Source organism: Anopheles coluzzii, chromosome 2 (assembly GCF_943734685.1).
Source record: "Anopheles coluzzii chromosome 2, AcolN3, whole genome shotgun sequence".
Classification (NCBI taxonomy): Eukaryota; Metazoa; Arthropoda; class Insecta; order Diptera; family Culicidae; genus Anopheles; species Anopheles coluzzii.
Genome location: NC_064670.1, coordinates 48,643,289 through 48,913,176, shown reverse-complemented (window position 1 = coordinate 48,913,176; position 269,888 = coordinate 48,643,289). Strand labels below are relative to the sequence as shown.

The following is a 269,888-nucleotide window of genomic DNA, read 5'->3' as shown; positions in this document are numbered from 1 at the left end:
ATATCTTATCACTTCTGTTTCTGGCGTTTCATGCACACTTTGGGCGCTCGTAATCCGCAACGGACCGTTCATCCCACCGTTCGCCGTTCGCCCTTGGTCAGCAGCCGAAAGTTCCGCAGCATGAAACGGATCCAGCAACCGGCCAAACAGACGATTGAAGCTAGCCCCTTGATACGCGCGGATGGGAGATTGAAGTGGCCAAAAGCGGTTGAACGATTCCGTGCCCTGCCTTCTGTTGGACTTGTATGCGCAGGAACAGGAGATGGACAGGATGGAAGAGCAAAGCGTACAAGTTGATCCGAGAGTGTTAGTAGAATGTGTCATCCTGGTTCTTCGTCATGTGGGGCTGGTTTATCTGTGGGTGTGTATGTGCGTATTTCTTCTTTCCTTTATCTTCCAAAACCCTGTCGTCAACTGTGGTGAAGGTGCTGCTGTTGCACACAGTGGCTACGGAAACAGGCAGCGCCGGTTAGACAAAACGATGTGTAGATAAGTTATAGTTTTGCATTTTTCTCAACGAATCGTTTTGATTGCTGAATGGAGCAAGAATGGGATGGAGCATCCACCTCCTGAAACCGTTTGCCAGTTACTTACGACCGAAGCATGTTCCCGCAGCAGATAGCTTGCCCTGGAACAGACACAACTGCAACTGGTCTGAAGAAAACATGGAAAAAACACATCCACCAGATGGTGACTTACCACCATCGCTCTTCCACTTTCTCCCTCCTGTTGCTTCTTGCACTATGCTGGCAATATGCAATCTGCTTTCATACAACGACACTTGCTGACGATTATTGCAATATTCGATGCCGTGTGCGAAGCTCCTTCGCAAAGACTCCCCGTTCCCACACCAAATCACTGCCACTCGTAATTGTGTCTGTTTCCACCGTAAAACCAAGGAATCCTATCGATCATGAACGATTTTTCATACGATCTGCAACGATCCAGGCACGCAGCGCGGTGCGAATGTGTGGTGAAATATTTCACTCAATTTGCAGCACGGTGCAAAGTGTAAAAGTGCCTTTGCCGCTACCAACGGGCGCTCGCGGAAGTGATGCCGCAGCTAACGTCACGTTCGAAATTGGATATGAATCTGTGTTACGCTCCCCGCACCCTGGCTGGTAGCAACCCCGTGGGTGGTAGCAGCCCAGTCCTGTTATTTCTTCACCTTAAGGTTAACGAAGATGCAATTTCAATGTATGTCTGGGTGGAGTGTGGTGTTGCCGAAGCACAGTTAAATAGCTTATGTGTCGATTTTTACATGCTCTGGAAAGTGGCATATGGCTTGGTGATTGCTTTGAGTGTTTTCGTCCGGGGAATATTTGAAGCGAAACTTTCACATAGATGTAGTTACTTTAGCCTTCAGAAGAAAAATAATATTATGTTTATGTGTCAAAAATCATATAATAATATCACTTCAATACTGCATACGTTTGCTTTACTAGCAATGCTACTCACATAAGAATAGGAGAATAAATAGTTCAGCTCATTAATGAGTAGGTCATTTGTATGGAATGCATTAAACACATTTTAGTAAATGATCTATTTCATTCAATCGTAAGCATTTTTTATGCTTTAAAAATACCTTTCAATAGCTTTTTTTAAAAAAGAAGATAATTATATTTTTTTAGAGAACTACTCAACTCAAACAAATCTAGAAACCAAATTGATTGAAAAGCGAATTATTTTATTATTTTCTCCTTCTACCCATGTATGACTGCTGTTGTATGAGCCCATGTATGAGCCCTATGTATGACTGTGAATGTAATAATGTTTGTAACAATCTTCAGTTAAGAGAGACATGCGTGTAGCTTCGTGAAACTAAACAATCATGATACACGAAGCATCCTTGTAACCAGGCTTTAAAATGTATCACAAAAATAGGACTGCGGTTGGAAACTGTTATAAGGTTTCAACAGACTGCCAGTCGATGCGATGACGTTTTATGCGTGGGCAAACAGATAAAAATGCAGGAAATCCATGGAAACAGGCATCAAGAATATATTGAAGAGTGAATAAGCCATAAAATAGAATTAAAATAAACTAATTGTCTGGTGCACCTATAGTGCCAACCTAATAAGTTAATTTTGTTAAATTTTTCCAACTTAGAGCGGCAGTTTCTAGCACTGCATTTGTTGTTTGATATCTTTTAAATGCAATTTTCTTACAAACAAAAATCACGCTATTGTTGGCCGCAACGGTCACTAAAAGCGACCTCATTTTACTACATTTACAGTTTAAATTTTACCACATTTACAGCAACATAAATGTTGCTCTCCTATGCTTTAGAGGAAAAAAATACAGACATTACATTCGATTACGTACAAAGGTAGTCTGGTGCAGGGGTATTCACAAAGTTAATACTAGAAAAAAGCAAGTAGTGTTCCCAAGGACATGCATCAGGAAATAGAAGGATGTTTGAAAACTGAAGAAAGATTTGATCTCACTAGTTCTTTGATTGGATGATCAAATTCATAAGAAGACACTACTTAAGCATGAAGTCAAAAACACAAAGATACACTGATGGCCTTCTATTCGCTTGTACTAGAAGCAAGAAATTGATCTGAATCAAATTAGTAACATTGACAAAGTTGTTTCTGAACTGTATGAAATTAAAAGTAAAAACTCTATGTTTTGTATTATATTAAATAATTATTCATTGGGGTCGTTATACACGCTTAAATACGGTGTATTTTGCTCAACTGAACCAAACAGCCTGTTTTTCATGCGAACTATGCTGAAATGTCAATATATAGGGCGTCCTACTTGTCTAGTTGTATATGATCCACTCTTCCACAGGGATAAAATTTCATCCACTAGCACCACTCAAACTTGCCCAAACATCTCGCCTTTCCCAGACGACACACAACAATGTGCGTAAAGTTTTCCCCTGGTAGGATTAAAGGAAGAAGTTGTCCTTTAAGAAGCGGGTTGGTTTCCTCCCACAACCGCTTGCTCACGGTACCAGATTTAACTTTATCCCAACTAAGCATAGTTGAGATTGCTATATTTACCGTGGGCTGTCGCACCCATTACAAGCGCCGTGGGTTTGGCCGGTGTGGTAAACATCTGGCTCGCTGTTCTCTTGACTGTTGTCACCCGTTTTGCTTCAAGTGCTAGGACGATAACGCGGGTCGCAAACAAACACAAAGCAACGATGGTACGAAACAGCAAGAGTGACACGAGTTCGCTACCACAGCCCAGACACAGAAAGTGGTTGCTTAATCGAAAAGTTCATAAATGTCCTCATAAATAAGGGCAGCGCGTGTAGAGTTACTCGCACGCTGTTCTACCCACTGCGACGGACCGGCTTCGGGACAAACGGTATAGCACAGCGATGGGTTAAATTCTTTCCCAAGTCCGGCCAGGCCCAAGGATTTCTGGTGGATTACTTCCGAAAATTAAGAGTGCCACTGGATTTAATGAGCGAACTTTTGGCCCCTTGCCTCTGCGCTAGGTCCCCAGCGGGAGATAAATAGATGCAAGGTTATTTCCCCCAGGAGTGAAACTTCCCAGGACAAGTTTGGTTGGGCAGTGGCGCTGACCTAACTGGCCGTTGTCTTCGAACTGCTTTATATCCCCGGCAAGATATTTCATAACGCTTTCGCATTATCTTTCGAGTGGTAGAGTATTGAAGAAAATCTTATCTCACCGAATGAATAGGCACACCAGCGCTCATACAACGCCCATACGATGTCACCTTTGGGCTTGTGCCGTAGGCGGTATCCCACCGGAAGATACTCTCGAAGCGGAATTAGTTTTTTACCGTAACCGAAAGTGTCTTATCCATTTTTCTCACACGACATTCAGGGCCCAGACATCAACAATCTTATCGGAAATAGATCGGTCGCAGATGGGTGCCAAAGCGCTGAGACACCTTAAAAAGTTCTGGCCTAAGGTTTGCTTATGCTAATTGCTTCATCTTCCAAGAAGTCGTTTGGCTCGGGCGTTCCGCGAATTTCTTTGCTTGACCTAATGTAGCAGCTGTTGATGGTGGTTGATTATTTTCCACACTCAAACACGGGCGGTCCACGACTCTGCCACCAGAGCTCAGACGGTGTGTCAATGAAAAGCGTCACCCCGATTGACGGATAAACACGGGCATGTCCAGGCCGTCTTACGGTGACCCAATTTTTTGTTTTTGTTTGGTTTGGGCTATTTTTCCCCATTCACACCCATTCGCAACAAGCGGACAAGTTGAGCAAGTTTCGTCAAGATTGGGCCGAGACTTAACCTATCTTAACCTTCTATTCGCGAATGGTGCAGAACGTGTTGCAGGCAAGTGTACCGAGACACACGGGCACGGTTTGTTCGTCAGAAAACTTATCAGATAATTGATCAACTCTTGTCCCGGTTGTGGTGAAAGCGTCAAGCAACGGCGCATTGAATTTGCTCCAGTTTTTCACCGGCCTTTACCTCGGACGCTGTCACCAGGGGACCACATGGCTTTGGGTACCATGCTGCTCGGCTTCATGGTATTCTACTGTGATGGGAAAATGCGCTTTTCCCCCTTTTTATTTTGACGCCTTGCTAGGTACAAGGGATGAAGAAAAGCTTGTTGTTGGCTGGAGAGTTGATAGGCAAACACAGCCCGTTCGGGCGCCGTCTATCCACCATCCGAGTCGGTCAGGTCGAAGGAATATCGTGGCAATATTTTCTGCCAGAAAACTCCGACCATTCCCACAGATCAACATCCCAGTGATGGTGACGTGAAGGCGATGATGATCAGATTAGATTTCCGCCCGTTTGCTTCCGCTGGCAGTAGTCAACACTTTCTCCATTCCCGACCATCCGGATTCCAGCCGGCGAGATGTCAATATCGCATCAGGTTCGAGATTAAGCATCAACGTGTGAAATTTGCCCAGCTACACCACGCTACCTTACCAATCGTCTGCCACACTGCCAAGCCAAGTGGTTTGCCAACCGCCGTTTGCTTCAATTGCTAGCTTTTGATCCTTTGGACCGTCCGGGGTTTCCGCTTTGCATTGTTGTGACTGTTGTGGTAACGGTGGTGCTCACTCGTCCGAGGCGATGGATTCATTTCCACGAAAGTGTATTGGATGAAATATTTACCAAATGTCCCGGCGTTCCGTGGTGTAAGGGGATGTTTTTGTGGCCAAAATAAATTGGAAGTCCGGAACGCACGGGCAATGTGTCAGCGATAGACAGCATTGTGTGCGGGGATTGGATTTTTTTTTCGCTGTTGGTCCGATTACTTGCTGAATTATGGATAGAACAAGTTTGTACATTATCTTGAACCCTAGTTAGTAGTTTGGCACGAGGAGGACAAACGCTCTTGAGGAAGTTATTTGAACTGAATTAGGTTTATATTACATTATTTATATAGAGCATAACATCCTAACTCTAGGAACTTGTATCTATTAAACAGAGTTCCTGGTACTATTTGAAATTTTCATAGCAAAAATACGATTCGTAGATTACGTCAGTTTATTACATGGTTTAAGAGGTTAAATGCACAGAAAAATATTGTTTTTTGTTTATTTTTACAATGAAAAACCTACAATTTAACGCAAATTTCAAACTGTTAGTTTCATTAAGCAAATGCACTCATAAAAGAAACAGAAAAATAATCAATTAGTAGTATATTCTTACTAAATGTAAACTAAAGATCATTAGTAATTTAATAATTATTTTGTCACATATTGTTTGTCACAATCATTCTCGGATACCCTTATTTGCAATACGTTCTGCGAGACATTACATCTTTAAACTGCCTCAGACATTATGAAAAATTGGGAATTTCTAATTTTAAAACTGATTCCGAGATTCCGAGAAAAACATTTGCTAGCTGGTGGCAAAAATATATTAAAAAAAAAACAGTGAATGACATAGAGAAGGAGTCAACATTAGTAAATTGTAGATTTTTATTAAATAAAAACCTAATTAGGACCGCGTCCCGTGGACTTTAACTTGTATGACTTAGCCACATGCTCATCAAGGATCCGTATGTACCGTTCCCCTTTTACGTAGAATTTATTATCCTGCTATAGATAATAAATTAGTCACTGATAGCCCAGCTCAGTAGTGTTATAGAGCAGTAAATGAAATATTCAGTTACAACAATGTTCAGTGACTTATTCTCAGATGCTAGTTGCTGTGTTGTCAACAGTAGCTTTGAAACATAGTCCTACGATCCCAAAAGATTCTGATTTGACGCCAAAGAGGTTTGATTCCCATCGGAAGCGTCATTTAATAAAGGACAACAACTTAAAAATTAAGATCAGAAATAAAGGCAACACACTACAACATCGTTTATGATTTGTATCATTGTAGTCAATTCTTTTTGGAATCAAATGTGTACTAATGACATTAAAAAAAAACGTTCAGCAATAGAATATAAACGAAATAGTTAAACAATTTAGTAAACGTATTCACACGTATTCAGCAAACGTAGAACAATACAATATAGAAGAGATATTTTGAGGAGTTTCAACATTGATTTAAATTAGTTTTTTAAAGCAAATACATAAGGTTTAAAAATACGTATAATAATATATTCTGTTGCATAAAAAAAAGAAATTATTGGTTGGTATGCAAGCTGCTCAAATGTAAAAAGTAATTTGTTATTAATTTATTATAATATATACCTAACCGATCACTGGCTTAGTTTTATGCCTTGAAAACTTCTTGCTATGCGGTTAATCAAGTCTTGTACTAGCTCTTGCTTCAATTTCTTACCTTCTCCTTGCTCTCATTATTCATCTTCAGTGAAAGAAGCACGATAAAACCACACTCAGCACGAATCCTCTCCATCCGATCAAAGGCACGAATGAGGGCAGGCAACAAGCGCACATTACGATGCATGATGCACGAGCGGCCAACGGCGTCCCAAGGCTCGCTGGAACGGTCATTGCACTCGACCACTGTAGTAGCAGCACTGGCACACAAAAAAAAGCCCCCAACCTCAAGGATTGTCCTGTCCTCTCCCGCGTGCATTGTTAAGTGGAAGAAAGTGCTCGAAGCGTTAGGACCGGCGTCAGTACCACCGCCAGTACCCTTCTTCGAACCGGCACAGACAACCGTCCAGGTGCAGATTACAGAACCCCCCAACCGCATTTCCTTCTCCCCTCAGAACTCACTTACTATTTGCCGCTTTTAATGTTGATTTCACTGCAAGCCAAGCAGCATTGTTACCGTCGTTGGTGCCATTAGCACCGTTTTGGATGTGGATTTTTAATCATGAACGCTGTTCCCTCTGACCCACCGACAGGTGGGAACGGGAGGGCAGGGCGGCCCAAAATAAAAGTAAGCGAAAATTACCACGATACTTGGTCCAAAAAATAGAACAGCAAAGCATCGCGTAACAGCTATAATTTAAGCTCGGGTTTTTTGCGTTTCAATGTCTCTCCCCTTCAAACACACAAAAGCCGCCACGCGAAAGCTAATGGGAGTGTGAGTGGGGGATAAATAACAACTACACAAAAAAAAAACCCAAACTTCACGACACCAGTCATCAACAACGCTAAGATGATGCCTTTACTCCGTACTACCCTTGTGTCTCCCAGGATTTCCTCGCCTCGTGAGTTTCCGACAGAATCATTATTGTTCGGTTCGCCATTCTTGGGACGGTTTCCTTGTTTGCCTGTGTCTTGCCAGCGCTCTGGAATGGCTTTATACTTCAGAGAGCAGCCGAGTGCCGAAAATATCCCCCACAGCACTTCATCCATCGGAAGCGTTTTAACCGTGTCGTACGTGCAAAATTCGTATGCACTTTGCCGGTGTGCGCATTAAAATTTGCTCGCGGATTTTTTTTTCGTCCATGTTTTGGCTGCTTTTCTTCTGTTTTTGAGTGCTGCTGAGCAAGGCAGGACGAAAGGACGCGGAGCTCGGCCCTTGTGCATGGTAAGTGAGACACAAGGTGGAAGATACGAGATTTCTTTGTGTGTTTGCTATGCACAAATCTGCGAGAAACGCTCTTGAGAATAGAGCCCGGCGTGGAAAAGATGCCCGATGCATGGGTTCGAGCGTGCACGACCGAAAAGGTCCTTTTCCTTTGGGGAGACGATGATGGCGAAATGGTGCTGATTGACGATACGGCAAACGACATCGAACAGCGGCCGAGGAATCGTGATCAGCGAGCTGGATTCAATTCGGCACCATTAGAATAATTACTTCGCATGTGCAATTTGCACTGGAGGGAAATGGGAGACCGAGAGAGAGCTGTCGAATGATTTTAACAAATAAAACCAAAAAGACAAATATGGTTACGGAGAGCATGGCAAATGCAACAATCAGCTGAATGCGATGGTGGGAAGCAGCATGATATTGAACTTTTTCTTCGCTAGAAAAATGTATTGTTTGGAGAAAATCATATAAAATGCATAGCAAGCGCATTGGTAGGAATGATTCCGGTACATAGAAAAAAATGTGATAGAAAATATTAATAAAGGTTAATTGCAAAAAAAAAACATTTTCTTTTCCTCAGGAGCATTTGTATTGTGCATAGAAATAAATCCATGTTTCCATGCAAAAAGTATCCTGCAGGATAACATTCATGCAAAGTTATGCATTATTCTTAATAAAGCTGTAGAGTGTCTTAAAATCGTGTAAAATTATGTTGATGATGGAAAAAGTGATGTTACTTGAAATGATCAGTATGTGCATTTAATGATTAAAGTATTAAAAAAATTAAAGTATTAAAGTGTACTTAAATATTTAAGTATTCGATGGGCCTCCACACGTTTCGGGCTAGCGTACCTACATTTCAAATCCTACATTTAAAGGATTTATTTTATAGAAAAACTTTTATAAATTTTCATGCAATATCTACAAGGTGTTCCTAAATACTTTGGAGAAATTTTCTAAGTCATCTGAAATTGTTTCATGGTGTTCCTTAATGCTTTGGAATAACTTTCTTAGTCATCGGAAGTTGCTTTATGGTGTTTCTAAAAGTTTCAGTAGCTTGACGTTCACTAAGTCATCGTCCATTACTATCACATGTAGTAGTTTTAACATGTGAAACGACACATATCATCTAGCCATAGTATAGTATACATATCTAGCATAGCCAGGGTAAAACTTTACGACGCTATGAGCTAATTTGGAATCCCGGCCAAACTGATAAGGCTAGCTAGAATGACTATGACCAACGTCACATGCCAGGTGAGGGTGGATGGAAAACTCTCAGGACCTTTTGCTACCACCAAGGGTCTACGTCACTCGAGGGTGGAGACTACGGGAAGCATCTTCTATAAGTCAACCCAGATCCTGGCATACGCTGATGATATAGACATCATTGGTCTGCGGCTCTCCTATGTAGCAGAAGCCTACCAAGGGATCGAGCAGGCGGCAGAGAACCTCGGATTGCAGATAAACGAGCCAAAGACCAAACTGATGGTGGCAACATCAGCGGGCCTACCAATAAATAATCCGAATCTACGTAGGCACCTATCTTGGGTCAAAGGTCAGCAACGACAATAGCATGGAAGCTGAGTTGCGCGCAAGGATGCTGTCTGCCAACCGGTCATTCTACAGCCTGAAAAAGCAGTTCACCTCAAAGAACCTGTCGCGACGGACGAAGCTGGGACTATATAGTACTTATATAGTCCCCGTACTCATATACGCCTCTGAGACATGGACACTGTCCAAATCTGACGAAGCCCTCTTAGCCGCGTTCGAGAGGAAGATGCTCAGAAGGATACTTGGCCCCGTTAGTGTGGAAGGACAATGGAGAAGTCGCTATAATGACGAGCTATACGAGATGTACGGCGACCTCACTGTCGTACAGCGTTTCAAGCTCGCCAGGCTCCGGTGGGCTGGCCATGTTTTACGCATGGAAACGGACGACCCAGCCCGTAAAGTCTTTTTAGGCCGTCCACAAGGACAGAGGAGGCATGGTAGGCCCAAATTGAGGTGGCAAGATGGCGTGGAGGCGTCCGCCATCAAGGCCGGGATAACGGACTGGCAGGCGAAGGCGCGAGACCGTGAGCGGTTTCGGACACTCCTAAAGCATGCCAAGACCGCAAAGCGGTTGTAGCGCCGGATAAGTAAGTAAGTAAGTTTTAACATGTAGTCAGCTACGTCAGCATATTCGAGTTAGTTCTAGGGCCTTACTTTAAACATGTACATTGTAAGCATTTAGTTATTTAGGCATACTGCCCGATAACTTGGATTTAAATAAATAAATAAATAAATAAATAAATTTAGTAATTTTGAGCCCGTCAAAACCCTAACTCCAAAGGAAATTGGAAGATAATTAGTGGCTAGTTTTCACATTTAAAAAGGATTCACTGATCCCTTTAGTGTATTGGTCATGTTATAAGATTTAATCACATGCTTGTCTTGAGTTCAAAACCCATATGGTCCGTATCCCACACACTCAAACAGGATCCTCTTGTGGCTACAACAAACAGTCACTCATTTTCAAGGCCATTATTGCCGTATGGAATGCCTACAATGGCAACGGCTACTGTGTCAAATGATAAAAGAAAGAGTTATTCATCTCAAAACGATGTTATGCTACTTTTGCAAAAAAATAATCAAAATATAGCTGCATATTAAGCGAGCAAAATTGATGCCATCACGATCGATTGTGAATAGTTAATAAAACATGGAGTTGGTACGTCGGTTTCTACTACAGCTCTTTGAAATATCTCTTGTAAGGTAGAAAGGTTGAAATAAACTGTCTGCACCCACATTTTAAAATGAACCGATTTCATCTTAACGTTTGCACAGGCTCATCGAACGCTTCTCAAGGGCCTTTTGTACTTATGCTAAATAAACTGTTAAGTGGTAATCTCCTCTTATTTCCCCACCGGCCAGTAAATCCAGCAAGAGATGTTTTTGATTTTGCGATTGAAAGAAAAACACACATACAGTACCCCCCGCATACACACACACTTATTTCATCTCTCCCAGCAAGTGGTATCAAATTTCAAAATCAATATTAGGATACGCCTTTTCAATTTGTTCACACCCCAGGAGAAATCCAGCCGGGCGCGCATTGCCATTTCTACTATCAGCTGCCATCTGCAATCATGCTCGCTGTTCAAGCGTACAGACGAGCCCAGCCTTCCAGGAGTCAGCTCAATCTAGAGTCAACAGAATTATCCCTAACTTACCACTACTTTCACGAAGATGTTTACACAAGTGTTGCGTATTTGCACGTAGAGCGCTTTTTTGTGTCTACTCCCTACCCACGCGTATACATTGAAAGGTCTTGCAACTTGTCTGTATGCAGCGCGAGGCGTGTGCTGTTTTATCCACTCATCGTGAAACAGTGGCTAGAATTGGTTTTTCCTCGCCACACAAAACCAGACGCACTAACAATAGCTTCACGCATTTGCTAGGGCGCGAAGTAAAAACGAACCACTCGTGACCCTATTTTGCGAAAGCGCTTTTCCCACCCGAAAGACTATCGGTTATGGGCGGGAAAGTGTTATAAACTTTTAAAATATTTTCCATACAATTTCTACCAGAATCAGCGGAAGTGTGCCACATTCAGACTCGTTCGGCGTTCAACTAATCCCTGCCCAGTTGGTAGTGGAAACATGCCCAAAGGGAGCCAAAGGCAAAGCATCGCTTGGTATGCGTCGAATAAGAATATGCCTCCAACGCGGCATGTGACACATTTATCGTCCATCGTTTTGTTCCCCTGTGTTGGTGTGTTCCGAATTTGCAGAGTTCCTTTGGTGCGTGTGGCAGGGAACGGTTCTCCCCAAACTGGGTTGCGCACGGTCGCAATTTATACCTTTTCTTTCAGCGCTTTGTTTCGCGTGTGTTTGCTCAGGCTGCCGCCAAAGGCCCAGGGGTTTGGCTTTTCGGTTCAGTGTTTTCCCCATCGTCTGCCCCTTCCATCCAACTCCAACTTCAATATTCGGTCACGGGAGCTATTTACACAGCCCGCAGCATTCGGAAGCGAATTTTTCGTCGATGCACATAAAATTGTAGAATAAACGCTGTTTGGTGTTTTCCCAACTCTTTCGCGAGCATTCTTTCCACTGTCATTCCAACGAACGAAGCGTTTATTTCAGACGTGTGTGTGTGTGTGTGTATTTACCCCTATTGTTTCGTTGTCCCAATGCCATAAAAAAGCTGAATTCTTCTAGTGCACCTTTCTACCTGACAACGATCGCGAGCACAATATTTCGCACGCGATCGAACTGCGCGATCGTCTGCCATCGTTTGCAATGTGGAAGACTGTTTCGTTCCGGAAAATTGAATAATATTATTGCTGCGACAGTATGATGGACAGATTGTTGACACATTCGAGACACAAATGGCCCACGCGTTTGCTGCGGAATAGCGTACAGACGTCGGTCGCAATAAACCCGAACGCGGGGGCGTTTTTTTCGACTTTGCCACCCCTTTATATGGCATTCTGTGAGTCGTTTTTCTTTTCCACAGCAACCAGCTGTTTAGTTTTTGACAAAACGGAAACCCCATCACGGTAGCGAAAGTTTGCTCTGTGCACTCGGTTTATCTAAATAGTCGTGCAGAAAAGATGAACCGCTGACAAAAGCCGTCCCAATTCGCTGGCCAAAGGATTTATTCCCTAGCGGGGCTGGTGGGGAAGAAGGCGGCAGAAATAAAAAGAAAATAGGCCAACCGATGTGCTGCCTTTAGAGTGATCATGTGGGGAGGGACATCGAATCGAACGGTAGTCGTGAAAGTGGAACTCATGGAAGTTTGACGATGTTTAAAAATTGATGACACACGAGAAACCCCGTACAGTCTGTTCCGCGCTTCCGTTCGTGTGTCTATGGGCGGGAGTTTTCCTTTCAAATTTGCAATCCACGAGAGGAAATGTGCGGTGCGTGGATGTTTGGGAGTTGAGTTTTATGGTGCATCCCTGTCGCGCCAGGCACAGAAACACATACAAAAGAGATACATGCAAAGAAACTGCTCGTTACATTTCTTCCGGGAAAGCGTATCAAATTTCAAAATTACCATCGAATGCGTTCATGTGCTACCAATCGGCTATGTGAAGGAGGATGTGTGCGTGTGTGGTTTGTGGTTTTACAGTTTCCGGCTGGGCATGAAAATAAAAGCCACACTCGAACAGGGAAGTGCAAATTTTCCGAGCAAATACCGCGAATTGGTACCAATTTCTCTTTTGTCTAAGGTTCCGTTTCACTTTGGCTTCTTTCATTTTAACCGACGCACCAAAATGTAACCATTCAATAAAACGGCCATAAAAGATCGCACGAAGGGTTTCTTGTTTGTGTGGGTTTAAGTTTTTTTTTTTGTTCTTTCAGTTTCTTTTCCGCAAATGTTGTATCGTGCCCATAAAACGTTAACGGTTTCACACAAAAATTTGCATCCATCCAGAAACAGCACAGTGGCAGCAAGATTGAAGCGCCATGAATATTGTAATGAGGAGTAGGGTGAAGGGACGTTGCTGCTGGGAGGCCAATCCCAAGAAAATGGTTGCAAACTTCTTTTTCATCCGCTTTCTTGTGTGTGTGTGTGTGTGTGTGTGTCTATGTTTTTGTGGGTTGTGAATATGGAACAATGATCATACAATTAAACCAAATTGCCGAGATATTGTTTGGCTTCGTTCCTGCTCCTGTCACTCGTCAGTTTGTGCTGTGTCATTCGTTATGCAGTGCTCAACCTGCAATGCACCCACCGATAGTGCAAATTCGGTATCCTGCGCCGGTGTGTGTGGTTCCAAGCATCATACCCATTGCACGGGTTTGTCCCGTGATTCTACTCGTGAGCTTGGGCGGAATAATCAATTGTTGTGGTTGTGCAAAAATTGTAACGAGTTTCGCAATGGCACAAACTCACTTCTCACAAGTGAGATATCAGCCCTACTCGAGTTGGTGAAAGCAGAAATTCTCACCACGATTGACTCATCTCTCTCTTCTCTTAGATCGGCTATCAAGAGCGATTTGCTTGCTGAGATCCTCGCTCTCGCTGATAAGCTAACACCCGTATTAGCTAAGCCGTCTGTTTCTCACGCATCGCGAACGCACACGTCCACTAATGCATCGTCACTCAACGCCACTAATACCAGAACGACTAAAACAGCATCCACTCGCCGTACATTTACCAACTCAATGGAGCTCACTGCAGATATCCAACAAGCAGCGAACGATACCAACACTGTGGAAGCTTCTGATAGCTGCAACCACTACACTCATCGTACTAAGGTGACTAGTGATATTAGTGCTGGGCACTGCCGAACAAATACAAAATCATCTTCTGATCCTGTTTTGAACCATGATACCACGAACACTGGCATAGCAGAAAAAGTATGGTTATACTTCACGAACATCAAATCGCATGTCTCCGCTGATGATATGCGTGTGTGGCTTAAAGCTGTGCTGCCAACCGACAACATAGATGTTTACCGTCTCACGAAAAAGGGCGCAAACCTTGATTTGATGTCCTTTATATCGTTTAAAGTGAGTATTCCCAAATCACTCAAGGATCTGGCGCTTCAATCTACTATTTGGCCAGTTTCACTTACTGTTCGTGAGTTTGTTGATCGTGGCCTACCAAAGCAACGTATACATGAAAGGGCCCGATTTGACCCTTCTGCGCTTACTTCGCATCGTTCAAGCAGTGCAAATTGCTCTTCAGCTGCGCCAAAAAGCACCGCTCATCCGGATCATTTTTTGGATCATCGATCGCCATCCCCACAGCGCGGGAATCAATCACTATCCCAGATGACCGAGATCCTAGAGGCTATCCAACCGGAGTTTCCTCCCACACCCCCTCAGTTATCACCGGGGGTGGGGCTTCAATCACAGAACAATCTCAGCAACACGAATCGCTCACCACAGATCAGCCCGTTTGCCAAACGGATAGCTCACAATTAATAGACCCCTTCGTGATCTATTACCAAAATGTTCGAGGCCTTCGCACCAAATATAATGAATTGCGCCTTTCTGCGAATGAATCAGGGTTTGAAATGCTTGCCCTTACTGAAACCTGGTTAAATGAATCGATTCCATCCAATATGGTCCTGGATAGTGATTCTTACAATATATACCGTTGCGATCGCAGCAGGTTAAACAATGAACGATCGCGTGGGGGTGGTGTGCTGCTTGCATGTTCCAGTCGTTATCCGTCTGTGGCACTTAACATGAATCAACCTACGCTTGAAGCTTTATGTATTCGTGTTTCTTTTCCTAAGTTTCGTCTTTATGTGGGGATTGTTTATGTGCCACCGTATTTGAGCAGCGACCGCAACTATTTCGAATCCCTTTCTGCTTTCATCAGCGATGCATACATGCATATGAAACCGAATGATCATCTTATCCTTCTTGGCGACTTCAATCAACCGGCGTTAGGGTGGTCGCCTGCAGCCGCAGTAAGGTCAGATTCATCTTTACCTATGAGACATTATGTGCCTCATATCTCTTTGAATTCATCCAGTTCCTGCTTTTTGGATGTGTTAAATTTGCATGAACTCTATCAGCTGAACGGGGTGCATAACCATTCAAATCATTATCTGGACCTGGTGCTCTCTAACTCTGCTGCTGCTGCTTGTTCTTCTGTGTATCCTGCTTCGTCACTGCTCCTGCCCCAGGATGCCCATCATCCTGCTCTGGAAATTGCGTTACCGTCTTCTTTATTTAGGGCTAGTAGGGTTAGGAATGAATTGCCTTCTGCTCCTAATTCATTGAGTGTTCGATATAATTTTCGTCTTACAGACTATCGTAAACTTAATTCTATTCTATCTCGTGCCGACAGGTCTTTTTTTTATCAATGTACATCGGTCGACGAGGCTGTCCAATCGTTTAATGCTTTGTTAACCTCTGCACTCCTTTCATGTACACCTATTTTTCGTTCCCCTCCTAATCCTCCCTGGTCCAATCGTACTCTTCGCAACCTGAAAAAGGATAGAATGAAATATCTTAGGAGGTATCGTCTGAACCGATCTGCTTTCAACTTTCGTTTATTTAAGTACGCTGCCTCTGCGCATCGACTATACAACAGGGCTTGTTTTGAGGCCTATTCGAGTAGACTGCAATCGCGTTTCCGTTCTGATCCAGCATCCTTCTGGCAATTTGTTAGGATTCGAAGAGGGTGCAATACGTTACCTAATGAAATGGTACTTGATTCTCGAACTGCCTCTACGCCTGTTGAGATCTGTGAGCTATTCTCTGCACATTTTTCCCAAATGTTTGAGCCACCGGTTAGTGACCCTAACCTTATTGAGGGTGGGCTACTCTACACGCCAGAGAACTTAATTAATCTCTCCGATATTTCGGTTAGCTCTGAAACAGTTGTACAGGTGTTATTTGGGTTGAAACGTTCTTTTACTCCTGGTCCAGATGGCATTCCTGCCTCAGTTTTAATAAACTGTAAGGACGTCCTTGCTCCACACCTTGCTAAAATTTTCAACCTTTCACTTTCTCTCGGGGTCTTTCCTGCTCTTTGGAAATCCTGTTGGCTTTTTCCGGTACACAAAAAGGGATGCCGTAGCATTGTCTCTAATTATCGTGGGATAACTCAAACATGTGCCACAGCCAAAACTTTTGAGCTATGTATCTTTCCAACCATACTTCATAGTTGTAGTTCCGCTATTAGCCCTAAACAGCATGGGTTTATGCCTGGTAGGTCTACTTCTACTAATCTCATGTCTTTTGTTACCAATATTTTCAGATCTTTTGAGGCAGGTACCCAACTTGATGCAATATACACTGACTTTCATGCTGCATTTGATAGTTTGCCCCACTCTTTACTATTAGCTAAACTATCTAAACTTGGTTTTGGTGATGGCATTATTAGCTGGCTGTCCTCATACTTAAGTAATCGATCTTGCAGGGTTAAAACCGGGTCGTACTTATCTGAGGAGTTTTTTTGTACGTCAGGTGTCCCTCAGGGTTGTGTGCTAAGTCCACTTCTGTTTTCTTTGTTCATCAATGATGTCTGTAATGTTTTACCTCCTGATGGTCATCTCCTTTATGCGGATGATATCAAAATCTTTTTACCTGTGCCCTCTTCTTCTGATTGTATGAGTCTTCAGCATTACCTTAATGCATTTGTTCATTGGTGTTCATCCAACTTACTTCGCTTGTGCCCTGATAAATGTTCTGTTATTTCTTTCTCTCACTCTCTTTCTCCTATTTCATTTAACTATACTCTCTCTAACTCGTCTCTCTCTCGTGTTTTGTCCATCCGTGACCTTGGTATTATACTCGACAGTCGTCTTAACTTTAAACTGCAGCTTGATGAGGTTCTACTAAAAGCTAATCGAACTCTTGGGTTTATTTTACGTTTTACCTCTATTTTTAGAGATCAAAGCTTCTTAAGAAACCTTTATTGTGCTCTGGTAAGGCCTCTTCTTGAATATGCTAGCATCATCTGGAATCCTCCTACTATTGATGGCTGTTCGAGAATTGAAAGCATTCAGCGCCTTTTTACCAGGGTTGCTTTTCGTCGTTTGTTCGGTGCTGCCTCACTACCTCCCTATGAAACGCGATTGCAGTTATTCAATCTTCACTCCTTAAACTTCCGCCGCCAAGTGTCTCAGGCATGTTTTATTGGTGGCTTATTACTTTCTGATACTGATGCTCCTGATTTACTCTCGTCCATCTCGTTGTATGTTCCCTCTCGTTCCCTTCGTCCTCGTGATCCTCTGTCAATTGAAACACGTCATACTCTCTATACTTTCAATGATCCTATTCTATCCTGTTTCAGGTTGTTTAACCACTTTTACTATCTCTTTGATTTCGACTCCTCTCTCAACTCTTTCCGTAACCGTATTTTTTCTTCTAATTCTCTTTAATTATTCTTCTAAGTTTCATTAAGTTTTGATAGTCTCTACGCTCTACCTTTGTTTTTTTTTCTTTAATTTTTTTGCTAGGTCTAGACTAGTTTAGTTAGGCTTAGTTTTTCTTGAATTATTTTGTTTATTTGTTAGGGTTTATTTAGTTTTAAGTCTGCCTTATTTAGCCTTGATGGCGGATATTGTATTAATAAATGAAATGAAATGAAATGAAATGAAATGCAAATGGAAGCCGATGAAAATGAACCACTGCACATTCTACCCGGTGCCTTTTTTGTTTGTTCTTACCAGTACGTAAGTGACGCATGCTTGACAGATGCCCTATTGGAGGATGGGCCCAAAATTCAAAGCAGCACTTAAAAACTAACCAACATCAGTGCTAAAAAACGGGGAAGCTTTTAGTGGAGAGCAGCAAAATGCATTCACGCCACAGTGCAACCGAACTCGAAGCGTTCCTGCTCAGAGTGTGCAATGCATTCTGGTGGAGCGAGGGAAAAAAACCCCTCGCAAAACCGTGGTCACATTTAAAAGAAAATTATACATTCATGAGCTGCAAGGGCATGCAAGTAGGGTGGGGTTAAACTTTTCTGCACCTCGCTAGAAAATAGAAACAAAGCAGGCTAGACGTTGACGAAGGGCTTTCCAGCGTGACAGTGAAAGTTCGCGTTCGCCCAACAACACTTTTCGCAAAAAAACACAAGAAGAAGAAGCAGCGTGATTAGTTGTGACGTGTGAAGTGAGCTGAAGTGAAAACTAATTATTTAATGGAATCGTGCCCTAATGTACGGCGTGTGTGAGCGTGATGTGTGTGCACCAGAAGCATTAAAATTATGCTCCGCGCAAGTGTGTTTCGTGCGACGTTTCGTGTTGCAGGATGAAGCGTTTTTCGCGTAGAATCTTTGCAGCAGTACGCGAATAGCTCTTTTACTTGTTTGTGGCTAGTGAGTAGCTACCCACCCGTGATGATGGAAATGAGTTTTCAGTGGGCTGGAGCGTGATCATGAAGCGGTTTCATCTTCTCGCCTTCCCTCCACAGTGGGGGATCGGGGACATTGGCTGGGATGGTGTTTCTTTTGGCATGGAAGTTTCCTATCTTATGGATGTGCGTGTGAATGTGTGTGTGTGTGTGTGTGTGTGAGTGTGTGTGCGGGACCTGAGTGAAGGTAATAAAATGCAAACTGAGGATGCGACCAGAGCGGCAGCATCAACTCCAATACCATCAGCACAGCGGTAAAGGACGAAAGTCAAAGATTTATCCCCGGCCAAGCAAGAGGGAAGAGGGTTGACGCATAAAGTGTGGCGATGATTTGCTAATACATTGCTACAACGTGCAAACTTGTTCTCTCTCTTTCTTTTTATATCTTTCTCTCTTCCTCTCCCTCTTCCGGAACTGGGCGAGAAAAATTTCCGCAGAAGCGGAAGCGAGAAAAATGGAACAAAAAATCAACAGCACGGCAACGGGCAAGCGTGTACTAATGAAAATTCCTACGCTATATTTTATTCATTTCACCGTAGGCACACCATTGTTCCAGGTGGAGTGGGCCGATGTTTTACGACAGTGTTGCTGATGGGCGGCGGTATGCTTTAGAGCCGTGCACGCAGCATTATGTTTCGTTAGATGGTGGGAGAGCGCATTGACGCCCGGTGACCGACAGCCTCGCCCCGTGGAGACACGGTTTGATTACGATAGTTATGATAATGATGAGCACCGAGAACCATAATGCTGCTGCTGCACGCCTTGATAAGAGATGAAACGGAGCGTCCAGCATTGCGTACGTGTCGGTGTGCAAGCATACGGGTTCGTGTGGGTGCGTTACGCGACAAATAATAGCCCGTAAAGGGACAGGTACTATTACCGCTTACAACACCGTGCTGCATTGCAAAAAGGTAGCATCTAGCTTATGCTTCATCCACACAACGATGATTAAGCGTAGTGATCATAATTTTCACGCTCAAAGAAGGGAAGAGGGAGATTTAGAATTTTTAATGCGAGCTTTCAGGAAGAGTATGCGTAAAATGGATCAAATGGTTTCTTTTTAGCAAATAAATAACTCATTGACGAAAAAATGTGTTATGGAAACATACAACAGCACAAACGTGCTAGGTACATTTTTAATTTCCATGCCCATTCCATGCCCATGGAGAAGTCTGTGTATGAAACAAAAGGTAAAAAATGGAATATTTTCCAATTGTAGAGCGTTGTTTTAGCAATACTCTAATCCTGGAATCAATTATTTTACTTCTCATACAAATTATATAAAGACCCCTTACCACAAGAAAAACAATTTTTATTTACACAGGGTTAAGAATATTCAATGTAAAAACTAATTAATAACGACACATTTCAAAATTTTAACTCCACTCATTTTTATTGAAAACAAGGAAACAAAGAGATTGTGTGATGCATATTTCTTTCCTCGTTTTCTTCTATTTGGCGTAACATAACGTAGTCAGTCCTTGCTACGGGGGCACGGTATATTCTAGGCTTAAACCCTTGACGGATGCCAACTTCCTTACATTTGTCGAATATTGGATCTGTAAAATGTTGTTGTAGTTTAATCCAAACAATAGATCTAGTTTTGATTAGATTACACCTGGGATGATTGGAACGAATTATCAAAGAGAAATGTTTTCAAAAAGATAGTCTTTATAATGGTAAAGTTAGTGATACGACCAACTAAACCGTTCTTTCAGGAGATAAATAAAAATGCTGTAGTTGTTGTCATGAGTAAAGAAGGTCATTTAATGAAGATGTTAAGGCACATTGAACCAAAACTAGATTTTGCTCTATTTTCTTTGTAGTTCCTCAAAATTAGTTGAACGCTTTTTAATTGACATGCTTTTTTAGTTGAATGCACGATCGTTGGCAATTCCATTAAAAAGCATTTTTGCCGGTTTTTGAAAAGTTCACAAAAATCTCTGGTTTACCGAGAAAAATTTCAGATTTTTTTTTGTATGGTAAAACGTGTCAACTAAAAGGCACATCTTCAATAATCAGCTGAGAATCAAAGATCAACCAGTGAGTTCGGACTGCACTGCTAAAAATACCTCCGGTGGTGAACTGATCTATAGAAAATATTTATATACCGTGGCATCAGGGCCTATCAGGGGTCAGACACATTTTTAATTGATTCTAATCATCTTACTTACGTACTTACTTCTCCAGCGCTACAACCGTTTTGCGGTCTAGGCCTGCCTCACGAGTGTCCGAAACGGTCTCGCGCCTTCGTCTGCCAGTCCGTTATCCCGGCCTTAATGGCGGACACCTCCTCGCCATCTTACCATAAACCTCAATCGATGAAGAGATGGTATGTGTCGTTTCTGTATTCAGCCATCTTCTCCAATATCTACTGCATGGTGAAGATCTGATCAATGGTTGATTTTCCGTTTCGGAATCCTCTTTGATAGTTTCCGACTATCTCTTCGACGTGCGGGACAAGATGATCTTGAAGGATCAGGGAGAATATTTTATAGGCGGTATTCAACACCGTAATACCCCTGTAGTTGTTTCAGTTCAGCCTGTCTCCCTTCTTGTATACGGGGTAGTTGATGCCGAGATTCCAATCACAAGGCATCGATTCGCTATCCCACACCTCAGCAACAATTTGATGAATCTCGTTTTCTAGTCGTGCACCTCCATTCTTGACCAGTTCAGCTGCAATTCCGTTGGTCCCGGGTGCCTTATTATTTTTGCAGCCGACGGATAGCCTTTTGTGTTTCTTCTATGCTAGGTGGCAGTAGCATGACACTATCTGCTAGTGGAGCTTCAAGCTGTTCATTTACCTGGTCGTTGAGTAATTCATCAAAGTACTGAGCCCACCGCGAGAGGGCCTCTGGCTGATTACTAACCAGATCTCCATCCTTGTTGCGACAGCAGGATACCTTAGGTACGACGTTGCTTCGGTGACCTGCTATCGTTTGGTAAAACTTTCGTGTCGGTCCGTACGCCTCTCTGGTTTGGTCGAGTTCCCGCATGTTTTGCTCTTCCAAAGCATGCTTCTTGGAGCGGTGAACTCGTTTCTCTTCGCGTCTGAGCCGTGAATATTCCTCTGCGCATGCCCGCGTTCTATGCCGTTGCTGCATTGCTCGGTATGCAGTATTCTTACGTTCGGTCACTTGTCTGCATTCATCGTCGAACCAGCCAGATTTGGTGTTGCCACGACGTGGTGGGAGTATATTTCTTGCGCAGTATACTATTTTTGTTTTTCGAGCGTTCCACCCCTCGGTCGTAGTTCCATATCTGTTTTCTGGTAATAGAGACTCGTCTAAAGTGGCTTTCAATGACTGTTAGACAATATTGTCCCTTAGCGAGTTCGTGTTGAGCCGAAGACAAAATATGAAGAAATGAGTTAAAAACATGCCGAATATCAGCTTACAGGGTTTCCACGATTTATTAGTCCGTTCCCATGATTTTTTGGGCTTGTCTCACGATTTGTTCATCCTATCCTATAGATTTTTGGTTCGTACTCATAATTTATTCGTATCGTCTGATTTGATGTCAATACCAAACCAAAAAATTCTCAGAACAATCCAATAAATCGTGGGAACATACCAAAAAATATAGGAAGCAACCAAAACATTATGAGAACCGACCAATAAATTGTCGGAAACCCTGTACTTTTAATATGAAAACAAATTTTTCTTAGTAACATAATTACTTTACTACTGATTTTTATAATCAAAGTGTAATGGCAGTTCATACACTTTCTTATACATTTTATTAATGTCTACTAATTATATGCAATTGTGGTAAACACAAACTATGAAATTGCAATTTGTATTTCTTCCACTTTGCAGATAATTAAAAAATCATTAAAGGTAAATTTTCATCACAATTTAAAGTGTGTGTTGTCGCCCTCAATAAATTATATTTTTAGTAGATTTAAATCAGGTAATCATCGCTTGGGTGCTGCTATTATCAGTATACCATTTTATGTGCGCAGTGTAAAGATAACGCATATTTAAACTCTTCTTCACAGATTATCGTTTGGACGGATACGTCTGAAGTGATGAATGAGCTTCACTTAGCTAAAAGCACTTCGTAAACAAAAACGTCAAAACAAATGCAAATTGCTTCACTCATGCATCCACTCCACCTGCAGTAGCTAAGTCGAACCAAACCGTGACGCACTCGCTTAGAGAGTGGTGTCGTATGTATTTTCTACAAAAACCAAAATGAAACCGTTTACACACTTCTTTGCTGCTTAAAAAGGCACAAAACGTGCGGGCGTCTTCATTGCAACGCCAACAACGCTTTTGGCGCATTCTAAAATACAACAACCACGCCACCATTGGCACGAACACATTGGCTCGCTCGAACGGTAGTCCAGTGTTACCCGCAGGACATGAACAGCACAGAAGAACGGAATATCGCCAGATAAAGCCATTTTATCCATCGCGATAAGCTGGGAGGGAAAAATCCAGTTAAAAAGTTAATAAATAATTCACCAAACGAAAGAAAAGGATACCGTGTGAGGGTTTGGAATTTCCATATTGCGAGTGTCCTCCTCACTTCCCATCCCCTGTCTTCCTCGCTATTTCCCCAACTTCCATACTCGCCGTCCCCATTTGCCCCACCTCCTCCCTGACGGAAGGTGGTTTGAGAGGCGACAAAATGGGACGAAATTAACTTCTGCTTTTGAAGTCGGAACTCCCGCCGGACGAGCTGCACTCGTCCACATCCACCGGGTCGCGAATTAATGCAAGAAAACGCCCCGAATGGGTGCCCTGGTGGGGTGTGTAAAGCGGACGAGACTGTAAAAATGCACCATTCCCTCGGGCAGGGCTTCATGGCTGGGCGTTTGATCTTCTCATCCTGTCACATGCGGCTAATTCCGCTGTCCTCATCCTAAAATGCGCCAAACAATGGATGGGATCAGGACGTGACGCGTAGGAGGAGGTGTTTTAGGAGTGTGGCTGGCTGAATGGTTAAAAGTCCTCCCCGAGGGGTGGCTTCCACACTGGAACAGCTTTTTTATTCTTTAGTCCTTTTTATAATCCATGTGTCATTCTTCCTCGTCCCTGCGCTTTGGTAGTTTTGGCTTTCCGAGTTTCGCCGGCGTTTCTGTCTGCGGGTGGGTTGTGAAGAGATTAAACGATCCAAACGACCAACGGCGGTTTTCACAGCGGGTCAAATGGTTCACTGCCCCGGGCTCACCAGTGAACACATCCCATGCGTCAATTTCCAGGCCACAAATGTGGCAATCGGTGTAATGCGACATAGCTTCTGTTCAATTTTTAGCTCACAATTTCTCCCACTTTTGCGCGGAATGTTTCCATCGAGTGAGTGCCACCTTGCATCTTTGCTTGTTGTACACGCATTGTTCGTATGCGCAAATTGAAAATAAAAATATCATAACAATCTAAACAGTGATCTAAATGTGGCACAAAAACACTCTTCAAAAGTGTGCAGACCAGAAATGTTCCACTTAACATAAACCTTGTCAAACCATGATGACGAACATAGCGCTGGAATTTTGATATGGTGCATTGTTTTGTTGTTTCCTTCAAAGCATATTCCAGCGCTAAGGAAAATGAAGCATGCGTATGGATTTCATAAAAATTACTGGGAAAAATACCATTTACACAATAAAACCTACTCAATGCTGAGATATTCCACGAAGGACTTGAAAAACAACGATTTTGATTTCATTTTTAATCATGAACAAGCTGAAACATGAAAGCGAAAAAGTACTTAAAACATTTCATCGAATAATACCATATCATAAAAGAATGCTTGAAACAATTTTAATCAAAAACCAAAGCGCCAATTATTACAAAACTCGAAAAGAATGTAACCACGGAAAAAGGGTTCTGCTCTATATTTAAACGATCAAAAATGAGACCGAAATAATTGTTTCAAATTACAGATACCGTATAGTGGCAGCATTTTTTTCAATAAATTATTAGGTATTACTATCATGTGGTTTTGGGACAAAAAAATGCAATATTTTTATTACAGACAATCAAAGAAGCAAGTTAATTCTTACTTAATTATTATTCTGTTTCAAATTACGGACAGCTTCAAATTCCGGACATTCGACATGTTTTTACTTAATTTCTTCATATCTAGCCGCTGGCCATAACGCTTTTTCATTTAATATAATTGCCATGATGTACTAGAATAAATTAAAAATGTTCTGATGTCACAGTAAATAGAAAACTTCCGTCGGAGACATTATTAGCAATTTTGCTTCAAATCGACGAGTGTTGTTGCTTCGATAATTTATACTAATCGCGACCACGTGCATTGAAATGCATCAACGAAGAAGTTATCAACGTGAAAACAATAGTGTTTTATCATATTGTGCACTGAATCGCATTAATTCACGTAGTTAATTTTGTCCGAAATTCAAAGCATTTTTTTATCGTGTTATTAATTCTGGACAGCCGAAGTAAAGTTTAGTTAATTGTATAAAAATATGTTTCAGACAGTGATAATAACAAGAAAAAAAAGCCTAACTAAACTATAAGAAAGTTAAAAACTAAAAGGTGTAGTGTTAGTGTGAATCTAAATATTATAGACGACATTTTAAGGCTGTACTAGAATAAATTAAAAATGTGACTGACCCCTAGTAGGCCCTGATGCCACAGTAAAGGCCGGGGAACATTGTCCGTACTCGCTAGTGTATTTTCGATGTTCACTTGCGCACCAGGCTCATTCCTATTGGTCGCGCCCACGTGCATTGAAATACACGGAATCCATTGAAGAAGTAGTTATCAACGTGAAAACAACAGTGTTGTATCATATTGTGCTCTGAATTTCATTAAAATGCGTTTTTAATTCTATCCGGAATTCGAAGCAAATTTTTTTAGCTTGCCTTCAATTCCGGAGAGCCGAATTAAATTATGATTTTTTGCAAAAAAATATGTTTTTACGCAATGATAATGACAAGAAAACAACGATATTTGAAGATTTAGGTGACAAATGGCTTGGTGGCCGTACGGGAAAGACCGTCAATGCGCGTAGCAGTTCTTTAATTCTATTCATCTACGAGTACAAGAGAAAAAAAACATCCAAATCCCGTTGTATTTAAGTCGTTCTGTCCTTCTAAGAGCACACCGATATCCAGAATCAAGTGTCCAGACCTTGAAACAAGATAAAAAACTAAAAAAGTGTAGTGTGTGTGTAAATTTGAAGATTATAATAGCTATTTTGAGGCTATCCGGAATATGAATCAAATCGTCCGTAATTTGAAACATGAGCTCGAAACTGTCCGGAATATGAATCCAAATATCGTTGTAATTTAATGAATTTCTGCTATGCTTTGGGTAAAATTCTTGGAAATTTTATTTTTTCCTCAAATATAGAAGGCTTTCTGTAGTAAAGCAAGTAATAAAGAGGTCTGATCGATTAAAATTGAATAAGTATGGAAAAATTGAATGTCAAAACTACAAGTGTCCGTAATTCGAAGCAATACGATATTCTCTGCCCTACTCGTGCATGCTCTTTTATTTTTTATTTTTCTTTAACTGCATCGATACCGACTCTGAGCAGCGTGTTCTTTGATTACATCTCGTGATAAAACAAGACCAACAGTAACAAGCTACCACTTTTATCCCCCACTTCAACCCACACGGCCGCATTGGAGCGACGAATTGTCACTTTCTGGTACGAGTTTTCCTCCCCCGACGATGCGGCTCGGTGCATATCTACATATGCTTAATCTATATGTTTTTAATGGGCGTTTTCTTTTAATTTGCCTCTCCGCTCGTTCGCACCATTACCCGCTCGCATTCCGGCGTGCACTTTCTCGCACTCGCTCACGTTGTGGCGCATCGCAACGGTCCTGCCTTTCGGTGTCAGGTTGCATGCTCGCAAACAAAACAAAAGGCTTGCTGCGATGCGTTAGGGCAACCGGTGCTGCAGTTGCATTGCAGCGACGATGGTGGTGAACACGATCGGTGCCGTCATTCCGCGAGCCGTCGATCGCAGCCAGCTCGTACAGAATCGCTTCAACCCGTCGTACGCATCCGGCGGGCTAGAACTGACCATGCCGCTCGCACCGGGCTACGGCTCGCCGTACGACCTTTCGCCCGGTGGCTCTCCGTTCTATTCGGGCCACTCGTTCGGTCATCATCCGGTGCATTCGCTCGTTGCTGCCGGCGATGGTTCGCAAGGGTACGGGATGAAGTTTAGCTCGTCGGGCGACGGGTACGGGGCCAGCGCACACGGTAGCTCCGGCGGATACGATTACCACCCACCACCGCCCCCTCATCCTCCGCCACCACCACCGCCGCACCATCAATCACCGCCACCGTCCATCATTCACTCGCTGCCGCCACTGTGGCCGGGCCCCCCATCACACGGCGGCAAGTCGGGCAAGGGCAAAGGGGCTGCACTGTCCGCGCTCACGCTGCTGGCGTTCCTGTACTTTCTCAACCTGCTGCAAAGCTGCCTCAAGGACCACATGGAAACAATGAACCCCACCGTAATGGTCATGACGGCCGGTGCAACACGGCGCAAGGACATTGCGGCAAGTCTGGAGCAGGGATCGGCCTCGGTCGAGGATGCACCCCGGGCAGGATCAAACACCGGCCCGGACGCGGATGCTATCGAGCGTTACGAAGGGCTGTCACACCGCTACCAGCTGCTCACCACCTCCAACGGCACGCGCAATCCCTTCGCCACGCACCCGGACCGTTCGGAGCGCCCGCAGACGACGCGCGGTAGAAAACAGCCTTCTGCAACTACAAGCTCTTCGAAACGGAAGCCATCGATGCACTACCCCGGAAGTGATTGGTACGATCGAAACTAGAAAGTGAGCGGGAGAGGGGGGACCGCTTCGAAGCCGATAAGTGAAAAAGTTGTTAAAACAATAAATAAACATTTGGCTGTGTGCGAGAACGCGTCCGGGGAAAATGGATTTTTGCTAAGAGCTCCATCCTTTCGCTCCGGATTTCCCCCCTACAGTAGTGTGAAACAACAGTGAAACAGCGCTTCCCGTAAGACACTAGGCAGGATAATTTATGACCGACAGGGCCGAGAGTGGGGTGAGGGGGGGGGGTTTGAGTTGAAAGATAAAAGTTCAGCTGCACTGAAAGTTTTTCGATTAAGACTGCTCGCACCGGACCCTTCCCGTGAAAAGGTGCATAATGAATGCAAGATGAAAATGCAACAGCGCGAGGAAAACAAGCACGTAAAAAGTGGAAAATTGTTTTATGAATAGTTTTTGTCTGAGTAGAACGCTTGAATTCCTACAATTAGTGAGGGAGAGAGAGAGAGCCAAGGAAGCTGTTACAATGGCGAAAAATCAAACATTATACTCGCGCACGAACTCAACATCACCATGCCGACTAAAGCGACCGTAAAATAATCATCCACCCATACCGTAAAGTCACAGCCCCGGAACCGTATGTGTTTGCAGCTCCCGCACCCGAATGCGCTCCGGTAACCGAACCCGGATATCCATCGCTTATTGGCAACGCATCCGCATCGATTGATGCGTTTGAAGCCTGGTCGCTCCGCTTCGGTATTGACTTTTCAATGCAGTTCGACCTTAATTATGCGTCCCCGGTGGGAGGTGAAAGCGCCAAACGCCAAACCGAGTGGCACCACAATGGCGAGCAAGGCACTATAGTTTGGTACGGGGCAGGGCTTTTCGCTGCGTGTGACCGCTAATAATAATTTAGATCATTATCGCGCAGTAGGACGATTGGCGAACGACCGACCGGCCAATGGGTACAGTGTGTGCAGGAGCGGGCTAACCTTTCCGCCTCGCCTCACTGGGGCCTCATTAATTTATGAGGTGATATTTACATTTATAGTGCAGTCGTTGATTAATATTTATTGTAGTCTCATTAGCATTTCATATTCATTACCCTCTGGAGTCGGTGGGCCGTTTTAGAAGCAGGGAGGGAAATGGAAAGGTGGTGCAGTTTAGCAACACGCCTGTCGAATGTGTTGATCTCTCTGCCGGTTGCGTTCGAATTGTTCTGTCGCATTCTGTCGGCACACGCTCGCGTTGGTGTGTGGTTTGTGGGACCGCAGGAACGGGGCGCTGGTGTTTTCTACATGAAATTAGTTTGAATTAGTTTGAATGCATCGATGAATAGTGTGGTGAAGGCGGAGAGGGCGACCGAAATGGCCCGTCGGTTGTCTTGTGACCTAGTTGTGTTGCATTAATTGCTCGCTATGTTAGCATGCTTTACATAACTATGCACGGTCACCAGTAATGTTCAGCAAGCAGAAGTTATTTGAATTTATTCTAATCATATTTATCTAACACCAATTCCGCCCGATGGAACCGGTGGTGTTGAGTTGAAAAGAGATTGCACGTGAAGTATTATTAACTTATTGGAATGCATGTTATCATCATAAGGTCAATGTTCCAGGGATGGAGAGTTATTTTTAAATCGTTTCATTGATATTTATTGAAACATAATCATCGCTAAGCTTTCGAATAAAACCAATTACGAGCAGAAACTACAATCCGAATTCTTGTTATTCAAACACTCACATGCAATGATTAATTCAATCAGCAACCAAAACAAAACACAAGCATCGGAGTTAATGATTTGTCGCTGCAGTTCATGACATTGCCCGAGGACGCCGCTGGATGTAGTAAATTAGCCGAATTACTAATAGAGTCATCGATCACCATCCATTTTACGGTCGACATGGTACGACAGTCCCGCCATTCCCCCGCCCAACCACCATTGTCACCTTGTCCACCATCATTAAACGGCAGTGGCACGCTTTCCTGTCCAGACTGGTAATAGCCCTCGAGAAGCAGAAGTTAAATTGAGTGAAATTGATTCGGTGAGGCATGTAAATACACATAAATACCGGCCGGGAAGGAAAGAACAGAAAAACAAAAGATAAAAAAACGGGCAGACACAGTACAGCCACGCAGGAACGGAAGGCCTGGTCCGATGCGCCGTGATCAACCATTGCAAAACGTTGTCGCCTGTGTCTGTGTTTGGCAAACAGTTGGCGCCTCGGTAAAGCCAAACTCCCCTTTAACAACAAGAGATGGAAAGAGAGAGATGGAAAGAGAGAGATGGAGAAAACAGAGAGGTAGCGGGTGAGTAAGGGGAAGGAAGAGAGCGTAAAGGGGATGAGTTTTCTTATCTCGTCCTTACAGGACTTCAACAAACCGACCGGCCAGTGCAAACAATTCTAAAAGAGGGGAAGTGCTCGCCACCACCGACAGGAGATTGTTGCTTGCACAATCATCGTTGACCGGGCCGTGCGAAAAAGGGGTTGCTATGGCGGGGTGGGGGGAAAAGGGGATGTACCGGGAACAGAAACGACTCCCGCAGCAAGTGTGCCAATTCCCTGCCCGGTCGTAAGCAGTCGTGGCACAAGGGCAAGGGTAATCGGCAGCAACCGGACCGGGACGAAAAACATTAATTGTTTTCATTTACCTACTCGCACGCCACGCCAAGGCCCGCGTCCCTTTCCCTGAGACAGGCCAGGAAACTTTCTTGCGGTCATGTTGCGTACTTGCTTTACACCCGTTCTTGTTGGCTTCACACCAGGCAAAAAGTTGGTCTTGCTCGGCGAGTCCGTGTGTCTGCTGTGTGGTAGTGTGAGTGGAAAAGAAAATGATCCCGATGGACAGTAAACACTAAATAAACGGGCAAAGGCCCGTTCGACCAGCACTTCCAGCGCTTCGATGACCAGGTTGACACAGTCTGGAACGTTGGAAGACGGTCGAAGTAAGACATTATATACACAAGGACCCACACACACTCACACATGCCAACCAGTAGGTTGTTTTTTAATGCACTTTGCACCCATCCCCACACCCCTAGGGAGTTGGTTGGGAGCTATGGGATGAAGTTCCAGTGAAGTCTATAAAGCTATTAAATCTTTCAACTTGCCTGCTGTGTCTAGTAGCATAGGGAAGTAGTGAGGGAAGTTACCTTTAGTGGTTGGGAAGCAGTCAACTAGCTGCTCATTAAATTTATTGCTGTGTAGTTTTTTTACCGTTTAAGGAATTTATGTTCCATACCATGGAAGAGCGATTGTATTGAATTGCATGAAGCATCAAGAAATTGAAACCATTCATGAATCAGTTATTTTATTTATTTCTTCAAGAAAAAGATTTCTCAGGAAACATTCCATTTATTGGTGTTGTGTAGTAATCAGATTTATGCTAATAAACAATAAGCCCATAATTCCTAAATTTTTCAGTCCCCAACCCAAAAACAAAACCACCCTAGACTAACGGACACAAAATTGATGTTGTACAACTTTTAAGTGATTTCTTTTTTTAAAGCGTAAAGCAAAATTAGCATTTTTGACACTCAAGTCACATATTGGTCCTAGAATTTTGGCTTGTTTGGAATGGGTTTGTTTGACACTTTTCTGTTTGACTCATATAATCGGCACAAAAGTCCGTTGAAGGAACTTTTGCCCGAAGTGAAGTTCAGTAAAGAATATTGAGAACAAACATTAAAATGAAAAATTGTATTATGACCGTAGTAAAATAACTTAAAACGTTAGTTATGTTTATGTATTAAAAAAAAACAATTCAGCAAATTGGGCAAAAAAGCCGAAAATGTATTTGATTATTATTTATACTTTATTTCTTGCAAAATATAGTTTTTCTTGCTGTATCATAAAAAGTAATTGGAAGAATATGTCTATTTATTTACTGCACCAGATTGTTGTAATGATAACGTTTCAACAATGTTTCAATAACGAATTTAAATTTCCCACACAGTTAAACCCCAGCTAGCGAAAGCCAGACAGCATAAATCATGCATCGCAAAGAACTCAGTGCCGGAAAATCACCGTCCAAAAAGAAAGCAAGCCAATCCCTGCGAGACCTTGCGAATAAGTTGACGGAGAAAGTCGACAGGCCTTCCCTTTTTACTGTTCCCCAGCACGCCACTTCCATGGAGTGGTGAGAAAGCTTAGAAAACTCGCACAACTACAGCGGCGGTGGAAAGCGATGAAGAATCGTGCCCATCAAAGTGTGCAACGACGATGCAAAGCGATGCACAAGATCAAGACAAGAACCTGACCACAAAACAGCTCAAGAGTGCCGGCCGGGACGGCTTTTCGGGAGGAAGCCATGGAAGAGAGGGGTCTGCCCGACTGCGGTAGCATAATGAACCGCCGGAACATATTTTCCGCTACACTAATCGAGTGCAGATGCACACTGCTTTCCGGTGAGGGAGCTAGATAGTGACGGGGCAAGCATAAACTGCTGACTGGATGGTTTCCTCGAATGAAAATAAAAATAAGAAGCCGTTCACAATCAAACAGAAAGAAAGAAGGGATGGCCAGCGGTTGAGAAAGTGGCGTGGCTGGTTTTATTTCTTTTCTGGTCTGTTTCTGGATTCAGCCAAATTCTTAGAGCTCTTCAGCGAAATGGTTGCTTTCGTTGTTACTTTTTTTCTTTTTCTTGCCGCCTACACCGGAACGAGGGAAAATAGGGAAATTCCCTTTTGGGAAGTGTATCATATTTGAATATCTGTACGTCGCTCAAACCGACAGATTCCGTTGAAGTCTTGACGGCAACGTTTTCTAGCGGCAGCAAGCGTTGGAAAAATGGGAAACGGATTAAAAGCTTCTGGACGGGCGAATCTGACATCTCCGAAACTACAGCATCATCGGCTGGCAGCTCGTATTACGCCGCACACCAGCCAGGGCGGACAGCACTTCTCGAAGTGCTTCTCTGCTGTATTTATATTTCTTTTTTTTGGCGTAAGCAAACGCTGACACTACTGTGACATTTTGGACGTTTTGGTGTCATTATTTCAATTTTCTCTACGGTAGGAAAGGACTTTTTTTGACCGGTCGTTTTTTTGTTTTTGCTTAGCTAGGATAAGATTTTTCCTGCAGCTTTTGCCACACCATTTAAACAGGTGCAACGTGAAGCAGTGCAAATTAAACGTTTCGTTGAAACCAATTAAAACTTTCAACGAAGCTGTTTGCCTTGAATTTGAGGATGAATTAAGACAAATCACAGAAGAGAAAAAAAAACCGTTCTGCAACAGAAAAACCACCTTAAAAAGGCTATACCCCTCTTTGGACACTGTTGACTATTCCTATCTTGATGAATTGGCCCGGAAGGCGCGGGCACAGTAGTGTGCGTTAAATATAATTCGCTGTACAAATAGTGCTTATCTCTTTCTTCTACCGTTCACAAAAATGACATCCGGAAATATTGCCAGCAAGCTTAGCGTAATTAAGCCTTCACAGCTGGACAAGATAACGGCACAGATAAGACGCACAGCATAAACCAAAGTGCTCGAGTCCGTCGGAAGCGGTAAGCATAATTCCAACCACGGTAATTTTGTCTCCACGAACGTCTTGCTTGCTTCTGCCCTAACCTTGAGCGAGCGTTTGTGCGGGGTGTTGTTGAAGGAGGCAAAGATTAGAATTCCATTTACTGGTGCTGTTCGAATGCTGCAGCGCTTTCATACTGCCTGTCGCCGACCGGGAGGGATGATATCCATAATCTACTTTTCTGCTCGACAAACACTGGCCCACTTCGGCCGAGGGTCGGTCGCTTGACAATCCTATGCTTGAAGGGGGGAGGGAAGGAACACACATTTCCCATTCAGCAAAACGGTTCGGCACGGTGTTGGTTTTTGCTAACCTCAATTGTTTGCGAAAAAGAATCGAAACAAATGTAGAGAAAAATCCATCGCAAAAGGAAACATAGTACAATCGTACGAATACGAATTGACGGTGGAAACACACAAAAGCATGCCCGTTGCCATCCGGCCGGTATTGAGTGATCGAGAGGGCAAAACGAGGAAAACGAGCAAAACGAAAAGTTCCCGTCCAAATGATGGAAATATTTATTAGATTTCCAGTTTTTGTCCTCTGTCTAAACAGTGAGTTTGACGTTCAATGGGACGATTGAGGCTGAAGCAGGGAAGGAAGGAAGGATGTGAAGAAAATAAATATACCGATAGAATCATTTCAATAAAATGAAGGGAGAAAAAATATAGCAATGCAAAAAAAAGTTTGCATAAAAGCAGCACACAATACATTCCGACCGTCAGGGGTGAGGAGGAAAACTTTTTCGTCGATGAGACCGAAACGGCTGTATGGTGATGTGCCGCCAGACGGTAAGTGTAACGAGTCATTCGCGGTCATTTTCAGGAAAATTGGAAAATTTATTATGTGTGAAAGCTTCGGTGAGCATGATAGAAAGAGTGAGGATGATGTGTAAATGCCACTAAACAACGTAACGGAACATTTTGTGTGTAAAACCATTTCATAAAATAATGTAACAAAATAAAACGATATGATAAAACGATTTACTTTTTTACTTATAGCTACTTTCACTATTGCTTTGACAACACAATAACATAATGTGACGGTAGCGAAGAAAAAAACATTCCACAAAGGCATCTCCTTAAACCCCCTGTCAAGATGAAAAGAGAAATACCACCCAATCGGTACCGACTTAATGCCAACCAGGGTACAATGCAATGACTGCAGCCCCGAAGAGTGCGGTCCGTGGTTCGCGCAGTCCGCTCACCAGAAACTCGATCTTTTGGACGAGTCGAAGATTTATTGACAATTTAATGCCCGCAAAAGCGAGTTTAGGAATAAATTTTCCGGCGGCGCTGTATTCATTCAAATGTTCCCCACACTGGTCGACAACAACCCGCCGAATGCCCGCCGACGTGCGCGAACACAAACGCGGTCACTGGGACTGGGACTCGGTTCTTGCGCCGTTTGGGCATCGAGCGCGATATGCGAGAATGCCGAAAAGCTTGTGGCACATAAATCTTGTGCCGTTTTTCCAAAACACCATACCACCGGGTACAATGCAGGTTTCGGTCTGTTGACAACCGTTTCGGTTTCGGTTGATGTGGCTGTACGTGGGGGGAGGGTTATTTTTGAGCGGGCGGGTATAGTGAAGGGTTTGGACTCGATGGAGACACACAACTGTGCACTTACGCGGTTTGGATGTGGGCCATCTCGGAAAAGTGTTGTTTTTTTGTGTCTAGAAATTGCGCCCAAAAAAATAACAGTGAAATGTTTTATGCAGCGCCAGTAAGCTGACATTCCAAGAGCCGAAGCAGCTTTTTCCTTTTCCAAAACGGCTATTGAGGTATTTTAGTTTCAGAGGAAACATTCTTCCTTTTAAGCATCGCAGGAATTCGAAATGTTTTGTATCCCAAACTAGAATACATCGATCAATTAGAGCTTCAAACCGAGCTTGAAAACCCGCTTTCCCGAACTATCCACGATGCTGCTGCACTGGCTATTTAATTGGCAATTAGTCTGCTTACACGGCACAGCATATGCAACAGAGACCAAAGACGTCAGACTCTGCACCTCAGCTCATCTGACATTTGCTTTTTGGACAATGAACCATTCCTTTGCCAAGTGCTCAAAGCACACAAGAAGCTTTCACTCAAGAGCCAGGTCTTGCAGTCTGGCACGTTACAATATTACCCAATCTAACCCAGCTGAAACAACAGCCCGTCTCAAGATCCCGCCTTGCGTGCTGGTACGAACAACATGTGGCTAAAGCGATAGCAACCACGACCGAAACCGTCTTGCGACAAACGAAAAGTGGACGTCAGAATACGGTACGTATCCTTCACCAACAACTCCCTTCCGGCTTTCAAGCACGTATGGGGTGCTATGAAATTTGCTGCTTCCTCCGTTTACCACCAGCAATTTTCATCTTCATTGCATGCAAACATTCTGCTGCCAAAACTTCACCACCTGTGCACCTGTGCGATCGTATCGGAAGCCAATTCTCTAAGCTTGCCCGAATTTCGGTGAACTCACTCAGCAGCGGGAGGATTTGTTGCTTCAGAATGGAGCTTACTCCATGCTCCCGTTGTACCTTCGGGGCGCTCGCATCTTAAGCCATGCTGTGCACCCCCAAATTTGATCTAAATTTCATTCGTACTCCTTTCCTACTTTGAAGCTAATTCTGCTCTCCTACAGGGGCAGCTGTAAGGGGCTGTAATGCGAACAAATCGCCCGATGCCGGTAGTATGCACAACTCCGCCGGGCTGTATGCATGCCCTACTGCCGCAAGTAGCAAAGGATGCAACTCAGTATGAAAGCAACATGAAAGTGATGTTGATTCTTCGCAGAAAACAAATTAAAAGCCTCCAACCCTTTGCCGGGATACGAAGCATGCAACCATGCCGCCCGGACCTGCCAGTCTTTGGGTGCATTCGAAGTAGCCTCTCCGGCAGGTTCCGATCCGGTCGGTTGAACCATGAAAGACAGATCAAAAGTTTAAGCTTGCCATTGTCTCCCGGGTCGGTTGTGATTGGTTCTCTGTGTGCGCCCGGTACTGCTTGAGGCTATGCTTCTTGAAAGGATTTTCCGTCCACCATCGCCTGCCATGATCGTTTGTCTTCCCCATCGGCGGCAAGGGCATTTGCTGAAAGCTTCTGCAAGCTTTTCGGCACGTTACTAATATCTTGCTGCTCATGCCGGCCTCTCCCTTTCATGTTTGTTCAACGAAACCGGCACATTCGTTCTTGTCAAAGCGTACGGAGCCTTTTATCAAACCAAGCTTCATAAGCGCCGGCCAACCAACAGGGCAATTAAAGCAAAGGACGGCTTTTATTCATCGGCCTGCTGTTCTGCCCTATCCGCTGCCAATGAGCACGGTGAAAGTATGGCCATTAATGGGAGCAGCTGAAAACGATGACCGTTGGAATGAAATAAAATTCGATTAACTGGCCGTAAATTGTGGGTAAATTTATCGCTCCCTAGCCTATCCCTGCGAAGCCGAACGCTGCCGGCGACGATAAATGATATCATCATTTGCTGGTCGTCATTTTAAAAATAAAACAGAGCTGACCCACAACCTCTCACGGCGTTCAGATTCGGCGTCATTTTTGGCTCGGGAAAATGTGCCATAAAATGTGAAACGAAACTGTTACGATTCGATGAACGACTGATTGCACCAGCGAGATAGCAGATAGATCGATATAGGCAGTGGGATTTATGCATCACATTCTGTTGGTTTCATACTTTGCCACTGTCACAGCAAAAAATGCCCTGCATAGAATCCTTTATAGTAATCGCTTGCTAGACAGTTACTCTCTTCATTGTTAGTTGATCATTGTTGTGTTCAGCACGTTTTGGGAAGAATCTGCCGACTGTTGACTTTTGTATCCATTTTGGCGTGTTCGGTTTGGTCGAAAATCGATACGTGCACTGCACTACACGCACTGCTCGAAAAGACAAACACAAACCATCGCACGTCTTCGCACCGCATCATCCCTTTTCGGAAAATTGGCCCACCCCACAGTCAACGCGAGCTTAAATAATCGTGAAAATAACAATAATCATTAGGTGAATTTTTCTGCTCGTTTTGCTTCTTCCCTTCGTTCCAGTTTGCGTGCCTAAGTAAACTTGGGGCAGAAAAGCATTCCCCCACATCGGTGTTTCCCTCAATGGCGAGCAATAAACAATCGGCTTATTGATTTCTGTTTACTTTGCTTTGCTTTGCTTTACCCTCTCAGAGCCATCGATTGGGTTTTTGTGAGTGCCGATTTGTCCCCCAACCAGTGGACAAGAGCCCCTTGGATGAGCAAGAAGTGGGAAGAAGGGCGAAGTGGTGATGATAGTCGGAAGGTTAATTTCCGGTTCCGTAGAAAGCGACAGGAAGCAAAAACAAAGAACGTTTGCCGGTTCAACAATAGAGGCGTTTTTTTTTTGTATTTTGGAGCTGAGATTTTCCCGAGATCAAGGTGATTTCCATCGTCTTCGTGCTGAATGCTTAACCTTTGTGAGGAAGTATCGAGTTCAAGGGGATTTTCGCTCGAAATGAGGCTGGATTGTACATGAAGATAGTAGACGGAATTGGAAGGAAAAAATACTTAACTGCATAATCCGCTTCTTCAGATGAATCAAAGTCGGTCGATGATGTGAGAAAGAGTGCTGGACGATGCGTCCTTTGTTGTTTGTGAAAATGTTTTTTTTTTTCTATTGTGAATGAATGATTCTGTTGTTTGTGAACAAATTTGGTACCTGGAAAAACTATTAATAGGATATTACGTACTATATTTTTACGGATATTTTTATACCACTCGCAAACAACCATGTAGAACCAAGAAAGAACAATCAGAAAACTATTCACTACGAATAGACGATGAAAACTACCTTCGCAATACTTTTTCAAAAGTTGCATGATGTAAACGCCTGAAAGTATGCAATGTAGATCTAATAATCTTATTGACTCTTAGTACACCATCTACCATAACTATATGGACGATCGTTTTTCACGACTTGCGGCAAATATGGAAGAGAGAGATAAAAAGGTAAATGTATGAATTGTGCAAATTGCTATTACACATCTTTGTATATTTTTTTCAAAATTTTAGAATCATCATTACAGACTGTGGGTGCCAGTGTACAAAGCTTCGAATAGATACCGATGATGTTTTCTATCACTATTATACATCTTAGTTACAATTTTATATTATATCATAATATTTTATCATTATAAATCATAAATTATATCATGAAAAATGCCTTTGCCTTAAGACTATTGTTGAGCATGTTCTGAGAACTAATGTTGTCCCTTTTACAGAAAAGACTTTAAATTTTGGAATTTAAAACAAAAAATGCTATCAATACATTGTTAAGCTTACAATACCTTATATGATTCGTTATATTAATTTATATGATTTGTTAGATAAGGCCAATGACTGAAATGACGTATTTATAAATAGCTTGCCATTATATAGACCGGTAGGATGAAAATTATAACGCGACTTCCGTCTTTCATTGTCCACTCGAAAATAAAAGACGTATTGCCGCCAATTCCGGCCTGAAGCTATTCCATTACTAGCCTAATCTCATACTACCAGTTGGTCCATAATTTTCGGCAGCCGTTGCACTAACTCGTCGCGCTTGGGAACGTTAATGGCACTTGATTGAATAATGCCACGCACGTTCTTCTTACCACGTTTACCATGCGATACCGATGAGTGTGTGGTACAATTGGAGCAATTTATGCTTCATGTTGAATGCTGGCCACTAGCGAAGATGTACTGTAGTTCAAGTTCATCGCAAACTCAACGGCAGAACAATGACGCACTGGACAGTCAGAATAGCGAAACCTTGAATCTGTTCACAGCTATTGGTAGATGTCAGTGCATAAAGACACTAAACGTCATGTTTGAGTTTCCGTCTGCAGCAATAATCTTCCGGCTTGTGGTCTCGATTGCTCTCTTAAGCCCTTGGAACAAACGTACAGCAACAAAAAAGCGACGTATAAAACAATTCACCTGCACGGGCTTGTTCACCGGGTTTGGTTTGATAAGGAAGTGTGTCTGATTACAATAAAGTACACATTGTTACACCACCTCAGTGGATGCGTGCCAGTTCCTTATTAGAGTGTGCAATTGCACAAGATCAAAAAGGGATCATTCATCGACATGGAATCTGGCCAGCAGCAATGCGCAATAGGCACCGATCACTCTTTGCGCGACACACTGGTAGACCAAACCAGCCTAGTTGCGTTATCAAGTGCCGGTGCAAACTCACCATGACTGAACAAACTACCAAGAGATGAACCCTACGGTGTACTTACACCACACGAAGCGGACTCGCGCTTAAAATCTGAAATCCAATAAAAGATAATGCTGGATGGACGCATGGATTACGGCGCCGGCGGGTGGACATTGTGTATGGCCACGGCCACTTATCAGTTCGGGCGGCATCTCGCGAGGCGACGGTCGGATTCTGCTCGTCAAGTTCGTCCATCCAGCGACAGCATCCAGACTTCCAGACAGTTTGTGCGAGGTAACGTGAAGTGATTATGGTAGAGCCGAGAGTTTTCCGATCTGTGTTGGCGGAGCCCTGGAGCTCCATTTAGACAGACTGATTGAACAAATTGAAAACCAATTATACGTCAATTAAAGTGCTTTTACCATGTGAGTGGGGTTGGTGAGCGAGTGTGTGTGTGTGGTTTAATGTGTGATCGAAAGGATATCAAAGGTGTGCTCTGGTGGCGGTCAAGTGATTTGGTGCTTTATCTTTTGGGTGGTTAAGCTGAGCGGTCGTTTCAGCTTGATTGGTGGTCTACCGGTGAGATGCATACTTGTCACTCCGGAAATGGTCATAAATGAAGTAGAAGTCCGACAACTTTAGAGCCATTTTTTTGCTTCACAAAAGCGAGGAGGGTTCTAAAAAGGAATAGAAAAGTGGACAGCTGTGCAGGGATGATGGACAAGTTGAGTGTGATAATCGTACATCTGAAGAGCAGCAGTCAAATGAGCGTGACGAGAAAAGCTTCCCTGAAGTGGAATAATTGAGTATGATTAATATCACTGCCTAGAAGAGTAGACTTCATTTTCCTGATAAGTGTTTTGGCAATGGAGAACATCGAACAGGCTCACAGTTTTGCGCAGCTGGTAGTGGAAATAGCTAGAAATCTCGTTTAATTTAATTTACAACTAGATTGCTTCATGAAATGCTGCGTTATTCCTGTAATAAATTCAACAAAACGCTCTCCAAATCCAACAAGGAACGATACGTTTTCAAAATGTGCTAAAATTCAAGTCCATATTGCATGGGATTGAATAGTACTCAACGTGCTATAGATTCGTATTATTTTCAAATACAAAATAGGCAGAAACATTGAAAATAACCCATAAAACAACCAAGCCAATCGGTGCGTCATGTTCAACTACGTGCTTTAGGAAATAGTACAAAGCACACGCTATCACATTTTGAATAGCTGGAACCCTATTGCTCAAATCTATCTCACTATTGTTGCCCAATAGAAACGTGAATGTGGTTTTCAATTTACAATCAATCCAATTCAAGAGCTTTCATACTTTTCCGCGCAAAACATCGTCAATGCAGCACTTTAAATGTATGTGCGTTTCACCGACCATTTGGGATTTCAAAACGCCATCATCATCCCCCAGCGCTGCTTGCTCTATCGATAATTTCACATGGAATCAACCATTGCTGTCATTGCGCTTATTGCTTACTGTTGCTGAAGCATCTACCCATCGGCAGTAGCAGTCATTTACTCGGGAATATGTTATATTTGTTACTGTACGCTATAAAGCTTTCCATCCTGAAAACGATTTTTCTACATCAAAATTAAAATTTTAATCGACAGTGCTACAGTGTGGTTGGGCGGTTAGCGCAAACCAGTCCGCTGTGCTGACGAATGCACGATTACCGGGCACAATCTATTGCCACATCGTGGTTACCGTTCCGTGTGTGCCGTTCCGGCCAACGAACCTTTTCGGCTTGTGGAAATTAAAATATGAAAATGAAGTCACCCTCACCTGTTTCTGCTGCCGCTCATGCGGGAGAAAAATGTGTCTTCGTTCCGTCGTTCGTTTACTTTTGATACTGCGTGCTGTTTTTTTCTGTTTGCCCATATGCTTACACTGCCTCGCGACCATCCAACCCAGTAAAGCGTTATTTTTAATTCACTTCCTTTTTTGTGTGTTGCTGGTTCGAGGGAACGGTCCTCGTGCTTATTTGAAAAATGAAAACGACATGCTAGTGACAGCGTGATTGCGAGCAGTACCGCCAGCAGCAGCAGCAGCAGCAGTAATAAGGATTACACAGTTTTGCCGTTCGCCGTGGTACAGTGGCTGTTTTGCTTCCGAGTCCGTGTGCAATGGGAATGGCGAAAAAGGTTGTTCGGTTAATTGTTTCGGTCGCAAATACGCATTGCGTACACACGCAATAAAACGGGACTAATTTCGGTCGGAAAAACTGGACTGAGACTGAGGGGCAAAAACGTGTACAGATTATGTAGATAGGTGGGATGTATTAAACCTGCGAGTTAAAAGGCGCAGACGCTTTTGACTATGTGTGGTTAAAAAAATGGAAACTGGCTAGTATAGGGGAGATATATTTTCTTTTATTACATATTTGATATTGGTGCAGAGTTTGGAAGATGAATTGAAATGGTTATTAAAAATGGTTATTTCAAATGAATGAAATGTTACTTAATTGCCTTTCAAATATCAATCTCAAATGATGATTGTAACGAGTAATGAAACATCTTTGTAACTGCTGCCTTGGGATTAGTATTATAAGATAACTTATTACGGATACATTTCGTATAATAATTTATTGTACTGTATTGTATTGTATAGCGACCTGGTAATTTATATCTCCTTTTAAATTATGCTGAAATTGCTTTTATTATTTAAATAACACATAAATTAAGAAAAAATAGTTTTATTTTGGTTACATTTTTTTTGTTATCAGTTTAATAAAACTCTTATTACAGTGTTTCATTACTCATCGATACCAAATTATAATCACAATTGTGACCAATCAATAAAATACTTTCAATTTGATTATAAATATTTAATAAAAGAGTTGATTAACATTTAAGCCTCTAAATTAAACAAAAAAATATAAAAATATTTATTTTGAATGAGCATTTGATTCTCTGGTAGATCTATTACCTACAAATGGCTCCCAAAAATAGTACAACTTCATGAACTACTTGTTTGTATGTCTTATTTTCACTCTTCAAACTGCTATAGCTGCTCTTCAGTACAAGAGCATATTAGAACCATCGTTATAGGCTCAATAGTTAAGCCATATATGTTTAAAAATTTCCTGATCGAATTTTCTAATACGAGGAAACGATTGGAATTTTGAAAAACCCACGTCCTATAGGGCGGGGCTTCTATTAATAGACAGAGTAATAAAACAATCAATAACATTGAATGGAAAACTTCCAACAAACAAATCGAAAAGGAGACTTTAGTTATTGTATTACATTTAATTGTATTTCTATATAATTGTTTGCCAAGTTATGAGATAATTCCTGAAAGAGGATCTCCAAATTCATCCTGTTTCAGAAAATAGAGTGTGTGCCTTAGTTTACAAGCAATGATACGATCTTTTCCCCTTGCCTACCATTTCAAACGTTTGATTTTGATTGTTTATACCAATAATCTTATTTCACAGCATTTGCCGCGTATACCCAGCACGAACTCCAGTGGAAAACACTTCGCCTTGGGAGATTAAAGAAAGAGCACCAGAATGGATACGCCCGACGACAGCTACGACGAAATCATGGCGCAGGCCGGTAACGATGGCAAATTTCAGAGGCGCTACAATCTGCTCTTCAACTTCGGTGCCATCTGCTTTGCCTCCATGTCGTACATGAGCATAATCCTGGCGCTCAACAAGCCGCCCCACAACTGCTTCGTGCCGGGCATGGAGCAGTACAACATTACCGATGCAAATCTCTGGAAAAACCTCACGTTACCCAGGTAAAGGAGCGGCTGGATTTTCGCCGTTTCATGACCACACTGAATGTGAGCAGATTTTTGACGATTTGTTTACGCCTTTCATCACACAGAGAGACGGATAACCGGGGCCAACTAGGGTACAGCAAGTGTCAGATGTACAACATCACCGAGCAGCATCTGCAGCGTCACTACTCGGAATGGAGCTTTGCAAGCAGCGACATCATCGGTGAGTGTGTAAACTACAGAACAGATTAGAGAACCGAGGGCTTAGGATTGGAAGCTACTTTCGTTTTATTTTTCCCTTTCTTATCACAATCCTCATTTACATAAATAGCTCAAACCTTCAAGTGGTCGTTTTAAGTCTGAAAGATTGGTTACGATTTTTCGCAACCCTACCCGGGGAGGGCTTTGTCGAACGAAGGTCAGTGGAAGTAACAAACGTTATTTTGATTTCGAAATCATATCAAAATGTGATCGCATACCATCTCGTTTACCTTCTCGTCCTCCCCTCTCACGATCGATCATTAGAATAGTAATCTTGGTAACGAAATCCAACAAAAGGCCATCCCACATACCATTTCAACGGCCGTAGCCCAGTAAGGGCCTGTGTGGCAATCCTTCGTGGTTACTTTGCTTTCTTTTTGCTATTGGTTAACCTCTGTGAGGCAAAATTCTTCAAGGGATTCGTTTGCTCAATTTAAAGAGGATTACTTGTGGGTGAACCGAACTATACAGCTACAGCGCTCGAAACGCCCAAGGAAGTCGGGTGGTTTAGTAAGCAAAATGGAAGCATTTGCGGAACGTTAAGAGGAAAAAAATCGTATACCAATTGGCCGAAGGAAAAGCATGGAAAGGCAGGAAAAAATACGATACCGTTACAATAGTCCTTCAAGCCACGTGAGTACCCTCTCCCAAGAGCGGAACCCTGAGAAGGTGCTTGTGGCAAAGATTATTCGAATCGGACGCGTGTTAAACGGTTAAAAAGGCTACAGTACCATAGCCTCCAGCCAAACCTTCCTGCTCCGTACATCCTACTACGAGAGAATTGCGTAGGCAAAATGGCAAATCGTGAAGAAGGTTTAATCTTGTGGAAAACTATTTTGCTTATCCCTATCTCCGGTTCAAGCGCGAGTGCCACTATTCTGAACAGGGCGGATTTTGCGGAGACGTTCCAGCAAAGCGACATTGAGCCAATGCTGCGGTCATAGAATGCGGAAGAAAGAAGGAAATATGTAACCGAAGGGAGAAAAAACACAGTTCCGCAACGAAATGATGATCATCGTAGTCGTTGTCGGTTTTCCTTTCTTTCTCTTGGGAATTTTATGTGAATAGAAAACATATCCTTTTACAGTGCATTTCCGACATCATTGTAATGGTCATTTATGGACGGCTTAGGTTAATGGAATGTGCTGTTTTCCTCTTTCGTTTGTGTCGTTTCATTTCGGGCTCATTCCATAAGGAACTCGTCCATCGTCCAGATGGTGGCTCAAATGGTATTCAAAGAAATAGTGACCCTTTTTGAATGAATTTTCCACCGCAGCAAGAAAAAAACCCACCACAACCACCGATTGAGTCCCATTCGATGATGAAGAGAATTGCTTTGATGTGAACTGGTGGATCAAAGCTGACCGCAAGCAAAGCCAACCCAGCACGAAGCTTTTGAGCGAACATGGCTTAAAATTATTTTATTTTATTTTATTTCAATGTGTTTTTGTGCAACATTCTCCAGAGCCCAAATCTCAGAAGATTACTTCGGTGTGCGGTTGTGATTTAAACGCTGCAACTTGGGTAGATACATAACCCATCCCGCGGAAGTCTGTAGAAGCAACATTACTCCGCCCGGAAGATTATGGGGTAAAGTTACAATCGTGTTTTTTTTTTTAATCTCGACTGAACACTTTGTGTGCTTTTCAAAATCAGATTGAAGCAAAAGCTGTATAAGACGATTACACAAACGTGGTAAAAACGATTAATACTTTCCCTGCTTCTTAGATAGGGGTTGGGATAAAAACTATCACATAACAGTAGCACGAGCACTGCGACAAACTCCGTTACCGTTGAGCGTGTCAAGAAGTTTTGCAAACAGTTTTTACTTCTTCTCCAAAACCAAACAATCTACCCACTGGAGACGACCCTGGGATGAGGAAATTATTGAATGTGAAATGTGACGAAGGGTATGCTTTTCCTGCGCGTGCAATAAAAAATATGCATGAGGCAACACACAAGTTACACCAAACATTCAAAAACACACACACAAATCACGAGATCGAGAGTGAGAGAAACTTTTACTTTTCTTATCCAGTACAATCAGGAGGCTTTTGGAGAAATTTGTAGTATGGTGAAATGAATAATGTAGACTCGTTTTAGGATGATATCATTACAGCTTTAGGGCAAACAAAGAAAAGTGGCATTGCTTGCGGATAAAAGATACAGATTCAAGAAAAGATGAAACACAAATCAAAGTTTACAACCATCTCATAATATCAGATGCATTTTGTGTAACAAATTAAATAGTGCAGTGTTACAATTATCCTACTTTCAACATTTAAAAGCATCGTCTTTTCTATAGAAATTTAACTCAAGTTTAAACAAATGGCTCAAACAATGATTTATTATTTCTCGAAGACTCGACAAATATGTGCATCTTCCTGCATAGTTCGTTAAGGTCGTTGCTCTCCTCACAGAAGACGGGGCACAGGAAAAAGCTTAAAAATAAACGATCAAACTTTGCTGAGGTTGTTGTAGCCTTTCGCCCCCTGTAAAAGATTGCAACCAACAATAGCATGCGCATGTAATGCCCAACCTCTCCACTTATTGTAGTTTGCATAAAACGAACACATTAAAAAAAACTCCAAGCGAAAAAGTAACAACAAGGTAACAAACAATGCAAAAGCGCGACCTTAAGCGGTTTAAGCAATAATGCCCACGGTACACCCCACGAAACTCAAAGAACGTCATAGAACGAAGTGCAAAAAAAAAGGGTTTCTCCTTGCTTGTTTTACCCTCCCAGTGCAAGTTCTTAAATTGTTCTGAAATAATCAGAGTGTAGCCCATGGCAGGACATCAATTGTGAAATGATAACGAGGGAAGACAACGTATTCTGCATCGTTTGGTGTTGACTGCGCTGCTTGTTTCCCAAAATGGTTTCCCTTTTTAGCAGAAGACACGGCTTGAAGACAGACATTCTTTGCATAATCCATAACGGAGCTCAAACGATCGTACATACAGCAATCGATGCATGGGAAAACCCCGCACGAAAGCTCACGGTCGGTACGAGTGGAGGGAAAGAAAGAAACATCTCGAGTGACTCGAGTACTGTTGAAAGTAAGTTTGCGTAAGCAAGAAGGATTTTCGCTTGTTCGCGGGTTATGTGTCGAAGGACGGTTTCACGTTCCATTAGTACAAACTGGTTAGTGTGCGGAGAGAAATAGAGGAGTAACATGTAATGAAAATATTTGTTTAATATCATTTGTCTATTTATAACGCAGCACATGCCGTTTTCGTTATCAGTTGTTGTCCGTTTCGGTTCTTATCTATGCATATGATTGGTTGATATAAGTTTCAAAAAATATGCTTGACTTGTACGAAATTATTATCTAATTATTTAATGCATCAATAGTTCATTAATAACCAATTTTCGGTATAAAGAATTCATGGATATATTGAAGTTACTACCCAAACTGTATAAGTTTTTTCCCAAATAATTCCCAAATAAATACTTGTACTAATGTAACATACTACAGCAATGGAAACTTTTACATAACTGTTGGAATGAAATGAAACACAAAAAAATCGGAATGTAAAATATCATAAAAAGTTAAACACCCCCAATCCACCTTGCAGATGCTTCAAGTGAAATAAAAAAAATGCCTTCACTTCTCAGATCAAGGCAACAGAAAACGAAATATAAATGAACGTAGACTTGAAGTTGAATCGCAGATTCCTTGCTCCACTCTAGACAGCCTCTTTGTTGTCTGAGAACCGTTACACAAGGACCCACGAACCTGGTGGTATTCATTCCTTTTTTTAAAGTACTGTAAACTTTTCACTCTGCTTGCCTTTAAAAAGGGAAAAACGCCAACGTGCTTGCACTCGAACCGAGACGCATGGCATGTGTTTTTTGTGTGTGTTTTTTTGGCCTTCACCGAGGCAAAGATGTTGCTAAATTTAGTGTTTCGCTTCGACTTGTATACAGCAAGCACGAAAGAGAAACCTCTAGCAGCTTCGAAATTTCCGTTTGTGTTTTTCTGTGTGTCTGTGTGTGAGCAAAATCAGAAAACCAACGAACCGGACTGCAACGGATCCAGAAGCACACCAATCGAGAGGTACTATTCTGCTAGTAGTTCACAGCGCACCTAATGCAGTCGCGGAAAGGAAATTACGATGGGATTTATTTTACAACAGTACTATATCCCCATGCAGGCAGATTAGAGTGTGTTAATTCATTCACTTAACATGCACGGACTGAAGCGCACAAAATGGTGAATGTTGCCATGGTAGATAGGTAGCTGTAAAGTAACTTCGTGGGTAATGTAATTCAATATATGTGTGTTGACACATTAATACATTCTAATGAAAAGGAAATGAGAAGTATTTTTATACATGTTCAATGATCTTTTTTGATACAACAATTAATGTATAAACAATTAATGGATTTTTTGCAATAATTTACTGTAAAAAGTGTGGGAATAGCAAATTGCACAGAAATATGAGAAACATTACACAAGCACTACATTCCATAACATTGCCAAACACATTTAAAGAATTATGATACACAACACGTGGGAATAATTATACAATTGTGCAAGACTTCCTGAGTCTCACGTTGCAATTTGATTTGACAAACAAAGCGATTTTAACTCAATTTGGAAGCAATGACTCAAGACAACCAAACAAGTCTCTAACATGCTCTTATAATACTGATTTCTTTTCCGTTCGTGTAGAGTGATTTTGTTTGACGATTTCTCGTTTGAATCAGATGATCAATTTAATGTACCGCTCTTGATTTCGTATGCAAGCAATTTAATAATAAGCAATTTCTTCTTCTGATGGTTTGATCAGTGGCGGATTCAGGGGGTGGGGGCGGTGCTCTAGGCAGTAAAAGAAATGGAGGTCTTTTTGAAGGTTTGACCCCTTCATCCATGGGGTCCCCATTTGCCCCTATCGAGCAAAGAGACCCTCGATGAAACTATTGTATGCACTGTTATATATGCTGTTGTATATTGGATGGATGTTGTCAATAGCGAAAATGTGTCATACCCTATATTAGCCCTTTGGGTCCTTAAAAATAACCATACCCATACCCAAGAGTATGGAGCTTTGAAATGAAGTTTCTGTAGTTCATTTATTGCGATTTGATTATTTATATTTATTAGATTTATTTATTGCGATTGGATTATTTCTAACATAAACAGACTAAACAAATTAGGTTTTTTAAAGAAATGACTTAGAAAGAAACAAAAAACAAATACTTTGTTAATAGCTAGCAAATCCCTATATGCGTCATTTCACTTACGGCTAATTTGCTGATATTTCTGAAAGCTTTGGTTTTCTTAACAGTTTAAAAGAAATATTAAATATGAGTTAGAATTATACAGGTCCTGATAAATTCGGCCAGGAGACATATGAAGTACAGCGACAAAGAAGAAAGGAATTAAAGAAAAGGGAGGAGAGAAACAGAGACATGGAAGGAACGAACAATGTTAAAGCAATCCTCAACCAATCGATTAATAAATAATGATAAAGACTCATTCGAAAGACACGAGATAAAATCCCTTCAGAAGGCTCATGAACTGTTTAATACTGTTATAAGTGATTTTTTACAACATCGTATTTACATCATTATTGTTGGTGTCGTTACAAGCAAAACCTACTGGAAGTTATTCGAATCAATCGAAATTAGGCTTTTCACTACTCCGGTTTTTGACATGCCATACCTCCAAGTGATTAGCTGTCCTCTCATTTGCTAGCCATTTTACGCTTCTAGCACCATTCTTCTTGTATCACACTTCTTCACATTTGCAAGTAAAAACACAACACTTTTCGACATTCCGTTCGAAGAATTTCACATTTCAACGCGTGCCAAACGTGTCGAGAGCAAATAGAATCCCCAACACATGCGTTTGGCCAAACAGTAGCTTTCTTTGAAAGATGATATTATTCTACCACTTACGGTAAAATCGTTTCCCAAAAGCAACCCCCACTCATCGGCGAGGCTTCAGTCCGCCACAGCCACGGCAAACACTAAACGGCATCGTTTTGGCAAGTGAAATTCCCGGATTTAATAGCCAGAAAATTTCCATTTTCTCAAAACACACTCTCAATGTTCAATAAACTCGCGCTGGGCGGTGGCAACGTTTTTCTAACTGTTTTTTCTACTTTCCATTCTTTTCTGGGCTTTTTATGATATGAAAGCGCTGCAATGCTGGTTGCGTGAATTTAGTCGATCATCAGCGGAACTGGCAGTGAACGGTGAAATTAGCGTTTTGTGTGGGCAGGAAACAGCCGCGGTGTAATCGATTGGAAAATGCCGGTCTATGTGTACGCACAGCCTGTGCAGGGTGAAGCAGGGGATACAAGTTGTTAAAGAAATGTTTTTTTTGCTCATGACTGTACAGGATTTGTTGGATGAATATGTTTAAAAATACTTTTATACTTTAGAGTGTGAGTACATTGAGTGGAATAGCTTCTTGATTGTAACGTACAATCACTGCTAAATACTTCTATAATCCATGAAAACAGCACGATAAAACGAAAACTGCTTTATAATTTTGTTGAAGTATCTTTATGAACTAACAGAGTTCATAATTCGTACTCATAATTTATACATCGAATGAAGTATGATAATATTTTGTATAAACTGAAAGTGAAGTTGTTTACGTTTCATGTTTTTAAATGCCCATAGTTCCGAGTGAAATATTTCAATTGCGTTATTTGCATATGCGTTTCACCGATAAACGAAACGATTGACAGGTGCTGTTTTTGTGTGTATTGGTAGGGAATTAGATCGCGGGAATAAGCTGCCATAATGATATTCGTTCTTGTAACCGACCACGAAGGAGAAACGGCTCTCGACAGCGCGCGTTAAATAAAGTATGTAAAATTGTGAAAGCGTGTTCTGGTTTTCTTAAAAATATAACACAACGTAGGGATTTGCGCGATCAGAAGTACTAAATTGTTCATTGTTTCCATTAAAACATTCAACTGTCATAGAACGTTCGCCAACCCTTTGGCGATGCACGCGACACCAAATTCACCAACCCTTTTAATTTCTCTGTCGCTTTTTTATCGATGCACCTATCACACAATTACAGACTGCGCCTATGGCTACGAGTACGATCGAACGTACTACGACCGGACGCCCATCACCGAGTACGATTGGATCTGCGACAAGGGCTTCCGGGAGACGAACATTTTCATCTACAATCGATTGGGCGAACTTTTCGGCACAGTCATCTTTGGCCATCTCGGCGACACGTAAGCACACCACCCGCTGCCGCCGTCCCCTGCGCAGTTTGTCAGTTGATACAGCTAACGATTTCCCCCATTCTCCCCTGTTCACCCAGATTAGGCCGCCGGCCGGTGTTCTACCTGAGCATACTGATCATTACGGTTGGCCGGCTGGTTTCGATGTTTACCGCCGCCTACTACGTCGTGTTTTGCATCGCGGCCGTCGTCGGCAGCCTGACGGCACACTCCATCTTCCAGGCACCTTTGATCATCGCCATGGAGATATCGAAGAGGTAACGGCCGCACCCCACGGCAATTGACAAACAGTGGCGCCCCGATCGGGCGCCCGCAGTGGACACCGACAAATTGAACACCCGACACCGTTGAAATGAGGATTTACCGCTTTTTTGTGTTGTTTTGCATGGTTTGCAGTGAACGACGCGGCCACATTTCGATGATGCAGTGCATCGGCTGGACGACCGGGCTGTGCATTCTGCCGATGGTGTTCTGGGCCACCAAGGACTGGTTCTGGGCGCTGCTGATTGTAACGATGCCGATCGTGCTGTTCATGTTCATACCGAGGTAAGTCGCAGGTTCGCTCACAGTCGGCCGGTGTGCCATAGAGCTACCCCAACTACCGCTGTAGCGGTGCAATCATCTCTTCCCGTGCCCAAACCTACTATCTGCACTTTGTCCGAAAGTGTGTCAAACGCATGTCATCGGCTAAGTTCATTTAAGCGTAATTCTGCAAAGAAATTTACTCTTTTTGCATGAATCAGTTGGACATTTTTTGCTTCTGCTGCGGGCAATCAGTGCACTGCAGTTTCCCGAACTTCGGAAGACGGTTGTTTAGTGGTGGGATTTGCAACGGTCCTGCGTCATTTACGACTCACGCACGGCACAGCGTCGTACTATTTGTAAAAGCACCGTTTTATGCAACTCGCTTGTGCATACCAGTTCCTGTAGCGCTTTATCCTCTCCGGAATATATGAAGAAGAAAAAAACCAGGGAAATGCATTCTTTGTTCCACCGGAAGCAGCCGTGCATAGTTCCGTTTCGGTTCCGGGAGGGAACTAGGCAACTAAGGTTGGATGCTTCAAGGAAGGGGAAAGCATTCCATCAAATTAACTTTTTCCCGAAAGCGCTTGTTTCGTTCGCAAATGTGTATATGCCAGCCGGCGCCAGAAGGCATCTTGATTGAAAATGCAACAATGTTGTCGCGCACGGTGCAGGGAAATAAAACTTTTTAATTTGTGCTCGTGCATGCACGATGCAAAGCACCAGGCGCCCGGACTTGCCGCCCGCTAACTTGTTGGCACACACAGCACCGTGAGTGAAAACAGCTGGCCCGAGTGAACCGTTTATGAGCAGTGGCTGCGATGAAATGGCGCTTTAAAGTTGTGGTGTTTGACAGGATGGGTGCTGATGCAGATAGCTTTGTTTTTTTTCTCAAACGTTTGTGTTTCTTTGTATTGCAGAAAAACGAGCATTACAAGCTCGGGGGAATCATGTTTTAACTCAATAACACAGATAGCGAGTTAAGTTGTAAATTAAATCGTTTATCACTCAACTGTTAACTCTGTCAAAATGGTGATCATGAAAACGAATTTCCATATAAAATCTGTTGTGCTATACAAACAAAACGATACTACCTATTTAGTGAAAATGAGTTGAATCATGTTTCCCAGAAACACGAATATTGAATGCTTCCTATCAGTGGCGGATCTAACGGTAGGCGGACTAGGCGGTCGCCTGGGGCCCCGTCGATTTAGGGGCCCCGTAGATCGCCATTCTATGCGTATGCCGTATGAACAAAGTACTAGCGACAAGGGCCCCGGTAGGATGGCCGTTGGGGCCCCGAGGCTGGCGAATCATTTGCACCCCCCCCCCGTCAGCAAAAAAAAATAGAACCTGTCACTGATGATCGAAGGGGCCCCCGACGGTGTTCAATATCCCAACAGCAAGTTTAGTCCCCCCCCCGGGCACAACAACATTTACCATTTACAGGGGCCTCAACTCGTCTTTCCGCCTAGGGCCCCCGATACCCTTAATCCGCCACTGCTTCCTATTTGTCTGTGTAATAAGTAAGCTTTTGGCTTCGTGACATCTGAAATACACTTCTGTTATCTGATATATATTATATGAGATTTTTTTTTTTAATTGCTGCTTAGTTTCTAATAGCTTCAATTAAAAATTTGGAAAATGAAACTCTAAGCAACACAATATTATTTTAATATTTTAGAAAACGAAATACTTAAAATATAAAATATGCATATTCTGCCCTGTGGACTTTTCTGTTCTAGCTTGCAAGTACATTTCAGACAGCAATGCAACGTTTTTAAAGTATTTATCCTTGAATTTTCTTATACATGTTTCATTTTTTAATGACGGATTGGCAAAATTATGCTTTATAGACTAGCATTGGAAAGACAGTAAAAATTTGTTTTTTTTTTTTCTCAATATTTTGGAATATGGCGACGTTGGCAACAGGCTCCTTCTTTGATCCGATAGTTTATTAAACGTGAACTAAACAAACGTTGTTTAAGCGGTATAGATTTTTTTTATTTTATTTCGACACAGAAAAATCACTCGTTCGGGGTTCAGTGAATCGGCCAGTGAATGCTTCCCTCACTACACCATATCTGTAGCGCCGTTTGCAGCTTAACGATAAAGGCCGCACTACACGTACTAATCGAACGTTAATTTTACTTAACAATCCACTTAAGATCTATCCATTTTTTGGCTGGCAATACTCATTCGGATGACGTAAACCTTCAATTGAGCACTATCATTTCTATTCGAGACTTGTGACGTATGAATCGGACATAGTGAAGAATGAAAGCAGCCTAAAATATGTTTGGTAGAAAAAAAATCTTAATCGAAAAAATCTTATTCGCAAAAGTATTGGTCGCAAAATTGAACAATTTTAATTAATTTAACTTAAATTAACTTAACTTCAAAATATTAATCAGTTAGATCTATATAGATCAGTTAAACTACACGCAAAAAGCATTATTTTACATCTAGTTAACTAGAAAATTCAGATTTCATACTTCACAACGCCCGAATAGCAATAACAGTCTCCAATTGAGGGTTTACTTCGCCCGAATCAGTATTTAGGGCGACTGATAACGCTTTAGCCGGTCTCGTAGTACAGTCGTCAACTCGTACGACTTAACAACATGCCCGTCATGGGTTCAATCCCCAAATAGACCGCGCCGCCATACGTAGGACTGACTATCCTGCTATGGGGGGGAAATCAATTAGTCACTGAAAGCCAAGCCCACAAATGGGTACAGGCAGGCCTTGACCGACATCGGTTGTTGAGCCAAAGAAGAAGAAGAAGAAGATAACGCTTTATGATGCCGAATTGGCTAGGTAAATCCTGTAAATAAAAAAAAAATTACAGTGCCCTATGGAGTTCCGCCCATAATCACCGGAATCCAACATTTTATTCATAAATTGTTGATATAAACACAATCATTTAAAAGATGATCAACCAGAATTCGAAGCTTTCGTGTAATTATTATTGGATGAAATGTTGTTTCTGTTTGGCTTTAAATGTGTTGTGTATGAAGATGATTCAACTACAATTTAATAATAGTCAGTTTACATTTACATTGCGTATCCGGAAGACCGATAACTAGTGACCTTATTGGAATAAATTATTCCAAAAATATTGTCATAGGATTAAAATTACGACTAATCGAAGAAGGCGCCCTGATAGGAAACAATCTTATTTCAAATATGTTATCAAATTCCGTAAAATCTAAAAAAAACCAACCCCATCTTACAATACTTACCAGACATGTCCATCTTTGCTCATCTCAACAGCTACACAATAGAGTCACCCCGATGGCTTGCAACACGCGGAAACTACCGCGAGGCAATGGTGCAGTTCCGCAAAATTGCAACCATCAACGGCATCCGGGAGCTGGCGTTCGATGAGCGTGTGCTGGAAAAGCGTCTAGCCAACCATCGAACCGACAAGGTGTACGGACTCGCCTCCCTGTTCAACGGCTGGCGGATGGCGAAAAACACGATGCTAGTTATCCTGTGCTGGTAATACGCCTCTACCGACCAAACGTGTCGCTCCGTTCGATGTGCTTCTAAATGCCACTCTCTACATCTCTCTCTCTCTCTCTCTCTCTCTCTCTCTCTCTCTCTCTCTCTCTCTCTCTTCCTTCAGGACGGTGTGCAGCGTGACGTACTTCACGCTGGTGCTACTAAGCTCACGCATGGATGGCAACCCGTTCCTTAACTTCATGTACCAGGGGCTGATCGAGGTGCCGGCAGCCTTTGCGGGACAGCGTGCGGCCGACCGCTTTGGACGGCGAGCAACGAACGCGATGGCTCTGTGCTGTGCCACCGCGGTCTGTCTCGTACTGGTGCTGATTGTGCGCGATCCGGCCAACGAAATGGCGGCCACGGTACTGACCACGTTCGTCAAGTTTTGCATCAGCATCACGTTCTTCGGCGTTAACCTGCAGTCGATCGAGATCTATCCGACCTGTCTGCGGCAAACGGGCATGGCGGTCGGTACGATCGCGGCCACCATCTTTGGTATCGTTGGCCCGTACGTGGTTCACCTCGGCACCGAGTACGACGTGCGCTACCCGTTCCTGGTGATGGGACTTTCGTCCGCCGTCGGCATACTGGCGGCCCTCTTCCTGCCGGAAACGCTGCACCAATCGCTACCGAACACGATCGAGGAGGCGCAAAAGTTTGGCAAAAATCAACGCTTCTGGTCGCTACCGAAAGCACCCCAGGTTACTCGGGAGGCGGATAGTAACACCGACAAGCGCCACGACGGTTCCGATGCAAAGCCAGAGGAATCGATTCGGCTGACAGTACCCATCGAAGCGGAGGAGGCTGTTGGAAGAAAATAAAAACACGCACACCCGCGGTTTGTTCCATTTTCAGCGAGCAAAATCAATCAGAATGTGCGTTTTCTTTCCTTCGTTACTTCATCACAACACACTACCACCGAATGTAATTGATTTTATATTTTGTATTTCCTTCACTTTTCAACCATTTCTTCGCAACGCATGATCGTTGTTGGCGCCGTGCTTCTAGCTAGAGCTTTTCATTCCATTGCCCTGCTGGCACTATCCACAATATTTGCCTCCCCATCATAGAGCAGTTAATTTATTTTGCTAATATAATTTGATTCCTCGGTTCTATCCATAAATATCTGTATAAGATGCTCTTGTCCTAGCTTTCGCTTCCTCATGTACTGATTGAATTCTCAAACTCTCATCTCACCTCGTTCGTCGTCCTGCTTCAGTCAGCCAACAACACACGCAGACAGTGCATAGGAGAGAGCAAGCTTATTGTGTGTTTGTGTCAATTGAAATGAAAAGAATTGCTTACTATTTCATTTATTCCAAGCTCACTCCGCACAACCTCAATGGCAGCCACACATCGTAACCGTTTTTGCTTTCTTTCTCCCCATTTAGCTCTGTGTCTCTGTTTGTTCGTTCGTTTTCGTTGTACGCGCCAATCGGAAGTATCATAGTTTGGACTTTTAAAATTTTTAAATATTAAATTACATGCTTAATGAAACCCTGACCAGTGTCTTTGAGAGCGGTCACGTATTCAAATTGTCTAATGTGTGTGTGTGTTTTTTCCGTTATGTTTAAATTTTGCATACTCGTGTTAGCGATTGTTTTCGTTCATTTCGATTTAATTTTATAATTTTGCATTACTTCTTCCATTGTCTAAAACATTTCCATTTAGTCTATGCAATAAGTGATTTGGTTTGGTTTTGGCTAGATTTTTCATTTCCGATATGATGTTCATATTCGTTTGTCAACGTGTTCCTCATCTTTTCCCCCAAGATTTTTTTACTATCCCATCGATATTCTTTCTTACTACATTCTTTCGATTATCACTTGCTTGTGCACAATCGCAAATTTTGCTACGGTACACAATCGCGTACGTACTCGTGCTTAGCCGGACTGTGTACGCGCCGTTTGTGTAATCCTTTATGCGACATTTGAAGAGCAAACAGTTCATTATATGGATATCCGATAACGATGATTAAAATGTGTTGCTTTTGAAGGGGCGTTTTTTTGTTTAGTCTTTACATAAGCTACCTCTCCCGCCACTGTGCGGGTTGAGCAATCTGGTCTTTTCGGGAAGGTGGATCGGACGAAATAGAAAAAGCGACGATATTGCGGATTGCCTTGGATCGAGCTAGCTGTCTTAAAAATAGTGACTTGTGTGGAATGCTTATTCGCAACCCTAGACCATAGGCTCCGACGATTAGTCCTAACTCGATGAACTCTTTGCTTTACAATTAACCCTTTTCCCCTCCCGGCAAACCGATCTTATCGTTCGCCACGTGGGCAGAGGTGCTAAATTATGCTATACTATATAACCATGAAAACAGTTGCAATCCCCCCATCCGGTAGGAAAGCTTACACGTATCTATGTACACTCTGGTCGAGAAAGATGGAAAGGCGGTGATAAGGTTGTGTAATCGTTGGCTAAAGTTTTGATTGTTTAACCACTTCCACTGGCTGGTCGAACCGTTCGGGACCGGTCGGGTAGAGTCGGTGGCCGAATCGGTATGCGGTAAGGTGAAGCGTATTACCTCATCGCAAGACGAACTAATTGCTTCGTCCTACTTCATTGTTCTAACCACACGCACAATCACTCACACACATCCCTCTGTTGCTACACTATTGCTTTGATTTCCGTATGTCAAAGAGTTTTAAAATGTACAATTTTCATCCACTCTGTTGTTTAATCGTATCGATACATACTACACGCGTTTTCGAAGCGCATCGTTTTAATTACACAATTTGATTCGTTCTCTGTTTTGCACCTCGATCTGTCCCCGACCGGACAAGATTGTTGCAAATGACTTTGGTTTTTTGTTGTTGTTGTTGTTGTTGCATGTTTCAATAAACCGTCCCACGATCCGTAATACATAAAGAATGCCCTCGCAAACCGTTGCGCGAAAGCACTATTACGCTTTAAATCAACGTATGAATAACAGCAATCAGTGATCAGCTAACACATAAACTAATATCAACAAAACCCTAACTAGACAACGTGCGTAATCGTGCTAGTAGTAATGAATAGTTTCTCTTGGTTTCTTTTTTACCCTAGTCGCGTCCGCACTCAACAACCCCTCCAGTACCCCCACCTACCAATATTTTCTATTTCAGCTTCTATCTGCATTTGTTGGCCTGTTCGCTTGTTGTCTGTTTTGCAATTATTCTGCTCCATCCCAGCTCCCTTAATGTAATAATGCTATTGCATTGGTGCTGACTGTTCTGTTCATGCTGGTTCTGCTACCGCGTTAGTTCGTTTGTCTGGTTCTGTTTGTCAAAAATATCACAAAATTTCCATTCCCATCCCGCCATCCCCCATTCGCTTACTCGTCACATACCTACTAGCCGCCACACGACCGTTTCATGCCGGTTCCGGGTTGATTTTATTTCGTATTTCATACACATTCGCGCACGTCAACAACCATCAATAACAATCACTAATCACAATATATCGAGCCTGGCACACACGCATATACACACACACACACACAATCCGGTTTCTACACTCGGTCCAGTGCCACCCAACCTGTCCGCACTCACGCACTCTCATCCCATTGCCTTTGCACGCACCGAACGCACTATTGCGCGTCCCTTTTCCACTCTAACACGTTCATCACACATCACACTGGGGGTTCTCCACGTGGTGGGTGTTCCACAGTCCTTTTCGTCCTATTCACTAGCTCGTTTGTTGATTGAAGCTGTCGCTCATCATCACGTTACGACCACCGCCCTCGCTTCACTCCCCCTTTTCCTGTACACTTCTTTGGGCAGTGTGGAGCATGTGGATGGGAAGCCTCAACGGTAGGAAGAGAATGTGTGAATTTATGTTCCCATTAAATCACTGCACGGATTCTTCGCTCGGCGATGCATTTTCTTGGTTGAAACTTATGGTAGTATACACACTGCTAGAACTAAGATTGTGCGTGTTACGCTGCGTGTTGCTTTGCATATACACACAGCAACGGAAAAGGATACAGCCTACTTTGGCCGGTGGAACGATACCGATGCCTGTCAACTCCAACACACCTCTACCCACTTACCGCTCGATGTCGGACGCCAGACCTCGTTCCGCCCCTTCGAACAGGTCCGGCGGTAGCAGCGAAGGACAGCACGAAAGCATCCGCACGGTCGCATCTTCGTACGTGGTCATCATAGCGGCACGGACTGGCCGCTAGAGGCCGCCGCTACCCTTGGCCGGTCCGGACGAGAGGCTGCTGCTGCTAACACCCGAGTCGCTTGACTTTTCACTCAGTGCCCCGCCGCTGCTGCCGCCGGTAACACCGCCCCCGCCAACCATCACCATGCCACCGCTACCATCGCTGCCACCACCGCCCAGCAAGCCGCCCTTCTTTGCCATCGTCCTGCTGTTCATCGTTTTGGACGAGCCGCGCTCGGTCGTACCGTTGTAGCGCCTGGCCGACTCGACACGCTTCAGTATCTCGTTCGAGCACTGGGCCACCACCGAATCGAGATTGTTCGTCTCATTGTCGGACAGGTGATGGTGGTGAAGGTGATGATGATGCGCGCCCATTAGCGTGGCCATGTTGCCGTGCGGTTGCTGCTGCTGCTGCAACGGCTGCAACGGTTGACCGTTGTTGTGCGATTGTAGCTGCTGCTGGTGCTGCTGTTGAAGATGATGCAGCTGCTGCTGGTAGGAATGGGAATTGTGCGAACCTTGCGACGACGGTACCGGCGAGCCTTCGTAGCAGCCGGAGTCGCGGGTAAAATGCCGTCGGCCGAATGGAGACGTTTGGTGGTCTCCACCACCGCCGTTGCTACCATTGCCGCTGCCAACGCCACTGCCACCGAGACCGCCGACGTGATTCAACCGCAAGCCTTCATCGTTTTCCGAGCTCGAACCGGCCACGTCGCCATCGGACGTTGCTGTTTAATGAAGCGAAAATGCATATCGGGCCGGATTAATTATTTTGCTATTTTACTATCAGGCCACTCGGCCACCACGGTGCTTGAAGCGTCAGCAAACAGGGTATGCCACATAAGAATCCACCACCCTGCACTGTACAATAGAGGGACTATCCCAACAAGTCAACTTACAGTCCAAGTCGTGCAGCAGCTGAACGGCGGCGAGTATCTTCGCCCGATGCTCCGTGTTGCCAATGCCAAGGTAGTCTAAATCGGACGGTTCCAGCTCCTTGAACAGCTCCAGATCCTCATACCTGTCACAAAGCGGGACAGCAATCAAAAGCACATTAACGGTCCGGTCACTGCACTCGTACGCTAACCGCACTTACCCATTGAGTACGAATACGGATGTGTACTCCTTGAGGCCGATTCGGAGCAGCAGCTCCTCGACGCTCGTCGGGCAGCTCGTAGGCAACCGATGCCGGCTCACCAGCTTGCCACCGTATCCCTTCAGTCCGGTCGTGGGCAGATCGGGCAGCACCTCAACACTAATGAACTTGAAGTGACCCAATCGACCGTTCGCGTAGCCTCGCCAAACGCCGGACGCGTTCATCGACAGTACGTCGATTATGTCCCCTTTCTGTGGAGAGTAGGGAGTTGAGGCGAGTTGTCTTTCCTTCGAACACACAAACCACCAGCTCGTCACCAACGATCAATCACTCACCTTAAACCGTAACGCTTCCTTGTCGTACGGGCTCGGGCAACTGTCGACGAGTGCGATCGCCCTACAGATCGGCAGCATCGTGGTGCGATCCTCCGCCGAGAGGGAACTGTGCGGGCTGCCAGGCCGAACCAGCGCTTGTGTGCCTGCGTAATACAGTATCAGGATAAGCATACAAAGCCATCGAAACGCGTTTCCTCCCATCTTACTTACTTGACCCGGATGCACTTGGCAAACTCTCGACCGAGCTGGCCGAATGCTGGAAGGTTTGGTCACTGATGCTATCCAAGCAGTTGCTGTAGTCACGATTGCTACGGTCCTTTCCCCCGTACAGCAGATGATCTTTTGGCGATGTTCGAGCGTCATTGGACTGGAAGTGAGAAAACATGCCATACATTGTTACTATTGGACGCAAACCAACTTGTTATTGGCCTTCCGGCACGAAGGACACTGTGTGACGATAAATACAGGGTTTCCCACGATTTATTGGTTGGTTCCCACGATTTATTGGTGCGTTCCCACGATTTTTTGGTCATTTCCCATAATTTTTTGGTAGCAACCCACGATTTATTGGTCGGTTCCCAAATATTATTGGTCGGTTCCCAAATATTATTGGTCGTTTCCCAAATATTATTGGTCGGTTCCCAAATATAATATAATATAATACCGACCAATAATATTTGGGAAACGACCAATAATATTTGGGAACCGACCAATAATATTTGGGAACCGACCAATAAATCGTGGGTTGCTACCAAAAAATTATGGAAAATGACCAAAAAATCGTGGGAACGCACCAATAAATCGTGGGAACCAACCAATAAATCGTGGGAAACCCTGTAACATGCCGATGTGAGCACTGCTTCCTAATGCTCGAGGCAAAATCATCCTCATGACTAATTACCCACCGTATCCTCCCGATGCCCCGTTACACTTACGTGATGTACTAAAGCTATCTGTTGACTTATGCTTAAATTTTTATTGTTGTGCGAGACCGCCGCCGCCGACGACGCGGCCGAAGCCGCCGCCAGTGAGGACGTTAGATTGTTCCGGTTTTTGGCCGCCTTCAGGCTTTTCAGATTGTTGACGGTGTTCTTTGTACTGGTGCTGTTGTTGCTGCTGGCACTGCTGCTACTGTTGCCGCTGCTGCCGCCGGTGGTGGCGGTACTGTTGCTCGTGCTTGCACTGCTGATATCCGTTCCGGCACCCCCGGTACCGCCGAGCACCGACGGCAGATTGGCACCGGATGCACCACCGGAAGCGAGCGCTATGCTACCGCCGACTGTGCCGGACGTGTTGCCCACCGAGCTGTTGCCAACGGTTGCTGCTGCTGCTGCCACTGCTGCGGACGATCCAGCCGGCCCAACCAAGCACGATGCCGCACTGCCGATGAGACCGGATGTTGACCCCGGTTGCCCCGGGCCGACCATACCACCGTCCAACCGCTTCAGCTGTTGATGGTGGTGCAGATGCTTCTGAAGCTGCAGGGCGTTCGCTTGCAGGATGTCATCGTACTCGGACGATGGGGTGGGCGATGGCGATGGAGATTCGTCGCCCAGACCCGCACTGAGCGTTCGGTAGCGGGCGGTGCAGTTATTCATTCCGATCTAGGTGAACGGGGAAAGGGAGCGTAAAATGGAGACAGTGAGCCGATTTAGTTGAAGAGCAAATCATAATTCCAACTAATGATATTGATATATACATGTGTATGTATAGCGGTCGTCGTCGTCGTCGTCATCGGATGAGCCGTTGCAAAGCTCATTGTTCCGACCGTACCGACGGATGGCGGCGAGAAGAAGCATTGTCGCGAAATGATGATAAATGGGAACGATGGCGAGCCGCGTACTTTACCCCATAATCCGTGCCTACCGACGAGCTAATCAGTCGTGGATTAGGATCGGATTTGGAGAACGCTCCGTGCCTAACTAGCAACCCCGAGCGTCACTAGTGACGGGTGAAAGTGACACCCTGTTCGAGAGCAAATGCTGAAGGATGCGCCGTCGTTTTCGGTTTCATCTCACGTAGTCTGCTCATTATTTTCCCCCAAATCCTATAATTTGCACCGAAATGATGTACTCTTCTTTTGTGGCTTTTGCGAAGAAACTTTCCAAGGAGATTAACTTGATATCACTCTTCTCTAGCTAGAGCGTTCTTATTTCAAGAGATTCGAACAAACATCGCCCTGAGCGAGGGGCATGGTGAGTGTACTTGGAATTTAGTTAGATATTCTGAGGTGTTCATTTAGGTACACCTTTAGCACAAACATTCCATTCAATACAATTCAATTGAACTGCTTCTCAACATTCATGCAATTGCCAACCCATATTCATAACAGTTAAAAGATGCATGAAAATAATAAAGATTAATTATCAATCACTCAACTCAAGCAAGGATGGTCCCACGAGTTTAATAACCATCCCGCCGGAACACCTTCAAGTGTACCTTTATTCTTCCCCCCATTAAGGATTCCATTGCTGAGAATAGGACCTGCTTGCCATTCGAATGGATATAATTAAATATTAATATTCACTCCTTCACTTGCTTATAAATATACCGCTCCTATCCTGAAGCAGGGATTTCCACGTGCCGGATACTATTGCGCCCGTTCCATTCTCAAAATGCGCACCGGCAACTTTTTCCGCTACCCGTTGGACGGGCACGGATCAAAATAACCTGCCAACTTTGGCACTCGAAAGTCTTGGCTTCACAAAATATCGTTACCAAGATGGACGTTTTTTTTCTGCGCGTCTGTTTTTGTTTTCACCATTACCACATCACCTTTGGCCATGTTTGAGTTTGCTCCAGGACCAAAATGCCTCGAGGAAATTCGCTCCGCTCAGACGGGTGCGGCAAAAATTGCCTTTTTCTTGCTGCTGAGGTCGGCAGGCAGTACGCTGACGACGGTACACTCCGTACAGCCCGCAAAACCTTTTCACTTCCAAGGATAATGATAACGTTTATTAAGTTGATAAGCACAATAATGGCATCCGATGAAGATGATGAGATAGCGCCACCGCGCGCGCAAGCCGCCCCGTCGTGGACTGGAAATTACTCCTAAATCCGCTACTTAGCTTTCGGGTATGCGCGCTTACGGTTGGCGGCGGTGCTTTTGTATCTCTTTTCCTCCCCGTTGTTTAAGCCGGGAGTCATCTTGACAGACGATGGGTTTTATTATTATGTTTTATTTTTACTTCCAATTCCACGGGTTCTCCTTCCAACGGACACCTCCGAGGCGTTAGAAGAATTATAATGTGATGCCGTTGGAAGGTCGAGACGGGATGGTGGAAGATGAGTTCGACCGAGCAATACCTTAAACTACCAGGAAATGGAATCCCATCGACACTGTTCATTTGCTGTCTGTCGGTAAGCCCCTTGGTATTTTGAAGTCCGATGAAATTCTAACGAAACGTCGCAAAAATATAAAACACTTCGGACTGGGCTCCCGATCTCGCAAGGAAACACCTTGTTTTATAAGATGCAAAAAGAAGAACCTCGAGCCATCATTAGTCACTGTTTATGATGCTAATTAAACATTGAAATATACATTAATAAAGTAGCTCCTTTCGTAATCATAGGTTTCGAGCAGTCGCACACGAGCTCACGGGACCAACACAGGATCAGAAAGCAAGCATAGAGAGAGAGAGGGGGGGGGGAGCAAGAAACACAAGAAATGAGAAAATTTGCATACAAATTTAAGCACAACGATGGTCTCCGAATGATGACCATTGTGATACATGTGGACACGAAATTTATTATTTTCCTGCGTAGCCATTAAGCTGATACGGGGCAACAGAGCAGCGACTCAGAATTCCCCTCACAAACCAACACAAAATGCAAATTGTTATCCTTACCGATAACCTGGAAAGCGCAACTGTGCCTCTCCCGGTTTGGTTGCCTCACAGGTGAAAAGTTAATTACATTTGCTTTTTCAATCTTGCCACCGTGCCGCTTATCGCGCGACTTTCCGCACCGTAACACACCATTAGCGGAACGAATTTCCGGCACTTACTAATTTAATTCAACTTAGTCGCGAAACCCTTGCGAAATGAAAATGCTGCGGAGGGGCAGGGTAAAAGCGGTAAAAAATTAATCACTACTTACCGAAACCTGACTCAGCCGGGAGGTAACACTGTGTAGATCCGATATTGAACCGGCATAATCTCCACTTTCCCGATCGTGCGATCTACACAATGCGGGACGGATCAGTGTCCGGGGAGTATCAATCGCACCCATCAGAAAAGCATTACAGGTATGAAAAAAGAGTAAGAAAGAGAGAGAGAAAGCGAGAGAAAGAGAGAGAGAGAGAGAGAGAGAGAGAGAGAGAGAGAGAGATTATTAAAAAATATAATAAGAAACCATTTGTCTATTTGCCCTTTTACGGCATGTGAGAAAGGGCGGTGAGTTTATATCGACCACCTGTTGATGACGATGATAATGATGATGATGATGAAGCATCCTGCTAAATTTAAATTAAATCAAAGATTCCACAAACCACTCCAGCCATCGTTCAATGCGTTGGTTTTACCGATCTTTGGCAAAAGCGAACCGCACGCTGACGACTACTAGACACCATCCGGCATCCATCCAAACCACCCATCGCTGGGCCAAACAACCCCTAGCAAAGTTTTAATTGGACGAGCGTCGAGTTTGGATTGATTAAATTTAGAGTAAAATTATAATTACCGGCCAACACCGTCCCTGCCAAAACACCCGGCTGTCCCAATCCCCGACCCTTCCCGAACGTTATTGGCTTTCCGAGCTCGAGAATGTAAACAACGTTCTTTAAATCAGTTAATGAGCTAAATCGATTTACGACCGCCCACCATCACCCACCCACCAGACACCACATTTCCATCATCATCATCAACAGCAGGGCAGCCGTTCTCCAGTCTGGAGCAAGGTTTGTACTTACCGGGCATGTTTGAGGGGTATGATGGTTGGAGGGTTCGGTGGCTGCTGGGGTACGATCAGGCCCCGCCGGGGACCCCGCTGCGGTATGGAAATATCACCCGCGGACCGCAACGATATCACACTCTGTGGGCCTTCCCTCCCGTTCGTGGTGTAGCAGACGCGGCCACCCTGCAAACACGTGGGGAAGGAGAAGCATAACACGATTTAGCATAATGCGATTGCCACATATCTTTTTTGGTTAGTTTTTTTGTTTGTTTGGTGCAATTGTCTTACCTGTATGGTAGCACTGGGACCTCCGCCACCATCGCCGCCTCCTCCACCGTCGCCTGCATAGCCGGCAGCACCGATCTGTCGCATGCCGGACATTAGGAAGTCGTCCGGATCGCTCTCGTACGGTGGTTCATCGTACCAGTGACCCTGGTGATGGGGCATTCGCATCACATTCGTTACCGCATCATCGTACATGTACGTGTCGTCTGTCGAATTAGATATGTTGGAGCAAAAAAACAAGAAAGAAACGATTGTCAAACACTTCCCACTGTCTCGGTACGATTGATTGTTGCTGAGCCGCTCGTTATCCACTTTGGCAGCCTTTTGGTCACATTATACGGGAACGCCAGTATGGAAAAATGGCACATCAGACCAGCAGCAGTAGGATTGCCGACCGGATATCAACATTCTTGATTGCATCCGATGATGCACAAATATTGAAGCCATCATGCCAAGGTTTTGGCCTCGCATTGCCACGTTCGGTTCCGATTCGAACGAGGGTAAGATGTCATCTTACCGCTGCCAACTTTCTTCCAACATCCAAAAGGGAACATGAATGCGGGAAACACACACCACGGTGTGGAATCCAATTTGCTTGCTTTTCGTACGCTAGGGGTGCTCATTTTCGCAACACACCGACGTCAAACGCTTCTTCCATCGTGTCATACGTGTACCGATGGTTCCCCTGGGTGTGTGTGTGTGTGACGAACCGAAGCAAACCGCAGCAGAAAGATATATATGCAATGGAAAACAAAACAGAAAACCTGGCACCATGTGCACGAGGTGCACAAAAAAAAACACACACACACACACACACACACACACACAGCTCTAAACCAACCAACCTGACTTATGGCCGAGACGGCCATTGGGGTAAGAAATTAGATTCAGTGCGCTGTGCAAAACGGTATAATGAACTTTCACCCCCTTTTTGCTGGCCGGGAAAACCCGTGGTACCGATGCCATCGAGTGCGAGAAAGTTCCGGGTTCCGGCCATAACAGGATTAGCAAAATGCTACTGCTGTTCCTGCTGCCACCGAAGGGACCCGAAACCGTTTGATGATTCTCCGAGGAGTGATCGGTTTGATTGGATGCAATCAGCCAATTCGTCTGCGTCGGCGAATCTGCCGCTCCCCCGCTCCATTGACACTGTACGCGTCCCTGTTGCCGTTTCTCCTCTCCACTTCCACTTACCTCTCGAGTCCCTGCTTAGCTGCAGCAGTCCTTGCCGAATGTCTCGGAGTATCTGGAACGAAAGGGCAGGTGCAAAAAGACGTCAGTGAACGCAGCGCAAATGATGGATCTGGGTTCGCACATACACACACAAACACACATAAACACACATACACGGGTACATACTCACACGGCCCAGAAAGCCTTGATTGGGAAGGAGGGTGGAAGGATAGGATTCCCGTGAGCAGCCACGTGGATGGGGTTCGATTTGGGCCAATTTCTGCTCTGCTTTCACCGACCCCATCCAGCACGACCATGGACGGGCTAATGAACCGGAGAGAGGGACATGTATGTACAATGGGGGCCCTGTGGGTTGCTTAGAAGTGGCTAAGGGTCGGAAAGGGGAAGCTAGAAGTACTTCTACCACTTGTACTTTTAAAGTGTTTGCCGGAACAGACGTGTAGATGTGTGTGTTAAGAAGAGGCTGGGGGTAGGGGGGGGGGGGGGCAAACCGGGTGCTAGATAACGCATGCCGCAAGCAAAACTATTCTAACTCACTCCGCCAATCCTTTGCCTCCCTGTGGGTGAGATTTACGTGCCAAGGATTACATTTCGCTAATTCGCAAGTTAATCAATCACTTCAACCTCCTACCTACTTGATGGAATTGTTCTCTCGTGCTCTTCTAACACTGCTTAGGGTCGCTTTGCTTGCCAAACCGCTGCCAAACGACGATGTGCACGGTGACTCATACACAAAATATACAAACCACACACACACACACACACTCACGTACACACTCCATCGAACACAGCTCGGTGCAGTACTACCCCACGGTTCTTGATGAGCATGGTGCGAAAAGCCCAAAAGCTTCCCAGAGTTTATTCTCATCCTAATGCCTCGGTCTCCATCCATCACACCTACCTGTGTGCGTGCGTGTAGTGCGAAAAGTCTAACTTTCAGGCGCAAAGCAAAGGCGTTCGGGTTTGTACCCGTTGCGCTAAAGCTGGCGTGGTACGATGTAATAAACGGATAAATTAGCCCCAATCAAGCCCAGTTCTACAGCCCCTTCCGCTCCTCCGCTATCATTACGGCGATTACATATTAGCGAATATTAGCAACTGCTCGAAAACAGAGGAGATCTTTTGCCGGGTGGTACCAACCATTCGGGGAAAGCGGTCGGAGGACCTTATAGGGCTCAATTCTTGGAACCCGTGGTGTGCTGATGGAATGTTATCAACGCTAGTAATTTCGGCCTCGGATAGCAACGTGTTGGGCATGTTCTCCCGTGTGGTTACTGTTTTGCTGGCACGAGATCGTGTGCGCTTCAGCATTCCTGCATGATTGATTAGGCGGCATGCATGGCGGCTGCTGGTAATCGGTGCTGGTGCTGGTGCTGAGCTTCAATCAGATCAGACACGCAGATAAATCAGCTAGCACTTCTATCTATCATCGGTTGATGGTTTAGTTATTAAATTCGTGTTTGAAAAGCACCTCTACCTACAATGAGGCAAGAGTGATTTTGTCCTGAGCTATGTATCATGGTTTGATGATTTATTTATGATGGCATTGTTTCAGCGCACGTTCATTCATCATTCAACATCAATAGAGGTTTTTACAAAATGAGCCTCCAAATGGGTTTACGATTTGTTAAAAGTTTCAACAAGCATTGTTTGTTACAATTGAATTCAAGAAAACACAGGATATGGACACATTGGTTTACAAAGCTCTTGCGAACAAACTCTCCGCAACACAAATATTTCCATTTGCTTTCGAAATACTTGTTTCAATAATTGTCCTTCCCCACACAATAAGCGCTTGCCGTTTTGCATTGTTAATTTCTCATTATACCTGCTGTGCCGTGCTGGTTGCTAAAAGATATTAAAAACTTTTCCTACCCCATGATTGAAAATGTGCCCTAAACTCCCGGCGCTCCCGAACCGCTCGAACAGTAAGTCAAGTAATTTGCAAACCATAATGCCCTAATTCATATTCCAAACTCCTGCTGCTCCCGATGAAAGATGGCCCCTTTTTCCGGAGGGACACCTGCGTCTTCAGCCTGCGCCGAGCCATACCGAGCGGTTCGAGCTTGGCAAAAACCGTAGTCCCTTTGCCATTCTTGTCTGAGCATTGACTGTGTGACTGAACTTTTGTGCGGCCTAGAGAGCGCCGTAATGGCCACATTCAGGGTAAAATGGCGACCGAGCGAACAGACATTATTACAAATCCTCAGGTGCAACTTGGCTACACTCACCCCTCCCTGTACTATCTGTCTCCGCAGAGGCCCGCATCTCAGCTGACCCAAACCCACCGTGCGTACTACTGTTCATCGCTGGTCCGATTATCCTTACACCCGAAAAAAGGCTCGCAAACCTAATTATTCGAGTGGGCATCGCTATAAAACCGGACGCAATCCCCCAAGGGCGGTCGTTTCTTAAACCTAGACCAAAGTTAGCATCGGACGCAGCCAGGAGCCATTCCTCCTGGTTACATCGTGATCGGTTAATATTCCAACAGCGAAACAACAAATGACTACACAGGGTGGACGGTAGAAACACGGTGTAAAAATAGCCGCTCGGTGCCCGTAAATCATTGTGTCCCCTTCGTTTTGAAGACGCAACTGCACCGAAACTCCCTACTTTTCCGACCATGGTCGAATGAACCAAGCGACTAAGACTGTGGCGACAGTGGCAACCGCCACAGCAGCAGTCCAGTTTAGTGCTCCTGGCAGCGGTTATCCAGCGTGTCGCAGCCACACCGTTATTACCACCTCGTTGTAGATATTTTCGGGTTTTACACTTTTCCATAAATAATTTCGGGACATTTACAGACCCGTCGACTGCAGATTAGTCATCGGATCGTTGACTCCGCCACGGTGGTTAACGCCGCGAGGCGACCCGTTTCTTTCCGGCTAGAGTCCTTGCTCCGGCTATGCGCCGCTATTTACCCCACGGCGAGACTAATGAAGGTATTTTCCTTTAGTCTGCTGCCCCATTGGCAGGCAGCGTGAGGAGGAAATGAAATTATGCTAGGTGGATGTTACACGACTAGTTGCTTCACCTTAGCGTGCAGGATTGGCGACGGTGGCACCGATCAGCAACACCACCACCGGCAGGCATACCCGACCGATTCAACGTACACGCCGGTGCCCCACAACTCCGGGGGTCGAGGGTTTACGACTCCCGGGAGATTAATTCAATCCTAGCGTGATTTAATGCGGTTGACTTTGGTGCAGTTATCAGCACGTTTTACGTTTATGTTTGCACAGTGCGGCACCGCGGCGCACTGTGGACTGTGGCGAGACCACCCTTTGTGTGACACGTTTCACGTAGGGTGTGTTTGCAAAATTCAACCGTCCCGTCCAGTCCAGTCCAGTCCAGCAGCAAACCGTCCTGGTTTTGTAGTGTTCGTGCTGGGTTAGCGCTTATGCTGTCATGTCTGAAATTGAAGCAGGCACTAGATGGAAGATCCTGAGCAAGGCGCAAGGCAAGTTGCTAATCAAATCTTTCCTCTCCCCATTTTATCCACGCCGGTCAGCTCGTGACCTGGAGTTGATGGAGCGAAAAGTGAGACGAGCATTGTCATCATCATGCGACCGTCGTAAGTGGGAGACCGGACGATATGCCTGGTTGGTGGGTGCGTTTTCAATTATCGGTCAATCAATTCGATTCATCCATGATGTTTGTTTGTGTATTTATGGTTCTGCTTAGAAGGACGGTTTTGTTAAAGTCGTACCCTGAGGTGCCATGGTGATGGTTGGAATTTGCTTGAGGAAAAGATAAGCCATTCGGTCTTGTAGAGTTTTGTGTGCTAAAAATCATTCTCAATCAAAAGGACAAGCTGATTTGATTTCAGTTTGATGCGGCACGTACAAAAATGCCACGAAGATAAACAAAACATCAAACTTATACCAAATTGCAGAGATAAGGTATGATCTGCTAGTAGGATATGGCTTGGTAGGAAGAATGCTAAAAATGAAGTTTTGATTAAGAAGAGGTTTAAGAAGGCGAATGTGGCCAATAGACTTAAAGTATCTGTTGAAAATAAATTAAGCAACAAGAATAATGTATCAAATTATGTGATATAATTTTGAGGACAAATTCTTAGTGGAATATACAAAAACAAACAAATGTCCTCCCAGATTTGTTATGGTATTTTTGTAATCATTTTACAAGCTTTATACACTGTAAATCCATAGTTATTGTACATAATTAGAAAATCTAACAATTAAGCTCAGGTTTTATTTCAATTTTGGATATTCTACAACAGCTTCTGGTTTGAAGATTCGTTTAGACATAAAATCCTAAGGATCCGATAGCTTCGGATTGTTTTGCGTAAAATCACTTCAACAATTCTTCGTGTAATTTGTTTTCATCATCCACACAACACAAAAAATGATACAATGTTGCTATGCTACAGTTCCCTTCCATCCTCTAAACCACCAGCGTACGTTTAATTTTGCATTTGCAATATCAACACTGTCCCGTTCGTCGTGCTGCGCAAGATCGTTCGCAGGATATTGAACACGCGCGAGGCCAACGCTGCAAATTTTCATGGAAAACGAGAGATGATGTTTTCTTAACCATTTAGCCACCGAATGGGCGCCAACCGCGTCCTGCACATCGGATATGGGGGGGTCAGCCCGTGGTACAACGGCGCTTATAGACAGTTGAGCGAAATTGAAAACTGGAACGTTTCGTGTCTCTTCCGCTTGCAACGTATATAGCACCGTACGATGGAAGCTGAGTGTGCAGCCCAGCCACGGTGGGACGTGGGAATATGAAATCTAATAAAATTTCATTATGAGATCAAATTTGCTGCAGCCCAAAATGCCCTGGTGTGGGGTGCAAACAAGAAACTAGTCCACGATGAGCTGGCATGGTGGACGTCCATCCCCATACACAATATACAAATACACATACACACAGCTCCCTCTCTCTCTCTCTCAAACACCAAGAGGATAGACGCGGATGATAGAAAACCGGGATTAAACGAATAAGGGGAAATTCAAACCAACAAATACTGCTTCTACCTTAGTCTATCTAGCGAAACACGGTGGGCATGCAAATATACAGGGACAAGGCACAGGACGTCCACGCAGTACGGTGCGCCTGTTTCTGTGGGGAGAAAGTGTGTACCACAGACCACCGGTATGGGCAGGATCGAAGACACGAGGTCAGAGGGTTCTACCCCTAGACTACCACTAGACTACCAGCGCTAAGCGGATCATTCCTATTTACACTAAGTTTGGAGGGGTTTGATTGTGGCGCAAAGCATTTTGGCGTCCAGAACACACCTCTCCGGGAAATGTTGCTCACGAGCTAGGGAGAAAGTGCACAACACACGGGGAACGATAGCATGCGCACACTACTGTACCACGCGCGGTCAGCAATACAACAAAAATCACTAGCAACTGGGAAACGGGCCCGGGTACACCAGTGCACAGGGAACGTAAAGGTACGAGCGTGGACATGAGAGTATGAGCATGGGAGTTCTTGATAATAAATTGTGTACAAAATACCTCCACTGGGGTGCCATAAACACACAGCCTTGGCCACTCTCTCTCTCTCTCTCTCTCTCTCTCTCTCTCTCTCTCTCTCTCTCTCTCTCTCTCTCTCTCTCACACACACACATACACAAGCGCGCGACTTGGCCCCCGGGTGCATCCTGCTTGGTCCGTATTCTGCAATGGGGTCTGTGTGCCCGCCCAGTACACGAACATGATGGGAAGTTTTATAGTACAAATGGTTCATACTATTGCCTGGAATATATTGCAGTGCATTCCGTTCTTGTTGGCCTCGTCTAATATTCTTTTATTTTATCATAAACAATAGCACACCAACATTAGTCGCATGTGTGCCCACTGCACATACAGTTCTTTTACAGCGTGATGTAACGTTTACTATTCGCTGCATCGCGTTTTACTTACTCTTTTCACTTTCAATAAAGTGTAAACTAGCTCTAAATTTCATAGGTTCAAACAAAAAATCATCTATTTTCTGTTTTCGTTTTATTTACTCAGCATGTGGTTCACATTCTCAACCTTTTCAAATGACATTCTACAAAACTTTCTACCCCACTTGCTCTAAGCACTTCAGGATATGAATCATACGCTTGATTTTTACCCGTGTTTACAAACACACACTTATAAACAAACACACACATACACACACGCAACTGTTACATTGAGAATCGTTTGGTAAAAAAGCACGACAACGAATGACGCCACGAGAGTGCGTCTACACAAGCTAGAAATCACGACGAAGAAAGGGTGGGAGGACGACACAGTTCCTTCATGTAAGAAAACATTTAACTAAATAGGTAAATTTAATTTCTCTCAAATGCCAATCGACTTTGCATTATCACCTGTGCGCAATTTTGATTAACCAATCGTACACGTGTTTGTATTTGTAACATTATTATAACGAGGCCCGTTCCTCTTCCTCTCGGAAGTGGCTAGCCATTTTTATGGGGTTTTGGTTTTCTTCAATAACAACCCTCTAGCTCTAAACAACATTAAAACCCTCCAATCCAGTTCAGCAGTGTTTGGCTGCTAATTAAATTCTGTTGAAATAGGGGAGGAGCCCCTTTTTATGCACGCTTTTCATGCTGCTGCTTTGCATCGGAAGCGTCCGGCAGAAGCACCTTCGACCTCTTAAAGCTGATCGCTGCGAATCCAGTACGGCGAGTTGGAGTTGGAATAGTTTCGCTGGGGCAAGCGGGGCGCGTGTTCGATGGTGTTTGCGGTTAGTTTAGGGTTAGTAGTAGTAGTACAGTGTACGCGTAAAGCAGTAGATGAAAGAAGAAAAACAAACAAACAAACATAGGTAAAGAAAACGTGAAGCACCACTGTATGCTCTATGCTTTGTTCATTCTACACTAGGATGCCGCCATTCTGGTTATGCTATCGGGATCGGGACCGTAGGGAAGGGGAAAACCAGGATGCCGAGAGCAATGGGATGAATATAAGTGAAAACTATAGTTTTTGCAAGGTTCATACAACCACTATGCTATGTTATCAGTTTGCAGTTGCTCTTTCCGGGATGTTAGAACTCTAGCTTGCCAGGTTCTTCCATCCCATCTAGGCTCCATTACATTCAAACCCACAGATGCGGCTGAAGAGGAGCTATGTTTCAAATTTATCGCCAACCTAGCACACTCTTCTCTCGCCCTGCGACCGAAGCTACCGTAATTGATTTTACAAATGCACTGCAACGGAAAGCGTCCGTTGGTGGGCCTACGTAAACAGCTAAATCCCAGGCCTACAAAAACGTAGCATTACGATTACGGTCGAGCCCGAACGCTTTTTGTGCTCGAATGTTTGGGGATGAAGTTTTGGCCGGTTTGGCCAGCTATCGAAATTTGCACAGCGCATGGGTAGAATTGCTATAAAACAACAAAATGGGAATCATTTTCATTGCTCTGCTTTTTATGAGCATGCCATAAAAGTAAAGTAAATCACTTCATCACAGCAGGGAGGTTGGTTTGTTGGTTTGTTTCAAGCTTATAACAAACGAACGATTTTATCACACACACAAAATGTTTACAAAAAACGCTGTCAAGCCATTTGTTTCGCTGTTAATAATGTTCTATTAATTTAGCTTATGCTTCGTTTCAGCATTATGAGCATTACGCTAATTTTCTCTCTTATTGTTAAGGATTGAAATGAAAAGTGTTTTTCTTTATTATAATCTTATCTAAAAACTGCCCTGTAACTCAATTATTATACAACAATAAACGTCATAATACTGAGATACAACTGAAACTATAATGTTGTGTATTTCATCAAAAGTTACTTACGATAAGTTAAAACATAAAATACCAATAAAACAAACATACATTTGTGTGTCTTAATAACATCCAGCAAAATCAACTATATGACAATGCTTTGTTCTCCATCGCAAAATTTCATTACAACAATTAACTGACAACAGCACAGTGGTGATAAACAAAAAGGACACATGTAAAACAAAGCTGCCTTCAACCAAGCTATTCTGATGGCCTGCAGAGAATGAGAAGTTTTTTTTTTGCAAATACACCGTGCCATACTTGGCACGAACGAAAAGAATGGAAATTCGAAATTTAGTTTAAACAATTTTTCCCATTGCAAACGATAGCAAGCTAACAACGCCAACACATGTTTATAAAGTCCAAAAACGCCAATAAATAAACAAAGAAAGAAGAGAAAAAAACAAGCCATCTAGATAAAGCGTGGTTTGGAGCGCTTTGGGAAACAAAACAACCAATCGAGTACGATCCCGTAATGATCAGATCGGTGAAAATGCACGGTAATGTTTGGGAAAAGCAACGTAAGATTTATCGTTCTGCTGCCGGTTCGCCGGTGCAGTTGGCATACACAGCACGCCATAGGAGCACAACTGGAAGCTCAACAAACAAGTAACGAAGTAACCGAAAACAGAACGAGGGAAAACAACTAAGGGGGAAATCTAAAACTATTAGTAGCATGCACTCTAGCCGAACGCACTTACCTCTTCGTGTTCGCGTTGAAACTTTTCCTTCTTCCGTAGCGCTTCCTGTATTTTTAGCTGTACGCAAGTTGCGGTTGGGGTTATAGAAAGGAGAGAGAGAGAGAAAACACAACAGAAAGGAGCCGCAGAAAGCCCCAATCCGCAGGTGTGGGGGGAAAAAGAAGAATCAAACAAACAAAAATTAGAACGCTAAATTTAAAAAAAAACTCGTTGACGAGCGAAGAAAGTAGAAGGGAACGAAAACGCACTAGCATAACTAACGATAACTGGGTGGAAAGGCTAGCAAAAAATGCAAAGTTTTAACGATAAATGCCGTGAAAACAAATGAGCTGGTGAAAAGTTTCAAGTGTTTTCCCCACGGCACCAAGTAGCGGGAGGAGATTTGCCATCAAAAGTGGCAAAGTGGCGCAATGTCACTCTATTTTCTGCCGAGGCTCTATGCCTTTTTTTTCACCCTCCTGTGCCATCGCCCGTTCGCTCATACACATTGGCCTGCTGCATTTTCTAGGCGTTAGGTTGCGCGTTTCACGTCCTGATTGTCCAGAACGATTTGTTCAGCGGTGTGGCTGTGGGTTGGATTTTTTTCCTTCTTCCACCACTACCACTACTGTCCCTTGCGGTGAGTTTTAATTTTACGAAACGAGGTAACAAGCTTGAAAAATAATTAAACGTGCTTTGAGCGTAGCGCGAGCGGGCAGAAGGAGCGGTGCCGCAAAGGTAAGTTCCGAACAAAAAAAAAAAAAACGCGCGCAACGGGTGCACCAAACAACGCTGGGCGAGTGAAAAGAGCTCAAGCAATTTCGGAACATTTTTCACTACTACACTGTGTTCGCCCGACTTCAAAAACTGAAGCGACCGAAACGCCCAACAAACGACTAAAGCGCTTAATAACGCGGTCGCCGTCGAATGGAAATTAAACTGCAAAAGTCGCACCGTCGTACCCGTGCTCCCTTACTTACCCTCTGTATGGTTTCCTCGAAACTTGGCTGCGGTCCACCGCCATTCATTTGGAAGTGTCTCAGTCTTTCGTTCTGTGACTGTGGAAAGGGAAAACAAGAATGCAATCAGTGTGCGAAGGGAAACCAGCAAATGCTAAGTAGAAATAGAGAGAAAGAACACACACACCGAACTTCCACCACCACCACCATCATGGCCACCATCACAAGCCAACCTACAACGCATTGGGTCATTTTTCAAGAGGTAGCCGGAAGTGCGCCATGACGCAAAGCGGCACCAAACCGCAGTCACAGCAGCACACAGAATCACACCGTCAAAAATGGACCGCCCCAACCCACCGTAAAAGCTAAAAGCGAATCTGACCGGAAAGCTAAAAGCGAAGCGAGCGCTAGTCGAAAATAAGTCTCGTTTTTCCGCATGCGGGCGCGCAAGCGAAGTTGGACAATTTGCATAATAAATTAAAAGTATTTTTTTAATTCTTGCTGCTACAATCAGCTCCCTTGCTGGATTGTTTGCCCGTCCGCTCTGCCACTTAAGAAATGCACGTTCTCTGACACGTCTTGAAGTCATGCGGCCACTTTTCGTAAAAATTTTGTTTTTTTTTTTGTCTTCAAGAGTACTACTACTACTATTTGTTTTCCACGCGGGAAATCGGGTCTTTATTTTCGTGTCACTTTTCTTGCCGCGTTGATGAATCGCTTTGCACCACGAAACCGGTTTGTGCTTCCGATGGCGAGGCTGGCCTCTGACCGGCCGAGTCACTTCTCATTTTCTGTGAGCAATCCTTGCACCACCACTAAAGTGAGCGCACGCGATTGTACTTTTGTCAGGTTTTAACACTTTGCATGCACTTCCGGTGCAGCACCGCCACGGTTGCTAAATTAAGTAGTACGGCCTAGTGGCGTGAGACGTCAAAAACGTGAAACAGTTGTGTTTTTTGGATCTTTTTGCAACACAAAAAAATGTTTATTTTACGAACGTGTTGTTGAACGAGAGATTTAATTTGCAAACACATTATTTCATTTTCTGATTGAATGTTAAAGATGCAAATTCAAAAATATTGTAGCATCATCAATGACAATGAATTCCTTTAAAGACCTTTGTATGTTTTGAACCAGAAAGCTGAAATTTCAGTCTGTCAGTGGAATAATATGCATCAACCCGGTTGTAATTTATATACATTCCAAACAAAATTGATACACATAAAAAAATCTGTTTCAAAAGAAATTAAATATCTTTAATACCTTTTAAATCATCATTTATGCTTCAGCAAACAAACATAAATCATACATGGGCTCAACCTGATCAACCTGATCGATCCAGTGACAAAATTCGCGTTTGTTTTCAGGCCTTCTCTGGCTAAAATAAGCTAAACTGAAAGCATAAGGCTAGTTTTGTGTATGGTTTTGTATAAAGTTTGGACATGATTTCAGCCGCCAATGGTCAACTCCATATAAAACTGGCTATTATTGTTTAGCCCGCTATTATCTTTTTTTTTAATAAGGAAAACATTAATACAACTTTCTATTTATGAATCAACAAAAAAACATAGAAATTTTAGTTTACAATCAATGTATTGATATATTACAATTTCAACGTGAAAAACATTGTGCTGTACTATTAATTAAACTTTTCATTATTGAGTCATAATATTTCAAAAACTCAATTCAATATTAAACAAATATAAAAAAATACTACCATTTTTCTTTCAATTTTACTTCAAACATGATTTGCTCGAAATCATTAGATCTCAATTCGAAGGCAAAGATTCCCGCAATTTAAGTTCAATGAGCAGAAAACAATCAGTAACGTTTAAGTCATTCCGCAAACACGAAGCAAAATTATTCACATTTCATGACAACCCGCTCGGCTTTAATAACGCTCTTCATCTGCGCAACTATCATCTTCTTCGCGTAAGCTGTCAACCGATGAAAACCACCCGAGCCTACTGGCGCCGTCGCAATTGTTCGCTCTTTAGCCATTCATACCCAAACACTTTTCATCAACATTTTGCTACGCAAAATAAAGCCAGAATGCAGTGCACACAACGAATAACAAAAAAAAAAAACAGCAACCCCATCTACCCACCCAGACTGTTCCTGTAACGAGCGCGATTTTACGCTTACCGTCTGGTCAGGGTCTGGTAATTTTGATGTCGTCTTTGATCCACAAATCTTTACAAAGAACGGGCAGGTGAAGAAACACTTGAGAGTAATCAACAAAATCCTACCAACACCATCATCAGCATCGTGCGCCACCACACGCCGTCAAGCCGTTTTTGTCTCTTCGCAGACCGATGACTAGACACACCGATGGACAGTTGCCCACAGGGCGACTAGGTACCGGGCATCTCAAGGGTGTGTGTAGGTGTGTGTGTATGTGTATTTTACTTCACATTTCTCGGTACCAGCTTTCCTGGTACAATTAACCACCAAGCGTCTCCATTGACACCAGCGATAAAGCCGCCGGTTGACGTTAGCGACATACGGCGGTTCATCCGTCATCCGTCGTCTTGCATTCATCAGCATCAGTTGAAGGGATGGCACGGGTCGAACAATGGATTCTGCTATCCACTGATAATAGTGATTGCTCCCGCAAACGTCTAGGGATACGCGCGCCATTATGGGCAGCAGGCGTTGTTATGAACAATGGTTGCAATATTATCCTTCTCCACTATACACTCAGATGCGTTTTCATATTTGAAAGACATTCGGTTGAAACGATTTCGGATCTAGAGGATTGAAATAGAGCTTTTTTGCACTCTACGTTTTTACTGAATGATTTTGAAATGACGGACACAACCAAAACGAACAATGACGACGACGAACGTAATAGCTTCCCTATCAAGAGACAATTATGGCTTAATTTTATATGCAGATATTTTTAAACAAATATGTTTCATTCCAGACTGGCAAATAATTAAAAATATTCTATTTAAAAAATGTCTATCACATCAACCAACTTCAACTACATATGTCGCTTCGAAGCCTCCGCTTCAGGTCAGCAGCTGCACGACTCTTATCGGCAAACCCGTCCCCGGCTCTAACAGCTCCCACGTGTATCATTAAATAAGGCAGGGCTCGGATGAAAAGGCAAAGTCCTTTCGCTCCACCTGACTGTTGCATTGTCTTCCATAGCTTTCGGTGGTGCGCTCGTTAGCTTTAGCGAGGAAGAAAAATACAATCAAGTGGTGTGTCTTTCCCCATTTACCCCATCACTATGACACACTCGTGACAAAGTTCACAAAACACTAAAATATATGACGGTAGATGTTGTAACCTAGTAATATGATGCCGTCTTCCCCACGACCCACATACACACCTATAGGACCCGCAGATAATACCCGTAGTACACCACGCTGTTTGGGTAGCGTTTCGGTGCTTGAGCAAGGTGAAAGGGCGACCAAACTGTACAAAACGAAAATAGTCCCACGTCTGCCAGCACACCACGAGAAGGATACTTGCCCAGCCCTGCCAGTGAAAGCAGAGTTAAGAACAGTGAATAATCACAATGCAAAAGGGTTAACGATAGGGAGTAAAACCTCAAACGACACCGCGACGGAAACAGGCGCGCGGATCGTACTCCACGAAGAAGGACTCGTAATTATGATTGCTATCGCGGCTCGCGTGCGCGGGCGCGCGCGTCACCACGGTTCCTTTGCACGGGGGAACATGCACCATGCCCGACAGCATCTCCAAAAATGTGGCAAGTGAAGTTTGAGAGTGATGTGCCTTGCTTGTGTTTTTGAAGCTCACTGGCACGGCAGGGTGTATGCTTCTTGGCAACGAGCCCGGTTGGGCCCGGTGTGTTATCTTGGGTAGCAACAGGGGAGGCATAATTTTGAAATTTTTATTCACCACCACAATCTCGTAACCGGGACACATAAATATGGAACGGAATGTTGATTTTCGGTACCACACCAGCACACGACTGCAGCGGTCGAGAGAAGAAAGGAAAGTCGGTGGTGGTGCAAAGATAGCACCGATATGATGAACGGGGCAGGGTGCGATGAAGATCTTAATTAGATTGAATTTTTCATTTCATGCACGCCTGCGTTTTGGAGAGTGGAAGGCTTTTGTCTTTGTCTTGGTTTTGTACCGGTGTATATGCTTTCTCTTGTACCTCGATAAGAACGTACAAAATACGACTCCATTTCACCCGCATCTCTGAAGTTCGTAAATTTACACACTAGAGCATATTTTTCGCTCGCTCGCGTAACGTACGAGGAGTTTCCTGAAATATTAATTATGATAAACACACAAAAAACGTCTGTTTTTTCTGTGTATCAAGTCATCAACCTTGAAGTACCACGCTGCACAAGCAATACGAACGGGCATACATTTTCGCTCTTAATTTGACCATGATCTTGAGCCTTCTCGCATGCTTGTAGCAACTTACCCTACGCTATTTGTTACCGTAACCCTTGACGGAATAAAGTTTAAGGTTACAACCGGGAAACTCCCACGAAATTTCCACGTTCAAATAATGCATCTCCTTTCGCTTTCATTGCGCACACATCCGCAAAGTCCCCCACCAACGTACACTCGAGACTAACATTTCCGCCCAGCTGAGCCATTCCTGCACGAATGTAAAGGGAACAAACACACAAGCGTACACACGCATTCACACACACATATCTGAAAAACACTCACACTCTAAAACGAGATAAACCATACTGCACCACCGGTGCACGCACAAACAAAGAGCAATTAAAACTGCAACAGTGCATCACCTTTGCTTCAACCCCAACAAATGTCCGTGTGGTTGTGTATGCGTGTGTGAGTTAGGATGAAATAAGCATATAAAAACAAGGACACAACGGCCAAAGAAGAATGCTGTCCCTAATGTGACATGATACGTGCTGAAGTTGTTGCATTCCGTCTGGTCTGGTGTGGTAGTAACAAAGAGCCAACTAACGATGAGACGACGATGATCAGCGACCCGGGCAGAAGGTAAGGCCTGCACAAAACCAACACAACAACCACTCGAGCCGCAGCACACTTGAGGCGGCCACTTGGCTAAAAGTGCTTGCTCAGCGCAGGCACAGACACGGAGGCGACACCCTCAAGTGCCACGGCCAGCGGCAACGCTCATTGCCGGTGTCTCGGCGATGTCGATATCCCGACGCAGTTTCTTCGACAACTGCCACGAGAGACATGCACTCAGGTAAGCGCCCGAAACGACCGAACCCAAATGCAGTGCGAAGTGTGCTGCTCCGCTACGCACCAGCTCCATCGTAGTGACTCTTGCCGCCGGATGCTGTGTGGGCTGTTCGGTTGCATTTATATATATCACACACCCCCTGGGACCCGGTGCAAGTACCGTGCGTCTCAAGGACGTCGTTGACAGGAATTCAGTCATTTTCCTGCCAGCCAGCCGTGGGATTCTCCCTCGTGATTGTAAGACAGGATTCAAGATGAATAGATAGCAATTATTACTAATGCATGTGGGTATGCGTGCAGCGTCCTGTTTACTTCCACGTTTGTGCACTTTTTCTCTGTCTCTCGAGTGTTACGCGTTTACGCAAACGTGCCCACTGCGTGCGTAAACGCAATTTCCAGTGCAGTGTTGACATCCGCAATGACTAACCTTCAACCCTCGGTGTTTGGCGAGGGTAGCCTTGCACAGAAAGATGATAACCGTGTGCCCACTGATGAGTAAGACAAATAAAAATCGATAACATCATCCGTATCCGATGACGGTGGAGCGCTGTTTTGCTTGCCTAGGTTGTGCGTGTTGTGGGCCGTGTTTGAGGCAATTTAAAATGGGGAGTTTGTGTGTTCATTTTTTTGCATTTTTAGCTTCTGTCACTACTTACCCTTGACTGCGTTGCAGTGCCGCCGGTGGTGTTTTGATTCGATCTATCACGCCTATTTACAGTCTTTAGTCCTCTCAAGAGCCTCGCCAACGTTGTCCGCTTTTTGCTTGTTTCTCGACCATCTGGGTGATTAGAAAGAAAAGTAATACTTTTAGAACATAGAGAAATACGACAAGTATAGAACCACGCGGTTCAAAATAAATCATTTGTCTATATAACCTTTCCAACGTGGTACGGATCATAACTCAATTTTATTGATTTTGTTCACAGCCAGTCGGAATGGGAAAAGTAAAATCAGTATCAGCGCGACGACGACACAAGTGTTTGCAGCCGTCACACAATTTCGCGATTTTGACCTCGCGATCCTCTCCTCCGTCCTTGACGCTCGTAATCCGATAATTACGAGCCACTCGCGACTGCCGACCCTCTGCCCAATAAACATTCAAAAATTATCCTCTCCATCGGTATCATCCGTTTCGCGTTTGCCATTTTGCACCAAGCATTGAATGCAATGCCACAGCCTCAGTGTGTGTGTGTGTGTGCTGCCGGTCAGCAATTGGCCAGCGGACGAAGCAGAGATAGTGCAACAACCATCGCTAAACGGGGCACCGGGGAGATGCCAGGAGGGCATACTCCGGACGACGATTTTTGGATAATTTATCTCAATTATTCCGGCGTTTTGTTGTGTGCCGCGGAAGCGATGATTTATTTGGCGTTAAACTAGACAGACGAGTCTCCCCCTCGGTCAGCCGCGGGACACTTGCTCCAGCAACTCGTAATGGGGAATAAAGTGGCTAAAGTGAAGGGACCCATCGGCAGACGCAATATGGTAACGGAAGGATGGCGGTGCAGAGGCGAACGCAGGTGCTTGAAAGGGAATATTTTGGAGGAACGGCAACGGCGGCCGCTTATTGAAAAGCCGATTCGCGGGGGCACACATCGTTGATTGACGGAAAGGCTACCTTATGCTTAAGCGCTCAACACACTTACCCGTCGGTGGAAATTCGTAGAAGTACGCTGAGCGTGGGCTGAGGCAGCTGAAAGTAAAGTGGAAAGAAGAGAGAAACACTGATCAGTACACTCGTTTGCATATACGATCACGTCGAAAATGTTCAGCATGGATGAGAAGGTGCGGAAGGGTTCCCTAGGGATTTGGTGGAGCACAGGATGATGAGGCATGTTTTTATTTTGAAGTATTTTGGTGAAGTAATTATAGAACGCTGCGTAAGTGGCTGCTACTTTACGTCATGCGAGACAGGGATCAAGATGATGGTTGCGAATGGGCATGATGGAGCTGAACTTACTATCTACAAAAATCATGTTCACGGGTAGTAAAACAGATGTATTCAAATTTAATATTATAAACAATAAAGTCTGATCATTAATAATATAATATTAAGTACACTGTCATAAACTTCCATACATTACTGACAGCATACTGAACAAACTGATTGCAGTGTATAATAATTAGAGTGTAAGCATTAGTGTAATATGTGCTAGCGATAGCTGATAGTTAGTGCACCCGTACCGTAAGTTGAAAACCCATATCACTTTGTATCAAATCTTACACGTTACATATGCAGTGGTAAAACTTCTATCCTTATTACGACTAGTTAAACATATTTCAAAATAATGGTAGCAACATCAGACACTCTTGCAACTCTACGAAAAAGCGAAATCTTCAAACATTTTGAAGTTTATTTTTACCTATGTTATTTTGTATGTATCATTCAGCTGCTGAATTCTTTAAATGTTATTTTTACGCAAACAAAGACTTGACATCTAAAAAGTTAAGTACAAAAAAAAACCTTTCAAAACTCAATACATTTCAGTTGCAATGTTTCACTGCAAAGCATTACTGTTTTGCCCCATGGTCGAACCAAAGCTCATCAATTTTTCCAATTCCCACCGTGCTGTACACTTTTGCCTATTAGAACCGTCGCCGCCTGCAACACAACACTTTGGCAACACGGTCATTCGATTGCATTCAATACACCTTTTGCCTGCGCATGCATAATTGAACTGCGCCAAAAGAACCTCGCTCATGATCCGAAAAACGCCACTCGTTCACTAATGGTCGTACAAACACAGCAGCCGGCAAGGCAGGCACGGGGAATTTCCACCATTTCCATCTACACTTTTATCGCTGCTCCACTCTCTCTCTCTCCTGGTGCGAACTCCGCGCCTGGGTGACACCTTAAATAAACGATCACACTCATTCGTGCATTCTGTTTTCCGCCATTTGCTAATGAAAAGATGGCTTCGAATTTCCATTTCAGCATTTCCTTCCCGTTGCCAGCGCAGTGTGAAAATATTTTCCTCCTCCCCGCTCCTGCCCAGGGTAAGTATTTTGGAACACACAAAAAGCCCATTCAGCAGGGAGGCCACGATTGGCAAAGCCATGAAAATGCAATTGATTGCAAAGGAAAAAGGAAGTTTGGGGGAGGACAGTAGCAACAGCGGCACGGCCCCAAACACGCAACAAAAAAAGGCTGAATGAAACGGGAAAACCACGCCGGCATCTGGTTGGCATAGCGACGACGGGGACGCCTCCAATGGGTGCCACGGCATTTCGTTGTTTAATCGCCCACTCACACCAATGGCAGATATTGCGTTGCTCTGGCTGTTGAATATGGAACGGAAATAAAATACGACTCGAACCATCGAGTTCCGCAAGCGGCAAAAGGGGGCAGCGAGGGCTACTCCATTGCGTGCAGATCTCCTTTGGAACCGGACAGGCCCGGTGGGCACCTCTTTCCCGTGTATCCCGTGTATCCACACGAACACGGAGCGCAATAAACAATCATAGCATTTGCGATAAAACATGCATCTATAATAATATGAAATATGAATAATTTATTACAATATAATCGATACGTTCACCCGCCTCCTACTCTCGCGAGTTCAAGCGGGAATCAACCTGCTTCGGAGAGGGAAACCTTTTGTATTCGTTTGTGGCCCTTTTGGTTTCGCAGTTTGATGACAGCGCAACCGAAAAAGTGTGTTATTCTCCGCACCGGTTGATCCTTTGTAGTTTTTTCCACTATAAATCTGATGCCATCGTGGTCACGGTGCAACGATGAATAAATGTACGGTAAACACTTTCCTGGCACTAGCCCACACGCTCGCTTGGAGCATTGCCTGGTCAGCAGATCAAACTGTTGCGAGTCAATTGATTGAAATGCTGCCAGGCGTAAACGATGCCTATTTAAATCAATATGCAGGCAATTAGCCGAGTGATATATATTAAGCGATTTCGCGCCTCACCTAACATCGTCACAGGCGTGAGTTTTTATTTTTGTTGCTGTGAGGATGAGTTTTCTCGCAAGTGTATCGAATTATACTTTTAAAAACATTCTGGATCCTGTTTATTGAGTGTAATATAATTGTAGAATAATCAAACTGCCTTAGCAATTAAACAAAAAAGTGCTAAACTACAAACACAACCATTCCAATAAGATCCAACATGACAATTAAAACTCATTCAAAAATAAACTTCTTGAATTAAAACCCCCAGCTACCCGCTACCGTTTTAAGATGTTAAGGCATCTTCCTTCCTTCAACTCACCTTTGCTGTACAGCAGCACTGTTGGCAGGTACGTTGGCGGAGGTTTGTGATTGTTGTGGCTGCTGTTGTTGTTGCTGCTGCTGCTGCTGTTGCTGTTGCTGCTGCTGCTGCTGCTGCTGCCCTGGCTGGGCTTGCTGTGACTGGAGGGTTGTTCTAGCCACCCTGGGAGCGAACACACCGTACCCGAACCCATAAATTTCGTCCTCCTCCTTATCGGACAAACAGCTCGAGGGCTACAATAAAGGAGATGGAGAAGAAAACAAATGAATCGTAGGCTTACGACAACGAGCGTTCCCTCCCATAATCTCCTCATCCCTGCTCCTCTCTCATGCTAGGACACAAAAAAGGCCAGAAACAAAATGCAGATATAAACAACCTCCTTCGAGCAACAATGCTCCGATGGGAGCAAGAGATAATCCTGCCGAAGGGAAGAGAGCGTTTGCAATTTAATTATAACAATTAAAGCTGTCGCTTTTGATTGTTTTTCGCGTTTGCTCTGCTGCTCGTTGCTGCATCGCAAGACGAACAACATGAGCAGCAAAGGAAAGGAAATGGCACACTCTCCCGCTGCCGTGTCTTCCCGCCAAACGGTAAAGGTAATCTTTTTAACGCGAACAACATCTTCTTTTTGCCGCTGTCGCTCCTGAAAACCGGTGTAAATGGGAACCTTGGTCTGCGTGTGCGTGTATGCTTGTGTTCATCGATTTCAGTGGATCAAGCTTAGTGCGTTTCCATTTTTTTATTTAGAGGAGATATTTTCCTTCTTTGGCAGAGAGACCCTGTCATTACGATGAGTAAACCGTGGAACATACCGAGCCACAGCTGGCATCCAATGTGACCAACTGATGTGCGGTTTCGTATCTTTCGGCGTTTACGGCTCGCTTTCCTGCGCTGCCAAAATCCTTCCGGCAACAGTCCGACCAAAAACATCCGCCGGCGACCACCTGAAACTGAAGACGATTTTCAGGACCCCACACAGACCATCAAAGAGTCCTACAAAAAAAACTCGCCAAATGAAAGGAGACCGCTCGTTCTAACCACTTGGGAACACATTTTCCCCGCATTCAAGCGAATGTTCTGCTCGAAATGGATTTGAGATTAAGCTTTCTCAAGTACTGAGATGGAATGAGACGGAGCGGCCGGAGGGGGATAAAACGAAACAGAAAAACCAACAACTCATCAGTGAAATTCGATTTGGGTGGCGCGGGCACACACACACACCCAAACACACAAACACACACTCTGACTGCAATTAGAATGCAATTTACGACAGGTTGCACATTTGCACGTCGTTGCGCTGACAGTTACGGGCAGGGGGCCACACCTGCGCGTCCCAGCCTGAAAGCCTAATTGGGGGCCCGATTTACTTCGTCTGCCACCCGGGAATGGACCGACATTTTGCCGAGATCATTTACCAAAAACAGTTCGATGAAACGACAAGACAAAACAAGAGCAGTTGCGATGGGAATGTTTTAATCAGATGTGGTTGGATCTTCACGTACGCACTTAACTTAACGAAATACCGATACCGATTTCGTAGCATTATTTACAACGACCGGCAACACGTACACGAAGCTTCTGCTAGTGAATTTTTAGCCTGAAGCTCTAAAAGGCGCTGTCAAATTAAGAAGCGATGTGACGATTGATTGCTCTTCAGCGCAAACTATTTATTGCTTTCTTTTTCCCTGCGACGATACAGACCTTCTCCGAGCGGAGCAAATTACTTACCGAATACTTGCCGGGCACGTAAATTGGCTGGCTGTGGCTGTTCGGAAGCCCTCCGTGGCACGAATTGCCTCGATGTCCCCGTATCAAGCCACCACCTCCGGACGAACTGTGGGGACTTCGCTCCGACCAGGCGCGCTGTCGTGCCTCCTCCAGCGCCGACAGGACCTCGCCAAACGGGGCCAGCAGCATTTCGCAGTACACCGATGCCAGACCCTCCAGGTGGCCCCGTGCACCGTCCTGTCGAAAGAAGGGAAGCGAAAAGAAAAGCGAGTGAAACACATTGTAGTACGGAGACACACATTGCAGCACACACACAGTGATAATAAATCTGGAAAAATAAAATACGGAGGATGATGAAATAATAAGTACACACAACAGGGGGTGAAGGATGTAACTGGTACGCAAGCAACGAGGCCGGCGTAATGCGCGTGCAATTTTCGACTGCCTCTCTGTTCAACAGGACAAAAACACCGCCACAAACAAACAAAAAACCCTGCACACACACACACACAAAACCCAAACGCCACTCGAATGCGTTCTATTGTTTTACTTCTTCTTCATTTCTTCATCTTTTGCTTTTCGGCCCTCCATCGGCGGTGCAATACGGACCGATGTTGATGACGATGCAGATTGCAAATATAATGCGCATCATGAAATTTGAGCTGCATACATTGGGTTTTTTTTCGTACATGCAAATGAGAAGTAGCTGAAATCCGGTTTCCCCTTTCCCTTCCCAAGGCTGGGTAGTACACGCCATCGACGTCCTCGTTTCGGGATTCGGGACACAATTTTGCTGCATCTCGTGTGGTAGAATTTTACGTACGAATTTCGACTGCAAACGGGGAAAAGCAAAAAAAACGGATGCCTGCCAGTCGGGGTCTAGCCAATCAGCGTGTGTACGAGGCTGCCTCCTTTGTGCAGCACACGACAGTGCCCCGTTTGACAGTTGAATGCAATCAGTGCACATATAGTGGAGGAACCGATCGTGCGGAAGCGTCTTTTGCCTTGCCCGCCTTTCCTGCACTTGCCTCGCATTGTGCTTACCTTTGATGCGTTCTGAATGGTACTTGAAAGCCGTCGTAGGATGTAGAGCAACAAAGCGACATCATTAATTAAGTACCCAATTAAGCCCACCGCAGCTCGTCCTCGTCGCCGCCACCCGTCGGTGCTACTTCACCGTGTATGCGATGTATTATGCGATCTTATGCACACTGTGTAGCTGGCACACCCGGAGGCGCGACAGGGACGACCTGAGAAACCCGGAAAGTGAAAGGATTTCGTTTTGTTCTGAGCTTCAGGAGAACCGACACGAATACACAAGGGGGTCGTCTCGGGTGACAACTCTGTCTACTTACCGGGCACTGCTACAAGAGTTCAGAGGTAAACAGGTCTAGGTCAGTGGAAGAAACACATGGCCATAGTAAACCCCAACTGGCCAAAGCAAATCATCAAAGGTAAGGAGAAAAAAGGAGGTGACAAGAGGTAGGAGGGGGTAAACATTGGCCAGAGCTAATGAAGTGTAACGAACCGGAACCAAAATCCTGAAACGATCGTTAGGCAGAACCCATCGTGCAGCACAGACTGCGACGAGGCAAATATGTTTGCTGCTGCAGCTAATTTTTGGAGAGCTTGAAACTCGATATGGAGTTGGGGTTGACAAACGATGACAAACAAACTGAACCCGTAGGCAAAAACCAGGCAAACCGTCCCTCAAAGCAGCCAGTTTTTGCCAGCCATACCAGACACACCTTCCCGAATGGAACCGGTGCATGATGGTTTCTTTGCCGAATACTCCTCTCTACCGACGGGTTGCGTGTCAGAGCAGGTGGTGGAGAACAGTCTTCACTCAAGGCGTCGTTAAAGTCTCAATGTAAACAACGAACCATGGCTGTACAATGGCCAGCACGTCAGTGTTGGCCCAAATAACGTTTGACATTGGGTAAAACACGCGACTAAATGTTTCAATTACCATTTTCTTTCCGGCTTACGTCACTGCTGGGAGCGTTGGTTGCGTATCTTGATGAATTGATTGCGTGTATAAGGAAGAACACAGCGCTTTCTTTAATGCGCGCTGTAATGTAACGTGTGAAATTTTAGGCAATTTTAACTACAACATTCGTTTTAAGGTTTTCAAGAACAGTTGGAAGATATATATGTCTGTATAACATAATCAATATATATGTCTGTATAACATAATAATAATAAAGTTCACGAAACAACATCCACCTGTCAACAACCAAACAAACGACTAGGCAAACAACTGCAACCAGCCATTGTTGCATAGTGCAATTAAAGTGATCACATCCTTTAAGCGCCGACATCACACATATACTCGTTGCTACTGCACCGTGTGTCGTTCCACTTCAGTGCTACTTTCATGTAGCCCGGCGAACCATAACACGTTGAGCCTAGCAAGGATGCACACCTCGCTGGCACGCGATTGTCTAGCGCTCGTGTGAAAAACACATGTGGAAGTACGTCGAGCAGGGTTGAAGGATCAAACAGGCATCCGATGAAATGTCAGTTGAAGAAATCCCTTTCGGTGCTACGCCACATTTCCACACCTTTTCACAAACACAAAATGGTGCTTTATGTTCGTGCCGAGCTAAATCTCTCTCGCTCTCGCGATAGAGCGGCATCGTCGGTGCGCGGTTATAAAATAGCTAACGGGCGCAACAACAGGAACAGCAAAAAATACACAAAAAAAAACTTCCACACCCAGAGCTTAGTGCGGGGAGTGTAGTACGCTTCCGAGTCGCGAATGGCATTTGCACACACGTGGTATAGTAGCATGAGCGCTCACCACACACATGGCAAGAGGTGTTACCTATTTTTTCTCTACTTCTAGCAAACACACGTCTAATATCATTAGCAAAAAAGCATAATAAATGCTGCGTGCCTACTACATACACCAAACACCCGCTACCTCATCCTCACCTCTGACTCATTTTCTAGCACTCATTTTCACGCAATGCGATTCAAACGCTTTAAGCGTAATAAAATTGTTTATGGACGTAACAAACACCACAGTAGGAACGTTATTTTGTAGGGCCCTCAAACACACACACGCGATAATGTGAGCACAGGTTTTATATACTGTTTTGTTTATTCACTGGCAATTGCATGTGAAACTAGTTGTGATAAGGATAATGCGTTTAGCACACGTTTCCTGCTGCTTGAGAGGTTGATTCATTTATCCGTCCTTTTATGGGCACAATTGATGGGCAGCATTCCTATGAATTATTAAGGCTTAAAAAGCACTAATAATAATGGCTAGCACTAACATTCGGAGCTATTCAACTAAAACATTTAACAAGAGAATCAAAATAATATAACTAGATTTGTATGTTGAAAATATTGTTACTATTTGCATTGTGCTGTCGAAGTCCTTTAGAAAGACACTTGTAAAAGCAAGTTAAAATACTCTCTAAATTGAGCTATTAAAATCTCCTTCACGTACAAAATATGAACAAAGAATTCATACGTGAGAGCACGACAGCTACCAAAAGCTGATACATTTTCCGATCATACACAGATTTTAAAGGTGTACAAGATTAGGGGTTTTAGAGTATGCAGGAACATAAGGTTCAATACACATATTTCCTTAAAGTAAACATCAAATGACAGTTCTTTGCCAATTCAGGTCATAACTTATTGTTAAAAAAATTCCTTACAAAATTACCAGTCGCCATTGCTTACCAGCGAACCAGTAATCTAATCTCCCGAATATCCGAACCATCTTCTTATTTTTGAATCATCATTTTATCATCATTTTATTAAGCGTGTCATCGTTCCCTTCCGTCAACAGCAGGTTCATGTCGGAATAGTTAATGCTAAGTTTTCGGTTTTCATTGATCGTTCGCAACACTAAGCGTCCTGCTGTACCCGCCGTTGGCGATAAATTCATCTGTAATCCATTCCATTCCTCTGCTAAGTTGAAAAGCATCTCAAAATGGGCATAAATTGAAGACTAAATGGAATGGAAAAGTGAACTGCATCACAAACGCGTTCTAACATACACACATACTCATTCCATCCGCCGTCATCTGCCGTAAAGTCCACCAGCCACCAAAACGGCAAGTAAAATCAATATCACAACCACAAATGGTGCGTTTGCCACCTTCAGCGATGGTGTTGTTTGCACATTTGCCGAGTTTTCATCGTACTCCGGCTCGCCAAACCATTAGTCGAACGGAAAAAGTTTCACCATTTCTAAGCAAAGCTGCCAAAGCGTAAGGCCTACACATCTCGGGTACCCGGGCGCACCACCAATTCGAGAGCTTTTATTAACTCAAAGTCGGCTGTACAAACATCCACTACTGGTCGTCCACTACGAAAGTTACCAGACACGCTGTGTCGTGCGAACCCCGCGTATCGCTTCCGAATACTCCTCCATCCCTTAGGATGCGATTGAGCCACCGATCCTCCAACCTCGCCCGCTCTCCCACACGATCCCGCGTTGAATAATTCAGCTTTCTAAAATGTCGATAGCAGTACGGGATAGGTTTGGATCCTCCCGTGAAGGTGGGCGCGCTTCTATCGTAGTCTCCCCGCCAGTGCCATTTTATTTTTGCCCGTCGGCTTCATTTTCATTTTCGTTTTGATTCGGCCCCTAAAAAGTAAAACAAAATCAGAGAAACCTACACAGACACAAAACGACCGGAAAGGTTGCTTTTGGGCTTGAAACTTAAAAGGAGGATCCGGTGAAGTTGTCCTTGCCGGGGAGGGCATTGGATTGGACGCAGCCGTAGCCGTTGCGAATCGGTGGCGACCGGGAGGCGCAGCGCGGGAAATGTCAAATCGAAAAACGTGCCCGGCATTTCGTGGTTTAGGCGCCGGGAAAAGGCATACCACCGGCGTCTAATGGTACAGCGCAGAGCGCAAGGGGGATGAGCGACGCGGACCGTCGAGCTAAGGGAAAATTGAGCGATATTTGCTTGAGGCCCGAGACGACACCGCCGAGCAGTGCATAGGATTCGAGGCAAATTGGAGGGGCGTGAGGGTGTGACACTAATTTGCATACGGTACGGATTTCAATTTCCCCAAACACTGGTTCAAATGGGGACGCGGTATGTCGCGGCACGGGGGAAGCACGTTTCACGTTCGAGGAATTCTGTCGGAGGATATTTGCAGGCAAAGCCAGATGAAACGACGGTTCGATTTTCGTAGATTATTTTGTTTTGGTTTGTTATCTTTCGCTTTAAGTTAGTTTGATGTCCTTCTTTTTGTTTTTTGTTTTTCTATTTCAATATCCATTAGTCATGGTTCCATCGTCCGACTGAAACAACCCTTTTTGAAGAAAATCGTGAAGACTAACAACAGGCACTTTTAGCAACGTCTTTAACATAGTTACAACCAGTTTGCAGCTGAACAGGATGACATTTTTTTAAATTGAAAACATGAGCTGTGTCTTACTTGTTCAAACGATTGTTCTCCTGAACCTTTCTTTGAAGAAAATATTAAACATAAAAGTTTGTGCATTTGTGCATCGAGCGATACATATTTCAAAGGCAATATAATTTATTTTTATATAATAAGAATCACAAGCATTACTACAATTTGGCTATTTTGCTAATCAATCGTTAAAGACCTCAAGCTCTAATTCTCTTTAAGCGATCTCCCTTAGTTGTACGAGTTGCCTGTTTTGTAAACTTCCCTTTCCTTCCTGAAGTTTATTTAATAGCAATATGTTGTAGAATCTCGGTGGCACGCAGTCATACGTTCACGCCTGGTTATTGCAAAAAATATAGTAGCAAAAGTAAAAAGTAAAGTTCATTTGGCATGAAGTCAATGCCAAGTCAGCGAGGGGTTGAAATGAATCGATTTAATTGATTCAATATTTTATGCATGTGTTACTTCATTTTGACTATTTATTGCTTCTGGTCTGTCAAAGGACTTTCAAAACTAAATACTTTTTGTTTTCAATTATATTTTTTTACAGTTTTCATAATTTGTGTTTTAACTAAACTCAAGTTGTATGAAATTAACGCGAAAGACAAACATGATTTAATGCACGAATCTTGTTAATTGTGTGGGAAAAGAATAAATGAGAAGAATCAAGCAAAATTATATGTTTGACTTTTTGATTGATTTAGGAACAAAATCTTATTCAAGTGTAATGCTCAACTATTTCAAGCGATTGGCTTTTACACAGGCTTATTGAAATATGTTTAAATTGACCAGATTAGTGATTGCGATATTTAAGTTAACATTACAAAATCATTTATAACATCAAATCAAATTGATGTTCAACAATCCAAGCATGATCGTATTCCGGTTGGTAATAAATTACAAGAACTACCCTACAAGGTAAATCTGCATTTTTGTAATTAACACACACTTTTCAACCACGAATCTTCATCTCTTTCCGGAGCGAGACGAGATTGGAATTAACCGACAAGTCACCACAAAATTGAACTACATCATCACTGCTGGAAAAACGAGGTTAATTACCACTGCTCAAAAATGATCCCGACAGTCACCAGTATCCTGCTATTAGAACCGTTTCTCGACAGAGCTTTCTCGGGTCATGTTACACGAAGGCAAACATGCTCTCTAATTCGAATGTTCTGTTCGGTTGTTGAAAGAGAATACAAAAATGTCTTCATTTGCCAAACCTCAATACGATCTTTTTTTCATGTGACTCAACCAAAATACGGATGCACGAGAACGTTGGCCCATAATCCATTTGTCACTCTGGCTGTAACCGACCAGAGGTCGTGATGTAGATTGAACCCAACATGATAGCACACTTGTCCCGTTCCATCAGTAACCAGCCGTTTCGGCTAGACGTTAGCAATGTACGCGCGTACCATGTTAGCCACGAACATGTTGGCACATCATCAGTGCACGAATATTAAACGAATCAAAAAGCCATCCCAATCCGGTGACTGACGAGCGAAACCGTGTCACCGAACCGCAACTTATCCTCTTCCGCATTCGGTATTTGGTGTACATCCTACCGAGCGGAGCGACGCTTTCGTATCCTGCAATGCAAACTACCCGTGATTCTTATCTCGCTAGGTTTCGGTTCTTCTCAGTCTGGACGGATCGATCAGACGCTACCAGACGGAATCCTTCAGCACGGTCAACCCAGTACACGCCCAGTCGCACATCCATTTCCTGTCAATTTATTATGCATAACGTGCCGCTCGCTACAGATTGTTTCTCTATCTCTCTCTTTACCGTGATTCCTGATAGTGTTCAGAGTGGTTTGAGAATCCTTACGCGATATACCCAGCGCCTCTTTAGGCCGAGTTCATCGCGGACGAATGCTTCATTTTCCGTAACAACCGTCCAGGAGCAGAGCGTGCTGGTATGATTTTTACATGATTTTTTCAACACTCTTCACCTGCCTTCCTCTTGGCCCGCACCGTTTCGCCAGCACAAGCATTGAAGGACGATGAGGTAAAACCTCAACATACACACGCACTCCGAAGAACACTCATGAATTGATGATGAGCTTTGATTTTGCCCCAGAGTTTACAGTTTCCCATCCGAGCCGCGCGAGTCGGCATATCCGGATCCGGTTCGCCTTTTTCCACCGGCGCGTAACAACCAAAGTGCGCCACCAGTGCGTAACGCCGGCCCACCCTCGTCGCAATCGAACACCGAGCACTCGTGCGTACGCGGAAACTTTCTCTTCCCCGGGCGCACAACCGGGGCACATTTGATGCGAATCGGTGCGAAATAATTTCCACCCAAAACCCAACCATACCAAATGGAAGCGACAGTCCAGTAGCGGAGGCCAGTTGCGAATAATTCAGAACGGTTGCACACTCCGCCGGGTGGTGATGGTGACGGTTCTGCAAATGAATCATAACCAAAGCCCGCGTGTGGTGCCCCGGGTTTGTTTGAAGGCACGCGGAGCAAACAGGCGAGATGTTGGTCTCGCACGGATTGGGACCGTTGTGTTTCTGTTGGCCGGTCCGCCACTAGCCAACATTCAGCCATCCACCGGGCGCGGCGGCAATATCAACATGGGTCTGTGAGCCCAGTCGTCCGGGAGCTGATTGAATAATTAATTTACCGACGAAATGATAAATGTAGCCACGAACGCCGAATCACGGGAATTTGGAAGCAGTTTCAGCTTAATTCGCACCGCAAGAAGCGTATGTTTACCGTGCGCGACCGTCCACTGTCTCTTCCTTCCCCTGCATACGTATACGCCTTAATTTAGGCTTTGTTCTGAGGTTCGAACAAACGGGCCCGACAGAATTGGCGCAGAGCGATAGAAATAAATTCAATTTCCCTACCATGGACGGTAAGTCGGTTGGTGCTAAGGTTAACCTGTCTCTAATACATATTGTTACAACAACGAGGCAAAGGGGCCGCCGGAAAGAAAGGACAATTGATCGTTTTCCGGGCCCCCGGTAATCCGGGTAATTCTATTTCAATAAATTTTACAACCAGTGCGCCTTTTGGTTTCACTGAATTCTCGTGTGTGAGCTCGTGAACGCGATGGTTCCGGACACACTGAGTTCGAGTTACAGTAGATCGAGAGTTCCACATTGCGGCCACAGTTCGAGTGCGCTATCGAAGAGCTTAGCAAGCGAAGCATGGATTACGTTGGCTTAAGCGTTGGTTCGTATTTCGTTTTCTCCCAGTACGCTTGCTAGCTTATGTAACCGTCCGATTCTAGCTCGCATCTTTCCTCTGACCCCTTCTGAAAGGACAGGGTTGGCACTTTTGGATGTAGCATTTTATTTATGATTCGGAATAAAAAAAAGGAAAGCCATTTTAAGATTTAAGTTTTCCACACCGACAATTTTTGTTTCCTGCCATCACTCATAAACCCTTGCAGTCCGGTCGCAATCAATGGGTTAATTATACACCAAGTGATCTTACCACTTTATGCTCACCTGCCAACCAACCCCAACCAAACACGGAACACATCGAATGTCAAAATGAAAAATCAATGCTGACACACCAACTCCACGGCGCTGAAAACACTCCCATCAACAACATACACAGCTGTCGGGTCAGAATAGGGATTTCGGAGGTTAAGGTAGTGTAGCTAGTTTCCAACTCGTAACCGCTCGTCTCTGTCCAACCTGCCAAGCAAGTTGCCTAACTGTATGGACAAAAAAGCAGTGCCTGACGGCTTCCCATTTGATTCGTCGTCTATTTGTCGACATTTCGTCTAGGCCCGTCAGCTACGCGTTACGTTCGACCAGACAGACTGGCCCCCGACCAGCACCCTTAACTCTCTTGCCCCAATAGTACAAAAAACACAAAAAAGTACGAATTGGATAAATTTATTCAAATTATGGTTTTGTTATGTAAATAAAATTGTTTTATTTCCCATTTCCCACGCGATACTACGGTACCCCAGGCTCCACGTGTTGAAACCGACTCGAATGGTCATTAGGCAGTCGGAAGGGTTTTGTTTGCCTCGTCCCCCATCATCTTCCGTAAAACTTGCCCTCTTTGCCATTTTATGGATGGCATTACGTTTTGTAGTGCTGGTTTCCCGAACACCTACCACTTAACCAACCCTCCCAGTCCGTTTCTTTATAGAAGTTGTTTTGCAGTACCTAATTTTTATGTGCTTTTAATTCGTACTCATGTGGAACCCCGAAACCGTCCTCTTTTTCGCTCTTTGAAGAACTGGGCGCTCACAGCACGTCGGCACGCGCTAGCCCTAGTTGCTTCGTGAACACAGTAGTAGTGGTGCTGAATGAAGTTTTCGCGGACCTCTTCACACAACTTTTCACCCGATCCCGTATGGAAAACTAGAAGCAGTTCAAAAGTTCTTACTGCACTGCGACCTCCTGTTGCGATTGGCAAAAAGGATACGTTATCACACGCACGGATGCACAAAACCACACCAAAGGCAAATGGCGCAGGCCTGATGACGTCGAGCAGGGCGGGGTGGAAAGTTTCCCCCCAACAGGGGGCCAGCTAGACTCACTGGGGATGTGCAAAAGTCATAACGCCCGAGAGGCGCAGAGGAAGCTGCCAGCGGGAAGCAGATTGTTGCTGGAAAATTAATAGCCCTCTGCATTCCCTTTATGAGTTGGTGGCGCTGCCTCGAGGTGGGGAGGGTTTATAGTGAGTACGGATTTCCGGAAAATGTCCGACTTGTTTTCCGGACTTGCTGCCTCGTTGAGTCTTGCAGCCCCGGGTGTGCTGCCCTGTTTTTATTTTAAAATCCTTCTATCTGCAGTAGCAGGAAAGGTTGTTTTTCTCTCTTTCTTACTGTTTTATACATACATTCTTGTTGCACCAATTACAGCGCAGGGCAGTTTATGATGTTATGAATCAGTCCCTTGGAGCATTCCGGGCGACACAGTAAAAGATACCACACCCAGGGCGAGAGTATATTAACGTCACTTTACTCTTCCGCATGTTGTTCGCTTGATCCACGTTTAATTTTGTTTCAACTAGTCGAGAAGATTTAACGATCATCCTTCAAATCCTATTGCGAAAATATTCAGCTAGTTTTTTTCAACAACTACAAGCAGTTCCGTAGAATTGTATGCTTGAATTGCCAAAATAGCGACTCAAATATAGTAATTCATTACACTTTCATTCTTCGAAGAACATCGTACTCGCCGAAAATGCTTCTATAACGGCCGCTTCAATGCCTTCGGAATGTGGAATGCAAATGAGTATCAATTCAACCAACGGCCATAACCGAACCATCAACCTTACAATGGTTGCTCACAACATTTACAACTATCAAGCTAATAGGTTACAAAATGGACCCTTCACACGACACCATGACGTGCTCCGTCGCAACCAGTGGAAGAAGAAACACTCCAAAGAATCGTTTCACCCGTCAACAGACGCCACACACACGGGGCAACAAAGTCGTGTAGTTCATGGTCTAATTAAAGTGTTCCGGGGCGGGATACACAGTGTTCCTGTAGTACAGGCCCAACTGCCGGATAGGCTGTTGTCAGCAAAAATCCACGATAAAAGCTCATCCCGCCCCCACGGAACGTTGTAATTGATACCTGTTTGGCAGAGCGGCTGCTGACCCGTTTTCAATTTGTCCCAACGGGACAGGTTCATGCTAACATTAGTCCATTTTTATGATTTGATTCTTTTTTGCCGTCGTAGGTTTTCCGTGCTTTTCCACGGAGAAAGGTTTTATAACAACGTTCGAGTCAAATGTGGCTCCATAAATTGTGTTAAATTAGTTTCAAACGAATTTATGGTTGCTTGTCACGGTATTGTGACATTTACATGCAGACCACTGAATCAAAAGGTACCTGGCTTTTATTTTCAAACCCCTCGACGCTACTTTCAATTGGTTACACTATTCATTACATAAATAAGGGAAACTAAAAAACTGCGCAGTGTCGTTGTAAAACATGTAACTCCAGTGGAATCGTGAATGTAAGGTTCTTGGCATTGAAATAAATAAAAGTTACCCTTCAAAAAATAGGTTTCAACACATCTGTATGGAAACTAAACGCAGCCAAACACACAGTTTTCGCAAGCCACAAATAAAACGATTACATGTCTAGAACACCATTTAAATTGAAATATATGCATTTCCCTTCCCACATCACAACCTATTTGCCTGACACATAACGACCAGCGAAAATTTAAATTCTCTTGCTCCCACATTCATCACATCCAGTGCACGGGACGGCACACTGCAGCACCTTGCAAAGCTGGTGAATAGACACACGTATGCATTTTATCTAGCATCTTATCCTACGCCGCTGAAAATTTGTCAAAACCTTATTATACAGCAGCGGCTCATGAACGGAACGGAACACTATTTGCCCAAAAACATGTGTTTCTGCTTTCCAACTCAACACAGGACTGGTGCTAGAACGAACCGGAGAAATATCATTATCACCTTTACTTCCGGTGCATATACATCAAGCAACCCCTCTCCCATCCCAGACCCGGTATAGCTGCATCATCTGCAAGGGCTAAGCACTGACAAACTCGACAAACTAAAGCTAAACTCGTGCTTCGGTCGTTGCGGTTTCCAGTCTCCACCTTCGCTTCGCTCTAACTCCCTTGGCGTCGCCAGGCAAAGAAGGACCATGATCGAAGCAGAAGCAAAAAACCAAACCGTTTCTCTTAAAGAATGTCCACCGGAAAAGAAAGTACCCTGGAGAGGCTGGCAAACCGGCAAAGACAGTTGCCGGCATTTTAATAGCAGTTTGCTCCATCCACCACAGTCATATCCCCAGCGTAGTACGACCTGGTACGGAGAAACAATTATTAAACAAACGAAACGTACGAACGGTATGGAAAAATTCAATATTCATAACGTGTGCCACACGTGCAAGAGATGTCCTACGCGATGGAGACGAGAAGGGTGGATATATAAGAAAATAAGGAATTTTTTCCATACACATACGGATGCCCTTCTCCTGCTATGCGTCCTACAGTCTAGCATTTGCGTCCTTGGCACGAAGAAGATACTATTGCAGAAAGGAGCTCTGTCGGATTTCGTTCCAGTACGGAGCATCATTTCCAACCAAACGACAGTACCACCAAGTGCCCTGTGCTCAATTTCATACCGACTAGCAATTCGGTGATGGTTCCTTTCCTTACCCTGCAGGGAAGACGGGATTGTGACGAGGACAAACGAAACAGAAAATTTCTCAATTGATCGTATGATTTATGAACTTGAAGGCCTACGTGCTTCCGAGCCAGGCAGTTTGCCACATCCAAACCACATCCCAGATAGAAGGAACATTCTCGCTCCACTCGTTAAGTGAAGCAATTGTGGCAGTTATGCTATAAATGCTTTATAACTTCATAACGCTTTCTAAAGTCGTTGAAGATTTCACATTGAAATAGCGTGCGGTTTTCGAAATATATCCTGAAGATTATGCCTGTACATGAAATGTTTGTCTTAGTCATTTGCAAAGATTATACAGTCTTCTTGTTCAAAATATCAGTGACTATAAAACAAATAGGAATAGACATTCAATTCATTTTATTGTAAAAAAAGGAACAGGAAAAAAAAACAAACAACCCAACAATAAATTGCCTACATACTACTCAACCATTCAATTCTAGCAAACCCTCCCCAGAGTAAGGCTATTTAATGTCAGGACCCTTCAGGTGCTCGAAATTCATTAAAATATAAACAACACCTCCATTTGCGTTTGCTTCACTATTTGACGTTTATGTTCGTCGATCAATCCACCATGCATTGCGAACTGCTGTTGGGCCTGGGCCATCAACAACAGAGCATAAAGTCCGGCATTTTGAGCCGACGTGCGCGGTCTTCACGCGCGTCGAGTTCAAACGAATTTCCTGCAAAATTAATTGAAAATAAACATACACACTTTCCCTATGCGGGTACAGGGTGGGCGTGTATATGTGTGTGTGGCCTGCATTATATAAAGGCACCCAGCTGATGCGGCACCCGATTGAAAAGGCTCTGCCCGAGCACGCGACCACCCAAAAACGTTCAAGTGAGCTGTCCTGTTGTGATGGCGTCCATAACTTTCGTGTCGTTTTCGCAGAAACCCACCAACAGGCAACTGACGCAAGGAAAACAACCGACATCAAATTGAAAACGAAAAAAGAAAACACCAACAAGATAACAAAAATCCACACACACACAAACGCACACTGAAAGGTGGAAATCCGAGCAACCGTAACGTGTCAGGTCCCCCGTCCCGGCGGTTACCTCGGCGGCTGTCAGGGAGGAGGAAATGAGATCCGGTACCGTATGGTATACCGCCGGGAACAAAGATGAGACAGGAGAGGGTGATGGGATGGCGAGAATGGTTGTTTCTGGTTGAAATTGATTTGTTTTTAATTACTGTCAGCAACCCGGAGACAGGTTGCATACAGTAAAGCTGTCACCAGATGCGTCGTGCCCCGGCCAAACGGCACACGACACGACGGGGGAACATGAAACCTTTCGATGCGTATCCCGTACTGTACACCACCTGCTGAGGTGGGTATGATAACCCCATCGCCGTACCCTGGCACTAACCTGTTTTACATTGACATGGAATTGCTCTCGAATCGGAGGTTTGACACGACACCGACCGGCGCTGTGCTGAGTGTGTCTGGCATGGGGAATCCATTTATTGCGACAGCTACAGCATAAAACACACAAAAAATCTCCTCCGCACTACCGTAGAGTGAGTAGCAAGGATGCACCGATGCACCACTGGGTATGTGTGTCGCGTGCAAAAGCGTTTCAAGTTTCCTCCGGGGCCACCCAAACCGGAAGCAGTGGTTTGGCACAGCAGTGCGGAACGACATTGTTAAGCTGATGCGAAACTTGAAACAAACGAGTTCATGTTGTTGCACACGCCCCCGTGGCGGTGGTTCTCGGATGGAATTACACCAAAGATGGCGACCGAACGGAGATCTTCCTGTGTTTAGCCGCCGCCGTTGCATCAGGTGTGCGACACGGCAAGGATTGCATTACCTGTTGGATTGCGTGTGGCCAATAGAAAGATGGCGATGTAATTGAGCACTCCAACGGTGCCACGTGCCAATGGGCGCGTGTCGACCGGAGACATGGCCACCGGAGCAGATCCAAATATCTCTCAAATGCAAACAGGACTGCTAAGATTGTTACGCCTCGCAGTTTCGGTATATTAAGTGGATGTGATCTTTAAATCTCTTGAGCTTCAAAAGCTTTCGCGTCTCTTTTAGAAGCCGTTTAATAAATTAGCCATTAAATGCAAAAACAATGTACAATTTTACTCAACCCTGCTCATACACCACACTTTTTAACATTCAGGTCAAACAGATAACAAAACAAGGATAGCTAAACACCCACGTTGATAAACGATCTGTAAACACCCAATCCATTAGAATTCCACCCAAATCGATACCAAACCCCTAGAACACAAGCTAAGGTAAAGTTTAACCGGATTTGTTTGGTCCTGTGGCCACCGATCGACAACGGTTCTGCTCCTCCCGCTGGTCGAACGCTATTTGCATTCTATTTCCAAAAACTATCCGCCATCACACCTTCGGGAAGCTTCGATCATCTGCTTGCGATAGTGCCACAGTCTATAAAGTTCCACGGTAATGGGACCTAGAACAGTACCGCAGGACGTCCCGGTATCCCAGTTTCAGAAAAGACGAAAAAAACAACTATTCGCCCTTACACACGTTTGGCTATATAGCTATGTGCCCAACATTCAACCAAATTTCAGTCCCTTTTTTTGGTTTGTTTGGTTACCATTTCAGAATAACGATTGAAATGTTCATCCGGTTCGTACCCAAATCGGTACTTACACGGTGAGCTATGTGCATTGGATTTTCGGACCGGAGTTGTCCCACAGGGGAAATGGTCGGTTCTCATCCGACACATCCAGCACGAGGTGACGGAGCAGCGCACAAGGAGAGTGTAATTTGATTTTATCGAAAGTGTCACCATGGGCGTGCGGGGAGTTACGCCATGACCTACGGATTGATGATGGCTATCATGCAAATAGCACAACCGGGACGCTCACGAGCAGTTTGCAATCCAATCTAGTAGCGTGTGACGCAGCGGACACAGGTGGCAGACGTACCTATATGTCTGGCTTGGAATTGGTGAAAGCAAGGTAGTGCTGCAGGTTCTCGACGAGTACATCGCATGTCGGTCCAGCAGCTAAATATTTTACATTTTCAGAATAAGTTTATCCTACTGAACTTATTACCATTTTCAGGGAAGTTTTTCAACGCCTCTTTTCCCGAAAAGCTGCACGCGGTAAATCACAAAGTACAGATTTTATCTTGATAGCTCGGTATGGCATAAATAAGTATCTGACAACAACAGTATTTATTTTTATCCATATCTACCCTCTCTGCTGGCAAGTTGCCGAGAAGTATTCGCCTACACACACTCACTAGTTGATGTTCAATCAACCAGCGCAAGATTTGTCCCTCGTCCCAAAATAAATCCGTACTTGTGCTCGAGCTGAAATGTCAAACAACAGTTGCCGGTAAGCTTGTTGTTTGAGTTGCAATTAACAAGTATCGAACAAATGAACCAGAAAACAAATAACCACCTCCTCCCGTTCACCCGTTTATTCACACATTTTCTGCACCACCAGATGTTCTATTTTTGAAGCACTCTCTTTATGCGATGATTTACCTTCACCAGACGCCGCCGCTATGCCACATTTCATTTTCCAGCCTTCAAAATACCCAATCGATGGTACCAAGACCGACTTCTCCCTCTCTTCTCTGTCAGCATTCTTCTCCGAACGTAGACGTGCAGTAGACGCATACCCGCATCTTTGCACAAGCCGGTTTCGTTGGTTACCCCGAAAGCGACCGATAAAGGACATTAAATCGACATAATAATGTCAATAAAATGTCTAATAAATATCCAAACGACACTACCGGCGGCAGCGTCGGTAGTACCCGGGAGACATCTCGGCCGACGGGTTCGCGTCACACTGCGACGGGGTAACTTTTCTCTACCATCGATCGAAACAACAACACATTCCACATCCCACCCATGTGAGCAACGAGGCCACCGAGCGGAAGGAAGCTGTAGATAAACAAGGCTCCATTATTTTGGGTTTCCGCTGGCATGGCTTCTTCGTGTTTGAGGCCATACTTGTGGACGCCTCTATGGGAGATGGTGGGAGTTCGTTTTTGCTGTTCTAGCTTCAAAAGCACAAAGAAACCCGACATGTGACTTATGAATTGACAGCTCGTGGCCCTTTCCGTTTTCCCAAGGCGGTTCGTTCAGAATCTACACAGCATGGATGGTAGTAGGCTAGCTTCCGATTGTGAGAGAGACAAAGATTTCAAGATTCACACACGGTTGAGTGCTAACCCATTCCAAACGCACGATGGAAAACTGAATAAGTATAATTCTCTTTCGAGGAATTCGGGCACGTTTTTGAAGAAAGCAGTTGATATCTTTCTCTTAGCCACAAATATATGGATAGAGATTAACGTAGGTAACTTTCAGTTACAAATGTTCGCAAGTCAGTGGCTTAAAACTTATAAATAGAAGATTCTAAAGTAGTAAGGAGATTTGTACGCATAACATAATTCATTACACATAACACAGAACATTGAAAAAAAAACAAAGATATTCCGATTCTTACATTAGGGGGTACGCATTATGACATGTGTTCTCTTCGTTCTATGTTTATACATCTCAATGCAAGACTAAAAAATGCATTTTTCTACGTAACGTTTCTACGAACACCAAACATCTCAACAATATTCATTGATATGTACGCCCAGAAGTATAATTCTACCAATGCCACGTAAAATTCTATGCTTCTGGCATTCTACCAGTTACTCGCACACAAATCCGTTAGAAACTGGGTCCATAATAATACCTCCAGTGCATTCATAACTAGCGAACCTACCCGAACCTCCCTTCCGGTGACCGGAAATGATTGCACTATAACCTCACCCCCGAGTTGGGAACACCAATTCTCCACATCAAACGATTTACGATCAAGCAGTCAACACAAACATGGCTGCGAGAAATAAATAGAACAATCTACACGCATCCAAAGATGGAAGCAACCCCATACCGGATGATCAAAACCCCGGCCTCAACCGGTTGCTTCGTTCCCTCCATCTGAAATGCAATAGCTACATAAAAAAAATACCACCGACAACCAATCTTTATCCGAAACGTGATTCACAAGACGGTGGAAAAAAGTACATCAATCGTGTGCAAGTCAGCATGGGCACACAGAAACCCAGGCTAAGCTCCCAGAGCTGCGGAGCCCGTTAAAGGGGATAAAAAATAATACACCAAGCAAGACAGACGCACAGTTATGGCAACCAATCCGATCAATGACCGTCGATAAGGTCTTATCGTTTACCTGTCAAAGTCTACCGTTCCTCTCCCGCAGGGATAAGCGGCATCTTCTTTCGATCCATCCCCGTCTTCGAACATTCTATGCGAGCAAGCTGGCAAAAATTGATTTATCTCCAACGGGCGCGACGATGGAGTAAACGCGCAATGAACTTCTTGTGCGCACAGTGCCTTCCCCTATTCCCGTTGACGACGACGACGACGACTTATGCTTCCGAGGGAGCTTTTCACTCACTTGACGTTGATCATTATCGGCAGCGGCGAGTGATTTACTTCAATTTCATCTGCACTCGAGCGAAAAAGCGTATTAGAGTTTTGTTTTATGTTTTATCGTGCCACAATCTCATCGTCTTTACTTCGTTTTCCCTCCTTGCGGTTGCAGACACCGCAGACTGATGTTGTCCAATATATTTACTGCTCTTTGCTGATTTATAGCCACCATCATCTCAACAGGTTCCTCTTGGACCGCGCTGCTCCCGGTGCCCATCTCAATGCATCGCTCTTTGCATTTGTTCAATCCCTGTAGTAAAGATTTTATTCCATCAATACGGCAGCGACTGCGCTTTAAATCCGGCCAACTACGAACAGCTTGTGCCCGACAAAAATAAACCCATCGAGAAAAAAAAACCCCAATCCATCGAACCAACAATCATAAGCCAAAGAAAGAAAGAAAAAAGATGCCCGACTCTCAGCTAGCCTTAATCAGCGACCAACGAACGAAACTCCCTAGCGACGGACAGTGAAGATTATCTGACAGCTAGTCCAATTGTTTACACTTTTCATTCCTTGTGCGAACATCTCCTTGCTTATACAACTGTAAAACCAAGTCCATGTCTGGCGCTGACTCTTGCCGTATGCATCGTGCAAGCTGTACGAAGCATTCACCAAAAACAGCAAATCACAACAATTTGAAGACTCGCTTGTTGGTTGGTATCTTCCCTAGAACGGCTTAACCAAGGGAATCCAACCAACGGCCAGCCACTTTCTGGAATGATTTGTGGTCTGGTTTAATGATTTGTTATGTTTGGATTAGAGCACACGCGTACAACGTGTAGTCGGAGAGCTACACACCGCACACCGGGACGAGGCAATCGCTTCAGCGACTGACCACAAACCAAGATGCTTTGGCAGCATACTGTTACGTCTTCTAAGCAACCTCCGGATGCACAAGAAGCTGACTCACATTCTTCCGATAGTTCGGTTTTTAATTCCCCTTGTGTACTAGTGTGTGTCTACTCGACGGCACCATTCGTTTGAAGCAACCATTGGTCTAAAATTTCGAAGTCGTTAAGCTTCGACGGCGATGATACAATACAGTCCAGTTTGTCTGCCAACCGCTCGGATAACATCTGTCAAATGCGTGCGTGCGTGCTGACTGTTGGTATTGCGTCAGCACCACCACCATCGACAAATACATTTCTTTTTTATTGATTCCGATCTTCCGACTCACGAGCAGACTCCACACACAGATTCAACTCCAGAAAACTTTGTTTTGGCAATAAAAAGATTTATGTCTCACCGAGGCACGCTTAAGCCGGCTTATTGTCTGCTGAAAACCTGGTGATCTATGGGCTAGTGGGAACAATTAATAATGTTGCTTTACGCTCCTCTGTTCGAGCCTGGAGCAGTAGCGATTAGTTTTTGATGCAGCGATTAAGGTTTCTTTTGGGGGTTACGAAAAAACATATGCCATTTGTCAACGATAAACCCTATTGCTGCTTTTTTGGTAGGCTGTTGTTTACATAGAAAATGATCGTTGATTTGTTTTTTTCGGACTAGCATAATTGAATTATTATGTCTTCACGATTAATCGTGAAGTTGTTTCTATGAGGATGAAGAAACATGACAAAAGCGTGACAAGGAACCTTGAAGTTCCCCCGTCCTTTTTGTTCTAATTGTTTATGCTCCATTCCCTTAGAACAAATCAGATTATTTTACTGCTTTCGAGAAATTATACTGCACTCACATAATTCTTCATGTTTTACGAGACTGAAGCCTAATCCACAACAAAATCAAAACAACAACTCCACTTTTACTTTGATAGCATCTTCATCCCAGCAATTGGTGGTAAAATTACAGTTTTATGAAGGGAAATTGAAGCGTACACCGTTTTCCATTCTTTAAGTTAACACCATAATCTATCGCCACTTATTCTTGTACGTTTCACCAAGCACGGATCGTGATGCAGACCCACATGGTAAGGAATAGGTGGTGGGGCAATTAAAAGAACGCTTGACAAGTGTTCCGAATTCAAGCATGCGACAAAATTCCACCATCAAAGGTTTGGTCGTCCGTTTGCGCAGGCCGAACAATAGTTTGCACCGAAAAACCACTCAGATCCACAAACATTCCTGTGCTGGAAACGTGGTTCAAAACTTTTCCCTTTCCAACGTCAGGCACCGTAGTTGTTGTGTTCTTAGAACGGTTCCTCAGCAGCATCCACACTCTCTCTCTCCCTCTTTTATTCGAACCACAACCTCCACCAGCGACGTTTACCCTCTAATAAAGAGTCCTTTACGCTGATGCTCGGCTGCTCCACACCTACCAGCGTATGTGGTCAGTGTCTGCAAAACAGTTACTTCCTCCGTCCCGTTCTTTTACCCTCCTCATTCGTGCATTTTTCTTATCAAACAGCCCGACGATTGTTCAACGATTTTCCGGAGGCGGCATCCGACGACTGCCGGGGCCTGTGGGGCAGCTTCCGCTGTGCTTCCTGTGAGCACATTATGACTGCTTCCTGTAATAACCGACGGCGTACACATCCCGACCGACACGCTGCACACACCATGATATGTGTGTTTGTGTATTCGTGTTTAAGACTGGTAGCAGCTGGCAGCACTACCATCCATCACATATGCTTTACCGAGGCGTGCGCACACATACACACGCACACACCAAACCAAAACGGTCGTTTACTCCACCAATTTGCAGCTGAATGCAGTGTCTACATTCAGGCGCTGCTTTTCCGCCATGTCAAGGATGTGGTGTAGCCGCCGTACTCTACACGGTGTTTCGTATTTATTTACACTCGAGACAACAGCGAAAATGAGGTGCCCCATCCCCTTCATGGAACACCAACCATACCTTACCGCAGCGAACATATACACCCGGCAACTAACATACGACCCAGACAACGAAGCCGAACCATCGCGTCTTACGTCTTACCTTCGATGGCCCGGCGGAAAATGGCGGAAATTAATGTGTGCCTCTCTTCGTGAACTTTCGGACCCATTTTGCTACCGTTTCGCTCAACCATGGCGGCTATTTGAGGCGGGTTTGAGAGGCGGGTTTAGAAGGCGGGTTTGGCCCTAAACTTCTTCGTACGCGTGTGTGTGTGTGTGTGTGTGTGTGTGTGATGCCGGAGGCGTCCCAGCGGAAACCGGTAGAAGGCAAACACGAACCGGCAGCAACGCAGGCAGAACTGGAGCTTTTGTTTGAATTCCTTTCCTCTATTACCCGCACGGTGGTCACAGGGTGGGGAAACATTTTTGTCATCCAACATACCGTCCTCCTCTGTACCGTTTCTCGTTCCCTTGCTGCCCCATTTCTTAGCGCAAGCGAACGGAAAGTGGATGGAAAAGTTTTCACTTTTCACTACTGCATGGACCTCGAGCGCGTCTCGACTTTCTTTAATGATAAGAGAACCGCCGCTCCAGTATATTGTGTGCCAACCGCCAAGAGGTGCTGGCGGATAAAGTCATGCTTGGGTAGCGTGTATCTTGTATGCGACATGTCACCCATCCCGGCGGTCGGTTCCAAGCCAGCCGGAAAATTCTTGCACCAAAGGCCATCCCAAGAGCGCTCCACCATAGGACGCAAAACTAGGTTTTTCACAGCACAAACTGAAGACTACAAGCTCCTGCGTTAGAGTGTGTTTATGTATGTGAGATAGAAAGAGAGAGAGAAAAAGAGAGAGAGGCACAGTAAAAGTGTGTCTCATACCGGTTCAGGTGGAAAATCGATTTTTCTACCACCCTTCTCCACTATTTCCAAGCGTAGGCCAGGCGGGATGGCAAAGTTAGAATATGCAATGTTTATAAATCCCACCCCTCGGCTTCCGGTCAATTCTCTTTCACACACCGCATCGCATTCGGTTTTCCTACCCTAACAACCCTGACACACAGCGCACACACTCACTACCCGCCGGTAACACGAATGCAAAGCGAAGGACGGGCATGGTCGTGTGAGTGCATTCCACTTTTCCATTGGGATTACTTTTCGCCTCACCTTCACCATGCACTTGCATGTCTTTTTGCAGAGTGCAGTGCACACTGCCAAACTAACGCTGCACACAACACAAATAACAATCCGGATTGCGGATAATGTTATTTTCACGCTCCTCTTCTTACGAGCAGGCAAGCAACTTCCGACCCTATCCGACTTGCTCTTCACCACCAAGCACACCGGATGCATTGTGCAAATGGTTACCAATCAACGGAAGCAGTTCAATTCCCGACATCACGCTCCACAAGACCTCGCCTGCCTGCAAACGCTTTCTGGTTTCTGGTTCTTTTTTGCCGAAGTATCGAGTATCGGAGTAAGATCGGAGTACCGATTCGTCGAGATAGAAGCGCACACAAGAAACCCCCGGGCCCCGAACACCAATTGATATATGTGTAGGTTCGAAATGGATGCATATGGTAAAAGCTCGAGGATCTATTAAAGGATCACCGATGGATTAAGGAATTAAGCAAATATAGATCACCGTACCATGTGCTTTGCCAGCTTGGCCAACTTTTATGCCCAACTGAGGAGCGAACGGGAAGGGAACGAGTTTTAAGGAATTGATTTTCCATTTTGCCAGTAAAGTACTAATCTCCGGCAAAAGCCCATTCTTCTAATGAAAACCGACGGTGGCCGGACGGCAGCGGTGCAGCGTGCGCTACTGTGGAGTAGGTTCCTCCCACTTCCGTTGCGATCGATATGGTCCGCTAAGGGATGCTTCTTCTAATGGAAGCAGGAAGTATCGAGCACTCTAACATTCCGGTACGTATGGGGAGGCCTTCCAATACCTCCAACGCCACCGCCACCGAAGCAAGTAAGTACATTAAGGCTTCCGTTTAACCTACATATGCATTTACATATGTATCCTTGCGTCTTTACCCATTAGGAGGCGTGCACCTTGTTATGTTCTGGAGCTTACTTACTAAAGTGCATCGAGGGAGACAAGTAGCCCCAGCAATATGCACTCTGTTACAAACATTTTATATGAGATTCGTGCAAGAGATTTTCGTTTGTATTTGTAGTAATGATTTTGTGAACTAAAAAATAATTTAAAATATGAGAGAACTTAAAAACGTGTTGATACAAAACGAGAGGATTTTATGTACACGTCATAGTTAAAACTACAAAACGATTAGTAATAAAATAGTTGAAAAAGTGAACAAGACATTCAATAAGTTAGTACTGAGGTACTAATCCAAACTGACGCATGTCCTTTGAATCATCAAATAAATCGTTTGTAACTACCGATTCATTCATATATTATTGCACGAAAAAATGGGACAAATATTCGAGAAATTGTTTCATTTGATAAAGTAATAATCGAATATTATTGGCGTGCAAAAATGCCGAAAATTAAATTATCAAATATAAAAATACTACCGCCACACCGTTCCTCTTTACATATTGGAATTTATAATAATCTAATTACAATATGAAAGTATTTGCATAACACATGCGGTTTCATCAGTGTTGATTTGCACTTTGTCCAAAAATACTGAAGTATAACGATGTCACAGGATTTCTATATTAAAAGCTTCTTTAGCGAATGGAGCATACCAAAGCTAACTATCACAGCGATTCAAAAGGAATGGTCCAAAATAAAATAAAAAAAAACTGTCCGCAAACTAACTAAACGACTCAGACCATAAATAACCACCGCAACAACCACTAGCAGACGAGTGAGAGTTCTTTTCACGTGTTTTGTCAACTTCAGCAGCTTTCGCTGCAGTGTACCAACTCTGTCCAACAAAAAAGCTCGTGACATCATTTCCATTATTTTTCATTTAGTTTTTGGTTCCTGTACGCGCACATTTTTTTTGCAACATTTCTGTGCTCGTAATGTCTCATATCCCATACCTTAGATAGATGTCCTCTGCTGTTGCTTTGAGGGATCCGTGACGTGTGGAACGAACCCCATAAAAAGCCGTCAAAGCGATCCTTAAAAGTAAAGTCCCATGGTTATTCGTTTCACTGCGCACCAAAGGCTCGTCATGGACGGAAAGTCATATCCGTGCAACTATATCAACGCACTGACACATAAACAAAATTCCACCGTACGCATCAACGTTACAGGGCGTCAATGGTGCACACCACGCTCGAAGTGCTTTCTCTTGTACGGGAAGTGTTGTTTTCGGAAGCGAGTTCCCTTTTGCATTAGAATTTAGTATGAAATATTAGCAATGTGAGCGTAAAGTGAGCCAAGAGAGGAAAAAAGTTTCTCGTCCGTTTATCCGCCCATTCTGTGACGTTTGGGGAAAATGATACGACGAACCGTTTACCGTCCGTCGCTGACCGAAAGATGGACGCGGATTTTCTCCCGGGAATAGATTATGTTCCTGCAAATAGTTCACAAAGCGCGGGTGGCCAACGCGTGAGGAAGCTATAAAAAATACGCGTTCGGTATGAAGATAGGGAGTAACATACCAATCCACCGGATGAAAATTTGTATCCATCGTGGACTTACCTGAAAAAATAAGAGGAAAAAAAAGATAAGATTCGCTAACATTACACCATTACTCAGAATAAGAGTTACTTGTTTCCGTGGAATGAAATACAATATTTCGTAATAAATTGTTTCCTAATTTTCAAGCACATCTCAAAAGCATCATTTAAAAACATTTTAAATATTTAGCAATTTCAAAATAACAAAAATGGTGAATTAAAATTTACAGATCACGTTATGATAATAAAAAAATGCATACCCAACAATGATTATTTCAACGTATTATGGTTAATATTTTAATAAACTTCACAACAATTATGGAAACTTTATAGAAACAAATGTAACAAAAATACAAATTTTATCTAAAACTTATTTTTCATATTCAAAAACTCACTCGAATGGCTTATAATCTTAAACAAAACCAAGCAAATATTAAAAACGTTGCTTAAATATATGTTCAAAACATAAACACAATTTACACGTTTACAAAGATACATTTTTCATGCACAACAGTCGATTGCAATATTGGCCATTAGTTGTACAACATTATAGTACATTTTGTAGAAGATAGTAGCAGTTTACTTTACTTATTTTCAAGCTAAAATATTATAAAGTATTTACCAAACAACTTTCGTTTTCATGCATCATAAACGTATTCTAAGCACAAAGCAGACAAACTACATTCTTTTTACTTTTTATTATTTTGATGCTCAATTTCTCTAACAGCGTGATTGTCATCTTTACGTATATAGAGAATAGTAATCCAACCAAAACCAGCCAGAATCGTTGCTTGAAATCATTAAATAATAACACAATCTACCCGTGACCAAATATAAATCGTTCACAACAATGGAACAATTACCGATTGACGCTGGTCGGACGACGGTCGGGATGAAACTCGGCAAAAGGCACCACCATACAATGCAACAGAGATGATTTAACGCCGCTATCCGATGCGCAGCCAAGCAGAATGAATGAAGCGTGCGCCCGTGCCGTGAGCGAAAGACAAACGACAAGAGAGCCATGTTTTTTCCTTCTTCGCCGAATGCGACATAAAGAATCAAAACGCAATTCAACCGTGGCATAATGACCACCACACCTTAAGCATCGTTTCGATGCGCTTCGACGCCTTGCGTCATCATATTTTGCTGTAACGGCCAAGGGCAAAATTGAATCACGCCCTCTCAGCTCCGTGCCTTATCTCTGGGCAATTTGATGCCCGACAGATACTTTACGATCCATTCTGAAGCGGAAGAAGATAAAGTGTGTGACCCGACGGGGACATTCATCTTCAATCGAAATGCGATTTCTACTCCGTCACCTGGACAGGAACACGAACATCACGGTCGGCACTTTTCATCATTTTAAATCCAGAGGAGGATAGAAAAAACAAGAGTTGTATCATCTTTTAGCCTTTTGGGAGCTTTTTTATTTATTCAAATTTACTTCCGATCCTGCTAGAAAAGTCCATCTCTTCCCGGGTATTATTCTCGCAGAGTGATTCACTTTTTGCGTCCCGGTCGCATTGGAAGCCAGGCAGGAGCGTTTTCCCATTATCTTTTCCTTTACCCTACCAGCACGCTGCTCCTCATTACCATAATTATAACGACGCGCTTTTAATGCTGATTATGCACTTCATTCCACGGATTTTGCTGCGCAATCCTAAAACCTCTCCTCGCAGAATCCTTGCCGCGCGTTGTAGTGTTTTATAATGGAACTGATTCGCTTTCCGAGTGCTGCCTTTTTGCTCCTTTTCTTGTTACACTTTTGTTTCGTAAAAGCTGTTTTTTTTTTCTTTCTTTTTTGCAACACTTTGTTCAGTTTCTTTTTTTATTATTTTTATTATCTTTTTTGCATCCACAATATCCGCAACACCATTACAGGCAGAACTTATTCCGGTGTCCACTCGTAAAGAAAAAAAGTCCTTAGCCTTTTTTTGTGAACAATCATCTTGCGCGGGACAAAAGATTCATCCACCAGGTTTATCCAAGATGATCTGCTTATCGCATTGCCATGGCCATCTCTCGAACGATGAACATTTTCTTTAAAACCCCATCACGAAAAGTATTACAAAAACGATCGGTTTAAGCAAAGCATAGGATCAGATCTTTCTCCACCACACAGTTCAGTAAAGGTGTTAACAGTTCTTATCCACCACACAATCCATTTTCCTCTAATTGTAAAGCAAACGAAAAACATTCAAAATAAAAGGCCTCACACACGCTCCTGCAATGTCAGGCTGCCACTCATGGGAAAAATAATAAATTAAATAATACTAAATTAAATCCCACAGAACCACAGGCTGTTACACAATTAATCGTACCACCTTCACATACTGGAGAGCCTGGTGGCATAGTTTGTCCTTCACAAATTGCCCTGCTGACACACGCATCCTTCGACCGGACCTTTCTCTTTCTAGTAAACCGGTATATGCATGGGATGATTCGAATTTTGCGCTTTCCCAACTAAATTCCAACCCAAATATACCGAAAGATACCCGACGGAAACGCGTTGCGCCCGAAACTGTGTCCTTTCCGCTCGCTAAAAGGGTCAACGCCAGAAACTAATTTACGACCGCGTCCGGTACGAAACTCCCAGGGATTAGAAGGGTGTATCCCACCGGGCACGGCAGGACGTACAACTTTCTATCCATCCCAAACAGACTCCACCGCCAACAAATGGTCGGTTCTTGGATGAGCACTGAGTGTCCTCCTAGCACTGTTTGGAAGGTAAATAAAGAACAATTTTGGTGAAAATTATTTTGAATAAATTTTCTCCCAAACCTTAGGCCTTCCGGCAGTTCCAGCGACCGGGAGCTAAGAGCAAAAGGAGAGGCAGGATAGAAAAACTGTTCCATTTGATAGTGCCAACCATTAACGAGCTCTTTAAGGGTCGAATGAGTTAGCAGTTTGGATCAGCAAAACTCCTGGCAGGAAACAATTTTAGCAAATCGTACAAAATAGCACAACTGTATGGAGTCCTCTCATTCCAGCACACCGTTTCTACGATTACTGTTCTAGGAACGAGAACAACTGACCGAAGTGTGTGGCAAACGTTTCAGACTCATACAAACATCTCTTCCATTAGTGAGCCAAACGCATGGTGTTTTAGGATAACTAGAAAATGACTAATCTCATTGACCAAAAAAGACCAAAAAATAGCAATCATCTTTAGGGCCATTTAATTTACCGATCAGTGAGATTAAGAGGCTTGTTTAAGATACGAAAAATAATCCTTGCATTATCTGTGGAACGATGCACACGTTGCGCCTCTGTATCTAATCCTCGCAATGCTTTCACTGCGTAGAAATGTTCAATAGCACTAACGTTCAACTGAAAGGGTTTTGGTAAGAGAGTGTTAGTTTGATCGATTTTTGAAATTTTTGCAACCAAGATACGGAAGAGTTCCAACATTGAATCATTCCCAAAATCTACTAATCTATAGAGCCATTAGCAGCCCCATCTGTGAATGTTGACAAAGAGTACTCTCTTGACAAAGAGTACACAACCAAACAGGAGCTTGGGATAGTGGTTGCTGCTGGCAAAGTGTGAAGCTATCTATGTGAGTGTAAAACTTCAATCCAATAAATTTGCTTAAATCTAGCAAAATATGAGGCACATTAAGCAAGTCTTACAGGAAAAGTCCTTAAGGACACAGATGAACAATGCACAGAACTTTATCATTTAGAGACAATATTTGTTTGTATTATGTAGTGCAATGAAGGCAAGATTCGCGTGAAATATACATGATCGGAGGATAGTACGGCAGCAATTTAATCATGAAAGATCAAACAATACATTATCGAAAGAAATAATACACATCGGTTGATTAGCATGATTTACCGTGTATTAGCCAATTTTCTAACCAGCAAACATGATTGGTCTCACACTGAAACAACCACGCACGGCCCACATCAGCACTCACAGTAATCCTTCCAACTTTTTCTTCCTACAATACATTTCCCATGAAAGGCTTTTTCGCGTGAACAAATTAGCACCCAAACCACTCGCACTTCCTTCCTTCTACACGCACCGCGAACGATTTGTTTACATCCAACTTTAGCCGGATGCTGCTTTTGTTGCTCAACTTTGCCAAACGAACCGACGATCCCCCAAACATGCACCCCAACAAATGCCTTCAGATCGTCTGTTTCTGACCGGCACAAAAAAAAACCACATCAAAGCGAATCCGACCTTTCTCCCTTTGTGTGTATGTGGGGTTTTTGTGTATTTCTTTTAACAAAAAGGAAGAGAAGGTGAGCTTTCCTTCCGATCCGGAAACCTTATCTCCTTCCTATATCCTATATCCTTCATCTCATGTCTCGAGCAGATGGTTTTGGTTTAGAGTGAGTTTGAAAAAGGGAGGAAAGCTTTAAATAAGTTGAAATCATTCTCTACATTGAAACTTGGCGGCACCAACTTAGAGCTGCTTTAAAAAAGCTTTCTTATGATCAGATTATGTGACAGTGGTGCAAAGTGTTAAAACATTTATTGAACATCAAATAAAACAATGATTACACAAACTCTACGAACGATTCCCACCACCATGCCTTATCTATCATCTGCAATGGTGATCCTTTATTGGGCTCTCAATCAGTTTGCATTGTTCTTAACCCCATACGGACACACACATGCTCACACGCACCCCCACGAGGGGGAAAACAAAACATCACCCAAAAAGTGTTCGCGCATTTGCTCTCCCTCCAAAACCGGAACCTATAAATTTTTACCATCCAAACACCGCGTGCAATTTCATCAGCAAAATTGAAAAGCCCTTTCGCTTGGCGAACTTTTCCAGCTCGAGCTTGCGCTAGCTACAACCCTTCGGCATAACGAACCTTTTGTCATCAAAATTGTTTGGAGCAGCGTACCGAAATGGTAGCAGACCTTTTCGCAGGCCGTGCGCGTTCGGTCCCACAGGCCTGGGGGTTTTGTGTGTGAGCGGGTAGGGATAAAATCGTCACTAAAGCAAGATTTTATCAATCGCGAACGAGCGGTTGCGATGGTGGTGTAAGTAAGTAAGGCGGATTCATCTCGCGGGCCGCCCCATTATGATGAGAGGTTTCATTACCGTAAAAGCCAGCCGTCGCCGACGCTGATACTCGGTTTCGGTAGTGTGATAGGCCGTCTTGTCATCGCCTGACTTAAAGGGCACTTCTTTTGCGTCACAGCTTAACGTGTCATCTTGGCTTGGAAGGCGATGCGTTTCCGGTTGTTCTGTCACAGGAAGGATTTCTTTGGACTGGCTGATTTTTGGTTTAACGCTGACTAATAGTTTCTTTGTATTTGCTACTGATAAACGATACCTAAAAGCGAAGCTACAGCTTGAACAGAGTGATTTATTCTAATAACTAATTTGAAGCAATGCATTTGTTCATACTCCTCTTTACATATGCCCCACATGCACTATTAGGTTCTGTGATAATAGTAGCACATTCAAAAACTTAGTATTAATGATAATGTCATGGCAGTTGCTTGAATTTTTATTTTCGCTATTTTGCATTTGAGCTTTCATTAGTTTCAGAGAAAGAATGAAAATGTACTTAAATCTTTTCTGAATCAACCCTAATAACGAAAGAAAATAAGCCATACCGATAGCCGATTCAAACAATATTTCCTGTACAATTCTTTACATTTTCCACTATTTTGGCAATAATTAATGCTCTCCAATTTCAGGCCATTGCTACACCTTTCAGAAAATCTATACCAACAATTATAGCCACACTACACAAAACCATTAATTACTGACGTTTCCAGTGCGAAATTGAGCCATTCCAATCGTCACTGGATTGTGTCAAAGAACGCTGGTTCCGGTGGCACATTCAAAACTCAATCATGCTTCACAGCATTCATTTTGACACCGCATAATTATTCGGTTGCTTGACAAATTACTGCTGCAAGGTTCGGCGTTAGAGAGGATATTATTAACTTCTTCCTCCGAGAACTCATCAATTCTAAATCATCGTTAAAAGACAGACACTTCCGAGCGCCCATTTCGACAAGCTAACACACGCGTGCGCATGTACCCACCTTCCTCAAAGCCAAGGCAGCTGCATGAAAAAAACTGGGACCTTCCCGTTTTATAGCCCGATTACTTTGGCACTGCAAAATTACGGCCGCATTCCACTAGCGCTTCTCCGCCACCAACAACATACAGCGTTGTGGGAATGTTATTACTACTACCTCTCATTTCACACATAGCAGTCGATTCGGTTGGACCCTGTGCCTAGCGATGGCATACGTTGCCTTCGATGGAGGAGCAATAACCGTGCCGGGCTGTAATCTCACTTTAATGTGGGTGGTCGATGGTGATGGAGCAAGGAAGAAAAACAGACCACCGTCGGTATCAACGGGCTCTGGGACCACCTCAACGCCGGCACATCACATCACCGTAATGGTCATTTCTCTTCCAGCGTTTTTTTGTTGCTAATACTGGCGAATATTCAATACCACACACACACACACACATGCACACGCACACTCCACAAAATGCGTCTTTCGTCGTCAAGTCAACTTAAAGTACGGTCCGTCGCTCTGTTCTGCCAAGCCGCACACATAATCGGTCCCCCCGACCGTGATCGAGAAACCAGAAACTACCCATCAAACCGGTAAATAAACGGGACTGGTTCATTATTATTAACGTCATTATTACATATTTTGTTGGTTTTCTTGCCAGGCTACACGTCGTCTGCCCAAAAGCTGGCGCATGCAAGCGAAAAGGAGAAGCAATGCCAATGGTAAAGCAATCAAGGGTTAATTTATTTCTGCGAGCGCAACCAAAACTGCACCTGCAAGTAGCACAACCGACGTTGGGTAGTTCGTCGTTCCAGGAGCATAAGGAAACGAGAGCTCGCTCGTGCCGATATGTATAATTCGGAAGCAGTCGCATTTTGGGGGTTTATTCCGCATTTGAATGCCCGTTCATTGATCCACCGGTTTTCTTCATATTTATTATTATCATCAAATAATATATTATTCCTAAAAGTGAGGTTTACGAGAAGACAAAAAGCATCATTCATTTACAAACAAACGTGTGTATAGATGTCAACTTTATTAATATTTTACATTGTGTTTGTAGCACGTAAACTGAGCATTAATCATGTCAATGATGTATCAATTACAAAACTAACAACACACACCGGCATGGACACAGTCAGCACCCTTTCAGAAAGGAATGGTGAAATATTAAAAGTCCATCCGAACCTCATCTCCCAAGATCCTAGGCTGATGACAGGCGATGGAAATAACATCATCAACAAACACAGACGAGCATTTTCGCAACCATGTTTACCTGCCACCGTTTGACCAGCATGACATGTCTTGGCTCTGTTTGCTTTTCATTTGTACCGTCAGGACGACAGAACAACCGGTAAGACGATTAGGTCATCGCTTTTTATTTCTTGTGCACTAACTGTATATCCTGCAGCAAGTATGCTCCTTCAGACGGACAACTCGCAGAGCTTCGGAAGCCCTGGGAATGTCTGCACCAGCACTGCGCTTGGTTGCAAAAATCTAGAGCGCTAGAAGTAGAAATCCATCTCCAGCGTATTCCCTTCAGAAAATCTCACTCCCTTCCCCAGAAGAGAACGACAAAATGACCGTGGCACCATTGGCAAAGGACACACCATCATGATGGGAATGATACTTCTCCGCTCATGTATTATTCAAAAATAGTCCTTCATCTTTCAGCTTCCTTCCGCATAAGACCCGTCGGCAGAGCTCCGAATAGCCGAAGGTCGGTGTCCTACGGTCGACGGTCGATTTTGTTACCGGTTTTTGGGGCCATCACTAATTTCAGCGATGGTGTGTTATCTGTGGTACTTTCTGATCTCCCTTTCTGCCTGATTTTTAGAGAAGAAAGACACTATAGAAGTTCTCTCCTGCGCTACAACCTAGACCAAGCAGTCAAATAAGCTCCGCTTTCGGCGAGTCACGGTCGGGAGGCACAAATCATTGCGCGCCTTACAGAATCGTAGCTGCAGCATAACAGGTTTTTTTACTTTAAAATATCCTCCCATCAAAGGAATATAGAAACATACATGGCAAAGTGCTGGCGTTTCTTCCAAGAACAATCGAGCGGATTTGGCTGCTGTATTATTCATCCTGTGCCATTGAGAGAATATCCCTCGGGTTGGCTCGGGTATCATCTTTCAACCTCTCCCAGTAATCACCGCACCAAGGATAGCTTTAACGTTTGGCAAAATGCTGGTAAAACAAAGCGAACCGAGATTCCATTCTTCCATCCTATTAGGGTTTCAACCACGACAGTAGGGTAAGACGAAAGACGGAGAGAGTTCTTTCAGAGCCATCGAAAGATAAGCACAAATTTCAATTAATCAAAACAGTGCCGACCCGATTTGGCGGAAAGCAAGCCTGGAAGCGAACGGAAAAGATGAATAGACCGTGACGACGAACGACTACATCCGGATCCGATCGAACCGAGGGGCAACGAACAAAAAAACACACGCCCGAGCTATGTCCTCAAGCAAACGATCGACTTTCGGGCGGCAGCAGTTCTGCTTTTGCCAATGCTTCGGTCGCACATAAAAAGAAAGAATAATAGTCACGGCGGGATTGGTGCGAAAACAAGTTGCACTCTTCTTCGATTTTATGCAAATCCTCTACACTTGACATCGTTGGCGTTCGTCTCGCGACATCCTAGACAAAAGTTGGCATTCTTGAAGTAGCTCTGCAATGGGAAACGCCTGGAAAAAAAGCAATAACACAATATGTGCACGCAAAAAGAACACTCTTTTGTTGCAAAGCGATTTTCGTTACGGGAAGCATAAGGGACATAAAATTGAAATGAAACTGTTCTTAATTCTTTACTACAGTGATTTTTTTTAAAGGAATAATTTAGGTGTTGAAAGTAATGCTGAAGAAATGAAAAATTATTATGAAGTAATTGAAATATCAGAGTGGCGTGTGATAACTTCTTGCACGCGGTGAAAATCAATGTATACATTTGAAAGTAACTAGGGAAATCCTGTACGTGGAAATAAGAAAACATGGAAATAAAAATACACAAAAAAGCAGTTCATGATATTTACTCAAACCTTCAGTTTAGAGGTATTTGAAATGAACTAGAACCATACAGTTACAGTTCACGAGAAAAAAATGAATGAACCGGTTCACAAGAATATAACGGTATGGTTCTTTTGATGCATTGAACTTCACTTAAAAGAACGTAAATGCCCACCTTTACTTCAGCGGCGGTCGGAATTTGTATTATTTTTATAAATTACTCCAAATATGTTTTAACTTTAAAAATTCCTAAACAATTCGGTAACCTCCTATGTCGTCTTCACACATCGATGAGCATACTCTTCGGCTATGCGAGTGCCAAAAATCAGGCCAGTATCTTAAAAAAACTGATGGACTGAGACTATCCGACTTCCAGTCGACCTTGTAAAATTCGGTCCAATATTTAAAGTATTTGGTCTTTCAAGAATTTTTAAACATAACAACCTGATTTTTTGCAGAAACGTGGCTAAATCGAAACGTAGTATCCTCATGAATGAAGTGAATTAAGTGGTATTCTGATACGTGGTTTCTGAACTGTCCAGAAAGCCTCAAAGTCTGAATATTGGTGAAAATATTCGTCTTTTTGGAGTCAAAAAAAACTATCGACAGATCAAAAATAGATAACAGCACAAAGTAAATTGCACGCCGGGAATGTTCAGGAAAGAATAAGAATGATTTTTCTTCTCTCGGACGACGGTGTCCCACACGTTTATGGAGCAATGGCAGGTAGGAGGACTAAAGAAACAGCAATCGAAAAATTCTTTCCAAGCGCTCGAAAGCTAACATCACCGCCAAGACAAAAGGGAAGCCACTGGCAAAGATAAGCGAATCAAGCAAACAGGGAAGGTTTTTCTTTCCCACTCGTAAGCTGGAAAGCAAAACAAAAATTACAAAACCCCAAAAGACAAACTTCTGCTGCACGTGGCGCAGCAATCGGATGTTGAAACATCTAAAAACCGAAAAGAAGAAACTCGCAGTAGCGCCATTCCCTTTTAAGACGTGTTCTTTTTCGTTATAGCTTTTCGCCCACTTTTTCCGCCCAACGCCACAGAGCGCCGTTTGGTCCTGAGAAATGTAAATTTTCTCTTCGCTCGTTATGAAATATGCAACTGCTCTGTCCTAAAAACTCCCACCGGGAAGTTGCCATAATGTCTGCAGTGACGTTGTGCCGCTCTGGCCTGACTGAAGACAGAACCGTTTTTTGTTTAAGGAGCAGATTGCTAAAAAGCTGACAACACCGAACTGAAGCAACGATTGAAGCGTCAATCAATCACACCTACCCACATCATGTTACGGCTGGGGCTGTGACGATGTACTCTGCTTATTGTTGTAGTGGATCTTAACGATGGTGGCTATTTTTTCGTATTCTACTTCGCCCCGAGATATGCATTTGCTCTTGCAGAAGTCAGAAGCACGCCTGCAGGTCAATTAGAGTGGCAGTGTTGCACAATTTGCATAGCAATTACTATCCCACTCATCCATCCGTACTTTATTATGGTTCTGTTTTCTTGGATATTGCGGGAGCGCCTTACGGTAACTGGGGATTATATGCCGATCCGTGTGCATCGGGTTTAGATTCATTAAATTGGATCATTTTCTTCCCGCCTGTGCATCGGTAGCACGAATCTTTCATCAGAGATTCCAATTAATGAGACCGATCGGGGCACCGGTTCTTGAGACGATAAGACGGTTCCTACTACCGGTTGAAGTATTGCGAATCGAAGCAAAATAATTACTCTTATCTTCCACCGGCTATGCGTTTCGGGACATCCTCTCCCTAGCCCCTATGATTGCTCCTTTAACGCATTACCATACATTTCCGGTTGGTTTTCATTCCAGCACAGCCTTCCAATTACGCTCGATGCTTCATTATCATCAAAGTGCGAAACGGAACGCATCTTATCACGAAACCCACACACCAATCCTTTCGTTCTCGGGAAAAGGGTGAAGGCAACAGGAAGTTGCGTTCCTATAAATGTAATGCACAGCGGCGCACGCCAAAGGAGAGGGAGTTGGCAACAGGACCAAGCACTCCCTAGCGTCACACAGACTGCACTGTGAAATGCGAGCAAATGAAGGAAGTGTGCGATAAAAACATTCCCAAGATAAGGACCGGCTGCTCCCTCGACAATTTACCGTCACGTACGCTATTCTTTGCCATTTCTTAAAAGCACGATCTCAACAATAACACACTTTATGCGCCGTACCACTCTCCGAGATAGCCGAAGGTGGGTAAAAGCAGGGAATAATTCCTCTTCGAGATTAGTGAAAGCATTTCGTAGCCCTTGCGCCCCGGCGCGTTGCTCCTTGTTGCTGGAGAACATTAAAAACGTGCGACTGTGGGGAGACCGGGTGGAATATAAAAACCCGATACCCGGCCCAGTGGAGCTGGGGTGCTCTTTTTTATAATTTAAATTGTAATTAATAAAATTAATGAGCCCCTGGAATGAAGTGAAATGGGGTACACGGGAGCGACGGCATGGAGTTTACATTACCGAGCGAAGGAAATATATCACATCGCGGCGAAGCCAAGCATTTTGGAACGGTTTGTAGCTTCGTTGCAGTAGGAATTGAAGTGAGGAAACATTCTCAACCCGAAGAGAAAGTGATATTTGGTACAAGATTCGGTGAAAGGTGGCGCGGGCAAAGGTGTTAGGGTGAAATTACATATTTTTCATTCTTATTTATCGGTTTGATGAAAGATTTTCCAATAGCAATGAGAAATTAGTTTAGTATGATAAATTTGTAACAAAGAACGCTAGATATAGTGTAGTAGTGTATTATGAATATAGTTTAAACACATATTACTTTGCCAATATAAACGTGTGTTTATAGATAATTACACCACAATAACCATGACATCCGTTATAAACAATAATCATAAAAAACGAACATCGCAAAGTAAGAATCAAAAGCAAAACTAAAATTACAAGATAACACAGTAACGTTAACCACACTTTTAATAAACGTAAATATGTTTCTGTTTCTTTCCACTGCCACGCCAACAATATTGCTTCTCGCAAGGAGTTCGATAGGAAAACGTAAACGAAAACAACAAATAAACAATCCAAACCGCACGGTAGGAATGGCTTGACATTTTAAAGCAAATAGAAAGCCAACTAAAACAAATCCAATTCCTTACCAATCAACCATAATCACTAACTAGGGTAATGTTGCGACTCTAGCAGAGCTCCCGCTGCGTGTTGAAAGATCGTTCCGATCGTCCCTTCCCCATCCTGTACAAAGTCCCGCGGTGTGCTCAAGTATGCGCTGTTTACAATTTATATTGCGGATCTACACGGTTCGATCCTAACGTTCGTTCGAACAATCCAGCCCCCATGCCGGGGCAGTCCAAAACCAACCCAAACATAAATAAAGGGCCTTGTTTCGATTTCATTTTTGGAAAACACAAGCCAAGCCTCGCTGAAAACAGCTACGCTCAAGTGCATTGTGTACGTGGAGTGTTGGTGCTGGAATTGCAATAACTCAAAAAAGCATTGCAACCCATTTGTGTGCAACCACGCTCCCGTAGGAAACGGCAAAGCTTAATCTACCAGGTACAACAAGCTTCGAGTAGGTCGCACAACCTCTCCCATCGTACAATTGCAATCGCGGATTGGCGATGCCCTTTTCCCCCGTCCTTCGTTCTACGACACAACGACACATCGTGACTGTGGGTGAGTGGAATTGCATTAGTGTCATTATGCACTCGGCAACCCGCATCTGTGCAGGCGCGCGTTTCCAATTCATTTCTTTTGCTCGAGCCGACTAGTTCGACCCGTTGTTCGGGGGCAGTAACTCTGTCAAACATAACGCATGGGATCATTTAATGCACCGTGTCCCTTTTCGGAGTAACCCGCCGATTACGTTCCTTTCCACCTTCCTCATGTAATCCCTACCACGTTCCATCCAAATGCCCCTTTATATCCAGCCCGGGATAAATGTCTTGAGCAATCGTTGCTTTGACGTAAGCTTAATTCGCCCTTTCAAATTTATTGCTAATTACCACGGGCATCCACGGCAGCACCACGGAGAGCTTCTGCTTCTTACAACTTCCTTTGCCACAATCACGTGTGCTCTCGGCGCCACACACACACACGGCGTTGCCTGTCTGCCTGATGCTGTTACAGCTGGCCACGCTGATGAGCGGCTTAATGCGTGCGAACAAACGGCGTCCACGGGCCTGCCCACGCTCGAATGCAGAGCCGATGGCATACGATTCTATCTTCACCATTAACATGAGAGAGACAGAGCTTATACCACGAACGTACCCGAAAGGTATGCATGCTTCACTCATCAGGATCTAAAGGCAAGGACAAGGCAAAAGAGACACAGAAAAAATTCCTCACGGCTACAGATGTCCTTTTGATGCGTTGTCTATGCGTCTCGCTCGGTATCACAGCGGCTTACGGCAGGTAAGCAGTACAAATGCTGCTACCTGATACGCACACATGTTTATCGAACACAACTATTCGGTTCGGCTCGGTAAACTTCACGAGGATGCCGGAGCAAAAGGGCGCAGACTTTTTCATGATTTTGTATGACTTCGGCTGTTTTGGACTACGCGTGTGGGCGCTCGCAATGGGAGCTTAAGCGTAACTCGTCACGGACAGCCGGATTATTGCAACCAGCGCTCCACCGACAGAGGCCGGGAAAGGGAGAGTAACGACACAGCGCATCAGCGATTTGAAGTTTCTGTGCCATCTTTAAGAGCAAAATTGCCGAGCAGCTTATCGAGAGCACTGGCGGCACACAAAGCCGAAACTGTAAGCCCCCAGGTCCCAAGAACCGTGCGAGAACTTGGGCACGTTGGGAACATTGAAGCGCAAGCATAAACAAGAAGCTTGTCCAATGGTTCTGCAGGATCGACAGGCCACTGCCCAACAAACCAGAGGCCAAAGGGACCGAGCGTGAAGATGGAAGAAAATCAATCGATCTGTTCCGCGATGGCCACCGAAAGCCACCCCACCCCCTGTATCGCGGTCCCACCCCGCTTACAGAGAGGATACAAAAAAAACAACATCAACAAATGGGAACGAGCGGGATGTGCTACTTTTCTCATCTTTTCCCACCAAGCGTCTTCGGCAGCAGTTCTTCGATTTATTTTGCCCCTCGCCGTTTGCCCCGCTTCTTCCGTGCCTATCGAACCTGGATCGCGAAGACCGGCCCAGTCCAGAGCATGGGTACTCGTAGCGAATGGCTTATTTAAAGTTGAGCTGTAATTTACGGAATCGATTCCGGAGGAGCGGTTCAATTACGATATTAAATTGATTATTCGAGAAAACGGATGGACGTTTTTCGGACACACTGATGCTGATGCGTGCCAGAAGGGGAAGAAGGAAGCGATAGAGACGGATAGTCATCGTGTAACGGATGAATGAATGAAGCTTGCCAGCAGCTCCGGAAGGGCCGCTGGGGGTTCGGGACTGTGTATCGCGCATCCATCCGTCGATACACACTCCACTCCACAAGCGGAGCTGCTGACTACACGAAAACAGGTTCCCGGTCGCTGGCCAGATAGCGTTGAACTACGGCCCAGTGGTGCTGGTGCCTGTGCTATGCATGTGTGTGTTTTTGTGCATGTGTTGCCGAGAGCTTGTGGTGTGGATTAGAAGAACGAACAACTTCATTAAGAGTCGGGAGTCATCAGTGGCAATGAAATTGAAAATGAGCAAAACGCAACGAAACGAAAAAAAAACCATACCAACAGATTCGCTCCTCGCGAAACAACTATCTCATTTTCTTCCGACTCTGACCGCTGCGAGCGAGAGGAACCAGAGGCTAATGACCTGCTGACCGTAGCGAAGAAATAGCGTTTTATGTTTTTTTTATGTTGCCATTTTTTATCAACGCTTTGCTGCTCGATCAACGCGATCATATCGATTAAAAGATTAGCCCTGGAACATGCCCATGTACATAACAAAAATGATCTGTAGCTGAGGCGCCAAACACTCAAAGTGTTGAGTTCCAATATGACGCAAGCACGCTAAACGAAGACAATTTAAGATCGTGATCAAATTTTTATCAAACACTTTATTTCATTTTTAGTTAATTCGTGTCGTAATGAAACTGTCACACCTAGGGTAAAACATATTTGTTCTAAAAAAGGTAATGGGATAGAACAATACACAATTCTAGCTAGTTTTTCATACAAGTAGTTTGATGATTGAATTGCATTATGCAGAAAATGATCAATTCACTGCTACGACGTGAGCTACCATCTGACCGCAATAACATGTTGCTCAACTAACTGCGTCATACGTCCTCAAATAAATAGCAAATAATAACACAAACCGTCAATATTCTTTCTAAAGTTTCTCGCCCAAAAACGATCCATACAATTGATAAATGAATATGCTAGCATTACCATAACATCCACTTACTGGCCGCTTGCACAACTGTTCAACCCTTTAAGGATTTGAGGTGAAATATTGGCCAATCATAACGGTTAGGTCTTATCATGCCAACAGCGCATCTCCTGTACCCTTGTCTCCCATTCCCGGGGCAACCGATGGTGGGGTGAGGGTGTATACCCATACCACGGAATACATTAAATCGAATCAACACAAAAACCTCCAGACACAAGGCAGTTCAACCCGTCAACTGGGTTACGCAGATTTAAGATCCCTTTAACGTGAACCAAGACAGTACTAAGGCAGTTAGGCAAAGGAACTGCGCACGTCAATATTCATATTATCTGTTCCCGTTGTTGTAATCTTACGATAAAAAAGAACTCAAAATTGATCGACCGAACTGATGTAACGAAAATTCAGCCAACGGAATCCACCGCCTGCCGCTCGCCAGACGTAGCATCACCTGGCCTCCCCTGCTACGCACACCGCCAACGGGTAATAGAAAGGCGAAAGAAAAGTAACATTCTAACAAGTTCATTTTTTATCCCTGCCACCTGCGCTTGGTTGTGGCCCCCGCCGCCCCAGCAGTTTTCCACCAGTCGACGAATCGAGCGCATAGCATCATATAAAACATCGACTCGTTTACGTTAACTCTACCATGCTATTCGATTTCCTCCACAATCCCTCCATTTTACCGGTGCGTCCCCCTTTCTCCACATTGAACGCATGTTTTATATTCTGTACGCAATTTTCAATTCCTGTCTCGTTTTGCTATCCATCTGAATAAATGGTTTCCCATTCCTGATTCGTGTATTGTCGGTGGTGCTTCCGTAGGCGAAATTGAAGGTTTCGTGTGTGTGTTTTTTTAGTTAAACTACATTTTCAAGATTTTTTTTATATTCTTTTTCATTTTTTCGGTTACCTTCGTTCCATCGATATTCATTCCAAGCCAACAAGTTCACTGAGGCAAAACATAAACATTCTCCTCATACAAACCCATTTCCAAATCGGTCTGTCGAACCCCGATTCGTAAGCTCAAGTTTCGGGATGCTTCAGTACATTTAGCTTAAAATCCGTTTTTCCTCGAAATGTCACATTGGCCCGTCTTTGGCGGAATCGGAATTGACTCGCAACGACACATTGTCGGCCGTGTGTTGTTCCCAGAACCAGCACCATGATGATGGATGGAATGTTATTTTTCGCGCCACAAGTATGCAAATCCATACTTAGCGGTAAGCGATAGAAAAATGGGCCACAAGCGCAACCCGTCCGTGGATGGCCGTTTTTTTTGCATTCAGGCTGCCAGGGTCTTTCTTCCACCTGCTTGCGGCAGACGATAGATGGCATCAACCATCATAATAATGGGCCCCTTCACCTCCATCACCCTGCCCCGGTTGTGTCGTTAGGCCGGGCGTTATAAATGGCGAATAGGAATGGCAGTTCCTTCGCGTACAGCTCGCCGTAAGTTTGAATGCCTTTGGAAGCGCCTCGTGTGAGTTGGTGTCCTGCGATAAGCGGCCTAATAGCGGCAAGCATCCTTTTTATAACATTTCCAAACAGAAACAAAAAGCAAAATGAAGGCACCAGCCCGTTGTGCCGATGAAAAATTGACGCTTTACGCAGTACGCTGCAGCAAACCGAGACTGTTTAGCTTTCCGTTTTCCCGCTGCTTTAAAGGTGGAAAACAAATTTAGGCAAACAAATGTATCATTCCGAGGCCTCCGTGTGTGTTTTTTTTTTTTGTTCATCTTTCTCCACCTCTTTTGTCCCACTAACAAGGAGACCAGCCTTTGAATAATGTGTACAGTACCATTAAGACACCACGAGCCGCCGCTACGATGGAGTCCTTAGTGAGTCCATAAATTCGAACGTGACTTACCTAAACGAGAGAGAGAGAGAGAGAGAGAGAGAAAGAGGGAGAGAGAGAAAAAAGTGTGAATAAAGTACATCAAACGAGTTCACCTTTACACAAAACATCCACATGATCCCTTGCCGGCAGTCATACAGCGCGTGGCAGTTATTGCTTCAATTTCAACCTTCCTAAGAATGTGTACGTGTTTTTGGGGTGTTGTATTTTTTTCTTTTTTCGACAAAATGCAGCAGTAGCTAAAACACACGCACACAGTCCCTTAACGGGCGCGCTAAAAGCAGCCGCGAGACTTTGCGCGGCAATTATTCAAATGTTTCAACCGTCTGCCGGCTGGAGAAATTTATTCATAATTCCAACGCGCCCCTCGCCACACACAAGACTATGGCTATGTGCGCAACATGAGTGTAAACAAATGTGGCGAGCAGAACGACGATGACGACGACGACGACGACAACACGGTGGTACTGCCAAAACTTTTCCCTTGGGAGTGTAAAGGCATGAAAGGAAGGAAGTTGTGCACATCAAACAGGAAACTGCAACCTTGCTACTTCGGAGCGGGAAGGGCTCTTTTTTGTATAACAAATTCCACCCAAAATACTCCCGGGAGCTCGGGTTCGTGTGTCTTTCTGCTGTGTTCACATGTTAGCGCTGATGTAAATACAGTTTTTTTTTACAAAAAACTTCACTCCCGCTAGCTGGAGAAACTCATTACCATAGAAAACTAATAATTCCGTCACTGGTACACAGGGAGTCGAGGGAGGCAAGTCGCTCAATAACAGTCAAATTTTATTAAAAACGAGCATCCCTCTTTGACATGCGTGCATTTCTCGGGAATGCTACATAATTTTCACATCCATCTTGTTGCGCTCGCCCTAACGGGAAGCCAATGAAGACGCGCTGGGACAGTCGGCAATGATTGTTATGATTATTACAGCAACCATCAATTTATTTTTCCGTAAAATCCAACACTTGCCTCGGTTAAACTATTAACAATAGGTTCGATATGACAAAGTGAGAAATTGAAAGCTTGGCGTGTTTTTCGCTTCCATACTTTGTACCCCTTTTACTGTATGTGTTGTCCAACCCACATACACACGCAGACACGCTCATTGGTTCAAAGTGAATCTCCAATCGATACGAGATACGTGCTCACCAGAGTCACAAATTGAAGAGTGAGTGAAGCAATTCATAAATATTTATAAATATTATTGACTTGTGACAAGCTTCGGAACGTCCCGACGCACACGTCGGCCACGTACCACGTTTCCCCTCGCGCCACAATCGCGCGGATCAGGAAATGGAAAGGCAGTCAGAAATGTCAAGTAATTTTCACTTCCACCACGGGAAGCGGGTGTAACATCTAAGCCCACGATCAACACAGTGTACGTACACTGCGCTGTTAGCACCGACCGAACCCTTCTCCCAATGTGTGCAGCCATTCTTCCCCCCTAGTGCAACATTCAACCCGAAACCCGTTTGATTGACAGGATCGCTCTTCGTGCGAGCGCGTGGTGCAAATGTGTGACATGATTTTTAAGGAGGGTTTTCTTCGATTCCCTGCATGCCGTTCTGCGACGACCGAATCGACCGAGCAACAACAACACAGAACGCGACCGAGTTGGAAAAACCTCCGGCGTGTCGCGCTTGTAAGCAGGTGGGCACAGAAAAGCCGAGGCCCATGCTCACGCTCACAAAGGGGTGGTAATGGATTTTCGTTGGTTGTTGTGATTTCCTACGAGGAGCGTGCAGTGTACGCAGAACTGTACTCAACCTCCCGAACGACAAAGAAGGTGGAAAATTCGTCAATTCGGTGGGCAGTAGCGGTAGGGGAGTGAAAATAGGAGACCGAAAAGCCGGTAGAGAGTGAAAGCCTAAATGACTGAATTTAATAAGCCCCGATAATGGTGATGGCGTTTGGATGGCGAAGGCGTTCCGGGAAGATGAAAGGCAGGGATGATTTACCCAGAAAGGGAGGCTTAGTACACGCTAATAAACTTGTGGTTTGTTGTATTTCTTCAGCGTGGCAATGGGGGGAAAAGGGATTCTTCTATAAAAGTCCCGCTATTGCGTACAACGAGTAACACGGGGTTCGTCGCTGGGTGGGCGACGCAAGGCAAAAACCAATCATTACCCAAACACTTGTTTGCACGTTTACTTTCCTTTAAGCCGGAAAATAATCACGTACAGCAACGTCTTCCGACGATCAACACTTTTCGGGGAGGCAAACCGTTCACGACATAAGAGGGTTCGCCTGCAGCGCGCAAGTCAAACAAACGACAAATGGCCTAATAAATCCTACACATATTTATCTAATCATTTCGAGCAGACGCATGCACACACACACATACCGCAGCACACGATTGGCAGGCGAATTCGCGCTCAAGATGGAATGCTGGCTGTCCGACCTCGCTCTCGCAATAACGCAATTACCAACTTTCACCCCGGGCCTACACCCCTACTAAGAAGCGGAAACATTCTTTCCGCAGTGCTTATTTCTTTAAATAAAAACCCTGTCATGCCATGAAACGGACGGCCGCATTCGCCAAAAAATCCCTCCACAACCCCACCAGCCATTTTTTTTTTTTGCTATATTCCAGGCGTACCTTTTTTCCACAACAAACAAAAAGCAAGGGCAACGGGGACAATCCGTACAAGATGGGCCCAAAGTGGGAAGCAGTTGGCCCGAAATTTCCCCTCGAGGTAAACAGCATTTCACAATGAACCGTACAAACACACACACACCCTCCCAACAACAAGAACTCGTCTCAATCAGACTCGCTGTTATGCCGTTACAGGTTTCTTCGCCGAATGGGGTATTTGATTTCGTTCTTTTCTTCACCCCTCGGTTGGTGGGCCGTTTTCTTCAGAAAGGTGGAAAAATCTCTTCCACGACACCGGGAGTGGGTGAGAGATAGGGCAAATGACGCCCTCGGCAGCGGCTGCGGGAAAATCAAGCCAAACCAACCGAGGGAGCTCAAGAGAAAGTTTTCCTTTATCCACCCTCGTAAGGCTTATCGACGATGACGGGGACGACACAACGACGGAGAGACGACACCGCTACCAGAGGGAAAAATCATTTTCCTCATTACCCTTAGGGTTGGCTGGCTGGCTCCTTCTCTCTTTTTTCTCTCTCCTTCCCGCTCACGTGCTTTGCCTTTTCTTTCTATGCAGGTTGGTAAACGCCACCTCACGCGATACACTCTTTCGGAATAATAGAATCCCCCAAACGAATCACTTTCGCTCGAATCGATTGTTGCTCAACACTCCGGTGGCCCGTCGACGACTTTTGTGACCCGGGCGTGATGCTGCTCCGTGCTGTCGCGTGCTGGCACCGCTGTCGCAATGGGTCTAAACGCAGCGCCGCTAGCGTTAGTTACCGCAGCAGGGAAAGAATGCGATGTGATTAATGGGCTGTAAACGATCCTTTGAACGAAACGCGCGCGGCTCGAGCACTGCTTTCACACTGCTAGGCTGCGGCGCCTGGCTCAACGAGACGCCCGTGTGAGACGAAAATCACGGACCAAATTTTCCAAAAACATACGGAAGGAAAATATTATCTTTTAATAAACAACCCAGCACTGCGTGTTGTCGCACAAGCTGCCCGTTGTCTCGCCCGTGGGAAAATAGACGGCTGCGTATTGCGGGTGCGTGTATGTGTGCGGACGTACTTGCAATGCCATTTGCTACATAAACATAGCCGAGACAGACAGCGAGCTGCATGGCATAAGGTAATTGAAAAGAAATATGCCGTGCAAGCAGCCAAGAATGAATGAGCTTTGAGACTGGAACATGCTCAAGAAAGGGCTTGTGTGCGGCGGTTGTTGTTTTGCACAGTCTAATTGAAAATATCATTACCTACTGAAAACATTCGTCGTTTGTTTAGCAAGATGCTCAGATTTTGCAACAACATGCAAAATTAAATCAAAACAATTATATCTCCATCGAGTTTTGCATAATGTACGGGTTGTGTACATATAAACACGTTGGGAAAAAAGACATTACTTTATTAGTTTATCGCGCACTCTGTCTATTTTTTGAGAAAAAAATCTTAGAATTTGGGAATCATTTTCACTTACGCTATTGGTATTAGTACCAATCCAATATATATTATATACAAATCCTAAATAATCTATAAACTAAAAAAAATTAAATAAAAAAATCTAAATATAGTACAGTACAAAAACATAATAACCTAAAACGATTGCGATAGAAAAACAAACAAGAGAAAACAAGCTACATTTACTTTCGTTAAGTCTCACACACATACACACAACTTTCGTTTTCTCATCAACGTAATTGCGATTAACGTTATTCTCAATTGAATTTTCTCATTACGTTTGTCACATTAGCTTGGGGTCGATTTATTTTGCTCGAACAACAATTAATCCTATTTCACAGGCAACGCACTGATTTGCTTTACCCATTGACCGCTTCCCGAACCCGCATGGAACATCCAAAATAAGCCCTTGTCCCCTTGCCACTGGTTCCTAAGCTTCTGTGCTGGAAAGCTGCAAAGCAATTACGACAAATAAAAGCCCAACAATCACCCGCACAACACGACACACGACGCCTGGTTCCCGCTACCTTGCCGACACACCCGACTAAAACCGTTTCCGTTCCATTTCCAATTGTCGCTCGATTGCCGCTCGACTGCTGAAACCGATGGCAAATCGTGATCCAGCCTAAAGGCGACACATTTCACTTTCCTTCTCTTACTATTTCGCTCTCTCTGTCTCTCTCACTCTGTGTTCTGGCCTAGGACCTAAAGGAATCACACAAATAACACACCTTGCGGAATGTCTCGATCGGCTATAAATCCTACGCCGTGAAAATGGGCGAACAATGACCGAAAAACCCACAAATTCATTACACGAAAAGCGACCCGTACGTTCCAGTCAAACGTAGTCCGGAGTGTTGTGCACGCCCGCCTGTGGTTACAGTCTTGAAGCGTACACACACACAATGGCACCCTGGCACCCGTGGCAATAATCGTAAAACCAACCGGCACACCACGGGAAACACACACGCATCTACGCACACTGCTGTCCAGCAGACCAAAGCAGACCAATTCACGCACGACGCTTTTTTTTCGCACCCTGTTCCCACGAGCCACGGACCATTTCCTGCGAGGCAATAAAAAGTGTAGCAATTCGCACCTACCGCACCAATTCACCCACCGAACTGCCTATAACTGTCCCGGTTTCCCCACCCCAACCGCCCTTCGATCGCTCGCAAGATCGACTTTTCTCACATATTCGTGTGGAAAATTGCCGTTCCCCATTAAAATTGACGCACCCTCTCTCCCTCGATGGACGAATACTTCCTTTCGCTCAGCCAGTGCGTAGGAGGAAGGCCAATGGGTCGGGCTTTGGGAACAATTTATCATAATTCCTGTGCGAACCTATCCAACCCCAAGAAGTTTGACCGAAAACATACCACCCGAGCGGCCCGAAGCACCGAAAGAGGATCCCCATTTGCACCCATGATCCCTTAGTTTCGGGGTGGAAAACTATTGGCTTCTCCTGCTGCTGCTGTTGGAGGTAGGGGAAATTAAAGTAATTTATTGGCTGCGCACCAACCAGCCTGCAGTACATCGAACATCCAGCTATCCTGCACAACACCCATCGAACCCCGGAGAACACATGTTGCACGTGAAGCACGCGGCCATTGTTGTCCGTAGCAAGGAAAATTTATCGCCCCGTTTTTGGACAATAATTGTTCATCGTTGTCTGGGCGCTGCGGACCTTACTGACAGCGAATAAAATACTTACCATTCGTAAATTGCTATTGAACGTAAATGTTTATATAATTGTAAGCAGTGTCGGTAGCGATGTATATGAATGCTACGGCAACATACACACCCAATTAAAAATAAACTTCACAAGACTATTACATTCTCGAAGTTCACGAGCGACTAGTTTTAGCGATAGTTTTAGCTTGTCTGCTCGTTCTAAAATGAAGACATGCATTTCAACACGCAAAAAAGATTCTGAACAGTGAACACTTTTCCAAACCAAACTAAAAGAGAAAGCTACAAATCAGAACTCGCGCAGCAATCTTTCCAACCATGAGCGGAGAAGTTGTAAGATAACCTACAGTATTCCCACAGACCCACCTCCCCAGGGGCATCAAACTTTCCAATGCAGTTCCCCATTACGGCCAATTAAGCGTAAAGCTACGAACGGCTGACGGATGGCTGACAGCCAGGCCGCGGCCGATACCATTCTTAGCAAAAAATAAATAAAAACCTTCGCCACCAAAAGACAAGCAGCGCCGAAAGAAAAGTTCAACCCAAACCCCGAACAAAGGGCGCGCACAAGAAGTCGGTCACGTTTCCGGACGGCAGCAGCGCCCTCGCTGGCCGCGGTGCATCTTCCCCCCCTAAGGAAGGGACGGGCAGCAAGCAAAAGCAGGACCGTGGCGGCGCGGGTGTCTCGTTAGTGAAGCAGCTTACTGAAGCGCGCTGAAACGAGTCGCTCTACTGAAACTGCGCTGCACTCAGCGAGGAAAAGAAAAATGCTTTTCGTTGCACGGTGGGGTTTTTTTTTCGCGACCTTCTTGTCTCGTCTCTTTGCTATTCCTATCATCGCTTACCAGCTTACAGCGAAGACGGGCAGTTGGCTTTTTACGCCGGTTCAGAGGTGTAGTAATCGAATTTCTCTCCAGCGAGTGATGCGAGCGCCGAAAGACGAAAAAGATCCTGCTGTACGTTTCCCATCTGTCAGCAACCTTGACAAAAATTGAACCAAGTAAAATATGTACGCAGTAAAAACGTATTTACATTACCCATTTCACTAAAAGGGTTTTGTCGCATTGTCAAATATTCCGCTTGGATAAATGGCTGAGCAATGTTTGTATTTTGCTTTCATATTTTGTTGAAATTTAATGTTACAGATGCGCTCGACAGTTGCAGTCACATTACGTCACTAGGTTGTGTTTAAAGTTGTTTAGTAAATTATAAACATTTTTCAATGAAAGGCATTTACTTATTTTACTAAAATATACAGCTTTTATTTGAAGGCTTTAGATTTCCTAGCGAGGTGGTCTCGTAGTACAGCCATCAACTAGTACGGCTTAGTCACATGTCCGTCGTGGGTTGAAGCCTAGACTGGATTGTTCCCCCGTAACAAGTGCTGAATATTCGGTTGCATGGTACTGAATAAACTCTCGAAAGCCTGTATAGGCCAGCATGTCCGCGAATGACGTTTACGCCAAACAGAAGACAATTTAATATAATTTCGTCTATGTTATTTTACTTTATTGAAGCACCACAAATACCAACACTGATATACAAAATAGTGAGCCGTGAGTGTCTAGCCGCATTTAAACAGCGAAGAAAACAACAACAATCACTCAGACAAATCACATTAACTAATCCTTCAAACGAACCGGTCTGGCGAGCAAACCAACCCAGCCAGTCAGCTGTAACTGTTCCCGGTCACGGAAAAACCTCAAATCTTCAAACACAACTTTTGGCTAATTAATGAGACTAAATTTAATCACCGTAAGTAATCTTGACCGCCACCGGCTGGTTTCGTTTCTTGCTAGGGAAAAATGAAAACAGAAAACACAGGGCAAAAGCAAAGGTAAACATGTCAGCTGTAGGGATAAACGGTTTACGGGCTTTTCACTACGGCCCGCTGACAGTCGAGTAAAATATTTCACCTTACGAAAGCGAAAGAAACCCCGCGACGTGAAACGCCTTGCTTGCGAACGGTGTCTAGCGCAGACCGGGGCACCTTTAAGCCCGGCTATCGATTACTTGCCCGAACGTTATATGGTGGTTACACGTGCGGCGGGTCGTGCTCTGTATTCTTACAACCATTCCGTTCTAGGTTAATCTATCTGGAGCGGTGCCTATCGATGAAAAGCACTTTCCCTTTTTTTTCCTCCAGTAATGTAATGCCCCCAGTGCCCGAATGTAGGGGAACACATACACCAACGACGACGACGACAGTTCACGCCGTAAGGTGTGCCACGTTCGGCCCGCTATCCGGTCGAATAACTGAAATACGACCAAACGACAACGCCGACGACCGGATATAACCGAAGAAGAAAAAAAAGGAAAGCTCTTGACAGGACACTACAGCAGAGCCGAACTCACGCGACACAATTTATTGCCTCACGTACATTTTTGTTTTTCTCCGCTTCTAAAGCCGCTGTGCCAGCGCTGTAGACCTAAAACGTATGACTATTTCCATGCCCGCTGCCAGGCTCTGTATTCACTGTTTATTTTACCTATACATCCCGCGGAATCGGTACCACTCTTCACGGCGCCGTAATCGATAGGAATTACCGGTAATAAATTACCACATCCAGGAGCGTGACAGGAGCACCGAGATCGTACCGTGGCAAATGTCGCATCGGACATTCGATCCGTACCACAGTTCTCTCTTCTATCTCTCTTCCTGCTCTCCTGTATAGTAGCACGGAATGTCCTGTGGAGTGGCTAGCAATCATTTTTATGAGCGAAACGGTTAGTGTGCTCATAGCCCTCCCCCATCACCTTGCATCATATCCTATCAATTTAATGTGAACCTATCAGAAATCGGTTAGATTAACGCTGTATGGAGTACGGTGGTGGTGCTTTCTTCACCTGGTTTCGTCTTCCACAAAACCCTTTCCGTCCGCATCTCACAAACAGTCTCATGCCGTCGGTAATGTCGTCATTTTCGAATCATTAGAAATTATGTTTATTGTAACGATTATGGCGCGAAAGCGCGATTCAAGCAGCGCTCAATAACACACACACACACACACACTCAGCCGGTGGCATGACCAAAGATTAACCTCCCCTCGGTGTTGAAGCTATACCGAAGCTCAATATTAGACATTCTGTAGATCAAAATTTAAAGCCTTCATCACCAATGCCACTGCACAGCGTGGCTTCAACCAAAAACCGTGGCGCATTGCGCTATCGCACCTTCTCCCAAAGCCATGACCTTCTATGATGACTTCCCTCGAAAGAGATATCGGTCGGTTGATGCCCCACCCGCTACCAAGGGCGCATATACGAAAACATTTAGCTTTATGATGATTGCTATAAAATTGGCACCAAATTATTTTACCACTTAGCACTCTGGACATTCTGCGATTTTAGTCGGAACTAGACAGAAAGAGTAAATTGTTGTTTATGTCAGTGGTCCGAGTACCATCATATCGCTAAAATTGCAATGCGTATAAATGAATCGAATGTATACAGATATTTAATAAAAGTAATTTAAACGAATCTCGTCCACTCTTCACATACTTAGCTAACAAAAAGCTGCTTTAAAGAGTGTGAATTATTAAAAACAGCTTGAAAATATATAAAAATTTGACATAAATTTCTCTCATTGAGCTAATTTCGTTTCATGAACTCCTCGCTTATGGCACACTATTACTTCAGACCATTAAGGAAATTGCAGTAGCAAATAGTATTTATTACATCGATCTATAATGATAAACTCTATCTCTATAATAAGTTTTATGGTCAATATAAACTTATATAAATGTGATCATTTCATGTCATTTCATCATGCGTGGAAATATAACGTATTTTCAATTATTTTTGTGTAAAACCCATACAAACAAAGCACACTACACCACAATTCCTAATTCAAGCTTTAATGAAAAGCCTGCCGAAGAAACGTTGTATCATGTAAGCAATGCTATTTAAAGCTATTTCCCATGTTAATGTTTGCCACTCGAGTTCCTTACATCCTAAGAGGTCGTCGCGGTTAGTTCAAAGGAGCTGTGCGTGCAGCAGCCCCTCCTTTTCTCCCACGGCAAGCAAAAAATGTGATTTCCACCCATGGGGTGCAAAATGGCAAGTACAAGCAAAAAAAAAAGAAATACTTTAGCTCACTCAAAACAAAAACGCAAGAAGCCGCTTCCGCCACAATGCAATGCCAGCGCGCGCGTACGTCGAGTGCGCCAGAATAGACCGACGCCGCCGAACCGAATCCATCAGCGAGCGAAACACAACGGGTTGAAGTGTCATTATGATGGATTCATAAATTATGTAAATGCATTTGGACTGTTTTCTTACCATTGCCGGTACGCGCTTTCTTGCGTGAGTTTATTTTATTTTTTACTCTGCCCTTCTTCAGACCCAGAGTAGTGTGTGTGTGTGCTGTGCGTTCGACCGATTGGCGATGATTTGCTGACACTCCGACCAGAACCGGTTGATTCTGGATGCCTCCCCGAGGCCAACCTTTCCCAGTGCCAGCTGGATCATGTGCAACAGAAGGTGCAAGAATTTCTATTAAAGCTACCGCCGCATCGTACCCAAACCCCGGGGACGGAGACCAGCAAGCGTGAAAAATGGGAAAATGATTGCTCCATTTTACAGCAATTAAACGCAGCACTCACCACGACGGGTTACGAACGCATGGGGCTGGAAAGTCACTGAAATGGTTTTGTTCTTTTGCGCTGTGTTTCTTTGTTGTTCTGTCTGAGTGTCATTTTTACGAGCAAAGAGTTGCGTCCGCGCTGAAGCGTAGCGCAACATCAGTGCGGACAAATAGTTGTAACACTTGCTAGAAGCTTAAAGCCGGAAGTCTATTACAAGGATAGTCATGGGTAATGGAATAATTAAAGTAATCCATGTCCACTGCTTGGCAATAGCAGCGCCAAACCACCCAACAAACCCACCCCAAGCGATGAGTCCGCGACGTCTGAACAGCCCGAACGATGTAAAAGTAGCCTGAATTCAACGATCAATTAATTTACCCGCCACCGGTCGTCGATTCAACGGATCGATATGGCAGGGTAATTGTGGGGCGGAGAGCCTCACGCACGCTTTTATGTTACTGCTCTTACTGCCCTTGCTATTATGTTCCACGCGCGGCCCCGCTCCACGGTCCGGTCGAATGAAATTGGGCCAATTACACGTTTATTATTATCATTCTGCCACCGACATTACTGATGAATGAGCGGCCGTCATTCGTGGCCACTGCATAAACATTGATCCGCGGTTCATAAACCCACGTTCTTTGCTGGCTCTTTTTTGTGCTCCGTTATGGGTGGGTTTTTTTACATCGCTACTACAACAAAAAACTGCACCATCCCACGTGCACAAATATCGCCCAGTTTCTATCTTTCGTTTCGTTCCCATTGCCGCTGGACCAATCGCGTCCTATTTGCGTGCCAAACGATGCATCCCGCGAGTGATGTTTGCAAGTGCACGCGCGTGTGAGCGCATTTTTGTTTGTTTATGTTTTATTTTCTTTTTACAACCAATCGTTACATCCGATATTTTCATACCGATACATGGTCAAATATGAATGAAGTTCATACACACACACACACACCCCTTTGATGTCGTGCTGGAACGGCGAAACCACAAAATTAGTTTTTCAATGCATTCAGCGTTGATGTAGTTTTTTTTTTTTTTTTTCATTTATTTTAGATTAACTTCCGATGCACAGTCCAGCTGTTCAGTGTGTGGCTGTGGCATTCACAGCACCAGCAATCGGAACGTGCATCATACTGCTTTCAGCGAGCAAACTTTGACGACTTATGATAATGTTTTCCGGAAAGTCATCAATCAAACTAATTACGGCTATTCATTTATTTAATCATACCGCAATTTATTTTCCACACATTGTATCAACGCACACACTGCCGCTGTTGACAGCCGAGGCATCAATCAAATGAATATCAAATTAAAATCCGACCAAACAAAACATAAACGTTGATGCAGTTTGCATATACATTTTCCGAACCACACGTACAGCACTTGGTTGTTCGCAAAAGCAGCCGAAAGTTTCGAATGCAATATAATCAGTTTTTTACCTAATTTGTTTACCACATGTTTTAGTAGAATTTGTTTCCACACCAACCAAGAACGTTTTTGAAGAGATTTGAAATTGAAGTAAATTCCTAAAATTGTATGAGTAGGAGTTATAGGCTTGTTTTCTTGCTTTTGACTTCAAAGCTATAGTACGACGATAAAATCCCTAATTAGGTTTTTTTTTATTCAGAGAGAACGATTTTGACCGTGTTGTTCTAATCAAGGTTATAGTATGAAACTACAATCTCTAACGAAACTACGTTACAACTCTGAAAAAAATCTCAGAAAGACAATAATATCTGTAAAATTTGTATTCGTTTCCAATGCACTAAGACATCCTAGCAAAATCTATTCTTTGCGTATCAAATGAAGCACTGCAAAAGAATGACACTGAAAAGAACACTACAAATGATAATAAATTACAGCAGAAGACTATAAGAACCTAAGAACTTCAAAATGCTTTCCGTTATATTGTTTTCAAAATATCTTTTTTACGTTGTTTTTTGTATCAACTGTAAGGATATATTCAAATTCTTTCATATTAAACACATTTATCACAATATGTTTATTCCTTTGATACAGTTGCCGTGAGATAAGGGTTGTATAATTGCGAACAACTGTATCATCACACCCTGAAGAGAGCTTCACACTGCAGTACATCAAACGAATGAAATCGTGCCTCTACCCCAGTACAATAGCGCGTGTAAGCACGCATTCTATAAGAGGTGCACATTTCCGTCATAAGATCCGTCTTAAGAAAACGTGCGAGTTCCCACCATCACTCGCGATTGTTGAGACACCTCACGCAGGTTTTTCGCCACTTATCTCGCGGTATCTTCCGCTCGTTCGCATCCTGCAAAACAGTTGCCTTTTTCAACCGCAGTTGGCTTTTTTTCTATTCTTTCCCAGTCCCTTGTGAATATCCTTTTACGAATCCACATTCCTCCCCACACACACACACACCTGTGCTCAACCTATTTCCTACCAGACGGCTACATGTGACAATCTGAAGAGACACTTGAAAATGACAGACTATGGGCGCCGCGCACCACTATTTGTCCCCGAGACTGCGGTTAGTTATTCATTAAAGTTAATGATAAATGTTGGACGACGTGCGAAATACCCCCATTCCCTCCCTAACGTTCCCCCTTCCTTCAAAACGGTCCCCGGTTAGATCCCAGTTGTCACCGATATACCCATTGCATCCTTAACGTTCGCCTCAATGGGCCCCGAAGGAACCACTCCACTTCGCACTTCAAACGGCACAGGAACGTGCTAAAACTCACACCGCCCTGTCAGAGATATGGCGACAACGGCTGGCTGTGGCCCTGTTGTGCCGCAAGAGTATCACGTTACTGTCACCCATTCCCATCAACCCATCGGCCCACCATTGGCCGGGATTTCGCGCCATTTTCTTTACCCCGTTTCGTTGCGTTTTATACCCGGGAAACTCTGTCTGTGTCTGCCTGTCAGTCTGGGACGGTCCGGGACAGTTGCATTTCCCCGAGGTCTGTGTGCGCCTCGGGGGGCTTGAGGGCGGGATACCGGTGGCTTATAGAGTTGCCCCACCTTCACTCCACGCCCGTCGAAGCGTGTACAGAGTTCGAAGTCTGACTGAGTGTGCTCGGTGTGCAGCGCCCTGTTGTTGACGGAACGACACACTACAAAACCGTCGACAAAACTCGCAAGATGTTTGCGAACAACTGGCGTACCGGTCCGGCCTTCTTCGGCCTGCCTCAAAGCCGTGCAAGTCCATTTCTATGGGGTTTGCTGTCGACTCTCTCCCCATTGCCTTCGTTTGACGACTGTGGCACTGCATTTAACACGGTGCATTTTTTTCTGCCCCTGCTTTTTACCAACGTCCTTTCAGCAGCGGGTTCGCCTTCGGAGGCATTATTTTGCTGTGCGTGTGTGTATGTAAGTCGCTGAACGGTGTCTGGGGCTTCTAATGTAATTATTTAATTAACATTTTTAATGGGACTTTCTGCCATCACCACACCTTTTGCGTGCGTATGTGTGTGTGTGAGTGTGTCTTTTCTTTGCTGAACCACTCGTTCATCCAATGACCCGGGCCGTTCTGTTACTTGCCAGTCAGAAAGAAGAAAAAGCAGTATCTTTTTTTACACAGAACTGTGCTTTGTTAAATTTTTAAACAAACATCCTCAAGCGAACCATTTCCTTCCAGCGTCGAGGTCAACGCGTAGGTAAACTGAATGCATTATTGTGGTGCTTATTAAAAATGCAATCACTGCCACCTACGGGATCTGGCGTTTCAAATGACTTACGGCGTTATTCAAAGCGATGCACAGCAAAAAAAATAACTAACATATTATAAACTGTCAATCTTTTTCTAGGCAAATAAAAGCATGTCTAATACAATGCCCACTTCTAATAATAAGGTAAACAATGTTTACCAATATGCATGAAGCACACGCTGTCACTCAATATCCCACCCAAATGCAGCTAATATACATACCACCACCACATTACTTTACTTCTAAGTAACAGATGTTAGACAATTTTCAGTAGCTTCCAACTGTTGCTGGAAACTTGAAACCGCCCGAACCGTCACACCGCACATTGCTGTTGCTTATTTTTCAATTTTGCCCAAAATTTCGATCCACGAAACATTCTCAATCGGTGGCTTCCAGAACTGTTTATCGATAGAACCAACACACATTCACCGAGTGGACACCACGTGCTAGTGCATCTGTGGGCAGGCAAAGTTTGAGCTGAATTAAAAAACTTTACTTCTTCAACCGAAAGTTATACTCTGCGCAAAGTTCACTATCGCCGAAGTAAACTTTACCCATTACTGCTTTCTTGTAAAATCACGATTGCTTCGGTGTTCGTAAAAGCCAACCACACACACACACACACACCGGCGACCACTCCTGTCTAATTGTTCAAAGGATGCTACTCGGATTCGGAGAAATAAATAAAACCCAACCGCTTGGAGGTTTAAGGAGAGTGACAACAAAAGTTTTGACCTTTTGTCCTGTAGCGGTTTGGCAAGAGGTTGGTAACATTATCGTAAGTTTGACCCTTCCGATGGGCAACAAATGAAAACGTCTTTTCTTTTTAAAAACAACCAACCGCGCACCCATTATCCACATCCGCATTTTCCGAGGCCCCGGCGCACAGACAATACGATCGGTGGATGGAGCAAATGCTCGATAACGAACACACAGCAAAAGGCTAGGAAAAGGTGCATACCCAAGGCAAGAAGTATCGAATGAATCAGATTCCTGAATTAAGTATCAGTAAGTAAAACAAACACACCCAACAAAAAAAAAGCAATCGACCGAGGGAGAGAAAGACACAAAAAAAGGATCAAGTCAGCAAAGTGACTGAAACCTGCGGATCAAACGAAATCTGCCGGCAGTGGAAGGACCGATCCCACCGAACCGAGGGTCTCCCAGAAACACGAACGACGATAAAAGTCCCCGAAGGATGAGTTAATGAGATCATCGACGGAGGTCGTCTTTCTGCCCCAGTCCGGGGTCCGGTGCTGCAGCTCTCCAAGATGTCAACTCGCTTACAACGCGGGGTTTGTTGACTTTTCCTGCCGTTCCGTTTTCTTCACCTCCAAGATGTATCATGCAGGATATCTTCCGCAACAGGAGAGACAATCGATGACAAGAATTCGCAAACCAAGCTAACGAAGACTCTCAATAGCACGAAGACAACCGGTGAAGACAAAAAAGATGATTCAAAACCGGTCCAATTCGATTCGCAAACGCGTGCTCTGTCCCTCATCCCATTCTTCCAGCGATCGGATTCCGTGATTGGATGAGGGAAAAGTAAAACATCATCATTTACGGTAACTATGAATTCGTGCAAGACACATCGCATCGCACATTGTCCACCGAAGCAAAAGGGTGCGCGCACCCATCATCTGGACCTGGAGTTGGGAGAAAGAAGACTTTTTGTCTTTTCATTGTAACTTTTAATACACCCCATGTCCGCTCTCAACGTATAGCGCGAAGATTGGAAAATCCTTTTCGGGAAGCTACAAGTCAGCAAAGTTAGCAAAGAAAGGTTGCCGAAAGAAAAACAACCTCGCGGACATCGGACCATCCGAAAGGAGGATGGTGTCGCGCCACGGTGCACCTTAATTAGAGCATCCATCCGAGAAGGGTCATGACGGTACGCCAAAAGGGAGAGCGAAAACACACGGCTGACTAAAAGGAAAAGGGTCACACGATTGAGCGTCTGCATTTCTTACCGCCCGGTGCGCGCGCCACGATAAGCGCGTCCCTTCTCGATAACATCCAAAAGCCCGCACCACATTTCACCCTGCCACTGTGCCGGTGACGCTTATCAGTAGCACATTAAAATTTCGACCAACAAGTCCAGACCGTCTCCACCATCACCAAAGCCAATCCTACCTTTGTACCACCCTGTTTGGCGGTATTCTTTGGTTGGATATTTTATTAAACGCCACCTTTGGCCGACGTCGGAGCCAAGCAGGACACCACCACCGTTCGGGATCAATTAGCTGAATGTGACATTTCAATTTCGTCGCTTGCTCTCTTCCTCTCTCACACTCTCTCTCTGTCCGATTCGGTAGTCTTCCCGCTGCTACTATGTGCACCCCGTGACTCCGTGAAGCGACGGGTGCATTCCAGACCGTTTATTACTCCCGCCGGTGGCTGTCGATGTGTGGTATTTTCTCATTAACTCGACCACCCTGGACCACCGTGGGGACTGTTGGTATGGCTTTCTTTGATTCCAAGACGCATCATGATGTCCGAATGCCGCCAGGGCGGATAATGGACTTCTGGAGCGCACCTTTCGCTTCTAGTTTCGCTCGGCGGTTCCGTACGGTATGGTGAAAAATGGTCTCACCGATAAGCGTTTCCTTTGAACTAATTAAAGCAAACGCGACCGCGCAAGATAGCACACGCTCCCAGTGGGATGGGTGTGCGACATATGGAGGAAACCGAAACGCCTGATTTCCACTGAGACGGCAGATTGAGACACAACGCTGACCCTCTGCTATCGAACTTGAACCGGAGAAGATTAGAACGTTTCCTCGTGCCTGCATGATTTATCAATGCCCACGGGATGATGTCATTTAAGCTAATATTATTCCCAAGTGGATGTGCCGGTCTCAAGGTGCGATGGGTTTCCTTCCACAACGTTGGATCATTGATAAACATAACCCAAGGCTCGAGAGGTTTGCGGAGTTTCGTTTCAACTGCATAAATTAATGAAGTGATAACAGCGCAAAACACACGCGAAGAGTATCGGGCTTGTTTTAGCCCACTTATCGTGAAACATATTAACCTTATCTTTTTGGAATATATTCAATATATGGCCAGTACGTCCAACGAACGGCTCAGAAAAGATTGGGATAGGTTAAAAAGGCGTTAAATAATCTCATATCGCTTCCTAACGAGCAACCATTCATCTTCTTTACTTAAAGCCCTACACCACTTCCAAAACTTTAATTCTCTTCAGGCTCTATGTTGTGCCAACTCAATAGGGAGTAAAACACTCTCAACTCTTTTGACGACAGCTGTGCTACAGCCTAAATACTTTAAAGCAGCTATACATCGCACAATAAACAACCTCACTCACTTACACCCACGAAAAATGTCCGACCAATTATGCGGTTCCGTGGTGACATTGGCGTTGCATCTAATCGTCGCCATCGGGCGCCATATTGGTGCCAACCTACGTACACTTTCCCCGATTCACTCGAGTGTTGTAGCCATATTAGGCGACCGATAAATCGATAATTTATGATGAAATAATCGTCCGTTTTCGTTACCACCAACTGCTCCATTGTGCTGCTAGAATCAAACCACCACACACGCGCACGCACTCGTGGACTTTCCACAAAGGAATCAGCTCCCATTTCCATTAAGTGGGTGTGTAGTCAAACAGTCATCAATGGAGCGCGCACTCGCGCTGCTAATGTGTCAATTGGAGCATCGGAGACCAACGGGGGAAAATTGAAAAGCTGCTTTGCTCTTGCCCAAAGTCCCACAGTGCACCCTCCAAATCATTCGTTTGGCCAAAGACACACCGACCCATGTGGACCTCGCACAGAGGTGATCGCCGGAAAGCACCGGTTCAGCACTAACGACTTACCACATCAGTGCACACCACCACTTTGCCGATGCATTTGCCATCGCTGAAAGGGAGAGTCTGCACTCGCGTCTCCACCCCGAGGGCGAGGAATTTCCATTTGTCGAAAGCACACTTTAGCTAAACCGTTAATGTATCATTTCGGCAGGAAATCACAGCAGCGATGTGACACACCACTTTTCCACACGTTTCAATGCCCGTGAAAATGGAAAATGCAGCACCAACATGGTAGCAGGGATGTGTTTTGTACGCTGATTTTTTTTTCTCGTCCTTAATTTTGCAACCCCTTTTTCCATTACCGTGAATGTCACTTCGACAAGGTACTTTCAGGAATCCGTTCAGGACGAGGATTGCGGTATTGGTTAGGGGCAAGCGTAATGTTATTCCCGCCGTATGCTAATGGTGGAAACGCCCCTCTCGTTCGATTTGGGATGTACTCCCCTTACATTTCCATTCTTCCTACTAAGAAGGGATTCCCATTTTATTTACGCCCACAAAATGAGTTTCCATTGGCTTTTTTTATTAATATCATGATTTTACTACCACTACAAAACAATATAGAATTGCCTTCTTCTTCTTCTTCTTCTTCTTTGGCTCAACAACCGATGTCGGTCAAGGCCTGCCTGTACCCACTTGTGGGCTTGGCTTTCAGTGACTAATTGATTCCCCCCATAGCAGGATAGTCAGTCCTACGTATGGCGGCGCGGTCTATTTGGGGATTGAACCCATGACGGGCATGTTGTTAAGTCGTACGAGTTGACGACTGTACTACGAGACCGGCTATAGAATTGCCTACGCTACGTTAATTGGGGTTTTTTCAACCCTGCTCATTGGGGTTTTTTCTTTACTTCAAAGCAAATAACTATTGATTGAACTGAAAACGATACATTAATTCGAGTCTTTCTAGTATACAGTGTTTGCCAATCCTGTTCGACGTTGTTACAGCCACCAATTTCGTCACTTTGGCAAGAAAACATAGTAAATTTGCGTATCTATTTCGTTCTTGCTTCACATTGATATTACTAAAAATTTAAATAATCCACGAAAAAATAAACCTTAATTATTCCAAATTAATGTACTTCATTAGTATATTAATGACAACATTCAAAATAAAATAATTCAAAAATTTATATGTATAATATTATACTTTTATTAAAGTAACATCTCCTCGAGCTTCGTCAATTAACAGTCCACATACTGTCATATTTCGTAACTTAATTATTCCTATTACTATTCCTGTTATTGATTCTTAGTTTTTAAGTTAGCTATTAAGATATAATTGTTGTAGATTCCTTTGCAACTAAAACTATCTAGAAGGCAGTAAATGAACTACAGACAACTTTTTAGCTCAGCTTTATGTCTGTTAAAAAACCGTGCTAATAAGCACAGGAGGTAGCAATCATTCGCACTATAATGTCTTAATACCAGAACATATATAACTTGCATATAGTGTGAGAAATAATCGTAGCTTGCAAATGTTTAACCTTTTCAACATTTGAGCTTCAATATGTTTCACACTCAATAAAATACCAACAATAATCCTCTTATCTATTCGATTGCCAAAACAATGCTAAACGGCCAGAGCACGTGCTTTCTTATAATTTCATAATCACTCACAACCGATTGCTTTCACTGCAAGAAAATTATCCAAACAGCCCAAAAGCCACCAAACAACCACGTACACACCACACCAAACCCCAAGCACAGTCAGTTCATTTCTTATTCATAAGCCTCCTGTTGCTTCGGTTGCGAACACTACACTAAGGCCGCATTGTTTTCTTGCGCTGCACACACCATGAGAGAACATTTTGCTGATTTCCCTTTGCTGCTTCCGCAAAAGCGGACTTGCCGGCTGCTATCGACAGGACGTGCCTAACACCATCGGCCCGGAGATTTATCGAACAGGTAAATTCGGCACAGGACATTCCCCTCGGCTCTGCAGCACCACCCAACCCCGCTTCGGCGAGATGTTGTGTACTCCTCCGGGTTCCGGAACATTACCTCAAACCGTCGTCCTTGCGCGCTCCGGGACATTGATTCGGAAAATGCTTACTCATGGCAGCATGACTCTTCATAAAATGTTGGCAATATTTGTGATACTCATTGCCATCATCATTATCATCATCATCAACAGCAGCCGTAGAAGTAGTAGTAGTGGTAGTACACAGAATCGCCCATCAACACTATGACGCTGCACTTTTCTTCCGCACGAACACGATTTTTCCTCACCAAACCAGTATCCCGGGCTCTACTGACCGTGTCATAAATATTCCTGCCGGACACATTTTTCCGAGGGCAAATTTGTTCGACCTCCCCGCTTCCAGTTGCTTTCTCCGTAGGGATTACTAGAAGGACTCATAATAATGGACGAAAGGAAAGAGGAAACCCCAACAACGTGCGTCCGATGTCAGAGAGTGCCGATTCCTTCACGATGGAATGATGTTATGCTTTGCTGTGGGAAAGCTGCTTCTCACCGACAGAACGCATACAGCCGTGCCTCACAAGGGAAAGTCCTCAGATCGCAAGCGTACAACGATGACACATTGATCGTTAATTTAATGACAGCAAGTGCATCATTTGCGTGGGAGCCAGTACTCCGGGCGCGATATACATTCGCACAATCGGCTGCTATTCACTAGCCGTCGGGCCTAATTGCAGACACATCTGCAGTTTATTAATGGGAGAATTATGCAGCGAGAAGCGACCGTTGCCGTCCAGTGATGGCGTCGTCAATTCTCCAGCGAACAGCATGATATGTAGCCCTCCCGCTGCGGAGCGCGGCCGTCGCAGTATGCAGTTATTTGGACACGAGCTACACGCCCGCAGGCTGTGGGTTAAAGCGGATAGATTTGTAGACCGCTGCCCACAACACATGTCTGCGTATGCGTGTGTGCGTGTGTGTGTGCCGTCACCTCGGGTGGGTGTATGATAAATGATCATCCGGGATTATAACAAACGCAACTATAATGCCATTCAATTTACTTACCGCTGCTCGGTTGACCGATTGTCTCCAAAAATGAACAACACAGACGGTGAGATGGCCTTTCTTGAGAAAAACGTTACGCCGCCGTTTTATGCCATAAACCGTAAATATGTTGGATCAATATCGAAGAGAAATGTCATTCCAAAAGGTCAGGCTGTCTTGTCATGGAGGTTATCGGTATCTTTTATAAGTATCAGAAGGTGAAACTCCATTAAGACAATATTTAGTTATCCCATCGGAAAAGCTTCAAACAATTTATGGCCAATCGAATTCCTGCAGCATGATACAGAAACGTCGTCGTTTAAACTTTTACTCCGGTAAAGCATCTCTATTCAGCGAATAGCTCCTTCTACCACTGAAAGATCTCGTCCATCATAGTGGGTGGCTGTCAGACGCCTTATCGTTTGACCTTATCCTTCCACTTTATTTTCCCTACCCTCTGTAACTTCCACGGTTCACGCACCGATGCTACGGGGTTTGCTTTGATTTCCCTTCAAACGACTCGGCTTAGCATTGTTAAGCTTGTTTTCGTACAACGCATAAAGTGGCTCATCGTTTCGAGGTTTTTGCATCGAGTGTCCCTTTCCGTATCCTTTTTCGCTAGATTATGGGCCCCGATATTGCGTGATTTTCAACGCACATTTGCCAAACGGAAAGGGTTTTGCTCTGCTCGCTAGGTTTTTTTTATTCTTCATTTTTTTTTAACTCCACTGATTCCGTGTGTAATCCTCGTACTTTCCCGTACAGTGATCCTTTCGAGGCAATTTCCCCACGCACAAACACGACGGGCTAAACAACCACCGGCAGTCAAAATAAAAACATCGAACCAACCATAAAACAAGAAAGGCATGGCATTAAGGGCACAAAGTCCAACGATGGAAGGTTTTACCACACACACACGTACATACACACGTACACTCTCTCTTCCAACGTAATTTGATGTTTGTTTTTGTGCGCTTGTCTGTAGGCGCCCATCGAGACGGAACAACTTGGAACAATCTTTACGCACCCCAGCTTATTCCTGCCAGTTTTGCAGAAAAGCCTTCGTCCGTCCAGCGCAAACAAAAAACCAATCGATAGTCTGACCGAAGTCGGAGGGAAAAGCCGTCATTGATCCATCATGCAAAACGACCTTGCCGAACACCGAAAACCGTACGTCGACGAAACGAAACGTGCAAGGCTTGCTCTCTTGCGACTAGATCCTTGTAAACACTATCCCTCGAAAGATGAGAAGAGATGAGAAAAATTAAACGCACCAAAATAGCACAAATCCTTCGAAAAACCTTACTCTGCAGCTAATGCCACGGGTTGTGATTTACCCTAATGCACAAAACACCCAGCTTCACAACAGCCAGACAGCGCGCTAATAAACGCAATAAAACTGATATTCCAAATTAAACTCCCGCATTCGCATGCATTCATGCGTGAGGATGAAAGGATCATCGCGGATAAATCTGGGTGGCGAAAATGCGTGACACACTCGCGGTCTGAAAGAGGTGCCAAACTCAAGCAGGCACCATAAATTAAGACATTCCCGGGCAGCATCTGCGAACCCTATCGCTTACTCCGAAAAACTTTCTGCAAGATCCACAGCAGCCGTACCCTCACACACAAACACTCACACATGTGGTAAGAAATGGTCGAAAAATCTCCCTTTCCCGTCGGCTGGAACACGGTGATGGAGCAAACTGGTGGTACTGCTGGTGGCGCACACTCACACACACCGAAAACACCGCAAAACTGACAAGTAATTTGTCTATTTCGGGTAATTAACAATGAGCCGAAACTGAAACGTAAGACGTACGCACCACACACTCACCACCCAACGCCACCACCGCCGCGAAACCTGCGTCTGCTCGGGTCGACGCGGCAATTAATTAGTTTCCTAGTTGGATTGTCTTTTGCCCGATTCCCACACCACCAAACCACCAGCCCCGGGAGGGTGTGTGTGTGTGGGTGCGAGTTTTTACGACCGAAACTAACTCACCGCCTTCCACGGCCGCCCCCGGTACAAAACGAAAGGAAGTTTTGGAATGGGGGGAGGGCGCTTTTTCGACTTTTCTGACCTTTTCTTTGCTATTCCCATCCACCTGACACACGCTGTGGCACCGTCACTTCACCCCCTCCAAGCGGATTCACGTGCAGTGGAAGTCGTTGTAAAAACGTGTTCCAGTTTTACCAACTCCTGAGATAACTGCCGATTGAGAGGGATGGGGTGCTACCCGTGTCACGTGCTCCACACCATTCCCCTGTCTGGCCTTTTGTTTTTGTTTGATTGATTGTGGCCAAGTGTGGCGAGAGTTGTCTCTGGGTGTGTGGCACATTCCCGAAACCCTCCCGAAAAGGAGCCATTTTCAACAAGGCAATGAAAAAGGGCAGCACGCACAAGAAGGGCGCACGCATTCTTACCGGCATCTGGCTGAACAGAACTCGTTTTACCCAGACAAAGACAACGGTGGTGGCACCAGAGAATGGTGGTGCAGCGATTTTGTATTTCCAACAAGGGAGCTCCACCCGTCGGAACGAACAAGTGATAAAATAACAGCTTAAATCAATTAACGAAAATTAATGCAGATGAGAAATGCCATCTCCCCCACCACCGCCATCTTCGCCACTACGCCACACGAGGACATTTGGACTTTTTTTTGTTATTGTTTGCCTTCCTTTGCATCCGTCCGGCAGTATTTTCGGTGCTCGTGGCTAGACAGCTCTCTCGCGGAGCGGCCGAGCAGTGCACGGTACCCAGCACTTTTTTGACGACGAATTCCATTCATTTCAATCTTCGCTAGGCAACAGTTTGGCTTCCCTTTTGCCATCCCTGCCAAGCCCCCAGTCAGCAGGGCGGCGGCACGACGGGAATGGTGGTGGGCTACGTGAACAAATCAAAATATTTGCGGGAAAAGAATTTAAATTTCGAAAGTTTTGTTTTTACAGTTACTGCAGAGAGAGAGGGGGCGGAAGAAGTAGGAGGAGGAGCGCCAAGAGTTTGGTTTTAATCTCCGATGCAGCAACCAGCCGGGCTCTGCCAGTGCTTCTTGTACGACGGGGGAACTCCAAATGCAGAACTGGTACAGTCTTGTAAATCCGCGTGCAGCCCTTTGCCAGGCGGAGCAACCGTGAAGCGAGGAACCGAGCGATGGAATGTTTCAGTCGTTCCCTCGACACCGAACCCCACTCCACCACTTCGGAATGGAATTTCGAAAAGCCTTCAAACATGCGCGAACAACCGATTATCTGTGCATGCAGCGGACTCATATGTTTGCGCACTCATTTACCAGTGCTATTGGTACCGTCTTGGGGGGGAGATTGTTGTTTTGGGACCAATCCCGCATGTTGCACATTCCATCACTACGATGAAATGTAAAACGATTGGGAAGTATTTTAGGCATTGAAGTTATTATTCAAAAAGTTTCTCGCTTTACAGATCGACTGATTTTATCATAATTATTTTAACTTGCCATTCAATTAAGTTAAATACCATTCGCGCATTTCGAGCGACGCATTACCACTTCCTCTACCATTAGGCGGAAAATTACACACAATTTTGCATCATCCAATGTTCTGCCAGTTCAACACACAATCTAAACAGACGATTAAGCAATTTCGTGTTACCGAACACAACAATCTCTCCTTCCTTCCTGCCATCCTTTGGACCGTTAAATGGAAGGTTAGTGAACTGAGCCAACCAATTCCCGGACACAAAGCGGAGGGCAGGCCCCGTCGACGACATTATATAAGTCATCCCGGAATGGCGTCGGCGCTACGCGAGTAAATGGAGAACCGATTACCATCCAATTCTGTCTAATTAAAGACGCTAAGACGCGCGCGGGGGGCTTACGTTTACCACCGCGTGTCCTACTGTGGCAGTTTTCGGTCACCCTCGAAACACCAATTACGAACACCAGACTCCTACCAGAGGTCTTTCATTTTGCCTTGTACTTCTACCCCAATCCATCTACAACGCACAGTGCGCCGAAAGGATGATGACTTCTCGCTCGATCCACAGCATCCTCCAGAAACAACATCGCCGTCGTACCGTTTCCGGTGCACGGAGAGAGATATGTTCCGGCCCAGAGGGAGGAAGAACCGGAGGAAGAATGGGCTCGACGATGGGTGTGCTTAATTGTGTGCCACCGGTTGCCCAATCGACAGCCGTTAGTTTGTGTGCCGTTTCCCTGTTGGAGGACACCCGGGTGGCAAGTACCATTGTGCACTCTTACCCTTCGAAACGAGCCAACAAACCCCGCTAGTCTTAAAACTCGACTTCAAACATTTGTACCACCCCTCCAGCAAGGACGCCTTCCATCCCTTACTCTTAGCCCATTTCCTCGATTTCGACGGCAATAAAATAATGGAAAATTATGCTGCAACAATGGTAATTACCAATAAATTTAACTGGCTAATTAAGCACAATGAGAGAGCGCAGTGATTATTATAACTTAGAACCGTGTGCCGCCGTGTGGTGTGTTTGCCTTCCCCATCGTGTAAGGGCGTGTGTTTTTTTCCCTTTGCTTGACTACCGGTTAAGGGAAGGGGAAAGATTGATGAGGGCAGTATTATCCCGGGCGACAAAAAAAAAACCAGTAAGAAGCACAGATCGCGGTGTGCCATACCTCCCATGCCAACAAGCGAGCTGCAGCTAAAGACAGTCGCGCACTAATAACATCCCTGTGCAGCCCATATGCAGCTCCTCCGCTGCAGCCTGGCGCGAAATGGAATGTCTGTCGCTGGTTGTAATTAGCAGCCGTTTTGGTGGCACATTAAACATCGATCAAGTGGAACGTGCACATTCGGTGCTCGGAGGAACCGGGATCGGCCAGACGAAATTCCACAGTACCACCACATGTCTTCCTTGATTTAGCCATTGTCACTATTCGGTTGGGGAGGGAGGATCAGCTCGTTAAAATGTTTTACTGACATTAGGCGTACAGCTGCGTATAAAAAGCTGTACATACATAAAACGTACAGTTTGCACAATATACACCAATTATAAAGCTTGGTGTAAGTTGTGGACGCCGAAAGTTATAAAACAAAGCAAATAGTTTTTTTTTATTGATAGGCAATAAAAGCTTCTATTTACTTTTTTCATTTGTGACCATTTCTTCAATTTCCTTTCCCGAAACGACCGTTCGCCGCTTCATCCAAACCGTCTGCTTTCTCCACCTAGTAATTCGTTTGTCACAGTTTACTGTTTCCCTTTAACATTTCCTTTCAATTTAATAAATAGCTGTCAGGTTAGGCCGTCATATCGATTCGCACCACTTGCCGTTTTCTTTACCATCTTTTCCCTATCCTCTCTACCGAATCCGCTACGTAGCGACTGTCATGATAAATTGAAATTACTCCCGAGGCCAAAAGTGGTCCCACCCCGTCGTCCCTTCTCGCTACGGCACTCGTGGTTCCCCCGTTCTGCAAAGCATCTACACAGTGAAAGCACACCAAACGTGCCCCCCAGAGCGTGCCCCAAAGTGATAATTATGATTAATCGTTCCACAAATCCCACGACGCCTCTTTAGCACTGATTCGTTCGTCGTCCGCTCATTCAAACCCCATACCCGGTGTCCCATCACTATCGAGCCGTGCGTACCAGTGCAAATCTGTCAGAAGTTATTTCTTAGAACCTTTTCCCGTTTTTTTTTTCATTCATTTAATCATGTGTCATGTGTTATCTCTCGCGCGATGCCGGAGCCGAGGCAGGGCGAAACAAGGCCATCCCGATGTGCCCTTTTCGAAAACCACCAACCGATGACGGATGTCAAGAGCGTGCGAGTGCGCTGACAGATGGGAGTGAGAGCAACAAGGCATAAAATTTTCTCTTCCATTTTCCACCTCATAAAATCTGGCCTGCAGCAAACCGAGGCTGAAGATGGAAAAACCTGCCCAGTCCTCGCCGAAAAAAAGAGACAAAATTAAATCACAAAATAATAACACCCGGAAACAAAATCTTGCCCGAAAACAATTTAGCTAAAGCGCTAGCGATGGCATTTGATTAAATTGTTCGCATCCGCATCGTTTCCTTTCGCTTTTATCTTACTGCGATGAAAGATGGCAAAATTCCATGGTTTACTCCCGTGTCTCGGCGCTTTGTTAGCTAAACCGCAGCCCCGAAGCTTTACGACTTGAACTCGTTGCCAAATCCGCTAAAAGGCAATACATAAGCATTAGCGTTCCGGGAATAAAACATCCATTAGCATGCATTGGGCGATACACAATTTAATTAATTATTTCCACCACATCAATTCCACATCATTCGCCAGCGATAAGAGCGGCAACCACAATAGATGCAATGCCTGGACTGTTCATAATCACTGCAGCGTGAAAATTGCGCCGCACAAAACAGAACAGCTATAATTTGACCACATAAAAGCTGATACTGCCGTGCAACGTCCACCCATCCAACAGGCCGGAGAAAACCGCCAACAACAAAGCTAGCTGTAGCGCACGGTACCAGTAGTACTCTCATCAAGTGTAGCTCCACCACTGCAGCTACAAACCAGCTACAAATTCGTACAACAAAGCTTGGTGGTAATGCGATCTCAAACGTCCATTTCTTCAACACGTGCGTATTACACACATCAGCCTGCGTTCGGGCTTCATGTGTTCCGTCTTTTTGTTTTGCCTTCACTGCGTACTGTGGGTGCGTGTGCGTACACATCGGCAAAAGCCGATTAGCCGACCCAAACACACAGCTGTGGGACGACACTGGCGACAAATGCACCAATCATAGGAAGGCAGTGTGCTGCTCTGTGACATCGATATACCGGCTAAATGTACAGAAAGATACTAACACACACATGTCGCTGCCCTAATGAACGGGCCTAAGGATGTCGCTTTAATTTTTGGGCAGGTATCGCAGGCGCCCTGTTCCTTCTACTACAAACACATATTAACACAGCAGGCCTGTAAAATGCAATATGTTCGCTGAAAATGCAACGAGGAAGATGTCCCATTGTCAACTACTAAACTCATTGTCGGTCCGGCGAGGAAGGACGAGCAATTGCAACGAGAAAAAAGAAGACGCAAAAAAGACCGGAAATTTCAAACTCTCCCGGGGGTGACGAGAAGCGGCTGCCATCTGCCCGACCCTTCCGAAGGGCAACGTGAGGACGACCAAGGCCACAACAAATGCACGACAACACGTTGTGCTACAATTTATGGCCCTTTTTGGTTCATTATACAGAGATTTCCGATTCCCCGTTGCCAGCTGGCTACGAGGCTAAAGCGAGGACAATGATGTGCCGGGAAAGCGGCGTGCGTTACCAGCGGCTGTAGGTGACCGTGAAAAATCAAACAAACGAACACCAAGGCAAGAAACCTGATGGCGAGTAATGCTGCACTAAAAAGCACCACACATGTGTCGTTTAAAATAAATAGAAAGGAAATAAAATATTACAAAACAGAAAATATAACTAAAAAGGATATGTATGTCATGAAAAGTGTAAAAAGCGATACATATTTCTAGATCGATGAGCATCCGACTAAAATCCACTCGATTCCTTCCAACTTTCCTTCCCAAGTGATCGCAAAATTGCTAGGCGTTGATTTGTTCAGCGAAATAATTAAATTAACTTCGAAAAAACACACAAAAATTTATTCGCGCATTTTACCGGCATTCAGTTTAAACAAACCCGTACCTGACGTTCGGCAAAATGAGTTCACTGTGCGGTGAAGCAAAGTTTTTTTTCCTACTCCCTCACTTTGCAATCCTATCCTGTTCGACAGCCTCACGAGCTTTTTCTGCACACTCAGTACACCGAGAAACCCAAGAGTTCAGAAAATGTGCAGGAATCCTACTTCAAGAGAGAAGCAGCACAAGAAAACTGAAGAAGAAGAATCCAGTTCCGAAATTGAATCCAATTAAGTAAATTATTTAATGCCGATGTGTACGTTTTTCTGAACGAACGATGACAAGCAGACTTCCGAGACGAGCAGCAAGGAACTTTTCGGTTCGGTTTTTTTTTGTGAGTTTCAAAGTGAATGAGAGATAGGTAACTCTACGGGGGAAAAAAGCTGAACAACTTCCAAATACAACCTCACAACAAAGCTAACAAAACCAACCAAATCCAACATAAACTCGACTTTACGAGCAATTATAAAAGTAAGCAAACAAACCCCACTACCGCCTTCAGTAGGCAGGATTAATGAAGTGAGTTTGTGTCGCACTCCCTGCCACCACCCTCTCGACCCTTATGTTTGGTCAATTTCATTCCAAAGGCTTCTCGTACCACCATACGAAAACAAATCATTTAATTAGCGAAGCGGCCAGTGAGCAATAGTTCGAGTGGCTGGTAGTTTGCACATAAAAAAGTAAATTCTACATACACACAGACACACCTTCACACTAATTGCTCCACGGTACTGCTGCTCCAAAATCACGCCACGCCGACTATCGAATATCATCCGACGCGAAATTGATTTCTATTTAACGATAAAACAATCTTTCCCCACCAAATAGACACAACGGACGGCCTGAGCGTCAAATGGTGGCGGACGGAGTGGGTGGTTTGCGTTTGATTAAAATTTAATTGCACCGATTTGATGATTTTATTGGCCGAAGCGCGGCGTGTGGCAGGGGACGGAAAAACAGATGAAATTGATTGAAATATTTATCCACCTTCCCACACACACACACACATACACCCGAGCAAAGCGGAGCTGCTCAATACGGACTCCAGTTACGCTTCAACCAAATCCCCCCACCATACCTCACCCGCACTCAAAACACGATGGTGGTGCGGTCAAAGTTCAAAGAGAAACGCTTTATTCAAGAGAGCAAAATCCTCCTCCGATCCCTCCGCCAAATGAGCCGCATGGGCGAGGGTAGAGGTAGGGGATCTGCAGCGATTGGAAAGAAAAGCGGTTCGACTGGAAAAGCTCTTTCATCTCTTGTACGGGAGGAGGCTGGTACATGATTATGCTGGCTACCGTCGTGCCCAGCTTATATCTGCTGTCTGGGTGTGTCTCCTCCGCTCCAACAGCTTACTGATGGATCTTCTTGCCAGGATGGTCGCTTTACCAGCTCGGTCGCTCAATGTTCCACCCGGCTAATCGAAACTTCCGCAGTCCGCATCAACCTCCCACTCCTTCCATGCCCGGGAGCACCGAGGAGAATCAAATTATTTCCACCGCATCGTCCACGGAAGGAACACGGACAAAAACAGCGGAAAAACAAACGAACGAATCCGTCCAGCAACAGCAGTGCCAAGGATACACAAAAGGCAAGGCTTCAGAACCGTTCCAAAATGACGAGCGAGAAAGAGACAAATCGAAAAAAAACGCCGCTGCTACTCCAAAACCTGCACCACGTCCACTGCAAAAGATTATTGCCCTCGCCAGCTGCCCAACCCAGCAGCTCGTCCGGTCGACCGCGTGCTGGGGCTGATTTTATGGTGGGGCGCCTCCCCGCCTGCCAGGTAAATGAAACATAGTCGGCCAAGGACCTGTTGTCGTTGCCAGTATCTGACGCAACGTCCAAAAAACGAACCACCAAAGGGAAAGCAGATCAGATCAAAAAAGTTGACGAGCGCCATCATCCATTACCGTGGGAACGGTGGTTTCGGCAAAGATAAATGAGCCCAGGTTTTCTTAAGACATCGGTCCGCAACCACACACACACACACACTCACACATAAACCGCCCGTTGAGGATCATGTTTGAAAATTGTCATACCTTTTTTTTCCTCCCGCTTCACGTAAACGATAAAACCAATACACCAAACAGCAACAAAAAAGTCTCCCCGACCCGACTCAGATCCTCACCCAAGAGGCCGGCATTCAAATTAACATATCGATTTCCTCCCACCGGGAGCTCGGACCGACAAAAGGGCCCTATCTCAGTCTCCGATCCCAAAGAAAAAGGACTCCCAGTTCTCACAGCGGCCCTGTTGCTGGGACAAAGTGGGATGACCTTTTTTCGTCGTTTTTTTTTGTTTTTTTTTTTGGGGAGACCGCTACTCATAGTTACATCACGCGGGACTTTAGCATCCTACGCTCCACGGACTGTTCTTGAGTTCGCAAAGTTTTATCCCAATTTCGATAGGATCATCCCCGCCATAACCTGCCTTCCCTGTTTTGCCGCATGTGTTTTGCAATTCCTCCGACGCACCAGCTGTTTCTGTACCACCAAACCTAACGTGCTCCTCCGAAGACCATATTTTTGGGGTATTTTGTTATTAAAAATCCTCCCACCCGCTACAACCAGCTGCTCTAGTGCCCCCCCTTCCAACTGGGCGTAATTATTAATTTCAACGCCGTGCTCTCCGCTGTCTTCTCGGTTGGTAAATATAAAAAAAACGACAAGGAAACTCCATCGGCGCCACAAAGATCTGCTTCTTGCTTTCGCAAATCGATGTTGGACGAAGGATGTCCCGCTAGTGGTGTGTTTTAACTAAAGCGTAAGGTTTTGCGAGCTGACATTGCGATAACCTTCCGCTTCTCGGTGGCAAACTTGTTTCCTTTTCTTTAGCGCGCGCTCGTCCGCTCCGACACGATCGGCGACTCCGCAAGGGTCGCATGGTTCGAGGACAAGCATATGCACGCAGCCACTGATAAGCATGCGAAATTGATGCTCACTTTACACCCGCCAGGGCCTGCTTGCTGCTAGGCTACCGCTGCGTTCGCGCAATAAATAGTAACAGTGAGTAACGCACAACACGACCGTCGTCGTCCCAGCTGTGACGGGAGTTTATTAGATTAGGGCCAACACAGGCCAAGAGCGTTGGCACAGTTTTGGATGGTTGGGCTGCGCTAGAACTACTGCAGCGAGATTGAGGACACAACAATATTAAGTAAACAAAGGGTTTCTAGAATAATAATCGCAAAAATAGTAGCATACCAACAACAGCTGTTGGTTCAAGGGTCAGACATCGTTCGCACTTCATTTGTTATTCGCAGTACATGATTCTACACTCCAGCTTTCCAGATATTACACTCCAGCTACTCAAATAACCGATAATAAACGTATAATAGTTTTTAAGCTATTGGACCTAATAATAGCTTGAGGATGTTCTTGCAATTTCAGCTGAAAGGAATTTCAGATATTGCATTAGGTCAATAGCTAGGTGAAAGATGTTCTTGCAAGTATGTTGGGTGTTTTCAGCGCAGAAATTCAAAAATAATCAAAAAAATCTTGTAATGCTCTGTTCAAATCTACAAGAGTATGATTGCTTGTCAAATGATGAATGCAGTTCATAGCACCATGTGCCAAATTGTAGGCAGCGATTGTGATATCAAGTAATAATGTAAGAATATTTCAAAAACAAGTGATATTGTTGTCCTGAAAACCCTGTTCTCATTAAATAACAGGCTCTCCATGAGTATACATGCACTCTAGTTGAAGCCATTGAACAGAAATAACCATAATTCCATTTTCTCTTTAGAAATAGTAGCAGAGAACTAACTTAGAGCAAAAAAACCCTCAAGCAGTAAATATAAACTTCCCATCGGGCGAAAATAATACCAACACGGGTACGCTCACTACATCGCTAATGAATTACTTACCGCACCGGAATTGCTTCGGTCCATCGTTCCGATGCGTTTTGCCGCCGCTATCGATTTGCAATAACCATTTCAAACTCGCTACCAACCCGCACTCAGCCGTAGCCATCTCTCCGGGCACACCTGCGACGGAATAATGGCACTACTTTTGTAAAATATCGCCCATTCCATTGCATCGGGTAAATGGACCACATCCGATCGTACTGTACACCGCATGTGGAAAACCTCGTGTACGATTATTAGCGAAAATGGTATCAGTTCTTGCTTCTTTCTCGCTTTCTCTCCGATCTTTATCTCTTTCCCTCACGCGGCGCTTTGTTTTATACGACTCCGACCTGTTACTAGTTGTTCCTCGGCGTCTACAGCGGTGGAGTGGAGCTATCCGAGCCAGAGGCACCGCAGCACATTGCCCAAAAGCCACCCAAGCAAATGCACAGCAGCTCAGTTCCACACACGCGGAAGAAGCGAGAAGAAACTCCAAGAGTTTCGGAAGAGGAAGCCGGGAGCGCCAAGGCATGTACTTCCATCACGAATGCCCTCCAGGAGCGGGCCCCTTGCGTCAGGTACGAGCGGCCAATCGGTGTGGCTGTGATGGTGGTGGAAACCGGAAAACCAAATATAAAAGTCACAGACCCCGCCGCAGGAGTCGCAAAAGTTGCAGTCTTCGTTGATTTATTTTTATGATTCTCTGGCCCCGCCAAAATCGTTTGCGAGCCTCTGTCGCTTTCCGTCCGACCAGCCGCCCATCATCCCCATCCCATGTTAGTTTTGCGTTTGCACGATAGTACTTGGCCAAGGGCCGAGGGTTGAGAAAAGAAGATGCGCCCTCCTATCGTTGTGCTTTCCCACTCCCCGCAACGAACCCTTTTTGCACGATGGCGCGCGTTTACGTTTTACTTTTACAGGTCTGTGTTTTTGTTGTTGCTCCAGTTTCCTTTTCTTCGTGGCATTTTTTTTTCGCTTTTGCCTGCAGGTGCCAACCGACAACCACCGGGCCCTACTACCGTATGTTTCAGGTCAGCGGCATTCTGCTTGACTGTTATCCCTCGAGTACGTACAAAAATGCAAAAGCCACCGAAAAGGGTATCTCAGTCTGGAGGAAAAACGGTCTTGCCAAAACCCCCCCAGGCCACGGGGAGCTGTGTGAAAGTCACATGAAAAAGCCCCCAAAAACAGGCATAATAAGAAAAAAAACAGCACACACATACAGTCACTACTACCTTCCGAAAAAACCTCAACCGAACCGAACTCCAATCGTAAATTACGTTTTATTGCATTTTAGTACAACTTGCGCTGTTTGCCAGTACACAACCGGGCAAGCGTTTGAATTTCTTAAGAGATACACAATTCTACGCGAGACGGCTCGAGATGGAAAGGCCTGCTCGGATCGTTTGAAAGAGCTTTTTGAGGGCAAAAGGGGATAGTGAAGAGCTTCAGGATCTTCTCCTAAATTGGCAAACGACGCTCCTCACATCTTCCTATCACATTTTCATCGCTTTTCCTCCATTGCCCAAAGTATACGACCGCACTTGCACACTAGCAAACATCTGAGGAGTGGTTCAAGGGCTGGTTTTCTTTTGTCGAACCCGAAACAACCATCATCTGCCACGGACCGGTCGGTACATTAGCAATGAAAATTACCTTTACCGAAGTTGCCTGCTCGGAGCCGGGCCATTGCTGCGCGAGCTTGCGTTACAAATGCTCTGCAAACTCCCACACATCAAAGCTTTTATGTTGGGTGGCCGTGACGCACATCAAAACGGCATGCCAGCACGAAAGCACTGGGCAACTAATTTGGTCGCCACTACACACACACACACCCGCATACACACGAAACTGTTGACAACGATGCGAACGCAAACGGAATAATCATATCCCGGGAAATCCTAAAGGCAGGGAGCAGCGATGTGTGAGCGTGATGCGGATTATGCTAATGCAGCTAGCTAGTCGACATGCCCCCACTCCTTCTTTGCTTTTCCAGACGCCACAGCCAACGAAGGATAACGCGCTGTGTGCTGTGTAAAGACGATGGTAATGACGTAATAAAAAACTTATTCCAAACCCATTTACGAGTAGTGCAACTTTGCCCATAAATAGGATCATGTTTGCTCTCTACTACACCTTCATGTGATGCCAAGTGTATCCATAATTTTGCCCACCGCCCCCAATGACCTTTGCACCCTTTCCCCGGAACCATGCGTTCTATCTCGCTCTCTCCTCCCGGCGGCAACCGAGCGTCATACACGTTTGTGGTGAACGAATCGCTATTTTTCCATCACGAGACTCATAAAATTTTAGATACATGAAAAACTCAAGCTTGCTGCTGTTTTTGCGTGAGTTTTATCCAATCACACATACAAACTCCCAGTGCTTGGCTTAGTGCCCACTTAGGACCTCAGACGGTCAAACTCAGAGTTGCAGTGGAGAGGAGAGGGGGGAAACTTTATCCACCAAACAATCCCATCATGCAACGGGTTAGAGCAGATAGTGTCATGACGTACGGAACGTGGGTCGTTCATTGAAAAGTCGTGTGCAGTAAGACGCCCGACACAAAAACGGAAAGTTTTCTGCTCGTGTGCAATTAAAACATGGACTCACCGAAAACAATTATTCCACCGGCGAGTGCATTTATTATTGCTATTCAAACAGAGCCCTTTTTTGTTGGTTGAATATTATGGCTACGAAAACATGCGTTAGCAACCCCAGGCGTGTAAAGTTATTTGGATTTGCTTTAAGAATTCAAATCAAAGTACCACGGAGTAATTAAATATTATTGGACTAAGTTCCAAGTCTCTCCGGTCCCATATCAAGTTGTATGGCTCATAAATATGCCCACATATGCTGCAATGGACGGAACACAAAGGGCAGACAAATAATGCTGCTTTTGCTGAGAAAATTATTCCAACAAAATGAACTTCTTGAAATAGGTATTAAAGATTACCTTTCAATGTTTCAATATTTTGCAACATAAGTAAGTTTGAAGTCAAATTTTAAAATATGTCAAAAAGGAAGTGAAAATGTTTGCTTCAAAACCAATTCCATGTTACTGCTGAGAGATATAGGAAAAAAAATGAACATCCTTAGCCGCCAGAACAAAGAACATGAAATTCATGCTCAAGACCTTTCTTCTTAAACTCAAACGCAACCCATTCACATTCACGCAGTGTTCAAAAAATTGGAAAACATTGGAAAATAACTTCAGCTGCACTCAACTACTCGCCTCTCCTCTTCCAGCAGAAGCGATGGTGAAGTGGAAAAATTCGTTACGTTACGTTTGAAATTAGAAAAGTTTCGCTCGCCTCCATCTAGGACTTTCGTAATCGAGTACAATTACCGTACCCACCCGCCCTATAACGGGGTACAACCGTTCCAAGACTTTTAGCTACTAAAGTGGAATGAAAATGATGTTTAACTTCTAAAAACTCTGTCCACCGTGCCCACACATAGTCCAGCGAACCTGTCCCGCAGCAAGAAAATGGCACACTTACCGGTGTCGAGTACGGATGTGCCGTCAGACAAACGCCGTCCGCCTTGAGCTGCTCCTGCAGCAGCGCCTCCAGCTCGCTCAGCATCAGCGGCGAGCTGTCCCGCTCCAGACTGTCACTGTTGTCGGAGAGCAGCGATTTCGGGTCGTTCAGCTGAAAGTAGACGCTGGCCGCACCCTTCTCGCGCAGCAGCCGCACGCTCTTGAGCAGCTTGCTCCGGTGGGCCGGATTCTGTACGCCGATCGCGTCCAAATCGGGATCGCCGACCTGCTTGCAGATCTCCAGATCGTCGTACCCATTGTCGAGGAAGCTTTCCGCGTACTGGCCCAGCCCGAGGGCGCGCAACCACTCGCACACGATGTTGCTCACCGCCATCCTGTGGCCAGTACCTTCCGCTTGCGGTTGTTTTTTTTTTGTCGGTGTGAGGAGTCGAGGGCGCTTTCCGAGTCGAGGCCAAATTTTCACCACTCACACACACACATAAGAACGGACAAACCCGCACCGCACACAATACCTCGATAAGGTATGATTTTTTTGTTGTGAAAATAATATGTTGTGCTGCAAGCTTTACTTTCGAAACACGCCGCGCTTACGTTCACCCTCTACACACCAACCCCTTGCTACACTTCCATGCGCGCCCTGCACCTACACACACGCACGCAACGCAACACTTTACTAATAAACACCTACAACACTCCGCGCGCGCCACTTCGCCCTCCCACACGCACACACACACACAACACTTGCACTTCACTTACGCAAAAAGCTTCACTTTCGTGCTTCTGGACTCCTTCCGCTGTAGGCTAAAAGGGGAGATGAAGAGAGTGAGAGGGGAGATAAAAAAGGGTGAGGATATTTTAACAACCAAGCAAAACGAAGGTAAACACAAACGTTTAATTAAACTTGTGTCCTTCCCCAACCGTACCAGCACGAACTCGCCCGGGATCCGGCGCGACACACACACACACACACACACACACACACACACACACTTCGACCCATTTCATTGTGCCGGTTTTATCCTGTTTCCTTTTCATCTTCGCTCAATTTACCTCCCTCGGCTCTTGTGTGTTTTTTTCGTCCCTTTTTTGTTCCGTTTTTGTTTTTTTTTTTGCTTCTCCTTTGTTTAATGATCTTTTTCGATTACTTTTACCTTTTTGCTTGCCCACTTTCCGTTTTTCATTTATTTCCTTCCTTTTTTTCGTGGGAGAAGGGAGTGGGGGGTAACTACACACGTTTTACCACGAACCAAGCAAAAAGCTTCTTTTGCCTTTTTGACAATTTAGCTCTCGCCTGGCCATTTAGGTCTGGTGCTGTTGCTGCTGCTGTGGCTGCCGCTGACGATGGTTCTGTTGCGTCGTGACCCTTTTTGGTCGCTTGTCACCGCGCTTTCGGGACCATTCTACCTGCCCAACTACACCGAATCGTACCGAAGCTGGCTGCATTGCTACTTTCTCAAGGACTCTCTGCTCACTCCAGCACAGCAACAGAACGTGTTTACGCGAAAGCTTTCCTTTGCGTATTTTACACACCTTTAGCTGCACCGAGGCCCGTCGCTCAGTTCCCACCAGTGCTTTCGGGCTTGGCATTCCTCGGCCAAATCGTCGCGTACTTAGTGGCCCCTTCCGTCTGTTTGCTAGCCAGCCAGCCAACCAGGCAATAAAAGTCTCCCACAATCCAACGTTCCAGTGCAGCGAGTAATGTGTGTGAGCTCTCGGCTTGGGCTCGTAGTACGGATCATGAATAACGCGATCGCACTCGGGAATTGTGGTGCAATTACCTACGCCGAGCAGGGGGTGTGTGGGTGTACTTGGAGCAGTCAATACTGTGGGATGGAAGATCCTCTTGCTTCTCGGACTGTTTTTTCTTAGTCAATAAAAAAAAACCACAGCGATGTAGCGTTTCCCTTTGCTCGTGTCGCTTCTTCGGCGAAGCACCGTTGTTGTTGGCAGAATATTCGAGCGACAGATCGCCTCAAACCTGAAACGAACGAAGAAAAAGCGACAAAGAGTGGTTAGAGTATAGAAGCAAACAAAGTTAACCATTTGAAATCGTGACGAGTTGGTTAATGATGATGATAAAGATTATTATTACGGTGCACTGTTCAATCGAGGGCGCGCGCCCGCACGGCCGCTCACACACAACAGTGTGCCGCAGCCGCCGCAGCCGCTCGTCCCACGTGTGCGCAGTTGGGCAAAACGAAGAAGAAACGGTGGTAAATGCAGGCACACATAGAACGACGGAGAAGAGCGAGAAAAAATACATCATGTTTAAAAGGAACTAAATACCAGCGAAGACGGGGAATCTTCCCGCGGGAAACGGGACTCTCGCAACGGAGCCGGAGAGCGTCGGCGTGTATGTACGAACGGTGGAAAATAAAACGTAACACACCCAACCGAACACATCGTGGGACGGTGGAGCCGTTCTTTTTAAGCTAAAAGGCGACGCAAGCGCGCAAGCTCTCGACCTCGATGCCTTCTTAACCACTCATCTTCGCGTTCCATTGCGGGCGTACTGCCCTTTTCCCAACCCACCTCCCACACTTACCCCACAACATTATCGCGGGGAGGGTGAGAAGGAGAGCCCAGCATAATTTTACTGTGGCTCGAAAAATTCGAGTAAGATTTATGATGGGCCACACGAAGAAGCGCACTCACACATCCAAACAGAGAGCTAACGCCGGCACCTCTCTTCACGCGGTGACCTCAGAAAGGGGAAGGATGAAGCTCCACCTAGGAGGATTGAAAAATTTTCGTTGACAGATTAAGATTTATGAATGTGGCAATTAAAAAGAAACGTGAAGATGTGGCATCCACACGTAAGCCACCCAAAACCCCTCCCCTCCCGGGCCCATCCATCCCGTTGCCTCCCCAAAAGGTGTTATCCTTGGTGGAGGGAGAGCTGCACTTTTCTCCTTTGAGCTGCTTTAGGATGGTGACGAAAGGTGACGAGAACGAAAGGTGTGCCGTCTGGGCCGAACAGTCTCGGTCGCCTGCGATCATGACGAGAGGCCACATTAATGGAAACCACCACTGTCGGTTGGGCGTAGATGAGAAGATGATGATGACTTATGGAGACAAACGGCGCGTGAAAAGTGGATGCTGAAAGGTGATCGTGTTAGAATGATTCCCCGAACGGCAGCACCATATTGTTTGACGGCGGAGCACTGCTAAGCGGTGCCGTTGGAATTAATGCTCATCCACTCGTCATGTATTCGGTTCGGTAGACAAACAAAACACTTCAACAGCAGGCTCAGAAAAGGTTCGTGAGATCATCGAACCTAACCAACCGACAACGAAAGTGTTGAGTTGGAAAAGGTAACGAGCTGTTCTCTTCAAAATGGGTTACATTTTTAAGATATTTATGCAAAATCTCTAAATCCTTTACCTACTGGTACGCGTACGGATACGGGTCGGTATGGATTTCGCTTCTTAAAGCTATCCATGACGCTAACGGGAGCCATTCAATGCAAAAAAAGATTGTTTGTTTTGTGCAAAATCCCAACACCCAGAAGACATTCCAGCAGGTTTCCTGCTTTTGTGTGTTAACAAAATAAGAAATGCATAACCCATGCCATACCGTACCATACACAAACACTGCATACACACCCGGGCACCACATCCTTCCCGGGGACGACGTGCGCATTCGAGGACAAACAAATGTACACACCAACACCACCAACACGACCACCAGAGGAAAAAGGGACGATGAATGAATTGTGAAATGAATGTGAAATTCCCAAGCCGTCACCTTGTCTGGCTGAAGGTCAGAACCTAAAGTCTGGGCCCGATGGTGGAAGCAAAATGGTAAGAAATCATCATGCATAGAGTTGTAGGAAAGGACTTCACCAACGTAGTAGCGTAGTAATGAAAGGGTAAGGATAGGTGCATCCCCTAGCTTCCATCGCTTGACGAGACGCCGCTCTCTTCCAGGTCCCAAAATGCCAGAGGTTTTGCAATCCTGACAGGTGGAGTTTTTTGTTTTTTTTTTTTTCTTCTTTTTCGCAAAAGGATTCGCTTTTGTCTTGCATTCCCAGCAGACATATTCACGGTACTGTGTTTCTTGCCAAAGTCTACTGCGAAGCGTTTCGCATTCAGGTGCGTGCCAAACCCTCCGCTGGGGGTTAGCCATAATTCTTATCCTTCATCTTGGGTCCACAATTTTGGGTTGGAATATATTTTTCGTCCCAAAACCTTGAGTTCACTTCTAGTTCTAGGGGTGGGACAGGGGTCATGTACGATACAACAAGTCATTCACCTGTGTTACTGGCGTTTGCATGGCGGTACACGACCAGCGTTCGAGCGTACGACAAGAAATCGGGCCACTGTCTGCAAGTTTTGGCATGCCACTCAATATCTGCCACGTGGAAGGAGCAATCTGATTTGCTGCTGTTGAAATTGCTCCATTTTGGCGCACTTTCATCGACCTAGCTGGCTGGCTGGCTAGCTCGTTCGGTTGTAGCTGCGGTTGATGCAGCATTACCATATTCAAGGTGCACCACCCTCTGCCATTGCCAAAGCTTGAATAAACTTTGACAGCAATCGACGAGCGGCAACGAAAGTTTATGCTAATATTGTTTGCATGGGAGGTAATGTCACATCGGAAGATGGATGCAAATCTTCCCATCTTAGGGAAGCGTAGGATCTACGCTGATGTTGCAGTAAATGCGAAACAAATCGTGGTCAGCTACAGTAGCCAACCGACCCAAGGACCCATCCGTCACCATACGCACAGGTCCAGGTTGAGAGGTGAAATGGGTTAGAAATTAGAATAAGTTTCAAGGAATTTCCAATTTCCCAGCGTGCTAAAGCTTTCTTTATGCTGATATAGTGTTGAAGCAGGTTGAAATCCTTCCGCTAAAGAATGCCACAGGCCGGATCTTGTGTCGCTTTTCTCAACGACGATCCTTTGCAAAGGAGAAAGGTATTTGCATATCCTGGGGCCATTTGCTGGCTGGTTTAAGGCATTATGCTAAGGCTAAATTTATTCATTTGCTAGCTCAATCTCAAGCCTTCGCTTGGTCGTCTTCCGGGCTTCGTACAATCTTGCAGCCGGAAGCTCCAAAGCAACCCGATTCGCCTGTCCTGTTGGCGAGCAAAAATGAACATAATTCCTGGTTAACGCCCAACCATGGAGCGTTGTTGCAAAACAAGTAAACATTCTGTTATTTCCACGCAAACATGGTAACTGAACCCAGATAACAGATAAGTAAACTATAATAAAAATCTTTTACTCTATTTACACCACCATGCTTATGCAGTGTTTATAGTGATTTAAAATAAAATCTACCTTTACCAGATTCTCTTACAATCGCTAAAATGATATTCTCTTGCAGCATCCTCTGAAGCAGTGCTTACACACCTAGGAAAAACCTTCCATATAGCTTGGGCTCACCTAACTCGATTATCTCAAACGACACAACTGCCTCTGTGGGCCGCGGTGCGAAATATAATCCGCTTCGCCAAAAACCTCCGAACAGTAAAACTAATCCTGACAGTTGGGTAAAACAAAAAATACTCCAAGCAAGACTTTTCCCACTGCCACTGTCAAAGCTTTTCCACTCTGCATCGGTGCTGCTCTGTGTTTTGAATATTAAATATTTACAACAACGAGGAGTTCGTGCTGCGCGCGGTTCGGCACAGAGCAGGAGTAACTTCTCTCCGCTGGACGCGCACCATTTTCATTAGCGTCTGCGGAGTACACGAGCGCAGTTTGAGACATGTCCCAGTGCTCCACCGGCACAGTTGCTAATTGGGTCCTGCTCGCTTGGGAAAGTTTTAGTGAGTGTTTTTTTTTCGTTCTCTTTTCCTGATATGCATTGAGGGTCGTTCATCAAAACGACGTCGGGGGTGTGTCGTAGTCGAGCTGATCAGCACTGGGAAGGAAAGAAATTTGCACTTAATTTGCATATCCTCACGAATGCATCGCGGGGGCGATGAAAGCGTTAAAGCGTGTTCCCAGCCCTTGCAGAAAGACTGCGCGAAGAGGACTTCCGGACAACTGAGAAAGATACATCTTTTGTGCATACTGTAGTTGTGTGCTGTTTTTTTTATTCAGTCATTTTAAACTAAAAAAACAAACGCCAAATAGTTACACGCAGGAATTTTCATTTGTTCAAACAAGCGGTCACTTTAATTCCGTTACCTAAAACCGTTGCTCGCATTATTCACAAAGAAAAAAACGGAAACATTGTACAAAACAACCGTTTGGTTTATTGAAAAACCCCAAATTTAATAATGCTTTCCTGGGAAATTCCGCGGTTTTTCAACGTCACATGCCATTAGCTTTTTTATATAGTTGTTTGCTACACATGCTACACATATACACATATACGATTCAAAGCCAGAGAATACATGCAACATTTGATTTGTCCGAATGAATAGGACGGGTTTTCCCCCATTTCTGGTATACCCATCCGGCGCGGTTTATGGCGGTATAGGTAAATGAGATGGGTTTGTTGGTTTTGGCCGACAAAGCGGCGATGAACAAGCGCTTCACCAATCCGCGCGAATCGAGGATAACACAAATAGATAATTTGCTTGCTAGATAAAAACTCACAACAAACAGCAGCACGCAATAATAACCACCCGATTCGTAGGACATTCGAGCGCTGGCGCGGTGGTGCCATGATTCAACACACGCCAACCCCGAACGAAAACGTCAAAATCAGATAAAACGCCACACAGAAAATGGACGGGCGCGTTATGCGGACCAAAACGCGGTTTCGCTTAGCTTTGTGTAATTTAAATTGGGTGGTAATGTAAGCGCCACCGGAGGGAGTTCTTCGCCGACTGTTTTCAAACATTTTTCCCAACTTGCTCAACCCCAGGCGCATTCGCGCCAGGATCCAATAAACCTGCACCCTCCCCGCCTGTGCCCTAAACTTCGCCGAATTATTATCAAAACTGTTCAAAAATTGCTTTTGATAGCATCGATTACCGAGAATGCCCACGCTTCGATGTTCGGCCCGGTGTACAATTACACGCTCCAGGGAAATCAGACCGGCTGGGACTGCCCCGACCGGCTGACTCCCAGGAGAAGGAAAAAGACGAGAGGAAAACGATGGCCTACCTTGCTCCCCAATGGTAGACGCCAGGAGCATAGAAAGAAAATAGAAAGAAACAGAAAGTATCTGTCACTAGCATACGGCCCAGACGCACCATCACCATCAATAGCAAGCGCGCGTTTGCAGCATTGATCAAACACAGCGACCCCCACATAATCAATATTCAACACCAACAGCAGCACCAGGGGTGGTTCATCAGTCAGTCGCCGAACGCCGATCGTTACTACTGCTTTCCCTGCCCGCGGTCCGCCAAGACCGTTCGAGAACCAATCGACAGCGAACGGCGTTCAATGTGTCGGTTGATGTTTGAAATGTTCGGTTGATGGTTTAAAGCCACATCATCTCCCGCATCGTCCAAGACGACGATGCCAGAGATATGCAACCCACACACCCTCAACGCCCCCCAAAAAGGGTGCGTCGTGCAGATTCTGCTTCACCTGACCTTCCGGAATGGCGACGACGTTACAAGAGAAAATCGATTGCTCAAACCAACAATCCAACGCCTTCGGTAACCATCTTCCCACCTTCACAGCCATGCGATGTTGTAGCAGACGCCGTCCGAAAGCACTGCAAACTCAAACGTTCTGATGCGCGCCACAGCAGGGAATCTTGCCGCATTCGATCATTTCAAACACGTTGGTGGCCAAAATACGTAACCTCTGAAATTGAGGCGGAATGTGCCAGAGATCCAAAGCAAGAGCGCAAGAGAAAAACACAAACTCCCTTTCGAAAATACGACTTCCACCCGGACCCGCTGTGCGTCTTATCGATCGTCGGCACCTCCCCTGTCGTCTCTTTTTACCATGCCCAAAATTCTCGAAAACTTTCTCGCTGGAAACCGAACCGAACCAAGTGCGGATAGAATTACTTCAATCATATTTCATAGCCCATATCCCATGTGCCGGGAATGTTGGCGGGCGGGAAAAGAATTAAAAGACCACGGTGCTGTCGTTGGTGACCAAACCCCCCACTGCCCGCTCCACCCGAGAGGTGAAAAGGCAAAAAGGTGCGACAAGACGAAACGACACTTAGAACGAGATTTGATACTTTTTTTAACTGTCTCTGTGAGTCGGGGACGGGGACTCATCCATCTTGATGGCGCGCGAGCGCGCGCACACACACACACGCTTGCTTACCATTTTTGTGATCTTCTCCATCGTTAACAATCCACGCGGGCGACCAAGCGATTTGTCTTGCGCATTTTACGATCTTCCCACCGGAAATCTAACCCCGCCGAGAGTCCCTTACCACAACGACTACTACTACTCCTCCAATGTAGCTCCAATCGCACCCTTTAAATGTTGTCATCTTTCCCCGTCGGCGAACAAAATGGTTTACTTATTTGAATCCTCGTTTTTATTTCACTCCCTAATGGCAGCGCTTTAAACCATCAGTAGAGGAGCGAAAATGACAGAAGCCCACACACAGGTAATGAATGCACCGGACAGACCAAGGTAGGACTACCCGCCGGAAAACCTGTCAATGCAAGAACCATCCGTCTCAAGTGTAAATGTTTCCCTCCATGGGAAAGGAAATACATTCTTCCGATGACGCCAGGAGCAACAACAACAACAAAAAAGATGCCACAACCTGTCGTCGAATGGTTCCCTCATCAAACGAACCTTACCCCGCTTACCAGGGGTTGCAAAGGTGGAACACATAAATGATAACTACTCACGACGATCGTGCCGAGTAATCGGATAGGGGTGTAGGGCAGTTTTCTTTGCCTCGCTCAAACCATTCAACTTGACGTGATGGCTGCACAAGAGTAAGCACATTCACTGACACCGAAGCGGACAGACAGGGACGAGCCTTCCTTTGCAAGGTGCAAACGCTCCAATGAAGAGATTAGGAAGATTCCGAGGACGAAAAATCATGTCCCCTATCTCACAATGTCCCCGGCAAGACAGTGAACTTACCCGCACCATCATGAAGATGGTACACCCGGTACACTCTTCTGATGCCTCTGTATCTCTTTCACTCTCATTCCAATCGTTAACAGCAACCCTCTGCCACGTTTTGTTGCCCTCTTTTTATCAGGCATCATAGCCGCAATGGAAGGGGCAAAACAAAAGGTTTCGCTCGCTTGCTTGGCCAAGGATATAACGAATAATCTAATCAAAATGTGGAATTATTTGTCCCACCGGGACTGACACAGAACGTAGCGATGTGTAGTGCGCAGAATATTACAATTGCAGAGCCACCAGCTGTTCGATTTGGCAGCCAAAATCATATTCACCCTCAAGCGGAGGGAACATCGTAAAGGGATACAAACACAGAGACACTGAGCTCGAAATGAAACATCAGAAATCGGGGCGATGCACTCGCTGCTACTCCCGCTGTTTACACGCCGACCGAGTTATGTCCTTTTCGTCACGCCGCGAAGAAAGAGGGGCGTTATTAGGCGATGTTAAAATTGTGTTATTTAAAATGAAATAAACATTACATTGCTGCCGACATAACGCGGCACTGCGAAGGATGTGTAATAAACGTCCGCATTGTTTGTACGTTATGGCTGACTTGACGTAGCGTTGGGTGAATGTCGTACAAGCTCGAAATACAACATATTACCAGAAATGTAAAAAAAATCATTCAAATTTAACAAAAAATATCGGTAGTTCCTAGTCGGCTTGCTAGAAATTACAAAGATTTTCATCTTGTTCTCATACTAATTATCTCTAAAGCATAAATCATTTAGCAATGGGGAATTGTCTTTATACCTGATGAAGGAAAAGAATACAGTTTTGTTGATGTCTCTTTTTGTTAACTATTTCTTGGAATCGTGACCATGATTTCGACTAAAGCTCTAATCATTCCTCATTTTTACCATTGAATTAAACGATCACTCGTTTAATATACAATTTTCTATCATGATAATTTGAACGACACTAGGATCTAAATCATGATATTTTGGACGACACTAGGAGAGTCTGTCAAACGTATTTACGGTTGGTGAAACTAAACTTTTGAACTTTTCAATGTGTTCAACTTTACGGTCGTTTCGGGATTGTCCATCAATTTAAAAGCCAACATTGATTATAAATTAACAACCTTTTTTAATTATGGAAAACCATGATAACTCTAATGATGCTTTGCTTTGATAATGATCTTCAAAGTAGATAGAATATCTCGAAAATAATTACATTTGGGTTAATGAACAATATTACCAAGTACAAACCAAAAATTTTGTTAGTTGCAAAGTTAAAATAATTATTTCTTTGACCAATAAGTTAGATCTTGAGGGATTTTGGCCAATAAATAAATAACGAAATCGGGATAGTTTGGAAATAAATATAAGAAACAACTAAAAGAAAAATTACTCTTTAATTCCTTTTCGATTCAAACCCAAGGATTGTATCCAATAGATAGATACCTGTTAAGACTCAAATTAGTGAGCCAACATACTGCATAGTTTAAAGGTAAAACCAGCCAGGAAAAGGCTTTGAAATCGCTCTTAACACTCTATCGTAATGCACCTAAATCTACTTATATTCAGATAAACATAAAATAACCGTAAAGATTAATACACCAGCAGCACACCGAGGCGCATCTCGAATAAACCTGGCAAGCAAATTAGAGAAAGGAAACGATGCCAAACCGATGTCTAATTTTATCAATGCTTCCAACCTTCCTGTCAGCACCGTCGAAATATTTTGCCTGACACAACTCCTCCTCATCCCGCTCTTTCTGAAACCAATTGAATATTTCAATTACGACAATCGAACTTCTATAGCAACAACAACACAGCAGAAAAGAACGCCTACCCAAAGCATCCCCTTTTCATGCGGGCGATGATGCGCTCCAGTTTGGGCCATAAATTTTCACGAATTAAACTTTGCCCACCCATTCCAACCGACCTCCACCCAACATGGCGATACGGAAACGGATGCTGCAAGGATCCCCGTCCGGAGTAGAAATTTTGGACCAAACCAACACCTATAAAGTGGCCCAACAAAGCACACCGACGCCACATGCTCTCTGTGTGTGAAACAAATAGTCACGAGGTACAATATACAAACACAAACACACAGAGCAATCCACACAAGCAAGCGCGCAAGCAACGGTGAGAATATTTAATTGGCAGGATAGAATTTCGTTTACGGGATCGTTTACGGGATAAATTCGTGACCACCGCTTTCACCGCCACTTCCATCTTCCGCCGGGTACTTCCTGGTACTGGTTGGTTGTGCAGGTCTTCAAGACAGCCCGGCCACAATCACACCAATACACTCTCCGGCAGACACTCAGGTACCAACGAGAGGCCGGACGGTGAAAGGTTTGGGTTCGCTGCGCTACCATTCTACTGAGCTGCGGCGGTGGTGGTGATGGTGGCTGCGAAAGGATAACGGAAGCGCACGGAAGAGAAATAGGGATGTTTAATTAGGTGCTATTCGAGTTCGGTTCCGCCCCGGTACCTTTCCGCACCAGTGCCGCTTTCTGCCTGCACCGCAACCAACACACAGATCCTATGTTCTGCTTATGCGCGCGCCCCAGCCAGCCGGATTTAACACCGATGGAAAGTGAGAAAGATAAATAATGCCTTTTTCCAAGGGTTCCCTCGGTTCCATGGTTCCCATTTCCCCACACTCGCACCAACGCCGGGGTATCGCTTGCTCTCGGGGTATTGAAATCTTTTCGAAAACTTCGAAAAAGCGCTTTTTCCCTAGGCGCAGGCACAATGAAGACGATTTCTTACCGGTTGCAGGTGTAAGGCACGCCCGGTGGGAATTGAATTGAGCGTGCTGGTTGCTCACATGCAAGCAAATCGAGAGAAGCAGCAACAACAAAAAACACCTGAACGAAAATACCCGCACAAACTCCGCACTGGAGGACGACGCTAGGGTGTTTTCTTTTTTCTAGGATTAGAATTGTGCTGCCAACGGGTGTGTCAGGTGTCTTTTTAATGAAAATACATTCCTGCTTGCGGCAAGCGTTGGATCAGACATTTGCTTAAATAATATTTATATTGATTTTAATCTGAGTACAATCGAAACGCTTCAATCGATAAGAATAGGTATAAATCGATAGAATAAGCATTTTCAACCAATTGATTTTAAAACGAGTTTCAAATTACTTTGTGAACGCTTTAAATGGAGTTCCTGAAAACCTGCAAAAAAAGTTCACAGACCTCATTTTCTCAACATACAGTAAAGCCTGCCTAATGTAGACTAGAGTGCCATAGGTAACTCATTACCTTTCAATAAGATGTTTGCTTTCAAACAGTTTTATTTTTGGTAAACTCAATAATTGAAATGAGTTTGATTAAATCTTGTCAGACCTTCTATATGACATGGTAATAACCCCACATACGTATCGAATAATAATTTCAACTCAATAATTGAATTGAAATATAGTTGACATTCTACACATTTTGATTGTTAGTTTGTTAGACGAAATATGATTAAAAACAATCTAATAAAGCTGTCAACATCCTGTTTTCTCACACAGTTTAAATGTTAGTTATTACACCCTATTTGAGGATTAAACAAAGAAGGTCTTTGAACAATCAACATCATTGCATAAATTGTTAAACTTTAGTGAAACTCAATAAATAATCGGTGTTAGTATACGCATAAAAAACGTCAACTTTTACATTTATGCAGAATTTACTTTTTTTTGCAAACGACCAACAATAAATCGCATACGATTAATAATTATTAACAACCGATTCGCACAGAAGGTGTTGTTCCCTGTAATTGTCGACAGAGGGCGACGCGGTAAATGATTAGTGTGGACAACGTCCAACACTGATCGGGCCGAGTACTCGCGAAGGCTCACGATCGGGGCTACGGGAGAGAAGAAAGTTCACTCTTTCGCCTTAGCCCGAGACAAGTGACGGATTTTTTAGCGTCTCTCAATAAAATTCGAACTAAAAGATAGCTTAAAAAACGCTTGTTTTTATTAATAATAATTTACTGCGGGCGAAAGAAAGAGTGCTGTTGATAACGTCTCAACATTCTAAAAAATCCTTCAAAAAATAGTTTTTTCGTGACATTCACTCGTTCACAGTTTAAGGTTGTTCCTGAGGCAAATCGGAACCACTGTAAAACCACGTGAATAAAGCGGGATAAATTATATTAGGAACAAATGTACAATTGTAACTGTGTTTTGCAAGCCTGCAAGTGTATAGTACCCTGCGAAACACACCCGCTGTTGATAAAAACTGTTCCTGAGGCAAGTCGGAACAAAGCAGCGCTAAAGTGTAGTAGTGTAGGTGAAAGTACGCTGGAAGGGCATGTGTTATTTCCCTGTCCAATTCATGCATGCTAACTACGTAAAAGTTCCTGAGGAAATTCGGAACAGGTCAGTGCAGAAGTGAAATAGTTCAGGAGAAGACACACAAAACAAACACGCCTTCAGTTGTCCATTTAGTAATTGTTTAAATGTCATAACCATGGTGAAACAAGGTGATATAATTTCGTGCTTAGCTTATGTATACGCATTTCTAGAACTGAAAAAGTTATTTGCCGCTATTTGCTTAGAAAAATGTGATCCGCCATTTCTTTTGACAAAAGATAGCAATCAGGCAGGGGTGAACAACCAAGCAGGGCAGATCAACCAGATAATTAAAATGAGGAATGAAGTGTTTTATAGTGCTGGCCAAACGAAACACGAGTCAGGTTATTTACTGAGAGTAGAATTGCGTTCGGACATGAAAAGGAGGCACCGAGAGACAATACCGAATCGGAAGAATCAGAGTGTTTGCATGGCTCGCAAACACTGGCGGAGAGTGTTAATAATTATTAACAACCGATTCGCACAGAAGGTGTTGTTCCCTGTAATTGTCGACAGAGGGCGACGCGGTAAATGATTAGTGTGGACAACGTCCAACACTGATCGGGCCGAGTACTCGCGAAGGCTCACGATCGGGGCTACGGGAGAGAAGAAAGTTCACTCTTTCGCCTTAGCCCGAGACAAGTGACGGATTTTTTAGCGTCTCTCAATAAAATTCGAACTAAAAGATAGCTTAAAAAACGCTTGTTTTTATTAATAATAATTTACTGCGGGCGAAAGAAAGAGTGCTGTTGATAACGTCTCAACACATGTCGTTGATTATTTCATACCGCAACCGAATGCAAACAACGCTCCTTTTTTCCATTTGCAAAAGCCCATATTTTTGCCGGCTTGCAGTGCATCAATAGCAGTGCATCGATAAACAAGCAACGTCATTAAACGATTAACAACGTCAAATTAATTTTAAACTCCACACAGAAAGCGACATTCTTGCGTGGTCCGTTCGGTTTTGCTTCGGAGTTAATTTTCTGTTGCGTGTGCCGGACGAACGCGCCGAAGCCAAAATCCAATCTGATGCCGATCATTAAAGTGCAATAAGTATCAGCATATCGATTGAAAGCCAACGGGTTGTTTTACGTTTCCTTCCCACCAAGATGAAGCGGACGACGGCGCAGGGGACGGTGGATGGAAGTGGTGAAGAACTGGCGCTGCAACGGACAGGAGGCGAGTGAAAGGTCCCCCGTCCGTACAATCGGGACAGGGGACATAAATTTTGCTATACGATCACATTAAAGGCACATAAAACCATCCATCCGTACGGCTAATACACGACCGATGACGACGACCACAGCGACGTAGAATCGAGTTTAAAAATTGATTTCGCCGCCGAAACCGATATGACCGACGGTCGGTGTGTGACCGCGATTTGTGCGAGGAGAGTTTTTTTCTGCTTTCCGTGGTTTCAAATTCTTGAGCGAGAGTCGAAAGACAATCCCACCCACCCACCTTCCCCCGATCCGGACGCACACGCAATCTCTCGCATCAATCCCCCGAATCCCCGGTGGGAACTGCAGGTGGTCTGACAGGCCACGGCTTGGAGTGTCTTTCCGTGTGTATGTTTATGAACACAGGAGAGTGCCCAGCAGACTGAAGCTTTCGCTCAACGTTCGCCGCGCGCACGTTCGATTGCGATCTTTTCGACAAGCGACCGCGAGAGCATTTCAGCCGAGATGAGCAACGATTCATGCGCGATCTCCAAAAGGAAACACACAATATTTATGCTTCTCGGATCTTACTCCCGCGCCCCGTGCCTCAGTGCAAGAAGGAACTCGTACCATGGCACCATTGGCATGGTCTTTTGCTCGACGCGAATGAACGATATCAATCTCCTCCACCATTGACAAACCTATCCTGCCTATCTTGTGCTGAACATCGGCCGATTATTGTCCGCCCTGCTTTTCTTCTTCCTGTTAAATGGCGGCAGGGTTCGGGAAGTCTACGAGCCCACCCGTCACCACCCATTGGTGTGTGTGTGTGTGTGTGCTCTGGAATGTCGACATTCCGAACCCGTTGGAGCATCGGACGGGTATAAAAAGTGACCACAAGTTGAAATATATCAACTAACGTAAGCTGGCGGCGGCAGCAAAAGCTTCATCATCATCATCATCATCTTCATGAGTGAGCTTCACGGATATCACCTTTATTCTACTTTTCATTATTCTTATAGCGCTCCTTTTGAGGGTTACCTTCCCAACGTCCCTTCCCTTTTGTTTTGATTAATGAGATTAAAAATGAGGTAAAGCTCGTGCTAAGGTCATGTTCCTCTAACGCAACCTTAACACACACACACTCACACAACTTCGAAACTTTATTCGAAGGAAAGAAAGCAGAAATCTCGTTCGAATTATACCCACAACAACAACACTTCCACGGTCCATGGGTTCGAGACCACACAGGCACGTAAGAGTTCACCATCATTTATCACCGAGTTGAGACATCTTACGGAAATATGCTAAAAACTTAACCTTAGGGAGCAGCTACCGAAGCAGGGGTACAAAAACAAAGCATTTAACAAACTTACCTTAATTTGTTTCCTTCATTTGCGCCGGAAAACACTCCGGCAGCCTTGCAAGATTGTTTCAAGCTCCACAGCACCGTTCTGCTACAGCGTCAGCAAATGCAGCACGCCTTTCTTCTTTTCTCCATTGATGACGGGCGTAATTCGCTCAATCCTATTTTGCCGTTTTTCCAAACCACCGTTGCCATCCACCTTCCTAATCCTTCTGTTCTGATAACTGTCGCACCCACCGAAAAAGACCAAAACAGTCCGTTTTCATTTTGCAAAGAACCCATTTAAAGCCCGAAAGAATAATTACCCGTCCCACGTCGTGTGGGAACAAGACACACACACAAAAATAAGGGCAAACGCTGGCTGGAGATCGTTTGCTGCCGGTTCGGGAACTTGCAACCAGGGACCGGTTTCAGTTCCCTTCCCCGCAAGAGCATTAAAACCACAGCCCCCGCTGCTCCTGCTCCTGCTACTGCTGCTGCTGCTGCTGCACCATCCTAGACATGGTTGCCACGGGGAATCCACTCCGGCCCGGGTGGCCAGCAGTAACTGTAAATAATGTTACCATCGGCCGTGCGCGCACATAAAGCAAGGCGGGGATAATAAGCAGGCCCAGCAACCAAAACAACCATGAGCGGGCCGGGCCGAGAAAAAAAAAAGCAAGAAGCAGAAGCCCGGGCGAAGACGCAGATTAATCTAAAATAGAACTAGTGAGCGAAGGAATTTTGCAACATTCTCGCTGGGCGACGAAGCTTTACGCCCTTTTAGCTTGCGCTTAATCGGGAGCTGTTCGACGCGCGAGGATGCTGTAAGCTCCTTTTCGTTTGCTTCTCCTGCTCCGTTTTGCTTTGTCGGTTTTGCTCGCCGTGTTGCTTCGTACCTAGTGTTTCTTCCCCCTCCCTTCAAGGTTCCCTCTGCTCTACGCTCTAACCTTCTGACCAAGCATTTTCTCTTTTGGCATGTTTTTTTTTGTTCTCTTCCTTTTCTTTCACATTCCCTTTACACTGTGTTTTGCAGTGCACAGATCGCACCAACACCAGAGCACCGTTCGTGTTGCGATGCGCACCACCACACCGAGCAGCTGATGGTGAAGGTTTTGGGTTGTGTTTTTGCTTCCCGCGGTCTCACTGCCCAACCACACACTCGAGTAGCCGCTTCTCTCGTCTGCTGCAATCTTCTCGACGCTCACTGGAGCTTTGTTTTCCCATCGCTTTGTTTGTGCCCTTCGCCTTCAGACGATGCGTTTTTTTGTTGTATTCTTCCCAGAGCTTACACACGCGGGGACACACATTCCTGTCTTTGTCACACATGCACTCTTGCACTTACAAACACACACACATACACACAGATATCGCTCGCGCTTCACTGCATTCGCTTGCCGGGAGTGCACAGCATCCACCGTTCCGCGGTGCTGCCTTCCTCAATCTGACCCCAACAACCACACACACACTCACGCACACTCCGTTCTGCAGTGCTGTTTACGTGTGATCGTGAAAGGTAACTAACAGACACGCGGAGAAAGAGACAAAGCCAGCCAGCTAACAACACAAAACACAGAAACGTGATTTCCAACCCCAACCAAAGCCCCGACGCTCCTTCCGTCTTTCCAGCCCTAAAAAGCAACCTAAAAAGCGAACGTAAAGCAAACGAAAAACAACAACAAAAACAAAACCGGAAAGCAGCAACTCCACTCTGTCATCCCCACTATTTCCCCTTCTATGGCACGCTCTCTTCTATCCCCACACGTACACACACACACACGCGCGCGAGCGAAAGCTTTCGAGTCTTCGGGACCTTTGCTTTTTTGGATTTGCTTGCCTCTTTTGCTTATGCTTTTCTAACAAAAAAAGCGTTCTCTTCCCTTCTCTCTTCTTTCCCTGTGCGCTCAGTTCTGAAGCGCTTGCTCCTCACGTTACCGGCAAAAACACAAGGCAGGCCATGCCTCGGACGGACGCAAAGAAAATGGGTCTGCCCTCACACAGGGCACGCACACATACGTACACACAGCTCAGACACACGGGCACGGCGGTAGGCACAGGTTGCTTCTTGTTTGTACTGCTGTTTTCTGATGTCTGATTGCTCGCTGCCGCACTAGCGCCAAAACCACTTGACGTAAATAACAGCAGCGCCTGCCAAAATCATCTTTCGGCCCCGCCGTTGTTTCGAGGCCCGCTGTCGCGATGCGAGTGTTTGTGTGTACGCGTAGGGCGGCAGCAGGCAAGATGAACCGAGATGAAAGGGATTAGAATGAAACCAGAGCAAGGTACGAAACACAAGCCCAACAACGTTAAACCGATTCGTTCTGTACTGATGGGGATGGGCATCCCTTTCCAACCCAAAAACAAAAACCACTCCTCTACGCACACACAATCCATTCACAGTACACTACTGCGACAGATTTTGCACTGCTTTTCCCGCCACGCACCGTTTGCACGTTTGTTTTGTGCACACCTTGTGCCACCACCACTTCACCACCCCACTGTACATTGCTGGCTTCTTCTTTTGTTTTGCACAATTGGAGGCCCTTTTGTTTCAAGCGCTCAAACGGAACTTCACTCATCTTCACTTCCAATCGATGCTGCATTTCCCATTTCCATAAACCAGCGACAGGACACACCATCGCAACGTCACACACAGCACGAAATGATGTCTCGCGAAGGGAAAACATGGGAATGTTACCAATCTACCACCGACGCTTTATTACTTCACGCCATCCCCATCTCACCGTTCGCGTTTTGTTTTTCCTCCTGCTGGGTTATTGCGCTATTCATCAATCACGAGCTGGTCGATCGCGAACACTTTTCATCGGTTCGCGATAACGGGCACACCGCACGTCTGCACGCTGCCAGAGATCAGAGAGAACTGACGTGTTATGCTGGGTTATGCTGTGGTATGCTGCACCGTTTTCTATCGCTGCGCCAAATTCTCACCGCCGACCGCTCTCACCGAAAACATAGCGGATGACAGCTGAGCAAATGAGAAAGAAAGAGAGGCAAACGGGGCACGTTGCTCTGAGAGGAATGTGTACAGCCAGTGTTGTCAAAGGTGTGTCTCCAGTCAATTGTACAGCACAAGTTTTGAAGTTTTGCCACATTTTTCATGTGCAATGTTGGTCTTTGCAATGTTGATTAATATTACAATTAATTCATGCTCAATTGTGCATATTAATACTATTATTGATTTGTTAATTCCAATCCTTTTTCATAAAACCTTTAAAATTTAACTCTGTATACCTAAAAATTTATGTAGTTAAATGGTATTTTTAAATTGTTTGTAACAAAATAAGCTTATAATGGTAGAGTTTTTATTCCTTTCGATTTTTTATGTTTAATAATATTCTACTCTGAATTAGTATTCGACTAAAAGTATATTTGTTAAAAACTACCTTATTGCAAACATGTTTGTCCATCTCTACAAACAAGGTCCAACTGATAGCCGAACGTTTCCGAATGCAGACATGTCGTGCACGAGCCTTCTAGGGGGGGCTGCGCACAAGTATTTCAAATTGAAATCGGTGTGTGGTACTTGATACGATGTTTTTAATGACATAAATATACTACAGTAGAACGTCGATTATCCGGGGACGGATTAACCGGCGGGCGGCTTAACCGTGCGCATGTATTTGACCGTTGGTCTTGGCGAAAATTTTCTGAGATGATCGGGTTAACAAAAACATTTGTTGTGCAGCTATCTAGTGTCTAGTGATATTGTTTAACTTTATTTTTGATAAGAGACAATTGTTAAATCTATTTTTATTCATTCAAAAAATATTCTACTAGTGATTAATCGATTGGTTTAAGGTGAATTCTTACTAAAACCAGTGAGTTTTATAATTTTTATATGAGTTTGACATTTGTTGGACCATTACCCGTGGAAATCGATTAACCGGCATCTGCCCGGTCCACAGCTGTCCGGATAATCGACGTTCTACTGTATATTGTTAAATTTTTAGCACAAATTTTTTGCAAACATTTGACTTTTAGCTGAAACGAATTAGAAATCCATTTTTTTAGATATAAAAATGCTTATTTTTTGCTATTGTTATAAGATTACCTTTGCATTTAAAATACTATTCAAACTAGCGTTATGTTCTTAAATTAAGTTATAATAATTCCTCTTTAAGTGTTAGGCTAGAATTTTGATGTAATTAGGATTTGGAACATTTTTCAGATTTTTTCTTAAATCATTGTTGCTTATAACATTGTTCTTCCTTTAAACAGTGAATAATCAGATTAAGAAATCAGCAGAAAATACACAGTTAATATTAAAAAACATTATACAACTGCAGAACTAATATGATTACTTTAGCATTTGTTTGTAGTAGAGGAAGAAGTAAAAGAAATAGAAATATTACTTTTCCTACCACATGATACAAATGCTTAAATAAACATATTAATGATTTCAACTATTTTATTTAACATTAGATACTATTTCTAGTTTTTTTGGCCGGTCTCGTGGTACAATTGTCAACTCATACGACTCAACAAAATGCCCATAATGGGTTCAAACCCCGGATGGACCTAGCCCTTATACATAGGACTGACTATCCTGCTATGGGTAAATCAATAAGTCACTAGAAGCCAAGCCCACTAGTAGTGGTACAGACAGGCCTTGACCGACTACGGTTGTTGTGTCAATGAAGAAGAAGAAGAAGAAGATACTATATCGCCATACAAAACAAAGTGATACATAATCAGCCGTACCAGTGAATTCATTCGTCGAAAAACATTGGTCGCTCATGAGTGGACAGGGTACCAGTAGGTTGGGCAGTACACGGTTTTTAGTAGACGGTTTTTAATTTTTTATTTAGAATGCTATGAAATGAGTGAAAATGAGCGTCGCGGTGAACGTTTCCGAGAACGAACTAGTTCACCGGTACGGCTGATTTCTTCATCGAAATCGAAGCTCACTACGAAAAAGCTCATGTACAAAAAAAATGCATCGAAAACTCTCATCATCAACCAACAACAAAATAATAACAATTGTAAACATTTTCATTCCAATACATAAAGGAAAATTAAAACATAAACCCACAACCAATTGACCAACAGTCGCGCTTGTTTAAAAATGCATCATCAACACCAGATTACTTCTACACCTTGCCTGATCAGGGGGAAAGAACTAAAGCTCGACAGTTGTTTTCTAACATATTATCTTCCGGAAATCCAATTAAGTTTCACATCCGATTTCATTCCGCCAACGATTTATCCTGCCCGATCACGCATTCGCACAAACAATCAACAAACGACGTTCCAGCTCACCGAATGCCTTGCCAAACCAGGCGAAGACAACTTCACGCATTTCGCTGGCATTAGTTATGCACCAATGCGGTACTGCCCCGGTTTTGCCTTCTTCCTCGGGGTCAGCCTCACAGTCAACTGCTACTCAATTATTCACATTCATATTAATTTTCTCCGTGCGGTTGCTGCTTAAAGCTCCACAGAAGATGCGTCGGGTTTCTTTTACCATTGCAATATCTGAGACTTTGCTGTGGTTTTGTATGGTACTTTCTAGCTAAGAATAGGTGTATCGGTATTGGTTAATGCTTGACATGGGAAATCAACTTTCTAGCGTAAATTGTGTTCTGACAGTTATGTATTATGACTTAAAATAAAATGAAAATCTGTTGAGCTCAACTTTACTTTTTTAACCATACTGTAACATCAATGAGAGCAATTAATAATTGTCATTATTGTTTAACACATGCTAAATTTCTCTCACATTATAAGCTATACTATTACTGTACTATCACGTTTTAACGGCGATTTCCAATAAAAATAAGGTAAAATCCTAATACGCATACCAAATAGTTTTTGAATATTTCTTTGATCTAAAACATATTTTGAGCCCTTTAGCTGATATATCTTTACACCAAAGTATACCAAACGAAACTCAATATTCACTATAGGAAACATTCTGCGGACGATTTTATTTCAAAAATCTAATTTACCGTCTCGGCCCCGGCCAGACGCTCTTATTCCGTTTGTCCATCAACGGGTATTGACAAATTGATTTAGCATTCGCCCTCTCGCCGGCATACAACTAAGGCATCCGCATTGCGAGTCCTGTTGTACGTTCAACTATTGGGTGAAAGTGGAAAACCTTTCCCATTTCGCGTCGTTATATCTATCGAGGTGAAAAAATGGTATAAATTCTTTTACGCCATTTTCTCCACTGTGTTCTAATACAATCCACCATAGCGCACAAGCTTGTATCGTTGTGAGGGTGTTGTAGACAGGGAAGAATACTTTTAATGATTCTTCTTGACATAGGGCAAGGATAGCGGAATGGCTGAGAACACAAGCAGATGGTCAATCTAGATCAGGATCTTGGGGGATTTTTTAGGTATAAAGAGAACACAACAATTTCCACACGTTCACGCCCGTCACTTCTGGTCGTCTAACGATGCACAATGAAACAGCGAGCAAGCGAAGGGAGAAAGATAAGACGGTCACCGAAATTCCCCTTGACCTCTGTTCATAACAATTCGGTTAAGGTTACTCCCATGCAGATATGTAAGTACCGTGCACATGCATGTGCGAGAAAATAGAGGGCACTCATTGCAAATTATGAATGAACTACTATGAGTCATTGCAAATGTTTAACAATTTGAAAAACGAAAATATTAAATCAAATTGTCCAAACAATACATAGAAGTTTTGACAGAAGTAGAATGCAAGGCTTGATGACAATTTTAAATCTTCATTACTTAACTTTTTTATACCTTAACTTTTTATGTTTAAATACATCGGAAATAAACTTAAAATGAACTGCGATGAATAAGATGCACTATTTTGCTTATTTTTCCAGCGAAAACTATTTTTTAATCAAAAAAAAATCTTCTTTTTATACAAGCGTGCCTCTCAAACAATTTGCTTAAAAAAGTATTTATTGTTACTGTCACATATGTCTTAATATGTTCAAATCGACATTATGGATTTTTATCCTAAATCCCGTTCCAATTTTTTTTTTTCAATTCTAAACAAGAGTGGAATTTGATGTGAAATACAAGGACTTATCACACGTCCTTGAAAAGTAACACATAGGGACGCCACTACACCAGCTGACCACATTATATCGATAGACCATCTTCTTCTTGTCTTCTCAAATCAGTATATTTACGCAAATCCTACTAATGGAAAGCAATCCCAGTTTTACACATGTACTTCCCGCTTTCTGCAAATACATTCGATGCCACTCACCATGCCCCGTTGAGTGGTTGATAAATCGGATGCGGCAGATAATGATAGCAATAATATTTACTTCAGCTAGATGAGCTTGAAGCACGCACGGTTCATCTCGTACTATGAAGAACGGAGAAGGATGGCCTCTTGACTGTTAGGATAGCACTCGACGAAATGCCGTCTCCCATCACGAGGGATACAAACTCCAATCACTTACCACAACGAATGCCATCCGTTTTCGTTGTCTGTTTGTGTATGTGTCCCTTGTTGCCTCTAGTTTGTATACACGAGTATGCAAGAGTACATTCTTTGCGGGAGCGGTAGAGCCACGTTGTAAGAGATGGAGCTTCATGCTGATTGCATATTTCGTAAGCCTGTTCACCTGTATTAAATTTTAAACACCAACCAACCATACCTATTCGCCACGACTGCCGCCTATCCTCGAGGGAATGTTGGTAAATCATAAAAAAACACCCTGAAAGCCATGAGTGAAATGGAACAGCAAGGAACAAAAAATGTAAGAAAACCTTGTTCAATGAATTAGTTTATTAAAATAGACCCGCTACCCAAGCAACCAAGAGGTACGGTACGAAGATATTCCTAATAATCTTGGACCACCCTTCCATCATGTTCTCACTTTTTGACGACCATCGTAAGATCATACCCATAGCCACGTCTGGTGCCAAATACAGGGAGAACATCGTAGAATCACCAAACGGCGACACGTTCGGTTCACACTATAGCGCCATCCGTCGGCACAGCGTGATGACAGTAATAGACTTGGACAGGAGCATGACTCACCTACAGCTCATTGCAGATTGGAGCAGGCGAAACTTTCTACCGAAATGAACTTTACCTGCACGGTTTGTTTTCTGTGTCTGACAAAGATGCATCAAACTATCGCAAAGTTTACCTCATTCAAGAAAGTGCTCCGTAAGTGAAGTCATCGTGAAATACCTCATCTCATGGCTTAGGTTATTTTTACCGATAACGAAAAACACCTACACCAACCTATAACTGTGGTATACAGTAATGTATTTTTTTCTTTTCCCTCTGTGCATTGCCCAAAATAGATATTTTAAGGTACAAGTTATCGGTACATATCATACTAATTATGTTGTTACTGCATTGGTATAATTGTCATCATAAAAAGCCTTTATTTCACTAAAATACTTCTATTTTGTTCTAACTATTTTTATTTAATCCTAATTATTTCCATATTCTTAAATTCTTAAATTCTTTCCAAATTATAAAAATAGTGCTTAATATAACAAAGCTAGTTTTAAAATTAAAATGTATTATAAAAATAACTCAAAAGCACAATAAATAAGAATACACAACTCTAACAGCTCTAAACATTTGTTTGTACTATGTCTAAGGGTTCACGAAAGGATTCACTTAACTCTACGATTACCTCGAATGTAACTCTCACTTTGAACATTCACAAAATTACACATTGCCCACAATAACGAGCCACTTTCAACCCACTTCTCAAGAAAATATTTCCATTATAAACTGTCCGCTCTGTCCCATCAATGAAACAAAAAAAACTTGCTAATATTCTTCGAAGTATGCAAAAGAACCATTCTTCCCTTATGTTGCCACCATCGCATTCAGCTGATGGGTAAGCAACCAGGCAACTGCCATCTGTCTTCAAGGCAGCGCATTTGATTGAAGCAGTGTCAATTTTCCCATTAAGATGCTTGCTGTCGATAAATTTCCAATTTTCCAATCCACTGTCATGCTAACTCTACCACCCACACGCTCAAAAGCAAACCCTCCATCGGTGAACGGTGAACGGAAAGCAACGCCATATAGACACTTCTCTAGGATACCCCCCCAAAATGTCCGTCATCTCCGTCAGTTTTCCCATCTTAAGTGGGTGATTAATTTGTCAAACGGTTTTCGGTACGGGTCCGGTTGTTGCTTGAACGCTGTGTCGGCTCGAGTGTTTGATTCTCGGTTCAAGCCAATTGAAGGTCGAGCCAGCTGCCAGCCTTTTGTAGATGGTGGATGTTGATCCGCTTTTCATGAAGCGCTTTCAAGGGATGCATTCGGGGCACACAACGCACTTCAAAGCCACTGGCCAATGACCGACATGAAACCCGGGCTAGACGAAACCGATCCCGATGGACCTGTGGGGCTTGATGTGCGAAACCGATGTTTGATTGACCGAAAGCCCTTCTTATTGGTGCGTCGTATTTAGGCAATGTTCATGCCGAGTGTTGGATGGCTTTTGCTAGGTGCATCGATTGATTCAAGGAAAGCCTGCCCAAGCACGTAAGACCGTAATAGAACGAATCACAAAATCGAGGTACGTGGCCATTTTCCGGATGAAGGGTAGCATGAAATTAATTTTCCCAGGAGATTTAGTCTCAGGGAAGCACTGCTAGATGCATCTAAGCATATTGCACAAACACTGGGTTCAGTCGACAGAGTGCACGAGCAATATCTCAAGTGTGTTTTTATGATCGTAAATATTAATTTGACGTTGTGGCTCAAAGGAGCATGCAATGCAATGCTATACCAATTAAATATTGAACACTTAATTGAAATAGGATATTACAGACAAAAAAAAACAAGAAAGGATCGACGAAAAGCAAATAATAATTTCATATAAACATCGCTTTGATAGAATAAAAAACGGGTTTCAATAACTGAAGAATGATGAAGCGGTATCATCGTATAGAGCTGTATGGAGTTCAAATAGTTCAATAGCATAGTTCTAATTATCAAATTCTGATTTCACTCAAACAGGAACTCAACTTATATTTTTAGCATTAAGCCTTTAATCCATAAGAAAACGTTTCTTTGATATCTAGACGAGTGGAACAAAAAATGCTTTCGTAAATTTTACAAAAAAAAAATCTCCTGCCCAAGGTCTCTTGCCTTAGCACTTGTAATCTTCAGAGCAGATTTCAAACAATGTTAAATCAAAATTTCAACCTAATACTTTCTGCCTACCGCTACCTAGTGAAAGAGCGGGAGAATCAGCGAGAAAAAAAGAGTAATCGCCTCCATCTTTAGCCCACATTTGAACATCGACTACAGCCTTGACCATTCGTAGAAGTGCTTAGCCTTGTTCCCTGGGTATCCTGCGGGTTTTGCCAGAAACTTGCTCCATTCCCAGGGCAGACGAGTTCATTGTGGAGCAAGAAAAGTTAGCCAGGCAGTTGTTTTACTCCTTTCTTTTTTTTGCTTGACTCATATCCACCACAGTGAAGCCCGATGTACGAATCGCCTTTTACGGTTACCAGCGAACACTCCTAGTAGAAAGTCAATAACTCAAATTGACTTAAATTATGTGAACAAGATAAATATTCGATTCGGTACTAGTCGGTGTTTTTTTTTTATTCTTTTGCCTGCTACATTTCTTTTGCTTTATTCCCAATGTTGATTCCATCGTTGGATTCAACCCCGTTCATCGTAAAGGGCTTTGGCCTGAAGCTGCAACAAAACGCCTTTTGTGTTTGTGTGTGTGTGTGTGTGTTGGTGTATTTTTTTCATGCTGTAGACTTTTTTTTATTTTCATCTCTTTACTCCAAACTTCCCACCCAAACGAACGATTTTTCTTTATTGCCTTAAGAAATGATCGAAGCAAAAGAGCTTCCCAAAGTTCATCCTACGCGATGCGTACGTATAAACGCGTGAGTGTGTGTGAGTTCGTTTTTCATCCAAGAAAAGTCAAAACTATTTCTTGTGCCGTATATTTATAGCCTGCCGGGCCGGAACGAAAAGTGAAGCAACCGTAGCTTGTTTAAACTTGAGTGTTTGCAACTCGTTTTTTTATACATATGCTTGGTCCTGCTTTACTTTATTTCTCTCTATCTCTGTCTCTCTCTCTCTATTAGGATTTCGCAGCACAATTTAATACACTCGAGTAAATCGGTAAAAGGATTGAAGTTTCCATAGCTGTACCCGATGCCGGTTGGGAGTCGACGACTGCAGACGCCAAAGTTTGGACCTCGTTCCCACTGTACACGACGGAGCGGCTTTAAGCAGTAACACATGCAGATATTTAAATCCTTCAAAGATAAGAGCTTTTACTACTATTTTCCCTCAACGCACTCTATCTCTCTCTCTCCTCCTGCCGCTTTCTCATACTGCATGTCGCTTTTTTCGTAACGATACTGAAGTCTGACGGCAAATCAGATAAAAGTTTCCAGTCTCAGCTCTGCACCTCAAGCACTGTCAAGCTAATCGCTGCTTCCGAATCCAAAGTCCTTGCTGGAGGAGAAAAAAAGCTAAAACCAAACTTTGCACGTCCATCGAGTACACCCAAAGGAAGGAAATAATCTACTCTTTACGGCTAAAAACACACGGAAATCTAGTTCGGGGCACGGGCGGTAGTTCAAGGCTTAACAACTCGAACCTGCCAACGTGAAAATTCCGGGCCTCGTTCTTTCCCACTTCCCGTTTCTCCATCCCCCTCTGATACGCAGTTCCAGTGACGTGCAACGTGTAACCAGCTAGACGACGGCTGTTTCATCCCAACTTGGCGGCTTCGGGCGAACAGAACTGGGAGGTGTGGCGGGAGCTTTTGCTACCCCAATTTTCCACCGTATCGAGCAGTGCGTGCGGAAGCGAAAATTCAATTTGTTCGTCTAGTGCTAACTTTTTCTTTTCCATTCGGTGGAAATTATTGACATTTCGTCTTCTTCGGCAGAGTGGCAGGATACCGGCCGTCGGCCAGGGCTTAATCCCGCCGGCAGCCAAGCGTCACGTACCTATCACGAACCACGAACCCCCGTCCAGGAGGCCATCACGCTGCCAGCAGCCCCTGTCGGTTGTTCGTGTGCTGTCAAATAAATAGCAACGTCCATGGCGTCATCCACCGCGGTGAGTGTGTGCGAGTGACTTACTGGGGCAAGCGCATCACAGTCTTCAGAACTGGGGGAAGGGGGGAGGGGATGATACAGTCCCGGTTGGAACTTTTGGCAAGCGCGCCGGTGAAGCATAGCGAATGGAATAATCATATTGATCACCATAAATCATCGCGGCACGGTCAGACGCGGCAGGGCGAAACGGTGCTCTTATTTTGCCCGGCGAATCAGCCGACGGCAGAACGATTTCATTATTCCATTGGCACGGCGCTGGTTGGTCACCCACTGACGTCTAATATCTCTGTGGAGCATGGGATAGCGAAAAGAACACTACGTGAAGCGCAGGCACGTGCCCAGCCACATTCGCCCAGCCCATTCGTGCCACGGATCTTGCCGGGATGGGATTGAGAGATGCAAAGGAAAAGGGAAAAACTGCTTCGCACGCAAGAATTTCGGACACCGAGGACGGATCGCGTATCGTATCGGAACTGGAGGTCATCGAATCGAGTATAAGCTAGCCGATGGTATAAAATTGAAGCTACTTAATTATCATTTCTGCAACATGTTTCGCCACTACACGAGTTTCGATCAGGCGTTGGTTTGACAGCGACCAAGATCCTTAGTGCTTCTTGACTAATCTGAGGAAGAAAAAACACAGGTTATCAGACAATCAGACTTCTAGGAAACGTGGTAGTGTCGTTTCGATCGAGTTTTGTTACTATTATATCGCGCTTCTTAGACCAAGGATGTGGGAAATTCCGACAAAGCATTTTACATCTCATGTACTTCCATCACTGAAATGTCACCGGGATCGGCCAACTACCAAAGTGGATCGATTCTGGATCGGTCACAGGACGATGACGATGACATGAACGTACATGGTCTTATCATTTGCCACCCACCAATGCCACATCAAGATGTCGGTGTTCGCGTGGGATAGAGCGCTGCTTGTGGATTGATATCACGTTCGATTCCATTCAGCTAGAATCGAGTAAAAGTAAAACAGCTCATACAACAACAAAAAAACGCTCAATGACGACATTGACAACGTCGAAACGTCAACGGGCGATGGCGTAGCGTTAGTAATGGTGGCTGGAAAAAGTTACGCAGGCGAAAAGTGCCAAATAAAATTAAGATGTAACATGAGCACTACCACCATTGGTTGACCGACTCGATTTCGCGGGAATCGAGTTTACCCGAGCTCAACCAGGATGAGCCACTGGCCACACTCACCAACATACCAACAAACTTCCCACATACTCTCTTTCTAACGTTCGGCGTTCGAGAAGCTGCAAAAGCATACACATAATTTATTGTTAGTTCATAAATCAAATCTCACTGGCGGAGGTGGTGGTGCCTTTCAGCTCACTCTGTCCGGTAGTTCTGTTCGTTGGAAACTTCCAAGCGTAGCATCAAATCAGCGCATTTCGGTGCCTGTGGAAAAAGGGATGGGAAAATTTCATTTCATTCATTTTTCATTTTCACTTTCACGGGTCGGAGGAGTTATCTTCAGCTATTTCACACGGTGGTTCATCGATTGGTTCGAGGGAACGGGGCAGTTGTCTAACATTCTAGCACGAGTATTGCTTTTAGCGCGTGGTGCAAAGCACAGGAATTTTGCACACTATCACAGCCATAGTATAAATTATCTAGAAGGGGTTTACTTTTCAATCACCGAGCTCGATTGTTTGTGTTCACCTAACTATCGAATAAAATGGTTTAAATATTTAAAATCCTTGCACAAGCACGACTCACCCAATACAATGCTGGCCTCTGAAATATTTCGAAATTCAAAGATAAAAAACAACGTTATTTCTGAATAAATGAATTAGATCATTCAAAGGTGCTAAATAACTAGCACATGAATCATTTGAACTATGTTCTGTATTTCAATAGCCTTCGAATAATAAAAAATTGTACAGTGGTTCGACAATTCGAGACAATCTGTAGTACGTACCAAGCTATAGATAACAGCCAATGTGATAAATTGTTTATATTCGTTTACTCTTCTTTGTCATAGCAATCATTTGCATTACAATACATTACACTACAGAAATCAATATGTTTGTTTTTTTTTTTTTGTACACAACGAGCTACTTAAAAGAAAATCTACTTAGATGACAATCCTAATCAATCCCTGGATAAAAGCCAAACATAGTTTCAGTTTGCGAATACATCACAAGTAAATTTATTTTGGAATATTTCTCTGTTTTAGAATTCCCCATACAACTTCTCGCTCAACACTTCAGAAAAGCCTACACTCGTGTGACCGCTTAGGGCCTCCACTCGTGCTAATCCGCCACTGTTACTACTACTATTCTTAGTTATTTGCTATGATATATCACTTTTAATTTATTATAACCGATAAGAATTGCACAGTACATTGGAACGGTTCAATTTAACCAACGATGCTTTTCATGCTGCAATCAACAAAATTAACAAGCGCTATGAAAAAACAGGTATTGGAAAACGGTTATTTCGCTAGATTAAATTCAATGTTCTCATGACCAGACAAAGTTTTAACTAAGACCACTCCCATTTCCTACCAATCAAACCTAGCCCCATACGCACCGATGTACGCCTGAAATTGCGTCAATGGGCAGGAAAGTTCATGCTTCCTGTGGTTTTATGCTCACAGCGTCCCTCGGCATCGTATACATATTCTAGGCGTGAGTAAAAGTTTACCAAAGCCTTCTGCTTCAACTCGATAGCAAGAATGTAGTACGCTATCAGTAGCATAGCAAAAAAAACGAAACATTCACAACATTTCCCAATTTACGGTCCTCCCAACGAAGAAGACGCTGCCTCGAGTCTCTAGAACGGAACTGCTACCGTTCCGTTGCGGTTGCGGTTTCCCATTATCCGGCTCAGGGCATACTATCCCGTTGCCGAGAGTCCAATGCTTGATATCCCGAGGATTGGGTTAAAATGCGCCCCATACCAGGCAGGCCCTTGGGTTGCGCCTACCCGCTGATCCAAACCCGTCGTACCATACACAATCGATTTGTTTCTAATCGATCTGAGGTTTTACAACTTCCGTGCTTTCACTTCCCAATTTACTATGCCGTTTTGCTTCCTTTCATTTTCTGCCACCACTTGCATTGAATATGGTTTGGTTGTTGATACATTTCGATTCTACACAACTCTCCTACCCGATCGTACAACGGGTTGGAAGTTTGCTACGTGTAGAGTTCGATCGATACAAGTTCGATGTACCAGTCATCTTGAGTTCAACAGAGAGTCAAGAAAACTTCAAATTAATTCAAACCTGTTGAAAAACGCCAACCTTCGCCGTATCGACGAGCAGTATTGTTGTCTGTGAGTAAGATGTGTAAACCAAACAGTCTAGAAGATGGAATTAATTTTCCTAATTGATAAACAAGATTTCAAATGTTGTTTGTACACCGTACACAGTCTACAAGTGTTGACATGTACAGAAAATGCGAACAGATACATGCCGGATGGTAGATGCAAGTCTATGGGATGTAGTCGTATAACCATTCTAAGGATTATTCGGCATTTAAAATTTTGCAAAAATGTGGTATCTTGAAATACTGCGGTTTTGCCAAGTATTTATGACAGATTGGCACATATTTCATTATTTTTTCGTCGATTATGACTGTTGTACATTTTCTTTTGAAACGTTCTTGCTTTTTGTTCTTGCATCGTAGTTTTTTAAACTTTTTTACACTATTTTTGGGCTCAGTTTTCAATGTGAACAGCATTATTTAAAGCTTGCAAGACTTTTTTCAACAGTCGGCGAACATGCGGTGAATAATTAAGTGCGCATTCGAAAGTAACTTGGAAAACCCTTTAAAAATACAGGGTTTTCCAAGTCAGTTCTGAATGTAAACATAATTATTCACCACGTCGAATATGTTATTCCACATTGATCTGGTATTTCATTTCCATCATAATACTTAGATTATCATCCAACCTTCAACTTCAACGGGCTGCTACCATCAGGTTTTCACCGGGGTTTGAAGCCGGATCTCATCACTCGTTGACAGGTGAAGTGTTGAAAATTATGTTGAAAAAAAAAATATTACAGGGTTTTCCAACTCTGTTTCGAATTTAAAAGTTGTTATTCACCGCCAGCAAGATGTAAATTCACATCAATCTGATAGTTCATTTTCATAATCAGTATATTTAATTTATTCGGCATGATTTTCAACACGTCTCCAACTGGATTGAGTTTGAAAGTTCTTTGTAATGTGTTGAAAATCATGCGTAAATCATAAATTTTATTATGAAGCAAATAGATAATTTGACATCTGTTGAAGGTGGTAAATAATGATGTGCACATTGAAAAGTGACTTGTAAATATGAAATATGAAAGTATGCTGAATGCTAAATATGAAATATGAAAGTGATGTGAAATAACTTCTTGTACGCGATGAAAAACAATGTTAACATTCGAAACTGACTTGAAACCCTGTAAATAAAAAAAGTAAAAAACAAATGAATAAATAAATAAATAAATAAATATAGCACATATATGCGTGTACTATATTAGTTTATTTAAAAAATATCATTTATGAATGTTCTCATGTTATTCCAAATAAATGTCATAATCAAGTAGATAAACATTTATATCTACATACTTTACCATTAATCAAATGAATAAAATTTAAATTTCAAATCCAAATCGTAAGATATTTGGTTTGATTTTGAATCATTACTAACATTTTAAGTTTAAGACCTTTGTAGTCAATAGGATTCCAACCCGTTATTTCATACTATTAAATATTACCTTCATAATTAAATAAGTTTCAGTTGCATTGCTTTGAATTCTTAACAGGTTTACACGTAAGTACAGATCAATCGAGAATCATACATGTCGTATTAAAGGAAAATCGAACCAAATCGAAGCTACCAGACAATGATAATGATGCCTCACAAAAGTTTTCGTTTCCCCCGTTATTCAGTAACCAGGTGTAAAATTCGTTTACTCCAAAACTACACAAAAGTTAAGAATAACCATCATGCTCCTTCTTCCCAAACTACACTCCCGCAGAACTCATGTCTCCAAACTCAGTATCCCACGTGTCTCAACCAACGCGAGGTTTGTAGATTTGCATTGGAAAATTCTTTACATTTGGAACATCTCACATACCCGCCGTTTGGTATCCAATTTGACTTGAGAGGACAAACTAATCTTTCTTACTTCTCAGCTCCAAAGCCAATGCCGAAAATCCTAAAATAGCTAGATAGACGTGTACGTCTACACTTTTCTTCTCGCCAGTCAATCAATCTGTATGGAAGACGATGCGCGTATGAGCGGTAAGGTAAAACCAGCGGCACCGATTGCACACGGAGACAGCTTTATTGAGTTTAATCTTGGTGCCGTTAATGATACTTGAAGTAAATTAGCTCACGCGACAGCCAGACACGGTATATGTGGGAAAAGAAACCTCATACAAAGCAGCAACGCGCAGTAGAATGCTTCCCTGGTGGCAATCGTTTCCATGAAAGCTTTTCTACGTTTTACCAACATGTGTATGTGTATGTATGCAATAAGTTACGACATCTTGTCATGTACGGCGAACAAATTGACTACAGCAAATCGGTTCCTATCCATACGGGCGTGAACAGATTAAGGGGGCTTCAATCGATTTAACCTGTAGCCCACCAAGGTACCAGGTATATGGCAGGGTAAGTTACCGATGTCACACTAATACATCTTCTGAAATGAAGGAACGCGATAATGAGGATAACGTTGAAGTGTGTTTTTGTTGGAGAAAAAGAAACCCAAAGTCCTGGTACCTCGAACGCTGGGGATGGGATTTAGGGAAAGAAAGAAAGTCAGCTTACCGTTCGCATGGTTTCGACAGTTCCACCGGAATCTCTCGCTTGCTTGCTAGCCCATTCCCCTCAATCGTGATACAGTCAAATTTGTTCACACAGTAAAAACCTGTCAGCGACTTCGTAATGAACTCGTTTAAGAAATATCTATCGCCCTTTTACGGTGCTATTGTTTGGAGTAGCTTAGCACGCGATAAGCTCCATTACTTCTCGTTGACAAAGCTACTTTGTTATTGTCTCGTTGCAAGCTTTTGATTTGCTTTCATCTCGTTGAGCACCGTTTTTCCGTTTCTGTCTGTAACCATTGCTAGCCGTAGCGAAAGGACTTGGATAGCAGAGGAACGGCAACGTTACCGATCGTTCTTTTTTCTCTCTGTCTCTCTCTGTTGTTTTGCTCGAAACGAGAGTTGTGCTGGATTTGATAATCAATACGAAGGACACCAACACTTCAGTCGCTCGTTAGTACTCGAGGGCGGTTTTGTAACGCTTATGGCCCTCGTACCTCCCCGTGGGCTGAATTAAATTATTGTCGTTCATTTTCAACAAACGAGCTTCCCAAACAAACTTGCCTCTTCCGCTTATGTTGGAGAAGGGACAAAATACCAAAAACGCACACATACAAACATAAAAATACGACCCACAGCAACGATCGACACCGTCCGGCTGTGTAAACGGAAGCGGAAGCATAGAATCGCTCTCAATCAGGCGTCTTTCCTGTACGATGTTCCGGCCACCGACGCGATAATCTCCCTCCCTCTCTCTCTCTCTCTCTCTGCCGATTTTCCCCGCAACAACCGCAACATCGACCGGATGTCACCGGAGGAATATTGTTTATATATTCAAATCACGCTTCGATTCGGTGGAAATCCACGCGACAGAAACTCCATAAATGTGCAGTTCGGTCGTGTTACTTCCCGGCAAGCGTCTTGGTTTCCGTGCTAACCTTTTTGCAAGCCCGAAACTAACAGCAACTACGAAGGAAAAAAAGGACAACAATATCCATGATCCTGTTACCGTACGTGCAATAGCTACCGCACCACCACCGCCGCCCTGAACAATTGTCAGCTTGTTCGATAAAAAGCTCCCATTTCCAAAGCGGATCGATTGGCTTATGGCCACACCAGCGTACCAGCGCGTTGCCGGTGGCCAGTTTGCTAAGGGCACGCGATGCAGGAAGGGAGCTACGGTAGGACATACCGCAAACCTGTCAGTCGGAAGAACGATGGTAACGCGCGGGAGTCATCTTTCGATGGCAGTAAATCATGGAGCGCGTTTCATAAATTATTAACCGTTTGAAATTTATTGTGCCATGAAGCACACAAACCGTTTTGGTAGGAGGGAAGCGTGAAGCAATTCGGTTTGGTTATACGATTGCCATTGAGAAAAGCCGTTGCGTTGGGCGGTAAAATTGCAGCTTAACAATTCCACGATTGGGCATCATAATATTATGAAACAGTTGTACAGCTGTTGAGCTATAGTAACTAGTGGGGAATGGGGGAAAATCTGTTGTTGATAAAATAGTTTAGCCATTGTGTCTCTCACAGCGTAATAATGATGAGATGATATGATCATGTTTTTAGTACGAGGGTTACTATTTTTTGAAATCTTTCAACAGGCTTTCAAGACTTTATTCAATACCATAACCGGATAGACAATCCTTACTACGGGGGGACGGTCCATTCCGGGCTTGAACCCATTACGGGCGTGTTATTGAGTCATTCGAGTTGACGACTGTACCACGGGACCGCCCCTTTTCATTTCTTAGACTGACTAGACGATCAAATTTGCAAATAAAATAGTTTTCATAAATGAAACGAAAATTAACTGCTTTCTAACAATCTATTTTTTGTTGATGTACAGCTCAAAGAGTTGATGTACAGAATTTGTTCTCAATAAATGTAACAATATTATGTTGTAGTGGAAATCTCAATAATTGACGCATGATTATCTGTCAACACAATGGAAACACATTTAGAGTGCGTGTATTGTATCACGCGATAGCAATCATCGAGAGGTCAAATTGATTCAATTGACTTGTTAATCAAAGGCTCTTTCAAAGTTTAATAAATGTTTAAGATACTATAACGTACCAACGCCCAACGTGATATGGTGTCGCTAATGAATGACTGAGCCTGATTGAAGCTGCAAGAACCATCATTCAAGAAACAAATAACTTTTTTTGTAACTGTAACTCGGAGAAAGTATTATTTTCGTAATACTTTTAACAATTGCTTGATCATCTTGCCTAGCTCATAACCTCACAACCACTTTGGTCAAAAATTTTAACTTATATCTAAAAACACCTCACGGAACGTTCCACCAATGGAATATTTGAAAATATTTAAGTAAAAAATTATCCTTATTACAGCACTTGAACTGCACATCAAATGAAATTAAAACTAATTCAATTTATCGGTCCTCTTGATATTAATCATTTCAGAGAAATGCTACAAAACTATTCTTTACTCTCTTAAAAAAAAAACACACAAAACGCTGTGAACCATAACAAAAATCAAAAGAATGCATACCCTAGTAGAAGTAGAGGGAAAACAATTCTTTTGCTTTATTTTTCTTTTCGTTATAAGCACTTTACTCTTCTGTAATGGGAATCAGCATCAAAAAGGCTACAGAATTGTTTGCTTTCGAGAAAACCCGTTGAACAAAACTCATATGCTCAAGCTGCCGACTGAAGCAGAGTGAATGGTACACTTGACACGACTTTTTTCGCGGCAACCTCCGTGCGCTGCTTGCCTCCCGAAAACATTCGTGCAATGGAGAATCTAATTTTCAACATGTGCCCAGACAGTCAAACGACGCTTTTGGTAGTATAATAGAGGACTTTGAAAATTGTTGGCAAATCAAATTACTCACTAACGGATATAAATTGAATGGTTCATACTACCTGCTTCAGATTGCTCGAATCGGCAGACGACAGTGTACTTTGTTTGTTGTAATGTTGGTTTCTTTTGGTCTAAAATTTCGCTAACATCAGATTAACTCATTTTCTAGTTGCTCAAGTATTTTTGCGAATTGAATGTCGTTGATGTGTCAAATGCGTGCCAATGTATAAAAAACACGCAAGATTTCGTACATGTGCCAATTTCAAAGCACAAAATTAACCTATGTTTTTAATGTCTGTAACAAACATTGAACACACATTTTATGCTTATCTTGCAGTTAATTTTAATGTTCTTTACTTTGCTATAACATTATAAATTGAGTTCGGTGCACGTTAAACCCCATCCAACTCAACAAGCAACGTTAGCAAGAGATGCCAAACTAAACACACGAGCTTCCGGCACCATCGTAAGGTTCGCAAAGCTGACCATGGTTGATTTAAGGTCCACAAAAAAAACTCCCACCGCTTCTGCATGTATTCAAATGATCATTAATTTTGAGGAGCAAACTTTTCCTATTAAAATAATGTTCTGCGTTCGACAGTTTTGCTCGATTGTTGATCCCAACGACGGTTTGTTCGGTTGGCTGAATAGTTGGTACGCTAGTGCGCAAGAGAAGGCACTTTTTCTACTCAATGCCCTTCCCTCGCCCACCTTGTTGGGTTTTGGTCGTAGAAAGTTTCAACAGCTTTAATGTCGACAATTGTTACCGACCGAAAACTATTCAAATATGGATGCAATCCGTCGGCGAGCGTGTTCACAGCCGCACCGGTTACATGTGGTGCGTAGTAGCGATTTTCTCAGGTCCCTACATAAATCTAACTTTACCCACGCCAAATCAAATGTCCTCTCCGGGGAGTTCTAATTGGATTATCACATTTTCGCCAGCTACCCGGTGTAGCTTTACCCAACTGCCTTCTACTGTGGGAGTAAAAAATACCTTGCCGGATTACACCAAAATTTCGTCAGCCAACTTTATTTCGGCCGACAATTACATTCCCTCGAGATGGAAAAACCACGGCCCCGTATTTATGTCGCTGTGTATACGGACGTCCGCCACGCGGCCTTTTCCGTGGCTGCACTGATCCTCGGTGCTCTAATGAAGCGATTAATTACGCCATCACTTTCAGACACAGGGGGATTCGGGAGACGTTACAGAGGGGAGGGGTAAAAATTCGCCACTTTGACACACTTGGTGGTGAGCTCGAGCACAACGGGGAAAGGCAAATGGAATCGATGAAATGGAAAACATTTCCATGCTGTTTTGTGCGGCTACCCTGCTCGGTCCACTGGGACGTAACCGCACGGGCTCACATTTCAACGCTCATTTGCTGCGGCGTAGAACCTCGCGGAGACCAACCACTTCGGAAATGTGTCATCATGTGTCAGGAAAGCACATCTGTACCGGTCATGTGTGAATTTATGGATGCTGTCCCCAGGGCTGTGAGGGCTGTGACCAGTGGCTAGGTAGGATGTGGATTACGTGTCGAAAATTGTCCTTTGCATTTACCCCCTTGCTGGAAGAGCAAGTCTACACCAGGCCACTACAACCAGGGAAAGGTAAAACAGGACCACTACAACGGACCGCTGCAAACGGGCAAGACATCTTAATTAGAAATAATAAATAGAGCTCATTTTATACTCAGATTTTGTTTTATCTGAAAGTAACTGTACAAGTTATAACCTTATAACTGTAGAAAATGTGTTTGGAAATTTTAAATATGAAGAATAAATATTAATATGATGTCCATGCCCATGAAGGAGTTCACGATTAACGATTTTGCGACCAAGCATTTTACAACCAGTGATTTTGCGATCAAGAATTTTTCGACTAAGGATTTTGCGTCCAAGCAGATTCGTAAAAAAAGTCGTATTCGGAGAGTTCTAATTTGATTATCGCATTTTCACTAGCTACCCAGTGTAGCTTTACCCAACTTCCTAAATAAATATGGAAGGTCTGATCAGTTTATTAAACTATGTACTTAGCTAGAATCCTAAACTTAAAAGACACTGTATGTTTTATTTTGTTGTTTTTAGAACGTTTTAATGATACTTTATAGAGGCTTTGTGAGCTGCTAGAACTTTTTTACATTGAAATCGATAAAAAACACTTTTTTGCTAATATTTGTTCTTATTTTAACATAAAATCTTAAAACGGGTTTACTGTTTTTTTTTTTTTTGCTTGGCTCAACCCAGTAAAACACATCAAACGCCGTTTTGGTGCCAATTCAGCTGCTATTGAAGATGAAGTGTTCAACTTGTGTAGACCGTAAATAGACGCTTACTGATACCCATTTTGCCAGCGTCAGCTCTGTAGTGGCCATTGAAACGGTCAACCATTGCATTCGTACAAAAACCTTAAGCCACCGGACGAGTGGCTCAACGCAACAGCGAACGCAAGGCGAAAGCGATGAAAGGCTGGCCGCCCACTTCAAAACTGCAACCATTAGTGGTCATCCGGAGTGACGGAGCAAGTGAATCGACACGATCGACGGTCGGTCGACTGATGACGAACTCTACAACACCGGTACCTTTTATTCATTTGTTCTGACTAAAAGTCCTCCTGGCCCTGTGGCGACTTTCGATTGTACTTGTTGGTTTTCCTGTACGGAGCGTTTCTTCGCTGAGCGGTCTCTCTCTCTCTCTCTCTCTTTTCTTCGTCCCTTCCTACGCTCATTTCCGGTTTCTTTTTGCCAATATGTCCCGATTGCCTTTTGCATGGCGTGTTGTGTACCTTTTAGCTTTTCGTTCCGATTCGCTTTTACAGCAACATGCGGACCCTTCCGATGCTCTCAATCGTATAATTGCTTCTAATTAGCAAGTTCAGTGTCTTTCCAGCAACAGGAACTTCGTACTCCGTACAAAGCAAGGCACTACAAGCCATGTCAGCCGTTCAACTGTGCGGGTTGGGGGATGGGTTATTGAGCTGAGAGGTACTGTATACACCGTTCAATCGTCACACACCGGGTGCAAAAGGGATCAAAGAAATGGCCAACGATCCCTTCATTTCTTACCAGTTCAACAAAGCACTAATTATTCGTCTATTCAGCTGGAAAATAAAATAAAGTTTCGTACAGTCAACATGGCCGAGCGCTGCACCGGTGCTGTCAGTACTCGGCCAGTACCTATCTTTGCTGATTGAACGACTTTCAGCACGGTCTGCACCGAAACAGGGAAATAAATGGTGCAGACGGCGAAGGGCGTTGATTATTTTTTTGGTTCTGTTCGTCAACTGTCTAGGTAAAAGCGGTAGAAAAATGACACAAATCATTCACTGAGCCGTGAAGATGGTACCGGACATTGCAGAAATGGCAATGAATAAATTTGCAGTTTGTATTGAATTTTGTATGCAGCCAGGGCAGACATTAAGACAAGTGGCTCTTTGGTCAGCCAGCTGGTCATTAAGCTTAATGTGTTCGCTGTGCGTGAAATATAGTACCATCTCCTGTTGGGGGAGGTGCAATTTTATCTACGTGCCAGTTGAATGAGACTACTTGAAGGTTCGTTTTGAGTGGTGCCATAAGATTAATCATGATTTGTCTTTCCTTTCTGTCTCTTTTATTATGACTGTACTCTCTGTATTATGCAATTATTTCCCTCGATACTATGAAATCCATTATCCTGTTGCTTGAATTCATCCAAATCTGTTCTCTCTTTTATTTATACTAACGCTAAGCACTCTATCATTTGTATCTTGTTCACAAACATTCATATTACGTTCATTTTTTTGCATTCTAACAAGCAAACAGCTTTTATAGGCATATTTACCATTCTGGTCGGATCATAAAAAATTTACACGCACACTACAATAGCTTGCACCACCTAGGCGGCATACAAAATATGTTTCCCCGGGCTTTACTTTTGAGCAGCGATTTTTTCCCTCCTTTCAAATATGCTTCTCGTAGCTTTGGAGGCTGTTTTTCTCCCAACCTCGCAAGCGACAATCATAACGCAGTTGGGGCGCGGAAGGGCCCAACAGTCTCCATGCACCACCGTTGCCAAAATAAGTGAAAAACTCCAAACCACACACATACAGGCGCGCGCGGAAGAGCGCGTTAACGACGAAAAAAGAATCCCCCCCAAAAAACAGCAGTATTTTATGAATTTTAAATGATCAAAAAGCGTGAAATTGAATTTTGAATTTTTATGAAATATACACCCGGAGTTAAAGCATTGGCGGTGGGTGGAAAAACAGAAACCAGTTTGCACCGTGTTCATTTTTCTCTCTCGCTGCTGTAGTGAGAGAAATCCTCGTTATCCTATTTTTTTTTAACAAAATGGTGTTAAGAACGTTTTTTGCTACATTAATGTTATGTTTCCCTTATGCTTCATTGAGAGGAAGGTCTAAAAGGCACATTCAATGTTTATTAAGGTAATGATGAAAGAAATGTATAATAATTAAAACACGAAATAAGTTCTATATAAGTATAATTGATCGAAGCTTATGATCTTGTGGTATAGCGTATGAGCTTTTCACATTTTCAGGCTGGGTTTTAAATTACAGGCTGTCCCCGAGATACACGGATAATGGGGACCAAAAACGGCCGCAAAATACCGCGTATCTTGAATTTCGGCCAGCCAAGTTATAATTTCCAGCCAAAGTATCACTATTTTTTAATAATTTTGCAAGTAGGGGGTGGTTCTAGCCACTTAAATAATTATTTCATAAGATTCTGATTCTGATTTATATGACAGTTTTTATCCCTTTGAAATAGTTTTTTTTTTAACATTTGATCAAAAGGTAAATTATTTGGCATTTCGTAATTGACGTGTCAAATCAATACAATTTGCTCAAAAAACTGTCAAAGGGCCCTTCACGATTCTAGTCAGTTTTTTTTTTGTATGTAGTTTGACAGTTGGAGGCTGAAATCATGTAAACACTCCATACAAAACCGCATACACACGCGGTATTCAATCTAGATTATTTTAGACTCAAAGCTAGAATTAAAATCGAGTATCTGCTCGAAGAAATGGCAAACGAATATGGTGTTTTCATTTATCTAAAGGTGCATTAAAGATATCAGGTGGTGGAATCTAGAATCAAAGTGTATGTAGTTCAGGTAACAATAGTCTGTTTTTATAATCAAATTTGAATAACATTTTTTGACAGGACGGGTGAAAACTTTTGCTCAAACAAGCTGTCTGGAGGCTTGACGTATACTCAAAGCACTCTTTAAAACTTCATTCAGAAACAGAAGTGATAAAAACCAGCCTTCTAAATTCATACACCTTGGGATATGCCTACCTGTATAGTATACCCACTTAGATAGCTGCTCGAAAACTGCTATACAATGCAGACAGCTGACAGGCCGACAGCGGTTGTTGTGCCAAAAAAAAAAAAAAACAAAAAAACAAAACAAAAAACAAAAAAAAACAAACAAAAAACAAAAAAAATAGAAATTGCTGATTGGATAAAACATCATTTCTTTACTTATGTTGCATGTTTTAATAAACAAATTACTTGTATAGTCCTTATTTGTAGTTCTTTCGAATCCCTTTAATGGTTGAGACGTTTCGTTTAAATCAAAATAGCCTGCTATTTTAACGTATTCGCATGTCATCACCGTAATGGGTTCATTATATCCGTAATGTGTGATTGGTGTGGTAAATTTAAAATAGTTTTACGTGATGGATAGCAAAATAACAATTGTAACACATTAGATACAGACATAATATATACAGACTATATTATGTAGAGTACATAGATTTTATGACCATGAATTAATGCATGGTTTTGTATCCTGTTCGTTCTTTTCATGTTATGCTTCAATAATTCGGCTTGATTCAACGATATCTTTAACACGTTCGCTTATTTCGTCATAGCATTGAAAGATAAATCGCCTTGAAACAATTATGAACTAAGCTACTTAGTATCAAATAACTTCCTTGTAACAAGAATGAAAGATACATTGCACAGACTGTTTATTAATTAAGGTAAGCATGCAACATGATACCCAAACAAGCAAACAACAATGAATAACAAAGAATGTAACATCACATGACACAACTCTAACGTTGATCAAATTTCAAACCAAGTTATCAAAAAACATAAAAGTTAACAAACAAAACCACCAATCATGAGCTGGCCGTTTTTCTGAGTAAATAAATAAAAACAGTTAATAATACAGGTAATTCTACCAGTAATATTTCGAATGCATGGGCCATAAAACATAAAAAAGTTTGTGGCATGATTTGCAATGTTATTCCCACAAAATGCAATATTTATCAGTAACGAAACATTCATTCCAGCTCATCGTTTCAAATTCAAATTTCCGAAATAATAGAAAGGCAATTGAACTAAAATAATAATATCTCTCTTTCATGCTTTATTTATCTTTCTCCCTCTCTCTCTTTCTCTCTCTCTCTCTCTCTTTCTCTCTCTCTCTCCCTCTTTCTTTCTCTCTCTCCCTTTCTCTCTCCCTTTCTCTCTCTCCCTTTCTCTCTCCCTCGTTCTCTCTTTCCCTCTATCTATCTCTTCTTCTCTATATTGGCATATCTCTTCTATCTCTACATATATATCTCTCTTTCTCTCTCTTACCATTGTACCGAATTACATTTATGCTCTTTTTTATAAAACACTAACAAATAGCAAGCCTTTAATAGATAGCGTCCCCAAAAAAAGCCTAGTTTTGCTTTCTTACTATCTTTACCAAACACCGGAAGCTGCACTTTCAACCAACTAACCATCTCTGCCCCCTGACCACCAATGACCGCGACCACCCACTCACCGTCAATCGCCCTAGAAGTTGAACAGTTGGGGAAAACCCCTGCGGCCCCTAGGAAGAGTAAGTGGGCAAAAGTTAAAAGATTTTAATGCCAGTTTCATAGTTTCACTTCCTGCTACGGGAGATTCCGGTTCATGATGCGCCCATTGCCATCGGGGTTACCCTCCCAGGCTGCGTTTACCATCCGGGGCTCCTAGGTCAGGGCTGCCAGAATTGTTGCATAGAAGCGTGTGGGTGAAACTGCGGGAGGGAGAGGAATGTAATTTATTTAAATTCATAATGAGTTTCAAGTTAATTTATTATTTAAAAAGCAGAAAGTTTCCGGCGCCGGGTACAAGTTTGTGGGAAAGGGATCGCTTCCTCGGGCATTCTCCCGCTCTTATCTAGCTTACGAGTACGAGTAACGCATTTTCGATTTCGAATAAGAAAGTACGGTGTAGTTAACGATATCCTGGTCGGATGATACAACAATATACATAAGAGTAATAGTACTTCCCTTCTTTGGCTTGAATCGCTCAAACCTAACAGATGGTTGTGTGTTTCTTTTCTGTTCTTGCGTTACTTCAAAATAAGTTCACATTTTGTATAAGTCAAGCATTGAGAAGATTAATAATTGTAGATATAAACTCAGTTGCACTGTCCTGCAGCTTGCAGCTAAATCGGAGAAAGAGCCCACAGCGACGTGTTGAGTGTATAAATGCACTCTCGACGGGATGCACCGTTCCGCTGCTGCCCGGCCACATATAACCCGAAGTTCGGTTATATACGATGGAGGCGCATGGTACGTGCCACGTGGTCTCACGTTCTCATCCCTTTTGCATAAGACTTTTGCTTTGAGCTTCGACGTTGGGCGGCCGAACGGTTTCTGACAGCAACTCAAACCGCAAATGAATAACGTGTTAAAAAGTCTGGTAGGTGGTACGTTGTGCACCGGCAAGCTAATCTTTCTACACACAAAACCCCAAGAGCCATATGAACGTGCTTGAAACGAGATCTACTTACACCTGTGAGTTGAGCGTTGTACTGTGGAACACAGAGAAGGGAAAAGATTTTAAAGCTAAGTTTTTGAAATAGACTCTACTAGACGCTGTTGTTTCATTGACTTGCATTTGTTTAATATTAAAATTAAAGAAAAAATAAACATTTAAATATGACAAAATATTAGTTAAGTTAAAGTTAACTTATGTTTTCAATGTTTCAATGTTTTCAATATGCATTATACCTCATTCTTTAACAAATCTACAACGTATAAAGATTACAAAATCTTACACACCAAGCAAGTATTATCTTATATAAAAAAAGAAGAAAAATGAGCCACAATCATATTTTTACTTTTATTTATTTATTTTTATGGTTTCGCCTAGCATCTTTACTGTTTTCTCAAGATGTAGCAAATTTTCTTTATGTTCACCGTGTGTCACAGACAAAACTTTGGCACCTCTGTTAAGCCACAACAGACACTACAGTCGTACACAAAAAGGTGTCAAAGCCGCACAATCGAACTTCTGGCTAACTTCCTGCACCGACGTGCCTCGTTAGGCGACACTGAAACCAACGTACCTGCTAGGACAAAGTTGTCGAAACCAAACACATCGAAACGGACACCACATACCCGCACTTAGCTAATGATGTGAACAGCTACGAAGAAGGGGACATGCGGAAATGGGGAATAAAACTGCTGACGATTTTTTTGTTCACCTTTCTTGGCACTTTTGGTTTGGTTTGTCTTTCGGGAATGTTTGGTTGGTGTTGAGATTGCACCATACACACATGTAAGATAAGTGTGAATCTTTCCGCCTGTTGCAAACTGGCCAAAGATTGGCATTATTTGTCACGTAATTGGTATGCCGCTGTGGTTTGGCTAGCAGAGAAACTGTCAAAGCGGAAGCTCATTAGGTACATAGAAGAAAGGACTATTTTATTGTAATATTTTTGCCGGCTCACAGACCGGCAAATCATCATTTTTTTCCTCCCCGTAAATCTACACTTTACTATTATTTTAAGTGGCAAATCCGTATTTTATCGTTTTGAGCCAACATCAAAGACTAAAACATTTTACTGGTATTTCTGTTCACACACTATTTGGCAAACCAAATCGACATTATATTAATCCGTCTCTAAATCCCACTTTAAGATCTCCTCATTATGACTTCCGCGATATCAAACAGATGTCTAGTCTGGTGCTCCGTCATGTGTTGTATGAGAACTCACGCCTTATCTTCCCCAACTCATTAAACACCAACTATTGCATAGTGTTGCCATACTACATGAGAACGGTACCGAGATCCTTAGTATTCGGTACAGTGATGCCTAGTGTCATCATTACACCGACCGTTTGTACTTAAAAAATAACAAGCACGCTTGCTCAGCCGCATAAGTCGCACACTACATCATATCGCCCTAGTCCCGCACGGATAGATCAGACGTCAGACACAAATCATTTTGTTGTAATTAAATTAAAAATAATTGCTCCGACTAGACGGATCACACCTTCTGCGGATCACGCGCGGTAGGCCCTTCTTAGCAACTCCGCACGTAAATCGCATCCACAGCAAGGTGCCGTGGGAGCTTAAGCAAATGCTGCGACGGTAAGCATTGCAGAATGTTATACAATTCTATCGAGCTAACCCCCATGGTAATAAAGCTTGGGATTTGGCGCACAACCCAGCACGGTGACAAAATTGTAACGCCGTATCCTCCGGTTTTGCGTCCCAATTATTCGCCATCTTAGCGGTAAGCAGCTTTCCCACACAACTAATGACGACGCATGCCGAATTCACACTCGCGCCTCAGTGCAAGCTGTGCGTTAGAAAAATAAAACAACGCTAATCGCCCCAAAATCTGGGCGTTGGAAGAAACAATTTGACGCACGCAGGATGAAGATTCCATGCCGCAATTCGGCTGGGTTGTGTCTGGCAGGCTTACTCTCAGCTTTGTAATATCCACCCGAGAAAGATCGTAGACACGGCGATAGGCATTGCGATATTATTATCCGTACGCTTATGCTTAGATGGTTTAATGTGAACCTGACATACACACACAAAATTTACCGACTGTCTGCCAAGAACACGGTGTTTTTTGGGGGGGGAGACGTTTTCCTTACAATTGTCGTTTTTTTCCTCCTCGTTTGATGTTCCCCCCGACTCTTTGTACGAGGCAATGGAAGGTATACAGCAGTGTTCACCTTTGTGAAGAACCCACGGCATGCCCCTTTGTGAGCCCCTCATTCCAGCGTCATAAACATTGAAAAGGGCAAAAGGAAGGAAGGATCATCCCACCCAGCGCACACCAAAATAAGAAAAAAAAGAGGGTCGGCAGCATTTTTAATTACTTTTGCACACCCAAATCAAGCACGAAAACTGTAAAGTACAGCACCAAATGGGACCGAGATGGGTACGCCGCGTCCCGAAACGTCTACGTTTTCCTAATAGACGTGTGTTTGCATACGAATGTCCTTTCTCTTTTTTGTATATGGTGTATTCTTCCATTGGAGCTTTACTTTACTGTTGGGGCACACTTCAGCAGGCCACATATGATTCCCACACGTTCACACATTAGTACAAGCGGGAAAGATGAACAAGATCTGTATCAACTACACGAAGGAAAAACAAATAGCAAGCAAAGGGACTCATCTCGTCTGATTTTGACAGTAAATGTTTAACATCCCACACATAGACCGTGCATTCAAATGGGCAGTGAGAAAGAGGCAAACAGATGCGTTCCTCAAATTAAGACACAGCGCCGCACGTTTATGTGATTGTTTCTACTTAAGCCGCCCTGCAGCAACCAACAGGACTCCACATACGCAATAAAAGTAACCCCTCCAGCTAAGCTCAAAACAACCGTCGGTGTGAGGATGCTGGGTAGTGTGCTCTTATTTATGTTAAACATAATCCGATTCATCAAATAAAAACGGGGGTTGGTATGCTGTTTTTTTTTGTTTCTTTATTTTAATCGACCATTTAATGAGGGCCAAGTGCCGCCCGAGGGTTGTTTGTGCTTTAGCTCCCGTAAAACACAAAACACGGGACTAACGCAAACTGTTCACTGTGCTCACAAAATAGTTCGGACGACGGGGGATATTTTGATGGTGCCAAAAGCAACTGGCAGCCGTATTGCCATTCTAGTGTCATTCTAGTTCATTCTGTGAGACATGGGAAGTGAGAGGTGAAAAAGGGACAAAAGTTTTTAGCTTTAAATAGTACATTTACCCGGCTGCCGGTGAAGTTAGCGCATACGATCGCCCAACATGCTGGGATGAGTTTAACTTCTTCCCTACCCTCACAAAGAGGAAGCTGGTGAAGGATGGTAGTGAAACTTTTTCGCCCCATCCTCACCCCAACCTTTTCATTTATCTCCCTTTCCTTCTTTTCCTTCTAGACCAAGGGACGATATGGCTTGTAAGGATAAATACGCTTCAGCTTGCGTGCTCTTTCCGGCTGGCAAGAATCTGTCAGCATGTACAATTAAATTTGTTTTTATTGCATTTTAAGAACTAAAAAGCGACTGACATACACTTTCCCTCTACCTCACACTTGTTCCCTCACACTGAAGCTGTCGTCATCATCGGAAGCATACACACGCCCAGACAGGATCATACTGCACTTTTCTTTCAAACTGTACAAGGATGCAGCGGTTGAACGATGCCAAAGCAAAGCACTTTCCCGAACGAAACTCAACCGACTACTGTTTCAACCCTTAAATTCCAATTCCATCTAGGGGTTCGGGTGCTGTTGAAAAGGAAATGGATAGCAGCTAACCAGCGGAAGGTGTTTGTGTTGAAGAAAATTCCCACAAATCCCGATCGTCTCATGAAAGAAGCAATTCCAAACAGAATCGGACACGGACGCCACGACCGGTGTCACATGTCACCGTTGCGACCGTTCGGTACCGGCTGCCCAGAGGCGTCCTGCCAACCCCAGCCATTCTCTTCCGAGGTTTCTTGTCAACCGGAATGGTTGCCAAGAATTCAGCATTGGTTGTCTTTCTGTCGTCCTCTTTGTGAACCACCTACGGATGCTTAAGAATATTTTCCTTCGGTATTTGTTTTAACTTTTCCACGATTTCCACATTCTGGACATTGGTGCGTGGGGACTCCATCCTCCCCCTGTGGGCTGATGGAAACGGCGTTGAATCGGCGACAGATTAAATGCGACAATTTATTGGTTTACTTTTTTATCACCTAGTAGCAGCAGTAGTTAGTAGTAAGCCATTACGCTTCGGGAACATTTTTGGCGACCTGGAAGAAAGGAGATGTTTTCGTAGTTGATTCTTTATTCGCCAATTTTGGTCACTGTGTGCTTTTTCGGTGCCCTGAGCGAATTACGTGACCGTTGGAAGTTTCCGCTTTTGTTGTTTAAATGAATTTTGCATTTACAGGTATGTTTTGCATTTCTTGCAACTGGAAATCTACTTCCAGACTATCAGCTGTATGCGGCATTCAAAATCACGTGCAGAATAATTTAGCGTACTTTAGTAATAGTTCTACTTTTCGTTGTTAACTTTCGGAAGCATCCCTGACTGTTGCGAATTACAGATAACGATGAGAGGTAATGATTTAAAAGTATGAAAATAATAAGAGTAAAAATATATACAGGCGGTCCCCGAGATACATGGCACCTCTTATACACGGATTCGGAGATACGCGGATTTCTAAATTTGACAACTCTTTGAGGAAATTGTACTGATTTGACACATCAATTGTAAATTGCAAAATAATTTCCGTTTTGATTAAATATTAAAAACTATTACCAAAGCTTTGAAACTGTTATATTCAGTCAGAATCATATCAAATAAATCATAAAGTGACTAAAACAGCCCCTACTTACAAAATTACACGAAAGTTAGTGATATTAGTGATGTTTCTTGTTAAAAACTAAGATGTTGCTGAAAAAGTGCTTAGCAGCTCAACAAGTAGTAAACTCAATCATGAAACCATTTTCATAATTCATATCTATTGCTACCTTGAAATCGCTACCGCTTTCTCCATTGTTAATCTTTGATTCTTCATTATCGACTTGTGTTGTGTTTATTGCATATGTTTCATTCGTTTTACATTATATATTAGATTACTCTAGCTAGTTTAGATCATATTACACCATGCTTCCAGAAATGTGTTGATCACATCGAGTTAGTGCTGTAAAGAATATTTTCTATCATATTAATTATCATTACATTAAGAAAAGGATTGTTCTTTGAGATAACAAAATAGTAATTTGTTAATTTTGATAGCAAGTTATTACTACATTTTACTTCTATTTGAACGGTTGAACTGTGCTTCTGAATAAACTGACTGGTATCGCATGTGATTATTTGTAATTGCTCAAAATTATAACATGTTTAATTGGTAATTGTTTATTCAACATTCCTATCATTTAACAGATCAATTGGTTTCGATACAAAGTCATGCAATTTTGCCGTCCATAAACTGTTACGATTCGAAACATCTTAGATAGTGCTTAATGAAATAAATTCCAATATAGATCTTTCAACTGAGCCATTCAGGCCATCACTACGCTCAGCGCACCGAGTGCATTGCCATCATCTGTTGCAGCTGAGCGCAGTCGACCGTGTAAGTGGCTTGCTTAAAACAGAGCAACAAACAAACAAACGAACCAAAACACAATCATGCTACGCCCATGGTAACACACACACATACACAAAAAACACAGATATATTATTGCACCAACACCAACACTAATCGGTTGAAATGTATTTATCACGACCCTCGGCCAGCGTTCACGCCGCCGATGCACTGCGCTGGTTCATGAGCCGTTCCCTCGCTCACACCCAAACGGTTACAGATGTTACAACTACAGGTTTCGGTGCGAGCGTCTCTCAATCGGGTGACGTCTTTTTACTGAATGCATAGACGGCGACAACAACGTCCCACGATGACAGCGTACCAGAGGAGCTGACACTGCAGTCCGACCCTCGAGGGAGACAGTCCCGTATCCCGTATCTAGCGGCAGGCTTGCGCGAGACTAGCCAGAAGTTAATGATGTGTGATAAGGTAACGACGTACCAACCGTGTACCGTGTGATATCAGTGCAAATGTTAGAGATACCATGTGCTGCTAAAGAGGCCGTTTCTCACGCGTTCGTTCGGATGTTGGCTGCGCGTTCGCCTCAATTACAGGCAGATCTCGATCTTGTTCACGGATCTCGGTGTACGGCATTGGCGGAGGGAAAGAAGAAACAGACAAAATGACATCAGACGAAAGCGAAAATGCTGGAGCAGATGCTGCGTTCGATCGGATCATGGAATCAATCGGCAACGATGGTCCCTTTCAGCGCCGGTACAACATCATCTTTAACGTGATCGCGGTACTGTTTTTCGCGATGTGTGTGGTGAATGTGTTGCTCGTGCTGGCCGTCCCGGACCACAGGTGCCGTATACCGGTCACGGACAACGAAATGCTCAACACTACGGGCAGCGATCAGTGGAAGGCAACTGTGTATCCAATGTGAGTTGATTGGAATGCCCGAGAGCACGAGGTGTTCATGAGATAAGTGTGAGCTTATGACACTAATATGGCTTTTGTTTTGTTTTATGATACAGTTTTATCATCATCTTATTTTTAATACTAATTGCTTTGTTTACCATCTCCCAAAATAATTAATTCCAAACTTCACCATCAGTCTTTCTTTATCTTTATCTTTTTGGGTGTTAGATTGTTGGAGGCTTAAAAAAGCCTTATATTTAATAGCAAAACACCAACACACACTAAGTGCACAAATCACGAGTCTAGGCTGCATGAGAGATAACAGTTTAATTCTTTTGGCACTTGGAAATATCAAAGCTTAGCCGACCCGTTACACAAAAGACATGTAAGCACGTAGATTATACCGTAGAAGGTATAATTATGATAGCTTATCATCAAGTCAACTAACTCCACCTGGTGTTGCAATGTTTGGGCTTTTCGAGTAATGAGGAAATATGATCAAAGTCTATTAAATCCCAATGTTATCTTTCCTCAACCAGGGAGTACAACAGTCGTGGAGAATATGTGCCCAGTTCCTGCGAGATGTACAACATTTCTTATGATGAGCATACCACTGATGACTATACGCCACCATCGAACAAAACAGCGACAGTATCCTGTCTGTATGGATACGAGTATGATCGTACCTTCTACGATCGTACACCGGTGACGGAGCAGGATTGGGTCTGCGATCGGGAACTGTACGGCACGAATGTGTTTGCTTTCGTGCGCGTTTCCGAAGTGTGCGGGACATTTATCCTTGGCCAGCTGGGTGATCGGTAAGATAGTTGTCGAAATCAGCTAGAAGCTGATCTAACTCCTATGCGATTCTTTGATACACACATTTGCAGAATCGGGCGACTGCCGGTGTATCTGTTCAGCATAGCGACGGCTGCCATCGGGCGAGTACTGTCCATATTTTCCGCCCACAGCTACTGGCTGTTCGCATCGCTCGCTTTCATCGGTAGCTTCTCCACCAACACCTCCTTCCAGTCGCCCCTGATTATCGCGATGGAAATCTCGAAGGATGCTAACCGGGCGGCCCTCTCCCTCTGGCAGCTGGTCGGCTGGACTGCGGGTGTCTGTCTCGCCCCGCTCATCCTCTGGTGGATGCGAGACTGGAGCTGGTTCATGATCGTCACCTCGCTGCCCTGCCTACTGTTCTACTGCTTTCCCCGCTACGCGATCGAGTCCCCGCGCTGGCTGGCAAGTCAAGGACGTTACGGCGCGTGTCTGGCGCAATTGCGCAAAATTGCCACCATCAATGGGCGTCCGTTCGAACTGACCGAGCAACAGCTGAAAGCGCTCGTGCCTCGTCCCGAACGCGAAAAGACGTACGGTATCGCGTCCCTCTTCAGCGGGTGGCACATGAGCAAGCTGACCGGCCTGCTGCTGTTCAGCTGGATCTGCAACACCATACCGACGTTTACCCTGTTCCTGCTGAGTCTGCAGATGGGTGGCAACCCGTTCCTGAACAACTTCTGGCAGGGTGCGGTCGAGCTGCCGGCCTACCTGCTCGGCCAGCTGTGCTGCGATCGACTCGGGCGCCGGTTTACCAACAGCGGAGCCTTTCTTGCGGCCACACTCGCCTGCCTGCCCGTCCTGCTGCTCATCCATCGGCCCGGTACCGAGCTGTACGTGACGATGCTGGCCATTGTGGTGAAGTTTTTTGTCTGCGTCACCTACTTCGCCCTGTACCTGCAGTCGGTCGAACTGTATCCAACGTCACTCCGGCAGACTGGGACCTCGTTCGGTATCATCGTGTCGAACGTGTTCGGTGCGGTTGGACCGTACATCGTGTACCTCGGCACTAGTCGCGACCTGCGGCTACCGTTCGTGGCGATGGCACTGATTATGCTGGTCGGTGCGGTTAGCGCCATCTTCCTACCGGAGACGCTCCATCAAAAGCTGCCGGAAACGATGGACGAAGGACGCCAGTTTGGACGTGATCAGCGGTTCTGGTCGATCCCGAAGCGGCCGCCCTCGGCCACCACTACCTCCCCCACCGACATCGAGACGGAACTGCAGGAGCTACAAAAACTGCACAAACCTGCATAATGCACACTTCTGGACCGATGGAACCGAACCAAACTTTCATCAACTACTCGTACACTACACTCTCTCACCAGCTCCCTAGGGCAAAAGCTTCACGAAGATGAAGTCCAGCGAGAAGCATCACGTGCCACTTGGCTGTGGAGAGCGAGGACAGCAGCGGTTGAAACAAAATTTGCACGAAATATGTTATTGTTATCTCCCCGTACTGGGTATATATTTTTATAATCATTTCTAAAAAAACACAAGCTCCTCCAACTAGAACCATGGCCATGGGAATGGAAAATTGTGTTCTCTTGTGCTGGTGCGAGTCAAAAACAAGAACGGGGACCAGCATTATCGTGGAAAGATGAAAAAATTGAAATAATTTCCGTGCAAAGGGGGAGAGTGAGAGAGAGAGAGAGAGAGAGAGAGAGAGAGAGAGAGAGAGTCGACTCGACACACCGGACAGCAATGTTCGGTGATGAAGACGCTTTTGGAATGCTTTTCAAGTTTTCCCCTTGGAAGCTGGGTGGCTCCTGCTAGTCCTGCGGATCGTTGCGAGTGCCACCAATCCCCACACACACAAAAAAGCATCACAAAACAAAACGACGCTTCAAAAAAAAGGCGCCACCCCAGCACACAACAACAACGGCAGACTTTGAATAATTTACATTCCACACGGAGCGAAACCGAAAACTCACGGCTCGCGAAAAACACCGAAACGGGTCGTCCAAGGATGGTTATGGGGTGGTAGTAGCATGGGATTTAGGAAAGTGTGGAAACTCATCGCACACGGGACGTGAGCGCACCGAGGGCGCTGATCTATGAAGTGGTTTTCCATCCCGGACTGCACACTGTAACCTGTAACACGGTACGGTGAGGTGCGGAGGTAGAACGACTCCAAAGCCGCAAAACATACTCACACAGCACAGCAGCAGCCCAGCGGAGATGACATCTCTCGCAATTTACCGGGCGCAACAGCAGCAAATGGAGAAATGGCCCATATCACCAAGAATAAATGCGCATTCGCTAGGGCTGCATTCGGTATTCGCTATTAATGTGATACTGGTAGCATAACGCGTCCTTAGAATGCATTCTAGTAGAAAGCAACGCGCCACAAAAGAAGATTCTTTACGATTTATTACCAGTGTCGCGTGCTGTGCAATGAATGGGTCCTCCAAAAGTTATGGCGTCTGTTCGTGGATCTTCTCGGCTAGGAAACCCAGTGACACGCGTTGCGAGCCAGTATTAATTGTACAAATAGTTATGCTAAAACCGTACCAATAACATAATCGTTGCAACAGGTTTCACTGTTGAACAAATTACCCTCTGCTGCTGTAGCAAATCACGCTACAGCATCCAGTCTATACTATTACATCTTTCGCATATCACGAAACCATTACTCCAACTTTCAAAACGTGCCATTTTCCTGTACCTAATCCACAGCGCATCGTGTTTGCATCCAGCCTCGATGTACATCGCGTACATATTCGATTGCATTGCGGTGTGTGGTGCATTAGTGCAACACACAGTGCACAAGTGCAGCGTGTTGCAACCTGCTCGTTGATATAATTCTTTTAATAAAATACCTATCGTCCTCTTCTGCTCCATAAAATCCTCCCGGGAGCAGAAGATACCGACCGACCGACCGACCGACCGAGCGAGCATTTCGATCTAGATGAACACCGAACCTCCACGAGCGCGCAAGAACATGACCATTATTTCCGGTTGCACTGTTGCATCCGAGTGCAGCTGGTGGTGGATCTGTTTCGCTCTCGGCAGCGGAATCGAAGAACATGACGAAAAAGAAAAAAAAACACCCACCCCCAGAACGAAAGTAGCGTTGGCAACTTACCTACCCTAAAATGAATCCTCCTATGCAACGTTCTGCAATACGTTCTGCAGCGTTGTGGTTGAAGTGCACCAGTGCAACCTTTTTGGCACATTTTTTCTTGTTATCCCTGCTACCGAATGCAGAATGTTGTTATTCATCATTTAGTTCAGAGGATGTGTGGCACAGTGCTTTTATCGTACGTACAACTATCATTCAATTTGGATTATGCTGATACAACCGGCCTCGAAACGTGTCCGTTATTAAGGGAAATGGTTTATGGAGCAGGCAAGCAAAACAGAGACACTATTACGTTTTACAATTCTTGTTGAAATGTGTTTTACTTTAACGATTTGGTTTAGAAGTGTCCCAATCCGCGAAGAGTAAATGCCATCCAAGTTTTATAGATAGATTGCACCCTGAGGTCACGCTAATTGAATTTGTGCGCTGGATTAACGAAACATTTCCTTATCCCCATTTGACTGGATTGATTGCTGTCAATTAGTACAAATTGGAACCACATTCCAATGAACCGAACCCGACATAGCTCGACAGATGCATCAACTCAAAGCAACAATTCCAAACATATATTTTATTGAATTCTGCGTTTGTGTGTAACAAAAAATGAACGGATACCTTTAGCTGGCGGCCACGGCCTTTTACTGCATCGTTGGCATAATGGTCAGCTCATCGATCTGAAACAAGAAATTAAACCGAACCCAAGTTAACCTCGTCGCAGTATAGAATAACACAGCCGGTTTTTGATGCTCGATTCAAGCCATCAAACCACAGCGTTCGAACCCCGTCAATCCAGAGTAATCCGATAGCCTGTTGCGTATACATTGACGATTCATTGATGCGTAACCGCAAGCGACTATACTTACACGAACTTCGGGGGGTGTTGCAAGGCAATGCACGATGCTGGCGGTAATGTCCGTCACCTGGAGCTTTGGTAGCCGTTCCGCTAGCTTCGACTCGAACACCTTGATCATGTCCGTCTGCACCATGCCAGGATGAATGCTCTGAAATGGGGTGATGGGATGTGCCCCCACGCCACAAACGAAAAGATAAGCACAGTCATCATCTTCTTAGTCCCTGTGCACAGCCATCTAACCAATCTTACCGTAACTTTGATGGGCAATTTGAGGAAGTTTAACTCTTGCCGCAACACTTCCGTCATCCCAACGAGCGCAAACTTGGATGCCGGATACACGCCGAACACGGGCACCGATACGTCCGGGACGCGTTTGCCCAGCAAGCTGTTCAGCACCACGATGTGACCGTACGCTTCCCTTGCCTGCATGTCCTTTACCACTTCGCGAATGAAAATGCACGTCGCCAGCACATTCACGTTGAAGGTGTCGCGAAAATCGGACGTTTCACTCTCTGGAATTGTAACGATCCAATCGAGTTTTTCTATTTTTTTCGTGCACTGTCCTTTCCACACTTACGCGTGATAAATTGATAGCGATAAATGCCTGCATTATTGATCAGCACATCAACGCCACCGAACTCGCGGCGGATCCAGTTGAGCGTTTCCATTATTTCTCCCTCGTTGCTCACATCACACTTTTTGGCGTAAATCTTACCGCCGCCGGTCACCTTGGTGGAGAGCAGCGTGACGAGCTCGGCGCGGCGCGCTATCCCTACCACGATCATGCCCGCGTCCGCTAGCGTAAGCGCCACATCCTGTCCGATGCCCGAGCTGGCGCCCGTTACCAGCGCTATCTTGCCAACCCACTTCTCCATCGTTGCTGTATCAGAGACGAACCAATGCTGTTCAAAGGGAGGATCAACCACTACTGATGTGGACCGTTGGCGCAACGCTCCACTTAAGTATGGCTTCGCTGTATTGACAGCAGCGCTGGTTAGGCAGCAACACGTGCAAGCAACTGCCAAATAAATTTGCTTATTGAGAGCTATTTGTGCGTTTTTAACTGCAATTAAATGTGCAATTAATAGAGAGATACACGAAACGCATAGAATAAAACGTTTTTTTCCATATCCTTATCCCCACAATTGTTATGCAATTGCAATTATTTTAAAATTTATCACCAAAATCTTGCACTCCCCATGTGTACGAGCTTACCTTACATTGTTACAGTGACCGGCATAAAAAAGAGCGCACATCTAACTTTGTTTTTGTGAAAGAAAAAAATATGTTACTGTTTTATTATTATTTTTTACACTTCGATATTTGCTTATGAGTTAGCAGTGTCAAACCATGGTAAAAATGGTAAGTTTTCTTAAATTGCTGTGGCCCATTTCCATCATTCTAGAGATTTTTTAAACCAAAAATAACACGAATTTTATTATGTCTATGCATCCAGACTTGTCTCTAGCTCTGGCTCTGCCTTTCCAGACTTAAAAGCTCGAAAAGCTCTTTGGATTATGTTTAAGATGCATCTAGTACTGCATCTAGTTCTATTTTGCAACATTAGATGGGGTTAAGATTCAGACTTTGTGGAGGCCATTCCAAAGGATAATTCATTCGATACAGGGGTTTGCAGGAGTTTTCATAGCTGTGGGACACTTTAATGACTCTTTCTTCCGTGAAATGTAATGTGAATTGGACTCTATAGCACCAATGCTGGACAAATCCAATTTCTAAGAAGCCTGTCCAAAAAGGGTGACAGAGAGTTTAATTTCCATCATATGAATTTCACTTCCCATAACAAAGAGTCAAGGAAGTGTCCCACAACTCTGAATACCCCTGGAAAACCCTAAAAAACTTGCACAAATATGTTTCTAAGTTGTGTGTGTAAGTGAAAACGAAGTGTGTATAAGCATGATGTTTTTTCAAACCCCATCTTTTAAATAAATATCACGAACTTCTTTTTTGCCATGGATTGGTACTACACATTCATCAACATAAACAAATAGTGTTTAAAAAAATAATATGATAACTTTTTTCACGAAAAAAATGGAACAAATGTAAAATTGTACAAGTAAGTTCTTTATTATGACGGTCACTATATTGAGACAGTGGTTTATATCACACGTGATTCATGTTCGTAAAGCAATAGATAAGGGTTTTTAATGATTTCAAGTATAATAACATGATGCCTTTTATGTTAAAACTTCTTTTTATTGACTGCTGAGTGTTTTATTAATATAATGTTTAAAAAATAAAAGCTTTTTGTTGGTAACTTAAATTTGGAAGCAATCCATTAGTTCACAATTCGAGCCAAAATGTATCTTTACAAGTTCCTACTAATATGTATCCAGATCATTCCATAGTTAACCATTTTCGCTCACGATTCAAATGGTTGTTGTTTTTGCTTTTTCTTTTGCTATTGTTCTAAAAATCTGTTTAGTACAGCCCAGAAGCGTAGCGAATAGTGATGTGTTCACTGGAGTGCACCCACAAGTTCAATCGCACACCCGTTATTGTTAGACCGATTCTGATTCGTGTACAATCAGAACCAATTGTTTCACCAGGAGTCGTTGTCGTTCTAATTCACAGTCATCCAGAATAGGAATTATCCGGAGTCGGGGTCGTCATGAGTCGGAGTAGACTGGAATCGACTGGAAACTAGAGTCGAAATCGGCTCCGACACTGACCGAGTTGGACCGATTCCGGCTCACTTTGATCGACTCCGGACAATCTTGACTTCGAACTATTCCAATCACAGGCGACTCCAGCTCTGGATAATTCTAGTCGGCTCCAAAATATGCTGGTCGGACCTACCTTCTGGAGTCGGTTACGGGCTCGGAGTGGGATCGGAGTGGACTCCGAATATTTGCCAAATTTACCCATCACTAGTTTCGAACGTCATCCAAAGAAAATTGAAAACGTCAGTCAGTCGGATCAAAATGTAAACACAACACAGTTCATAAACTCGCTCAGAAGCAACAAAATTTAACAAATTTAACAATTTTCAAGCAGTGCCAGCGTATTACACTGCACCGCAACCGTATCGTCACCTGTTCCGCCGTAACAGAGAAATTGCACCACAAAATGATTCTTTAAAACACAAAGTTGCAAGGTTCCACTGCGCCCAGCGTTCTCCATCAAATGGATATTGAAAGATACAACACCTAGGTTGTTCAACAAATTGCCTATTGTGATTCCCACCCGCCCCTTATGCGCAACTGGTTCCAACGACCAGTTTCTCTCCGTGGCTGCATTCGAATCCCACCCTATAGTATCCTTACAAATTCATGGCATTAAGCGTGAAGGTGAAACCAACCAAAAGTCGATCCACCTTCGGGAGAGGTACTTAGCAAGAGGAATGTCGACACACTTTTCGTCCTGCCTGACTTGTTGCTCTCGTTTCAGACCCTACCATATACGATTATGCCAACAGTCCGAAGTGCTCTAACCGTGCGTCGAAGGTCAGCAGCAAGATATCTCTAGCCGAGATAGAGCTGGAAGCGGAACCGCTCGGTGAAGAAGCAGAGCAAACCATTGGAGCTGGGGGGAAAGGGCCCGCCACGGATGCACCACCGGTAGTCACGTACAATGACTACCATATCGACTTGTGGTTCCTCGTGTCAGAGTTTATTCAGCCGGAGGATGTGTGCCGGTTTGCGCTAATTTGTCGCAAAACGGCCGAAGTTGTGCAGAGTGGCCGATTCTGGACGCAGCTGTATCGTTCGTACTACGATCGCTCGATCGAGCTGCCCGCCCGCTTCCAGCCGGACAGCATGGTACGGCTGCGTGGTCTGCGCTCGGCAGTCGTACGGTCGCTCTACTATCTGTACCCGCCGTTCGTGGCACGCTTGACGATGGGAACGAACCGGCACCAGTATCGCGTCGTAGGACGACAGCTACTCACCAGCTGGCACAAGCGTACGAAAGGCTGCTGGACGTATTGCTTCCGGCTGAAGGCACCGTTCAAGCCGGGCAGTCGACCGGCCCGATCAGCCCAGCTACAGCGGGAGAAAAATTCACTCGCCTTCATGCAGGACATCTACATGAACCCGGAGGAAGGATGCCAGATTCTGATGGTAAGGTTCGGCTGAACGAGCTGCAGGATTTGCGCAAAGTAACGGGCAATGTTTCTTTTCCGCCACAGATAACGACCGACTTTCTCAAGGTGATACCAATGTACAACGAGACGCTGTTTGTGAAAAACATTGTGCAAACACTCTCGCAGAGCATGATGCGCTACAAGATAGTGCTTCAGCTGGGGAACTATTGCGGCAAACGAATAACGGACCTCGTGTTCGATCCGGTGTGCAACGTAAGCGTACTGGACTGGTGGACACCGCAGTACTATAACGAAATCGGCAGTCCGGCGGAAGACGAGTCGGCGTTGGCCGACACTGAGTGGACCGATGATTCGGATTGGGATAATTAGAGGCATGGGGAGGAACCACCGTCCCCTTGTCTGTTCGCTGTGGTAATTGTTTAAAATATTTTGAACGGAATATATGTACAAGAGTGTGATCTTCGGTCGATCGGATGCGAAAAAGTCAGGCGGCATATGTTTTGTGCACCAAATTCAACGTATTTATTTACAGCTCGTGTAGTAGCACACTGACGACAAACACGTTTATGCTATTACCCAGCACACGATAACGTTGCTTGTTCGTGACCGTCTCTGGGAAGCTAAAATGCTCTGGAAAGCTCATCAATCGCGCCACTTCTTTCGGGGTAAAGTATCGCACGCGCAGTTCCCGCAGCACAGCAAGCTTTCGATCCTCGTCCTCCTCGGCACCCATCGCAAGGGCATAGGTCTTGCCGAACTCCTGCCTAGAAAGAGGACAGTACACCGAACCCGTACCTTCCGCGTAATGCGTGTACGCTTTCGTAAAGCACATCGAGTTGGTGGATTCCGGCGTGCATACATCCATCAGTGGAAGATGCTTTAGTAATGTAGCACTTTTCAACCCATACTGTTCCAATGCGTCTTGCTGCGTGTCCACAATCGTTCCAACCAACGTTTGCTTTGCACCACAGCCTGCTTGCGGTGTGGTAATAATTTCTTCACTCTTCCATTTAAAATCCGCTCCATTGCGTTTTGCGATACAGTAGTACCGGTGGCGTGTGTTGGGCACGCCAAACTGGTGCGGCGATAGTATGTACTGCTGATAGTGAAAACCTGCCTCCCGCAGGCGCGCTTTGTACATCTCACAGGCTTGTGAATTTTCAAACCCTTTCACGTTTTCCATCAGTATGAACTTTACCAGCGGCATCCTATCCAGCAGCTCGCAAATGTGCAGAAATGGGTCGCTCCTTCGATCGTTGATATCGTTAAACTTTCCGTTCCTCGTGAAGGGCTGACAGGGCGGCGACATCAGGATCGTATCGACCTTTAGCCTGGTTACTTTCTCCGCCGTTAGGCTCAGTATATTTCCATTGCGGACCGTTTCGGCGCCGAAATTGTGCTTGTAAACTTCGTTTGCGATTGGGTTCACGTCGATGGCGGAGACGATTTCAAACTCTTTCCCAGCTTCTAAAAGCAAAAACACGATGGGCAACGTTACAGTAGAAGAGTTAAAAAAAGCTGTCCACGCAACACTTACGCTCCAACGCCATTCGCATTCCGCCAATACCGCTGAAAAGTTCCAACACTCTATGCGGTTCAGATTTCGTGCTCTCCATCGTGTTGCGGCGTGGAAATTGAATTGTTTTCCGCCTGCTGTAAACAATCCTGCGCCCAGCTGTCAACTCAGCTGACAGCAAGTTTGACAGTTCTGATCGGCACGGTTTGTTTTCGTTCCCTACCGCAGTGTGGTTGCTCGGTGCCGGTCGTGTGCTACTTTTATCTCGCTGCAAAAGAATGTCCAACTCGCATCTGTTTCTTAAATCGGGCTTTCCGCGTGCCCCGCTGCAGAATGGCATCGGCCGGTACGTTTGCCAGCTGCAGCGCATCACCCTGAAGTACTGCAAAACCAGCGGCTCCAGCAAAGGGATGCGCGAGTTCCTCGAGCAGGAGCTGGTCGACTTCAGCCGTGCCAATCCGGGCGTCGTGGTGTACGTGAAGCCCCGCCGGCACCGGACCGCCGTCATGTCGGCTGAGTTCCTGAACGGCGAGCGCACGTGGATCAACTGCCGCAACAACAGCCGGGAAGAGATCTCGAAATGGATCCAGGTGCTGAAACAGTCGAACGGGCGGGCCGAGGAGATGCGCTTACGTAAACACTGGCACACGGACGTGCCGAGTGTGCAGGGTGCCTGGACGCCGTTCACCCATCGCCATCCGTCGGCAAACGTGACCGACTTCCCGTGCAAAGAGCTGTCGGAGCTTAAGCTGGAAGAACAGAGCGCGACGGAGAAGCTGCTGGAGCTGTACCTTGCGCAAAGGAATACAGCAGCCGCGGGCGAGTCTGCGACGAAATCGGAAGAAGCTAAATAATGTAGTAGCGGTTGAGATGAATTACAATAAACAATAGGTAGTAGTAAAAGGTGATTTTTTTTAAGGTAATTTGCACTCAGCAATTGAAATGTCTCGCGTAAAAAGAGCCCATGACACATGAGTGTCGAAATCTTTTTAAAATGATAACTAAAACAGTAGAAATTCCAGTAAATCAAATCATCCGATCGTTAAAGATCGGGGAAGCAAAAGAAGCAAAAATAGCATCACATAACCGACAGCATAGTAAAATGTCAAAATACCTTTTTTGCTGTCAGTTTTTGTCTATTTACAACTCCCCCATTGCACCATTGTCAACAACAGCTGAGTTCGCGTCACAACAAAGGCTCAGTCGTGGAAAAAGAGAAAAGTGATAATAGAAAACTCTCCCCCTCCTCATGATAAGGGCTGCAATCGTCTGTCATCTGGTTGTGTATCTGGCTAGTTTTTAGTATTTCCCGCAGCCCGCGTGCCGCGCAAACTAAAACGCAATGGATACGGGTAACAAGTGTGCAGACATGACCTAGTTGGGCGCTAATCTAATCACACCACATCTCGCTCGCTCGCTTCTCCCGTTGCAGGTCGACGTACTGAGGGTGATGGTATGGAGCACGAGGAGCTCGCTGGATCGTTCACAGGAGCGAAGCGATCGGCGTCCACCTCTTCCAGCGTATCTTCCACACTGCTGCCAACGGCGGACATAAAGCTGCCAGCAAACTTTTCCATCGAACGACTGCTACCTCACTCCGGCGCGAACCCAGTGTACCGGCCGACCGAGCTCGTCACCGGTGGGAACACGTCCCTGGCCGCGGTAGTGCCACGCGGCAAAGTGTTCAACCTGGTGCCCCGGCTGGTGGCGCCCGGTGGCCGCCCGAAGCTAGCGACGATGCACAGCAAAGAGCCGAAGTTTGTCCCGTTCGAACCGTACAAAGGGGCCGTCACGCCAATCATCCCCGGGCGCAACAGCATCCCCGGCGGTGGATCGCGCGTCAAGCTGGCCAACCGCAACAATCTCGACCTGAGCGTGCTCGTCTCGCAGATGTCGACCATCGCGGACAAGGAGCTGCGCACCAGCGCGGCTCCATCGTCGGTCGAGGACGAGGAGCGGCAGCGGTACGAGCGCGAGCTGACGGAACTGCGCAAGGAGCGCGACTACTTCCAGGGCCAGCTGAAGTTCCAGGCGCAGGTGAATGCGGAGCTGAAAAATCTGCTCGTGGCCGCCGTGGGCGAAGATTTGCAGACGAAGGTGAACGTGCTGACCGAGGACAAGCTGCACCTCGCCCGCAAGCTGCTCAACTCGGCGGAAAATCTGTCGTCCCACACGGAGCAGATCGAGTTTCTGGCCGGCCAGAGCGAGGTATGGCGCAGCAAGTTTCTCGCCAGCAGCCTGATGGTGGAGGAGCTGGCCCGCTGGAAGGCTAGCCTGCTGCAGCGGAACGGACTGCTGCTGGCGTCGAACAAAGCGCAGCTCGAGGTCATCTCGAAGTCGCGCGAGCTCGTGCTGGACGTGCTGAAGCAGCTGCGCTTTCTGGCCAACGCCAAGGAACCGCTGCAGCTGCCGTCGGCCAACGTGCTCGATCTGGCCGCCGAATGCGTCAACATATCGCAGCAGCTCGCCCTGCAACATTCCGCCCTCGGCATGCCGAACAGTCTGGACGGGCTGAACGCGCTGGAATGCATGACGGACGCGGAGAAGCTGGCAGTACAGGCGCTGCAGAGCTCGCACCAGTCGCTGCTACCGACGGATGAAGCATTTCGAGCGATCGTTGGCCAAGCATTTCCCTCAATCCATTCGATACAGAAGCAGCAGCAGCAGCAACAGTCGGACGATGCGCTCACCTCGCTGGGCTCGGACTTTGAAGTAGTGACCGCACCGGACAGCGACACGTCCGGCAAGGAAGGGCCAAAGTGATTTGACGGCGAGGTGAACAATTTTTATATCTCCTAACTTTTAGCTCGCCCCTTCAGAGAGTGCAATCCGAGAGAAGAGGTTCAGTTTACTGGTATCATTTTATACTAATGCTTAGAGCTGTGTACGTTTATGGAAAAAAAATTTAAAAAGCAATAAAGGAAAAAGCGCGTTTCGTTGGATGACTTTTATGAAAGTTCATCTAAAGCGAGCGCAATAAGTAAAAAAAATGTTTTTAGGCAGTTTCATTTCAGCCAGTTCCGCTTTGGCACCCTGTGTTTCAGCTCCATTCCACCAACACCAACCACGACCCACTCCTACCATCCCTTCGCCGACCCTTTAAGTGACGTTTACTTATCAACACGACGGCGCAGGCAACATCGACATCGTTGAAAAACACTCGACGTCACACTGGTAGCGGTCGGTCGGAAATTAAATCAAGTAAGCACTGTGCCGCTTAGCTACAAGCATCGTGGGACACACAACACCAGTTGCATAATCACAGAGAGCACAACACCCCGCACAGCCAGCAACTTCAACCGGAACGTCAAGCCTACGAAAACGAATACGATGGTAAAGCAAACGATCGAGAAATTGTATTGAATCGAGCAAATGCGATCCCCCTTACCGTCATGAATATTCCTAACCGCTCATTATTTCCGCACTTTCAGCTACGAGCGATTGCGGTGCGCGCCGGACTAAGCCGATCGGGCCAACTGGTCGCCCCGAGCGTTTGCCGCGCGATGTCCTCGACGGCCGGTGATAGCAACAGCCTGGTACTGACGGAGGAGGTCGGCAGCAAGGGCGTGATCACACTGAATCGCCCGAAAGCGCTGAACGCCATCAATCTGGAAATGGTCCGGCTCATCTACGACGCCATGAAGCAGTGGGAAAGCACCAAGAGCGTGGTCATCGTGAAATCCGTCGGCGATAAGGCGTTCTGTGCCGGCGGGGACGTGCGCGCCATCACCGAGACGAGCAATGTGGAGCTGGCGCGAAAGTTTTTCAGCACCGAATACCGGCTGAACGCCCTCATCGGCAGCTATCGGCCCACGTACATTGCGTTCATCGACGGTATCACGATGGGCGGCGGCGTCGGGCTGTCCGTGCACGGCAAGTACCGCATCGCGACGGAGCGCACCATGTTCGCGATGCCCGAGACGGCCATCGGGCTGTTCCCGGACGTTGGCGGCGGCTATTTCCTGCCCCGGCTCGAGGGCAAGCTCGGCCTCTATCTCGGCCTGACCGGGTTCCGGCTGAAGGGGCGCGACGTGCACAAGGCCGGCGTGGCGACGCACTACGTGGAGAGCAAAAATCTGGCCGCGCTGGAGCAGCAGCTGCTGGCCACGACGAGCGGTGCCGAGGTGGAAAGCGTGCTGGACCGGTTCTCGGAGAAGCGGGACGCGGGCGCCGAGTTTGTGCTGGCCAAGCAGCTGCAGCAAATCAACGAGTGCTTCAGTGCGCCGACGGTGGAGGCTATTTTCCAGCAGCTGGAGCGGGACGGTAGCGAGTGGGCACAGAACACGCTGAAGCTGCTCCACAAAATGTCCCCCACCTCAATGGTGGTGACGCAAAAGCAGCTCGAGCTGGGCGGCAAGATGGATTTGAAGACGTGTCTCAAGATGGAGTACCGGCTTGCCGTGCACCATGCTATCGACAGCGACTTCAAGGAAGGTGTGCGCGCCCTGCTGATCGATCGCGATCAGAAACCGCGCTGGAATCCGGCCACACTGGCAGAGGTGGATCCGGCGCGCATCGAGCAGTTCTTCGGCCCGCTGCCGGACGGCGATGAGCTCCAGTTCGAGGAGGAGGGGCCCAAGGCATCCCTGTAAGCGGAGCTGCGGTGTGCTGCTCTCCGGTCAAAGGATTGGAACACGTCGAGAAATGATACCACAACAAAAGTGCATTTACTAGCGAGTAAGACTAATGCCAACGGCAAAGCTGTTGCGCGCCTTGTGTTTCAAACATGAATACGGGCACCGTTCTTTCCTTTTTCTGCAACCCCACACAGAAAGCCAACAATAAAGTGAAACGATTTTCTACCACCTACCTCCCTCGTCAGCATTTGATTGGCTTTTGAATTGCCGTTTTCGGATCCAACATCGTCCAACACGCGCCACAACCTCTCGGTGGTCGATGGTGCATCGTGCTACATGCGAAACATTTCGTAAAAATGATCGTTTCATTCATGTCCATGTTCTCGTGTTTAACTCTGGCCATTTTCCACACACCAGCAACGGTTTCGTTTTTTTTTCCGCTCGGTAACGCGCCCGCCTCCACATATACCTTCTCACAGATGCAAATTGTGGTTTTTTAAGTTATAAAATTGGTTTCACCTATGACGGTCACTATCAAGGGTTGTTGAATTTGTTCTATTCCCGAAGAAAAGTGTCTTTTATCAATATTGTGACGTGGATATGAATAGAACTTCGAAGCAATGGATGAATTGAACGTTAAAGGAGTTAAGCAATAGCAGCGATGAAACTGAGTGCTTAGCATACCCAAGGGTGAGATGATTTCGCATCGTCTACATGTGTAACACTGAGTCAGAACTGTCCCGCATTCGAATGAGCATTATAACAAAACAAAAAACCATACTAGATTAATACAGGCATCGTTATGCAATTTTCGTGGAACGATTGATCAAATGTTCCTCGCCGGTCTATTTCAAGATGGACAGTGTGTGTTTGTGTGTGTTTTTTGTTTGTTTTTCATTTTCCTTTTTAACAGTAAAAGCGGGAATGCTTTCTGTTGCCTTCCTCCATTCCTTTTAAGCGTTCTTTTGCCTTTCAAGCTCTCTTACACGCAGCGCACATGCTATTCAATTGCTTTAAAACATTACCCCGGCACTACTACTGTCCGTGTCCCTTTGTCCGGCACCAAAAACAGCACCGCCCGCTGGCCCGCAGGACCGAACAAAGCACATATCCAGGTTGACTCGAACTCACTGCACTTTTTCACAGTTTTTCCCAATAATGCACGGATCACACACACATAGTTTGCAGGAGAACCGCGATCCGCTTTCCTATTGATTTGAAGTTATTTTTTTGTTTTAATGTATGTGTGTACGTGGGTTTGGGTAAGTAATAAGACTTTCGGTAGTTGTTTTGTTTATCCGCTGCGCTCGCTTCTCCTCACTGACCCCGCAATCACCCATTGATACCCGAAAAAGCAAAAAAAAAAATAGAATAAACGTATTGCCACCGAACACCACCATACTATTATTAGTCGATGTACTGGGCTAACCAACGGAACCCTTCACCGTAACCCTGTCGTTTCAGCACGGAACACATGAACAGCTCGAGCGGGCGACCGGGCAGCTCGGAGCGTGGCACTTTTCCCTTGCCCGTGGTCAGCTGGAACAGTGCGAAGTAGTTCCGCAGCTCCTCTTCGCTCGCCGCGCCCGGTTTGTCGATCTTGTTGCCGAGGATCAGTACCGGACAGTTGGAAAGCGCTTCGTCCGTGAGCAGTGAGTCCAGCTCGTTTTTGCTCTCGGTGAAACGGGTTCGGTCCCAGGCGTCGATGAGGAACACGATCGCATCCACCGCTGGGAAATAGTCCTTCCATACACGCCGTGCTGCGGAATAGAAAAACGCAATAGGACACTGGTGAGTGCTTTGCCCTTGTGACACGTGGACACGAGCGGTGCGCAGGCTTACCTTGCGTGTGTCCGCCAAGATCGAACGTTGTGAAGCGCATATTTCCTATGGAAAGTTCCTCCGAAGCTGAAAAGTAAAGTGAAGCGTTATTTAGAATCCCATTGGTTTCTTTTGCCAGTACGTTCCGGCGAAATACTCACTTGGATGGAGCGTTGGGACATGCTGTGCCAGTCGGTCGTCCTTCAGCATGTGTAGCAGTGTCGTTTTGCCAGCATTGTCTAGGCCAAGGAAGAGCAGCTTACCAGACTTTTTCCACAGCCCTGCAAAGCAATGGGATAAACACACACGATTAGTTAGGCAGCGCTTTCGATGGCGACAATTAGCCCTCACACCAGCGGGTCCACGCTAGAACACTTACCTAGGTAACCTAGAACGCCGGTGAACCAGTCCCAGATAAACATTTTGGCAATGTCACACACTGGCGTACGCTTTTAGCCCGGATGGGAACGCTCGAACGGATGGGAATCCAAAAATATCTACCACCCCAAGACGCTCGCTGCTGCCCTCAAAACAGCCGTTTACAAGCCGTAACGCACAATGCAAACTGAGTGGGTACCGGGGGAAAGCGGAGCAACCATGGAAACGGAGACAAGAACAATTGATTACAAACATTAGCGATCACACCGATGATGATGATGACGATGGTGATGATGACAACGTCTACGATTCCGTTGATGATGATGATGATGATGATGATGGGGCAAATTTTCGCGGTCACCCAGAGCGTGTCGTCGGTTCGCTGCCTTAGAAGGCGAACGCGTTGCGATTGTGTGTTTTAAGACCATTGATAAGGTGAATAAATAAAATGACCACCACGATAGGGTTGCTTTGCATCGACGGTGGTGGTGCGTGCGTGTATAGTGCGCACGTCGTTCTGCTCTGTGTCGATGTGTACGTGATCGGTCCGGGGGCCTCGATAGGTGGACCCTGATTTGCCTTTCCCACCCCTAACGCTGACGCCGTTATTGTGTCTGTAGTGAACTTTACCCTTTTTCTTTGTTTTCGACCACCCGACAAAACACACACACACACACACGCTGCATTGACGGCGGGTTGCATTTTCACTCTTGGTGGCTTGAATGCTTGATGCGCTAATTACCAACGGCGTGCCATACGATAATCGCATCGTCTGCCGTGCAGTGGTGGTGCCCTAATTTACTGTACCCAAAACCCGTCTATCGGGGGAAAAAAAGATTCGTTTGTGTCGCAAAGTGTTTCCTTCTTCTTCGATTGCTAGCAGGAAATGCTTTTTTTTCTTCGGTTTGTCACCTTGAAGGTACACCTGGATCGAAGAGCACTTGAACTTGAGCACCAAGATGTGGTTTCTTTATATTTTTGAAATATTATCCAACATACGTGGAACAGACAGCACCAATCCCTTGCAGCGACCTCGATCATTGCACACGAACGTTCGTACCCCTTCTTCTCCGACGGAATCGAGACGCGTCATTAATTTTCCCCAGCAACGTAACCGCTAAGCCCCAGCCGAGTTCGTGGTTGAGATTACTGGGACATCTTACACATGGATGGCGCAAGCGAGCTTCTCGAAACGCCCAGCGATGAACCCCGACGGGTCCGCAACGACGGTGTTACGGCCACGGTCAGGCGAACGTGTCGCGGAAAGGAAAGCTGGCACTGGCCAACACGGCAATGTATCATTTACACACACCGACCACACATACTTACCCCCTGGGAAAAGTTAACCGACGGACGCGGGAGCGCTGGCAAACTGCAAAACCGTGGCACGGCTCAGCGCGATAGGCGAAATCGGGTATCGGGTGGCGATGCGGAAGCAAAACTAATTGATCACACACAGCTCGTGAATTTCACGACGACACACACGGGGCAAACGCACCACCTCCTTTTTCGCACTCTCTTTCTTCTCCAGATTTTCAGCCTATCTTCTTCTTCGGCTTTTGACGGATCAAAACCGTTCGCGTCACCGGCCAAGGTATACAGAAAGGTGTGCATCGATGTTCACGGTTGCTCCAGTTTGAGATAAACTGGTGTAGTTTTTAAATGCTGCAAACGGTCACGAGTTTTCCGCTAATATATTTTACACGTCTATTTTTTGTTGTTGTTGAGATTTTACAAACCGAAAAGAACTGAAAGTGCAACTAGTAAATTAGTAGGGCAATATACTGGAATATCGGTGAGTTTTTGCATAATTTATCGTATATTTCGCTCTATTCTTGAGTTCAACCCAAGTGCCACAAGTCCACTAAACGACCACTAAACGGCTTCTAAACGACTCAAGTTCTCTACCTAAATGGAATATAGAAAGACCTCGATTAGCAGACGGCAAACGACTCATGCATTCTAAAAATAGCAAAAAAGCTGGTGGCGCTATCTGTTGGTGGGATACCCCAACCAGTTGAGCTTCATCGCTTGGAGGAGAGCTTTCTCATTTCCTCTGTACTGTTGTATGGTTTCGCATTGAAGTTATGCATCGCTAGAACTAGAAGAACGGCGATACGATTGTTTAAATACTAAACTCCAACGGAAACCACCAGCACTGAAGCAAGTGAGATTTGAGTAATGGTCGTTGGTGTTGATACCCACGTATCTGACCAACGACCATTCATATAGATTTTTGCTCAGAAAGTTAGAAGGCTATATACCCAAGTGCCACAAATCCACTAAACGACCACTAAACGGCTTCTAAACGACTCAAGTTCTCTACCTAAACGGAATATAGAAAGACTTCGTTTAGCAGACGGCAAACGACTCATGCATTCTAAAAATAGCAAAAAAGCTGGTGGCGCTCTCTGTTGATGGGATACCCCCCAACCAGTTGAGCTTCCTCGCTTGGAGGAGAGCTTTCTCATTTCCTCTGTACTGTTGTATGGTTTCGCATTGAAGTTATGCATCGCTAGAACTAGAACGGCGATACGATTGTTTAACTACTAAACTCCAACGGAAACCACCAGCACTGAAGCAAGTGAGATTTGAGTAATGGTCGTTGGTGTTGATACCCACGTATCTGACCACACGACCATTCATATAGATTTTTGCTCAGAAAGTTATAAGGCTATATAGGTCATGATAAGATGAAACTTGTCGAAACACATTGCAAGAAAAGGATAGCAATATAATAATCAGTTTTAATACGCCATCTATTGATCAAACCAATGAAGCTGTGGAGCTTTCATTTTTTTTCTATGGATATTCAATTTTCCAGTCGTTTAAGCTTAATCTGTGGCGCTTGGGATAGGTCATGATAAGATGAAACTTGTCGAAACACATTGCAAGAAAAGGATAGCAATATAATGATGAGTTGTAATACGCCATCTATTGATCAAACCCAAAGTGGGTATAGGGACTAGGTGGGCTTATAGGTTTGGCGGGAAGGCCATATTGGACGAACGAATGACAGGAGGGGATTCGATTGTGATACGTAGTTTTTCACCCACACTACGACACATCATCCAAAATAGCCATTGGAGTTCACACGCATACATCAACAAATGATCGAATCCCCTCCTGTCATTTCGTTTTCATTTTTCTACAGTACGGCTGTCAATTTGTTCGGGATAAGCCCACCTGTATAATAAACCCACTTTGGATCAAACCAATGAAGCTGTGGAGCTTTCATTTTTTTTCTATGGATATTCAATTTTCGAGTCGTTTAAGCTTAATCTGTGGCACTTGGGAAGTGGCTGCTTCTGTGGTCATGTGACTTAACCCACCAAACTGATAGTTTTTTAGTTTTGTTTGATGGAACAGGATTTTTAGTACAAGAAATTGGTGGCGTTTTCGGTATCTTGGTTATATGGGCTGTTGTATGGTTTCGTATTGAAATTATGCATCGCTAGAACTAGAACGGCGATACGATTGCTTAAATACTATACTCCAATGTAAACTACCAGCACTGAAGTAAGTGTGATTCGAGTAATGGTCGTTGATGTTGATACCCACGTATCTGACCCACACGACCATTCATATAGATTTTTGCTCAAAAAATTATAAGGCTATCAGCCGTACCGGCGAACTCGTTCGTCGAGAAACATTCGTCGCTCATGAGTGGACAGGGTTGTACCACAGGTTGGCCAGTACAAAATCTATACGGTTTTCTAAATTTTGATCTAGAGGGCTATGAAATGAGTGAAAATGAGCGTCGCGGCGAACGTTCCCAGGAACGAACGAGTTTACCGGTACGGCTGAATAAAACTATGGAGCTTTCGTTTTTTTCTATCGATATTCGATTTTCCAGTCGATTAAGCTTAATCTGTGGCGCTTGGGGGTTGGCTAAGAATAGCAACAATTGGTTCACATTCTATTGCTGTCAAAAGATTTCTTCTTGTATTTTATAGAACCATATTGTATTTTTAGATGATGTTATGCAGCTGTAATATTTTTTAATTTAATTTAAATTCACATGTAATAATAGCTTCGGCCGTATTTTAACTGCTTTTATATCTATTGTCAACTCTTTTTTCGTCTAATTTTGTTTCATTTTTTTATATCTATTTTCAACTTTTGTTGTTGTTTTATTTCCCATGAGCTTCATTTTCTGGAGTAAAATTTTTGCTCTATATTTTAGACGGTATCATTCCCCGCATAATTACTCAAATCTTTGAACGAAACCAAAATGCACTCCCAAACAAAATCTTATTTCTTCACCAAATGTGTGCAAATGGTCAACGATTCTCCTCCATCAGTGCTACAAACACCTTGATACGCAGTGGCATTTGACAGTTCGCTCGGTTCGTCGCGCACCAGTTCGCGCTGTGCAAAGGCACCCTAATGACTCACGCATTTTTCCTCTGTCCTCCGTTTTTTTCTGTGTGTAGTCGACGTCGGTTCGGAAGTACGCCATCGCGTCGCCCCATTGAAAAAGTGTCAGGGTTTTCGCGAACAGTGCACGGTTTGCGTGAAAGGATCGTGCGTGATTCTGCTGCACCCGAGTGTAAGGATTGGCTTCACGGATTTAGATTAAACCAGACGCACCAGCAGAACAGCACAGGACCGAACAAAAAAAAAGCAACGGCGTAGCTCCTCCCGAACCCCATGCGTGGGTATGCGTATATGTGTACATATGTATATATATGTGTGTGTGTGCACGGAATGAAAAACGGCCTACTGCGCCTTGAGTGATGACGATGACGACGGCGACGACGGCCGCCGGAAATGTGTGAAGAAAAGTCGTGTTGCGCTAATTTGTGCCCCGCAGAGGTGAAAAAGGATGTTCCGCCATTGAGGTGTGCGCCTGGTAAGCGCCGTGCCAGTGAGAATTGCCGTGCGGGGTGGACGAACCTTATCGATTAGTCGAAAACGGCAGCACGCAGCAGCAGCAGAGGCAGAAGCACCGTTAATTAGTAACTTATGCCGTAGCATCTGTGTGTGCGGATGGATTTTTCTTTCGTGACTGCAACGGAGGGGGGTTACTTCTTTTGCTGGTTCTGCCATCGAACCCAGAACCGGTTTGCACAGATTTCACAGTCGAAAGCGAGCGAATCCGTCGCGTGAACCTGTCGACGGTGCAGAATTTTCCGCGGATGGGCATGATGTTGCTGCTGGCTGGTGTCGGTCGGTTTGGTGGGTGGTGGGGGGGAGCTCGCTGTTTCCGGAAACTGGTAGAAAAGAATTGTTCGTGAAAAAATACCTTCATAGGTGGTTGCTGAGCATAACTTGAAGGAGCGATGTGAAGTAGCGAGAGCAAAACGGAGCGATAGGCAGCGAAACAGAGAGGGAAGAGTGCAAAAAGACGTGAGCACAAGAATGAGTCAAGGAAGAAGGGCAACCGCACTGGTGCATGTGTGTGTGTATGCGTGAAGGTTCTCGTGCGCCATCTTTTTTTCTTGCTCTTTTTCTCTCGCTCTCTTTCTCACTCTCTCGCTCTTTCTCTCTTCCTAGCAGTTGAGTGGTTGGCCGGAGCAGTTCTGCTTCTTCTTCGCTCGTGTGTATCGTACTTATCCAATCGTTCACCATCACACACACACACCATCAGATGAAGAAGCAAACGGCAAATCTGGACCACACAAATGCAGGGTAGCCCATGTATAGGTAAAGTCAGCAGCAGAATGAATGAATCCTTTCTTACGGATAGTTTTAATTGCGAATGGTTTTCAAGCAAACTGCCGTTACCTTGATCAATGGTTACATTGCGTTTGCGAGCGTGCCTGAGGATGGAAAGAGTAGTTCGTTACTAGGAAAGCAGAACCGTAGTGTGTGAGTGTGTGTGTAAGGGCTATTCAAAGATCTTACGAAATCGGAGAAGAAGAAATTCGTTGTACCTGAATGTGCGTGTGTGTGAGTGGGTGAGCTCAAAATTGAATGCGAGAGCGCTCACACAAACGGAAGAGAAAGAGAGTGTGTGCGTGCGTGCGCCAGCGAGAGTGTGTGCGTGTATGGGTGTGTGTATCTGTGTGTGTGTGAATTGGTAAAGTAGCAAAGAGATGACGGCAAAGAAGGATTTGTGCCGGACGATCGACGTGCGATCAACGGTTGCCCAATAAATTCTAACCTCAAAACGGGCCGTGCGAAGAAGCGAACACAAACTAACGACCCAAGGATAACGACGCTTGCTGTGGTGGGTGAGAACGCTGGTGGATACATTGGCGAAGGATATTAAATGCCGGGACAGAAATCAAAAATATCAACCAAACCGAGCATCAGGTCATCCTCCGGCCCTCGTTGAAGAATGCTTCCAATATCAAAAAGCAAAGGTGAGTTACACTGGTGTTATTGTACAGTGAGTGAATGAAAATGCAACAAAAATATATATAGGCACAGTTGGCAAAATCAGCATAGTCGACAATTTGTCTCTCTCTCTCTCTCTCTCCCGCTCGTAAAGCAAACGTTTGCCAAGCTGGTCGAGTAGCAAGCAACAGCATAGAAATTAGATAAAGCTCGTTAAGCTCAGCGAGAAGGAGAGATACTTATGTGGCGTGTCGGGTGCGAGGGCGGGCGGGCTGGCGGGTCCCTGACCGGGCCGGGGATGGTGGATATATAAATTTTCTTTTTACAGCAGAGAAAGCGCTTTGCGCCGTTCGTTGTGCGCATCACTTTGGCGAAGGGGCAGCAGTAACAGCGGCAGCCAGTCCGAAACGTGACGTTATGGGTCGTTAATTTTACTGTGTTTTTAATCCCACCTTTGTTGCTTCCTGCTGGCCGGTCGGTCGGTACCACAAGCCATCTCGGACGGGCGTCTTCAGGAGGCTTTCCATGCGGCACTGTTTTTTTCGCTATGAACACTGGAATATGGCCCTTCCTGATATTGTGTGAATGAAATTGGCATAAAGTGTTGGGTGATGGGTTTGCGAAGAGGAGCAAATGTGTTTTGAATCTTTCTTATGGGCAATGCCAAATACGCACCAACACTCCAAATTAGTCCACTGGCAAGGGGGGACACCATAAAGGGAAAAGGCTCACCCGGGGGGATGATCTCCTCAAGTTCATAATTAGACCGTAACTTTGGGGCATTGGGTCCAATAAAAGATGCTAAACCCGCGCCTAACAATACACACCAACGGTTGGAGAAATCCCGGCATACTAAGAAACATAACCTCTCCGCGAAAGACGCACAACAATCGAGCAAACTGTGTAATGACTCCTACCCCTCGTTCGGTGTGCACTTGTTGGTTGTTATTGTTTTCATTTGGCGGCGAGACACACCGTGTGCAATCCAGTGACAAGTGCCGCAGGGGGGGGGGGGGGGGGGGGTGGACATGTTGATGATGATGATGGCACCGATGGTTAAGGTAGAAGAGAATCAGCACAATATCGACAACATATGTGCATGTGCGCCCCATTCCATTCCATTCAACCGATGGCCGTCGTTCCCCGTCTGTTCTGTCGAATGGCCACAGAGGCATACGTAAATTGATTGTGTGAATACCACACCCTGCTCTACCCGTGAAGCTTACAATGGCGAAACAGATAAATCAATGGGAAGAGGGTAGCCAGACGGAGGGGAAAGAAGAGGTGGAGCAGTGATCGCGAAAGCGCGCGCGCGTTCGACGTCTCGTGGTTCTTTTGGTGCTGCTGCTGCTCAATGACGCACGCAAATTGAATAAAACCGTTGATCGTTTGCAGTGCACTGCGGAAAGGAAGTGCCAAGGAGGATCGCAGCGGACGGCTTTGATTGGGTGGTTCGCCGGTGGGGACACACACAACACAACAAGTTAAACTGTTGTCTGGTGATTTCTTATTGATTTTTCCTTCAAAATACATTGCCTCCCAGTCGGTTGTGTTAATTGGGTAGAGGAAGTGTTCCGTTTCGATTGGCGGGCGGCTGTGCCCGAGTGAGTGAGATGCGCCATTGGGAGATTTAAACCAATTTGGTCCTACTAACAGCTATTTCTATTCGATATATCCAACCTCTCCTGTTCTTTCACTTGGTGCTGGTGTTTACGGGTACGGGTGTGCTCCTTAGTGGTGTTATGTCCACACGCCGTTGCCCTTCGCCATTGCCGTCTGGGGGTACGCGAACACAGCAGCGCGCACACACCACCACCGTGTGCGTGTATGTGAGTGTACGTGTGTTTGTGTGGGCCTCCCCCCAAACGCACGAGAGTGTGTGGCGAGCAGAGCTGTCAACAAAGCACTCACATCGTGACGGGTACGAAGCGAAGGAAGCAGATAAAAACACACGGCGGAATGTATCACCACCAACACACGACTACGGCCCAGCAGCAGCACTAGCAGCCGCTCGCACGCTCGCCTCCGTGTAGGAACGTGATGCTTTGGGCCGAGTGAGTGGTGTATGGGGCCCCTGAGTGCCTTTCTCTTTCGCCGGAGCTCAATTCGCTCCGCCATTTTGATTTTTATTTACATATTATTTTTGAGCCGAGAAAGGCCCTGGGTTAGTGTGACCTGGTGCAGCCGTCGCGCGGGCCCTGCTGGCTTCTGTTTCTTGTCGCGCACCAAACTGTCCATTTTAATCGCGTCCAACGTTCCCGATGTCTCTTGCGTGCGCTGGAAATGAGGCGATTGCCATTCAATCCGTTCAAAGTTGTGTATGTGTGTCACTGGCAGAACTCAGCAAACTGCTAAGAAAATCCTCCCTTTAACCACCTTCCGTCCTCCCCCCCCACCACCCAGCACCAACTTTTTCCTGGGCGCCCAAAACAGTGCCGTGCTAACTTCTTACACCCTTTTGGGATGTGTTTTATTATTATTGGGCTGCCTTGCGTTTACTCACACACACATACATACACGCACAGACACACAGGCGCGCACACCTACGTGCTCTAGTATGCGTTCGTCGTTTGGCTCGATAATAGGATTTGCCGTTTGCTCGCCGTTTTGTGCGCTGAACAAAACCGGTCGTGTGACACAACTTGCTTTTGCTTGCACGGTCGCCGCATTTTCTCAATCGTTTCTTTTTGCTGATGGGGCTTACAATATAGTGTCCATTTGGGGTGAAAAAAAAGTCGCCGCCAGCCGAAGAAAAAGTGCATAGCAGTGAAAACAACGTACAAGCTCTCATGCATGTGATGTGTGTATGTGTGTGTGTGTATATGTATGATATGAGGTATCGGTTCGTTTTATCAGATTTTTGCATTGCCATTTGTTTGCACGGGATGGCCTTGTGCCTTACGACGGTAAGACGGGAGTAACCCGTGTGGTGGACGTGGGTCACGACACTAACCACGGGTGTGTGTATGCTGCAGCACAACAACCCCCTGTTTGTGTCCTCTGCAAAGTGAACAGAAGGAACAGGAAAAGGCAGCACCACCAGCAGCACACGGTGCGTCCTATTTCACTTAACAAGATTATCTGCAACCCTCGTATCGGTGGCGTTGGTATCAAGGTATGGCAAGGAGGAGGTCATGCTAGTGAATGTAGTAATATGGTTACGTGCAACTTCTTCGCACCTCCCGGGATATCCGTATGATATGCATCGGTCGGTCCCACCGGGCAGCAGAAGACCAATAAGTTTAAGAAAAGTGTGACCCATCGTAAACGTAAGAAGTGCTGCCATTAGGGCAGCGGAGTGGAAAATGTACCCAAGTGTGTTTGTGTGCGTGCGTTGAGACGTTGGGACGTAGTAGTAGTAGCAGTACTACTACTACTAGCACACTCCGCCGTGTGTTCGGTTGACTCCACCAGCACAGCATCAACACCCACTAACTGTACCAACCCCATCGACTAGTTCTTCGCACTCATCGTGTGTTTTTTTTCATCCCACTCTTTTTCGTCCATGTTTTGTCCTTCTTGGTACGGCGAAAGGACAATTAGGTCGTCCGAGTAAAGCATAGAAGAAAAGGTCTGGTTCAGTGAATTCCGTGTACTGTGCAGTGGGGTTGAGTGTGTAGTATGAGTGTGAAGCCGATTGCATTGGTCCGTTTCCTAGTAGTTGTTGCATTTGCTAACGGATGTGTGTTTGTTTGCGTGTGTTGTAAGGATACACAGCATCTTTCAGTTCTCTCTTGAATTGGTTGGTTGCAAGTTTCCTGCTGTATTTTGCTGTACAACAAGGGGTTAAGATTTGCTTCCAGGTATTTCTCCGCGAGTCCAAGCAGCCTAGTAGTTGTACGATGGTAGCAAAGCTTTGCGAATTTATTTGCAAACCTCAGTGAAGATGGCATCTGTCAAATGATTGCGACCGTGATAGTGTGTGTTTGTGTGTGTGTGTTTATGTGCACGCGGGCGCGCCTGTGTGTGTGTGTTGTCACACAAATACGCAAACGCACACCAGCGCCCACCTTTCGTCCGCTGACTTTAGCCACACGGTCACACTCTCCGTCCGCCAATCAATAGATGAGCACTCTCCGCAAGGGGATGGGAGGGAAAGTGGGGGGGCTAAGGGTGTCACAATGTCGTGAGATCCCACACTTTGACAGCTAGCGGAGTAATAGAAGGAAATGAAATGAACTCCACAACCACTATTGTTCTACTTGTTCCGTGTGTGTGTGTGTGTGTGTGTGTGTGTGTGAGTGTGTGTGTGTATGATAATAAAGAAGAAGAAAAAAACAAATAGAACGGATCCAACCCAATTTCCGGTTCAGCGAAGCTGCCTTTAAAAATCGTTTGGTTCTCACCATTTCTCTTAGTCACAGAGGGTAGTAGAATAGGTGAATGGGTTAGAGAGGTGAGTAGAAACCATCGAATCTCTAGAAATGGAACCACTACCGCACACACCGTTCAAGGTCCTCCTACGCGCAAAGTGGTTCTTTAGATTCATTTTGACAGCATGAGTAGGTTAGTGTGGTGCAAGGATCATTGTGCGCTCTCCGTTTCACTTCTGCTTCAATCTCAATGTACGACTAGCTCGCTTACCTCTTTCTCTCTACGGTATATGTTGTCTAGTTGAATGAAATAACCCGTTGAAGTAGATGCATTGAATTCTGTTCATAAGATCAGCTTCGATATGATTCAGCTTTCTTTCAGCTTTCATCATCAAGTCAAAGATTAGTATAAGAATACTCTAGTCTATTCTTGCAGATAGAATTGCTAGAAAGGCCTGTGTTTCCAAACTATATTGATGAGTATACCAACAAAACAATGACAAGGATGCTCTGCAGTTAGGCCTTTTCAGAACTGGTGATTTGTTCAACAACTATTTTATCCCGTGTTGCTGATTTTCTATCAACAGAGCGTGTCCGATAAGAACAACGGTGGTGTGGAAACGATCTGTAAAATGATGTTTTGACGGATTTGCATTACATAAGACGAGCTCCTCGCGTGTCTCTTGTATCACACAAAGCTGCAACACCCAGATACGTGACAGTGTTGTGACCAGACATTCCCATAAGCACGACAGTGGTATGTTTGTGATTATTTGTGTTACACTTCTTACCGGGAGAGTACTCCTAAGAGATAGCGTATCTCATCATGCGACCGATGTGTCATATGTAAACGTGTCGAGAAGTACGGCCGCAGTCAGGTGTCTATTAATGCCATCTGCACACACACACACGACCAAGTGGACGTTACCAATGATTGCATAGATGCAAGCATGGGCCTTAACGTCTAATTTTTGTTTCATTTTTTTTCATTTCCATTTTCTTTCCAATAAATGAATATTTCCGAGATTGAAAAGAACAAATATTTGCTATCGTGTATTGCTAGAGTTTGGTTTATTAACAGCCGACTTATTGATTATGCTTTGATGTGCGCATTTTTCTGGTATACGTTCTACCCTGTCTGATGTTGCGATTGTAGTTAAATAGTGTTGCAATCATTGTTTTGCACGCCATAAGATTATAAGTCGAAATAATGAAACCCAGTGTTCTGTTGACCTTTGCCACTTTTTATATAGGTCAGCTAAAACTGTCTTGAGTGAAAACTATTTCCCATGCACACATATCATTCTAGGAACAAATGTTCTGCGTGATTTTCCTCACCGTTTTATCGTTTTTCTTTGCGTTTGCTCCTCTTCCACTACCTACGGCGTTACATTTTCATGTGACGAACACGAATGACGTAGTACAAACAGTAACTTCTGAGTGGTGCCTCCTTGTTATAAACAATGCAGATGAAAAGCAAATCGTTGAGTGCCTCCCCCACCCACCCGCCCACCAGCACAGCGCAACTTCCGTTCTAAAGGTGTGCCATATGTTTATTCTAATTATGCCATACCTCCTCATTGTGAGTGTGTATGTAGTTGTTTTGAAGTAAAACAATGCTAAACTTGCTTGCCTTGTGCATCATGCACCAACGTTGCAGGGGTGGTGGGCAGTGCTAGTTGCACACGAAGCGAGAAGGTGTAACAAAAGCGATACAAAACACACGTGTGGATGCAAATTAATTAGTTACCCCTGGTTTTGTCACACAGGTGGTCATTCACGCGGAACGAGCATCGTCTCTAGTCTTTGCCACCATCCTCTGGTCCACAGAAATTGAAGTTTACCTGAGCTGTCGTTCCTTTACCACAATGGGTGAATTATTAGAACTTCTGTGGGATTTCTGTACTGTTTTGTTCAGCTGTGGGACAACTTCCTTGACCTTCTGCATCGTAGTCGAAGAGAGAAGCATTTGAAAGTATTGGACAAAAACAATCCGCACACATATGTCTGTAAACGATTGGCGTACAAAATACATACAGCTAGATTGATGAAAAGCGAAATATTGCAACGAAATATTCTTTCCAGATGTTTGTGCTTTTGCCAAACGTAATGCTCACATCTGTAGGTTGAGTGTGGAAGATCCTCCATTCCTACACCCCAGATATGGTATACGCCCGCTCCCCTGCAATGGTCGAGGCTAATAAGCGTGTCAACTACTAGCTACGGTCACGTAAAGTGTGGAGGTGGCATCGTGTGTTTGTTTGTAAAGTTGCCTCCATAGCCCACAGAATGGAGCTGCCTGCCACTTCTTTGGTAGGTGACACAGTTTGTTCGTTGAAGGGCAAAGGTGTGCGAGGAAAGGTTGTAGACAAAATGCACCTACGAGATAAACACAAACACACACGTGTTAAAGGTTTCTTTTGCCATTGGAGACTTGCAGCAAGACGATTCTTGCACAAGAAAATGGTCCATTCAGCCAAATGCATCAAATATGAAATACGAATCCATACTGTAGGCAGTGGTCCCGTTTTAGCCCTGTAAACTGCACGATAAATCTTGCCTATTACGTTTTTGTATCCAAAAATGATTCAATTTCTGCTCCTATCGCTCAAGACATTGCTTGTAACTTGTGCTTCTGTGGCCAATTTGTGTGGCTAAACCAGTAGGAAACGAACACAAACAATGAACAAATGAAAACAAATAAATTAAAGTTCGACACAGCAACGTGAGGGTCGGTCGTCCGCCGCAGCCTCTAGCCAAGGGAAAATCTCCGTGGAAAACGATTATTTAATTCACCAACCCGTTCCATCCTCGTGATCCCACCGGAGGGAACTGGCAACTGGAATGGGGAGGAAACACAACAGAGCATTATAAAATGCACAGAAATTGTTTACCATCGGGGACGTACACACACACACTCCCTCTGGCGGAGGAAAGTTTCTCGAACGGCGGCGGCGAGGTTGTTATCGTGTGCAATTGACTCGCCGTTTCTCTGGGCTCTGGAGTGTGCGCCTGCTATTCCGACCGAAATAAGTCAACACTTGAACTTTAGCCCGGATGGTGGTGCTGTGTTGCTGGCTGGAAGAACGGATGGCAATTATTTTAACGTTCCTGCCGTTTCTACGACCCCAAACACGGCTGCTGCTAAAGCTTGCGTGCGCGGTCGGGTTAAATTATCCGACGGGGTTGTTTTCTGCCGTTGGCCGCTTTTCCTCGGCAGTGAAGAGGAACTGGACTTAAGTGTAACAGGAACAAAATGTAAGTAGCCTGCATGGTTGTAGCGTTGCATTTTGCTCCTAACCATAAAAAGAAAATATAATAGATTCTGCCAACGACACTGCAATCACTGGAGCAATGTTTTTACTTCGCCCGTACAGTGTAACTACATTATTAGGTTATTGGGACAGGATTAAGGAAGTATTCACGTCTATCGTGGGAGTACTATGTAGATATGATAAGTCCGTAAAATCTAAACAGATCAATGAAAGCTTCCTCAAACAAATGCTGTAATTAGGTGTTGTTTAGGGCAATGCTTTGAGAAAGTGAACTAGACATGTTGTTATGAATCTTTAGTAACGTCTAATTATGTAACTTCTACAATAAGATGACATCGTTCATCAATCTGTTTGATGCGACAGTGGTATCACTCATAACTCAGTATGATGCGATTCTATTGAAGTATCCAATGGGTGATCTACAAATAAACAAATCAATAAATATACTATATGGAACGCGGTCCCCGGTGTTCTATTGGATAGACGCGGCAAATCCTATAAGCCCCCTGTACGCGATCAACCCCTGTCTTTTTGTTGCTGGCATTGACCATCCATTTACGAAGTAAGCATAAGTCTTTGTACGCTTGTATATTAGTTCTGCTTAGCGACTTCGCCTTTACGCCAACAAGAAGACACTAACGCGATATGCTTCACGAATCTTAACAATCCTGATAATACCTAATGATCGTGTGCCGCACGATTTCAAGAGGAGTTCAACCAGCTTGATAGCACAGTGATTGTGGAACATCATAGATGGGTAGAAAGCCTACAATCTATCTAATGGTTTATATCTTACACTCTGCACTTTTAACTTCCCAGTATGTTGATCACGTGAGGAAAGACATCGGACAACCTAGTTCATAAAACCAATATTGGGCCCCTTTCCGTTTCCGCCAGCCTCTCAGCTGTTTGCACCCGTCCTGTCAAAAGTGACGTTCAAATTTGGTGTTAAAAGACAGGCTATGAGACCACCTGGTCTATACATACACTTTGATTGTGGATTCCACCACCTGATCTCTTTAATGCACCATGGGTTAAATGAAAACACGGCCATGTTTTGACATTTTTCGACCAGGTACTCGAATCTAATTCTGGCTTGGAGGCTGAAATAATCTAGACTGAAAATCGCAGGCTAATTTTGTGTGTGGTTTTGTATGGAGTGTTGACATGATTTCAGCCGCCAACTGCCAAATTCCATATAAAAAATCTGACTAGAATCGTGAAGGCCCCATTTTCAATCAAAGGCTCAGACTACAGTAGTTGAATAATTGATTACCTTAATCTGAGTGATATTACAGCATTATAATGATCTCGATTCATTTTAGATATCGCATAAACTGACCGAATGTTAAATTATTAAAATTACCTTTATTTTCGATTTAAAGACAAAACTTAATACGTCTGTCGCGAGTCAAACCAACAGTTGTTCTTTAGCATTGTTCGTCGTCTGCTCATGGTCACGCTGCTGTGTGTTATGTTATCCTTTGGCTTGTTTGGTTGCTTTTAACTTCTTCTTCACTCGCTCTATACTGCTACTTCTTCTCTCCTATCCTTCGGATCCGCATCTCGGTCTGTGTTATTTTTGTAACGTAGGTTCATTTATATTTAGCAGCATATCTCTCTGCGCTGGTGTTTGTGGACGACGCGCACGGCCGCCAGACATTTGGCGGTGTTGTATGATGTGTTTCTTGCCTAGAGAAGGGCTTTTGAATGTGTTTTAATTTTTTTTTTTCTTACGGCAATTAGCGTTGGGGTTTACTGAAGACGGATTCTGTTGTGCGTATGCATATTCAAATAATATGTGTTCGGGCGCCCGAGCAATCGTCACTAACACCACCGTGCCACGCCGAAGGGTGTGTGTGTGGCATTAGATGATAAATTTCAGGTCGGTCGGAGAGAGAATTCTGTCTGATACCCACTGCATGGGTGACACTGGGCCAGGGTCGTTTGTATCGTATCGAGCATGATCGCGATCATTGCAGCAGCTTGCTTCCCCGCAGCTTGGGTTTCTGTGTGATTTTTAAATTTCCTCTGGCCTGTCTTAGGAAAGAGTAGTAGTTACATGTATGTGTTGTGTAAGTTCATGGTCGGTCGTGCGGGGGCGATCGGACAGCGCTGTCTATCGATGCGAGCACACTTACACCTCCCGTGGGGCGTACTCACGCACACGTGATCATGCTCGTAATGGAATGGAGCGGTTGCCACAACAGTGCAGGGAAAAGCGCGTTAATTAATATTGATTTTCTCGCCCTTTTATCCCCATTTTCCCCATAGCAGCTCCATGTGAATCACATCTTTTCGTATCAAATCGCGAGATAAACGTCGTCGTGTGTTGCAAAGAACAATGAACGTCTAATTTGGAAATAGTTCCGAGCCTGATGGAGCGGAGGAGCGGTCGCATTCGATGTCCAACACAGCAAAGCTCCAAACAAATTGCTTTACCGCACGCACTCACTCGCCCGCCAAATGTACGCATGAGAATCACATTGAGCATTTATCGATGATGATGATGGGTTCGCTGCTGCTGTTGATTATTTGACGGCATAGCGCGTTGATTGATGTAAATGCAAATTTAGTGTACTATTCTTCCCACCCCCTCGCCCTCTTTCTCTAATGCATTGTTGTGGTACCGTGAGCACACTCGCCCCCGTAGCAGGTACAGAGGCATCGTTAATGGAAGAATTTCGGAAAGCAGATCGCCGCTTCCTATCGCTTGCAAATTCCAAACGCTGGCAAAGGTCGTGTTTTGGTGGGAATGATGGGGGTGGGCAGTGAGTGGATAGCGGTTCATATGAGGAGAAGGCACGAGCAAAAAGGGCGGCTGTAGAACAACGCGTGTGCTATTTTGTGTTCGACTTATTTTTAGCTCGTAAAAGTGCTTGTGTTTTGTCAATAGTTTTGTTAGTGTTCGTTCCATTGTGTGTATCACCGGCGGGTTTGCATGTGAACCGGAATATTTCTTCGCAGATATATGGGTTATTCGGAGGCAGTGTTTAGTACAGAACATTCTTCACAATACTTTACATAATTTAATCAAGCTAGTTGTTTATGAAAATTGTAAAAACTTTGCTTTGAATTGGCAAGCAAAACACATTTAAAAACAATATAAAACTGAATTGCATTTTATATTTAGACTATTTCGTTGACTGTCTTGCGTAACGACTTACCGCGATCATGCCGGTTTTACACTGCCTCCGCAAGATGTATTGTACTGCTTGCACACATCTTTTTGCACATTGTTTTTTTTTTTTTGCAAGGTGTACGCTCGCGGATGGGATTCAATCCCGTGTACAGTCTTGTACAAACTGTCGCATCTTTTGAGTGGACCAAACGCCTTTGAAAAAGTCCCAATATTTTGCCCTCCACAACTACATTATGGGCAAATCATCATTTACCTTTGATTGAAATTCAACGTAAATACTAATGGCCATTGAATGCTGCTGCGACGTAAAAACGTAAAATCAGCTGGTTCGAAACTTGTGCAATGTGCGTATAGTATTTGTTTCTGTCCTTATTCTACTCCAGAAGAGAAGGACAGATGGCAAAAAATACACACATTCCATGAGAACGTTGGTTACTGAAAGGAAAAGTACGCAAGGCAAAGAAATAGAGAGAGTGTGTGTTTGTGCGAGTAAACGATGAGAAGCCAGGAAAGAAGAGATGAGAAAAGAGATGCGCTTTTCTTTTACAAGATGATTCTGCGCCCGGTCGGCTTCGAAAGTCCTTTGGTGTTGTCAGTTCATACGTTACCGATGACATTTTAACTTTCTATGCCATTCCTATCAGCTATATAGGTGTGTACACCGCAAAGATGATCCCCAACCGTGCACGTTGATGTTCTTAGTGTTCCCGATGCATCTGCGCAGATTTCACGCAAGGAAGGTGCGCTCTCATATGAGGTCGCTAATTGTTGTTGAGCAGCTGAGTGGTGATAGGAATTGCACCTACATCTGCCACTTGCTATTATTATGTAAGGTTAGAACAGCAAGTTGCGAGATACGCTTTCAATCCACACGGATTGTACGGTCCCCCATTATCTCCTTCACATTTGTTTTACCGATTGTTGTAGCGAGCATCACAAGGGAAGTGTCTCTGCTCTCAAGGGCTTTTTGGGCTGTGTATGTACCCGGTTTTGACACCTCCTCCTGCACAATGTGAAACCTCTTCTCCGCTATCTTGACGCGGACTTTTTCACAGCTGCTTCTTCTTGTACAATTCACACGTTCTCTCCCCGCTGCATGTCCCGCAAACGAGGAAGATAATACTACCGTCACCCTCTACCCGTCTATCTGTCCCGGCACAGTGTCAGTGTCTAGTGTCAGCTCTGGATCGGTAGCAACAGCATTTGCAGTGCTGATAAGGCTGCAGAAAAAAAATCAATAACAAACAAATAGGAGCAGACCAGGAAGGGAGAACAGAGTAGCCATTCCCCTGCCTTGTGCAAGTGTGTGTGTGTGTGCGACGTGTATGTTACCCTTCCAAATACGCGCAGCAGCACATCACCTACCTCCGATAAGGCTTGGTGTGCCTAGGAATGGTGGAATTTTGCTGACTGGCTGGCTGGCTGGCTGGCTGGCTACCCTTATCATGGGGAGCACCGTGTGCCGCCCCAACCGCTGCGGCCGCGAGGGTAAAATAAAGACAACGGACCATAGGTGTGTTGTATCTGCTATATTGTATGTTTATCAGCACCGGGCACAGAGGACTTATCATGCGTTCCTCGTTTATTGCTAAGTTTAATGAAAAATTCCATCAAGTGGCGCCGCTACTCTTCTGCCAGCTTGCCGCTGTTGTGTGGCAAAACAAACAGAACGAAAAAAAGGTGCAAAACTAATTAAAACCAGCTGCAGACTAAAGGGCAGACAGTAGCGTTAATAGAATACAATGTTTTTGAATGAAGAACCATAGAAATAATATGTACAATTGAGTTGCTTTGTGATTTGTCTTCTTAATCTAGCGCTTAGCCAGGCTGGTTTTGTTGGCATAATTACCGAATAACAATTAAGCATGCAAAGAGTGGTTCTGTTAACTAATTACAATGTTTTTTTTTGTCATTACAGATTTGAAACGCGCACCCACATCTCGATACATTTAATAAGTCCGGTCCATTGAAAACACCTTTGAATCCACCAAAGCATTTTGACCGGCATACAACGATTCATGTGCAATGGAAATGAACGAGGAACTATTTTGTTGGTGAAAAATTAAATCGTAGAAAATGCCCCACAGACATGCAAATCCTGCAAAAGACTATCATCGAGCGAAGTTTAAATAGTTGATTTATTTCCTTACGAGCCTGTGGTTACGAATGTGTTTCGTTTTCTTTTCTTTTTTGCAGTGCAACGTGCAGTTAAAGGTGATAACGGGGTATGAAAATGAATGCAGCAATCGTTGCAGTTTGAAGTGAAATAAATAAAGTAAGAAACAACACACAGTGATCGAGCGTGTGTGTGTGTGTCTCTCTGTGTGTGATTGCGCGCTTGAGTGTGTGCCTGTGTGTGTGTGTGTGGGGGGAGGGTTTGTGTGTGAATCCGCGTACTGGATCGCCTCACTGCAATAATAGGAAAAGCAAAGCCTCTGCTCTGTTTATAATATTAGTGGATAGTTTAGTAGTGTAACGAGTGGCACCACCCCAAGTCAGACGCGAGAAAAGTGTAGCTGGATCGTTTTCTTTTTCTTCTATTAATTTTCACCCCTCGCCTTGCATAACGAAGGGCCATATAAATATTATGAAAAGTAAAACTATGATTTAATCAGCGTGTTGCGAGCTGCAAGATTTGACCGACGAGTGTCCCTAGTGTATTAGTAGGTATGATTTTGTGTTAACGCGTTGTCGCATAAAAGCGCCGACAAAGCGACGGAGATCGTAACAGCACGCGGGCTGAAAAGGAAATCATACAACAAGTGGCAAGTGTGTGAAAACCATTGATATATGTAGGTGTTTCCTGTGGAAAAAATACGACACGAAAAAAAAGTGTGTAACTCGCCCAGCCCGACGCAGCATTCATTTCCTCGTCACATCCTCCTAATCGCAAGCGAGGAGGAGATCGATACGCCGTGTCGCTCGCCCTGCGCCCTGTTGGAGTGTGTATGTGTGTATCGAAGTCAATCGAAGAAGCCTTGGGCAGCCTTAGCATCATTGTTGCATCCGTCAGCTAATGTGCGAGTCGCGAGTCGGTGTTGTAGTGAGGCAACCGTGCATAATCACAGCGGTGATGATAAGTCTGTTCTAACCTGATCGATCTGCATCTGCCGTTTCTTTCGATGACAGCTGTTCGCTGAAAGGTTTCGCCATCAAAGCCCGGAAAGTGTTAGACCGCGTGTACAGTGAAGACGAAACGGGAAGCGCATATCTCACTAGCGCGTATGTCGTGAACCCAACCGAAGAAAGGCCCAGTGTGAAATACTCGGTGTCAAGGCGAATCATCGACACAATAAAGATCCATCCCTCCACACGCAGCAGAGACTAGTCTTTCTGTGGCAGATTTTGTTGTGCCCAGAAAGCGAGACAAAAGCGCGAATAAGGCAGGAGAAGCAACTAGAGCGAGGGCGAGCCTCTCTAGTACTATACTACACCAGATTGATACAGAAAGGGCACAAAACTGCATCCTGCCGATCAAACCATGTCGTCTGGAACGTTCGTAGATCGAATCGATCCGTTCGCCAAACGTTCGCTCAAGAAGAAAAGCAAAAAATCTCAGGGCTCATCGCGGTACAGGAATTCACAGGATGTGGAGCTGCAACAGTTACCCCCACTCAAAGGTAGGCACTGGAAAAAAACCTCCCCTTTCGGGACAACAAAGCATTCCCGGATGCAGCTATATGTTTGAATCATGCACATTCATGCGTTGCTTTGCTCTTATCGTTCTTTTCAGTTGATTGTTCCAGCTTAGAACAGGAGGAGCTGTTCATTCGCAAGCTACGACAATGCTGCGTGTCGTTCGATTTTATGGATCCCCTCTCGGACCTGAAGGGAAAGGAAATCAAGCGAGCAGCCCTAAACGATCTTTCAGCCTACATCACACACGGCCGTGGCGTACTGACGGAAAATGTCTATCCGGAGATTATCAAAATGGTAACTAAAAGGACCCCGGGATGCGTCCCCGGTGCGTGACCAGAATGGAAACATTAACATTGATTTTCCGCTGTATTTGTTTTTTTTTTCGTCACAGATATCGGTAAATTTATTTCGTACCCTGCCGCCCAGCGAAAATCCTGACTTTGATCCGGAGGAGGACGATCCCACCTTAGAAGCTTCCTGGCCCCATCTGCAGCTAGTGTACGAAGTATTTCTTCGGTTTCTCGAATCAGCCGACTTCCAAGCGACGTTCGGAAAGAAAGTGATCGACCAGAAGTTTGTACTACAGGTCAGTAGGTCGCCAAATCGCGACGAGGCACTAAGAGCACAGGCGTCGAGGCAATTAGCTCACATTCCGTTTTTTTCAGCTATTGGAACTGTTCGATTCCGAAGATCCGAGAGAGCGTGACTTTCTAAAAACTGTGCTGCATCGTATATATGGAAAATTTCTAGGATTACGTGCGTTTATTCGTAAGCAAATTAATAATATATTCCTACGTTTTATATACGAAACGGAACATTTCAATGGCGTCGGCGAGTTGCTGGAAATTTTGGGAAGGTAAGAAAACTAAAATTATAGCAGGTAGCTAAAACTGTGAACCTAGAAGGTGCTGTAGAAAACAAAAATTAGATTCCAAAACTCCTTCACGCTTAATCTGCAAACATTTATCGTCGAAAGTCCATCTGACAGCGGCTTCTTTCGTGTACGTATACACACACGCACACCCATACGAATGCGAATGAGTGGTGGAACACTTGCTATCGTCCACTCCCGGCACAATGAGAGGAGAGCGTTCACGTTTCGTTAACGCAACGGGAATGTTCATCTGACACGCACAGCTCACTCTCCTCTGGCAGGTTCATTCATTGTGTAAGTGTCGCTCAATAAGCGGCAGTACACTTCTTCAGGCGTCTTTCGCGCATGTGTGGAAATGAAGCAAAAATTGATTCATAAAATAAATACATACGAAAAGTACGCGCGTCAGTATTCCATGGGAAAAGGAGTTAAATAAGATAAAACGAGCAGCTTCTACTGCCACCATCCTGTGCTCCTGTTGCGCTGTACGATGTTTCTTTTTCCCAATTTATCGATGTAAACTCAATCTAATGATATCAGATACTATACCGTCATGCAGCAAGAGTATCTTGTTAGAATGATTTTTTAATCTATTGCACCCTTCGATGTTTCTAGTTTGATGGATTTAATCGTACAAAATCACATTATCTCTAATTCTAATGGTTGTAACAATCGGTGTCCTTTGCATCTTGCAGCATAATCAATGGATTCGCTCTGCCGTTGAAGGCGGAACACAAGCAGTTTCTGGTGAAGGTTCTGTTGCCATTACACAAGGTGAAAGTGCTGTCCCTCTACCATGCCCAGCTCGCTTACTGCGTGGTGCAGTTCCTCGAGAAGGACGCCTCGTTGACGGAACCGGTCGTGCGGGGTTTACTAAAATTCTGGCCAAAGACGTGCTCGCAGAAGGAGGTGATGTTTCTTGGCGAAATCGAAGAAATATTGGACGTGATCGAGCCACCGCAGTTCGTTAAAATACAGGAACCGCTGTTTCGACAGATCGCCAAGTGCGTGTCCAGTCCACACTTTCAGGTAAGCAGAAGCACAGAGTTGTTGGCACACGAAGCATCCTGCAGTGCTGGAAGCGGTTAAAATGAATTGCACGTTTTAGGTCGCCGAGCGAGCACTCTACTTCTGGAATAACGAGTACGCAATGTCATTGATCGAGGACAACAATGCCGTTATAATGCCAATTATGTTCCCGGCGCTCTACCGGATCAGCAAAGAACACTGGAACCAGACAATCGTTGCTCTAGTGTACAATGTGCTGAAAACATTCATGGAAATGAACTCGAAGTTGTTTGACGAGCTAACAGCCAGCTACAAAGCGGAGCGGCAAAAGTAAGCACCCACGCTAGAATGTAATTCGCTCACCAACTAACTAACCCTTCCCTTCCAACTCACCAGAGAGAAACGGCGAGAGCGGGAGCGGGAAGAGCTGTGGAAGCGACTGAACGAGCTGGAAATATCGTCCCGTGCGCCAAACAAGGATCAAAATCTGCTCACCAATCAATCGGCAGGGGGACTAATACAGGACGCCAATTCGCTCGGCGCTGGCGGCGCGCAGCTAAATCCAAACCAGCTTTCATCGCCCACCGCTACATCCACATCATCCTCGTCGCCCTCGTCGGCAAACTCGACTGGCAATAACAATAATAGCACCGCCTCCGGCATCGGAACTGCCCAGCCTCCGGGATCGTCCGGTGCCGGGTCGGCGCTTTCCGCCGCCGCATCTCAGCAGAATGCTTCGGCGGTCGATGCGGCTGCCGCATTAAACAAGTGATGTACTGAATAATATTTTTTCTAAAGTCGCTTTCTTCTCCACAGAGAAGGAGCAAACCATGCGTAACATGCTACATACCTACATAAACCCACGCCCCCACATCCATCCTCACAAACCAACAAACACTAGTGTACACACATCAACACACATACACACTGACACGAACACGCTAAACAATGCGCTCGCATACATATACACTAATGCATTATATGATAGGGTTCACTCAAAGTGTAATGACATCTTTGTCACCACCATGCGGGATGCAGGAGGTTTGTTAGGCGATCCTTCAACCGAAAGCGTTTGATACATGGAAACGTGATCTATCGTCCCCACACCACTTACGCCTGCATGTCCTTTTCGCTGTAGGAAAAGTCGACTAATTAATGATTGTTAATATATATACGCTTGGGGGAGGAGAAGGTGAAGGAGTGGGCGGCGTGAAGTGTTACAATTGAGAAAAAAAATAGTACTGCAGATAGTATATCTTTGAGCAAGTGTCGTTTGTATGTGAATTGAACAGCAGAGCAGTAACTGGCTAATTACGTATGAAGTAGATTACAACAAAAGCATTGAAATAATGTCTGTCTGCGGCAAAGATTTGGATTGCGCAAAGCGAATTTGAAGCTTACTGTCAAGACTACTCTGTTCGCTTCGATCAAATGTCCTAAAAGGAGCGTCTCACCATCATCCGTAGAGGGTATGTGCAGCATTTTGTATGTTTTGAAGCAAGCAGTTGACGGCATGTTCAACAACACAGCGCATACATGCTTTTTTGTGAGTGCCTGTGGATGTCTCTATGCGAGGATTTTGTTTTCTCACGCCTCTATCTGCCTGTAAACTACTTATTGTGTTGGTATATCAAGACATTAAAGAATTCTAACAGCATGCGTGATGCAAATATGTTACGTACATATCTCGACAGCAAAAGGGTACTCGATAATACGATGAATTGTGAAAGATAGGTTATTAATAGTTTGTTGTTTTTTTATATATATTATACCACACATCCACGCATCGTTAACGGGAATTATTTTTTTCTTTTACGAATTTCTCTTTAAAAAGCTTGTCCATGGTTATGACGGCGTCGTTAATGCCAAAAAGTATCAGCACATGACGCTGAGAAACAAAACAAAAACACAAACGTGTGTCGGCATCAGACTGTTTTCGTCCTTAATAGCTTTTTCATCCAGTGTGAACATTCGCCTTTTTTTAAAGTTACCGCTTAAATACTGGTAATTGTGGCGCAAACTTCAATCCAAGAAAGAGCTCACATACAGCCAAAATATGTGTTACATTTTGTTTTATCGAACCATGCATGGCTCCATGATCGTCTCCGGGTTTATAGCGACACGGCTAACGCAACCATCATAAGAAGGGGAAGGACGGTTTATGCGTTCATATGCGAAAATAGACAATGAACTAAGGACGTACTGAGCGTGACTTCTCAAAGATATAATGCATTCACCACTACACACACTCACACACACTCACATACACATACACTACCTACCATTCATCTCACATTGTGGCACTTAAGAAAGAGATACACTAGCATAACAATATCATCTAATGCGTGCAGGTATCATCGCTTTGGCGGCGACGGCAGCAGCAGTCGAATAGGCATTAGAAAGCGGTAGTGGTTACGGTGGGCGAGTAAAAGGGGTAAAAAGAAGCGCGAAATAATTCAATCCAAGGTAAATAAAAACAGAAACAGAAAACTAATACTTCAGGAAAGCGGGCGATCCAGTGCACGATCGCCAGTGAATCGATCAGGTTCAATAAAACGAGAGGATAAATTTAAAGAAGAAATTAAACAAAACAAAAAACACAAACCCGATACCGTTTCCCATCATCATCATCATCATCCCCTCTTGTACCCTTTTCACTTTGATAAGCAAACACAAGGCCCACATACAACAAACAAACACACACACATACACAAACACACTTATATATAATAAACACCTAACAGAGAAGATAGAAAAAGGAAACAATATTACTGGAAAAAGGCATGCTTAATATTGTAGATTTATTAACAGTACTAAAATGGAGTAAAAAATACGAGAAGAAGTTTGAGGCAAATGATGATATGCGTCAAACATACATAGAATCATACACACACACACACACACACAAAACAAAACATTCACACACATGCATATATACACTAATAGGGTGAAAAGCGCGAAGGGCAACACGTGCAACATAGTAGAAAAAAAAACTAAACAAGCAAAATCCCAAATGCTGCAGTAAACACGTCTAATTAATGAGTAATGTAAAACAAAAAAAGGAAAAGAAAACCCATCATCTTGAATATAAATGTAATCACGATGATGATTATAACAAAGCGAATCAATGCAGAAAAAAATATAGCCGATCTATAGAAGAGAAGAAAAACAAATTGCACGATAAAAGAGCAAAAGGAGGTAGATATGTTGTGAAGAGCTGCAATGCGTGAATTAAAACACACGCATTCTCGTGCATTGAAAAACATTGTGCGCGCATTGCTAAAAAAAAACAAGATGTATTTGTTGTAGTTATATGAAAAATTATAATATTAATTACTATTACAACCGCGGAGGAGACAAGAAAACGAAGCAAAAATATACACAGAATAAGGAAAAGGATGATGAAAACATCCCTATATTATGCTCCGCTGCTGGTGGTGTGTATTTGTGAACAGAACCCAAGACCAGGACACTAAAGAGCACCAAACCTCCCCTCCCCCCCACACCCCAACCCCACCCCCTACACACGCGCGCTATAATATGGCAGGAGAACTAACCGAAATCCGCGTAGCCAAATCTGCGGGCTTGCATGGTCAAACGCGCATTAGGACGAGCAGTTCTGTAGCCGAACACACTGTGTATGTACGATAGAGAAGTAGAGAAGGAAGGAAGGTAGGTGTGATTTTCGCTGTTTTGTTTACACATTTGCATGAGTTTAAACCGAGTAAAACTTTACTCCCACTGGGGAAAGCGAGCGGTGAGGGGTAGAGAGCGTTCGTTCAAGAAGCTGCTTTTTCGTAAGGATCGAGCGATCGAAAGAGGTGGGAAACTCTATTAGCACCGGGAGTGGTGCTCTTCCTCCGTCGTTCCTGCGAACAGGACGGCGGCAAGGATGGCATCGGTGCGCGATTGGAGGGGCCCTCCTCACGCGCGTGTGTCCAACTGTGTGTGGTCGTGTTTTTTCAATGGTGAATGGTTAGATAACTAAAAAAACAAAAAAGAAACAATGTTTCTCATCCAACCCCCTTGAACCGTTGTTGTTAACCGTTCTTTAGCAATGGGGAGGAGGGGGGATGTAGTCGAAGTAGAAGCAACAAAATCCCCTTTATCCATAGGCACCCTCACTCACCCGCACATGCAGTGCTGCTGTGTACACGTTATAAATAAACAAGCGATAGCGAAATAACAAACAAAAACAAAATTATCGACAGAAGATCACTTTATCAGCAAACAGAATGATATACGCGCGGACACACTCACATACATTACCATTAAAAAAAGCTAAAATTCACCCACATGGCAACTGTGGACAAAACGTACTAAAAAATATCAGACATCAGATTTAGACGTGGCCAACATATTATACTAACACGATTATAACATAAGTGCCGTATCGTGTCGCATTGAAAAAAAAGGACGAGGAGGATGATCGAGATTTAACTGAAAAGTAACAAATAGCAGCGCAGCAACAAAAAAAAGAAGAAGAAGAAGATTCCTTTGTATGGTAACAATAATCGTATTCTAATGATTCTTTTCCGCATTTCGAAAGGCGGATGGAGTTGAAAGAAAGCAAACATGAAACGAACGACAGCTCTGTTGCGTATGTTACGGATTAATGATCGGTTTTCCTCATCCTGTTACATCGGAAATTGTTTTGACCTTCTTTGAAATTTCTACGATAATTTTATTCGTCCTTACGGCTTGCTTTCGGTACTCTCAACCTCCTTGACTGCTAAACGTCTGGCAGACTGGCTTCGGCTAAGTAAAATGTTCATTTCCTAGCGCGTGTATGGCGATATCTATCTGTCGAGAGAATAAAAATTGCTGCCTTCTGTCACCCACCAAAAAAACTGTAAATGATTTGTCTGAATCTGTGTCTGTGCATATGTATAGCTTGTTTCGTCGAAACTTTTGCTTGGGGAAGCTAATAGAGATAATTCCCGTGGGCGCTCCAAAGGCAGCATTACGTGTTGGAAAGTGGCTTGACTAATTCTTTAAAAGTTTTTTTTTGTTTCTAATTTTAGTCACAGCAAGCATCAAGTCCATTCTTTGCAAAGGGATTATATTTTTTTTCCTTCGATAAATCGTAGATATGCCTATGCATTACGCACGTGGTTATGAATAGGTCGTAATCGAATCCATGAGCGAATACTTCTTTGGAACACATGAACCAACCCATACATGATTGAATTTCGTTACGTGTAATCCGTAAAAGTTAGTACATTAAAGCCAGGTGGTCAGATCAGCAGAGTTCGGTATGAACGAATTATAACAAATCATTATAGACACACAAACACACACACGCTCACACTCACACACATACACCACAGCCCTGCTAACAGCGTTAAACATATTATGATTAGCGGCAAATGATAAACAACTAAAACGTGATACTAAAGAACACTCACCGCTCACCCCGCGAGAGCAAAGCAAATTCCAAGCAAAAATCACACCCTCCCATAGGAATCACATTTAAAGAGCATAAACAGTACTCCCCCTAAACAAAAAAAAAACCAGAAGAAATAAACAACAACAAAGAAATGTGAAAGATAAAAGGAAGCTATAAGTACCGAGAATAGTAGACAAAACAAAACAAAAACACGCAAATGTGTCAGCGATATAATGGCGTGTGTAGAACGAACGAGACGCCATGTGCTGTTAAACTAAAGTGTCCCCGTACACACGTGTAGAGAATCGCAATGGAAAAAAGCTTGAAAAACAAAAGTGTTAGTAGGTGTAAAATGAAAAAAAGAAGCAAATGAAAGAAGAACACATGTCGTGTGTAAGATTGACAAAAAAGCAGAAGAAGCAGAAGGTAAAAAGGGGCAGATAGAAAAGCAGAAAGAGAAAGAGAGAGAAAGGTGGAGCAACATAACGATAGAGAGAGAGAGAGAGAGAGAGAGAAGTGGCAAGCAAAAGTTGTCTGTTATCAGCAGCAGCTGCTAATAATTACTCTACAATATTGTATTCAACTAAAGGAAGCAATGGAAAACAAAACAAACAGATGGATAGATGCATCAATAAAACAAAATGTGACGTTCAAAAACGAAAACCACAATGTCCAAGGTGGCGGAAGATTCCTACTTGTGTTCGATTTCGGGCGCTATTTTGCTTGACTGTTTGTTGTATCTTCGACGATTTTCGCGCAGAACACGGCTAAAATAACTTTGTTTGTATGTTGTATTTGGGTTTCCTCCACCATAAGGCCACTTTTAATCGGATGTTGTTTTTTTTTCTTTATTTTTTTCTTCTTCGCGGTAGGGCACTTTCCGTTGTGGAAAATTTAGTGGTTGTGGAAGTTCCTCTCCACCAGTAGCCCATTACAAACTTCAGTTGCTTTAGCTATCACTCTGGTGTGATTGCAAAAGAGGGTGAGATGGCATGATGACAAAAAAAACACCTTTCCCTATGGCGACTATGTTATGTACACGCAAGATTATAAGCACAATCCTTCGAAGTAAAGCCCTTCGGACCTAATACTACGCTTGCTATGAATATGGAAATGTTGATGTAAGATTTGTTGTATTCATAGAACCCCATTGACTGCATAAGTAGGCGGCGGCGAATCATACGCAGTTTAGCATTTTTTCTAACCCATTTCGGCACAGGTAAGGGCGGACAAGTGGTCTGAAACAAGGTTTGGAACAGATTATGTTTGCAATACTGCGAATACGGTGAAATTCTGCGATAAATTATTCCAAGTGAAATAATAAACAGAGCACCTCGAAGAGGAATCTTAGATCATGTAAGTAATCGCTAATAATTATTCTGGAACCACACCATCTACTTTAACCCCACACGATGTAAGTATACGTACGCTAACATAAGATTAACGCAATAGAATAGCGTAGAATGAAAAATAGCGAACAAGAGCAAACACCTGAGATTTAACAAACCATTATTCTGCTCTATGGCGTTTGACCTACGCTGTCATGACGACCTATAGAGGCTTTCGAGACTTCTTAAGTACCACGCAGCCGGAGTAAGTCCTTGCTACGAGGGACGGTGTATACGAGGCGTGAACCTACTGCGGGCATGTTGTTAGGTTGTGCGAATTGACGATTGTGTCATGGACCGTAGAATTTAAATAACATAAAATTAAAATAAAGATAAATCAAGAAATAAAACCCTGGGATTCCAATTCAGGGTTTTATTTGATTTTAGAGATCTTTGCTGCTTAAGAACGCTCTACTGCAGTTTAGTTCGTTTAGTTCTTATAGTATTGAGGGATCCACTAGATCAGTAAATGTTCCAAGACATCTCGCCAGGGTTTCATTTCGATGTATTTTTCGTTCTACACAAGTGCCTCCCTGTCCTATCGACGACATCTGATTGCCTCTTGCCCCTATTTGTCTATATGTAGCTTCTCGTGGTCTCCGTTGCCGTCCTCCTCTATACGTAGAAACACGACATACATTGTCATAATGATCCGTTTCTGTCCTGTTTCAGATGGTTTAACTACTATCATGATCTCTTCGAATTCAACTCCTTCTTAAGTTCTTCTCGCTCTCATGCTCTTACGTTTCATCCATCTTGCTGATCTTTCTATTTATTTCCTTATATTTTCTTTTTGTGCATAAAAGTTGACGATTTGTTTAGTCTCAATTCATTCTTTTATATAATTGTTGTTTTTTTCTTCTCTAAGTTCTTGAATTAATGTAATTAATTATTATTAATTATTAGCCTTAAAGGCATAGTGTGGAAGTAATAAATGAATTAAATGAATTGAATGAAATTTCTATTGCATGAACCCTATTTCTTTACACACTTATTTCAAGTCAGGAAACAATTACCAGACAATTAGTCCTCAGGAAACATTTCGTTCCCAACAGGCTTTCCCTCCCTATCCTATCCGCTGTCATCTTCTTGGGCTTAAGCCTATTGAAGTCCGGCATTAGCCCATCCAAAAATGCTTTATTTCTAGTATCCTATCCAACGACCTCTATTCCGCTTTATGCTCCGTCCCGTCGCTTACGCCCTGGCGAAAGTCTTTTAGATTATCGGAGAAAGAAACATATCGATTACTTTTTTTCTTTAATCTTAATATATATTTTTTATAACGAATGCTTAACATACTTGCTTTGATTTTAAACGTAACATATTGTACATAATCTAAAAATTATAAGTTTCTACAAGCTGTACACATCCTGCACGAGATTGTTCCAATCATTTACCATTTACCGAGCAGGTTTTATACCGGATGTGGGACATCCGACTCCGTCTTACGAATCCACACGCATTCATTAAAAGTAGCAGCAATTCACTTTTCATCCAAAAGGTGTTGACACTTTTCCAAACAGTACTCGTAACCGAGAAAGGTGGCCGAATTGACCGGTGCAGCACGGGCGATGATAACCAAACTGCCACGGAACAGCGAACGCCACCCATGTTTCTGCCGAATCCAAAACGAATCCAAACATGAATTTCCTCTTTCACAATCAACTCAAAACTCCACTTAGTAAGCTCACCTTTATCATCGATCGGAAACAGTGCATCATGCTCTTGTGTACGGTCGGGTCCGTCTCTGCCTGCATTACCGTCTTAACGACGTCGAACGGTACGATAAACATCCACGAGGCAACGCCGGCGACGGCCCCGGCCGTTGCGATCAACGATGCCTGCAGTGCGCCACCGACCGGGACACCAGTAAGCCGCTCCTTGCTGAGCCGGTGCAATCGTTCCTCAATCTCTAGCATGTACTCGTACACATACATGTACACACCGTACGGCAGCACGTCCCGGAACATCATCGGCGTAATGCCGCGGTAGATCCCCGAGAAGCCCTCGCGCCGGAAGATGTCCTTCAGGCAGGCCCAGGGATGTCCAATGACTGCAAAGCACAGATTACGGCACAATCATATGGTTTGTTGGAACGCAAAAAGAAACATCGTCGACGCGGAACACTCACAGGATAGTGTCTGAAGTCGCACCTTCACCACTTCGATCGGGCAGGCCAGAAACACTTGCGCTAGACCGGCCATAGAACCGGCGAAAAACACATGCTTCCTCCAATACGCCTTCCGCAGCCTATCCGAACGAGTGCTGAAATATGGGATGTAGTGGAAATGAGAATCTAGGAGGCTGTATTGCTTCAATTCGTAAACATCGAACGCTGATCTAGTGAGCCAGTACTTACTGCTTCTGCAGATAGCGCAAATGGGAACCGTAGACGGCAAAGACGACCGAGTTGAGAGCACCGTTGGAAAGGAGCGGGAAGTACATTCCACGGTAGAAGCCTCGCAGCTACACCCAGCAGTACAGTTAGACGCACACCACGTTGGAACAGAAGGGAAAAAGGAGCGGTAAGACACAACGTCGTCGTCAACAACGGCAACACACATGACACACACAAACACACGCACAGTCGAACGAAGGGGAAGCTGCAACCGACCCTGACCGTCATCATGATCATCATTATTATTCATCGTCATCAGGGATCTGATTCGCCGCAACAGGTATGTGTGTTGGTGGTTGTTGTGGCCCGATGATTCTAAATTTGGCCCCATAGGAAGTGTCGTCCGTACGAGTTAGACGATGTTTCTATCACTGGTCTGGGGGTTGCACGCGTCGCCTACTGCCTCACTTGGATTAATTTCGTACTGGCGTCTAGCCGGATGTGTGAATGTGTGTGTATGTGTACTCGCGTGTGTCTCCGTTGTGCATCGAATGATACAGTTGATGACGCTTGGTGTGTCTTCATGTAATGCCAAGCGTTTTCCACTTACACCGTTGTTGCGTATGATGATGTTGTACATTGCGCTGCCCATGCCGTAGTTTGAGTTCTGCTGCCATGCCTTAATTGTGTCCATCGGATGACCCACCAGCAGACCGCAGGCACCTGTGCATCGTGCACGAAAAACCAAAGCGGCGCATTACGTTAGCGTTGTGCTGTTACCCTTACACCCTTGGATGAGCCACACTTACCACCGAAGGAACCGGCAATGAAGTCACACAGCACCGGATTCATTCTTCACGCGTTGATCTAGTGGCAGCACACGGCAGCAAGGAAGTATCAACGGCACGCACAACCAACCGCAGATTGGGCACACTGATCCGATGGACGATCCACGGCACGACTGCCGCAACAACGCCATCACGGACCGGACGGGTTGGTTGAGTTCTCGACCAACCCAACACCTCGGCGGCAAATCGCTCTCACGTGTCCCGAACCATCATCATCGTCGACGTCGTCGTCATCATAATGTTAACCCCACGAGAAGGTAACGGCGACAATGCACACCGCGGTTAGATGGTGTGGATGTTGTCGTGCCGCTTTTTCACAGGATCTACATCTACACTACGCCCACGTCGGAATGTTTCGTCGTGCTATATTTGTGATCGTGGCTGAAGCTTCGCTGTTTGTTTTCACCGTGCCGTCAGCTGTTGAATTTTCGCGCACAATGTGCAGCAGAGTAGAGGAGATGTTGATGGTGCCAGAATGCGCGCTTTAACAGCGGCGATTGATAAGAGTATGGTGTGCGAGATTCACACGTGTTCGCGATCGAGAAGGCGTGCAGCGGTGGGTGCATCAGTTCTATTCTACGGCTAACGGTTGTAAGCATTGTCTTATCACTCTCGGGCACTATTTGCAATGCGTGTGTGTTACATGACTGATAGTTGATATGAGCATTAGTGAAGGAGACACATTAACAAATTTGTTTATTAATTGAACCGTAAATGATTAATGGTTTGTTAACGGTCAAGTGTAACTAACAGTGACAAAGAGTGTGAAACAAGTGATCCTCTATTGGGGAATAAATCTAAACATGTTATAGTGGGACGGTGGTGAAGTGTTATTTCTATTCGATTATTATAAAGCCATCTGACATTTGATTATTTATCACGATGTCGATGTCATCCGCGAAGCTAAGAAATTGGAGAGATCGGTAGAGGATCGTGCCACGGATATCGTTGTCTAGCCTCGCGCTTCGAATCACACCTTCGAGAGCGATGTTAAAGAGGAGACAGGAGAGTCCGTCACTATGCCTCAGACCCCTGTGAGATTCGAACTATTCCGACGTCAAGTTCGACACTCTCACCTTGCACTGCACCCCGTTCATGGTGGCCTCTAACAGCCGGATCAACTTCCCAGGGAAGTGGTACCGCTGCATGGTGCTCCATAGCTCCTTCCGGCCTATGATGTCGTAGGCCGCCTTGAAGTCGATGAACAGGTGATGCGTAGGGAACTGGCGCTCTCGTCACTTCTGAAGGATCTGCCGTAGAGTGAAAATTTGGTCGGTGCTGGATTTGCCTCCAACAAACCCAGCTTGGTAGCTGCCGAAAGTAACAAGGGGTACAAGTAGCAAAAGTAGCAAGGGACGCAAGTCTGCAGAACAGGATCTAGGACAAGATCTTGTAGGCGACATTACTTTATACTTTATACTTTCAATGATCCTATTCTATCCTGTTTCAGGTTGTTTAACCACTTTTACTATCTCTTTGATTTCGACTCCTCTCTCAACTCTTTCCGTAACCGTATTTTTTCTTCTAATTCTCTTTAATTATTCTTCTAAGTTTCATTAAGTTTTGATAGTCTCTACGCTCTACCTATGTTTTTTTTTCTTTAAGTTTTTTGCTAGGTCTAGACTAGTTTAGTTAGGCTTAGTTTTTTTATGAATTATTTTGTTTATTTTTAGGGTTTATTTAGTTTTAAGTCTGCCTTATTTAGCCATGATGGCGGATATTGTATTAATAAATGAAATGAAATGAAATGAAATGAAATTAAGGACTGTGATTGTGTGATTTTTGTAGACTGGGTGAATGACGAATGGAAGTATGAAGCGCTGACAGCAACAATGAAAATAGTGATGATGATGAGTGAAAAGTCCCATCTCTTACCTTAACAAAGGCGTAATGGTGTAATTAAATAAATATTGTACGAGCAAGTGGTAGTATCGGAAAATTCTCAGCGGAGCCCACCGAGTCATACACATACCCAATCAAGGATAAAACGGGTCATACTCTATGGAATAAAATGGTACTTTCTAGCACCTTTTACATAGCTCGCCAAGAACCAAATAATAGATTTGGCGTAACAGTTATCAGGACCAGAGGCGGATTTATCCATCTCGGGGCCCTAAGCGGGGGATAGAATTGGGGCCCCTAGTTTTCTTAAAAGTCCTGAAAATTATATCGCATTTTTATAAATATCCTTTTAAGAATACCAAATACATCATCCTGATTTCGTTAGGGATTAATTTTCTTCTGTCGTTATTTATGGCAGTTAGTTAATTATTTTAATAGCATCTATAGTCTTCGTGTAATCAAGCTAACATATTTTACATATTTTTAGGTTGTGCACTATCGTTGTTTCCGATAGTGCAAAAATCAAAACTATGTTCAAATATTATCCATACTAGTGTGTTACTAGTGATTGGTGTAAAGAAACATTTCATTAGGTCTTTTTACTAAGCTAAGAGTTTTTTTATTTTGAATTGAATTAAACAATGAAATGATAAAGTGTAGTTATTAAAACTCTAGACTTTCCAATTTTCAGTACAGATGTATGTAGTTGGTCTACATTGATTCAATCGCACTGACCTTAACCAAGCAACTGTAGCCTGACAATTGATCTAGTACATTCTTAAAGGCATGTCTGGAAAACCTCACAAAATATCTGAATTTTACTCATTTATACTTTTCTATTGTTAGAGCAGAGTTTGCATTTGTTACATTTGTTTGCCCAATCATGTACATGAGCAGTGAAAGTCACTACAAAAAAGTTTCACAGATACATATAATGTGCCTGAAATCCAAGCGTCCGACAATGATTATCCTGCACTTGCGTATTTGTAGTCTTTTCGTCCTTACAATCGATACCGTTTAGGAAGTTCTTAAAAATATAAATTAATCGTCCCAGGAGCTTCTCTATGAGTTATTGTTTTTAATATGGATGAGTGCGAAAGTATGTAAAGTTTGTCTTGGCCTTTAAAAATTATCTGCGAAATTCGTAACAACTTTTAATCGCTATAAACGTTAGCACACATTCCACACACTTACTTGAAAGAATATTCTACTTTGAGGAAGATTTAGTTTTCCGCACATATGTGCATTAAATTTAATAAAATAATCGCTTTTAAAAGTGAACTAACTTGTGGAGGTTTAGTTTGGGGCCCCCTTTAGGCCGGGGCCCCCCGCGGCCGCTCAGTCCACTTATAGGAAAATTCGACTCTGATCAGGACACAACATCGGGAGCAAAGGAATCAAAATCGCCCGGAATATAGACGAAGCTGATCAAACACCTTGTATCCTGGATCGGTAGCAAGTATAAAGAAGGCGACTTCTAGTATACATACTGCTCTTCAAAGAGGACGTATTTCTCCTAGATCTACCCTAAATGCAGCTACAAAATCGGCCATGGCAGGGGGGGAACAGTTAAGCACCTGTACCAGCAGTAGCAACTTATCCCTAACCCATCGACCGAGGTCGGATCAGGTCGAGGAGTGGGTTTGAGTTAGATTGCATGCAATGCTCAAGCAACTCTACATTATATGGAAAGAACGAAAAAGGATGCGTCGCTCAGAGACACCCAGAGGGTCTGCAGTCTCCACTCGGAGGACCACCGGGCGAATCAATGTGCTATATATCTCACATTTTGTGCAGTCTCGAGGTCTTCTGGATCTCAGCAGATGCTTAAACCTCTTAGTATGCACGATTTCCCTATATGATGCGTCCTCGAATTTCGCTGCTGATATATTTCTCCGGATTTCGAGAACAGCCGTCCCATTATAGAACTAGAACTACTCTACAACCTCGTTCCCTCGCATTTGGGTCCAAATCACGGGCTGATCCTTTGGCGGGCCTTCGTTGCATTCATTCTCAATTAAATTCTTACTGCTTCGCGTTTCAGTTGGGTGTATGCCTCGCTGTATACATGTCATCCGCGAAGCCAAAAAAAATTTGAGACCGATAGAAGATATCCACCCGACGGTGCCACGGGTATCGTTGTCTACTCCTGCGTTACGTATGACACCTTCCAAGGCGATATCCAAGAGTAGACAGGAGATAACATCAAGGATAATGTATTTAGAAGGTTGATTTTTATCGCTTTTGCTGGGCGACATTGTGGGGGACATCTGTCACTCTCTGCATACAAATTTCATTACCCCGCACCAGCCCTCCCCGATTTTTATACCGGAGCCCACGGAAGAGAAATGTCAAGTCGAGAAATGTCATTTTGCTCTGAACAGCTTCACCTTATCATTTATAACACCTTGAGATAGCATCACCTTGCAATGATTAAGGGAGTATAATTCCAAAAAAAGTACAAGTCGGTACAGAGGGCGATAAAGCTAAACCCGAAAAGAGTGAGTCACTAGTTGTCAAAGAGGGTGAGTAATATATTTATGTAAAGCATTATGTTTTATGAGTCTTTAATCAATGAATTAAATTTATTTTACATCTCTTATCCACTCTTATAGTTTGATTAAAATTACTGAAAAGAGTGGGTATTCCCAAGCTATTGTATGGAGCTGGTGGAGAGTTCGGTCCATAGGGGGCTTGAACCCATGACAGGTATGTTGTTAAGTCCTTTGCCTTGGCAGCAGCATCACGAGAACACCAGCCCACGGATTATGTATTACGATGAATCCCAAATACGCCCAATCGGGGGACAGAGTGTCGGTCAATCTTTTGAAAATTGTACCATATACGCCTATATCAATGCGCAGATATGCCGACAGGTTTACTAAACACTACTCATTTATGCTGGCCAGTATCGTGGTACAGTCTTCAACTCGTACGATTTAACAACATGCCCGTCATGGGTTTAAGCCCCAAATGTTGGGTGCCTCCATCCGTAGGACTATAACTATCCTTCTGTGGGTTGGAATCAATAAAGTCACTGAAAGCCAATCCCACAAGTGGCACAGGCAGGACTTGACCGACAACGGTAGTTGTGCCCATAGAAGAACAGAACTTATTTATGCTATGTCTGAGTAACTATATCGTTCTTGCAACAGCAAAACGTTTGAGTATGGAATTGACCTAGGGCTGGTGTTAGAAAGAAACTGTCTTATCTATAATACATATAAGACAAACCAACCGCCCGTGATGACTCATTCATAAATCTAGACTACCAGAATGTGTCCAAACCGGCGTGAGTCAATTCG

At 44.3% G+C, this 269,888-nt stretch overlaps 13 protein-coding genes across 25 annotated transcripts; 8 read left to right on the top strand and 5 right to left on the bottom strand.

Moving 5' to 3' along the window:
• The first annotated feature begins 26,592 nt into the window (after positions 1–26,592).
• LOC120961117 (vasodilator-stimulated phosphoprotein-like) lies at positions 26,593–27,701 on the top strand. Its single transcript, XM_040384792.2, has one exon. The coding sequence runs from the start codon at positions 26,593–26,595 to the stop codon at positions 27,463–27,465; it is 873 nt and encodes a 290-aa protein (XP_040240726.2). The 3' UTR covers positions 27,466–27,701.
• Positions 27,702–39,302: 11,601 nt separating this feature from the next.
• Positions 39,303–55,247, top strand: LOC120947757 (beta-alanine transporter). 3 transcript variants are annotated; one of them, XM_040363399.2, is made up of 8 exons: positions 39,303–39,419; positions 42,576–42,883; positions 42,973–43,088; positions 50,176–50,338; positions 50,428–50,604; positions 50,744–50,893; positions 54,146–54,373; positions 54,501–55,247. In XM_040363399.2, exons 2-8 carry the CDS (start codon positions 42,651–42,653, stop codon positions 55,198–55,200), a joined length of 1,767 nt encoding a protein of 588 aa, XP_040219333.1. In that variant the 5' UTR covers positions 39,303–39,419; positions 42,576–42,650; the 3' UTR covers positions 55,201–55,247. The 3 variants fall into 3 exon arrangements, with proteins under 3 accessions (XP_040219333.1, XP_040219334.1, XP_040219335.1); XM_040363400.2 differs by lacking the exon at positions 39,303–39,419 and adding an exon at positions 39,426–39,550; XM_040363401.2 differs by lacking the exon at positions 39,303–39,419 and adding an exon at positions 39,599–39,704.
• Positions 55,248–55,304: 57 nt separating this feature from the next.
• On the bottom strand, positions 55,305–183,176 carry LOC120947756 (uncharacterized). 3 transcript variants are annotated; one of them, XM_040363395.2, is made up of 18 exons: positions 182,957–183,172; positions 164,366–165,165; positions 86,872–87,108; positions 85,144–85,376; positions 82,566–82,612; positions 81,576–81,697; positions 75,760–75,837; positions 74,801–74,857; positions 66,335–66,386; positions 65,144–65,346; positions 64,872–65,038; positions 64,061–64,142; positions 60,898–61,566; positions 60,173–60,329; positions 59,963–60,105; positions 59,628–59,878; positions 59,431–59,552; positions 55,305–59,259 (listed from the first exon to the last, which is right to left on the bottom strand). In XM_040363395.2, the coding sequence occupies exons 2-18, from the start codon at positions 164,735–164,737 to the stop codon at positions 58,547–58,549; spliced, it is 3,705 nt and encodes a 1,234-aa protein (XP_040219329.2). In that variant the 5' UTR covers positions 164,738–165,165; positions 182,957–183,172; the 3' UTR covers positions 55,305–58,546. The 3 variants fall into 3 exon arrangements, with proteins under 3 accessions (XP_040219329.2, XP_040219330.2, XP_040219331.2); XM_040363396.2 differs by lacking the exon at positions 74,801–74,857 and having other exon boundaries at positions 182,957–183,175; XM_040363397.2 differs by lacking the exons at positions 74,801–74,857; positions 75,760–75,837 and having other exon boundaries at positions 182,957–183,176.
• A 31,220-nt stretch (positions 183,177–214,396) lies between these two features.
• Positions 214,397–218,834, top strand: LOC120949092 (carcinine transporter-like). The gene is made up of 3 exons (XM_040366087.2): positions 214,397–215,130; positions 215,649–215,927; positions 216,000–218,834. Exons 1-3 carry the CDS (start codon positions 214,871–214,873, stop codon positions 217,204–217,206), a joined length of 1,746 nt encoding a protein of 581 aa, XP_040222021.2. The 5' UTR covers positions 214,397–214,870; the 3' UTR covers positions 217,207–218,834.
• Positions 218,531–221,016, bottom strand: LOC120949093 (farnesol dehydrogenase). Of its 2 annotated transcripts, XM_040366089.2 has the most exons (4): positions 220,465–220,859; positions 220,137–220,399; positions 219,898–220,035; positions 218,531–219,708 (listed from the first exon to the last, which is right to left on the bottom strand). In XM_040366089.2, exons 1-4 carry the CDS (start codon positions 220,760–220,762, stop codon positions 219,673–219,675), a joined length of 735 nt encoding a protein of 244 aa, XP_040222023.2. In that variant the 5' UTR covers positions 220,763–220,859; the 3' UTR covers positions 218,531–219,672. The 2 variants fall into 2 exon arrangements, with proteins under 2 accessions (XP_040222023.2, XP_040222022.2); XM_040366088.2 differs by having other exon boundaries at positions 218,531–220,035; positions 220,465–221,016.
• A 1,784-nt stretch (positions 221,017–222,800) lies between these two features.
• LOC120953933 (transmembrane protein 183) lies at positions 222,801–224,421 on the top strand. Its single transcript, XM_040374364.2, has 3 exons — positions 222,801–223,232; positions 223,296–223,966; positions 224,035–224,421. The coding sequence occupies exons 1-3, from the start codon at positions 223,178–223,180 to the stop codon at positions 224,317–224,319; spliced, it is 1,011 nt and encodes a 336-aa protein (XP_040230298.1). The 5' UTR covers positions 222,801–223,177; the 3' UTR covers positions 224,320–224,421.
• Positions 224,422–224,448: 27 nt separating this feature from the next.
• On the bottom strand, positions 224,449–225,580 carry LOC120953932 (tRNA (cytosine(38)-C(5))-methyltransferase). The gene is made up of 2 exons (XM_040374363.2): positions 225,488–225,580; positions 224,449–225,417 (listed from the first exon to the last, which is right to left on the bottom strand). The coding sequence occupies exons 1-2, from the start codon at positions 225,564–225,566 to the stop codon at positions 224,477–224,479; spliced, it is 1,020 nt and encodes a 339-aa protein (XP_040230297.2). The 5' UTR covers positions 225,567–225,580; the 3' UTR covers positions 224,449–224,476.
• A 164-nt stretch (positions 225,581–225,744) lies between these two features.
• Positions 225,745–226,369, top strand: LOC120953935 (39S ribosomal protein L43, mitochondrial). The gene has a single exon (XM_040374367.2). The coding sequence runs from the start codon at positions 225,745–225,747 to the stop codon at positions 226,318–226,320; it is 576 nt and encodes a 191-aa protein (XP_040230301.1). The 3' UTR covers positions 226,321–226,369.
• A 99-nt stretch (positions 226,370–226,468) lies between these two features.
• Positions 226,469–228,439, top strand: LOC120953929 (golgin-45). Its single transcript, XM_040374361.2, has 2 exons — positions 226,469–226,818; positions 226,899–228,439. Exons 1-2 carry the CDS (start codon positions 226,809–226,811, stop codon positions 228,227–228,229), a joined length of 1,341 nt encoding a protein of 446 aa, XP_040230295.2. The 5' UTR covers positions 226,469–226,808; the 3' UTR covers positions 228,230–228,439.
• Positions 228,440–228,557: 118 nt separating this feature from the next.
• LOC120953930 (3-hydroxyisobutyryl-CoA hydrolase, mitochondrial) lies at positions 228,558–231,419 on the top strand. Its single transcript, XM_040374362.2, has 2 exons — positions 228,558–228,799; positions 228,898–231,419. Exons 1-2 carry the CDS (start codon positions 228,797–228,799, stop codon positions 230,056–230,058), a joined length of 1,164 nt encoding a protein of 387 aa, XP_040230296.1. The 5' UTR covers positions 228,558–228,796; the 3' UTR covers positions 230,059–231,419.
• LOC120953934 (GTP-binding protein SAR1b) lies at positions 230,390–233,801 on the bottom strand. The gene is made up of 5 exons (XM_040374365.2): positions 233,572–233,801; positions 232,244–232,429; positions 232,026–232,145; positions 231,886–231,951; positions 230,390–231,803 (listed from the first exon to the last, which is right to left on the bottom strand). Exons 2-5 carry the CDS (start codon positions 232,284–232,286, stop codon positions 231,451–231,453), a joined length of 582 nt encoding a protein of 193 aa, XP_040230299.1. The 5' UTR covers positions 232,287–232,429; positions 233,572–233,801; the 3' UTR covers positions 230,390–231,450.
• A 2,831-nt stretch (positions 233,802–236,632) lies between these two features.
• Positions 236,633–260,836, top strand: LOC120952132 (serine/threonine-protein phosphatase 2A 56 kDa regulatory subunit epsilon isoform). 8 transcript variants are annotated; one of them, XM_040371300.2, is made up of 9 exons: positions 236,633–236,794; positions 251,454–251,471; positions 252,387–252,877; positions 252,991–253,190; positions 253,288–253,482; positions 253,562–253,752; positions 254,466–254,799; positions 254,879–255,108; positions 255,175–260,836. In XM_040371300.2, exons 3-9 carry the CDS (start codon positions 252,739–252,741, stop codon positions 255,548–255,550), a joined length of 1,665 nt encoding a protein of 554 aa, XP_040227234.1. In that variant the 5' UTR covers positions 236,633–236,794; positions 251,454–251,471; positions 252,387–252,738; the 3' UTR covers positions 255,551–260,836. The 8 variants fall into 8 exon arrangements, with proteins under 8 accessions (XP_040227234.1, XP_049461962.1, XP_040227231.1 ...); XM_049606005.1 differs by having other exon boundaries at positions 251,454–252,877; XM_040371297.2 differs by lacking the exon at positions 236,633–236,794 and adding an exon at positions 236,802–236,903 and having other exon boundaries at positions 251,454–252,877.
• LOC120952133 (solute carrier family 25 member 45) lies at positions 259,832–266,353 on the bottom strand. The gene is made up of 6 exons (XM_040371301.2): positions 264,703–266,353; positions 264,504–264,616; positions 263,915–264,021; positions 263,687–263,820; positions 263,247–263,608; positions 259,832–263,170 (listed from the first exon to the last, which is right to left on the bottom strand). Exons 1-6 carry the CDS (start codon positions 264,743–264,745, stop codon positions 263,039–263,041), a joined length of 891 nt encoding a protein of 296 aa, XP_040227235.1. The 5' UTR covers positions 264,746–266,353; the 3' UTR covers positions 259,832–263,038.
• Between the last annotated feature and the right edge of the window lie 3,535 nt (positions 266,354–269,888).

Coding starts and splice junctions, on each gene's coding strand:
- LOC120961117 (XM_040384792.2), top strand. CDS start 26,593: ATGGTGGTGAACACGATCGGTGCCGTCATTCCGCGAGCCGTCGATCGC.
- LOC120947757 (XM_040363399.2), top strand. CDS start 42,651: ATGGATACGCCCGACGACAGCTACGACGAAATCATGGCGCAGGCCGGT. Junction 43,089..50,175: donor TGCAAGCAGCGACATCATCG/GTGAGTGTGTAA, acceptor ACACAATTACAG/ACTGCGCCTATGGCTACGAG. Junction 50,894..54,145: donor CTGTTCATGTTCATACCGAG/GTAAGTCGCAGG, acceptor TCATCTCAACAG/CTACACAATAGAGTCACCCC.
- LOC120947756 (XM_040363395.2), bottom strand. CDS start 164,737: ATGGCGGTGAGCAACATCGTGTGCGAGTGGTTGCGCGCCCTCGGGCTG. Junction 85,377..86,871: donor ACGTGCCCGGCAAGTATTCG/GTAAGTAATTTG, acceptor CCTTTATTGTAG/CCCTCGAGCTGTTTGTCCGA. Junction 64,143..64,871: donor ATACCCCTCAAACATGCCCG/GTAAGTACAAAC, acceptor CGCATTGTGTAG/ATCGCACGATCGGGAAAGTG.
- LOC120949092 (XM_040366087.2), top strand. CDS start 214,871: ATGACATCAGACGAAAGCGAAAATGCTGGAGCAGATGCTGCGTTCGAT. Junction 215,131..215,648: donor AAGGCAACTGTGTATCCAAT/GTGAGTTGATTG, acceptor TTCCTCAACCAG/GGAGTACAACAGTCGTGGAG. Junction 215,928..215,999: donor CTTGGCCAGCTGGGTGATCG/GTAAGATAGTTG, acceptor ACACATTTGCAG/AATCGGGCGACTGCCGGTGT.
- LOC120949093 (XM_040366088.2), bottom strand. CDS start 220,762: ATGGAGAAGTGGGTTGGCAAGATAGCGCTGGTAACGGGCGCCAGCTCG. Junction 220,400..220,464: donor TCGCTATCAATTTATCACGC/GTAAGTGTGGAA, acceptor TTACAATTCCAG/AGAGTGAAACGTCCGATTTT. Junction 220,036..220,136: donor AATTGCCCATCAAAGTTACG/GTAAGATTGGTT, acceptor ACCCCATTTCAG/AGCATTCATCCTGGCATGGT.
- LOC120953933 (XM_040374364.2), top strand. CDS start 223,178: ATGGCATTAAGCGTGAAGGTGAAACCAACCAAAAGTCGATCCACCTTC. Junction 223,233..223,295: donor TCGATCCACCTTCGGGAGAG/GTACTTAGCAAG, acceptor CTCTCGTTTCAG/ACCCTACCATATACGATTAT. Junction 223,967..224,034: donor AAGGATGCCAGATTCTGATG/GTAAGGTTCGGC, acceptor TTTCCGCCACAG/ATAACGACCGACTTTCTCAA.
- LOC120953932 (XM_040374363.2), bottom strand. CDS start 225,566: ATGGAGAGCACGAAATCTGAACCGCATAGAGTGTTGGAACTTTTCAGC. Junction 225,418..225,487: donor AATGCGAATGGCGTTGGAGC/GTAAGTGTTGCG, acceptor TTTTGCTTTTAG/AAGCTGGGAAAGAGTTTGAA.
- LOC120953935 (XM_040374367.2), top strand. CDS start 225,745: ATGTCCAACTCGCATCTGTTTCTTAAATCGGGCTTTCCGCGTGCCCCG.
- LOC120953934 (XM_040374365.2), bottom strand. CDS start 232,286: ATGTTTATCTGGGACTGGTTCACCGGCGTTCTAGGTTACCTAG. Junction 231,952..232,025: donor TGTCCCAACGCTCCATCCAA/GTGAGTATTTCG, acceptor TTTACTTTTCAG/CTTCGGAGGAACTTTCCATA. Junction 231,804..231,885: donor TCTTGGCGGACACACGCAAG/GTAAGCCTGCGC, acceptor TCTATTCCGCAG/CACGGCGTGTATGGAAGGAC.
- LOC120952132 (XM_040371300.2), top strand. CDS start 252,739: ATGTCGTCTGGAACGTTCGTAGATCGAATCGATCCGTTCGCCAAACGT. Junction 254,800..254,878: donor TGTCCAGTCCACACTTTCAG/GTAAGCAGAAGC, acceptor TGCACGTTTTAG/GTCGCCGAGCGAGCACTCTA. Junction 255,109..255,174: donor TACAAAGCGGAGCGGCAAAA/GTAAGCACCCAC, acceptor CCAACTCACCAG/AGAGAAACGGCGAGAGCGGG.
- LOC120952133 (XM_040371301.2), bottom strand. CDS start 264,745: ATGAATCCGGTGCTGTGTGACTTCATTGCCGGTTCCTTCGGTG. Junction 264,022..264,503: donor TCATCATACGCAACAACGGT/GTAAGTGGAAAA, acceptor TGCTGGGTGTAG/CTGCGAGGCTTCTACCGTGG. Junction 263,821..263,914: donor TTGCGCTATCTGCAGAAGCA/GTAAGTACTGGC, acceptor CCCATATTTCAG/CACTCGTTCGGATAGGCTGC.